Below are 288,358 nucleotides of genomic sequence, written 5' to 3' on the forward strand. Positions count from 1 at the left end.
TAAATTCGCCGCACCGTCACAAAAAAGTAGTCCTGTTCCGAAAACACATTTCGTCTCCCCGTTATTGCACGAATTTACCCCACGTCCATCTTTTCCACCCTTCCCTAAACACCAGCAAGCGATTCGACTCAAAACGAGTCGATTTGCCTTGTTTCTTGTTCACTTCACACAGCCCTTTCGTCTCCCTCTTCCTGCGCGCAGTGATCGTTTTTGTGCTGCGGCCGGTGGTGAATGAGATTGAACAAGAGTTCTTGTTTTGTATCTCAGTTTCTGTCTCTCTCTCTCTCTCTTTTCTTTCTCTTTTTCTTTTTTTTCGTTTAAAAATTCCAACATAGGAAGGCACAAATTTAACCCGACGCTGAAAGAAAAGAAGGGAAACAAAGCAGCAATTCCTTCGAACAAATCCATGATCCTTTTTTTTTTGGAGTGATGTGAGGGATCGTTTTGGGAAGGTTGTTTTTTTTTTTTTTTTGCAGATATTTTTTTTGGAGCGGTGTTTGTAAACAATTCCTGGGAAAAAAATAATAATAAACCCTGGGACAGGAGGGTGAAAGAAGAGGAAGAGGAAGTAGAAGAAGCGGAGGAAGAAGAGGAGGACTGCTGTGGAGTGAGAGAGAGAGAGAGAGAGAGAGAGAGGAGTGCTGGGGTGAGTAAGTGCGAGAAAGAAATAAAGCAGGAAATTACGGATTTTTACTAGAAGTTTGCAAATTGTTGGACTTCGCTCGCATTATTTGTGCCTCATCTCGGGTTTTAGTATTGGAGGCAACCAAAGAAGGTCTTGTAGGAGAGGAAGGAAGTCTAGATGATTGTTTTTATGGTGTTTTTTTCTCCTCTCCTTATAATAAAGAGTTGAGTGAGTGCAGTGGATACAGCAGCAGCAGCAGCAGGAGGAGGAGGAGGAGAAGAAGAAGGAGGGGGGGAGAGAGAGAGAGAGAGAGAGAAAGCGGACAGAAAGCAAAGCCGATGGAGGACGAATTGAACTTCGGTTAGAAACCTATAGGAGCTGAGAATAGAGAGGAAACAGCTTATTATCAACCATGTTGGCTTCTAGAATTACAGTTATCTCCTGGTACAATTGGCTAAGTGCTAGCATTAGCACTAGCTGCACTAGCTTCTCATCTAGAGTCCAAGCCCAAGTGCTAGCACGATGCTCCTAGGTCTCTCTATCCAAATGTATATATATGTATGTTGTGTAATTATATATATATCACCTAATATATATTTATACCCCAAAATATATACATATATCTCACGTGTCCTTTTCTAAGTTGCTCATTACGGTCCCTCGCCACCCAGGACGACTTGTTGGCCCGTCCCTCCCATGTTAAACTAGTGTTTATTTAGTCTCTCTGGCTAACTTGTCCTGGTCCTCTCATTGCTAATTATGCTAGCTTTGCACCAACTACACGATTCACAGTTAGCAAATAAAAGCATAGCCGCCCTGTCACTCAAAAGCCTGGCGAGGTGCTTGCAAACTTTTTTTCGTTTTCCTTCTCCATCTTCCCCTTTTTCCCCCTCTCGTTCCTGGTTAGAAGAAGTAGAAGTCCTAGGCCTTGTGTTTGGATCGAGTGCACCACCACTTCTTCTTCGCATCATCATCATCATCATCATCATCATCGCGCCCCCACCATCCACCCCAACAGTGCCAGTGAAGAAGAGAGCTGTTCCAGGCTCCTTGGTGAACTTAAGCACTTCCTGTGGTACATCTTGCATGGTCACAGACCTTCAGGTCACATTCATGAAGCACATCTCATTTATCATCTGTTTTTTTTTTTTTTTTTTTTTGCTCTTCACTTTCTCAACTCTATACATAGGCGTGATCCGATGCAAGCGTTCCATGAATATGCTGAAGGGAAAAGGCTTTGACGAGTGAGTGCATGAGTGTTTCAGGAAGGTGAGAAGTTTTGTTTCAGAGGTCAGACGAAAAGCAAATTTTGACAAAATAAGAAGAGGAGTATTCCAGGAACGCGGGAAGTTCTATCCTGAGGTCGAACAAACTAAACGAATCTTATGAAACCTCCACATCATTTCTCGACTCATCTTCCTGCTCAGAACTATGACAAAGTGAGGATGGAAGGAAGGAGGGATGAACCTTCCCCCTTGATGAACTTCGGTACTTCCTGTGGCACTTTGCATGATCACATGCACAAAAGACTCATTCAGTACATTTCATATCAGAATGATTTCGTTTATTTATTGTGTGCTTTTTTTTTAATTGTCCTCCAAGAAAATATGGTACTATCTGGCTCCTCTCCTGACTTCCTTCCTTCCTGACTTCCATTCTCGCTTTGTCATAGTTCTCAGCAGGTATGTGTCCAGGAATCAGGTGGAGGTTTCGTAGATGTTATGTGATTCGTTTGTTTTTGTTTGTTCGCTTCAAAGACCTTAAGATAGAACATCACGCTTCCCTGGAATACTTCTTACCATCCTCACTTTGGCTTAGTTCTCAGCAGGACGATGAGTTCAGAAAGGAGGTTTCAAAGTTTCGTGTGGTGGATTGTTTAGGGGTTTTCTTTTGTTTGTTTTTGTTTGTTTGTCCCCAAGATAGAACTTCACAGCTTCCCTGAAATACTTCTTCTTTCGCTCATCTCAGCCTTTTCCCTTCTGTATGTTGCTTAAGAGCTTGGATCAGATCATTCCTGTGTGTACAGTTGTACGTAGTGAAAAATGAAAACAAAAATCATTAAGATGGGAAATGATGTACTGAATGAGACCCGAGAGGCGGATGTGTATGCGACCCTGTAAGGTACCACAGGAAGTGTTTAAGTGGTGCACTTGATCCAAACACAGGCCTAGACTTCTACATCTTGCCCGATTCCCTTCTTTGCTCCTCACCTTCTCACTTTGACATAGTTCTCGGCAGAAATGACGAGTCCAGGAACCATGTGGTTTTGTGTGGTAGATTGTTATTTATTGTTTGGTAGAACTTAAAGCTTCTCTGGTATACTCCCAAATTCTTCTCAACCTTCTGTATATTTCTTTAGAGCTTGGATCTAATCACTATCGTTTGCCTGAATTGTGGTAAAGTGTTTGGATTCAAAACACTTTTGTGTCCTTTTGTATACAACTTATGTATTCCTGAAACGATTTTCTTTAAAGCTGATGTACGTGTGCACGTGATAAATATGCAGGTTACACCACATCAGTGGTGTACAAACTTTTTTTTTCATAGAGCCAAGGTTTTAGATGGATGGATGGATGGATTGATGGATGGATAGATGTATAGATTGATTGATGGCATTTGTCAGATGCCCTTACCCAGAGCGACTTACATTTATCTCATTTACAGAACTGAGCAGCTATGGGGGGGGTTGAGGGCCTTTTTTAGGGGCCCGGGACTGGCAGCTTGTTGTAGCTGGGATTTAAACTCATGACCTTCAGATGCAAAGTCAAATGTTTTAAGCACTAAGCTACCACCTCCCCTAGTACCTAATTAATCCAAAAGGGAAGTATTAACATACTAGTGCCCTCAGACATTTGACCATACTTTTATATGAAAGTAGGGTTACATATAAGTAAGGTCCAAAAGTCTGAGGTCACCAGTGAAAAATTGTGGTTCATTTCAACAATTTTCACTGCAAATGACGATCTTGAGAATGACTACAATTTACATGAATCACAGTATCTCAATATCTCATGAGTAGCTCAGTATTCATTGTCACCTTTTGTGCTTTAATGTCAGCGTTCATTCGAGCAAAAGTTTATCCAAAACCTCATGATTCATTTCATATCCAGTGCATCACGGTGTGGTCTCACATGCTGCAATAGAAGAGATTAGACACGAGGTACAGCGCCGTTAACACAGTCAGTGTTACACATTTGCTTACATTGAGATAGGGATCCAGAAATACTTCAGAAACGTGAATATTCGATTTTCAAGATACTGAATATTGACTTTCTTTGTTTTGAATATTCGAACATTTCTAAAAAGAAAAAAAGTAATTGGACAAACTAACAATCATAATGAACTGTTCGAAACTTGGTTATAAAGTTGGCACTTCCTTTATGTACTCTGAGAATTTTAATAGTTCTGTAGCTGAAACTTTTATAACTTTGTTACAGACACGCTGTAAGTAATCTTTGAGGTATTGATGACTGGTTCTTTTTTTGAAACCATCTGTAGCCAGGACTAAATATCCTTCTGTAAATGAAATCACAGGTATACCTTCACACTGGGGCTACCTAATACATGTTTGCTAATGGAATACATTGTATTTTTTCTAATGTTTTACATACCTTCCAGGTTATTTGTATAAGTAAGGAATAAAACCAATGGCAAACAAACTTTTGCAACTATATTGAAAACTTTTGAGACTCATTGTGCCATGGTTCTTGATATGCAAGAATGATTTGAGTACATATTACATTATAATAAATTAGTTAAGTTTCATAGATACTGTAGCAGAGGTCAACCGATAGTGGATTTTATAGATAGGTCACTGATAGATAGCTAGGTTGGATTGTGCTTGCCGATAACTGATTAATCAAACAATATATATATTTTTTGGATTAAAAACGAAACATCAAGCAGTACTGAATCATGAAATTGTTCTAAATTAAATAAATATGAATATATTATTAAATATTGAGGAAAAAAAAAAGCCTGAGTAATTGAATTTGAAGATTGAGTAAAACTGAATCCAAAAGTGCATTCAAACTGAAACAAAAAGTAACACTCCAAATAAATAAAAGACACTAACAAATATCATGTGGCACCACTGATTCCCCTCTAGAGGCCACTCTTGTGCTGTAATATGACAGCGGACCTCCTCAGCCGCTCCAGCAACCCGGAAAAACTATCGTTATGGATTTTTGCCGATTATTCGGCAAAACCGATGAATCGGTCGACCTTTATACTGTAGTAATAAGCAGATTGTAATAATTAGCTAAGATTGTTTAGATAATAGGTGGGTATACACAGTCACTTTATTCAGAAAACCAGCAGGCAGTTTTCTAGTCTAATGCATAAAGTCATGCAGGCTCAAGAGCAAACATTAAAAGGAAGAAATTGTGATCTCTTTAAATTTGTTCATGGCAATGAGGTTATTGTTTTGAGTATTTTAGAAACAACAGTTGTCTCCAAAGTTTACACAGAATTGTGCCAAAAAGGTGAGTGGTTGACAATTCTTGTTGTGGAAACTTTTTGAGCTACCAGGAAGAGTATAGTAACCTTTATAATCTCTCATTATACAAACAGAAAAGCTTCTCCGACTACACAACATAGCAAACCTTGAAGTAGATGTTGTATAACAGCCGAAGAACAAATTGGGCTTCTGAGACTATGATAATTACACAATTACCCAAACTGGATGATTTCGTGCTCATGATAGTCTCAGATTCTTGTACTCGCATGACACGAATAAAACCTGACGCTGTTTTCTGCTGTTGTAGTCCATCCATCTCAAGGGCTGATGTGTTGTGTGTTCTGAGGGGCTTTTCTGCTGTGTTGTGAAGAGTGGTTATTTGAAGTCCTGGACACTTCCTGTCAGCTGCGAGTCTGTTCATTCTACTCCGATCGAACTTCAGTTGTTTCAGCCTGTATACTTTCTGTAAACCAGGTAGTTTTCCCTTTCGTTTTCTTCACCATTCTGTGTAAAACTCTAAAGGCTTAAATGTTACATTAATAGGAGAGCAGCAGTTTCTGAAATGTTCGAACCAGCCCATCTGGTACTTGCAACTGTCACAATTAATTTCACAGAAATCTCACTTTTTCTTCCTTCTGATATTTGATTTGAACATTTACGTGAAGCTTGTGACTTGTAGCGATATGATTTTTATTTTATTTTTTATTTTATTTTTTTATTGGGTTGCCACGTGATTGGCTGATTAGTTAACTGCAGAAATGGGCAGGTTTTCAGTTCAAAAAGTTGCAGGTGAATTTTGAGGTAATAGATAGTCGCTTAGTTGTAAAGGCATTAATGGTTAAAGCATTAGACGTTGGATCAGAAGGTCATGAGATCAAATCCCAGCCACACCAAGCTACTTTATTATCTGGTAGTAACGAGTATGCAACCAGACTTGTCGATTTTTTAAAAATCTAGATGTACTAAGAGGATGCAAGAAAGCGAACAAATATAATAAATTCAGTCATCTAACCCTTGATATCAAACCCTTTTTTTGCTTGGTTATAATAAAGTGTCATCTCCTGCCTGTCCCGAGGACCACGAGCAGCCGCTTATAGCAAGAAATGCCCCTGAATGTGGTGGTTGTATGGTTTTGAATTGTTATTCCAGTGCAAGAGTGGTGCCTTTTGTTTAAAATCATTTAAACATTTTCCAACACTGCACCTCGGATTTCAATTTATGACTAAATATCTAACTTAATAATCAGACTTTGCATAATTCAGTTGCAGTAATCAGAATGTCTGAAGAATGCTGTTTTAATGTGCATTCGACGTGTTTTCGTTCGGCCCCGGTTAATCTGCATCCTTGAACACTTGGATGTTTGTTGCGATTTCTTTTATGTTTCTTGCCGACTTCTGCAAAACCACATGAGAGACAGAATCAGACAGGAAGCTCCATTAGATGCGCGTAGTGCCATACCGTACTGTACGTGTCTGCGATAGCAGCCTCGTTTCAGTTTCATTGTGTTTTAATCAATAACCCAGGCTACATTGTTTACACTGTGCAGTTAATGAAAAGAGCCAGAGCTGAGTATTGGTACAGTGAAGTACCATGTTTCAACAATTAACTATAAAGCCAGAGCATAAGTATGTGTGTGTGTGTGTGTGTGTGTGTGTGTGTGTGTGTGTGTGTGTGTGTGTGTGTGTAGTGGTGAGTGTAAAATTTGTGTTCTGTCACCCAGCTCAGGGTTAATACTGTTTCTTGATTGCTCCCTACTTCACCGTTTCAAGAATTTTATTAAAATTGTGCTTTTGATGAAGCACGTTTTCTGTACAAAATAGAAAATAAACAAGTGTGTTATTAAATCACCGACTCAACAGATTGCTTTAAATCGGGGCAGGAAAATGGTTCCTAGTGTAAAAGCAGTCGTATGCACTCTGTTTGAGAAATCAGTGAATCGAGCAACATCCTCAGAGTGCCATAAAATTTGTGTACGCCATTTGCTACAAGAAACTGGATTGGAGTTGATCCAAGTACATGTGTAAGGATCAATAAAAAAAAAATTTGTAGCATCAAATACGATGAAACGATCTCATTGAGATTATGTTAATCATTGAGAACTTTGCGTAGCATGTGTTTTATTTTTGAAGCATTACACTGGTTAAAGAGCTCGGATTTCCAGGATTCCCATTAAACACCCACCACCCCACCCCCCACGAATATCTAATTTAAATAATACATATATTAATTTCTCTCTTTTTTTTTTTTTTTTTCTTTTTTTTTGGTTTAGTTTTTTGGTTTCTTTACATTTTCTTTAAACCAATGCTGATTCATATAATCATCAAGGTAAATACTTTAATTACGTCAGTTTTTTGGTAAAGCAAACAGCTGTGCCTAAATTGAACCTCAGCAAATCTTTGTAAATATACATTTTGTATAAGTTTTTATTTTTATTTTTATTATTTTTTAAATTATTATAATATAGCTGAATCAGCTATTTTTTTCCTCATGAAATGCAGAAATCATCTTTCATTCGCTGTTTTATTCAATTAAATTCGCTCCGGTCTGATTTCTTGCTTTAGAAACCTTATTTAATTGTGCATCGTGTAGGGTTTCTTTGTGGTCCTTAGACAAAAGTATTGGGACACCTGACATTTCCAACCATATCTGGTTTTTCCTCAAACTGTTACCACAAATTATAGAATGTCTTTGGATGCAGTGGCATAAAATTTTCTCTCCACTTGAACTAGGAGACCTGAACTTGTTTCCAGTATCATAATGCTCTGAAAATATGCTTTACATGTGTTGGAGTAGAAGATCTCCTGCTTTAGATCCATCCCCTGTTAAACACCTTTGGGATGAACTAGAACACTGACTGCACCTCAGGCCTCCTCACCTCACCTACATCATGACTTGACTTCACTAATGCTCTAAATGAGCACAAATCTCCACACGCACACTTCTACATCTAGTGGAACATCTTCCCAGAAGAGTGGTGGTTATTATAACAGCAAATAATGGTTAAAAATGGAATGGGATGTCTAGAAAGCGCATACAAATCTTATGGTCAGGCGTCCACAAACTTTCCAGGTTGGAATAGTCTTTGTGTGTTTTCATGTTGCTGTGGAATGTATATGTCTGGTCTCGGGCTGAATTGACCAACAATTCATTCAACACGGTGATTACGTTTTCTTTTTAAAAGCCTGTTTAAAGCCGCAGTCTGGCATTTGCAGGAATTTAACGGTCTTTTTGTGTGTCCAGATGAAGATATTAAGAGTCATGGTAATAGATAGATTTTTTTTTTTCTGTAGTAGAACTGCAGGCTTACAGGTGCAACATTAATGAGCTGAGAGATGGACGCTGTGCAGTCCCATAGGCTATGAGTGTGTCTCGCCCTCTGTCTAATTGTGTGTGTGTGTGTGTGTGTGCATGCTGGGAGTTGGAGAGTGAGTGGACACCAGTCTTATTGCCAGCTGGTGAGTCCTGTAATAGCTTCAGTTATAATTGTTCTTTTGGCTCAGTGCCTCGCACACCAAAATCGATGCTACCGAACGTCTGTAAGGCTGCCTCTCACTCGCACATCATTACTGGCCAGTAATTGTCATGTCCTCAGTCGAAATGACACGCGCAATAAAAAAAAATCTCGCGTCCACAATAATACAGATGGATCCGAAAACCGCATTTTCGGCAAAAAAAACACTCACTAGTGTTTTCAAACGTTTTCCGAAAATCACTCATCCACATGAAAACGTCTAACAGCATCATACCCGAACGCTACAAAGCTTTGGCTTGCGTTCCATTTCCATTAGTCCTTTATTTAATTTTTTGTCTTTTCAAATTTATGCACCAATGTCGAGGAAAGGCACCAAGTTTCATCAATGGACAAATGAATTGTTGTTGCTACAGTAACCGAAGATTACAGAGTTGTTTTTTTTGTTAAATGGGTCACATGATTAAAAATACATTCGTTTCATATAGTTTTTCGAACATCTTCGTTTTATCAGTTCACGCTGGCACACAAAGGCGGCGTTTTCGTATTTATTCACTCTGGAGAGTTATTTCTTTTTGTATACAGATCAAGGTGTTTGTAAATATATACATCAGGGGTCCCCAAACTATGGTCCAAATATCGAACTGCTCTCTGAACAATACCAGAGACATATTTTGAAAATAAAATTTTAAATATATGTTTTGCTCATATCATATCTGTATTTGTTAATAAAAGTTGGCGTTCAAACGAAAATGTACCTTAGGTTTTAATTGAGGTTCAAACACAGATACTATCTGCTATCAGCAAAAATCCATACGGATAGTTTTTCCAGCTTCCGTTGTAATTAGGAGAGCGGCCACTAGAGGTGACACACGTGCGGTTGAGACTGCGTGCTGCACTGAGAGCGTTATATTATATTTATAATTAATAATTGATTAATTATAACACTTTTTCATGATTCACTACGGGTTTTTGAATTTTTTCTTATAATAAAGTCCAATGCTATTTTTCATGCATTGTTACGTTTGTTTGTTTTGTTTGTTTTTAATTCAGTGTCCATTTAAAAATAGTGTATCGTTGGAAAAGACAGGTGCCCCAATACCTTTTTGGTTCTATCCTGTCTTCGTAATGAGTGTCACTTGTTTCCTATCGGACATATTTGTATACATTTGAATAAACCTCTACACAAATAACAGTTTCTAAATATTTTGCAGGCTGAACAAATTCCTGGGACTGACTTGCCGGCGAACTGGACCAATGATGGAATTACAAACATTACAGGAGGCCCTGAAAGTGGAAATACAAGTCCATCAGGTTGGAAGGCGTTCAGTCAGTTCATTGTATTTATTGTATTTCGAATCGATACAAATCTGACCTTCAATTGTCGCATCTTGTTTCTTCAACTCTAGACATGTGTTAATGACCTGCTTAATGACACTGATTCAGTGTGTGTTTAAGGGGTTGGAGGAACTGATTTTTCTTGCTAGGAGGCAAGGTGATGTGTGTGGATTCAAATGTTTATGTTTTCTATAAAGTCAGTAAATATTGCAGATGCATGCGTGTATTTAGAAGTGAAGGTGGGAAAAAAAACCCGCTTTCTTCTCCCAGCAGTATAATTGGGAGCTGCATGTTCCAACAAGTAGAGAACGAGTATAGATGCCTCAGCAGGATAAATACAGTAGTTTGGGAACATGGCAGCACTATTGTTAGAGCGGGAACATTGTTGCCAAGTCTTGGGCTCGTAGCTTTAAAGCCTCTAGTATTTGCATGCTTAAAGTGTACTCTAGTTTAACGAGACACAGTGCAATCTTAGTCCAGGTGGACAGGGATGGAGAAACCGTTTACATCTCAGCATGGAAGTAACTAATGGATGCTTCATAGCAACTAGAAGAACCTTTATTTTTATTAAGCCGAGCGTACAGCGTATGTTGGTGTATAGAGCACATGTGTGACCTACAAACGCTCTCTAATGGCAGCATCTGGTGAAAAAAACAAAAATCAATATAAAAATCTCATCTCATAATTGTTAATTATACTGTAAAATATGCAAGTCATCCCGTTCTCATAATAATGAACAAAGAGTGAACCATCATGTCTCTGCCCAAAACTACTTCCACAAGTGTATCACAGGTGTACTGTGTTGCAGTACCAGGCTTGGCCTGTGAGTGTCGCTATTGCTTTGTATTAAACATTATACATGACACTGACAATTTTTCTCCCCTTCTTTTTCTTTTTTCTTTTTTAATACAGAAACTGGTTGCGCAAATGAAGCAGGACCCACAGGTAAATACAATTCTACAACAGTTCATCAGGTTGTTTAAACAGTCAGTTCCAGACGTTCTGGGCAAAAATAGAGTATTATTGTTAAAAGCAAACAAATCCATTTTGTCTTTAATGGGAAACCATGCAGTACAAAAAAACCTCACACAGCTGCCCGAATTGCTTCTTGCTTTTAAATGTCTGGCAGCAGAAGAACCTGTAATGCCAGTAAACATGCCCTGTAGCAGCCTAGGTGTTGTTAGGGAGTGTGCAGATTTAATATTTGTATTGTGTTAAGCTATACGGTTTAAAATCCTCTCCTGGATACAAAGCAGGGTTCTGATCGAATGTATTTTTTTTTTATAAATTATTTTTTCCGAAAGTGTAATCGCTATAAAGTTATGGCTGGTTAACATCAGCATGAAAACGATTTTCGAATTGCGTTTGCATGCAGTTTTAACCATTTCCTGGCACTAAGCACAAACAAATAAAAATGCACTGTATAGCCAAAAGTTTCTGCACCCCTCTCCAGTCTACCTGTATACCTTTTGGTGAACATCTCATTCAGGTTTCCTTCCTGCTACAATAACCTTCACTACACTGGGAAAGATTTCCACTTTGCAGATTTCCATTTTGGAGTGTTGTGTGGACTTGTGTGTATTCTGCCACAAGAGCATTAGTGGGATCAGGTACTAGCAGGCGAATTTAAACATTGCTCAAAATCGGCTTTAGTTTTTTCATCGTTGGCTCAGTCGGACTGCGTCAGCTGTTCTGCGTGTCGAATCGGGGCGGAGCTTGTCAGCGAGACAGACAACTCCGATTGGCTCTTCAGCTTGGCGAATGAGCACAAAACAGAGAAAACCACAAAACTGACGAAAGCAAAGACACTCATCATTCTGCAAAAAAGCTAAACAAATACGCTAGTAATGATCGCAGCAGGTGTAAACGCTGCTTGCTTTATATATTCACAGTTCTAGCTCTTCTGGTTTCCCTGTTTGGATGCAAAATACAGACTGCTGCCACCTGCTGGTGTGGGAGCAGAACACGCACGCACGCACAATTTAGTGTGTCAGATGAGTCTAATAATCGACTTAATTTGCAGCACGATCGACCGATGCCAATTAATGCCAAATCAGCCAGATTATTCCATCCATCCAAACAATCGATCGACCTCTATTTTTAACCTCTTAATCCCTTCCAAAAGTTTTCCAACAACCTTTTAGCCATTTGGTGTTATAAAGTGTTAGGGTCACTTTTACAGCTAACTCTTTTTCTCTCAGTCTATAATGGAAAATTGTTCTGATAGATTTTTCTTCCCTTAATCTATTTGTTCCCTAATTCTGTGATCACCCACATGAAACATCCCAGAGCATATCCATCATTCATAATTGCTCCATGAAAAAGTTATTAATCATGTTTTTTTATTTTCTATTCAAGGACACAATTTTCGAGTGCAATTCAAACCATCACACATCCTCACAATCTGGTTTCTATTCTTTTCAGAATGCTGATCTGAAAAAGCAGCTCCACGAACTTCAGGCCAAGATCACCGCTCTGAGTGAGAAACAGGTACGAAGGGCAGCTTCTGTAATAATACTATCTCATAAAAGCGCACAGTGTTTTGCCGTAAAAGCAGGGAATGGGTTTCTACATCACATACTGACACATGTGAGCTGAATCGGCGGTGTAGACAGACCACTCACCTGCGATAAGACGTACTTACATGGACATTTTGTCCTTTACTGCTTTTTTTATATGCATCCTGCGCTGTCTGCTGTCTGTCTTATGGTCTTTTTGCGTCTGCTTGCATTGTCAAAGGCACAGTGACATCATTTAACATGACATGAATTAAAGGCATATGGATAAATGTGTATTTCTTCCCCCAATGGCAAAAATGATTCTGATTAAAAAGAAAAAAGAAAACAGGATTATTAAAAAGAAAGATAATACAAATGTATGAGCCACATGGAACACATGCCTCCTGTCAGCTAGCTTGCTTGCATTATTCACGGCTCATTTGGTAACTTTAGCCATGTTCACGCTAGCTAGCCGGCTCTTTAAGTGCTGTTAAAGCAGGCCATATTTGTCACATAAAGGTTTTTGTTGTTGTTGTTGATCCTTGTAATGTCTGGTATAGCTGGTGATTGTGTGTCTGTTTTATGATTATAAAATTCAGCCACGCTCCATAGTCATGCTCTCGTGCTAAAATGATGTCTGGTGGTGTCTGTCTGTTCAGAGTGAACTGGTTCTTGGTCTCTCTTTTATTTTATTTTTTTTTTTTTGGTTTCTGTAAAATTTTCACTTCCTGCTTTTCTAACCTACAGGTTATACAAAAATGGCACAATGCTGTCGTTTGCCCCACATTAGCATACTGTTGTGAAACACCCTGTTGGCCATGCCGTGGATGTAATACTCGTACATGGCTGCGTGAAGTAGTTCCATTTGAATTTATGTACACAGTGTGAATTTTTCCATTTATTTTTTAGAACCCTATCCTTAAAAAAATACAAATATTTTTAATTATATTGCTTACTAGAAGGCTGTTTATAAGGCTAGGACATCATCGTCTGGCATGTGATTTGGACGGTGTATTTGAAGACATGGCTTTTATTCGATTCGTAATGTGAGAAAATATTTGATTTTATCTGTAGCTATAATTTTATCTCTATTTTGATCATGTGAATTGAGACAGAAACTGTAGATGTGTAGCTTTGTTTAACTGGGAGCGCTAAGCAATGCTGTGGTTGAACTGTGCACGGAGGATATTATGTGTGTGTGTGTGTGTGTGTGTGTGTGTGTGTGTGTGTGTGTGTGTGTGTGTGTGCGCGCACGCGCGCTTTCGTTTATTTCAGTCTTCTCAGAGGTGCGCTTTTGCTCCAGCAGACTCTGAGGCAGCGGTGTATGTGATCTGAATTTCAATGCGCACATGTCTCTGTTGAGCGACTCGTTTTACTGAATCGGTTCCTCTGAAGGTGTGTAACTATGCTTCACACCTGAAGAGTCTTTCACACTGTGTGTCTCCAAGCCAAGCAGAAGCAGTGTTTTTTCAGGGCAAATAACGACCCAGTGAATGCGGTCCATGCTACAAGTTTGGATAAAATACCTCCTAACGTGTACGCTCTGTTTTTCGGCTATGCATAAGACACACTCTGTGTTCATCCTAGAAAAAGGTGGTGGAACGGCTGAGGAAGGAACTGTTGGTGAAGCAGGAGCCAGAGTTGAAGCTTCAGACGGTACAGGCCACGCCGGACGGTAAAGCCATGATACTGTCACCCCCCTGTCAGCCTCAGCATCAGCCCACAGGACCTCCACACAACAAGGCAGCTCCACAGGTAAAGCAGCAGCGGCATCCTGACAGACCTAACACACTATACTGTAACTACATAGGAACATCACAATAAACGGGATAAAAAAACAAACAAACATATCACCCCATGTAAACTAGTATTGAACCACATACAAAAAAAAAAAGTACTGAATCACGAAAATGTGCTAAATGAAATAAATATGAATATATGTTATAGCGCTACGGTGCTGTATAATGACAGCACCTTTATTAAAAGTACCTCGACCTCTGATTAAAATGCTCAACTGTGAATAATTGTGGTAAAGCTTTCTGTAGGAGATATTAAACATTTATGGAATGAGGCAGCACTTTTTCCATTCTTTGCCTTTCCTAGTTTTTGGTAAGCAGACGCTCTGTTTATTGTCCTTTTACTCCAAAAGAGAGAAAAAAGAAAGATAAAGGAGTGAGTTTTATTCAGCTGCAATAAACAAAAGCAACTAACTCGAGGAACTAACTTGTCCTGCGGATGTTTCTCTGCATTAGACGTATTTATAAATGGTTAAAAATCACAATGTGTCATTTGTTAGTGCTGTAATTGTTTGCAAGTCGCTGTGGGGACGTGGTATAGGAAAGCGATCCGCTTTGCGATATTTTGTGGGTATTTTCTTGTCTTAATAAACACAGCTCAAGTCTGATTTTTTTTAAACAGCCTAGCAAAAAAAAAAGTCATTTTGGTAAATGGTCTGTGCCACCAAATGTGTTCTGTATCTAATACTGACCTGTTTTTGATGTGATTCCTCTCTCGGTTCTCCCATTGCTTCTGTCTTTTCATCCGTGGAAGACTCTGCAAGTCACGCCGGTCCTCACCACGAAGACGCTACCTCTAGTACTAAAAGCTGCCGCCTCCACCATACCCGCTTCCATGACCACGCCACGGCCCACGGTCGCCATGGTCACTGCCATCAGCAATCCCCCCAGGCCTGTTTTGACCTCTGACTCTCGCGGGGCACCGGTGAACCTTCAGTTGTCCAGCAAACTGAACAGTGTGGACACGGAGGCCACGTCCCGAGTCGTCCCGAAGAACGTTATCGTAGTGAGTGCACATCGCTGCATCTTCTAATTCCTGTTCTATCTGTCCAAGCTTCTTTATAGACCGAGGCCCTTAATTGCCATCTCTCTCCGAGTAAGAGCGCCGATCTCACCTCTTCGTCTCACTCATTCCAAATGTATATTCTAGTGATATTATTAGAATGGATCAAAGAAGCAGCAAAGTCTTACTCTGAGAATGTGGGCCACATCCCTTCCCTACTTTAGCTCATATATGCGAGCATTCTCATTTACCTTAATTCCAGGCTAATTCTAGCTGGTATTTATGTTCACAGTTTGCTCAGGTGTTAAGTGCTTTTGTGTATTATAGATAGAACAGAATGTCTGTTTACATGAAAAACTGCCATGACTTTTGTGCTGATGTGCTCGGCTGTGGTGATTGCTTGCATTCATCTGTGATTTAAAACCGAAAAAAACAAACAACAAAAAAAAACAGAAGGGGAAAAGGCTTAAAAAGGCCTAATTTTTGGGACATCCAAACTGCACGTAGCAGATGTTAAGAGATACTCTAGGGGGGAACGAAAATGTTTTCCGTTATTGATATTTTCCCCAAACAGCAATAAAAAAAAAATTCTAATCAGCATTTTTGTTGCAAATAAAGCGCTGGTTTTGTCACAGGTGCAGGCCAGCACCACCTCGGCTCAGCCTATCAAAGTTCCCCAGTTTGTCCCTCCTCCTAGACTGACGCCTCGACCCACCTATCTGCCACAGGTGCGTCTCTGTAAGATCCGCCCACCGCCCCCCCTCTTCCCTGTCCCAGCGTGTGCAGTTCAACACTGATGCCACTAGAGGAACTCTAACAACACAGATTAGATTTAGAATGTGAGGAAGTTGTTCATATTGCAGCCTCACCCAATGAAGACTTCTCAGGACGATCCAAACCGTACACATATAATCATTTTTGTTCTTTCTTACCCATATAATTATACTCTGAGATTCATATACAAGTTCCATAGGTGTAGAAATAAACATACAGGACTCACTGTAACTGTCTCGTTTTCTAACCCGGAGCTGGCTGCAGTCATTTGTCCGTTCCATTCACCCTCCCATTTTTTTTCTGCAGCTAGTGTGTTTGCCAATGTGTCGCAGTGTGTCCGTCACTGTAAGGACGTTTCTATCGGAGCGTTTCTCGAGCGTTGCTTTACTTACCGCTTGTGTTGCTCTGCTGTTTGCACTCTGCCCTTCGTAATAAATAGATTTGATTTTCCGCTTTTCTTTCAGCAAGTTCCGTTTTGCTTTGGCAGTCCCTTTGCTTGACATTCGTGTGTTTGTTTGTTTTTTTTTTCTTAAAAAAACTGTCCTTTGACTTGTAACAAAGTCTTGTTAATGCTAATTGGGGCTCTGAGATGCAATTTATATGTATTTTTAATGACCAGACATTGTTTTTTTTAATCTTTTTTTTATCTTTAAACTCATCTACCTAATTTATAAATGTTATTTCACTATATAACAGCAAAGAATTTTGTAATGGCTAAAACTGCTTCTGCTGGATAAATCAACTTAACCCACTTTTATTGAAGTCAAGAAAATTAGTGCAGAAGGAGGATTTCTGGTCTTCTCTATATTGATAAAATTCTTCCCCAGAGCCCTGCAAGTAGCCTTACCTGGAACTAACAAGTCAGCATGATGGTTGTTAACGGCATGGGATCCTGTCTGACAAAAACATAAAAAATTCAGAAAAGTGGGAGGTGACACAACCAGCTCCTTTCTCTTTATTTCGTAGGTGCGCCCAAAACCCGTTACTCCCAACAACGTTCCCATCGCCCCTGCTCCTCCTCCGCCCATGATGGCTGCTCCACAGCTGCTCCAGAGATCAGTCATGCTCACTACCAAGTTAACACCAACGCTAGCCACCTCGGCAGGCAACATCCAACAAGTGCGCATTCTTAACGGCCAGTCCTGCACCATCCCCAAAAGCATCGCTTCTACAGGAGCCAGCGCAGGTCAAGTGACCGGTATTGTGATCAGTGGCCCAGTAAAGACTCTGCAGATCAGCAGCTTAAATGCAGACATTAAGGTGAGAGTATTGCATTTGATATTGATAGTTTTTAAACACCACCATTGGCAACTTTAAACTCCTTTTCCTGCATGTTCCTTTTGTTTATATGTAATGAACTATGTAATTTTAAAGTATAATGATGTATGTATGGATAGTCTGATTAATATGTGCAGATGTTGAACTTTATTTTAATTGGAAAATCCTTCTTTAGCATGAATAACAGCTTTAAACACTTTTTACATCCGGACAGTTTTTTCCTGACATTCAGCTGAAATACTTTCACCATGTCTCTTAGAAAACTTGCCAGAGTAGAGCAGTTCAATAGGATTTTACGAGCAGTGACTGGGCAGGCCATTCCCTGATAGATTACCCTGCAGCTCAATGACGGAATTGCATGGTGTTAAAGTATGGAACGGTAGCCATGTTGGTTTCCTTGGTTCCCGCCAACCTTCTCTGCTTCAAAACAACCTCAAACCATTAAGCTTCCACCTCCATGTTTGAGTGTGGGGGTGAGGAAGTCTGCTTACATCATCTCTTCTGTTCTCCATCTTACAGAAGCTGTTTTGTTGGAGCCAAAATTTCAAATTTGGACTCATCTGTTTACAGAACCTTCTTTCACTGTGTCCAAAATGTTTCTGGCTTTTGCCTTTTACCGAGTTTGTTGTATATAAACAAAAAATGTGTGTCTCTAAAAACACGACTGGATGTTTTCTCAAATTTCATGGCTGTCATTTAAATCCTTCCCATTTCTGTCTGTCAGACTGTGAAAACTCAGGGGGCTTCAGAGCAGGTGCTCACAAGCACCCCTACTTTAACATCTCCTTCTCTTTCACCACCGAAGGTCAAACGAGAGGAGAATCCACAGGTAACTTGATAATCGTAACTGCTCTGATGATCAAACTGCTTTTTTTTTTAAATAATATTTTGTTACCTAATGCTCAATTATATATTTAATATCTCTTTTGGCAGAAACTTGCCTTCATGGTGTCTCTTGGGTTGGTCACACACGACCACCTCGAAGGTAAGTCTACCTTTACCATAACTAGTTTTACAACTGGGATTAATTTACTGTTTAGATTAAGAGCATCTGATTTGGGTTTTTATGTAGTTTAATTAGTCTTTGGTTTGCTTTCCCATTATGTGCTACCTGGTAATTTTTTTCTTTTCAGACTAGAAGCTCTCATGTTTTCTTTCTTTTACATTTCAAATTATTTAAAAATAAATTAACTTTGGTCTCACATGGAGATTTTTTTTTCTTTAAAGCTGAAAGCAGTAATTTTTTTTCTGTACGTACATAATGGTCCAATGCTCTCAGCAATCACGAGTTAATGAATGCTATTGAATGCGGACACTGAGCTGATTTACAATGGGTCATTTTATTTTCCCCTCTATGCTGTTTTCATTGATTGAAAGGGGGGGAAAGGACCATGTCTATCGAAAACAAAGAATACACTCCCACAGACTGATTAAATATGATTAGAGCCATTTCGGGGAATGATACTGTTTAGTGTGCTGGAACACTGAACAGGATCAACTGGATACTTTCAACAAAATTGAAAGCACAGCTCTTTCTCTGACGTGCATTTCTGTTGCAGAGATTCAGAGCCGGAGGCAGGAACGGAAAAGGAGAACGACAGCAAATCCTGTGTACAGTGGAGCGGTATTCGAGCCCGAGGTATAGATACTTTTCTCTGTAAATGTGCAACCCCAATTTTAAAATTTGGGACACTGTCTAAACAGAATGCAAAGATTTGCAAATCTCATAAACCCATATTTTTTACAATCGAACAGAAAAAACATATTACTGAAACTAATTACCATATTTTCTGGACTATAAGCCACTACCTTTTTCCCACGTTTTGAACCCTGTGGCTTAAACAACAAAGTGGCTAATTTATGAATTTTGCCTGGGTTTTTCTCGGTTTCACAAACTTAGAAGCCAAAAAAACTGAGCCCCATAACATTAGACCAATGAAATGTCCGAACGGAATGAAAAAACGCACCTCACCTGTGTTCTGAACTTCACGGCATCGGGAGAAAAACTTCCACCGGTGTTGATTTTTAAACGCATGACGATGCCAAAAAAAAAACTCCCGAGAGAAATAGTTGTGAAAGGAAGGAGGAAGACAGTGAACAATGACTTTCTTGGTAGGCTACTGTTTAGATACAAGCCGTTGTAACGTGTTGAGTCTGGGTGAAGGGAGAGCTCGCTAACTCCAGTTGCAACAGAAATCATATAAGCACAGACAGGTTTCCAAAACTTGTGCTTTTTTATTTTTCTTGGCAACAGCGTTACGGGTTAGCCAAAGAAACTTAGAAATGAGCATTAGAAAATAATAAGGACATATTCCTCGGTCTTGCACACACGCAGTAATACCGGGAAAATGCGGCAGCACGTTATTCCCAAAATGGCGCTCTGCTCTTAAAGGAGCCACAACATATTTCACCCATTACACAGTGTCTTTTGTTAAAGCCTGTGTAAAGTTCATTAGTTTCAGTGTAGACAGGCTTATAGACAGGTGCGGCTTATTTATGTTCAAAATAGAAATCTTTGTAAAATTCAGTGGGTGCGGCTTATAAATGGGTGCGCTTAATAGTCCGGAAATTACAGTAGGTTAATTGACAACATGCCAGTAAGATGATTGGGTATAAATAGTGCTTTTTAGAGAGACAGAGTCTCTCATAAATAAAGATGGGCCTCGCCAATCTGTGGCGCATAATGAAACGAAAAATACAACAAAGGATACTCGGAACTGTTGAGCAGCTAGAATCCTGTATCAGACACATATGGGACAACATTCCTCTCCTAAAACTTAAGCAATCATTTTTTGAGACCTGTTGCAGCTATTAAATTCAAAAATGAAATTATTTCCTTGAAATTTGATATATTCTCAGTTTATACATTTGATAAGGTTTTTTGTTTGTTTGTTTTATTGTGCTTTGAGTTTGAATGAGATTCACAAATCATTGCATTCTGTTTTTATTAACATTTTACACAGTGTTCCAACTTTTTCTGGAATTGTTGTACATACATGTTTAGAGTGGATCTAGAATTGATGTAACTGATGTAGGTCTAAAACGATTCCTCGAGTCCATTTAGTCCATTTAACTACACACGGAGCAATGTGTTTCCCCACCGTTCGTTATTATTGAAGCACCTCCTGCTAAACTCTGGACCACTCTAGGGTCTCATTTATAAAAGTATCGTACGTGGGATACGCCACAAGTGGTCCAAAGGTTGTGCGCGCTATCCGACTCGCCGGTTCCCCTTCTCGTCGTCTGTGTTTCCACGTTGTGCGTACGCAGGGATCAGAGTTTACTTACAGGTGCTCATGTTCTGCCGTCACGTTTATAAATGAGACCCCCCGGACAGGTAAACACAGACGACGCTGCAGAATGAAAAATAGAGGAACGGAGAGAAAACAGCGAGGGTGAGGAGAAAGACAAAGTTTCCAAGAGTTTGGGAACATTTCAAACTAAAACACAAAGAAGACACCATACAGTGCGTTTACCTTATTTTAAAGAGTAAATTGAAATTTATTTTTATATTTTTATTAATGATGTTTTTATTATTTATAAATTTGCATATTGCAATTTCAGCATTAACAATGTAACAAATCGCTTGTTCATTTCAAGAGGCCTGTCTTATTTTCTCTCTCTTATTCAGTATTGCTCTTTCATAAAGAAAATATCCGATTAACCGAAGGACTAATCGTTAGAATCCTCGATTACTAAAATAATCAGTCTATAAATGTTGTAATGCGATTAGCAAAAACACTTGTTTACCTGCATTGCTTTGGGAACCATAGGTAAATCTGATAATTGCTGATCATGCTGTATGATATACGAGTGTTATACAAGTCTGGCAAAGGTTTTTGAACACCTCATAATCACGCCTCTACCTGTGAACATTGCATTCCAGAGTTACTCCCCCTTTGCTTTATACAAACTTCCACTCATCTGGGAATTATTTTGGAGCATGACTGGCGATGTGTGACCATTGCGGTACATCAGTGCGGTCAGCGACTCGTTTAATTAGGAGGTATGGAGTCATCATTCCAGTTCATCTCAGATGTGTTCAGTTGGGTTAAGGTCAGGGCTCTGTGCAGGACACTCAGGTTCTTCTACCTTGACCTTGAGTCCTTTTTGAGTCTGGTTTTCTCAAGCTTTCTTCTTCCTGCTATCTCAGAGGGTTTTTCCTTGCCACAGTTACCCCTGGAGCACCCATTAGGAATTGCCCAAATAAAAGGAACAAACTTAATATTTGCTATAACAGTTCCACAGTTTGGTGAAGAACCACATATTGAAGTGATGGTCAGGTGTCCATAAATACCACATAGTGCATTTTCTGTTATTACACTCAGTTACCAGTGGAGGGAGACTGTTGCATGTAAAACATGGATGAAACTTAATACAAATAATGTTTTTTAATTGAGCAAATATATTTTTAACTGCTACAAAGACTTACAAAATGGATTAATCTTCTATTTGTATCTTTGAATCCAACATGCATTATTAAATGGTGCTTTCTTGGGCAGTTAAACCTCATACAGTGATTGGAAATGATCTCATATTTGAACTTACTGTTGCCTTAAATTTGACTCCTGATAATAATATTTTTATTTCAAACACTCCATTTCACTTTTAGTCCCCAATTGCTGTATTGTAACCTTCACCCTTCTGGGAAGATGTTTCACTAGATTTTGGAGTGTGCTTGTGGAGATTTATTCAGCCACTAGGGTGTTAGTAAAGTCAGGTACTGATGGTAGGGTGGAGGTGTGGAGGCCTGGGGTGCAGTCAGCACTCCAAACCATGTAGACTGTATGTTCATGGATGTAGTTTTGAGAGGTGGACACCAAGAAACCTGATGTTCTTGACTCTTTCTACGATGGTTCCGTCGATGTGTAAAGGGGTATAGTTACCCTTCTGAAGTCCACTCGATCATCTCTTTGGTTTTGTTGATGTTGAGGCAGATGTTGCCATCACCAGTATGATCTCTCATCTCCATCAGTTATGAGGCCCAAGATGAAGGCGTCGTCTGCAAACTTAAAGATTGTGTTGGAACTGTGCTGGCAACACAGTCATGTGTGAACAGGGAGTACAGGAGAGGACTTAGGATACAACCCTGTGTAACACCAGTGCTCAGACTCAGAGTGGAGGAGTAGTTATTTCCACTTCTGACCACTTCGGGTCTGTTCTATAGGAGGTCCTTGTCTAGTCATGCGGAATAGGTTTGGGTCCCATCTAAACCATAAACCATGGAGCTAAATATATTAATGTGTACATTATACACACTTGTTTATTGCTACGAGTGCATAATGTTTTATCGTTGTGTTCTGTTTGGCAGGTATCTATAGAACTATCCTCATTTCGAAACTTATGTCTTCAATTTGCTGTTCTAGTTCTTAAATAATTTTAAACAGGTCTTAGTTTTCTGATGTCCATGTACTGTAACGCTGAGTCCAATGCTCATTGAAATGCTCCTGCAGCAATTTAGACTGGGGGTTTTGTTTGTTAGTTTCCGTGGTTTGTTAGTTTACGACTACAAAAGAGACCAACGTGCAACAGCCAATCAGCTTTCTGTTACTGGTGTGAATCTCTCTTGATTGTACCACAGACGCAAGTTTAGCGATACTTGGCTTGGGGAAAAAAATTATTTTAGGGCTTGGTTGAGGCCAGTTTCTAACAACTAGGTTAGTTGCAGCAATCGATTTATTTTAGTAATCGAGCATTCTACCGATTATTCCATCGATTAATTGAGTAATCAGATAAGTACTTTTTTCTTTATCAAAGAGCAATACTAAATATAGAAGAGAAAATAAGACGGCTCTCTTAAAATGAACAAGTAAATTGTCTCCTTTTTAGAAAAATACTCAATTGAATTTTTATTGCTAAAATTGCGTAAAAAAAATAATTAGAAAAAAAATCTCATTTAGTGCATTTATTTGCCATATTAAATCAAAATGCAAATACAAATATATAAAAAGAGAGAAAAAAAATTGTACAAATATTATTAAAATATTGTATTATTAATAATATTTTATATGATTATTAAAGCAAATATTACTTAAAAAAAAAAAAAAAAAAAGGTAAGCGCACTGTACGGTGTTTTGTTTGTTTTATTTAGAAATTATTCAAATCTTTGGGAACTTTCTGTTTCGGCCTGAGTCTGGAAAAAAAAAACAGGACTGGAAATGTGCGTACACCAATTTTATAAATGAGACACCTAGAGCAGTCCAGAGTTTAACGCGTGGTGCGTCATTAATAATGGTCCCTGGGGAAACACTGCCCCGTGTGTAGTTAAACGGCTAAACGAAGCATCGAAGGTAAATCATTTGCCGTACAGTTTTAGCCCTACACCTTGCACATTGCATTCTAATCAGTTTGGACTAAGGGGGTTATTTCAATAGCTTCGCTCAGCAACTCACAAATTGATAAAGCTTCATCATCATCTTCTCTGATTACCCAATTTGTCCTACTGCACCTTCTAGAGGAAAAAGAGTGCGGTCACCTACCTGAACACTCCCCTCCATCAAGGAACGAGGAAGAGAGGTTAGTAGCTGCTTCACTTTTAAACAACTTTATTTGATACAGCTGTTTGTTGTCTTCATGCTTACAGTGCGTGTTGTATCATCAGTCGTCTGCCAATCCTGCTTTCGCATACGTCCTAACATTTTACAGTCTTGTCAGCTCACAGCGTCTAAGAGTCTGTGCATCCTCTTGCTATTGCTTTTTTTAAGCTGTAGTCTCTTTCCCATGCCTGCAAGCTTTTGTCGATGTATTTATTGCATTAATTTATTTTAATTATCGCACCATCAACCCGAATAAAAACGGACTAACTTGCTAATAGAACTAATTATGTTTTCGCCTCATATTTATCAGCAAGTGAAAGCACTTAGTGATTGCTGTAGAAATCTTGTTTTTTGTTTGTTGCTCTGGATGAAGTTGTAGTCACAAGATGGAAAGATAAACATGCATTGCATTTCTTCTTTTTTGTTCGAACCATACAATAAACCGTATTCATCGAATAGAGCTGCATGATTTGATTATCAGTTTTGTCGGTGTTACTGGAGCTCTGGAAGGAGCGAACGTCCTTCCGTGTGTGTCTTGGCTCTTTTTTGTGTGCTGCTCTCTTTGTCTTTCTCTCTCCCTCTTTCTGATTCTATTATCCACTCTTTGTATTACTCTTTGTATCTCTGTCTTTTTTCTCTCAAATCTAACTCCCTGCATGTCGTCGTTGTTTGGTGCACTAATTGCTTTCTGGACCTCCTTCCCTTTTATTCCTCCCTTTCTTCTCTGCTTTCTTTAATTCCTCCATTTTCATGCTAGCCAACGAGGACCCCCTTTCAAAGGTATGTTGTGACCCGATGTATCATCTGTATTATTTCACCTTTGTTTTATTTTTTTGTTCCCCCCCTTCCTCCTCCTCCTCCATCTTTTTTTGTTCTTTTTTTTTTTTTTCCTTTTCTCGTCTGTCTCATTTTCAATCAGGTCGCCCACCCAAATTCAGCAGCAGTGCATCAGGGCCAGAGCTGGGCTGCCACCCCCTGCTCTCCCCATCCAGCAGTCACCCCGCCTCCCCAGCCGCCGAGCGGCCTGAACTCGGGGGCTTCCCCCTCCCCGTCCACCCCCACTCTCTCCCTCAGCCCAGCCCCAGCTCCGGGGATGTAAGTAACCACAGAGGTTACCCCATGTTTTCACTCTGCTCTAGAGTACAATAGTGTATTCCACAGACTTGCCCCTTATTGCACTTTCACACTTGCCCTGTTCAGAAGGTACCGTAGTGGAATGGTGTGCTGAGGAACATCCTCCCCCGTTTCCCATCTTGGAAATACCAAAAACTGATTTTCCTCAATGCACGTGTTTTTGTTATTTCATCGGAAAGAAGAAAATGGTCTCGATAGTGTTTTTATGTCGAAAAAATATCCTTGATGTTTGTTTAATCTCTTAAATGGTAAAAAAAACAACAAAAAAAACATGACCAGTTCTAAAGTGATTCAAATGGTTTCTTTTCCCAGCTACACCAATCAGGCATAACATTATGACCACCTGCCTAATATTTTGTCGGTCCCCCTTTTGCTGCCGAAACACTCCTGATCCGTCGAGTATTAACAGCTTTAACTTCTTCAGCAATGTGAGCTACAGGAGCTCGTCTGTTGGATCGGATCACACGGGCCAGCCTTCGCTCCTCACGTGAATCAATGAACCTCGGCCGCCTACGACCTTGTCACCGGGTTCACCACCTTCCTTGGACCACTTTTGATAGATACTGAACACTGCAGACACCCCACAAGAGCTGCAGTTTTGGAGATGCTCTGACCCAGTCGTCTAGACGTCACAATTTGGCCCTCGTCAAACTTACGATCGCCCATTTTTCCTGCATTTAACACATCAACTTTGAGGGCAAAATGTTCATTTGCTGCTTTTTAATATCCCACCCACTAACAGGTGCCATGATGAAGAGATAATCAAGTTTTGTTTTCACTTCACCACTCCAAGTAATAACGTCATAATGTTATGCCTGATCGGTGTACAGTTGTCTGTTCCCTTCGCCGATTTGAAGCTTTTGAGTCTTAATACATCTATTAATATAAATTAGGCTCATTTTACACACATGAATTGACCTGAATTTATTCCAAGATAATAATAACTTTAAATTTCCATAATGGATTTTATTTGAACCACTAGTTTTGCAAATCAGCCAGACAGAACTTTCCCTCCCTGCCCTGCCCTTCCCCCAGTTTGATTGGTCCAGCACAGAGCGGTGGTGGTACTGACCCGTGCCGTTCTTCCTGACAGGGAGACATCCATGAGGATTTCTGCACTGTGTGCAGACGTAGTGGCCAGTTGCTCATGTGCGACACGTGCTCACGCGTCTACCACCTCGACTGCCTGGACCCGCCCCTCAAAAATATTCCTAAAGGCATGTGGATCTGTCCCAAATGTAAAGACCAGGTAAACTACATCACTCTGCCTTTACGAAAGATCCCCAAACTCGTAACTCAACCTGCATTGAATCCTGCTAACCTGACCTCAACTTTTCAGACACATAAATACAGTAATTATATAGTTGTTCAACCAAAACCAAGCCTCTCTCTTTCTCTCTCATCAATTATACATCCCCTGACCCACACCAAAAAAAAAAAAAACAATAAGGCTGCTTATAAGTATTTCTAACTTTCCATGTGGTCTTAAATCAATTGTCCTTTTATTTTACTCATCATGTAAATGAAAACTGGCATCCAGCACACTCCCATTGAACTCTTTTATTTGTTCATCACTACACCATAAGCAGTCGATCACTGGGGAAAGGGTGTTTATTCTGGTGTCCCAAAAATTTTGCTCAGTTGTGTACCAGTGCTAATATCATATTTCTTTTCAGATACTGAAAAAAGAGGAGGCCATTCCATGGCCCGGGACCCTGGCGATCGTACATTCGTACATTGCGTATAAAGAAGGTAAAGCATCGTCATATTGTGAAGTTTAAGATTCGGAATGTAGTGACGGATAATCAGTGAGCAAAGATTAAAGAGAAGAGTGAAGTCCTAAAGATGGACAATGCATCTGATAAACATTGGGCAACTGGCAGGACCATGGATTTAATTTTGCAACCAGGAGAGGCTGCTAGGACAGGAGGTGTAGCTAAAGGTAGCAAAGCTGAAGATGTTAAGGTTTTCATTGGGAGTGATGAGGATGGACAGGATTAGAAATTAGTTTATTAGAGAGACAGCGCATGTAGGATGTTTTGGTGACAAGGTGAGGGAGGTGAGATTGAGATGGTTTGGACATGTGCAGAGGAGGGACATGGGGTATATCGGTAGAAGAATGCCGAGGATGGAGCCACCAGGTAGGAGGAAAAGAGGAAGGCCAAGGAGGAGGTTTATGGATGTGGTGAGGGAAGACATGCAGGTAGTTGGTGTAAAAGAGGCAGATGTAGAGGACGGGGTGGTATGGAGACGGATGATCCGCTGTGGCGCCCCCTAATGGGAGCAGCCGAAAGAAGAAGAAGAAAGGCTGCTAGAACTTTCAAAACTGTGATTATCTAGGGTTTAAGGGGGCACCCATGTGTTTGGTGTGCTCGGAAACGTAATCGGTTATGAAGTATTTTCATTTAAAACATTAAACCACTGCTCACAAATAAAATATGGAAGATATCTCTGTGATTGCAGATCTGCTCTCAGCTCAGATTTAAAAGCTGAAATACTGAAAACCTTTTCACCAAACGCGTGACGGTTCAAGAATCATCACCAAAGGCATCAAATGCGGTTTCAGTCGGAACTGTAAAGCAGTGCGTGATTTACAAAGCAATTAGAGACGAGAAAATTGTCAAGAACTTTTATATAGCATTTTTAACTTCTTTGAGAGCAGTTTGAGAATGTTCCATTGGCTACTAATAAAAAATAGTGTTTTGTACATTTGCTTGTGATTTAACGAAGTTGGCCATTTGAATGAACGTAACTGCATACGTTTGTATTAATTGTGCATTTAGTTAAATAAAGAGTAAATTGAGAAATTGTTTTAGTCTGGATTAATAATCTGGTCCCCTTTTATGAAGGAGAAAAAATGATGGCCCTCGTCACTATGAAAGTTGCCCATCTCTGTTTTAGTCTTTCAAATGAAAACCTCAGTTTGTTTTGCGTTCTCACCAGCAAAAGAAGAAGAAAAGCAGAAACTGATGAAGTGGAGTGCTGAGCTCAAACTAGAGCGAGAACAACTGGAACAAAGAGTCAAGCAGCTCAGCAACTCTATAACAGTAAGTATCTATAAACGGTAGACAACTCGGTTAAGCATCACCAGGCACAGGCCTGTTTAGAAGGTCAGGCAGAATTTCTTTCATGGATGCCAACATTGGGCCTCGTTTCTCAAGCTCAATGTCGATATAGTAGAGGTCGAGCGATTTTACCAAAAGCTAGGTTGGATCGTACTTGCTGAAAACCAATTTATCAGCCGATATGTGAATGTAAAATAGTACTGAACTTTATTACAAAAAAATAATTATCAAATCATAAAAATGTGCTGAATGTAAATATGAATAAATAAATATATATTGAGTAAAATTGGACAAGAAGAAACACTCAAAATAAATAAAAATTGTTATATCCAAAATAAGTAAAAAAGACACACTTTGAGCTTGTGAAACAGGGAAAAGTTAACATGGTCCATTTCTAAATATAAAAATCCTCGAATTATAATGGAGAAAGTAGAGCTGGTGTGCGTGGTGTCAGTGATTCGCCTCTAGAGGCCGCTCTCGTACAGAATAATGTCAGCAGACTTTCTCAGACACAACCCGGAAAAACTTGTGTATGGAATCAGTATGAATAACTATCACTACTGGTGCCAATGAATCGGCAGAACCATCGGTCGACTTATAGTTTATATGAGCATTTACACACCAAAAATGATTACCCATGAAAATCCTGTAAATTAAAATAAAATGCTCTACTACATTTATTTATATATTTATTTATTTTTCGCATAAATAGATTTACCAATGAAAACCCCCTTTAGTCAGCCGAGGAATTGTATCTTTTGTAACTTACTGTATTTTATTTGAAAGGTTATTCTTTACATTTTTAATAATTATTCTCATTACAGTCCAAATTGTGTTACAGATATTTCATACAAACTATATTTCAGACTTTAAATTAAAAAAAAACCTGGCATTTCCTACTGGTCTGAATGGCATTAAGAAATTTATTTAATTTATTTTATTTTATTTAGCAGGTCTAATCAAAAATGTATGTTTACAGTAATAAGGCTATTTGTTCTATTAAGATAAAAAACCTGTATAAAAGTAGGCTGGTGTGATCTGTATAGATGATAGCAGTATGCTGGGGCAGTGCGACGCAGATTTTATCTTACTGGTAGAATTAATACATGATAAAAGCTGGCTCACAAGTCAGTTCTCTCTGCCATGACATCTGGGCAATATATATTTATTATTTTTTATCGTTCATTGCTCGGCCTTCTAGGAAGAGTGATCTATTAAATTTATTTTTATATCAAACTATTTTCCTTTGATCTTGCATAAATTGCTGCAGATGGATCACACCAAATTCACCCCTGCAATTTTTCACTCTGTTTTGGCCAGTTATATTTTCAGTTCTCGAAGACATGAGACAAAAGTATTTAAGGTTCTTTTTTTTTTTTCAGTCTAGTAGCCATTTTGCAATTTTTGCTTTTGCGCCTTTTTTGGACTTTGTTTGAGTCACCAAACACAAATCAGCAGTGGTATGCAGGTGCATAGGGACTTAAGGTAAATAGTTTTATTTGTACGGTTTTGAACTAAGCCAAACATCTTTGTAAGCCTAAGTATTGGCCCATTTTGCTGTTGCAGTTTGTTTTGAACTTGAAATCGAATTCCTCTGCGCACAACATGGTCAAAAAACGTGGGGCGAGAGCAGTCAAAATTGGGCCAGCTGGGATTACTGTGATGGCAGCAAAGTTCACTTCAAACGTTAAATAGTGGTACATTAAAAAATGCCTTTTTTTAACACTGGTTGAGTTGTGACAAAAATGTGAGTTCAACCTGTCTTCAGTAAAAATGGGTTAGGAAACAAAGATGGCATTAGAAATGTACCTGACTGATGTTTCCACCATATTCTATTACTATAATAGTGCTCTGGTTTTAACAAATTCAGAACTAACGAAATCTGCTTGTCTTTTTAATGTCGAAGAAATGCATGGAGACCAAGAACAGCATCCTGGCCCGGCAGAAGGAAATGCAGACCTCGCTGGACAAAGTGAAACACTTGGTACGCCTCATCCACAGCTTTAACCTGTCTCAGACTTTAGAGATCTGCGCAAACCAGGAGGACAACACTGAGGACAAGACTGACGGCTCCCAGGAGCCCAAGGGTACAGTACATTCGTGCGCCAAGCCCTCAGGGTCCAATGCCCAAGTTGGTGCGCAGGTCCCTGCAGCTAGCACCGTTCCCAATGCGCAGGCTGAGCCAGAGGTGGGTGAGATGGCTGACTCAGCTGCCGCTGTAACTCCGGAAGCCGAGCCGAAAGAATCAGGAGTCACGCAGACCAATAACACAGCAGTTCGAGATGACATGGACACGACGAACGCTGCCGTGAAGCCAGCGGAGGTCACAGAGGTTAAAGAGAACGGCAAGACGGACTCCCAGAGCCCCGTAAAGGATGGAGAAAGTCCTGTGAATGTAACAAACTCTGAAACGACAACTCCCGATGCCAGCAACAGCGAAGAGGCAGTCAAGATGGACGTAGAGGACGTGGACCATAACAAGAACACCAACAATGGAAAAATCTTAGAATCTTCACAACAGCTTTTGCCAGTGGCACTCAATAGCGTGGACATCTCCAAATGAGTCTTTATTCCAGTCGACTCAACTAAGTATACCTCTCCTTCTCCCAAAACATTTAAAAACAACTTTTATTGCATCCAGCACCGGTGCACCAAGTTGCCAATCTATATATATTATACATATATCTGTGCATTTTAATTCGAAATTTGTTTCCTCCAGTGTAAGGTGAGACTGTCAACAGTGCTTCTACATCCGAGGTGAATTAGTCATGTTCTTTTCAACGAATACGCCCGAGAAAGTTGTAGAAAGGTGCTTTATAATACAGTGTCATACCAATTAGCGGACTGTTTTTAATAAGTGAAAACCGAGAGCGAATTCCATTAATAATGAAGGAGAAGGATAACTGAATATATCTCATCACACCAGTGTGTGCCTGCAACAGTTGCCCTTGAAACTCATGGGGATTGTTTTTAAGTTGTCTTAGTTTCCTTTTCTCTGGGAAGAGGGTGGCAGGTCACACATGTCCAAAGACTGCATGCTCTGTCCACCCTCGTTTCGCGTCCCCCAGCCAGGTCTGAGAGGACCCTTCCTAAACCAAAAGCTTCTTGTCCCGAGCTTGGACAAGTTGCGTCAGTATTTGCCAGCGGCAGGAAGCGCCGGGGCTTCTGAAGTCACAGGCATTTGTTAGACTGAATCAGGACTACAAAATGCCGACGTCTCCATCCTGTTTTCATTTCATCCGAGCTGCAGAACGCAAAATGATATGGCGACAAAAAGAAGACCCATATCGAGTACGCCTCAGACCGAACCGTCAGAAGAGAATAACGTCTGATCGGCGGCGCGAGGAAACGCAACCGCGTCTCTTGATAGGAAAAAAAAAAAAGATGCTCTTGTTTATTGAGTCTTTAATGCACCCGTGTGTGAAACATTGCAGGCTCACTGTGTTGAGGGAAGGGGGAGAGGGGGGAAGGGCAAAAACAACAAAAACTAAGGTGTCCATGTCTGAGGAGTATTCTGGCTTTTTGTTAATAGCAAAATGTATTCAGGTCTTCCTAGTCTTCACACAAAAACAAGTGCTTTTCTGTTTCTGTTTTAAACAGTAACTTGCTATCAAAGGTGTTAAATGGCATCGATTATGCAAGGAACTCTTAGTTGCAAGCAGAAGGGCATTGCATAATGAGTGTTTTTTTTTTGGTTTTTTTGTTTTTTTTTAGTAAACTGCCAAAAACATTTTTTCCCCCTACATCCAGAATATAGTTAGCATATTTTATGTCCAGTCTAGAAATAGATCACCACTCCTTTCTTTCTTCCCCTGAATCATCATCATCATCATCATCATCCTGTATGGAAAACATACAGAAACCATCACTATAACAATAATGCTTCACAATTTGCTGTCTTAAACTTGAGGGTTTGCTGTTTGAGCCAAATTTAGTAATAAGACAAAAGACTGGAAACCCTAGATATAAAGCACAAGCTAAAATAACTAAAGCAAACACCTATTCTCGCAAGACTAAGGCAAAGCTTTAGAAAGTGAATTATGCCTGTTTGTTGATTAGCTTTATGCTTGCCGACATGATTTTTTTTAATTTTATTTTTTATTTTTTTGGTCCCAACATTGTGTAATGAAGATGAGCTGCGAGCAGAGGCATCTTCTTTCTGACTTCGTACCACTTGTTTTTGAGCCATTGCTTTCGGCCTTCCCTCAGACCGAGCCGCACGTTTACTTTACCTCTTCCGCCTCGACTCCTGCTCGTCTTCATTCATTCATGTCTTAATGGTACTACACAGCTGGCACCTTGAACACGTTTACATCGCTCTCCACATTGACATATCTTCATCCAGGCTACGTAGACAGATTAGTTTATTACTGAACAACAAATATCATTGTACCGTGTCAATTTTCATGCACAATTATTGCTGTTTTTCAGGGTCTCACGGTTTCAGACTGTTTCACTACGACCTAACCTTAGACCTAATACGCCGTCGTTTGTATTAGGAGATAGACAGACGGGAGTCATGGAAGCAGATTGTTTTGTATGAACGTGAAACACTTCAATTACCATCTAGGATGCGAATTCTTTCTAGGTTGTTATAATCTAAACCCTGAAAGGACATTTGATGGCCTTCTGAGACCCCCTTACTGTCTAGTGCTTCATAAAGTTGAGAGTTTTTTTTTTTACACAGCTATTCCTCCATTTACAGGTGCCTTAGAGTGCCTTTATTCATTATTCCTGTTCAATTTCCTGTCCTGCATTAGATATATTCCAACACGTCGGTCAATCCGTCTCAAGCCCTTCGCGTGCGGCGTCCTTAAAACAGAAGCACAGTTGCAATTAGCGATTTTAGTCTTACTTTTAGCAGACCAAAAGTAAAAATTAACGCGTTCCGTTCGAACGTAGACGTTTTACACCCGCTTTTAAAATGGAAGCTTCAAAAACTTGACGTTCAGGTTAAAGAGTCGCCTTAATAGTTGTTTTCTAGGTTTTGTTCAACACTCACAACAATAGTGTGTTTATCATAGTTACTGCACATGGTTGGGATAAATACGGAAAGGAACCAAGTGGCGTAATCTGACGTTTTGCGTAACGGTGCAAGGTTTTTACTTGTGTAAGCGATTTTAAGGAGAGGGGTTTTGGGGGTTATATGTGAGTTTGACTTTTTTTTGTTTGTGTATTCTGTGGTTTATGCACTTTTAGCAGTGATAGTATTAAAGGTACACCAAGAAATATCCGTCAGAACAGGACGTCGTCTCCCAAGCCTTGTACTCATCACCCGGTACTATTACTTACAGTCTAATATCGCTCATTAATCGCTCATTAATCGCTCATTCTGTTGATCCACTACTTGTGATTAGCGCTTTACTACCAACGTAATACACCTAATTCTTTTTTTTTTTTACTGTTCCATCAGGTATTCAAAACACAACCTAGGCTTTGGCGGAGGCGATCAAAATAAAAACCCCACCACACGACCAATCAGTTCAATAGCAAACGCCACCTTATGCAAGGTTATGAAATGTTTTGTCGAATCTTTGAAATATGCATTTAGCTCCGAGATTTATTTTGTAACTATTTGTGTTACTTTACATTGAACTGGCAGCAAGATGAAAAAGAAAAACGGTACATGCATGCTGTGTGTCTAGAATTTTTTTAAATTGATGAACAAACAGACTCTTTCGTTCTTCTGGATTTTCTGGTATCTCGGGCCCGAGAATAAAATCAGTCGATCACTGGAACAGTTACGTGCGCTCGCGATTAATCTGAAAGCCACCCAGCTTATCACCAATGTGGAGTATTTCATCACCAGTGGACCATTTTGTTTTTATTTTTCTTATTAATTTGACATCTGACTTTGGTACATGTGCCATTGCTGAATTACAGTTAGTCTAGATAGTTTAGCGAGTGACGCGTGCGTGAAGAAAACGTCTTACTGGAGTAAAGCGGTGGCGAAAACGCTACGATCAGAAAACCCAAAGACACTGCAGATGTGCATTTTTGCTACGAGGAACATTATTTTACGTTTCTAAATACATATCACTGTCTAGTTCTCTTCCAGCATTATGTTCAACGTCAGACTTCTTCGGGTTTTTCTGAGTCATTCCTCGCTGCAGTGTAATCTGGGGTTTACGAAATGAGAGAATAGGGACGACATTTTATGCATATATGGGAACATTTGATTACAGATCCATTCCAGCTGTACATCTCATTAAATCTGCTCATCCATATTCACACATGTGCATTATATTCCCTCTGACAGTTTTTTTTTTTTTTTCATATATTTATATATATATATATATATATATATATATATATATATATATATATATATATATATACTCCGTCATGATTGTGGCCTTCTAGTATTGTTAATACATTTCATTATACAGTAACTTCCCTGGTATTGTACACCTCCTTTGTATGCGTGTATGTATGAAAGAGAGAGCGCGTGCCTGTGTCTTTTACCTCATCTGCAGTCAAACTCTTGAAAATCGGAGTACTTTTGTTTACGCGTGCAAAAAAAAAGAAAATGGAAAAAAAAAAAAAGACGAAAAAAGGAAAATCTTCCACTAAAGAAACACAAGATGCATTGTAGCGATTTGAGTAATTACAAACCCGTTCACCTGGTGTGCTGAACTATGTGTAAATTGTTTATTACACACAATATAAATATTTGTAAAATTGTTTGTATTTTTCATAATGGTTTTAAGAAACGAAAAAAAAACGGAGTGCGTTTATTTTTATGAATTCTTTCTGTTACAGAACTCTTGCTTTGTCTTTTTTCGCCTGACATCGTGAGTGAATTGGTCGGTTCTCTTACCTCTCTCATGTATTTGAGCCTGTGCTGAGTTGTTTGTATGCAGTGTTTAGAAATACTGTAGGGAACGTGAGACAAAAATTGATATTAGGAGCAATTGATCAATTTGTATTTATTTATTTTATCATTTTGTTAATAAATTTACCAAGAAACTTGGTCTGCTACATATTTTAAATGCGCTTCCAATGCTGTCTTAATGCTTTTACATCTTTGTTTGTTTTTGAAGGAATAATTCTGTATATTATTTAAAATATTGATATATATTCATATTATTTATATGTACAGAATTTTACAGATGTCATTATCCACACAACTGAGGAGTGAAGGGTTAAGAACCACACTCAAGGACCCAGCAGTGGCAGCTTGGTGGTGCTGGGATTTGATCTCGCAACCTTCTGATCAGAACCAAACATCTCAACCACCGAGCTGCCACGTCCGAGTAGAAGCTTAAGCAGAATGATTTAAAATTAGAAAAGTTTTCCAGGCATTATTTTTTTTGTAACAGCATAGCACACATGACATTTATTCATTTGGCTGGTCCTTTTGTCCAAATTCGACTTGAGGAATGAAATGAGATTATCATAAGATTGTAAGCGCAATGTCAAGATCTAGTTTCGATCTGGTTTTTGAAACATCTTCATCCAGCTGCATCACACTATCTTGGCATTGATGATTTTCCTGTAATGTCATGCCCCGAATGGTGTTGAAAGTAAAAATGGAGTAAGGATGGCCATGTCAATTGGTATCATTTTAATTAAAAAAATAATAATAAAATAATAATAAGGGATAGGACTTGTGTGGACGTGTTATGCAAAGAAATGGGAATCATCCAAGTTCTTAGTGTAGTGTGAAATTGGGGTGGGGGAATCTTGTCTAAATGTGTCTCTCATGCACTGAAGACACATGAAGGAAACTGTTGGCGGAGGAGGAAAACTTTTCTAGTCCTCTCCAGACACATTAGACCCGCTCCTCGCAGCTTTCTTCCGTTTTTCCATGTCATTTCCTGTAATAAAAAAAAAGATGGTGGTCAAAGCTGCAAGAAGCAGCTGACTGGGTAGAAAAGATGTGAGGAGCTAAAAGTTTGCCTCTCGATTAGACTAGTTTTACTGGGTGGAGCTGGTGGATGTGGGGGTCGTCGCGGCTGGTGCACTGGAGGGGGAAGTGAAGAGCTCAGGACGGACTGCGGTCTGGTGCACAAGGTGAGTCCCGCACTAGCCCACACACTGTGGCCAATGAAAATGGCTTCCGAAAGCGCTAGGTAAGTCGCCAGTGGCCTTGCGTAGTGACTCGTGTCTTTATGTATTTTATTTAAAAAGGGGGGGCTAGCCGAGGAGAAACTTCTCCCTCTCCTTCTCCATCTCCAGCAGCGTTAGAGCTGGACGTCCAGCCCCCCTGTGGTTTTCACTGCGCTTCTTCGGGACTTCGTGAACATCTTTGCTCGGGTTTGTTTGTGGTGCTAGCGTTCGTCCCCGCTCGGCTTTTTGACTAGCATGTATGATTGACGGCTCCCTCCACCAATCAGATTCCAGCTTGCTTGCTTCTCCCCTCCCCCGAATGAAATACGTTGAACACTCGAGATAATTCGGGGCGCGCGCTCCGTGTCTGACTCCTGTCTGTTTTGTCTGTCTGTCTCACCTGACACTACAAGGCACCTCAGGACCTGGTGTTCACCCAACTTCTGTCCAATAAAATCCCAAAGACAAGCCCAGCTTCGAAGCATAGACTGGATGCAGCTTCTGAATGATCCACACCAAAACATCTCAAGCATTTATTAAGCACATTTATTTATTTATATGTTTATTCAGTCTAGAAGCTTTAGATTATTACTGACCACATCACATAGTTGACCATCTCTGTGCTCTTAGCTGCTCAAACCCAAGCCGGATGTTCTCACCAGATCTCTTCAAAAGATCTTCTTGGAAATAAAGAAAACCAACAATACACACTTATTACTGTGTTTACTGATATTGCACTGATTCACCACTAACACAAAGGTGCCCGAATCTTTTCCTGATGAAAGGCTGTGGTGGCTGAATAATATCAAAATAAATAAAATCAGTAATAAAGTTATAATGTAAATCTAAAGGAACTACGTTCAGGACACAGGGTTGTAGAGGAAGACTGAATTCAGCAGAAATATATACTTCTGCAACCTTTTTTTTATTTTTTTAACTTCTACCTCATCTGCCATCATTATCTTTTGAATCGCTAAGTTCTTTCCAATTTATACTTTTTTTTTTTTTTTTTAAACAATTTGAAATAAAATGTCTGCTTGGTTAAATAATATATTCAATACAATTTACAATGTAATACAATTTTTTATTATATTAAATAAATTGAGTAGTCAATTAAATTGTCACAAATTAAATTGATAAATTACATTAATAGAAAATTCAATTCAATAGTTTACATTTTTAGACCACATTTGGGTAATACAGATGTGTGTGTGTGTGTGTGTGTGTGTGTGTGTGTGTGTGGAGTCTGTCCTACTTATTTCAGCAGACTTTAACAGATGTCTTCATTGCTTCCATCCTTCATTCACTCCCTTTATGTGGAATTGTCAGGATTTTCTCCTTTTAAGAGAAATTCTTGCAGCTGAACATAAAATGCTAAAGAATCCATATCGCTAGCATTAGCAGCTAGACTATTTGTAGCAAAAGCGGCATAAGTTAAAAAAAAATTCAAACACAAGATAATGCATTTTTTTCTTTGCATTATACCAATAATATTTGGGTTATATATAAAATTAGTTGCCACGGTTCTCCTCATTTATGATTTCATAGATGGATGGATGGATGGATAGATCGATGGTCTAACATCTATGACCTAATATAATTAGCATGGCATCTCCTCGAGTCATGGCTTGCCCTAAATAGCTCAGGGTTTGAGTTGTTTCCCATTAAAAAGTCATTTGTTGTCTCTTGATGTCTTGTTATTTATATTGTTATTACCATTAAATTTTTTCTGACCAAGTTCAAGAATAATGACTAGTAGTTAAGAATATTAAAAGCCATTGCGAGTTCTGCCTTTTATTTTTTTAGCCAGTAGTGTAAACATGCACCTTGTGTTAGCATTTGACTCTTAATTGTACAGCAGAGTGTTCAGATTTGCAGATGAGAGAGTGGGACTAAAAGATTAAAGCGCCGCTGCATCACAATCACTAGACATAGAAATTCCCAGTGGTGCCAAAAGCCAATCAGGTGGCATTGTGGGTAATATAGTAAACCATTAGCCAAAGTGAAAACGAACAAAGTGATCTTTTTTATTAAATGAAAAGAATGTTGCGGCAAAAACTTTTATATATTCACAAATCAAAAATTTATAAGCAAGAAGTCTGGTGTGGATTTCTCCATAAAACCGCTCTCCTGCCTTCTGAGTCAATGCACTCTCTCGTTTCCTAGGGTCACTAAACCCTTTAACACTTACTAAACAGACCATATGCTTACTATTAAAATGATTTCCCCAAACAGTGATTTTAGCTTACATTGGCACTAATTTGAATCTTGCTTGTTATGGCTGTTCTATAAATATCTCTTGGATGCAATGCAGAATATTTTGGCAAATGTCATTTGGTACTGCAGGACTACTATCTTAGGACAACAGTTTGTTCTCTTTTTTTTTTCTCTCACAGGACTTTTCCTGTTGCCGGTAGACCCTGTTTTTTCTCTGCCTTATCTTGCCGTCACACCAACCTATAACTAGAGCAGCCCAATTAACCGATAAACGCATTAGTTTACAACAAATTTCATTATCGATTATTATCGATTTTATCGATTATGTGATAGTAGGGTATCTGCAAAAGTGAAAGGGAAAGTGTATAGGACTGGGGTGAGACCTGTGATGTTGTACGGTTTAGAGACAGTGGCATTGAGTAAAAGACAGGAGGTGGAGCTGGAGGTAGCAGAGCTGAAGATGTTGATGTTTTTGTTGGGAGTGACAACGATGGACAGGATTAGAAATGAGTTTATTAGAGGGACAGTGCATGTAGGACGTTTTGGAGACAAGGTGAGAGAGGAGAGATTGAGATGGTTTGGACATGTGCAGAGGAGGGACATGGGGTATATCAGTAGGAGAATAATGAGGATGGAGCCATCAGGAAGGAGGAAAAGAGGAAGACCAAGGAGTAGGTTTATGGATGTGTCGAGGGAAGACATGCAGGTAGTTGGTTTGAAAAAGGCAGATGTAGAGGACAGGGTATGGAGACAGACAATCTGCTGTGGCGCCCCCTAATGGGAGCAACCGAAAGAAGCAGAAGATCGATTTTATCAATTAGTTGTTGCAGCCCTACTTATCAAATAATCTGATAATTATCGAATTACTGTCGATCGAGAGAAAAAGCAAAATAATAGGCGGTGACATAAAACTGACATTAACATGAAATCAGGACATGCTAACTTTTTTCTTCTTTTCACAGTTGTAGGATGTTTGCATGAAAATAGGCCAGGTTGTGGCCCTCCATCCAGCGTCAATCATGGCGGACGCCATCACCTTTCGCACTGAGCCATGTATGGAAACTGAGCCAGAATGCAGCACAGGGTAAATATTTTAATATACTTTTTGTTTTAAACTTGGAAAGCCAACATAGCTTTGATTCATTGTCATATTTTGTCTTCTCTTACCTACTGTATGCTACCTGCAGAACTTCATAAGTCTAGGGAACTGTGTGCCCTTCCCAATGTTCCTAGAAACATTAAAGTTAATAATCATTTTGTCTCTTAGGAAACTGATTTATTGAGTTTTCATAGCACTGAATGTTCTCAGACTACAAACTACCGAAGATGCTAAAATGCAGTAAATATCCTCAATTCGTACCTTTAACTAATGTAATATATAGTATAGAAACTCCACATGAAAATTCTCAGCCAGAGTAGTAGCACTTTAAATAGGGCATGTTATAAACAGTAATGAAAGAGTGCCGTAAAAGGGGTTTCTTTGCAGCCGTTTTGTGCGTGTGATTAAATAATAATGAGGCTAATTGAATGCATTGCAATGTGTGATGTTTCAGCGGCATCAACGATGCGTCTTCGGAGGAGCCTAAAGAGAAAAAAAAAGTCAACCATGAGCACGGAGTGAATGCGGGACAACGGAACGCTGACCGCTGGTGTAGGTATTCAGTCGTTACACGAATTGTTAAAAAGAAACAGTACATTTGATATAGTGACAGTCTAATGGAAAGTCCAATATTTTTGCTAAATTGTGTTTTTTGTAGTCTGTGAAGAATGTAAGGAGTATTTCCTCGAGGAATGTCTAAACCACGGCCCCCCCGTGTTTGTGCCTGATACGCCCACTGCGCTCGGAGTGCCTGATCGTGCAGCTCTCACTGTGCCTTCCGGGATCCAGATCGTTAGGGAAGGTCAGGACGTGGATGTGTGCTGCATGGATGAGAATATCCTAAGGGAGCGCTGTTCGGGCCGTACCAAGGCCAACTCTTGGGAGCACATGACAAACCTTCAGGAACTTACTCCTGGATGGTAGGAAGGATTCCAAAGATCATCAAATTCCAACTTTTTGAGTCTGAACCATTAATTCTATTTAATCTGATCGGTTTCTTTAAGATTGTTGATGAGAACAACACCTACAAAACAATCGAAGGCTGTGACGTAACTATCGCAAATTGGATGAGGTAAACATCAGCGGTCTTCTCTGACCAACATCGTTTAGTTTTTTGGGGGGTTTTTTGTTCATTAATTGTTTTTATTTTTTTTATTAGATACATCCGGATGTCTTCAGAGGAGGGTGAGAGAAATTTGAGTGCATTTCAGCATGATGGGCATATATACTTCCGTGTGTGTCGCAGACTGGCGGTCGGGGAAAGGCTTCGCGTGTCGTACAGCGACGAATATACAAAACGTCTACAGAGTATGTCCCAGGACTGTACCAACCGCAAGGCGGACACAGGTGAGCTGTCTCCTGCTGTCCCTGATTAAATACATCATGTCCTGTCATATTATTCAGTGGAATTAGATGGATTAAGTGTACTAAGTGGACGTTTGGGTTTGTTCTTAGACCAGACTTGGTGTCTGTAAAAGTACATCTCAAAACCTTTTACAAAACATACAAGAAAAAAAGACAGAAATAAAAACAAGATATTCATCATATATACAATACTAAAATACTCTATAAAATACTATATAATATACGGTATAATAATATAAAAATACTAAAAGGATCCCTGTCTGGTCTGAGCGGGAAGAGAATTCCATAATTTTGGAGCACAAGAAGAAAAAGCCGAAGATCACACCTGGGAGTGTAAAGGGTTCAAAGTTAACAGATAATGCAGACCCATATCATGTAGTTCCTTATAAGTACAAAACCATAAATTAAAATCAATCCAAAACCTGACCAGTGCAATGACTCCAAAACTGGAGAAATGTATTTAGCTGTCGAGAATTTGCGCAGCAGAATTTTGAACTCTCTGCAATTTTCTTTTAAGTGGATTTAGAAACCCCAGACAACAACCAACTTTCAACTCTTTATCCTCTTAATCACTGCTCTCACTTCCTCCTTACTAATCCTATCCACTTCCTGCTTCACCATCTCCACCTCATCCAATCTTCTCTCTGCTCAAATACTTCCTCCACTTTCTCAACACTCATCACTAGTCAACACATTTCCATCTCCGTGCTTTATTGCTCGAACTTGCAGCACATCCTTCCCAGCTCGGTCCCTCTGCCTGGCCAATCGCAACAAATCATTTTCTCCTTCCTTGCTGTTCAACTTCTCATACAGCTCCTCATATGCCACATCCCTCTTTACCTGCTGCCGCATCTCCTTGTACTCCTGCCTACTTTTTTCATCTCTCTGTCGATCCCAATTCTGTATCACCAACCTCTTAGTCCTTATGCTCTCCTGCATTCCTCATTCCACCACCAGGTCTATTTGTCTTCTTTTATATGTCCACACCAAGTACCTTTCTAGCTGTCTCCCTTATCACTTCTGCAGTAGTTGCCCAATCATCCAGCACCTCTTCACCACCACCGAGCCCCTCTCTGACCTCTTCCTAAATCTCACACTACAGTCTTCCTCCTTCAGTTTCCACCATCCTATTCTTCTTTTAGTCTTCACACTTCTCCTCTTCTGCTTCACCTTCAAAACCATCCTACAGACCACCATCCGATGCGGTCTACCTACACCAGGGGTGGCCAACCCGCGGCTCGCGAGCCGCATGCGGCTCTTTGGCTGGTTTCATGCGGCTCTTACGTTCATATCGAAGTTTGTGTGTGTTTGATTTTTAATGTGCGTGTTCGCTTCGCTTAAGTTCATTCCGGTATTTTTAAGACTTAAATGAGCTTGCCCCTACTGGGAAACTTTGCGGTATATCAGACCTTGGCATGAGGCCAATCATAAATTAAAATGGATGCACCGAGAATTTTCGGAAATCCCTAAATCACCGAAATAACACGGCAGAAACACAATTGTAATGACGCAATAAAAAAGCGCAGCAGCACACGGTTATCTGGATAAGAGCAACATGTCTGCGGTGTGCGGATAGCGATTTGCAAAACAATACTGAAATTTCAATAGGGGGTGTATCTGTAAAGAGTTTCTCCAAGTCGGGTTTAATTTATCACCTGAAATACAAACATCCCGATTGGCATTCTAAATATGAGAAGAACGCGGCGCAGAAAAGTAAAGTCAATCCGAGCATGCGCACTCCGTCTGTAGAGGACGTTTTTGAAAAGGCAGGAAAGTTTTCCAGTGATGGTGCCAAGGCAAAAGGCATAACACAAAAAATTATGGATTTCATTGCCATTTGAATTGAATTTTCATTTCGGTGCATCCCTAAAATATTATCGTTGGTGTGGCCCTCTGACACAATTCAGGTTTCTCATGTGGCCCCTTGTAAAAAATTAATTGTCCCCCCCCCTGCGGTATTTTCATCTCACGCACATGCGCGTTTAATGAAAATACCGTATTGAACTCAAGCGAAGTGAACACGCACATAAAAAAAACAAACAAAGTCTGTGTTTTCTACCCTGAAACACGTGAAATCAAAGCATCGATCTGTTCTGACTGACACACGTGAAAGAATTGCTTCGAGTGGCAACAACGGAATACGAGGCAGATTTGAAGGGGATTGTTTAAGGCAAAGAATGCCAAAAGTCCCACTAAGTAACATGCATAGTAAAAGAAAAATGCTATTGTAAATTATGATATTTTTGTTTGTGGACTTGGTTAAACAGAGTTTGTGTGTGAGACAGTGCACACAATGTTCATTGTTGAAAATGACTGTCCTGTGATCTTAGAACTGTAGGAGTCAATTTCTGTCATTATGTTGGTGTGTGACATTTACAATAAATCTGGCTGAGCAGCGGTGTGTGTGTGTGTGTGTGTGTGTGTGTGTGTGTGTGTGTGTGTGTAAGAGGAAGGGATGGGTGATGTTCATGTGTGCCCATGTGTATGATGTGGCTCTTTGCGGTAACACAGTCAAAAATGTGTCTCTCGGTCTCTGACTGGTTGGCCACCCCTGACCTACACTGTCCCCTGCCAATACCTTACAGTCTCCAATCTCCTTTAGGTTGTATCTCCTACATAGAACATAGTCCACCTGTGTGCACCTTCCTCCACTCTTATACGTCACCCTATGATCCTCCTTTTCTGAAAATAAGTGTTCACCACTGCCATTTCCATCCTTTTAGCAAAATCTACCACCATCTGCCCTTCCACATTCCTCTCCCTAAAGTCATACCTACTCATCACCTCTTTATCACCTACTGTGCTACTCATCTTATATTCAGTAGTGATGAAATAATTGGAAGCAGTATTTCCATCAATGCATTTGCACCCAAATGAACATGCTACATGCACTTGATGGTTCTAGGAATTGTTACTTATAAGATTATTGTGTCTGTGCAACAGTTTATATGTTAGTTTTTCAGTTTGGAATAAAATTCACAACTGATGGAGGCAGCAGAAAATCCGTACCGTATATTTCCTGTCATTTACAAAATCACATCTTTTTGGGTAAAAATAAAAGTAGACACGATGAATATATATTTTGTCAAATAAAAAAAAAATGTATAATTGATTAGATATTTTTGGCTTATTGTAACTATATAAAAGCCTATTTCAGGATATTTATGTATAAAAGTGTACTTTAAGAAAATGCAGCAGCCACATGGAGTTTAACTATCGTTCATTTTGACATTTCAAAGCTCATAGTGGCTGCTTGTGACTTAAGTATAAGAAAATGAAGCCTAATGTGGAAATCAGCATTTTTATTATTTTTAATAATAATGGCAAATTGTCAACCATGCTTTAAAAAATCTATATAAAACATAATACAACAGTACAAAATTTTGACAATTTTAGTGTAACCCCTTAGCCTTCAGTGACCGCACCAGCGCGACCGATACCCCATTGTTTGGAGGTGTTAATGTTTACCAATAGATTAAATAAAAAGAGTAACCATGACTATCTATACATCATTCTAAAGCTCTAAGCCTCAAGCAGCAATTTTAGATCGTAGTTTTTCAATAGAAAACGTATAACATATCTATTTGCTGAATTTGGGTACACAACAACAACATGCATAAAAAAAAAAAAATGCACTACTTACACAATTATTGTAATAACGAGTCACAAACACATCCACTGCTGCTAATCCCGGTTTATTAGGAAAGATAAGGGTCCAGTGAACAACATGCCGTAAAGCATTGTTGCTCCAACCAAACAATAGGGATGGAAAATTTGAGCCTATTTTGCATCTGTAAGTTACAATATATCTCCCTTTACAGTTTTATACGATGTTATACGTTTTTTTTGCCCGTTTGTTTTTATAAGAGAAATGCTTGAAAAGTGTGTGTGTGTGTGTGTGTGTGTGTGTATTGTTGGGATTGGAATGGCCAGACATCAATATGAATGGCCATGACTGTAAAACAATAGCTTGTCTGGCAACCTGGCCATTAATATGAATGCCAACTCAATATCAATAGCAGACTGTATGAATAGAGTATGAATGGCCACCTGAGTCTAGCAGGTGTCTCTCAAACAGGGGGAGGGAGAAAAGGATCAGACATAGTCTCAGATAAATGTTTGTAGGCATTTCATTTGTCATGAAAATCTTTTTTATTTTATTTTATTTTATTTGAAATATAAACTCATGAGACATGTGGCTTTCAACCCAGTACTTTTCTGGATTGCTCGAGGACTAATTTCATGTATTTATATATGAAATTGAAATAATGTTCAATGCAGGAAATGTATATCCATGGCACTTCATCATCTATAATGTAATATCTTTTTGAGCAATTTCGACTTTAAATAATTGACAGTAAAGCTCTGTCTTTTTTCCAACGATATCTAAATTATGTATGTACCACATATTTCTCAGGAACTGTTAACATTTAAATTTAGGTAGGACATTTTCAGCTGTGAGTCCCAAAATTTGGGCTGAGTGGGGCAGGGAGGTCTCAGATAAATGTTTGTAGGAATCGCATTTTTCACTATATCTTCATTCAATTTAAAATATAAATTCATGAGAAATCATGTGGCTTTTACCCCGTACTTTTCTAGATTGTGTGAGATATCTAAATTGTGTATGTAGCCCACTTTTTTCAGGAACTGTTAACATTTAAAGTTAGGTAGAGCATTTTCAGCTGTGAGACTCAAAAGCTGTGGCGAAGGCGAACAGGTTAAAAACAACCCTTAGCCCTCGCCTGGATGCCTGCGTCTGTGATAGCCCATTGTTCACAGGTGCTAATGTATAACAATTGATTAAATAAAAAGGGAGTAAGACAAGAGTAACCATGACAAACTCTATATTCTAAAGGTATAAGCCTCAAGTACGATTTAAGATCACTGTTTTTAAATTGAAAGCATATAACAAATGTATTTGCTGAATTTGTGTTTACACACCAACATCATGCATTAAAAAAAAAAATGCAGTACCAGTACACTATGATTGTAATAACAAGTCACAAACGCATCCACTGCTTTTGTTTGGAAAGATAAGGGTCCACTGAACCATATGCCGCAAAGCATTTGTGGTCCAATGAAACGATAGTGTTGTAATTTAGATGGTTATCCTATTGTTTTTAACCTCACAGTACTTTGGGGGAAAGTATTGTTTGTATCTTGTTTTGGAATAACTTTTGCATTAAAAAAAACGACATCTCGGTGGCAAAAAACCCAAACAAATATAGCGTGTAGAATATAGTATAAAAAAAAAATTGGACCACCCAAAAAGTCAGAATCATGTCGGAATCTTGACCCAAAACCACCACGCTCCCTGCAGGTGTGGTGACGTTTTGTTATGCACCACCTATCATTTCAAATCTTTTATTTCCAGCCAGTAGCGTTAAGGAAACAACGTAATTGATGGAAAATGTAGCCAATGAGTGCAGGATTCTAACAATATAAGGGAGGGTATTATTTCCCACATGGGCAAGGTTTTTTTTTTAATTACTGTTTAGAAGCTCTTAGTGGTCAAAGAGCGAATCACATGCACTGTGAAGCACCTGTCAGGAAGATCTCTCAGTGCTTTGTTTGCAAAAAAAAAAAAAAAAGAAAAATGGATAGTCGAAAACGTTGAAGCAGCAATGAGGAAAATATTATTCCTGGGAGTGATAACAGCAACCTGGTGATCTGCACGTGGATGGAAAATCTGAGCCTATTTTACATCTGTGAGTTGTAATAATATTTCTCCCTTTACAATTTTATAGGATTTGTCCGTTTGTTTTAATAGAGGAATGCTTGAAAAGTGTGTGTGTGTGTGTGTGTGTGTGTGTGTGTGTTGTTGGACACATTTGAATATCTGTCCATTAATATGAATGCAGTCTGTATGAATGACAATGATTGCAAAACAATAGCTTGTCTGGCAACCTGCCATCAATATGAATGCAGTCTGTATGAATAGCCAAACCTCTATAACAATTTTCTGAACAACCATCCATTAATATGAAATGCATAATCTCAGATAAATGTTTGTCGGAATCTCCTTTTTTTCATGATACTGTCATAAAATTAGAAATATAAACTCATGAGACATGTGGCTTTCAACCCATTACTTTTTATGGATTGCTCCAGGACTGATTTCATGTATTTATATATGAAATCAAAATAATGTTCAACGCAGAAAATTTATATTCAAGGCACTTAAGTGTCTATAACTTGTCTTTTTGATCTAATTAAAAAAACAACAGTAAACTATTGGCAGTTGTGGTTGCCAGTATTTGCAGTATTTACTGGCAGTATACTGTAAAATTACAGTGTGTTACTGTTATTGATATTAACTACATAATACTGTTTTTGTTAGCTACAGCATTCAATTGTTATTTAGCAGCATATAGATGTTAAAATGGTTTAGGAAAAACAAACATACAAAAATAAAGAGTACAATAATATAGAAATATTATAGAAATAGTGAAATGACTTAACTGTCCAGAAAATACAAATCTAATCTCAAATCAGGCTTCAGCAAACACCAGCCCCAAAATAGTTTCTCTAAAACAAATTACTTGGAATTTGTAAATAAATTGAACTCTCAAACCATGATTTAAAAAACAGTCTGTAATAAACAAATCAGTATTTAAATAAATAAATAAATGAATAAACACTTCCTATTTCTGAAAAACAATGGGTTTAGTGGGAAAGAGTCAGCTGCATTTTAAATTAAGTGCTACTTATAAGTCTTTTTTAAAAGATTTGACACTTTGGGACTGACTGTTACAGTCTTCTTCTGCATGGTTTCTCCAGGTTTTTAGATGCCACTTTTCCCCTAGCTATGGTCCCCCTTTCTGAATTTATCCTAACAAAGCATCTGAAAAATAAGAGTGAGAGATTATATAAATAATTAAATAAGATTTTTAGGGAACAATGATTCAAAATTATATAATTTTGATTATCAAAATGTCCTTTGTATAATTTCTGAAGACTCTGAATAATAATAAAAAAAACATCTGCAATCACAAATGTTTTTATGATCTGTAAAAAAATATCAAGTTAAACAGCAGAGGCTGACTGAATTTCTACAGGCATAAACCACCATGTTACTGTACCTGAATGGTATCCGTCCTTGATTTCCTAATATGCAATGAACAGGGTCTGTTGCTCAATTCTCCATCAGTAGAGACCGACAACGTACTTAGAAGAGTATAGCAGTGGTGATGAGCTCCCAGATGATGAGGAAAGTGTGTGCTGCACTGGATCTCCAAAGAGTTTTGGGCTCTATATGTTCACAAAAATATTGAACAGGCAGTTAAAATCGATATGATGTTAACAAACACTTGATATATACTGAAAATAATCTATACAATTCCATACATTGTTACAAAGATATTTATTTATATATATGTGTGGACATAAAAAATGGCCACATAGTGTAATATCTTTTATATAAATCTAAAGAGATTTACATCTAAAACTAGTGACATTGTTAACTTTACTACTGGAGTGGGCAAAAAGCAGACACAGTTTAACTAAAATCGAGTAAAAATGTATGTTCTTGCTTTTGTGAATAAATGTAGATGAGATGTAAGATTATAATTACTCATTTTATAGTTTTATAGATTGTCACTGATGTCTTCTTGTTAAACAAACTGAAGGCCATCCTTAGATTTCCATCCAGAGTCTTCAAGTCTGTCGATGAAAAGCTGTTCATCATTTCTCTCAGTTCTCCCAAAAAGGAGGACATTGCACTAAATTGAGAAGAAAGAATGATGAACTATTACTATTGCTTTGTAGCTACATGTGTTTTCATATGTCACATAGGTCACAACAAACAATCACAACAAACAACAGCTATTTAACTGTTAGAATTAATCAGAAAAAGCTAATCTGAAGAGATGAGTATTAAGGAATGATTTAAAAGTGGTCAGACAGTCACTTTCTCATATTGATTGTGGAAAAGAATTCCAAAGATGAGGACAGTTCTGAGCCAATTGAAGTGTATGAAGAAGTTTGTGAGGTAACCCAAACAAAAGTGTTGCAATAATCAATGTGCGAGGTAACTAGAGCATGTACAAGAAAAGCTGTGGAAATGGATGTGAGGAACGGATGAAGATGGCTAATGTTTCCTAGATGGAAGTACACAAACCTGAGTAACATGCTTTTCAAAAGACATGCCATCAAGGATGACACCCAGACTCCTAACCTGAGAAGATAAGGAGATTATACAGTTATCAGTAGAGAACCTCTATTTTGTCAATATTCATCTTAAGATCATTTGCACGAGAACCAAGATTTAATCTCATCTAACCAATTTAAAAGAGAGGAGGAAAGAAGAGTACAATCTGCCTTGGAGGACAAATAAAGCTGGGTGTCATCCATGTAGCAATGAAAATTAATGCCATATTTCCTAAAAAATATAACCAAGAGGATATAAGAAAATGCTAAATAAAATAGGGCCTAAAACAGAGCCTTGATGATTACCAGCGGTAACAGATGAGGAATATGATCTGAAATATTTAAGTTGGATAAATTAAGTGATTTATTAATCAGTTTACGAAATTAATCTCAGAGAGATAGGATCTGAACCAGCTAAGAGGGACACCAGTAAAATTTGTAGAAAGTAATCTAAAAGAACTTGATGAAAAATTGTATCAAAGGCCACAATTAGATTGAATAAGATAAATATGGTTAAGAGTCCAGAATCAGCTTCCATCAGCAGATCGTTAACAACTTTTACTACGGCAGTCTTTGTAGTATGCAATGGACAGAAACCAGATGGGAATGACCCTACTGTAAGAAGCAAACAGCCTTTTTCTAATTTAAAAAAAAATCTTTTAAAAAACATGTATTGCTACAAACCTGGTATGATGATATTTGGCCTGGTTTGTAAAAGAGAAATGCTGGAAAACTGTGTGTGAGTGTGTGTGAGTGTGTGTGAGTGTGTGTATGTGTGTGTATGTGTGTGTATGTGTGTGTGTGTGTGTGTGTGTGTGTGTGTGTGTGTGTGTGTGTGTGTGTGTGTGTGTGTGTGTGTGTGTGTGTGTGTGTTGGGCACAGTCCTGTCTATTTGAATGGCTGGCCATCAATATGAAGCCAGTTTGTATGAGGGGCCATGACTGTATAACAAAAGCTTGTCTGTCTGGCTACCTGGCCATCAGTATGCATGCAGTCTGTATGAATGCCCATGATTGTAAAACAATAGCTTGTCTGGATCCCTGTCCATCAATATGAATGCAGTCTGTATGAATAGCAAAATAGCCAAACCTCTATAACAATTGTCTGAAAGACCAGTTATCAATATGAATGCAGTCTGTATGAATGGCCACCTGAGTCTAACAGGTGGCTCTCAAACAGGGGGAGGAAGTAAAGGACCAGACATTTAAATGATTAGATAAATGTTTGTAGGCATGAAATCAGTCCTGGAGCCATCCAGAAAATAATGGGTTGAAAGCCATATGTGTCATGAGTTTATATTTCATTTATTAATATTTCAATATAATTTTCTGAAGGTATCATGAAAAATTAGATACCTAGAAACATTTATCTGAGACTATGTCTGGTCCGCTTTCTCCCAAACAAATTTTGAAAAAGACCTGACCTGACAGTTCCTATCAACAGTATGCTACATACGCAATTTAGGTATCTTTGGAAAGAAGACAATTTGGGTCTTACAACCCATCATCCAGAGTTGATATTGCTCAAAAAGATAATGTTATAGACACTGAAGTGCCTAGAGTATAAATTTACTACATTGAAGATTACATTTTTTTTATATATAAATACATTAAAGTAGTCCTTGTGTCTCATTAGCCATAGGTTTCATGAGTGTATATTTCAGATTTTATGAGGATATCATGAAAAATGAAATTCCTACAAACATTTACCGAAGACTTTGTCTGGTCCTTTTCTCTCTCACGTTTTTTTGAGCGCCACCTGAGTCTTAACTCTGACAAGCCAGATAAGTTATTGTTTTACAATCATGACTATTCATACAGACTGCATTCATACTAACAGCTGGCCAGTCAAATGGAAAAGAGTGTGCCCAACAATACACACACACACACACACACACACACACACACACACACACACACACACTCTTTTCAAGAATTTCTTTTATAAAAACAGACAAATTGTATAAAGGGGGCAAAAAGTATACTAAACCATTTACGATAATGAAGAAATACAGTTTTTGCTAATGTTTATGCTAATGTTGCAGTTGCATAATAAACCAAGCCATTTGTTGAGTATATGTTTGTGTATGTGGCAGTGGGCACGTGGACAAACGCTGCTTCATGAGTGGAGGGCGGAGCATACCTGATACGTTTGCCTAATGTGTGAAACGTAAAATATTTTTTCAATTTTTGTCATATCACTATTGCCATGGTAAGATCGAAAAATTGTAACTCGAACCCTCATAACTCGAAGACCATCTGTATTAACATAAGTGAATATAAAATATAAAATAAAGCAACTCGCAATACATCTTCGTAAATATAATTTATTATTTTATTTTTTTAATTTTACCATCGGTAACGTGAGCATTATATTTAACTGAGCTTTTGTCAACAATAAAAATATCACAGAGGAAATGTTCCTGGCTGTTTATCTGCAACGATCAACAGGTAAGTAAATTGGGTTTTGTTCATCACTATTGCCTGATGTGTTTATTTATAAGTATTCATGTTTCCTGTACCTACACTAAGCTTTGTGCGTTTTTTTTTCCCAGGGAACAATTCCGAAGACACTACCCAACACCAGGAAGAAGCTAAAGGCCCACTTCTACGCTCGACATTACACGGAAGAAGAAGTCTCATAAAGCACGGTAGTGATGAGGCAGATAGCCAGCCTCAAGTGAAGAAGAAAAAAATCGATCTCATCTTCAAAGATGTTGTAGAGGCGTCCCTAGAAGCAAGCCAACGTCAGGACAATCCACTAAACAGCACTTTGTCATTATCAAGACCTAGAATGCAGGTCAGCAATGTCTTCAGCCATCCTGGAAACTATTCACCAAATGTAGTGGAGACAATCATGAGCCAGACTGAGAGAAAAGTGCCTCTTGTGTCCTGTGGATTTGTGCCTGTGAAGCAGCTCGAGAGCAGTCTTGAAAGATATGTCAAAGTAGAGGACACACAAGAAGAGCCTACGACGATTAGCGAAGGCCCATCGACGTCTTTTTGCCCAAACTGCGTCAGACTGAAGAGACGTATACGTGAACTGGAAGCAGAGCTTCTTCACTTTAAACAGCAAGAGCAGACCGAGACCTTGGGCTTGCATTCATCTGAATCCTTGCCAAGCGATGAAATGAGAGGTAGGTTTACAAATGGGTGCCAACTCAGCCGTGGAATTGTCATGCTGTATTGGAACACTGCTGCTAATTCAATTATATACAATGTCCATATGCTGAGACTGTACCTGAACAGCAAATGTTGTTTTTTCTATGTTGCTGTAAACTTAATAGATTTATTAAATATGTGGGGGAAAAAAAAACATTGTCTGCTTGTTTGATGTCTGATTATAAGCTATTAATATGAATAAGAAAATTTAAATGTGAAGATATTCAATGTTAAGTGAGGTCAAACAAATACAATTAGTCTGCAATGCAAAGTTTTCTGTGTACGTCATCATGCGAGTGTTCCAGATGATCGTTCAGACTTCCTATTTCTGAGAGATGTGTCGTAGAGTGGCATTGCAATGAAATCACACTTCTGAATTCTCTTGCAGTGGTAGAGTCTATGACACCCATTCCTGCCAGCATGGAGGAAGATGACCAGGACGTCGACTCTGCAGATGAATCCATAACAGCTGACATGATAGTGGCCACCGACGATGCCTCGAAACTGTCCGTCAGCCCCGGCCGGCGAATCCGGCGCTTTAAACAAGAATGGCTAAAGAAATTCTGGTTCTTGCGATATTCTCCGACGCTGAATGAGATGTGGTGCCACGTGTGCCGGCAGTACACCGTACAGTCATCAAGGACTTCGGCGTTCATCATCGGGTCGAAGCAGTTCAAAATCCACACCATCAAGCTCCACAGCCAGAGCAACCTCCATAAGAAATGTCTGCAGTTGTACAAGCTACGCATGCATCCTGAGAAGACCGAAGAGATGTGTCGGAACATGATGACTCTATTCAACGCTGCTTACCATCTTGCTTTCGAGGGACGGCCTTATTCTGACATCCGGCCCTTAGCCGAGCTGTTAAAAAAGTGTGAACTCAAAGTCGTCGATCAGTACATGAACGAGAGCGACTGCCAGATTCTTATTCACCACATTTCCCGAGCGTTTAAAGAGGACTTGGTCGAGAAGATCCGTCTCTCACCTTTCCTCGGAGTCATCATGGATGGGCAGAATGATGATTTGCTAGCAGACACAGTTGCGGTATATGTGCAGTTCATCACCACAGAGGGCCCGCCCGCTACTGAATTTGTGTCCCTACAGAGACTGAGTGGTATTAGTGTAGATGGATACCTTCAAGCTATTGACCGTGCATTTGGTGTCCTAGGTCTCTCTCTACAGGACATGCTCGTGGTTGGTTTGGGAATCGATGGTTCCAACATCTCTTCTACTCTTCGTTCAAACCTCTATGTATCCATAAGGAAGACTTTTCCTTTTGTATTGTGCCTGCCAGTAATGATTCACCGTCCCCATCTAGAGATACTGGATTCCATTTGTGGGAAGGAGCTCTCATGTTTGGACGACTTGGAGAACAATTTAAAGCATTTGTTGAGTTTCTATCGATACTCCCCTCGCATGATGACTGAACTGAGGTCGAGTGCACCGACTCTCTCTGAGGAGACGGAGTTTCTTGGGGACATACGAGCAGTTCGGTGGATCATAGGTGAGCCTAATGTCCTAAATGCTCTCATCAAGGACTATCTCGAAGTGGTGACACATCTCAAAAGCATCAGCGGTCAGACCCAGAGGGGGGATGCAGCCGCCATTGCGCTTTCTCTCTTGCAGTTCCTTATGGATTACCAGTCTGTGAAGCTTATCTATTTTCTTTTGGATATCATCGCTATTCTGTCACGTCTTGCCTTCAACTTTCAGGGAGATTATCTACTAGTTTCTCAAGTAGATACCAAGATTGTGGAAGCCATTCATGAGATCGGTCAGCTGGTCGATTCTCCAGGGGAGTACCTCCAAGAGTTTGAGGACAACTTCCGTGAGAGCTTCAATGGAGTGGACCTCAAGAACCTTCGGGTGGCTGAATCGAAGTTCCAGTCGATTCGGGAGAAAATCTGTCAAAAGACCCAGGGAATTCTGGCCCAGCGCATTGATCAGCACAGCCATTCTGTCGTGCAGGCTTGCAAGGTGCTCGACTTGTCATCGTGGCCCCGCAATAGGGACGACCTCCAAACCTATGGTGAGGAAGAGGTCCTTCTCATCTTCGATCATCTTGAGACAATTCCCTTGTCAGGTCGGGAGCACTCGCATGAGCGAGTGGATTTCCGCGGAAGCCTGATAAGAGAGTGGAGGGATCTCAAAGCGGACTATTTTAGCATGAACGGCTTTAAGGAAGTGATGAGTCATGTTTGCAAATATAAGCAGCGTTTTCCTTTGCTCAACCAAATCCTGCAGTTGTTGAAAGTCTTGCCAACATCGACTGTCTGCTGTGACAAAGGAAGAGAGTCTTTGCACAAAATAAGAAGGAATAACCACTCCAGACTTACTCTGGAACAGATGAATGACCTGCTCATGTTGGCTGTCAATGGACCACCTATTGCCAACTTTGACGGCAAGAGGCCACTTGACAGCTGGTTCGAGGAGAAGTCGGGGAATAGTTACACACTTTCTGCAGAAGTGTTGAGCAGACTGTCCAACACTGAACAAAAACCTGTGCTGCACTCCATGGATGTGAATTCAGAGTTTTACCCTGGTATTTGATTAGAACCTGCATTTCAGCCAATAATAGTCCAAAAAGCCATCTCAGTGGGCGTGAACTGACCGGGGGCCGTTATGTGATTGGCCAATATGAATGACGTTGGCTCTGCTGCTACAACGGTCTGGTCAGCAAATCCTTATAAGTACAACTCGTTTATTAAAAAAAAAATTGTATGAATGCCTTTGCAGGGCTTTGGCACTTACACCCTTATTCTGGAATGTGTCATTATTTTTATGTGATGTTCCAAAGAAAAAGAAAAAAAGCACTTCTTGTTAGGTTGAATTTAATTAATAGTTGAAATCTATCACAAAAAAAAAACCCCAGATATTCCATTTTTTGGACTTTTTTTTTTTTTTATTATTTCACTTATTATCTTTAGTGTGTCCAGTATTTGCTTGAATATGCACAGTTATGCCTGAGTTGTTCGTGTACCTGAGAGCCAATTTGACTATTTGTCTATAAACTCTACGGTTTGATTTTCTTCATCATATGAGAATTATGTACACTTTTATTAATGCCATGTTTAAATGCTGCTTATCATCCAGTAGAAATCGAGTTGAAACAGATTCTTTTAACCAAAACCGATTGTTAAAATTGAATAGCATTTTTTTTTTTTAACAATAATTAATCATTTAGTTTTATTTTTTTGCTTCAGACTTTTAAAAAGAATTCTCTGCAACGCATTAACGAATTGTAGCTCTGCATGACGCAGTTTTATTGCCAATGGTTCAACGGTTTGGCATGCAATATGCAATATGCATATTTATATTTATGCATTTTACTCAGAATTTACTGTTCTTGTCATGTTCCTCTTTTTCCCCTATGTTTTATACTCTTATACCTTCTGCCAATAACAGAAAGTCCAGGACATTTCAACCTCGGGAACCGACTGACTTTTAATAGTGCAAGAACAACGATTCTGAGAACATGGTATTGCGTTGACACTCTTCTATCATTTTACAATCACATGCTTATTTTTTTTTTTTTAAATGATTATTTACCACTATATATTATTCTCAACATGTGCAATGTACTATTAATCACACATTTATTGTCAGTTTTTGGATAATGAAGAGACACTTTTATCCTTTATGAAAAGAATACTATGTATTTCAAATACCTAAACATGATAATGAATTTTTTTTATAATTTTTTTTTTTTTTTTTTTTTTTTGAATGATTGCAGGTGAACTTATAAGCATTTTTATAGACAAAAAGAAATGAATGAGATTAGCAATGCTGCTTTTTTTTTTAAGTTTTAATCACCAAAGTTTCTACTGAAATAATGAGTATGCGTATAGAATTGTATCGTTTTTGCAATTATTTTATTGGTCGATGAATTGTCCTCCTATATATCGCATTTTAAAGGGCACATAAAATGGAGAATATGGCCTTATGCAGTATACGTTGTTGGAATTTGTCTCAAATTTGATACAGTAATATTGCATGTTATCTGCACACCTAGATTGATTTTTCTTTTCTTTTTTAAGAGAATTTGTATGCAAGTATCGATAATCTTTAGTCGTTATTTTGTAATATTTTACACAATTATAGATCCTGGCATGTGTTGTTCTAGAAATTGCTTCAGAAATGTTTTTTTCCACACGTAATTTTTTTTTTTTTCAGAAATAAATATTCAATATGTTTTATGATTAAGTTTATACTTCCAGCAATGTGTATTAGCTACATACGTTTTCTTTTCTTCATGTAAATGATTTATTTTTGATATATTTTAATGCCATAGCATTCCTTGATTTTTAGTTGAGGTCCAATTCAACGGTGTACTGCTTTTCTACAGAATAATACCGCAGTGTTTTTTTTTTTTTTTTTTTTTCCGGCTTGTTGATGAATGTACAGACTGTTACCTCAGATGTGCAGTGAAAAAATAGATCATTTTGGTACCTAGCTGTATCAGCCAAATGCAATGTTGTGGTGTTTTCATTCTTTTTTTTTTTTTTTTTGTCCTTTTTATTTTTTCACGATGGTTCGCGACAACCATCACTGCACATGTCTTCCATGATTGGAGAATGATTGAGCTGGGGTTAGGGTTGGATGTGGATTAATCTTCTCTTTCTTTTTTCTTTTCAGCACTATGACACGCATTTTGCTCGTCCTTTATTTAGCATAATGCTTGTTGAAACTATTCGGGTTTCTTCCTTTTTTTTTTTTTAGATCATCAAAGAAAATGTATACTGTACGATTCGAATATTTTAAGTTGTTCATGATATTTTGTACTGATAACAGCCCCAATGCTGTTGGTGTTTTTGTTGGATATTTTGTTCGGATCTGTAAAAAAAAAAAAAAAAAAGAACAAATCGTTTGGGATTTTTGCGTTCATGGCGAGATGATGGCTGATTGTCGTTTGTTCTTTTCTTCTTCTTTTTTTCATTTTTACTTTAATGAAATCAAGTTGTGTTATGAAATATAAACCTTTACACAGCTCTATACATCACGGATTTGGGATTTTGCATGAATACATTGTAACACTGGAAATACACAACTATAACGTATATGTGAACTTAAGGGGTAAGTTGCATATATACAGTATGCGTGAGATTATGTACTATATATGTGTTCACTCGAAATGCAAGCTTAATAATATATAATTCCACATATAACAATTTAATAAAAAGTTGTTTTGTATTTTAGATGTCTTTGTTTTGGTTTTAATTTGCTTTGCTGGCGTAGAGACGAATGACATCATTGTTATCTGTATCAGCTGTGTAGATCAGCCTGCATGTGATTAGATTTAGAATTAAATTAGGGTTGAAGGGGAAAACACTTCCTAAATTATACAAACAAACTGTTCAAGCATTTTTTCCCTAGAAGTATTTCTAGGGGAAAATAACATTTTATAGACAAAGTTTAAAGTGTTTAAGGAGCTTGAGAGAACTAAGGACGGAAAAACTATTCTGGCTGGTTTACTTAATTTGACCACAAATTGGTTATTTATTTACATGGGTTGTGGTGGAAGATCTTGAGAGGCCTGCATTAGAGCTCTGACCTCACCCCTAGTGAACACCTTTGGAGGTTATTGTAACAAAGATCCAATTCGACTCACTCTTCTGAGATCTTCTACTAGATTTTTGAGTGTGATGGTGTAGATTTGTTCTCATTTAAGGTGTTAGTAAAGTGGTACTGATGTAGGTGAGGTGAGGAAGCCTGGGGTGCAGTTAGCGTTTCAGTTTAATCCATGGGTGTTCACTAGGGTTGAGGTCAGAGCTCTGTAGCAGGCCACTCAAGACCTTCCACCACAACCCATGTAAAGCGAATCATAGAGCTGGCCTTGTGCACAGGGGAATTGTCATGCTGTAACAGGTCTGGGAATCCTAGTTTAAGTGAAGGGAACTGAACCCCAGCGAAACCGAACTGCTGGTTATCCCAGGTAAGTCATCTCCAGGTCAGGATCTCAGAATAATTCTGACTTCTGCTCTCCCCTTTAGCCACTGCTCGCAACCTTGGGGTAACAATAGACAATCAACTGTCCTTCTCCTCACATGTTGCTAATGTGGCTTGTTCTTCTCGATTTCTTCTTTACAACATCTGAAGGATTCGACCATTTCTCTCCACACACAGGCAGCTCCGGTGCTAGTTCTCTTGTCATTTTAAGACCTTAATACTGCAACTCTCTGCTGGCAGGTCGACCACTTAACGCTATTTGCCCACTGCAAATGATCCAAAACGCAGCTGCACGTCTTGTGTTCAATCTGCACAAGCTCCACACCACCCCACTTCTGCGCTCCCTTCACTGGCTTCCAGTAGCTACAAGCATCAGATTCAAAACACTGATTCTTGCCTTCAAGGCCAAAAATGGGCCAGCACCATCTTACCTCAGAGACCTCATCACACCTCACACTGCACCATGCTGTCTGAGATCCTCCAGCACTGCTCGACTGGTACCACCTTCTCTCAGTATAAGAGGTATACCTCAATGAATGAACTTCCCCTAGATATCTGAACAGTGGGCGACGGGTGAAGACCCACCTCTTCCTGAAACACTTAACACTTTCCAAGTTTGCTTTTTCTAATACCAACAAAAAAAAAACTGAACAGAGTTGTAGGTTGATTTATCTTAAGTTGTAATCTAGCATAACATTGTAGATTTATTCATTGATGGAGACTCAAAGCACTTTTGTAGGTCGCTCTGGACAAGGGCTAAATGCTGCAAATGTAAATGTAAGGGAATTTTTTATTCTCCTGCATCCAAAGACATCCTATACAATTGTGGGCCTCCAACTGTGTGGTAAAAGTTTGAGGAAGAACCACAAATGTGTCCCAATACTTTCTTCAATATATATTATATATACAGTGGAACCCACTTATCTCGCCCTCCGTTACCTCGACAACCCTATTAAGTCAACGTTTTTAAAGTGGAACCGCCAAATTCTCGCTTTTTCTAAGCATTTTTTATCGGTTATGTCGATATGTCTTTTTTTATGTCGCCGAACCCTAATATCTCGAGTACAAGGGGGGGAAATTTGACATTTAACGTCGGTTATCTCGGTGCAGCCGCAGAAGAACTTGCGGAAGTGGCGGAAAAATCAAGCCTTACAGCTGCTACAGGTGTTGTATTGTATACTGGTAAATTTTTGCTGTTAGTTAGTGCACATATGCCTTTTGTTGTTAAATGTTATGCGATGTACAGAAGGCGAAAGCCGAACGTGTGATGAGCAAAATCATAGAATGAACATCGGCAGGATCCGGGCGGAGAATCCGCGGTGCGCTTTGGAAGAAAAGCGCAGCCGTTAAGAGAGTGCCGGTGGGAAGACACGTACCGGGATACGCATGCGCGATAACAACGACCGCCGTGAACCAACATATACCAACAATAATGGCCGTGAGAGTGTGGAAGTTTAAATAGGAGCTGGTGATGATGCTAAACGAGCACCATATGTGCACGATTGAAGCCTGGCGCTTCAGAGAAAGCGGCCGAGAAAGCACCTGACACGCCGAAGGGGATGTGGCAGGTGGATTCCTGACAGATAAACATGTACTGTATGTATTTTTATAGCATGCCTTCATCAAACAAATCGCGGCAACGCTGTTGTGTAAAAAACCCCTTCAAAAACACGTGCATGCACATTCTCATTTATTAACGCACATCATGTACATAAAGAAATTTCAAGCACGTTAATATATTGCCGCCATTTTGATTTTCGTTTATCTCGATCATCGGTTATCTCGATGCTTTTTGGCGACCCCCTAGGACATCGACATAACCGGGTTCCACTGTATATCAATATGGGCCTACCTAATGTTCTGTTGATGGACAATCGAGGAATAAAAAGCTTTACGGCTTAACCACCAGCACGAAAAAATCTGCAGGGTCCTTGGAATTTATGTTAATGTTAAATAAGTCAAAATGTTTGTAATTTGATGAGCATTGATGGCAAAAATCTGAATAAATTCTTGATACTGTTTTCATTACTACTAAAGCGAACGCTGTGATAAACACAATGAACTTAATACACGAGGAAACAAATTGTATAGTAAAATAAAACAGTGTTCTCAGTTAAACAGTCAGAATAACAGCAGTATGTCGATCTACAATAGTTATAATGTACAAAAACAAGTGAGTTGAGGGGAGAATAGAACATTTGAATGTCTGTGGTAAAAAGTCTATGGAAAGTCTGACACAGTGCACTTATTATCTTCCCAGCTGTAGCACAACATAACTCAATGCTTTTTTTTATTCCCTATGACCAGTCACTGTCGTTCACTTATATAACACATTGTTTTGAAACATGCCCAGTTTTCTTCTGTATTCAAGTGTCAGCTCGAAGAAGCTGTAACGTCCATTGTGTAGTGCCCACACTAAGACCTGTGCCGGAGGGAAATAATCTGCCTGTGTCTTGTTTCACTGGAGAGAAATATGCTGAAAGGAAACCATGGTAGGACCTGGATAAATTATATTTTTTTTAAAAACATATCTTATTTGTCAAAAACATATCATATTTCTATCTATCTATCTATCTATCTATCTATCTATCTATCTATCTATCTATCTATCTATCTATCTATCTATCTATCTATCATCTATCTATCTATCTATCATCTGCAGTATGTGTGTGTATATACAGTACAGACCAAAAGTTTGGACACACCTTCTCATTCAAAGAGTTTTCTTTATTTTCATGACTATGAAAATTGTAGATTCACACTGAAGGCATCAAAACTATGAATTAACACATGTGGAAATTATATATGGAATTATATACATAACAAAAAAGTGTAAAACAACTGAAAAATATCATATTCTAGGTTCTTCAAAGTAGCCACCTTTTGCTTTGATTACTGCTTTGCACACTCTTGGCATTCTCTTGATGAGCTTCAAGAGGTAGTCACCTGAAATGGTCTTCCAACAGTCTTGAAGGAGTTCCCTGAGAGATGCATGGCACTTGTTGGCCCTTTTGCCTTCACTCTGCGGTCCAGCTCACCTCTAAACCATCTCGATTGGGTTCAGGTTGGGTGACTGTGGAGGCCAGGTCATCTGGCGCAGCACCCCATCACTTTCCTTCTTGGTCAAATAGCCCTTGATGCCTTCAGTGTGAATCTACAATTTTCATAGTCATGAAAATAAAGAAAACTCTTTGAATGAGAAGGTGTGTCCAAACTTTTGGTCTGTACTGTATATATATAAAATTAAAATGTACAAACACATGACAGTGTATATGGCACATGTTCCTCACTATAGATGCCACACAAGCCTTATTACAGATAAGATGCATCATAACTTTGCTTTTGAAAAAAAAATAATATTATATTTAAATTATATTTTTAATATAAATATTCTAAATTTTTTTACAAAAAAAAACAAAAAAACAGACACACACTTCCCAGATGTTCTACAACCCAGATGTTTTTTTTCCTCTCTACATATGTAAGTTTCTCAAAAAAAACAAATGTGAAAAAAAAAGTTTGTCAAGTTTATTTATCTATAGTGTTTTTCACAACGGACATTGTCTCAAAGCAGCTTTACATAATTTAAGATCGAATGTTAGCGATGTGTGTTTATTCCTGATGAGCAACTGTACAAGGAAAAACTCCCTTAGATGTTCTGAGGAAGAAAACTTGAGAGGAACCAGACTCAAAAGGGAAACCCATCCTCATTTGGGTGATATAAAGAGTGTGATTATAAATCTTAAAAACAATACAGAACACTGGAGAGTGAGAACTAACATGAGCACTGGAATGTTAGATAATGAGTAATGTTCTTTCTACAGTCTTATACAGTCAGTTGAGGTTATGGCACCTGGAGCTACTGAGCAACGCATAAAATCATCATAGATCCAACACCAGCTTCTCCATGCCAGAGCCTTTAAACATTCAGAGAAAAACTTTATTTTAGATTTATATTTATTTTTCACCATGGATAATCCGCTGTGGCGACCCCTATTGGAAGAAGCGAAAAGAAGAAGAATATCTTATTTTTAAACAACATAAAATTTTTGGTTACTTTTAATACAGTCGTTGTGCTGTGATAATAAAGACACCTGGGTCAGATTTTAAACCACGATTTTAGGTTTGTGGAAAAAATATGATCAGGAGCTATTTAACTGTAGCTCAACTAACTTTGCTTATGTAAAAAAAAATGTTTTAATAAAAATATTTCAAAGAAACATTTAAAGTACGTTAGAGCAAAGTAAAGATAATCCACAGCGTGAAAATGTAGACGATGTAGACATTTTACTTTCACTCATTACATTTTTTACACAGATATCTGTACTTTCTACTTCTCACATTTTTAAACCAGACTCATTCCTTTAGTTTTAATCTATTTGGTGACATGATCGATACGTTTTCGGCCCCTCAACCTATTTCTTGTCATTGCGCGGCTTTTTCAACCTTCCACTGGTGTATCTCCTGGCTTTCTCGCACCACAGACGTAGGTTAGCCTACGAAGCTAACAACGAGCTAGAAAGAAGTATGAGGCAAATGTGGATGAGACGGAGAGTCATGTGCGATGTAAACATGACTAAGAAACAAAGACATTCCTGATCACCATTTCTACAATTTGTGCAGGAAATGAGTTGGTTCCTTTTTTGGAGCGTTTTGGAGAAGCTTCCACATGTTTTATTTAGACTTTGAATGTTACACTCATTTCTTTTGGCCTCACTATAGAAAAAAACTCAGCAGTGGCCTGAAAAGCAGTCTGTTATGTAATAGTGGCCTACAAATCTTTTTTTATGTATAACTTTTTGTACTGACTCAGTGATTCAAACAGCATAAGCATCTGTGACAAAAATATGACCTTAACGTTTGCACGGTTTTGTAACTATCAAGAATTTACCATTATTATTATTATTGTTATTATTTGTAGAAAGTTCATCAAGCCATCAGTAAGCTATTATTTGCCATGAATGGTGTGGCCTGGGCCAACCCAGTGTGTCCATAACTGCAATCAATGACATCATTCATGCAGGGCAGCAGGGGTGAGACTGGGCGAGAGCAGAGGAGAGATGGCATGAGAAATCTTTGTCCTGAATGGGTTGTGTGTGCTGTGGACATTTATTCCTCTCGCCTAAAAACATCAGCAAGCACTGTAAACACTGGTAAGTAGCATATCAATATCTAAAACAATTATTTAATGTTTTTTTAATGTTTTTTTAATGTTTTAATGTTGCATTAGTGCTTAATTGTTGCATGTATGTTTTGTTCTGTTTCCTGTCAGCATTAAAGCAAGATGAATTACACATTTGGACTTTTTGTGGTAATCTCTTTGTTGACCATCAGCGTCTGTAAGTTTACTGACACTTCGGGTTGATTGCTGATTTCCTGCTGTGTTGTGCATGACCCCTGTGTGTGTGTTTTGTCTTGAAAACAGGCAATAAGCATTACAGAATGGACTACTCCTCATTAAGTGCGCCTCTGCGCTGCTATAAATGCTCTGATTACTACGGAGGGTGGTGTGAAAATGTCCAGGAGTGCACTTATGAAGACTCGTGTTTGTATCTGCATGAAAAAGGTGTGGCTTAAAAGCATTAATAGTTACTTACAACGTACACACTTGCTAACGTCCTGAGACACAATACAAAAATCTTTGGCCAATTTACTGAATGTTCTGTAATTTCAAGTCTTGACCCATGCTTTGACCTTAACTGCTGTAACATTTGAACATCGTATTAAGTTAGTAACATACTTATGTGTTAAATAATCCTAAAGAATATTCCTTACATGAAGAGGAGTAGCTTGGTTTATACATGATACATGACTTCTTGTGCCACTCTAGAATAGAATATACTCTAGAATAGCCTTTGTGACATATACATTACAGCACAGTGAAATTCGTTCTTCACATATCCCAGCTTGCTCAGAAGAACCTTTTTATATAGAAACAAACTTTAGTTTAAAATTCCTTTATAATGTAAATCTTTTTTCACAGGCCAACAACCAAACCAAAAAAAAATTATAATTTCCTTCAATTAAAAAAAAGCAATCTTTCAACTATATTTCAACAGTCCATGCCTTGGAGTAGGAAAAGTGCATAAAGACAAAATTCATTCAAGCTCAGTTCGCTACAATCTGATTTACTCTGATTGGATGAATCCAGAAACCAGGCATCACAGATTTGGCCTGCTGGCCTGAGTTTGACACCCCTGCTATATTGGGATCTGGAGTACCTGAGGAATGTCTCCCTAATATGACATTGAACGTCTCTGGAAATAGTGAGTAATAAGAAATTTTAAATCCCACTGTAACTGTGCTAGCATGGCAGATAGCCATGCAAAAAATTAGCGCCTTGCTAGGCATATCACACGTGTTTCAATGTAAACATAGCTGCTTGACCAAAATGCATGTTTTGAATCACTGCTTTTGGAACTTTAGTATCCCATATGTTTTGGATCCTGAGCAGATCCTTTCTTCCTCCACACTTTGGCCATTCGGTCATTTTACTTGAGGTACATCTTGGTTCCAGAATTAATGTGGCCCATTTATTTATTTCTGTTTTCAATTTCTAATCTGGCCTTCTGATTATTGCTGCTTTTGAGTGGTTTGCATCTTGTGGTATGGACTTTTAAAGTCTTCTTTAATCTGTGGATTGTAATGCTTTAACCCCTGTCATGTGAAATCTGTTGGCGAACATGACCATGGTTTTTTGGGGGGTTTTCTTGATAACTCTCATAATGTTTGCCATTAAGCTTTATTTGTCAGGATATTCCAATTTTTATTGCCTATGCCCAGTGCTTATACAATGGCTATGAAAGATTTTCTCGTGTATTGGTTTCAAATTGGCTTGTTTCTCTCCAATAAAAAAGTTGGTTTATCCTTTGTAACAAAAATGCAGTCGTCTCAGGAAATGAAGTTTTATTGCATATTCCATTGCAACTGTGCTAGCAGCCATTAACATCTAATTGGAAGTCAGAAAAACACCATGCAATAAATTAGCACCTCGCTAGGCACATCACACAAGTTTCAATGTAAGAATAATGAATGGTTTAAGAGCTTATTATTTTTTGAATGTGGAATTATGTTAACTGTAAACCCATCTGCTACAAGTGACTAGAAGTCTGAACACTAGATAAAGAGAGGGTGGAATATGACAGAGAAAAAAAAACCTTTACGGGATTACAATATCCTGAAGAATGCCAAACTTTTATATTCTAAGAAACGTAACTTCGATTATTTTGACTTCCATTTTTTAATCTGTTTTTGAATGTACTTACTGTATATTAACTTTTTTTAATTTGTGAACAAATAAGAACAAAAAAACAAAAAGGAAAAAAGGAACATCTGTGAAACCTTAAATATTTGAATAGATTCCTAATTTCGGTATACGGGTATGATAAGTTTATCTTTATTTCCCTTTAACAGTCACTTACACTTACACTTATTTTGTTTCATCTCAACTTTTTAACAGTATCCTGGTAAATGTACAGCTCCCTTCCAAAACTATTGGAACCGCAAGGCTTTTTGCTTTTGATTATAAACTGAAAATAATTGGGTTTAAGTTTAACCAATCAGAATCTCAGCTGTCATTTTCTGATATTTACATATTTATGTGTACAACAAATTTGGTGGCAGACAACACAATTTTTAGACAAGTAACAGTACTGAATAAATATTGAATAGTCTTAAAGCAAGTAAAACTTGATCTATTTGATTCCATATCCCTCACTTTTAATAACTGCATCAAGCTCACTGATATCATTGATCTGTTGCATTCGTCTTTTATGTTGCTTTTCTAGGCTTGTACCACAGCTAATTTTAGTTATAATTTGATTTGTGTAGCTTATCTCTTAAATCTCCCCTTCAGGAAGTGAAATGATGCTTAATTGAGTTAAAATCTTATGACCATCTTGGCCAGCCAAAAACCATGATAAACCCTGATTTGTAACCCTAATGAAGTCCTTAGTTGTGTTTTGGCAGTGTGCTTTGGGTCATTGACCTGCTGCGCAATGTGTTCTTTAAACTGTTCATTGTGATACTTTAACCTTTGCCATGTTGACAATGCCACTGACTATTTTTGGGGGGTTTCCTTCATAGCTCTTCATGTTTGCCTTCCAGGTTTTATTTTTCAGGACGTTCTAAATTGTTGAACAGTATTGGTGCTTGTACAATGGCAAAAAAAGACTTTCTCCCATGTTTTGATTTAAAAATGGTTTATTGCTCTCCTGTAAAAGCTCTCTGAATGGCATGTTGTTTTCCCCTGTTAAAATAAATGCAGTCTTTACAGACAAACCAAATGTTCAGACTGAGAGAAGAGATTTTGAAATCTGTTGACTGTATTGTATTGATTGTCAATCTAGCAGAACACACCTGGGCAACACCTATCAGTTCTTATGTTCCAATATTTTTGATTGGATGTGTTTAACCAGGAGGTGACATGGTCTATGTTGGTAAACAGATCTAGATGTAAATGTCGGAAAATGAATACTGGAATTCTGATCTATAGGCAATCTGATCTCTCATATTGATCTTAAACACTAATCTCTTTACTGTAAAGCAAAAACAAAATCAGCCTTGCTGTTCCAATACTTTTGGTTAACGTTAGTATATAAGTTAATTTGCCATCGCTTAATAGGAATCATACACTGAATAAAGAACCCAGGGCTCTCAAACTAGTTTTGCTAATTACATACTGTTTTTGTAACAGGAGGGAAAACGATCCGGCAGTGCATCAGGTACACAGACTGCGACAACTCCCGGCTGTCTCAGATGTTTCCAGCGGTGTCTGGATTTCAATATCGCTGCTGTACCTCTAGCTTATGTAACAGCGGGACCAGGGACACGGCCGTCTTCAGCCTGTTCATCACCCTGCTCAGTGTGTGGTGGAGCTGCTGCTGATAACCTTCTCACCTGAATTCTTACATACGTTCCTGTTTCCTGTTTCTTACATACAGTATACTGTATAGTAAACGGATCATGATTTTAACTTAAAAACTGACATCGATTTTAACATGTTTTAATGCATATACTCCACTTTTCAGAAGGTTAATAATGGTTTTGTCATGGTTTTAATTTTATTTATAGATCTTTGTTGAATAATGTTGGAAATAACGATTAAATGCGATTTTAAAAAGATCTTGTCTAAAGCTATAGCCTGTTGTAGCTAACTCATTATGTTTGATTTGATTCATGTGTACATGAATTTTGTTACACTGATGGTAGAAAATGTGCATTATATAAGCAATGGGACACCTTTTCAGTCAGATGTGACTCATCCCCAAACTGTTACCACAAAGTTGGAGGCACACAGTACTACAGGATGACTTCGGCTGAGGTAGCATTACCCTGAGGTAGCAACGTTTTCACAGTAGTTGATATCCAGATATAGATTTAGCATTTCTTTCTATTTATGATTTATGTTAGGTTCTTAGGATGCTGTCACAAACACCTTGACACACCAGTCAGATGACAGGACAACGTCATCCTCACCGATCCAGACAACAATGGCCTATTCAAGTGCCTTTGTAGAAGCAATGAGATGAATTGGGCTTCTTTGTCTCTCAGACTTAATCTTTAGAAAGACAAGTACAGAGAGCATAATAGAAATCTTGCCACTTCTATGGATCCTATACTTTATTTTGATTTGCTGTTGCTGTTCAGCAACTACATGGCCTTTAGCATTGAAAGGTTTGGAAGAACCAGCAGAAGCCTGTTATGGTGAACTATCCTGTCATGGAGAAAATAAATGTGAGCAACAAAATGTTCAAGTGCAGGTTTTTTTTGGTTTTATTAAATCTAAATTGGCAGACACACCAGAGATCTAAGAGTGCAAATGTGATTGGGAAATGTCAGGTGACCACGCAAACAGGTATGAACTAGCCAAAACTATGTAAAATGAGAAACAGGCTGTCAAAATACTATGAATTTGCATTTCCATAAATGAGACTGATGTGATTTGCCTTCTAACTTTTAGCTCATGGCTCTTTCACAAACAGACCTCTGTGATCTGTTGATCAAATATAACCAGACATCTCAGACCGTCTTCAGGAAGATGCAGCTCTACCTCTGCCATGTTAATCTGTATTCTATGTGACTCGGTCTCAGTAGTGTTGTGATACGTTTTATTCATGTTGCAGCAGTGGCACTGAGAGAACGCACTTGAGAAAATATTAGTCACAAATCCTTGGTCACTTTCTAAATAACAAAAGTATAGCTTATTTAATGTTGTAGTACATACTTTATAAACTTGTTTTGCACTACTATCCCTACATATAAATAAATTGTTTTTTACCCATAGAAATATGTAAAATAAATTATGCATCGGGATACAAATGCAAACGTGTACCTGATGCACACCTTTTTAAATCGAAGAATCACATTGTTAAAATGTTAACGTTAACTTTTAATCTTACCATCGCTACAAAACACTAATCAAGACATGCAAATGAACTGGAATCAGCACAGGTTGCCAAACTGTATTTATTTAAACAATGTACTGTAATTGCAAACTATAGAGGTCCCCTGGTGGTCTAGTGGTTAGGATACGGTGCTCTCACCGCTGAGGCCCGGGTTCGATCCCCGGTCAAGGAACCAACCCCAGCCATTAGGGTTGCACAAGCCTTAGTGCCGGTCCCAAGCCGGGTTAAATGGGGAGGGTTGGGTTAGAAAGGGCATCCAGCGTAAAAACATGTGCCAAATCATTTGTGGATTTTGTGGATGGTCCGCTGTGGCGACCCCTAACGGGAGAAGCCGAAAGAAAGGAAGTTTACTGTAATTGCAAACTATGTTATATTAGTTCAACAAACTCAAGCCCTACACTCACTAATATGGACAGAACGTGCATAATGGATATTGTGTATCTAACAAATCAATTTGATTGAAAATTGAAAATGATTTACAAATCCCAAAGCAAAATTCTCAGCCACACATCTGAGATTGTCACAACAGCAGTCCCAGAACATCAGTGATGTCAGTACACCTACTGATGGTGGAGATTGTTCATAAGGAATAAGGAAGTCAACAAATCATTAAACATCTAGAAGCAGGAAACATAGAAACACAAAAAAAATGGAAACTTTTTTACTATAGTAAAATACATAGGACATGAAAAAACTAGAAATGCCCAGTGTGGTGCCTTGTCTGATTGATCCTTGCAGGTGGAGGGATATATCCACAAACTTTGCATCTCAGAGATATGGTCTTTCAAGGTGACTCAAGAAGGATTTTCTATTTTTTGACACTTCAGTCACAATTTGTCTTCTACGACCATCACTAGAGTAACAGTGACCTCCTCTCTGTCATTCCTGGATCTGGAGAAAATTCTCCAGAAGAGATTGTTAAAAGAAATCATTGGACACACGATAAACCAAGCATGTTCTGTGGTTTGTTGGGACTCCTCATTGTTATGTGGTTCATTGCCTTCCACTGGTAATAGCTAATTCTTCTGTAACGCTGGCATTGGCAGGGATAGTGGTGCTCTTGTTCTCTGGGCCATGTGATTCTAACTTGATCATGCCAGCAAGAGATTCAGGCTCCAAGCACTGGACCCACCACATTATATCAACAAAAAAATTCTCCAAAAGCATCTGTTCAATCATAATCTCTTGCTGTTTGGGATTGAGACTTAACAACTATACATAGGTAGAGACTAAAGATTTAACAATCTATGCATAAACCATTTGGGATGGAGACTAACAACTACCACATTAATGGTCATTTGCAGGCTGAAATATCATTTTTGACCTTGATAAACTCAAAAAAAAAAAAAAAAAGGCAGAACTCTGTGTTCACCATCATTTATGATTAAAATATTTACTACTATGTTTACTCCTGGTGCGTTTATTAGAACTCTTTTTTGAGAAGACTACTTCAAGTTGACAAGTACAACTTTCAAGATAAGGGTAAGTTTTCTTTCGCTTTTTTTTTTCTTGGTTAAAAGTGGGTGATCAGAATAAATCACTACAATAGAGCAGGAGTCAAGAAGCCTCTGAACAAAGGCAACTGTCAATCCATTTATCACAGTCTGCTCTTGGGCTCGCTGCCAATATCCTGTCACTACAGATGCTGCTAGTTTAAGAGTGATTGGAAGACATGACAATTCCCAAGGTCAATCTTCTCTTTTGCCGAAAAACTCAGATATTACACAAGATATCAGCTCTTTCTTTCATGCTTATTAAAGAAAGAGGAAAATCACATAAATATGGTTGATAACTAGATTCAGGTGTGTTACCTCAGCTCTATAAATCTTGCTCTACCCAAAGTACATACCTGCACTATTCCATGGCCCAGCTACACATGAGGTGGTTTTGAGACTAGTTTTGTATCACGTCATCAAATGGCAGCACAAGGCTGCACACACAGTCACAGGGAGCACCAACCTTTCTAAGTCGGTGTGCTAAAAGACATCACCCTGTGTACATCAGTAGATATGCAACTGGTGCTATTCTGACAACGTGCATTACTACATCTACATGAAAAATTTTACGTGGAACTCGGCAAATATGACATGATTCAGCAAGTTAGCGATGCTGCAATGAGTCGTTTTGAGGTGTTTTGAGTGCCAGCATTGCCTCATGAGCTGAAGAACCTCATTGGAAGAGGACAAGAGATCAGGAAGACCTTCTACGAGCTTAACCCCCAAAAATGTCAAAACCATTCTGCAAATTGATAATCCTCGGAGAACATACCAAAACATTGCCGCCATAAAAAACAGTCAGAAAAAACACAGCATCAGAGTCTGCCAAGAACTCTGTCAACGTGCCGTGGATGACCTCTCCTTCATGTTGAGGATCATTACGGTGATGAGACTTGGGTGTACGGGTATGACCCTGAGATGAAGCAACAGTCTTGTCAGTGGAAGAGCCCATCATCTCCACGACCAAAAAAAAAAGCGAGGCAGGAGCCAAGTTCATGCTCATCATTTTTTTCAGACATTTATAGCACTATTCATCAAGAATTTTTCCCCAAGTGCCAGACCAACAATAGCGAGTTCTACTGCTAGGTTTTAAGGAGTCTGAGGGAGGACATTCAGCAAAATTGACCAGATCTGTGGCACGCTAGTATTAAAACTTTAAAAACCACCTTGTACATACATACATACATACATACATACATACATACATACATACATACATACATACATACATACATAAACAAAACACTTTAAACTTTAGACTTAGTTTTGTCAGGATTACTTATGACTGAAACATCTGGTTAATATTGATTGTAAGATTGTAAGTATTCCTTGCCAGGGAACTCCTGCAAATGTAATTTTTTAAACTGTAAATATAGTTGAGTTGGCAGATGGATCGACCAGATTTAGACTTAATGTGTTGCTGTCAATGGGAAATAAAAAATAACATCATTAACATCATCTGCTTACATTGGTATTGTTTTTTTAATGGGTTTTAATACCCAATTAAAATATTTAATATATAATAAGCCTAAATTTGGTAAAACCATCTGCCAACTTATCTGACATTTTAGTTGCATGCTGCAGATCTCAGTCCCAATATACTCCGCTACTGGAAGAACAGGAACTAGCATCGTTATGCTTGGTGGCTTCATACAATCAGTGTTTATTTGAGATTTTACCCTGCGAAGTGACTGCTAAATCACCTTGTAATGCATACCAATGAATTCCGACCATTTAAATTAAGCTAATAATATCTTTTTCAATAACAGATTTATTTTTTATCTTTGTTTTCGGACCAAATGCATGTATGTGCGGTTTGTACAGTGACCTAAAGCCTGTGTCTTGAATATAAAATTGATTTTGAAAACACAAATAAACTGTTCAGTTAAAGCCACTAGAGTCTGGCAGATATTTTCTGCTTCATTTGCTTGATGGAAAGTTGTTTGAATAGTGCTGTTGTTACTGCGCCCCTGTGGCTTTATAACTTACTCTGTATGCACGGGGCTATGTTGATTTTTCTTTCTAACTCCAGATTGTAACTCAAAGAAAGAATGAAAGTCATGAAGTGAGTCTACTTACAGAGCATCACCACCCTGTGGAGAAGTCTCCAGCACATTCTTATTGAAGCTGTAGGCTGTACTCAACCATAAGATCACAAAAACATTTTGAAAGCAATGAGAAATGCACATGGTATAATCACATACAAGAGCATTCTGACATTTTCCAGATGCACCTATGTTACAAGTGAGGAACTCGATTAGCTGCTCATTTAGAGACTCCCTACACTCTCAGCAATCACAGGAAAGAAAAGCCATAAATTTGGGCAAAAAGGATTTAAGAGAGATATGTAATTTTACTTATGATGTGTATGTTTTGACCACAACCAGTGGCAAAATGATGAGGAGACAAATTTGTTGAACAAAATGTTAAGAGTAGTAACATTAGGTAGGTAGGCAACTTTAGCATGTTAGCATTGTATCTTTAGGCTTGTAGGTGACAAGCAGTCAAGTTGTGGTCCTGAACATGTCTAGTTTTGTGCCACGGGGTAAAGTTGTTGCTGTGATACAGTCTTATTGTTCGGATCGGTTTTTCAAAGTCAGATTTGTTGGCCAATTCAAGGAGTAGTCAAAATTCTATTGATTATGGGTTGTTCAGGTTGGTCTGAAAATGATGTATGCCATAAATGGTGTTGATTTAGCATAACGTGTTAGTAAAAAAACTATTTTGGAGAAAAACCTAATGGTGAAAATAAACATCTTATGGGTACAACACATTTTAGTGCAAATTGTATGACCATAAACGTGCTTTCGAATTAAGTTTCACCCAATCGTGGTTCTAAAGCATTGATAACTCTTTGCCAAATTTGGTCAGAATATTCTTTAGACCCTCTGCAATCAGTGTGACAAATTTCACAGCTTTTTACCAGAAGGCCCTATGGGCTGTCTGAGAAGAAGTAAATAAGCTAAAATAATATGGACTTTCAGTTTTTGTTTCTCTAATAATGTAGGAGGAATTACAGTGGTCCTTATTACAGCAAAAGAGATTTTCTCAGGGCAAATAAAAGATTATCACATATTAAAACTACACTGATGCACAGCCTTTAAGCCTTTATATTACGTTTTGCTGTGAGGAAGTGATACAAGAAAACCAATACATTTTCAAAAATGTAATCTAAATATTACTAATAATATCACCAGTCTTGATGCAATAACCATAACACACATAGGTATTGAAGTAGGCATGAGCAATACCAATTATTTTCTTTTTGATCTGATACCAAATATTTTCAGGAGCAGAATCATTGATATCATTACTGATACTATTTTTGAAAACCATCATTGTAAATATTAAATGGACTACAATGGACTGGATTTTTGTATTTATTTTTTACTTTTAAGCAAACTATTCACAAACTATAAACCATCACATGAACCATATTCATATATAGTCACATAATTTCTACATTCCTTTCCTTTTATAGGTTATAGGTTTCAAGCGAATGCTGACATTTTTCCTCATGAACACGTTTCTTCTTCGACTGATCGATTCTCTTTTTTTTCCTGAAGAATAAGGTGTTGCAGTGATCCCTGAATGAATGAAAGAAGAAATAGTTCCTTTAATCTTGAATATGAAAACATTAAACCTAAAAAAAAATCCCAAGTTTGTTCAACATTTGAATCTGAGAATCGATCTACTTAACGCAACAGTATTAGAAATATCGATACTTGACAATAATGGCTCGGTGAATCGATTAATTATTTATAGAATATAATTCATTAATCAAATAATTAAAGAATTATTCTACAGCTGGCTTTCTATCATGGAAATGGCTGCTCCATTTCTGAAATAAAAGGATTGTACCAATATTTTGAAGCATGTATTATCTGATCTGGTCTTTTTTTTAAATCACTAATGAGGTCTAATCTAATAAATAACTTTAAAAAAGTAATAGGAATAAAATAGAGGTCATATACACAAAACATCAATGTGCACTTACTAGGCTTTAAGCTTTAAGACGCTCCATTAACACTACAGCCGAGCTCATTTCAGGTAAAAACAGAAAGATCTAGAAAACAATTCCAGTAATTTTTCCATATTTACTCTGTGCAGCTGTTGCTCTGTAAGCTGATGACATAACAAGATCTAGTTCAGCTAAGCTGCCCGAACTCTTCCAAACAGTGTTTATGTTTGGATTAAAAAGTGAATTTAGAATGCTTATTTCTAAATGGATGTTCTTAACTGTCGACCTTTGAGGTCTGAAAATGTTCCTATCAGCAATTGAAAGCCACGAATGGACCGAAAAAAAGGTCAAATTTGTAATTCATGCTAAAACCTGGTGTAAAACCCTAAAATAGTATTTCAGGCCCTGTATTTGGGATAAATGTGCACAACATATGGCAAAGATTTTCAGAAGATGTCTTTTGTATCCAAGTCGAAAAAATGCATTGAGAAAAAAAGAGATTTTTTTTTATTTGTACCATAAATACATAAATAAAGCAATACAATTTTATAATATAAAATGATACAGAACGGGTAGAAATGAGTAATTACGCGCGTTCACGGCCGAAACACTTCCAAAACTACATCTAAATAGTGATATTCAATACCAGCTTTAATGATTCTGAAACAATGGAACACAGATGGCAGATACAACTTTAAAACCACAAAGACAATGAAGAATAAAAAAAATTGTGATGGGCGAAATTAAAGACACACCAATTACTTGTATAAAATAGAAATATCCAGTAAACACAAAAGGAAAATTACAATTCATTAAAAAAAAGCAACTGCTTTAATTCTCAAATCTATAACAAAAAAAAAAATGAATTAAAAGCTCCCTGATAGACTAGCTATACTATATAATTTGCACATCCACATTCTGTGTGTATATATACTGAATATTCTAGCTTTAATCGCTCATATCCTCTATGGTCTCCTCCACTATTTCTCTCCCTATTTCCTCCAATTTCACTATCTTCTTCTGTCCGTTTTTCTCGTTACTTGTATTCTGCTCATCTTTCTCTCCTGGAATGTACCACGGACGCGATTGGGTGTCCTCACAAGCCCGGCCCGCGCTCCTCCTGTAGCCGCCCCGTCCCGCCCGAACCAGTCCCCATCCCTGAGGCTTACCCTCATGAGGGCCATTGTCCTGCACCCCTCTAGTCTGGTCCAGTTCCTTGGCGCTGAGGGCGGGCATCCGCACAGGGACCGTGTTACCAAATTTGGAGTAATCCACGGAGTAGCGTCCATCCTCTTCGGTCATGATGGAGACGAAGCGCCGGCCCCAGAGGATCTCCTCTGGTGTGTAAGATGTGCGCGCCTGCATGGTGATACCTGTGGTCTCTACGACGCCTGACAGGGATCAGAAATACAATACAGGGACTCATGTTAAAACTCTCTTTCTTTCTTATAAACACACTCCCAAATGCATCCCTATACAACTGTATGCCTTTGTGAACTTGGTGGTTTACTTGAATTAGGAGACCCAAACCTGTTCCAGCATGGCAATGCCACAAAGCCAGATCCATGAAAATATAGTCTGCATGGGTTGGAGTGGAAGATCTTGATGAACACTTTTGGGGTGAACGCTGACTCCACCTCAGGCCTCCTGAACTCACCTACATCAGTACCTGACTTTACTAACACTCTTGTGGCTGAATGAACACAAATCTCCACAAGCACACTCCAAAATCTAGTGAAACTTCTTTCCAGAAGAGTGTGAGAAGACTTTGTCCATATAGTGTAGCCCCCTGCACAGTGGTAAACTATATGGCGTATACGTCATTTGCACTATTTTTGCTCAATCTTGCACTAATTTCTATACTGCCATTATTTTATCTGCTCCATTTTAATGTAGTGACTAGGAAGCCATTTGAGAACATTGAGACAGTCGGATGAGTGTCTCTGTTTTCTGGTTCTTTTTTTAAAGCTTACACGGAAAGGTTCTCCTCACATTACAGCAGTGGTCATAAAATATCTACTGGCTCTAGAGGCTTGGTTTCATAATAACCACCTTAAACAAACTGTTTTTAAGTGGATCCTGGATTGGAAATAAGCTAAATGTCATATATAAGAGATCATAAGAGTATACTTGTGATTTTGCTACCCCTCTTTTACTACTGATTATATCTACTATATTTACTACAGATTTTTCTTACTGATTATATATTTTACTTTTACTATATTCTGTCTGAATAGGACATTGCTTTCAAATTCTCTAATCTGATTGGTCAGATGGTGTTAACTGATTTTTTTTTTATTATCGGAAAACAATATCATGTGCATCCATATCACCACGCTTTAACTGATAATGCATTGTTTCTATAAGTCACTGTGACTTCGATAGTAGGACGCTCTACACACACTAATAAAATCCGATTTTTTTATTACCTTGTAAAGACACCATTTTACTACCATTTTATTTATAATCTATGGAAAGACTCTTTCTCAGTATCTCATGTAATATTCACTGGTTTTATGTTTTCTGCTCACTCTAAGGATGAAGGATGTTGCATTTTGCTGTTTTCTTTCAGTAACAAGAAGTATTTTTACTGTCCTATGCACAAGGAACTACCTTGTTTTGTGGCTGCTCTGCGACATTATATGTAATTAAAAACTGCTCAAAAGTAATGATGTATTATTTAATAAATAAAAATAATAATACCAGCTTTATAAGGCCACATCACTAAAAGTATTTCAATTATTATAATAATGTAAGTTTTAATTAATATAATAATTACAAAATATTTTCCTTTATTAAAAAAGCCTAAAATTTTTAATTTCTTATACAACATCTGTATGTTGCTACTGAATACCGACTTTATTTAGAATTTGATTACATTACAGTCAATTAGATTAAATTTGATTCAACTATTGTCATTGTGGTGGGTACAAGTACACATAAACACTATTCCAACAATATGTAGTTCTTCCCCAAACTTTTCCCACAAAGTTGGAGCCACACAAATGTATAGAATGTCTTTGGATGTGAGCGCATTGCATTTTTCCCTTCACTTGAACTAGGAGACCCAGAAATGTTCCACCTCCATGAAAATATACTTTACATGGTTTGGAGTAGAAGATCTTGAGTGGCCTCCTATAGATCTCTGACCTCAACCCTTTGAACACCTGTGGGATGAATTGGAACAGTGACTGCACCCCAGGCCTCCTCACCTCACCGACATCAGTACCTGACATTATTTCACACCATTGTGACTGAACGACCACAAATCTCCACAAGGACACTCCAAAATCCAGTGGAACATCTTCCCAGAAGAGTGTGAGAAGACTTTGTGTATTATATATTACCATAAATTGTAGCAGCATCATTTATTGTATTTAGTTTTATTTATTATTAATACTATGGTTATACTATAACTGATTATAATAAAATTATTAGGAATCTTCTTTATTTATATTGAGCTTGTTTGCTATCTTGAGTCCAATCTTATACTAATAACCACATGTTCTCCCTATTCACTCATAGACAGGTGTTATTCACAGTCACCTGACTAGACTTTTGTATACAGAGCAAATAAAACAAATAAACCATTAAAAAAAAGCAGCCTTTAGCGCATTGTGGTTACAGATAAACATCCCTGTACCTTCCAGAATAATTATGATCTCCAGATCTTCATTGGCCAGCGACTGGGCTGAAAGCTCATACAGGGGGCTTCCTCTATCAATAGTGTGACTGATGATGAGGGGCGAGACAAGGAAGATGCCATTGCTCCTGAGTGGGTTTTCCACCTGGATGTCAAGTTGGCAGACTGGAATCACCTCCCCTTCTGCCGTCACCATCCTGCGAATCACCTGGGAGAAGTGAAACAGGACAATAAATCAGAATTCAGGAGACAAAAAAAAAGCATCCTGTGAAAAGTCTTAATTCGAATGATAATGTGTACCATTTCCCCCTGGCCTGTTCCTCACCTGCATCTGAATGGTAGCCGATATGATCATACTCTTCCTTAGGTCTCCAACGCGAAACATCAACGTGGGTTTGCCGTTGCGTGGCGCGATGACGGCGTTCCGGGAGAAGATGAGCGTCTCTGCCCGCCGATTGGCTTGAGCCGTTTTCATGAATACACAGCCCAGCATGACGGCGTTGATGATGAGGCCCAGAATGTTCTGGATGATCAGAACCACAATGGCCATCGGGCACTCTTCTGTGACCATCCTCCCACCAAAACCAATGGTCACCTGACAACATAATACAAAATGGTTAATGGATTTAAGAGCCAGGTATAAAATGTCAGGAATATTTTCTAAGTCATGACTAACAATTGAAGCCATCCAGATTTATTGGCACCCGCCTTTAAATGAGCTAAAATGTATCTATTAGGAATCACACATACAACAAACTTTTCTGAATGCAAACATACAGAAAGGTTGCATAGTCTGTTGAGTTTTTTACTGGACTGCCATTTATTCTAAAAACAATTATTCCCACCCTTACAAATTAATATTTTATTACCAAGTTGGACAAAGCATAACATCTACTACATCTATGTTTGGCTCATGACCTGGCTGAATACGCAATTCGTGCTGCAATCCAAAGAGGACATTATATCAGAAATATCCTTATACTATTCAAAAAGTTGCCATTGATTCTGCAGGAAACCATTACAAACCTTTTATTCCCTCCAGTTTCTCACCTGCACCTCGATGGAGAAAAGGAACGCTGAAGTGAAAGAGTGGATGGCAGTGACACAGGGAACAGGCCCAGGCTCATTGGGATCTCGAGGCTCCAGATCACCATGAGCGAAGGCCAGGAGCCACCACATCATTGCAAAAAGCATCCATGAGCAGAGGAATGCTGAGGTAAAGATGAGGAGTGAGTGCTGCCATTTAAGGTCCACCATGGTGGTAAAAACATCCTGCAGAAACCGACCCTGGAGGACGGAATGAATAGAAATTGTCAATTGTAGATATCGATGTAAATTGTATTGCCTGGGATGCAGACCTTTTAAATATTGCATCATTGTACCTGTTCCCGTATATTCTTGTGAGCAACGTTGCATGATCCATTCTTGGTGATAAAGCGGGCCCGCTGCGATTTGCTGCGGAAGCGGTTATGCTGGGTGGCATCTTCAGCCAGGCGCGTTAACAGAAATCCTTCGGGCACCAGACCTTTCCGGGCTAACATGGCTGGATTTTCAGACTTTTACTCTAATAAACACCATAATAAAACACGTTTAATAAAAGAACACCCTGATGCTGAACATACCATCCACAAGTGACCACAAGTTATATTCGTTATTGAGTAATGATGCGTTATAACAAAATCAAAAACCGATTGAACAATTCGGAGTATAGTTAGGATACTTCTGGTTATCAAACCATTAAAAGTTTGATATTGTTCCCTTTAAAACAAACTTCCCCAATGCAAAAGGATCTGCTGTGCCAATTCTATACTTCAAGGCTCTTCTCTGTTCTGGCACCGAGGTGGTGGAATGAACTTCCCCTAGATGTCCGTACAGCGAAATCCCTGGCTATCTTCAAGCGACAATTGAAGACCTACCTCTTCCTGAAATACTTAAATTAGCACTTTCCAAGTTTGCTTTGTAGAATTCAATGGCTATATTTATATTAAGTTTGTAATCTTGCGTACCAGTGTAGATTTATTCATTGCTAGAGACTCAAAGCACTTTTGTACGTCGCTCTGGATAAGGGCGTCTGCCAAATGCCGCAAATGTAAATGCAAATGTACAAGGCCACTTTTGAATCCAGTCTATGTGCATCAACCACTGTCTATAATATATATATAAAATAATCCCAATCAATACTAGACATTTTACTATCTCCTCTAATTTGTGCAATGTTATTTATATTTTCCCCTACCTCCCTCAAGGGTCAATGTGTCTTGAAATATTATACCCATGTGCAATATGCTTCTTTAATCAATTAGACAATTAGACTGTTATGTCAGTTTCTGTCTCAGGCCAATGTGTACTGTATTCTAAGGTTGGTCATTAAGTTGCTTTACTTGTAATAATGTTGTATTAGTCTTTTTTTTCAGTCCAGCATTGCCTGTATGTTGAATTTAAATTGTTGCTTTACTCTAAACTGAAAATTTGTTTTAATGATAAACAATAAAAAAATTATTGTTCTGAACAATCAAGAGATAGAGGATTATCCCAGTATAAAACATACATCACCACAAGGCAGGAGTTCACAGGATCGTGATCACATTCACACAGAGCCACATCCCAGGTTGGGCATGGACGCCGTCCATTCACTCACTGGAAGTCCATTTATTGTGATAAACAGAGCGAAAGAAAAAAAGACAGGATCTGAAACAACATAAAATAAACAGGTATATATCAGGATGAGCTTCTTCTGCGTTGTTCTTCATTTTTTTGTTTTTGAATCATTTTCAACACAGTATAATTATACTAAAGATATTCAAAGTATGAAAGAAGATGTATGGAATTGAATACAAAAAAATAAATAAACAACCCAGAATATGTTTTGTATTTTAGATTTTCCAAAGTTACAATCCAAACCAATTGTTTAAACTTTTTGTCCAAAGATTGTCCAACTCTATCTGAATCCAGTTGAGAAGGTTTGGGATAAGGAGAGTGTTTTACTGCTGTTTTACAGTTTTTCTTTTACTGTTTTTTTTTTACTGTTTCTACTGTTTTACTGCTTACTGCCATAAGCATATTCTGTATATACATCTTTTCTCTCATATATATCTCATATATATTCTTATATTTTATATAGTTTTTATACTTTATTTATCTGCCTTCTTTTTCTTTGTTTTATTTTTCTCCCCATACTATTCCCTCATGCCGGACCGTCGTAAAAAGGATTTCACTGCATGTCGTACTCTGTATGTATGTGTATGGGACAAATAAAATTTGCTTAGATTTTTTGATTTGAGAGTGAAGGAAAAGCAGCCAACAAGCACTCAACACCTTTGAGTACTTCCCAAGATTGTCGTGAAAGCAGAAATGGAAGTATTAAAAAAAAATACAAAACATATTCTGGGTTATTGAACACGTTTTTGTTCACTCGATAATTCGATATGTGCTCTTTCGTAGTTTGAAAGTCTTCAGTTTAAATGTACAACATTGAAAAAATATACAAATGTCAAAATACATATCACATTACTACAGATAGAACTGTCTATAGCATGTAAACGTGGAAAGGCAAATCAATGAAAATAAAGAAGACACTAGAAATAAGACTGAATCAATAACAAAAAACTTGGAGGTTGTTGCTGGAGGTCAGAAGAGAACCACAAAACCATAATAACTCAGAGGTTCTTAAACATAATATACAAATGTCTGTTTACATGGAAGCCCAGTGTCCATAAATCCAGCATGTGACATACAAGTCAACTAAAAACACCACTGCGAATAATAATGTAACCTTGATATTACTTAAATAGCATTTAAAAATTCCTGATCAATCCACATGCACACTACAGCATACGATCATTATTTTATTATAAAGCAAAATTACCTGGACGCCTCCTTTCCTACCAAGGATGCTGACTGACATCCAAACGCTCGTTCTCCCGTATCCGGATAAGACCCGCCTTCTATGTCACGATTGGCTACGTCGCTTCCAGCCGCCTTCCATGATTGGCTACGAGCTCGTTTGAAGGTGACCCGCTAGCCAATCGCAGCTAAGCCAAGATGGCGACCATTTGTCAGACGGATGAACCGAAAAGAGAAAGCAGGCGGACGCACAGACAATCCTACAATCGTTTTTTGGACGATTTAAGAGGCCGCCGGTTTATATTTTCATTTCTAGTGGGCCGGTTTTACTTGTAAATACGTTTATTTGTCTTTTTGTTTTGCTTTTGATTTGTTAGTAGAAGTTTTTTTCGGGATTATAGGTTTGAGACCAGGATTGTTTACAAAGATGGCTGATCACTGGAACAGGGGTAAGTGACACGTAGTGCTCATGAAGACAGCAGTGTACTGCAGATAGTTTAGACCAAACCCTTACAAATAAATAGATAAACAAACTTTCCTGATGTTCATCTAATTGGCTGAAATATGTCCTCAATATTCATTTAATAATACTTCAGACAGCTGTCATCAGCCTGGGATATATCAGCTGCTCTCAAATGTGTGTGTGTGTGTGTGTGTGTGTGTGTGTGTGAGAGTGAGTGTGTGAGAGAGAGAGAGAGAGAGGAATGTATAAACCTTGTGTTCAACATGTCACCTTACTTTATACATAAGACCTTTCCCACTTTTTTAATTGGACACTAAACAAGACATTATGTGAGACACACATAAAAACTATGGACATTAATATTGACTATTGTGTTAGACAAGATTTGGGGTGCAGTCAAAGTTCCCAAAGGTGTTCACTGAGGACACTCGACTCGAGTTCTTCTCCTCCATCCTTAAATTGGAACCATGAATTTATAGTTGCCATACTAAAACAGAACTGCTGGAAGCATACAATTGTCGAAAATCCTTTCGTACAGGTGGTATCAAAGTTTCTAGACTAATGCTGCTAGCTATTCTGACCACGAGTATTACCACGTCTGGGAGTTCATCATGGACAGCCATATAAAACGAAGAGCAAACGTGAAATTCTGTGTGAAGTGAGTGACTGTCATCAAAATCTGTCACAGAGACATTTGACATGACGTCCGTTTGACATACGGCGAAGCTGCGGTGAGTCGTCCGAGGTTTTTTCAAGTGGCACGTTTGCTAGCGAGTGCAGAAAAACATCACTGGAAGAGGAAAAGATCAGGAAGACCTTCATCGAGCTCGACGCCTGAAAATGCCGAAACCCTTCTGCAACTAGTGCATGATGACCGTCGGAGAACAATCCGCATGATCTCACTTCTGCACCCATCTTACTCGCCAGATTTGGCTTCTGCGAACTTCGCTCTTTTACCCAAAGATGAAGATCCGGCTCAAGGGTCACTGTTTTGACACCATTGTGCGAATCACAAAAGAAGACCTCTAGGACACACTCTATAAGTGGCAGGAACACGGGGAGTGCTGTATTGCTGTGATTGCTGTGAAGGTGATAGTGTGTAATTGTAGATAAATAAAATAATTATTTGGAAGCAAAACACGTCTCAAAACTCTTTTTGATCCCACCATGTATACTATTTTGTTAACATGATTATGTTCTCCTGGCATCACTTCAGGGAGTGTGTTTTATTTAAATATGGCATTTGGCAGCTGAGCAATAGAGGGTTGAGGGCCTTGCTCAAGGGCCCATGCTATTCAAGTACCAAATTTAAAGTCACTGAGCACTCCAGAGCAGCCCATTCTACTACCATTGTTTGTCTTTGGATATTTCTTCACACCTCTGTTAGCAATGGGTGTGGCGTATAACATTAAAACAGTAACATTTAAAGTGATTGACGTGATTGTCTTTGAAGTGACCGTGTGCAGTATGGTGTGGTATAAAGCGTATTGTGGTATAAAGCGTATGTGGTATTTATGCACCTCTTCCAATACCGTCTTCCTAGGGCACGGTGCGGTTGATGATTTGCTGGACGCAGAAAACAAACGCATGGCTGACAATCTCGCAAGTAAAGTATCCAGACTGAAGTCGGTATGTCGGCATCGCTCCAGCACACCACACCTTTCTTTACAGATGCACGTCACAATGCGTGATTTTGTCTCTCTTCTCGCTCACAGCTGGCATACGATATCGACAAAGATGCTGAAGAACAGAATTCCTACTTGGATGGCATGGTGTGTATCCTGTCGGCAATCGTGTTAAAACTATAAAATTATATATTATATTTCTATATTTCCGCTCTGTAAACACTATACAGGACGGCAGAAAAGTCAGTAATCGGAGTTAAACTACACAGACTTTTATTTATTACTTGCACTATAACGCTTTTGAGAATTTCACACATGTTGAGATCTCGTTTGTTTAAAATGTTCCCGATGGTTCCTGACTTTTCTGACTCCCATATAAGCAAATTAGGATATATATTCAAGCCATTTTATGGAAATATATTAATGGCATACTAATATATTTTGTATCATAAGTAACAAAGTATGTGGATTTTTTTTTTCTTCAGGACTCAAATTTCCTCAGTGCAACCGGACTGTTAACGGGCAGCGTGAAGAGGTTTTCCACAATGGTCCGCTCTGGCAGAGATAACCGCAAGATCCTGTGCTACGTGTCCATAGGCCTGGTCCTGATGTTCTTTCTGCTTTACTATCTAGTTCGAAGGATACAGAACTAATGTGTGGATTTTTTTTGTTTTTCGCTATGTTTTCTCAGTTTTATGAGAAATATATTCATTTATGTGTTCAGTCTATTATCTTTGTTCACACACACCATTTTCACAAATGTTTTCTTTACTATTATTCCAAAAAAGTGATTGAAGCTCATGGGTATGTTTATGGTTAATCCTGAACTAAGATTCTCTCTTTTGCTCTAGTGATGTAATCAAGCTTTGATTGCACAATATTCTATAAATGATATGACAAAATGAATATTTGAAATGATTTTTTTTTAATTAGAGATTCAAGGCATATCAGTGTCAAATGCTTTATAAACTAACTTTGTACTAATGGTCTAGTATGTAACTAAGTATAGATGAACTGTTTCTATTGTTTATTGGTATTAAAGATATTTCCAATGTTTTCTTCTGCCTAATAAAAGACTTAAAATTTCTGTCATTTTTAACTATAATCATTTAAACTTTTAAATGAGTTTATTTAGGTTTAAGTTTTTCTATAGCACTTTTCACAATGGACATTGTCTCAAAGCAGCTTTATAGAATGTTCGAATTATAGAACAAAAATTGTAATAAATCGTATTTATCACCAATGAGCAAGCCTGGGGCAACTGGTAAGGAATGGTATGAGGAAGAAACCTTGAGAGGAACCAGACTCAAAGGGTGAGTCTGAATCCTAAAATCATACCACTACCTAACAATTAGCTGCAGTATGCATGAATGATTTTTGCCCGATTGCACTTAGCAATATTGTTATGGTGTGCTTTGGGAAACTGTTTCTGAATCACCTCACTGCAGGTTTACCAGCTTCACTGGACCTGCACCAGTTTGCCCATCGCCAGAACAGGTTGACAGACGATGCAGTTTCCACGTCTCTTCATTTAGCCCTTGCCCACCTGGATAAAAACAACACCTACCTCAGAATACTGTTCATTGACTTTAGTTTTGTCTTTAATACAGTCATACAGTGTAGATTTTTAATGAATTATCTACCTACCAACCAACCACAATACAAACTAAGTCAGGTCTACAAATACTTGGAAACTGACAAAATTATTGTTATGTTTGCCTGTCTAGCACAGGGTACTGAAGTTAAGTGTAAGTTTCTAAAAATCCGATTTAGGACGAGACGAGACAAAGTCAATTTCTATAGCGCTTTTCACAATGGACATTGTCTCAAAGCAGCTTTACATAATTTAAGATCTAATGTGAGTGATGTGTGTTTATTCCTGATGTGCAGCCTGGGGTGACTGTAACAAGGAAATACTCTCTTAGATGTTATGATGAAGAAACCTTGAGAGGAACCAGACTCAGAAGGGAAACCCATCCTCATCTGGGTGATATCAAGGGTGTGATTATAAGTCTTCAAAACAATACAGAACACTGGAGAGTGAGAACCACCATGAGCACCGGAGTATAAGATAATGAGTAATGTTCTTTCTACAGTCTTATACAGTCAGTTGAGGGTATGGAACCAGGAGCTACTGAGCAACTCATAAAATCATCATAGATCACCTGCTTCTCCATGACAGATCCTTTAAACATTCAAAGAGGTCCAATGTCCAAACTCTACATAAAGTGAAATCCAAATGGTGCTTTATGTCTCTAGATGGTTCAGGATGTTTGAGGGTTTGGCATCTTTTTTAAAGGTCCACAATCTTCAAGAGGTGGGACACAACTGGAGCTGGCACAACCTTGTGATGGGGAGAGAAAGAGAAGCAGTGGAGGGGAATTAGTGTAGCTGCTGTTCATGATATTAACAAGCACAAGTTGATCATGTACATGTGATCAGATGTTCTGGAGCACAAGGTTATGATGTGAGACGTATGTTATGTGTAGGCTTTGCTAAAAGGTACATCTTTAATCTGCACTTAAACTGGGTGAGTGTGTCTGAGCCCCGTACACTGTCAGGAAGACTATTCCAAAGTGTAGGCGCTAAATATGAGAATGATCTACCGCCTTTAGTGGACTTTGTTATTCTAGGAACTACTAAAAGTTTGGAGTTTTGAGATCTCAAGGAGCATGATGGATTGTAGCATGTTAGAAGACTGGAGAGATACATGGGAGCCAAACCATTTAGTGTTTTGTAAGTAAGAAGCAGTAGTTTGTAGTTGATTTAAAACTTAACAGGTAGCCAGTGTAGGATGATAGGATTGGAGTTATATGGTCATATTTTCTCAACCTTGTGAGAACTCTGGCTGCCGCATTCTGGACTAATTGTAGCTTGTTTATTAATGATGCAGGACAACCACCTAGTAATGCATTACACTAGTCCAGTCTGGAGGTTATGAATGCATGGACCAGATTCTCAGCATCAGATATAGATAACATGTTTCCTAGCTTAGCAATATTTCTAAGGTGGAAGAAAGCTGTTTTTGTAATTTGGTTGATATGATTTTTAAAAGACAATTTGCTGTCCAAAATAACTCCCAGGTCTTTTACTGTTGAACTAGTATTTACAGTACATGCTTCTAAACACTGGTTAAAATGCTGTTTAACCATTTAAATTTCTGCATTTTCTTTATGTAGAATTTGCACAAATATGTGCAATTTGCCTTCATCGAAAAAAGCGTAATGCTTAAGAAAAACCACACAAAAATGCACAGAAAACCTTTTCATTTTAGGAGGTTTATGAGATGCTGCTAGAGATGATGTGTGCGGACATTGAATTGTGTTTAGGGTTTTTTTGCTTTAGTAATGCCATTCATTCTTACTGTATGAGATGCCTGTCTGTGATGCAGTGCTCTGTTACACTAAGTTTCTGTATAATATTGATGGTTTCTATCACAGTGGTGTCACAAATCACAGTTTTAAGAGGTAGATTGATTCAGGTAGGACACCACTTTAGGCCACTGGTGTTTTGGTCAGGTGTCAACAAATCTTATACTACTGGATATGGTTTGGCTACGGAAGTCCTAAGAGGCCATGAATATAATAGTTGTTTTATAGTTTTCACGGCATAACTTTCTTGTGATCTTGACATAAACATTTTTTCCTCTTGATAAGTATTTATTGGCATAAGACCATCGCAGAATAATAACCATAATAACCCCATGGATAATAACCATTGTAGCCACGCCATAATACTGTGATGATGCTGCCTCTGCTCTTATGCCGAATACAAAAAAAAAATAAGTATTGATCATGAAGAAATAATGTTTGTTATGTCAAGATTACAAAAATTAGAAAACAACTATTACGTCTAGATCACTAGAAAGCAATCAAGAAAATCATATTATAATGCATGGCCTCTTAGGACTTATTTAATTTGCCTACTACTAAAATACTTCCATATTTTCTCAAATTTAATTCAGAATAAGAAAAAAATGCATCTGAACTCTTTCTTTTGAGTTTTTGGACTCGAACATGTTAGAAGTAGAAATCCAGCAGGCGGATTAAAGAGCGCGTGTTGTAGTCTCCGGTCCTGTAGAGGGCGCTGTTGCCTGAAGCAGCACCTCCATCCAGGCGCCCATCCATCCGTCCATCCATCCTCCTATTCAGGTTACTATAATTCACGTTCCCAGCCGGTGGTATCGCGGTGGAGGTTGTGTAGCGACAAATCCAAAAAAAATGTCCAGGGAGACCGAGCAGGTTGTGGAGGAGACGAGCACAGAAGAGCAGCAGGTCAGTGGGCCACCAGCTAGCATGCTTCTTCCCAATGTGGATGTCACGACGTCTGAAAACGGCGTTTCCGGCGAGTTTATGGACCTCCAGCTCGGTGCACGGCTCTGATACCATGTTCCTCTGAATTCCTGATCTTTGTCTAAACGTGCATTGTGGTTCTAAAAGCATACCTAGGATTTCCCACTTGTTGATGATCTTATTTCTTCTCAGTTTGTTTCTTCATTTCTAATACTTATATATGACTCTCTAGGAGATGCAGGATAAAGTCGTGAGTCCTGAGAAGGCAGAAGAAGCAAAGCTGAAAGCTAGATATCCTCATCTGGGGGCTAAACCAGGAGGCTCAGACCTGCTGAGGAAAAGACTCCAAAAAGGGGTATGTTTTTATCATTATAGGTATCAATCATGCGTATTATTTGTCGAACAGGAGCAAAAATCGATTTCTGGAAACAGCTATGAAGTCCATACCAATATATTTGAGTTGTGCAGTTTGCTACAGATGCAGCTTGCGAGCTTTGACTGGTGATCATAAGATCAATTATTATAGATGTCTGTTTCACCAGCTTGAAATCTGATTGGTTAAAGCATCAGTTTATTGTCTTGTCATTGCCCCACACTGTTGATTCTGAAATTTTCAAGGCTGATTTTCTTCATCCCTGGCAACACACGATGGCTGAAATATGAGTGGAGATAAACTCTGATGTAAACATACCTTCCTGGAAGCAGTGCAACTGAAAGAAAAGTGTATATAAGTGAAATATAAATCGGTGTTCCATTTGTTTCAGCAAAAGTACTTTGACTCCGGAGATTACAATATGGCCAAGGCGAAAATAAAGAATAAACAGCTCCCCGCAGCCGCAACGGAGAAAACCGAGATCACTGGAGATCACATCCCGACTCCTCAGGATCTGCCTCAGAGGAAGACCTCGCTGGTGGCCAGCAAACTGGCTGTTTGATACAAACTTTTCCTAAGACTTTCCCATTCCTGATATTTTTGATCTCTGCTTTACCTCCATTTTATGTGTATTTTCTCTCTTTTTTTTGTTTTTTTTGTGCGTCTTGTCTTGAACTTTCTTTGGCCTGTTTTATTACCACAAAGACATGCTGTTTTGATGAAATGTTGCTGCTGGGCGCCTCCTCGTTGACCTGTTTGTACACGGAAACGACGTTTTGGCTGTAGAAGTAGACCGTAGTTGCAATTTCTACTCCCAGATGTGAATGCACTGGTATCTGCCTGAAATAACTGAACAGAAACCTTTTGTTTTGTTTTGTTTTGTTTAGGATTTTACTAGTTTTACTCACTAGTTCATGTATGATTCATGTATGGCCTTTAAGGATAACGCTGTCATTTGTTATAAAGATTTCCGTAAGATGACAAGTCTCGCCTGCCTCCTGCCTGTGATTGGTCAAACTTGCCTTAATGATATCCGATATATTGTCTTTGGGCAATATTTGCCCGCTCAAGCCACAAGCTTGTGCTGATGTCTCTGATCTTCAGGTTGGGGCAGCTCGCTCATTTTCTTCCCATGTTCATAACAACCACTGACTGTCACAACTCTGCCATTTTGTTTTTGTTTTTGTTTGTTTTTTTTGTAAATAAACTAGTTTTGCACAAGAATATCTGGGTCAGGTTGTTTATTTTCTTTTAGAAATCATTTTGTGTGGTTTGGAAATGATTTCAGATTGTTGTATGATTGCATTGAGGAAACGTTACCTCTTCTAATCAGGGATATATTTCTTAGGAATTGATGTGCCGTTATGAAACCCTCATTAAACCGGCTTTCGCGGGCGAACATTGAACCGCTGAAAAAACGCATTCGATGCCTTTACAACTGCATTTATTGCAATGCTGCCCATGAAAACATCTGTCTCAGGATTGTGAGGATAGTGGACTCAACCCAGTTTTTAATTTATACAATATAAACAGTATAGCAGCATTGTAACCTAATATTAATATGATTTGTAAAGTTATAGGATTCTTACTTTTATTATTTTTTTAATATATACATTTATACAAAATTGTGTTGGGTTTTTTCATATTTTATTAAATGCATTTTATTGACTTGTGTTAAATATGATCAAGTTAATGCGTATTTAAGAATATTTTAAGTAAAAAGTCCTATATAAACTTCCATTGTCTTCATAATGTGAATCTTCACAATTGCTGCTTTAAATATGACAAATATTATGCCTTGTCTTTATATGAATTATATGTGAAATATCAATTAACTGCGATTCCACATGAAAGAGCTGAGTTTAGGAATAGTTAGATCTAATACAGTAGTTCTACAGCGCTCCCTACTGTCGGTTTTAAGTAATGCATATGCTAAAAGTCTGATCAAAATACAACTGTATATATATATATATATATATATATATATATATATATATATATATATATATATATACACACAAGAGTTTTTTAGTACATGTTTTTTGTTGCATAGCTTTTTTTTTTTTTTTTTTTTAAACAGAGGTTCATAAGCTATACAGTGCATCTGGAAAGTATTTACCGCTCCTTCACTTTTTCCGTTTTATGTTACAGCCTTATTCCAAAATGAATTAAATTAATCAATTCCCTTAAATATTTTACAAACAATACCCCATAATGACAAGGTGAACGAAGTTTGGACGTTTTCCTGAGTCTGGTTTCTCTCAAGGTTTCTTTATAGTACCATCTCAGGGAGTTTTTTCTTACCATTGAGTAATGTATGACTCTACAATGATATCTTTAATATAGTGATTTCTGTAAAGCTGGCCATTGTTTAAATGTGTGAATATAATAATTAAAAAGCATTTTTTTGTTTTGCAGTTAAAAAATAATTATGCATGAAATTTACAAAAATCTTGGAGCAGTTACACAATCTTCAGATGGCTTTATAACCTGTTCTGGGAGCAGTGAACTGAGCTTTGAGGAAAAAATAAATAAACTCATCAATCAGCCCATTAAAAGTACCAATCCATACTAGGATACTAAATAGTATGTATAAATAGTAGGCCTCCTATTCTGCAGCAATTGTTGCGTTCTATTTTCACATACAGTTTAGTACGCTAGTGTGTGCTTAAGCGTAAACATTCTTCACCGCTAGAGGGCGCCCAGACCGGCATGACTGCAGAGCCATATGCTTTTATCTCACATCTACAACCGGCATTCATGCTTTCCTGGAAATATCAGTAGACTGCCTTAGATGTCAGCGTTTGCCTGGTTTATTTTACAACTTGTTAGCGTGTCTGTTCGCCTTTGAGGAAGTTTTTATATTGGAATAAATCTTAATGGAAACACCGGCGCTCTACAACAAGGTAATTGACTTCCTTTTATATTGACATGTAACTGAGAGTCAGGAAATGTACTTTCACATCACAACTCAATGTTTTTGTCAATGTAGCAAAGATCAGTCAGTTGTTTTATTTTACATTTCATTTGGGCTGGAAGGATTTCCAGCTTACACATGATGAGCTAAGGATGTACTTAGAAGTTAGGAACAGATCAAGCCTCAATGAAGAACATGAGGCCAGACAAACACAACTCAAACCTCTGATCCTTCCCATCCTACCTTACCTTATCCCATCTCATCCCATTCCTTGTTTTGATTCAAGATTCATAACCACCTCCTGATCTTTTACAGTATGCCCGAGTTTGGATCCCGGACCCTCAGGAGGTCTGGAGATCTGCAGAACTGACCAGAGACTACAAACCTGGAGATAGTGCTCTTCAGCTGCAGCTTGATGATGGCAGGGTAAGTTTCAGAACTAAATGTAGTTGTTGTCTATTTATAATCTTTATTTTTTTTTTTTACTGAATGTACATGTTGGAATCACAGCAAACTTTAAGGTCATAATCCATACAGTATATCAGGCTTTTTTCTTTTACTATTCCTTCTTCAATATTCAGAGTGCCTAGATGCCACATCAACACCCACTCGTTTGATAAATTTGGCCCTGACCATTCCTAACCTACTATTCATATTAATTCCTAAGGAGTTGGAGTATAAATTAGAACCCAAAAGCAGCACTCCGCCTCCCCTTCGTAACCCAGACATCCTGGTGGGCGAGAACGACCTCACGGCTCTGAGTTACCTGCACGAACCTGCCGTGCTGCACAACCTGCGCATCAGATTCGTCGACTCGAAGCTTATCTACACCTACTGTGGTGAGTCATTCGTTCACTGATATCGATATGTCATGGGCCACGTGCACTTCAGCTGTGTAAACGGTAGACTTTGGAGTGAAGTTATTAGATATGTGGATGGATTGCTGCAGTACAATCTAGTATTCTGATATATCTAGTGTTCTTGTGTAATAAGGAGCACTGGGGAACATCAAATGTTCATATTCGTATGCAAGGTTCCTTCATTTTGGAAATAAGTATGGAAATGGAAGATTATTGAAAAATATGTCTTTCTATACTATTGTCCTATAAAATTTTCATCAAAGACCGTAGTATAACTCGTTATTGTTGGAATAAAAAATTATTATTTCAGATGTTAAATATGGTCTTAAAAATCTGTATATTTAAGTCTGGAAAAGTATGGATTTTTGAAATAAAATAAAAAATGTGTAGGAACTGTGCAAATACACTGCCACTGTACTCCTGTTCATTTTTCTGTTTTGATCATGTTTATAACGCTTCCACTTTGGATAAGATTTGCTCTGCATTGTCACTTCATTGCAGCTCAAGTCCGCTGTACCGCACCCTCAATGCATTACCACATCACACCCTGATACTGTATCCGTTTCTTCTTTATATCTTCTTGTTTTGTTTCGTTTGAGTGAAATGTAATTTTTATATTCAGGAATCATCCTGGTGGCTATCAATCCCTATGAGACGCTGCCAATCTATGGTGCAGACATCATCAATGCATACAGTGGGAAGAACATGGGGGACATGGACCCACACATTTTTGCAGTTGCTGAAGAGGCCTACAAACAGATGGCTAGGTAGGTGGAACTTAATACGGCTAAAATTTCGCAATCGTTCTCCTTTAAGTTCACAAAACAATTGTCATTTCAGCCATATACAGTGGAGTATAGGGTGACACAAAGCAGCATTCCCGCAGGACTATGGTACTATGTGAAAAAATTTACTACGTGAAAAAACGTACACAATAAGACAATAGACACAGTTCCAGTGCAGCACCGACCAGTAGAGTAAATGTGTGCAAGTGGAAATAAATTGTCCATATAATAAATGCTGTACATGTAAAATAAATTTGGTTTACCAGCAGTTATTGGTGCAAAAAGTCTCGCTGAAGGTGTTCATTTGAGTGTCTATGTTTGAATGTGTTTGTCAGTCCAGTTTATGTGTATTGAGGAGCCGAACAGCATACTGTATTCTCTGTGCTGATGAAAAACAACAAAAAATAAATTCCTGTTGTGAAGTAATACAAATCTAGCCAATGCATTTTTAATTTTTTTTTAGAAAAAATGTTTTAATTCGTCCAGTTATTTACAAAGACAATGCAAACACAATGCAAATGTTAAGGTGGACAGGTTGTACTCGTGGGTGAAAAATTAGCCCAACATGGCAACCTATTAAGCATTTAATAGTCTAAAGAACTAATTATTGTTTTGGAAATCATAAATCCGCTTTGATTTCTGCACATGATTAAGTCTTGTAAGTAAATTACACACATTATTTTTTTTTTTTTTTTTTTTTTACAGAATCAGTATTCTTCAATGCACCTTTTGAAAAGCTTCAATTAGCATTGATGAGAATATTTTACACCCAATCATCTGTTGGATTTTCACACAAGAAGTAAATAAGTACATTTCCCATAAAGTTTCTAGCTTTTTTATTTTCAGTTCACAAGAAAGTCTCAAGAAAACTGCCAATTTGTCAGTAAGGCCGTTCAAAGATCATTTTGGGTTTGGCTCAATTTATTTGCCCAGTAGAAATAAAAATCCTGATTTAAAGTCTACAATTTGGATTTCCAGGATAACTAAATGACAATTTCTCTTTGCTCTTGTCTAAGAGATGAGAGGAATCAATCCATTATAGTGAGCGGAGAGTCTGGAGCAGGAAAGACCGTGTCAGCTAAATATTCCATGCGTTACTTTGCCACAGTCAGCGGCTCTTCCACGGAGAGGAGTGTGGAGGAAAAAGTGCTGGCATCCAGCCCTATAATGGAGGTACTCTTCAATTTCTTTATTAATTTCATATCAATATGCGAAAACAAAGCTACGTAATGCTGCAAAATCATTTGTTAAGGACAGCTTTATGTTGTTGTAAATTGATTTTATGTGAAGTATGAATGTAAATGAATTTATATATATATATATATATATATATATATATATATATATATATATATATATATATATATATATTCATATACCCTTGTGCAGGGCTACAATCTTGTCCCTGACGTCCTTTGACAGCTCTTTGGACTTGCCCATGGTGGTAAAGAGGTTTAAATATAAGAGGACGATTCTGTGACTGGGGTCTTGAGTTGTCATGATTCATGAGTTGATATTCGGAGTTCTTTCTTAAAATCACAGGACTAATTTGGGTGTGTGGGAGTAGAGGTAGAGGATTAAAAACATATTTCACTTAATCTTAATTTATAACTTTTCTTTACATTTTTTAATGGATTATATATATATATATAATATAATATACAGTGCAACCTTGATACTTGCGGGGGTTACGTTCTATGACGCCTCGCTAGTAAAAAAAAAATCGCAAGGTTTTGACTTTCCTTTTGATGGTTCCTTTTTTAAGGGGAATTGTACATGTACTTTACTGTATACTTAACAAAAATTGTGAATTTCTTGTCATAAATGTTTTATTTACTACTTTAAATTAATTATTAGTTTTCCGAACATTTTTGTGTCATTTATTAGTACAAACTCTTGTTTTGAAATGTTACTCTGAACTTCAGCTTTTACTCTGAACTTTTTGTGAGTTTCTCTAAGTCCAGTTCCAAATAAAAACTCGTGAACTATCGAGGTTGTGAGTGTCATTGTCGCGAGGTTAGCTGTTTACCGAAAGGTCACCCTGTTGTACACTTTCTCTAAATCCACAAATACACAATGCAACCCCTGCTGAAATAATGCGTCTGTGGTGCTCTTTCTCTGCATGAAACCATGCTGTTACTCACAGATAGTCACCTCTTCTTTCAGCCTGGCTTCCACTACTCTTTCTCATAACTACATGGTGTGACTGATCAACTTTATTCCGCTGTAGTTACTGTGGTTCTGCACATCTCCCTTATTCTTGTGTACCAGCACACTCCTTCTCCATTCCTCAGGCATCCTCTCACCTTCAAAATGTTGTTGTAAATTGATTTTATGTGAAGTATGAATGTAAATGAATTTATATATATATATATATATATATATATATATATACAGGAGTGCAGAATTATTAGGCAAATGAGTATTTTGACCACATCATCCTCGTTATGCATGTTGTCTTACTCCAAGCTGTATAGGCTGGAAAGCCTACTACCAATTAAGCATATTAGGTGATGTGCATCTGTGTAATGAGAAGGGTGTGGTCTAATGACATCAACACCCTATATCAGGTGTGCATAATTATTAGGCAACTTCCTTTCCTTTGGCAAAATGGGTCAAAAGAAGGACTTGACAGGCTCAGAAAAGTCAAAAATAGTGAGATATATTGCAGAGGGATGCAGCAGTCTTAAAATAGCCAAGCTTCTGAAGCGTGATCATCGAACAATCAAGCGTTTCATTCAAAATAGTCAACAGGGTCGCAAGAAGCGTGTGGAAAAACCAAGGCGCAAAATAACTGCCCGTGAACTGAGAAAAGTCAAGCGTGCAGCTGCCAAGATGCCACTTGCCACCAGTTTGGCCATATTTCAGAGCTGCAACATCACTGGAGTGCCCAAAAGCACAAGGTGTGCAATACTCAGAGACATGGCCAAGGTAAGAAAGGCAGAAAGTCGACCACCACTGAACAAGACACACAAGCTGAAACGTCAAGACTGGGCCAAGAAATATCTCAAGACTGATTTTTCTAAGGTTTTATGGACTGATGAAATGAGAGTGACTGGCTCTCCGTGGCTGGATTGGTAAAGGGCAGAGAGCTCCAGTCCGACTCAGACGCCAGCAAGGTGGAGGTGGAGTACTGGTTTGGGCTGGTATCATCAAAGATGAGCTTGTGGGGCCTTTTCGGGTTGAGGATGGAGTCAAGCTGAACTCCCAGTCCTACTGCCAGTTTCTGGAAGACACCTTCAAGCAGTGGTACAGGAAGAAGTCTGCATCCTTCAAGAAAAACATGATTTTCATGCAGGACAATGCTCCATCACACACGTCCAAGTACTCCACAGCGTGGCTGGCAAGAAAGGGTATAAAAGAAGAAAATCTAATGATATGGCCTCCTTGTTCACCTGATCTGAACCCCATTGAGAACCTGTGGTCCATCATCAAATGTGCGATTTACAAGGAGGGAAAACAGTACACCTCTCTGAACAGTGTCTGGGAGGCTGTGGTTGCTGCTGCACGCAATGTTGATGGTGAACAGATCAAAACACTGACAGAATCCATGGATGGCAGGCTTTTGAGTGTCCTTGCAAAGAAAGGTGGCTATATTGGTCACTGATTTGTTTTTGTTTGGTTTTTGAATGTCAGAAATGTATATTTGTGAATGTTGAGATGTTATATTGGTTTCACTGGTAAAATAAATAATTGAAATGGGTATGAATTTGTTTTTGTTGTTGCCTAATAATTATGCACAGTAATAGTCACCTGCACACACAGATATCCCCCTAAAATAGCTAAAACTAAAAACTACTTCCAAAAATATTCAGCTTTGATATTAATGAGTTTTTTGTGTTCATTGAGAACATGGTTGTTGTTCAAATTAAATCCTCAAATAAAATTAATCCTCAAAAATACAACTTGCCTAATAATTCTGCACTCCCTGTATATATATATATATATATTCATATACCCTTGTGCAGGGCTACAATCTTGTCCCTGACGTCCTTTGACAGCTCTTTGGACTTGCCCATGGTGGTAAAGAGGTTTAAATATAAGAGGACGATTCTGTGACTGGGGTCTTGAGTTGTCATGATTCATGAGTTGATATTCGGAGTTCTTTCTTAAAATCACAGGACTAATTTGGGTGTGTGGGAGTAGAGGTAGAGGATTAAAAACGTATTTCACTTAATCTTAATTTATAACTTTTCTTTACATTTTTTAATGGATTATATATATATATATATAATATAATATAATATACAGTGCAACCTTGATACTTGCGGGGGTTACGTTCTATGACGCCTCGCTAGTAAAAAAAAAATCGCAAGGTTTTGACTTTCCTTTTGATGGTTCCTTTTTTAAGGGGAATTGTACATGTACTTTACTGTATACTTAACAAAAATTGTGAATTTCTTGTCATAAATGTTTTATTTACTACTTTAAATTAATTATTAGTTTTCCGAACATTTTTGTGTCATTTATTAGTACAAACTCTTGTTTTGAAATGTTACTCTGAACTTCAGCTTTTACTCTGAACTTTTTGTGAGTTTCTCTAAGTCCAGTTCCAAATAAAAACTCGTGAACTATCGAGGTTGTGAGTGTCATTGTCGCGAGGTTAGCTGTTTACGAAGGTCACCCTGTTGTACACTTTCTCTAAATCCACAAATACACAATGCAACCCCTGCTGAAATAATGCGTCTGTGGTGCTCTTTCTCTGCATGAAACCATGCTGTTACTCACAGATAGTCACCTCTTCTTTCAGCCTGGCTTCCACTACTCTTTCTCATAACTACATGGTGTGACTGATCAACTTTATTCCGCTGTAGTTACTGTGGTTCTGCACATCTCCCTTATTCTTGTGTACCAGCACACTCCTTCTCCATTCCTCAGGCATCCTCTCACCTTCAAAAATCTTGTTAAACACTCTTGTTAAAAACTCCATTGACATCTCTCCTAAACATCTCCATGCTTCTACCGATATGTCATCTGGTCCAACTGACTTTCCACTCATCCTTTAAATCACTGCTCTCACTTCCTCCTTTCTTATCCTATCCACTTCCTGCTTCACCATCTCCACACCATCCAACCTTCTCTCTCTTATTTTCTTTGGTGCTCAAAATACTTCCTCCATCTTCCTCCATCAACACATTTCCATCTGGATCCTTTATTGCTCGAACTTGCAGCACATCCTTCCCAGCTCGGTCCCTCTGCCTGGCCAATCGGTACAAATCCTTTTTTCCTTCATTAGTGTCCAACTTCCCATACAGCTCCTCATATGCCTTTTCTTTGGTTTTCGCCCCATCCCTCTTCACCGGCTTCAACCTCATAAACGGCATCTCCAACTCGTCTTTAACCTCAAAGGGTCCTTGTCACTTTGCGAGTAATTTCAAGCTTGATGTGGGTAGTATTACGAAGACTTTACCTGCTGGTTAAAAATTTCTGCAGCTGTGCACCCCTATTATACAGAAGGGGATTGTTGTTCTTGAGCCTGTAGCACAATTCCCCAGAGTTAGTTGGCCTAAAGTGTGGAGTTTTGCTCTCAGGTCAAGGACATACTGAATTTATGTTTTTACCAGGTGATGGTCGTCCTCCCAATTTTTGCGGATGACACAGAGCACTCCGTGCCATGTTCGTGACATGAAGGCCGTGGGGAGATTACATGGAAGAGTTCCTCCACAATACTATGTGCAGAGGTGTTGTGAAAAGGCACTGCTTCCGGGTATCGCGTTGCATAGTCCACCAAAACTAACACAACGCGATGCCCTCGTGCAGTCCGCTCTAATGGGCCGACGATCATTCCAATTCTCTCGAAGGGGACCTCGATTAAGGGTAATGGGGACACAAAGGCGCTTTTAGGAGGGCAGGCGAATGTCAAAAGCTGACATTCACAGCAATGTCACACACCATCTACACACATCGCTGTGAATGCCCGGCCAATAAAACCGGGCCACTAGGTGGTCCAAGTTTTTCTCCTGTCCCAGGTGTCCAGCCATCGGTTATGGTAAGCCGCATAAAACAAAAGCTCCCTGCGGGTCTTGGGGACCAACAACTGGGTCGTTTTTCCTTGGTTCGATTGTCCTGCGACACTCGGGACAGCTTATTTTTAATGCTGTATGGGAAAGAAAGTGCAATTTCTGGCTGGATTCGTTGACCATTGATTACTTTTACTTGGTTAAAGGCATGCCGGACGGTTTTGTTTTGTGTCTGCTCTAGCGGGAAATCCCAGAAGAAAATTCCTCGGAGAATTAGTGAAGGGGTAAGACTGGGACTAACCACCGCTTCGACGCTGTTTGGTTTTCTCCCCCAAATTGTACCGTGATGGCCACTAGTGGATATTTGTGTCCTTGTGCACACATTTCCCCTTTACCCGGCATGCAGTATTTACCAGGCTTTGGTGGATTTCGGGCTTTGGTGGATGGCGGTCTATTCAAAACCTGAATCCACCAAAGCCTGGTGTATACCCTCTATTATGCTCAATGGTATGTGGTACATTCCATCTCATTTAGGGGCGGCCTGTGGTGCGTCTGGAATCCGGACCATCACCCCGTTGATGAGTTATTGGCTTTGGGGGGATTGCCCCCCGTATCAAGGGAGGGGAATAGGAGGAGAGCAGGAGAAGAACACTTTCATCGACACTTCGGTCTTCGTTCAGCAACCACTTCCGGCAGTCATTGCAAAGCTGCTGAGCAACAGAGCGGGAGGGAGCGGAAACGCTGTCTGTGCCACTCTGGTGTCTGGCCCACCCAATGGAGGACCCACGCTTTTAATCCATTTTCACATGATGAGGGAATACAGTTTTTGCTTACCATGTGTTTTTTTTTATAAACGCACTTTATTATTAATATTTGTGATCATAAACATTTGAACAGTTTACATTTAAAAACGATTTGGAATAAAATGCCTGCTTGGTTAAATAAAATATAAAATTATATTTTATAAGGTTTTCTAAAGATAAAATAGAATAAATGCAATACACTTTTGTATTATATTGAGTAAATCGAGTCATCAATTAAATTGGCACAAATTAAATTAAGTAAAATTAAATAAACAAAATGATTTAATTAAATAGTTTGCATTTATTTTAATACCCCTGGCATTGTTGTGCATGTTTTCAAGATAACTAATAAACAAACTCACTCAAAGTGCGGGGCAGAGACTCGCATGTAAAAAGGTTTGCATTCACATGTGTACCGAACTGAAACCCTGTACTGAATACGTGTACTGTTACATTCAGTGTGTGTTTGTATGTATATATATAATTTTTTTTTGTTTGTATGTTATTCTAAATGGTTTTAATGTTTTTCTATCCAGGCAATTGGAAATGCAAAAACAACCAGGAATGACAACAGCAGTCGTTTTGGGAAGTACATTGAGATTGGATTTAATAGGAATTACCACATCACAGGGGCTAACATGAGGACATACCTGCTCGAGAAGTCCCGTGTTGTGTTTCAGGTCTTTTTTTCCTTTTTCTTTTTCTTATGTTCAGATTCTTCTCCACTTTTTCACCGTGTTTCAGTCAGACACCTTGTTTATGTTTATAAAGGATACAATCCTCACAACTTTAAAAAAGAAAAAAAAACAAGTTTTTCCCTTATTAATTGTGTTCTGTAATGATTTAAAATAAGACAGAGCTTAAGTTCATTTCATTTATAATTTATCAGTAGTTTTCTAAACAAGATCAAATGTTTCACAGAAATTCAAATTCTTTAATAAAATTGGAACTTAAAGTTGTGTATCTTTTTTTTTTCTTCAAAATAATATGATCTTTTTCCCAAATCTTTTTCGCAATTCCCACCCATATTCTGACGTTTGATGAACATTAACAGTATCTACACGATTAAACGCATTGCCCTGCTGTGACATAATTAGCTGATAGGATAGATGTATGAATGTTCGTGTTCCAGTAAATAAACAGTGAATGTATAAACTTAATAAAATGCAGACAGTAGTGATTGTTAAATTCCATAGAAGTAATAATTGTAGTTACATCGGTGTACAAGAAAGTCATGTGTACTCTATATTCTTTATTTCAGGCAATTGAAGAGCGCAACTATCATATCTTCTACCAGTTGTGCGCCTCTGCCCATTTACCTGAATTCACAGCTCTGCAATTAGGTATAACTCCTGTTCTGTTTGGCTTATATGACTTTTGACTAAACATTACAGCTCACTCAGGTCTCAGTAAGAAAAAAGTACCATAGTAAGAACGGAATGTGATCATCGCATATATTAATGTTTACAAATTTCTTTTTTCATTTGGCTGTATTCTATATTACCAGCATAATTATGCCATAATCTGTTAGTAATTACTGAACTGATTTCGGTTCATTTGAATTATCCCTCTGAGTAATCACTCTCTGTTTGAAGGCAGTGCAACTAAGTTTCTCTACACTAATCAGGGCAGAAGCCCTGTCATAGACCAAGTGGATGACGTTCAGGAAATGCAAGTCACTCGGCAGGCTTTTTCACTTCTGGGTAAAATAACTGCATTTTGGTTTTGTGTCTCAAAAAAATGTGGTCAAGGTTAATTAACCGTGTTATTAACAGTATGAATCTCTATGGCAGGTATTAATGAAAGTCAGCAATTGGATTTGTTTCAGATCCTGGCTGCCATTCTTCAGCTGGGAAATGTAGAGATGATGGGCAAAGGCTCAGGAAACTGCAGTGTCTCAGTGAGTGCAAGAGAGATGATTATGATTCATTGTGACTTCCGAATTTTATTGCGTGCTCAGAACTATAAGGGAATAGTATCCTGCCTTCAGGCTATGCGACATGTATTTTGTCTCACATTATATATAGCTTATAATATATTGTGAGGGAACAATATATTAACTATAAAATATATTAGGGAATGATGTTACTACTGCAGTTGTTACCTTAATCTTATGCACTTACAGTATGAATCTATGAAAACCATATGTTGAATGGGCAGTATATTATATATTATGTAACTTTTTATTTAAGGATTTTTAAAATAGATTAAATGGACATAAAATAAAGTTACTGGTCTCCTTCCCAACTTAATGTACCACAGAATTGTTTAGCTTTATCATGCTAGAGATTTTTACTTGAAAGCATCATTTTATACTATACTGCAAGTGGATTTAATATTTTCTTCTCAGCTTTGTTTAGGTTCTTGAAAATATATATTGATTTCAGGTGGAAAATAGTCACCTGGCTATATTCTGTGATCTGCTAATGGTGTCTCCTGAGGCCATGGTCCATTCGTTGTGTCATAAAAAACTGAAGACCGCCACAGAAACCTTCAATAAGCCTCTGACCAAAATGGAGGCGGTAAACGGCCGTGATGCCTTGGCTAAACACATTTATGCCAAGCTTTTTACATGGATAGTTGGTCAGATCAATAAGGCTCTGCATTCATCTAGCAAGCAGCACTCATTCATTGGAGTGCTAGACATCTATGGGTAAGTAATGGATTTATTGACTGTACATGGCTGCTTTTATTAGAGCATGTCCGCGCATGGAAGACGTTTTTGTAGACAGGGTGAGGGAGGCATGATTGAGATGATTTGGACATGTGGGGTATATTAGTAGGAGAATGCTGAGGATGGAGTCGCCAGGAAGGAGAAAAAGAGGAAGGCCAAGAAGGAGGTTTATGGATGTGGTGAGGGAAGACATGCAGGTAGTTGGTTTGAAAAAGGCAGATGTAGAGGACAGGGGGGTATGGAGACGGATGATCCGCTGTGGCGACCCCTAATGGGAGCAGCCGAAGAAGAAGAAGAAGACATGCATTTGTAATGTTTATAATAGTTTGAACAACTTTTTCGCATAAAATTGTATTGTTACATGTAATATAGTGCAGCCAAATTGCTGGTAAGTCATGTTCTTTGTGTGTTCAGGTTTGAGACGTTTGAAATAAACAGCTTTGAGCAGTTTTGTATTAACTACGCTAATGAGAAACTCCAACAGCAGTTTAACACGGTAAATGGGTTACATTTACACCATAGTAATGGCTGCCACGATCAAAACGTTTTCTACGATCAAAAACCTAAAGCCTTTTTTTTTTATTTTGTTTAACCAAAGCATGTGTTCAAACTGGAGCAAGAAGAATACTTAAAAGAGAAGATTCCATGGACTCTGATTGATTTCTATGACAATAAGCCATGTATTAACCTGATTGAGGCCAGAATGGGAGTGTTGGATCTGCTTGATGAAGAGTGCATGGTGAGTATGTACACCTATTTATATTCTCAGATTCTGGCAACTAATCCTCCTTCTATCCATACATGAAGTTTTCTATACATCTTAATTTTTTTTTTTACTAACCCACCCACCCACCTAATCACCCAACCTGCCGCCTCCCCATCCATCTATCTATCCTTTCGTTCACCTATTAATTAGACCAATCATCCTTACATTCACCCACCCATCCATGCGTACAGCCACCCACACAACCATGAAACAATCATCCATCCATTCATCAGTCCGTCCGTCCGTCCGTCCATTCATTCATCCATCCATTCATCTGTCTGCTCAACCATCCACAAAATCACCCGAGGTGGTATCAGAAAGTTTCGAGACTAGTTTTGTAACATGCCAACAGATGGCAGCACAAGGCTGAACACACAGTCACAGGAAACACCGATCATCCTAAGTCAGTCTGCCAAAAGACAACGACCTGTGTACATTGGGTGCTGTAAAAAGAGCAATTGTGGAAATTCTGAGTAAAACTATGCACCCTGTCACCAAGTCTCACCTGTCTCTTCACATGAGTTTCTCGCATGAAACATGATTTCACTTCCACACCCACCCTACTAGCCAGAATTGGCTCCTGCAGACTTCGGCCTCTTCCCGAAGATGAGGATCCAGCCCAAAGGTCACCGTTTCAGTCAGGATCCAGCATGAATCGCAGACGGTGCTTGACACGCATCGAAAAGAAGACTTACAGGATACATTCCAGAAGTGGCAGGAACTCTGGGAGCACTGTATTGTTGTGCAAGGGGACTATTTTAAAGGTGATAGTGTAAAAACATAGATAAAATAATGTACTTTCTTGTAAACGGAGCAAGTCTCAAAACTTTTTTAATATCACCTTGTACATTCATACTTCTATATATACGTTGCGACTTGACTTGACTTGGCTTATAATTTAATCCATCGATTTCCTTTATCCATGATTTGTTCATTCATTTTTGTTGCATGTAATTTTCCTTCAGGTTATGGAAATGGCTACACTAACACACACATTCTTTCGTGTTTTGTCACTTTACTTACATTGTTAATTTTCATTTATAATTCGCCACAAAACCCCCAGATGCCAAAGGGATCAGATGATTCATGGGCACAAAAGCTCTATAATACCCACCTTAAGAAGAGTGATCATTTCGACAAACCACGGATGTCCAACAAGGCCTTCATCATCAGTCATTTTGCTGACAGGGTACAAAACTTTTTAATGCTTCAGAAATGGAACACCCTTTATAAAATATAATTGTTTTTTTTTTTTATTCATCTTTATTGCTCTTTGTTTAATTTCTGCTTCAGGTGGAGTATCGATGTGAAGGGTTTCTGGAGAAAAACAAAGACACAGTAAATGAGGAACAGATAAATGTCCTGAAATCGAGTAAGGTTTGTCCATCCCGAATGAAACTGTGCAAAACTACTACTACATTTTAAATGTGTAAAAGTGTTCTTGGAGTCTTTTTGTGTTAAAAAGTATTTGTCTTTCCATGCACTTTTTTATTAGTTTGCTTTGCTTTTGGAGCTCTTTCATGAAGAGGAAACAGCTCAGAGCAAAGTTGCTTCAAGTCGAACAAAGATCACGAAAGTGGGCCAGTCTTTTAGAGAACACAAGAAATCTGTTGGGCTACAGGTGATGATATTTTGCTGAAACTTTGGTTTGTTGTAGAAAATGTAAATACAGTATTGTATTTAATACTGGTTAACACGGCATAGTATTAATGTTTCTGCATTGTCTCCGCCTTTTAGTTTCGAAACTCGTTGCAGTTGCTAATGGACACTTTAAATGCCACAACTCCTCATTATGTACGCTGCATAAAGCCCAATGACCAGAAAACTCCTTTTGTGTTAGTATATTGAATTTCTATCTATCTATCTATCTATCTATCTATCTATCTATCTATCTATCTATCTATCTCTATCTATCTATCTATCTGTCTATCTGTCTATCTGTCTATCTATCTGTCTATCTATCTATCTGTCTATCTGTCTATCTGTCTGTCTATCTGTCTATCTGTCTATCTGTCTATCTGTCTATCTATGCCTAATTGGTGTATGTACTTTTTAAACAAAAGTTAATAATCTTGTTTAATCTGAAGTAACATATATTATTATATATGTTATTTTATTCTCTCTCTCTCACTCTCTCTCTCTTTTTCTTTATTTCTTTCTCTTTCTCTCTCTAGAATGAACCCCATTAGGGCAGTGCAGCAGTTGAGGGCATGTGGCGTACTGGAGACTATACGCATTTCTGCTGCAGGCTTTCCATCCAGGTTTATTTATTAAATATATGCATATTTAGTTTAATGTTCATCTTGTTAGCAGACAGTGTGTGTGTGTGTGTGTTTGTGGATTATTCAAAATTGATAACTTGTAAATGCCCATGTGTATCTCGCTGAATTTTTGTCATTGCTGTGTTTTAAATTTAAGAGCATCCTCATTTTAGGGGATTTTAATATACACATTGATGCTAATGACTGTTTGTTGACAAAGGATTTTCTATTCCTGCTGGATTGTTTTAATCTTAAACAGTTTATAAGTGGCCCAACTCACAACAAAGGTCACACTTTAGACCTTGTGATTGCAAACAATGCAATTGTGTCTCAGCAGTCTCTTACAGATATTGGACTTTCTGATCACCTGGCAATCTTCTTTAAATTGGGACTGCATTTTCCTCGTACTTCACCTTTAAACACTGTTAATTTCCGTAAATGAAAATCAATTAATTCAGCAGATTTTGCTGGCTCTGTTGTTCCTTCTCTTAGTGATCTTCATTTGGCTTCTCTTGAAGATAAGATCCTAAAACTGAACACTGCTCTGGCTTCTAATTTTGACCTTTTTGCTCCCTTGAAATCTCACTATGTCTCTTTTGCTCGTTCTGCCCCTTGGTACAACGATAACCTGCGCTCTATGAAGACAGCTTGCCGTAAACTGGAGCGCAAGTGGCGTGACTCAGGTCTGAATGTATTTTATCAGTCCTGGAAGGACACCCTGGGGGAATACAGATCTGAAATTGAGTCTGTGAGATCTGCATATTTTTCTCAGATCATTGACAACAATCAAAGTAATCCTAGACATCTTTTTAACACCATAAACCGACTTCTGAAAGTTAATGTTGGCACTTCTTTACCTGTCTCAAATCAGCTGTGTAACGATTTTCTTAATTTTTTCAGTTCTAAAATTGACAATGTTTACAAACTTATTCATGCTGCACCTGCTTCATCATCCATATTTTGTTCACCTAGTTTTTCCGGCACACCCTTCTCTACCTTTTCACAAATTGATACCGAGCTGCTCACTAGGGAAGTATCACGTATGAAAGTTACCACTTGCTTACTTGATCCCCTCCCTACAAGCCTGTTTAAATCCTGTTTGGATTCATTGTGCCCTGCTGTTCTCAGTATTGTTAATGATTCTCTGCTTACTGGTGTTGTCCGAGCGGCACTGAAAACTGCTGCTGTAACACCTGTCCTAAAAAAACAAAACAGTGACTTGGACAACTTAAACAATTATCGTCCTATCTCAAATCTACCGTTTCTTGCTAAAATTCTGAACGCCTTGTGGCTTTGCAGCTACATAGTCATCTCACAGCAAACAATCTCTTGAACCTCTTCAGTCTGGATTTCAAAATCTCATAGTACTGAGACAGCCTTGGTCAAGGTCACCAATGACCTGTTATTAGCCTCTGATTCTGGTTCTCTCTCTATTCTGATCCTTCTTGATCTTAGTGCCGCATTTGACACTGTTAATCACAACCTGCTTCTCGAACGTCTGGAAAATGTCTTTGGTGTTTCTGGGACTGTTTTAATTTGGTTTAGATCATACCTCTCTGATCGTCAACAGTTTGTATCTATGAGTGGATACCGGTCTGTGACTGGTTTTGTCTGTACGGGTGTTCCTCAGGGTTCCATCTTAGGCCCCTTACTTTTTAGCATATACATATATCCGCTTGGATTGCTTTTAAGAACACTTGAGCTAAATTATCACTTTTATGCGGACGATACGCAGATTTATATTCACTCTAAACCTAATCAACATTTTGACCTTTCTTTTTTAACACACTGTATTGCTGAGATAAAAACATGGATGTCTCAAAACTTTTTGTGCCTCAATAGTGATAAGACAGAGGTCTTGCTTATTGGCACCCCTCACCAGCTTTGCAAAGCTGGTTCATTATCCCTAAACGTAGACGGCTCTGTTCTGGAAGTACAAACCAAATAAAAAAAATCTAGGAGTCATCTTTGACTCAAGTCTATCTTTTGATCTTCACATTCGGTATACTGTAAAGAACTCATTTTTATCGCTAGACTTCGCCATATGTTATCCCATTCTGTAACTGAAAGGCTTATTAATACTTTTGTGTTTTCCCGCATTGATTATTGCAATGCTCTACTGGCTGGGGTTCCTAAAACTACTCTTAATAAACTGCAATGTGTACAAAATTCAGCTGCTAGGATCCTGACTGGAGCCAGGCAAAATGAGCCAAAAACCAATTCTCAAGTCCTTGCATTGGCTTCCGGTCAGGTTCCGAGTAGATTTCAAAGTTTTAATGCTTACATACAAGGCACTGCATGGTCTCGCACCCCAGTATCTGTCTGCACTTTTAACTGTATACACACCCAAGCGTATCTTACGCTCTTCACAAGCAGGACTATTGGTAGTCCCACAGACACGGCTGCGTTCAGTAGGGGATAGGGCTTTTTCTTCGTATGCACCAAGACTTTGGAATTCACTCCTCCTCACATTAGAGACGCACAGAACTTCAGTACTTTTAAATCCTTTTTAAAAACTCATTTTTTTATGGTTGCTTTTTTTTAACATTTTGATTTTGTGTGTAATTATAAGTATGTGTGTATTATTTGCTCTATTTTTGTGTGTGTTGTATTCTTGTTTTCCTGTATGTAAAGCGCCTTGAGAAGCTACTTTAAAGGCGCTATATAAAAATAAAGTTATTATTATTATTATTATTCCATATTGTAAAGGGATTAGATCAAATTATGCCTTTGGTAGTGGAGGCATTAAGGGTCATCCATCTGTCTTTCCAAGTGTGTCATCCATGTTTCTCATTAGCACAATATCTTGAAAACAAGTGGGTGAATGCTTGTAGAACTGATATTGAATTGTATCCTGGATTGTATCCGCATTATTTAATTATATCTGCAGTAAAAATATTTGATTACTAAAACAAATGAATACACAAATGTTTGCGTGCTATGAAAATACAGAGGATTTTTCGAGAAATTGTCGAAATAAACAAGCTGTATGTCCTAAGATCTTGCCATTTGTACATTGTTTTTAAGGTGGACTTATCAGGAGTTTTTCACTCGGTACCGAGTTCTGATGAAGCAAAAGCACCTGCTGTCAGACATGAAGTCAACCTGCCAGAATGTTCTTGCACAGCTGATAGCGGTATCTCGATTCCTCATGCTCAGATATTAATAATGGTTTGTTCTCATGGTCTCCTAATAGCATGCAGTATTTCTTCTCTCTTCAGGACCCAGACAAGTACCAGTTTGGAAGAACTAAGATCTTCTTCCGGGCAGGCCAGGTGGCATATTTGGAGAAACTGAGGGCCGATAAACTGCGTGTAGCTTGCGTCCAGATTCAAAAGACCATCCGTTGCTGGGTCGCCCGGAAGAAATACCTGCGTCTGCGCACAGCTGCTGTCACCGTGCAGAGATACGCACGTGGACACCAGGCTCGGGCGTAAGTGCATTTTACTATATAAGGCAGAGGATGCTACAAACTTCAACTCACTGTTAAGGTAGTTGATGACTAAAACATGACACTGTTTAATCTCCTCAGCTTGTGTAAGTCCTTGAGGAAGACCAAGGCAGCTGTGGTCATTCAGAAGTACCTGCGAAGGTATGCAGCCAGACGACTTTATAAGCAGAAACAAGCAGCAGCAGTGCTCCTTCAACGCCTGCTTCGTGGCCACAGAGCCAGACTGCAGTATAGAAAGGTATTGAATTCACTTTATACTATAAAGGTTTAATCATAGAAATGATTAAGAAAGAAACTCCTCACACTTTGACTTTCGGCTTTAAATTGGATGGATTTTGACTGGATTTTTTTTTACAAACAAAGGTTTGAGTTATGCAGTCTTTGAAAAAATCTTTAAAAACGTACAAATTCTAGAGCTTGAGTCAAGTGTCAGGGTCTGGGAAAACCTTTTACATGTTGTTATAGCTGAATTCTGCAAATGGCAGAATAAAGTTCTTGGAAACTATTGCATTTTTCTGCTTCTAACATAATCAGAAAGTTTATATACTATCTGAAATCCTTCTGGAAATATCATGCACCAGTGAGCCAACTGTTCATTAACAACTGTACAGTCTAAAGCCTAGTGATGATGGGGAGGATTATTGAGAGTGCATTTATAAGTACATTAAATGGACAAAAGTATTGGGACACCAGACTTTTCCAGTCATGTGTCGTTCTTCCCTAAACTGTTACCACAAAAGTTGGAGGCACACGATTGTATCATATGTCTTTGGATGTGGTAGCATTACATTTTACCTTTACTTGAACTAGGAGACCCAAACCTGTTTCAGCATGACACGAAGCCAGCTCCATAAACATATGGTTTGGGTTGGAGTGGAAGATATTATCTGGCCCGCTCTAGGGCTCTGAACTCAACCCTATTGAACACCTTTGTGATGAATTGGAACGCTGACTGCACCCCAGGCCTCCTCACCTACATCAGTACCTGACTTTACTAATGTCCCTGTGGCTGCATGAAAACAAATCTCCACAATCCCAGTCCACAACCTGGTAAAACATCTTCCCAGAAGAATAGAGGTTACTGTATTTCAAACGGGAGACTAAATGTGGAACAGGATGTTCAAAAAGCACATACGAATTTTATGGTCAGGTGTCCACAAACTTTTGTAGATATACTGTAGCGTATCTGCATTAAGCATTAATCTCATATACAGCATATGATGCGGATTTCTGTGTGTCCTGCGCAGGTTCGGTATGAGATGAAGGTGGTGGTGGTGCAGCGCTGGGTGCGTGGCTGGCTAGCACGGCTGCACTACAGACGCACTGTGCAGGCTGTGGTGTGTCTGCAGTGCTGTGTGCGGCGAACGCTGGCTCGAAGAGAGCTCAAGAGACTCAAGATTGAGGCACGTTCAGTCGAGCGCTACAAAACACTCAATGTAGGGATGGAAAAAAAGATAATGCAGCTACAGATGAAAGTGGATGAGCAGGTATGATCTATCTATCTATCTATCTATCTATCTATCTATCTATCTATCTATCTATCTATCTATCTATCTATCTATCTATCTATCTATCTATCAAATTTTTCTAATAACATAATGCTAGAATAAACATGGTATGAACCATAGCCTTTTATTTCTAATTCATTCATTTTTCTGTTTCTATCCACTGTTAGGAAGAATAATGAAGGTGTGTGTGTGTGTCTGTGTCTGTGTCTGTGTGTGTGTGTCCAGCATAAAGAGAACAGAGAGCTGTCAAAGCGCTTGTGTGCAGTTGAAAGCTGGAGCATGGCAGAGATGGGTAAATTACGCACCCAGCTAGAAACACTGCACAGGGTGGAGGAAGAAGCTCGCAGTTTTAGTGGTCAGGTGTCTGCTCTGGAAGAGGAGCTGGGATTGACTCAGCGTGAACTGGAAAAAAACAGACTGGTAGGAGGCACTTCAGGGGAAATATGTATGTTTGCATTAGAGTTCGAGTGATAGTGGATTTTACCGATACCGATAGCTAGGTTGGATCGCACTTGCCGATAACCGATTAATCAACCGAAAGTTTTCAATATGGATACTAGATAAAAAAGCAAACAGTTAATGTAAAATAGTAGTGAACTTTATTACAAAAAAAAAACAGTACCGAATCATAAAAACAAATGCCTTGCATTCAAACTCAAACAAAAAGTAACACTCCAAATAAATAAAAACAGCTGCATCCAAAATGGAAAAAATTAATTTAAATAAAAAGTATACAGTGTCAGTGATTTGCCTCTAGAGGCCGCTCTCGCGCAGTATTTAACGCAACTCGGAAAAACTATCGTTATGGATTTTATTCAATAGCCGATAGTTCCAGCAATAAACTATTGGTGATGATTAATCAGCAAAACTGATGAATTAGTTGCATTACTCTGTTTTAAATAAACCTCAGAAATTGCATGTATAGGCTCTTCTATCATTTCAGTGAATGCCTATTAACAAACCAAGAAAGCTCTGATTGCTAAACCAACCTTAATGTCTGGTACATCCTCTGTCTTAACTCCTTTGATTCTGTTTGTTCTGTATCCTGGGAAAAGAAATTCAAAAGTAAACAAAAATATATAAAATCATATTCTCACTGGTAATGCAGATGCTTGCTGAGCTGAAAGAGACAAACTGTCTGCTGAAGTGTGAGAAGGATGAGCTAAACGGACTGATCCAGGAACAGAGCCAACAGATTACTGGTAGGTATACATCATACTGCTAGTGTATCTGTAATTGAATTTAGGATTTACAAATTATATTAAAGCATGCAACTTAAAAGTGTTACAACAAGCTAATGACAGCTGAAAATTACAAATGAATAAAATAAGCTCAGGACATCAGCAACAGTTTCCAAACAAATGATTTATTTGTTGTTAGGGTGTTAGATAACTCCTTTTTGAAATTGACATGTTTTCATGCCCATTTTAGCTAATATTTGTGCTCTTTAAAACACTGAGAATACCAGAACATGTTGATATTTCTTTAAATAGGCTAAAATTGCACCAATATTTCAGCAAAATACATCAGTGATGATTAGTTGATGCTAACCAGGAACAAAGGACATACTGTTTCCCTTAATGGGATTGTCACTCTTTCACTTCACATAAGTACTACTAATGAGCTCTTTATATTCCAGTGGCCGCCTTAAAACATTAATGATTTAGTGCAGGGGTTTTCAACTGGTTCTGTGCCAGGGACCACCATTCTGACTAACAAGTAATCCGCGGCCCACTATTATAAAAAGCGATCCATGCTGGTGCTGACTAGCAAACTTCACCTTAGTTAGAAACGTTAGCTTACAGCTCCACTCCAAATTTTAATTCACCAAAACTATTAAGTGTCTATTCAATAAAACCTGAATAATGTGTTTTCTTAACTCCGAGATGCTGGTCTATTTTGCACGCAAAATGAATGTGTACGTTTATGACGCAAAACACAACGTTAGCAAAGCATAGGCCTGATAGGTGCAAAGCTAGCCTATCCTGTGTCAGTTTGAATATTTTAAATATTTTCATTAAATTTAGTTTTCCCACTAATGTGCAAATATTCTGGAAATGTTTGGAAAAATAAATTATGGAAAAAAAGTGATTTTAATAGTGAAATTATGTAGGCTGTCACGGACCACATGCAATGCCGCCGCGGACCACCGGTTGAAAACCCCTGATTTAGTGCCTTACCCTATAAATAAGGATGTTCTTTATAGGGACATGGTCTGTGAGATAAATACAAAAAAGAATGTAAAAAAAAAAAAAACAGAATAAGTAACAAAATGTAAACTTCGTCCCTATTTTCTTTCATCATTAACACTCCAATTGAGGCCTTTATTGCCTGCCTTTTCACTGTCATTAAACGTGGCAACATTCAAAGTGCAATTTCACCAATCAATACAACAATCAATCCTAAAATAATGTAGTGCGTGAAATTTGTGACTAAACTTTTAATCTTATAAAAAAAACAAAAAACACAACCGTGCTCAGTAGTTACTTCAGTGATGTTTCTCTGAAACGATTTTTCTTAATGGGATTGTTAGCCTGGTATGCCTGAACTTGTCATAGATCGCATTCACAAATGCCCGGGTCAAATTAAATGAGACAGGCAACTGTGTTTAATCTAACAATAGAATCAAGCTCTAGAATCTGACTGACATTTCATAAGTACCACTAATAAGCTTTTTGAACCATCAGAATAGTGAAAATGTTGATTTTTCTAAAAAAATGTTAGCAAGCTTTGTCTCTAAAGGATTTTGTTTTTTTGTAATCTCTACTAAACAGATCAGTTGCGAGAAGCCCACAAGGAATACACCGAGCACCTGCAGATGGAGCTTAATGATGAGCGTACTCGCTACCAAAACCTTCTAACTGAACACATCAAACTGGAGGCTCAGTATGCTGATTTGAAATCAGAGCAAGTGGCTGCAACAGTAAGACCTATGATTCTATAGACATTTCCATTGCATAGCAGGCCAATTAAAGTTGAATCAAATGTATTGGAAGTAAAAAAAAATCTTTCTCCCCCTCATAGTATGCCACCAAACAAGGTCCATTGAGAAAAGACTCTGTTTTTAGCAGCAATGAATCCGAATACACTCATTACTCGGAGTTTACAGAATCAGAGGCCAGCATACAGGTTCAAGAGGTAAGGGGCTGTTTTCAATATTTGGATTTTGAAGTGGCTCTGAACTCAGAATGTGTTTAAACCCTTAGTGTTATGGACACCAATATGATCATACTGAGGTAAATGTTTTTGGAGATAGATTGATTTAAATTTTATACTTCTTCACATCATAGAAAATCATTCAAATCATTCAATTTCATCCAATAAATTGAACCAAAATGATATCTATAGAACCAGATATATACAGTTGTGTTCAAAATTATTCAACCCCCAATGCTGTAAATGGTTTTAGGGAATTTAGTGTACATTTGTAATTGTATTCAGAATGAAATCCTACAAGGACTTCTTAAAGAACCATATGCAACTAAAATGACATCAATTAGTTTTGTAATACAGTAGTAAATGTTTCTTTTGTGAATTCTTCATTGACATAACTATTCAACCCCTTAAAGACTACCACTCTGAAGAACAGAGGTTCAATGAAGTGTTTTCAATCAGGTACTGAAATTCAAGGCAAAGGGCACTGTTGAAACGCTACCTGGTCGTGGCAGAAAGAAGATGCTGACTTCGACTGCTGTGCGCTACCTGAAGCGTAGAGTGGAGAAAAGTCCCCGTGTGACTGCTGAGGAACTGAGAAAAGATTTGTCAGATGTGGGTACTGAAGTTTCTGCTCAGACAATACGGCGCACCCTGCGTAATGAAGGCCTCCATGCCAGAACTCCCAGGCGCACCCCCTTGCTGTCCCCAAAGAATAAGAAGAGTCGACTGCAGTATGCCAAAAGTCATGTGGACAAACCACAGAAGTTTTGGGATAGTGTTCTGTGGACTGATGAAACAAAATTAGAACTGTTTGGGCCCATGGATCAACGCTATGTTTGGAGGAGGAAGAACAAGGCCTATGAAGAAAAGAACACCTTGCCTACTGTGAAGCATGGTGGGGGGTCAATCATGCTTTGGGGCTGTTTTGCTTCTGCAGGTACTGGGAAGCTTCAGCGTGTGCAAGGTACCATGAATTCTCTTCAGTACCAGGAGATATTGGATGACAATGTGATGCAGTCCGTCACAAACCTGAGGCTTGGAAGACGTTGGACCTTTCAACAGGACAATGATCCCAAGCATACCTCCAAGTCCACTAGAGCATGGTTGCAGATTAAAGGCTGGAACATTTTGAAGTGGCCATCGCAGTCACCAGACTTAAATCCGATTGAGAACCTCTGGTGGGACTTGAAGAAAGCAGTTGCAGTGCGCAAGCCTAAGAATGTGACTGAACTGGAGGCTTTTGCCCATGATGAATGGGCGAAGATACCCGTAGATCGCTGCAAGACACTTGTGTCAAGCTATGCTTCACGTTTAAAAGCTGTTATAACTGTAAAAGGATGTTGTACTAAGTACTAAGATTGAATGTCACTTGGGGGTTGAATAAAACTGATAATGATGTGAGCTCAGAAAAGACATTTGTGGTTATTTCATTATAAATGTTATGTTATATTTGTCTGACCTACACGTGCCTCTTTGATTTAATTGTAAGCAGGATGACTGAATGATCATAATCAATGTCAAACCGACCAAAACAATCAATTTCAGTGGGGGTTGAATAATTTTGAACACAACTGTATACACAGATCAGGCATTAGCCGTCGCACATCAACTTTGAGGACAAAATGTTCATTTGCTGCCCGATTTATCCCATTATCCATTAGCCATTATGGAGAGATAATCAGTGTTATTCACTTCAGCACTCATAATGTTATAATGTCATAATGTTATGACCTGTGTATGTATGTACCTTTTGTATGCATGTATTATGGTTAAAAATAGTGGGATAGTGTGTAAGAAGATGAGCAGCTAATCAACACACTGATAAACCATGCTGTACTGTAAAGGTTCTGGAGTGCATTGTGTACATGGTTCTGAAGTCAAGTCGAGTCAAGAAGCTTTTATTGTCATTTCAACCATATATAGCTGACGCAGAACACAGTGAAATGAAACAACGTTCCTCCAGAACCATGGTGCTACATACAACAATATTCACAGAAATAGAAAACACAGGGCCAAGGACTAGTAAGTGTAAAGTGCATTGTGTGCAACCTGGTGCAAACAGTGCAAAGACAACACAAGACAGTTCAAGACAACACAAGACAGTGCAAAGACGACACAGGACAGTGCAAGACAAAACACAAAATAGCTCCGTCGGTAAACCTGTTGTGACAAGACAAAGTGAACAAAATTGAACAGTACAAAATGTAAACAAAAATGTTGTGCAAACGAGCAATATAGCAACAGTTCAGAAAAGAGCATTTCAATAGATGATCACAATGAACTTGCTCTACAGTTGTAAGAATGCACATGGAAGGTTGTCTTGGGTTAGGGTTAGGGTTAGGGCTATCTGTCTTCATTGTTTCAGTCATCACTTGTTGGGATAAAACTGGTTTCTTCATTCTTAAAAGGGTGGAATTTGTGTGAAGTCACTTTTTAGAGGTGTTTGACCAACTTTAAGCTGTCTACAAGGATTCTGTCTTCATACACACTCACACTTGCTCATCACTGAGATGAAATAAAAGGATTTTGTTGAACTTTGCACTCTTCTGAATATTCAGTTAGCGCACAGATCTGGTGTTTCAAGATCTCTTTGCTGTTGTTTAAGTCAGTCAAGTGCTTCTTGTTTCAGAAGGAAATATATCAATGTACTGACTCTGATTACTGCTAAGAAGTCATATCATTGGGGCACTAACTATTAAGCTATTAGCTACATTTGATAAACTATTGCAAATGTGTGTCAATAATGAATGAAAACTTGCACAAAAACTAAAAAAGCTTAGCACTTGAATCGACATGCATTCAAGGATAGATCCATTCAATCCATTGGCAACAGAAAGACACTTTTAAAACACATCCTTTTTCTCAACTATATAATTCCATATGCTCTGTGTTGCAGGAGGAGGTAAAGGGAAGTGTGGATGTTTCTCTCCTGCTGAAGCTGCAGAAGCGAGTTGCTGAGCTGGAGCAGGTGAAGATGAACCTGCAGAGAGAGTGGGATTCCAGAGAGGAGCAGCTCCAACAGGAACATGCCACGGTACACATACACTAGAAGTGGACTGAGGGACCAGACTCCTAATACAGATTTAATTTAAGATACCTGGAGGTTGTACAGTTTCTGAATTCAAATAGTGGATGTGATTCCTTTAACACATGCAATGCCAGCATGACTATCTTTTTAATCTGCTTAATCTTAGACACATGGCAAAATACCACATTAAGAGTAAACTGCATCTTTTCCACATTCACAACCTCATAGATGCCCATGATGGGCTAGTATCACTGTAATTTGACAGCAGACAAAAAGTAGAACATCGATCCCACCCTTGGATGGAAAACTCCAAGGGTGGGATTGTTTCAGTTAGTTACATGCTTAATGGAATATTAATGTTCACTATGTATCCTAATCCAGGATCTGGAGTATTGTCGAGAACGTTAGGAGCTGAGAGAGACTACGAGGCCCAGAAGGTAAAACTACCGTATTTTCCGGACTATAAGCCGCTACTTTTGCCCCACTCTTTGAACCCTGCGGCTTAAACAATGAAGCGGCTAATATATGGATTTTTCCTGGGTTTTCCCGGTTTTACAAGCTTAAAGCCAAAAAACTAAACCCCATAACATTAGACCAATGAAATTGCCGAACGGGTTCAGGTGAACCAATTATATTGATAATTAAATATTAAGATATTAAATCAGATGCGCTCCCACTGAGTCGGGCCGCACCACATCAAAAATATGGATAAGGTTCCTCTGACGTTTGACTGTCTACAGGAAATGCAAATCATTCGTCACGCTGAAAACAACCGGGCATGAAAAAACGCACTTCACCTGTGTTCTGAGCTGCACGGCATCGGGAGAAAAGATTCACCGATGGTAATTTTTAAACGCACGACGATGCCAAAAGAAAAACTCCCGAGAGAAATTGTTGTGAAAGGAAGGAGGAAGACAGTGAACAATGACTTTCTTGGGAGGCTACTGTTTAGATACAAGTCGTGTTACAGACACTGTCTTTCGTTAAAAGCCTGTGTAAAGCTCATTAGTTTCAATGTAGACACCTGCGGCTTATAGACAGGTGCGGCGTATTTATGTTCAAAATAAAAATCTTTGTCAAATTCAGTGGGTGCGGCTTATATGTGGGTGCGCTTAATAGTCCGGAAATTATGGTATATCGAAAAAAATCACTGTTATTTAGGGACTGTAAGATTCTCCGATTCGCAAGTTAACGATGTGATGCGCCGATTTAAAAAAAGCTGTCATTTATATCGTGATGCATCCTTTTTAACATATTGTATCGGAAAAAATATATTCATATATATTATATCATATATATAATCATATATAATTGTTAGTGCTATACTTTTATTATTTAGAAAGTGACCAAAAAACTGTTTCTCAAGTGCTTTCTCTTATCACCACTGCTGCTACATGAATATGATCAAGGCGTGTCCTGAGAGCCACATAGAATATAGATTAACATGGCAGAGGTAGAGCTGCATCTTCCTGAAGATAGAACAGAAAAAGAACGTCTGGTTTTATTGAATTTTTTTATCCCATCGCATCGGTAGCTGCTTCATTTTTATCTTTATCGTATCGTTGGCTATGCATCGAGATGCTTATCACTACATCAGATGATTATAATAGAGTGCTTTTATAGTTGGCAGTCTGGGACTGATGCCCTGAATTAGTCCCAAGCGCATTCTGTTTTACATGCCTCACTTAAGCCAGGAGTAAAATCATTCTAGCAAGAGGCTTTGTCTTATTTTGACATTAAATATAGGCACCCATTTCTTCTGCTTACCAGCGACAGGAGCTTGAGTCAGCGAATAAGAGACTGAAGAAGGATCTGAATGATCTGCGTGTGTCTGTCAGTGTGCGGAAGGGCTCAGGATTGGCACAAGCTTATAATGTGCTCTTGGAGCAGCTGAGTTCTGCTACCGAGGAACTGGAAATGCGCAAAGAGGAAGTGCTTTTGCTGCGCACTCAGCTGGTCAATCTAGAGGGCTTCAATTATAAGGTATGATACATGAGCACCTCGGGCATCAGATATGCTTTAGTAAGAATATCACTGAGCTGTATGGAAGGCCATCTACTAAGTAGACTTTAGTATTGTGATCTCGACCTGTTGCTTTCTCACAGTTGCACAATTGAAAGGCATTAATCATATATATACAATAATAAATATACTTTTATCATACTCACAACTGAAAATGCAGGATAAATATAACTGATGATAATAAATAATAAATGACATTTTTCCATTTCATTTCGAATTTGGCCCTCCGCCAGTTTCCACTTGGCACTGAGCCATTGCAGTGAATGAGTCCAGTTAAATGCACAGTTATTAACTACTGTTAGTTCACAGTGATAGGAAGTGTTTCTGTGATTGATGTTGGACTGAGAGTACACCACCCATTCTGTCCAGAGAGCATTTGCTCTCTTAACTCTCATTAATGGATGGCTGAGGCCATCAGTGGGATTCGAGCTCTCCTTGAGATCTCCTGACTAGAGGGAAAAGGCTTTTTTAAATAGAACAGACATCCTTGCATATAAATCATGTTTATTAGGGGTGTAACGATACACAAAATTCACGGTTTGGTACATACTCCGTTTTTTAAGTCACTTCAGTACAATTTCTGTACAATTACGGGGAAGAAATGCAAAAGCTAAAATTGCTTTTAATAATTCTTTTTATTATTACTAATGTTTGCGAACATCAATTTAAAATTTTAAAACAATTAAACATAAAATGCCTGCTTGGTTTATATATAAATTAAATATATAGAAATAAAATATAATAAATCAAATGAACCCATTACACAGTAATTGATTATGTAGACACAAATTAAATTGATTAAATAAAATTAAATCATAGAAAAATTGTATTCAATAGTTTATATTTGTTTGACCCCATTCGGGTAATACAGATGTGCATATAGTCAGCATACTTCTAATGTTTACAATAGTTTGCTACAGAATCACATTGTTCAATAACCATAATAAAATTGCTTTTTGTAGGAAGCAGCAGTGGAAAGTAACTCAAGTAACACTAGCAGGTATATACACACACACTCCTCTTCATATTAAGCATATTCTTTTTCAGTATGTGCAATAGTCTGTCTGTGTCTTGTCTGTCTGTCTGTCTGTCTATTGTCTGTCTTCCATCTGTCTGTCTGTACACAGATCCCCCACTTTAGATTTACATAAGCTGAATGAGGATGGAGAGCTGTGGATGGCATACGAGGGACTCAAAGAAACTAACAGGTGAACCATAAGCATACAAACCTGTACAATAACATTTAGAAAACCACCCACATCTTCATTTATCTCTACCTGTATCACTCATTTTTCCTGTAGAGTGCTGGAGTCTCAGCTGCAAGCTGAAAGACAAAGTCATACAGAGGAGATGGAAGCCCTGAAAACAGAGTTGCATGTTTTGAAAGAGGAGCGAGACCAGCAGAAGCTTCTTCTCAGCAATACACTACAACTGCCTCAAGATGGTCGTGTTAACGCAGCTTTCCAAAACGAGATCAGCCGCCTTACCCGACATAATCTAGTGAGTGCGGATGCTTAATTGCTGTTTTCAGAGTTTGGCTGAATTGTGAATAAGTATGTACTGGGATTTATTATTCATACAGGAACTAATGGAACAAATGGACAAGCAGGACAAGACCACACGCAAGCTGAAGAAACAGCTGAAGATGAGGAAGATGGAGGAGCTGGACAGTGAGTGTGGTCTTTGTGTAGTCATAATATTCTATATATACAGTGTGTGTGTGTGTGTGTGTGTGTGTGTGTGTGTGTGTGTGTGTGTGTACTATTTTAGATAGATAGATAGAACTTTATTGTTATTGCATTGTACAGGTACACAGCAACGAAATGCAATTTGGCATCTACCAGAACTGCAAAATGTAGCAATCGTGCAAAAGTGCAAATAAATATGTAGCATATTTACAGCATGTGATATATGTAAGCATATGTACAGTGCAGAGACGTGTGGACATCATTAAGAAGTGTGTGTGTGTGTGTGTGTGTGTGTGTGTGTGTGTGTGTGTGTGTGTGTGCGTTAAAATAAGTATTGAACACGTCAACATTTCCCTTTAGTCAATAAATTTCTTAAGGTCCTATTGACATGAAATCTTTACCAGATGTTGGGAAAAACCCATGCAATCCAATCATGTCAATAGCACCTTTACAAATATATTTACTGAGAAAAATGGTGACATGTTTAATACTTATTTTACCCACTGTGTGTGTGTATGTGTGTGTGTATGTGTGTGTATGTGTGTGTATGTGTGTGTGTGTGTGTTTTTGTGATCTTTTAGCTGTTACTTAAATGTGCTAAGTCTTATTGGAGTGTTTTTGGGGTCTACAGATACCTCTTTGGATCAGCCTTGTACAGAAAGCGGAGTGACCGAGGATCTACAAGAGGTGAACATCCCGCGCAAAGAACGGCACTGTCAGGGCATGCTGGAGTACAAAAAGGAAGATGAAGCGAAGCTATTTAGGGCGCTTATCACAGGTGAGATGACATACACTATATAATCAAATGTAATCGGGCACCTGGCTTTTCAAGCTGTATGTGAATTCTCCCACAAACTGTTAAGACAAAGTTGGAGGAACACCATTGCTTTGGATGTGGTAGCATACATTTTTCCTTCACTTAAAGGAGACTAAAACCTGTTTCAATAAGGCAATACACCTCTGCACAAAGCCAGCTCCATGAAGATATGCTTTACATGGATTGGATTGAAAGATCTCCCCCAGCACCTCCTCACCTCACCTACATCAGTACCTGACTTTACTAACACCCTTGTGGCTGAACGATCACAAATCTTTACAAGCGCACTCCAAAATATAGTGCAACATCTTCCCAGAAGAGTGAAGATTATTATAACAGCAAATGTAGATTAATGTGTAATTGTATATAACACATAAACCAATCTAATGGTCAGGTGTCCACAAATTTTTGTCCATACTGTGTATATACTCTGTTGTAACTGAACGCTTTTTTTTTCCCCCCAACAACCTGTACATCATTGCTACAGAAGTCCTAAGAGGCCATGCATTATCACTCTTTTCATTTCTTGTTTTCTCGCTATCACGACTTAAATTTCTCGTCATTTCTCGTCAAGTTTTTCGCGATCACAGGATAATTTTCTCTCCAACCCGCCCGCTGCCACAAATGGTTATGGTTATTATCCACGCTGCTGCCTCTAGAACGTGCTCTTATGCCGAATATAAAGAAAAATTAAGTGCTGATTACAAGGAAACGATGTCTAGATCAAGAGAAATTTAAGTCGTGATGAGAGAACAAACGAAGAAGAAAAACGATAATGCATGGACTCTTAGGAATTCCATACAGTACTAATTTGTATTTCTGTATTAGATCTAAAGCCCAGAGGGGTTGCAGTGAGTCTGATCCCAGGCCTACCAGCTTACATTCTCTTCATGTGTCTCCGCCATGTTGACTACACTAACGATGACCAGAGAGTCCGCACGCTGCTCAACAACTCGATCAGCAGCATCAAGAATGTTCTAAAGGTGATAAGACCAAAGCTAATAGTCTGTTGCTTACAGGGGTTTGTTGTAAGGCAAGTTTGAGGTAAATAATGAGATGTTTTTTTAACCCATAAAGCTTTAAAGTTGAACTCATCTTGGTATTTCTTTCCAGAAACGAAGCTGCGATTTTGATACATTGTCATTCTGGTTGGCCAATACGTGTCGCTTCCTGCACTGCCTGAAACAGTATAGCGGGGAAGAGGTGTGTATGTACTTGAGTGTTTGTTGCTTTTTACAGTTAATCCCTCATTTATAACTGTGGCTGTGTTCTTCTTAGGTCTACGCTAAACACAACACTCCCCAGCAGAACAAACAGTGTCTGCTGAACTTTGACCTGACTGATTACAGGCAGGTTTTGAGTGACTTGGTCATCCAGATTTACCAGCAGCTCATCAAATGCATGGAGGATGTCCTTCAGCCTATGATTGGTAAGGGCATCGTATGTCTTCACGTATTTTTGAGTGTTTTATTTCTCCCAGTATTGAACATAAGCATGAATATTTCCATTTTATTAGTTTCTTGGTACATTTATTATTGTGTTGTCTTGGAGAAGATCATTTTATGTTATAAATAATGATTCCTTCACCAGAGCGTTCTTTTTTTTCCACCCTCTCTTGAAGTTGATCAGACAAACCAGGACAGTTTTGTACATTTTTGCCACTGTGATGCGTTTATTACTTGTTTAACAGGCTCTCATTTTTTGTTAACTCTTACAATTAAGATGACAAAAAGCACAGAAAATCGGAGACATTTCTATGAATTGACATGACCCCTGAATGAGGAAAACCCATAAAAAACCTGCATACTTTTCTTTGTTAAACACCAAGATTTCGTTTTTCATTATTAGTCTTAGGCTGTCGGCAGAGCAGATATCTATAAATGAGATGCGTTGGCAACTCATAGTACGCCTTCAAAAAAGCATAGGAATAGATGCAGTAATATAAACCTGTGATTTACTTTTAATCCAGAAGATCTGCTGTCATAGCTGCTGTTATAGAAAATGAATCAACACCTGATCAATCAGATTCAAGAATTTAACCTGTGGTCTTTATGGTTGACACACCTACTATGAGGTGATATTAAAAAGATTTGAGACTACAGTAGCTCTGTTTAAAACTAAGTACTTTATTTATCTACGTTTACACACAATCACCTTTAAAATAGTCCCCCTGCACAGCAATACAATGCTCCCAGTGCTCCAGACTCTTCTGTGATGTGTCCTGAAAGTCTTACACCTTCTGTAATTCGCGCTGGATCTCTGCAATGGTGTCAAAACGGCGACATTTGAGATGGATTTTCATCTTCAGGAACAAGGTGAAGACCACACACGCTAAATCTGGCGAGTAGGGTGGGTGCGGAAGTTGAGATCATGTTGTAAGATCATGTCAAACATCTCTGTGGCAGATTTGCCCGGTTTCATGCATAATTACATGTTTGCGCTTTGTTCTAACGTGCTGTCCATGATGAAATAGCACCAGCCGCATAGCTTCTGATGTACACAGGATTTTCGGTGCTCCCTGTGACTGTCATGCAGCCTTGTGCTGCCATCTGTTGGTGGGTTACAAAACTAGTCTCAAAACTTTTTGATACCACCTCATATAATTATACAACAGTTGCACAGGAGAGAGAAATTACAGAAACAATGTTTGACTATTGGTGTTACTCGTAGGAAATATTTTTTTTTTGCTTCCTCTCTTTCACTTTGAGGAAGGATTTGAACTGTAAATAATATCAAAAGTCTAATACAATGGCGCAGGACCACAGGTTGCTTGAACAGTTTTGCCTTCAAGTGCCCATCACTGCACAACTCAACAATGATGTAACTGTAATAAATGGACATTCGGTGCCAACCAGATAAGAATGGGGTTCCCTTTTGAGCTTTCCTCCTCAAGCCATCTCGGGGAGTTTTTCCTTGCCACTATCACCACTGGCTCACTCATTAGGGATACATTTGCAATTATAAGGAACAAACTTATTGACACGTATACATTATTTTATACAACATTATAACCTCTTTAAAGTGATATACAATTACAAATAAATTAAATCGAATTGAACTATAATTTTTTTTATTTTTTCTGGTTTCCAGTTGCAGCCATGCTGGAGCAGGACACCATCCCTGGTGTGTTGGGGATCAAACCGACCGGGTTAAGGAAGCGTACCTCGAGCTCCTTCACGCTGGAGTGCATTTTGAGACAGCTCGATTCATTCCACTCCACTCTGCTCCAGCACGGCAACGACGCCGATCTTATCAGACAAGTGCTCAAACAACAGTTTTACGTCATCTGTGCCACCACACTGAACAACCTGCTCCTGCGCAAGGACATGTGCTCGTGGAGCAAAGGGCTGCAGATCAGGTACTGACCACAAGGGACTCGCGATGGAGCAAATGCATTTGTAGAAGAATTTTTGGCATTTATATTTACGCTATTTAGCAGGCGCTCTTATACAGATGGACGTTCAAAGTGCTTTAAAGTCTCTTTTAATGAATAAAACAATACTGGTTCACTAGTTAAAACTTAGGATACCACCAGCCTGAAACTCTGTTGAGAGGAATTATAACCCATTTTTAACATGAAGACCAAAAACAAACAGGGAAAATAAGTACTAGTTTACGTGTTTCAGGAAGAAATAGGTTTCACCTGTTTTGTTTGAAGGCATCTACGGTAAGTTTATTCCACCAACTCGGTGCCAGTACAGAAAAGAGTCTTGATATATACCATCTCTTACCATGAAAGACATTGGGAGCAGTCTAGGACACAATGATATATTTATTTATTTATTTTTGGAAGGTCAGAATTTGAATTCTAGAGATAAAGAAATGTTTCTGTGCAGATATAATGTGAGTCAGCTGGAGGAGTGGCTGATGGATAAGAGAGTTCAGGGCGGTGGTGTCCGAGAAACGCTGGAGCCTCTGATCCAGGCTGCTCAGCTGCTTCAGATCAAGAAAAAGAGTCAAGAAGATGCAGAGGCCATCGCCATGATGTGCACGGCGCTCACTGCCACACAGGTCTCGATCAACTCGCAAACTCTTGAGTGTTTTTTTTTAAATGTTGTCTCTTTTATTATTTTTTTTTAATTGTACATTTTCTTCTTTTTTTTCCTGCAACAGATTGAAAAGATCCTGAACCTGTACACACCAGTTAATGAGTTTGAGGAAAGGGTGTCTGCATCATTCATGAACACTGTACACGTAAGCTCTCTGTGTGTGTGCGTGTGTGCATCTCAGTTTTTGTGCATACGTGTTTGTAATTTTTCCTCTTTTCCACTTGGCAGGCTTTGTTAAAGGATCGTCAGGAATCTCCTAACTTGCTCATGGACAGCAAACTTCTCTTCCCCTTCAGTTTTCCCTTTAATCCTTCCCTTGTGCCCCTCGAGAGCCTCCAGATTCCCAAAAGCCTCAACCTTAGCTTTCTTACGAGTCTCTAAAACCCAGCAGAAGCTTCATCATTTAATTTACACAAAGCCCTAGAGATTTCTTCATTGCAATGGGGAGGAAAAAAAAGTAATGTACATTTAAATAAATAAACTGCTTTTGGCAAAACATAACTAGTTTTATTCCAGTGCTTTTTTCATTGGGTTTAGTACTGAGACCTATTTTGCTTGCTCAAGAAATTGCTTCAATCCTTAAAGACAGGATAATCCTAAAAATCTTTCGGACTCGCATGCATCAGTATATCGTGAGAGCTAAAGGAGGAAGAATAATGTTACTACTTGATGGGTGAATTCTCTCAGCTGGGCCTCTTGTTATCAGGATAGGCTCCGGCTCGACCGTGACTTTCATAACGTCTGAGTGCACACTGTCTGATCTATTGTGACCCTGAACAAGACAAAGCATTAAACAAATTTTGTTGTAACGTTTATAACTGATAAGCAAATTTGTATTACAGTATTAAGAAAAGAAAGAGCAATCCTCAATAAAACAAAGTAGTGTTAATGTTATTAAGGCTTATTTCAATGTGTAAAAATAAATAAGAATTAATCTTGTGTATTGTTATTACTCAAACTCAAAATTGTGACCTTTTAGTTAAAAGAATGTTTATTCATTTTTATTTATTAAAAAAAAAATCAATGAAGCAACACCTGAATATTACATCTCATGTATACACAGTATCAGTCAAAAGTTTTGACAACTTCTTAAGTGTAATTTTTTTTATATTCAACATCGTACATTAATACTGAAGACGTCTAAACTATGAAAGAGCACATGGAAGTTTGTAGTCAACAAAAACGTGTTGAACAACCCAAATTATGTTTATTTTCGATTGTCCAAATAGCCACCTTTAGTTTTGATGACGGCTTTGAACACTCGGCATTCTCTCAAGGTAGTCACCTGGAATAGGTTTCCAAAAATCCTGAGGATTTCCTAGAGGTGTTGAGTGCTTGTTGGCTGCTTTTCCTTCACTTCCTTTATTTTGACTGAATCACCAACGGTGTCTCCTGCAAATCCACCCCCACACAACACACCTCATCCTCCATGCTTCACAGTGGGAACCACACATTCCAGTACCAACCATTTACCCTTTGTATGTCTAACAAGGACACTGATTTTAGACCTAAAAATCTCTTATGCAGCAGGAGAAGGCTGCAGTGAGGGTTGTCCTGGAATTTTTGTCCTATCTTCAGAGCTGTCAGAGTGATTATTGATCTCCACCAGTTTAATTTGTTCAGGTGAAAAGCTCTTGAAAGAGTCCTGGTTGTGCCACACTTCCATTTGAGAATTTTGGAGGCTACTATGCTTTTGGGAATCTTCAGTGCAGCAAAGAATTTTTGTCGCCTTCCCCAGAACAACTGTATGCCTCGCCCAAATCCTGTCTCTGAGCTCTGCAGGCTGTTCCTTTGACTTTATTGCTTAGTTTTTGCTCTGATATGCATTGTCAGCTGTGAGGCCTTCTATAGACATATGTGTGCCTTTCAAATCCTGTCCAATCAACAAACATTTCCACAAGTAGACTCCAGTCAAAATGTAGAAACAAATTGGCGATGATCAAGAGAAATGGGAGGCAACTGACTTATGTCCATGTTATATTTCAGGTTTTGTTAATGTTATTATACAGACATTTCTAGAATTCTGTTTTCACTTTTGTCATTATGGGGTACTGAATGTAGATCACAGTTTTTCTCAGTTGCTTTGAAACATTCGAATCATATATGATATTTGCAAACCAGTATGTTTAAGTCTCAAAACTATTTGTACAAACAGCACAACACAATGGATTTATTGCAAAAGCCTTTCATTTTCTTATAGACTTTAGTCCATCGCTCAAAAGTAAATATTTGTGTCAATACACATATTATTCCCATCAGAATGACAAGTCCTTTTGTCATTGTTTACAAACAAGATTGTCAAAAGGTTTGGTCTTGTTGTCAGTATGACTGTGCACAGTTTCAGTATTTCTTGATACTACAGTAGGGATCACAATGATTGAAGTTGCACAAGGCTGAATTTCTTCTGTTTGGCATCTATGAATTTTAACAGCACAAATGTATTTATCTGGTTGCATTTTTAATTTATATTGATTGCTAGAGACCGGACAGGATTCACACTTTTTACTGTACTAGTGTCTGTTCTTTAAGTGGTTGTTCATCCATTTTCAGAAATTGTAATTCCGTGTTTTGCTTTCTGTATACGCTCGACAATTGAAGGTTCATAAGCTTCAACTTTGACCTATTTTGATAGAAAAAAGTTCTATTTTAGAGAGAGACATTTACACAAAAAAAAGTAAATAATAATTTAAGCTTGACAGATTCTGACAACTGGTTTAACCAATTTGTACTCAATTACTTATGCAATGATCTGAAGCCAAAATGATTTTGGGGGTTAAGTTTATTCCAGTGAAAATAGTAAAATATTTATTGATCATCATGAACATAAACAACTGAAAATGTAGGAAACATTGTTACACTGTGATGTGCTACCTGGATGTCATGCTCTTACTCTTTTCTACATTATGTTCAATAACTGAAAGAAGAAAAATGCTTCTACTTGATGCTAGGAGGTGACATCGAAGTAGATGAAAATAGTTTATGTAGTGGATATTAACATTCCTGGAGCTTCCAGACCCTGAGCTCGGGTTACTGTGTATGAGGAGCGGACAGTTGTACACAATCTAATAAATCAATGTACCAAAGCATTCGCAATTTGATAAAAGTAACAAGAAATTGCTGTAATGATGTGCACAAGTGACATGATGTGGAGGTTGAACAAGTCAAGTCAAGTCAAGTTTATTTCTATAGCGCTTTTCACAACAGACATTGTCTTAAAGCAGCTTTACAGAAATCAACAGTCAAGGTGAATGGTGTGCATTTATCGCTGATGAGATAAATGAAGTGTAGTAAACAAAATCAATTTGGACCACTAGGATGGATGGATGGATGGATGGATAGATAGATAGATAGATAGATAGATAGATAGATAGATAGATAGATAGATAGATAGATAGATAAATGAAGTGTAGTAAACAAAATCAATTTGGACCACTAGGATGGATGGATGGATGGATGGATGGATGGATAGATAGATAGATAGATAGATAGATAGATAGATAGATAGATAGATAGATAGATAGATAGATAGATAGATAGATAGATAGATAGATAGATAGATAGATAGATAGATAGATAGATGAAGTGTAGTAAACAAAATCAATTTGGACCACTAGGATAGATAGATAGATAGATAGATAGATAGATAGATAGATAGATAGATAGATAGATAGATAGATAGATGAAGTGTAGTAAACAAAATCAATTTGGACCACTAGGATAGATAGATAGATAGATAGATAGATAGATAGATAGATAGATAGATAGATAGATAGATAGATAGATAGATAGATAGATAGATAAATGAAGTGTAGTAAAAAAAAGTTTGAACCACTAGAATGGATAGATAGATAGACAGACACACACGCGCGCGCGCAAACACAGACAGACAGACACACACACACACACACACACCATTTTGAAGAATGTGACGTCAGAGAAGAGTTTCTGTCCTGCACGAGCTCGGATCCTGTTCCTTTTGTTTTCCGAGGCCGTGTGTAAATGAACACACCCCTACAGCAAGCAGCGTCACGAGACCTGCAGGCGCTGAGGAGCCGCTCAGCAGGTGCTTTCCAGCCGAGTGAACTGCTCTAAGACGCCGAGACTCAAAACCGTCTCTTGTTCCTTCATTTTACGTTTGAACACAGCGTTTCTTTTAAAGCCTTTACACAACTTTTCAGCAACATAAAGCCCATGACTGAATCAGTGCCGTGGGACTGAGCGCTGTTGCCATGGCGCTCTCCGAGCTGTACACCAAGGTAGGGTTCAAACGGAAGTACCTCAGTTATAAAGTTCTGATTAAAACTTTATTCTTTCTCAAATCTTCATTTCCTTTTTAAACAAACTTTTATATTAAAGCCTAGGAAATCTTAAAGCATCTGTTGGGTTTCTGTTTGGAGTAAAAAGTTGCCCCAAGTGCAACATATGGTAGAAATCCATGTTCACCTGTGCACTTGGGATTGTTGAGGGTCTTCTCAAAAACCAATACTAGAGAAATTAAACTTTATATATTTTAGCCAGCAGCTTGTATAGCAGTACAGATTTACTGTCCTCTGCAAATACCTCAACATACAGCTATTATTGTCAAAATAACTGGCAACACAAGTGAGTAGACCCTAATTGAACATGTCAAAAATCTGTCAATATTTTGTGTGAGCACATGTTATCTAGCACTGCTTTAATCCTCCTGGACATGGAATTCACCAGAGCTGCACAGGTTGTTGCTGGGATCCTCTTCCACTCCTCCATAATGACATCACGGAGCTGCTGGATGTTAGACACATGGTGCCTCTCCACCTTCTGCTTGAGGATCCTCATAGATGCTCAATAGGGTTCAGGTCTGGAGTCATACTTGGCAACTCCATCACTTTCAGCTTCCTCAGCAAGGCAGTTGTCATCTTGGTGGTGTGTTTTGAGGCTTTATTATGTTGGAAACTGCCATTCAGCCCAGTTTCTAAATGGAGGGCATCATGTTCTACTTCAGAAGGTCACAGTACAAATTGGAATCCATGTTTCCATCAATGAGCCACAGCTCCACAGAACCAGCAGCACTCATGCAGCCCCGGACCATGATGCTACCACCACCATGCTTGACTCTAGGCAAGACACAATTTTCTTGGTGCCCCTCACCAGGGCGTCACCAGACATGCTGGACGTCATCTGATCCACAGATGTTTATCTTAATCTCATCAGACAAACCCATTTTGGAAAACCTCTGTATGACCCTGGCTAATGTACAGCAACTCACTTTGGGTGTGTTGCCAGTTATTATATTAATGGGTGTATGTTGAATTATTTTTTAGAAGACAGTAAAGCTGTACTACTATACACGTTGCATTTGACTACTCTAAAATATATCCATGTTTCATTTCTATAGTATTGTCCCTTGAGAAGATCTACTAAAATGGTTGCTGAAATGTGAGGGGTGTACTCACTTTTGTGAGATATGGAACCTGTGGGTTTCACTCTTTTTTTTTTTTTCACTTTCTAAGATTAAATGACTTCCAAAAACATTTCTAAATGTGTGTGTGTGTGTGTGTGTGTGTGTGTGTGTGTGTGTGTGTGTGTGTGTGTGTGTGTGTGTTTCAGTATAACAGAGTATGGGTGCCGGATGCGGAGCAGGTGTGGAAGTCAGCTGAGCTCCTGATAGACTACACACCTGGAGATCCAGCTCTACACTTGCAGCTAGAAGATGGAACTGTAAGCAATACATATATTTAAATAAATGGTGATCTGGACTGATGAGTCAGAAATATTTGGCTGAAGCAAAAAAAAAAAAGTTGTTTGCCAAAGGGCTGGAGAGCAGTAATGAGTGTCTACAGCCAACATTGAAGCATGGTGGAAGGTGTTCATGTTCGGGGATGCATTTTTGCAAATGGAGTTGGAGATTTGGCCAGGATTAATGGTGCCCTCAATGTAGTGAAATTATCTGTCATGCATTACATCATTGAATAAATCAACAGTGGTTCATCAGGTTGCAGGATACCATCAGTCTAAAACTCTGTGTACTAGGAATTATAGCACACTTTTTTACGTGTTTCACGGCCCGTTGTTTGAAGATTACAGCCAGTTACTCAGCTGTTTGGACATAGGGATGAATTGGGCAACCCTGGTCTAGATCCAAGGCCCAGATTGGATATATATATAACTCTAGGTTTTGGAATGTGGCTGTAGGGGTTTGTGTTCAGTCATGGAGCTTGCATTTGCTTCCAGCGAGGAGAAATAAAAATTTGCATCGTATAAAGACGTTCTGCCCAGTTGTGTGATTTTTATGTGTGGCAACAGTTTGGTAAAGGAAACATATTGGTGATGGTCAGGTGCCCACATAGTTTTGGCCGTACAGTTTGTATTTGATTAGTATTTTATTTAATGTAATTTGTTAGTGTAACTTACTTTATTAATTTCATTTATTTATTATAGTACAAATTTAGTCTGTGAATTTCTATAGGTCTAATTAAAGCTTTAACATTTTACAGCTTTTTATTAGTTTTTAGACAGACAGACAGACAGACAGACAGACAGACAGACAGACAGACAGACAGACAGACAGACAGATAGATAGATAGATAGATAGATAGATAGATAGATAGATAGATACTTCCTTCCTGTATTGTCATTGCAATGACAACAAACATTGAAATGCAGTTTAGCATCTACCAGCAGTGCAAATAGCAGCAATTGTGCAAAATTGACAAGTACAGATAAATATGTATGTTATATGTACATTAGGGGTGTGGCGGTACACAAAATTCACGGTTCGGTACCTCCCTCGTTTTTTAGAAATGCAAAATAAGATTGCTTGTTTTTTTTATTTTTTAATAACAAAGTTTATTATTATCATCATCAACATTTAAAAGCTTGCATTTTTCAAACAATTTAAAATAGAATGCCTGCTTGGTTAAATAATATATAAAATAATATTTTATACAAATGAAATAGAATAAATTAAATTAATGCAATACACGTTTTTTATTTCGATTAAATTAAGGAATCAATTAAATTGGCACAAATTAAATTGATTAAATACAATTTTATCAAAATCAATAAAGAAATAGTTTTCATTTGTTAGGCCCTATTTGGGTAATACAGATGTGTGTGTGTGTGTGTGTGTGTGTGTGTGTGTGTGTGTGTGTGTGTGTTTTACAGTTAATATTTAATTTTCTAAAGATATGATCTACTCAACTGTTCTACTTATTTCAGCATACTTTATCAAACGTCTTCATTCCTTCCATCCTTTATTCATTCACTTCCTCTATATTTCCTCCTTTTCAAAGAAACTGTGTTGAATTCCACAAATCGTTTCATCTTGTGTTTTAAATATTTATAAAATAGTATTAGTTTTGTAGCTGGCAGATTCTGTACAAACCATATAAGAATATCATAAGCTGATGCTGATTTTTTTGGTTGATTTTTTTTGTCCTTCAGGAGATCCATTACCCGGTGGAGGTGAACGGTCAGTTACCTCCACTTCGTAACCCAGATATCCTGGTGGGGGAGAATGACCTAACCGCTCTGAGCTATCTCCATGAACCGGCCGTGCTGCACAACCTGCGTGTCAGATTTGTGGATTCTAAAATCATATACACGTACTGTGGTAGGTAAGATAGCAAGTTGGGAGTGAGCATTGTTGCCAGAAGTTGAATTGTTTTATGATCTTACACAGCCGATAAGACACAGAAGCTACTGTGGGACCTGGCAGGGAGCTAAATAAAATGCTGTTTGACTTTGCTGTGGTTCAGAAGTTTACATACGATTAATCATGGAGCTGGTATTTGGGTAGTGTTTCACCAAAAAATGCTTGGAAATGAATTGCAGTGTTTAGTGTTCCTGAGGTTTGCTATCAAGTTACAGCGCATACAATGACAAACAAAACAATCCTATATGTATAGTCCTATAAGGCCATCCAGTAAAAGTGAAAAAGCAGGTTTTTATATTATCTAAATGAGAGAGAAATGTGGGAAACCCACTGAATAAAATCTAAGCTTGAATGAATTATGCACATTTTTACAAAACCTTTCTTACTATTAATAAGCAGTCAATTCATTAAATAAAACTTCAAATGGCTTAATACACTATCACCCAATCATCTAATTATTAGTTTCAATTGTCACAAAAGGTGTCACAAAACACTCATGGCCCCAACCCTCATACATCTTTATATTTTCATGTTATTCTGGAATTCCTCTTTCCTCGTATTTACATGCTTCTCTTTCCGTGTTTTTTTGCACCTCAGGCATTATCCTAGTGGCGATTAATCCGTATAAACAGCTTCCCATTTATGGAGATGCAGTCATTCGTGCTTATTCTGGCCAGAACATGGGAGATCTGGATCCTCATATATTTGCTGTGGCAGAAGAAGCTTATAAACAGATGGCAAGGTAAAGTGTATTCCAGCATTCAGGTAAATACTATTAATATGTGCATCGTAAGATATAATATATGACATCATCAATCAAAATATGGTAATAATCCTGTAGTATTAATGCGACATTCCAGTTTTTATGATTCTGGGGATGACTGACATTTTATATTATATATCTCAAAAGTACACTACACTTTTTCAACAGCTTCCTACATTAAATATTTAAAGTATAGTAAATATATACTCCTAATTTATATATATTTTTTTATTTTTGCCCCCTGCAAACTACAACACACAGCAAAATTGTCACATGCTTGCTTTAGATTGCAATGTTTCAATGCTTGTGCATTATTAATTTTTTTTATTCAAATATATATAAAATAAAACGACTCATATTCTCAGTGAGATCTATTACACTTTTTGCTATGCTGTTTATGTAGCTGTCATATTCTTTATAGATAACCGTAGATGCAGTGCGCACTTATACACTCGCCTGCTCTTTTAACGCATATACTGTAATGTTTTTATACAGGAACAACAAGAATCAGTCCATTATAGTCAGTGGCGAGTCCGGGGCGGGAAAGACTGTGTCCGCTCGCTATGCTATGAGATACTTCGCAGTGGTCAGCAAATCGAGCAAAAACACTCAGGTGGAAGACAAGGTTTTGGCATCGAACCCCATCACTGAAGTACTGTGGTCCATTTTATATAGCAATTACTTTACGCTATTATATAAAGCTAATAGTAGATGAAAACACACTATGCTGTGCTCTTTTACTGTATATTTGCAGGCAATAGGTAACGCAAAGACCACCAGGAATGACAACAGCAGCCGATTTGGGAAATACAGTGAAATCAGCTTTGACCAGAGATACCAGATCATTGGTGCTAACATGAGGACATACCTTCTAGAGAAGTCTAGAGTGGTTTTCCAGGTGAAGACGTTGTGGACAGATTATTTTGTGTTTTAAAGTGTTACTGCACCACAAATGCACGAAAGCACAATCAAAGTAGTTGATAATTATACATTTTCAGCAGATACTCTTATCTAGATGAACTTATTAATGCAAAGGTACAGGAGTGTAGCAGGCCAATGCGTTAACCACCGAGTTAGCACCTCTAGGTTAAGATGATGTGGTTTTATCATTTTTGGTTTACGATTTTGAAACCCATCCAAAAAAGACACACACGTCTATGTCTATAGTTTTGCCCCACTTTAGCCACATTGCATCATTGTTCAGGTCTTATGATGTCATTAATTTCTCAATTCGGATACTTTTTTAGTCAGTATATGAATAAATATTGGATTTCACCATCAGCCATTTATTTTTTTAATATGATTTGTTTTACCTCCAGTCAGAGAATGAAAGAAACTACCACATCTTCTATCAGATGTGTGCTTGTGCAGACCAACCGCAATTCAAGAGCTTGAGACTGTGTGAGTGTGTATGCTAAGTATCTCATTGCACAATTAAATATGCATTTTTAAATCATTTCATTTATATGATGCTCATGGTGTATATGATATGCAAAAGATATCTATTTTTTTTTTTTATTTCATTTCTAACAAAAGTGAGTGCAGACAAGTTTTACTACACCTGCATGGGAGGGGAGACGGAAATCCAAGGAGTGGACGATCGTGCCGACATGGCTGAAACCTGCCGCACTTTCAATCTACTGGGTAGAGACTTTACACTTTTGTCTCATCTGTAGCATGACTTCATATTTTTTGTTTATTTATTGATAAATGATGTGTTCCAAGTGTATTGCATAGCACTGGATTGTACTTTTTTCTTCTGTAGGATTGAAGAATGAATTTCAGAGCGATGTATTCAAGATGGTGGCAGCGATTTTGCATTTGGGCAATGTGGTGATCAGAGCAGTTGGCTCAGACCAGTCATCCATCAGTGTAAGGAACACTTAGCTTACGACATAGCTGATTAATCCTTTACCTCAAATTATCTATGTACAACAATGTACATGTATGTACCCAATTCCACAAAAGTTGAGAAAATGTGCAAAATGTAAATAAAAACGGAATGTAATGATTTGCAAAACTCATAAATATATAATCTATTCACAATAAAACCAAAAAAGTTGACAGGGTCACGTTTACCTCTGTTTAACATTACGTCTTCTGTCTGCATACATGGGAACTGAGGAGGTCAGTTGTTGAAGTTTTGGGAGAGGAACGTTGTCTTATTTGTGTCTGATACGAGATTCTAGCTGCTCAACAGTTCTGGGTGTCCTTTGTTGTATTTTTCATTTGATGATGCTCCAAATGTTTTCAAATGGGAAAAGGTCTAGACTGCAGGCAGGCCAGTTCAGCACCCGGACTCTTCTACTACGAACTCATGCTAATGTAATCAATGCAGTATGCAGTTATATGCAGGTATTAGCTCTAAAACCTCAGCATTGATGGAGACTTTCCAAATGTGCAAGCTGCCCATTTCACGGGCACTAATGCACTCACATACCAGAGATCAGAGATGTGGCTTTTTGAACTGAGCACTGATAACAAGCCAGATTGTCCCTCTCCTCTTTAGTACAGAGGATGTGGTGTCCATGGTTTCCAAAAAGAAATTTAAATTTTGATTCGTCTGACGACAGAACAGTTTTCCACTTTGCCTCAGTACATTTTGAATGAGCTTTAAGAGAGAATGGGGACGTTTCTGGATCATATTCACGCATGCCTCCATCTTCGCATGATAGAGATTGAACCTGCATTTGCGGATGACACGGCTAATGATTTCTGGAGGTGTTAGTGAACCCATGCAATGATCTCCATTACAGAATCCTGACTGTTTAAAATGCAGTGCAACCTGAGTGCCTGAAGATCACCTGCATCTAATATAGATTTTTCCCCCCACCCTTGTCCCTTGTTCACAGAAATTTCTTCAGATTCTTGGAAACTTTTGTTCATTATCATACACTATAAATTATGAGATATTCATTATTCAATACAGACATTATTCTGAAAGGGTTCCACAGCTTGTAGACACAGTCTTTTACTTTACTTCTGTGAAACTCTATCTCTCTAAGATGCACTATTTATACACAATCATCTTACTGACCTGTCAATTAACCTAATTTAAATAACACTTCAATAATTCTGTCCCACAATGTTTTCACAATGTCCCAACTTTTTTGGAATTGGGTTTGCAATAATCGTATTGCTTCTATTGATTATGATTGAAAATCATCACAAAAGTAGCAGTAAAATTCTTTATTTTCCAGTCGACTGACTCTCACCTGGCAGTGTTCTGCGATCTGCTCGAAGTCAGAGAAGAAAACGTGTGTCGCTGGTTATGTTCTCGGCGCATCCTCCTGGCATCTGAGACCGTGATCAAACCGCAGCCAAGGGATCGTGCAATAAATGCTCGCGATGCACTGGCCAAGCATCTTTATTCTTACCTCTTCGATTGCATCATCCACAGGATTAACCAAGCCCTGCGTGTGCCTGGAAAACCACACTCTTTTATTGGAGTGCTGGATATCTATGGGCAAGATAAAGTTTTTTGTGTGGATTGGTTAAGTGCAGTGGTTCTCAAACGTGGTTCTGTGCACTAGTACGTCAACTGAGGTTTTAGTGATGTTTCAGTGTGGTGTGCTGTGTAGAATTTATATAATTATTATCTAATCTAGATTCTAGAATTTCTATGCGGCCCCCTAGCGACCTCTGGTGGTCCCCCCGTGGGGCCACGGCCCCCAGTTTGAGAACCACTGGTTTAGTGTATTTTTCTAAATAATAAGCTCTTATTTGTATGTATTAGACTTTACTCTCAACACTTGATGAAATAGATCCTTTTCTAAAGTACTTTTGTCTTTTGGGATATTACAGATTTGAAACTTTCGATATAAATAGTTTTGAGCAGTTTTGCATCAACTACGCCAATGAAAAACTACAGCAACAGTTTAACTTGGTAGGTTCCCTAGTTTTTTTTAAAATCTTCAATCAGGTTGTTCACTGAATTAGGGATCAGACTGACCAACTCTTCCTATCTGTCTGGTTACTTCCTGTTAGCACGTGTTTAAACTAGAGCAAGAGGAGTACATGAAGGAGGACATCCCCTGGACGCTGATTGATTTCTATGACAACCAACCAGTCATCGATCTTATTGAAGCCAAAATGGGCATCCTGGACTTGCTGGATGAGGAGTGTCTGGTGAGAAAATAGAATCTGTCTACAGCAATTGAATACGAATGTGTGTTTTTAATTTTCCATTGTTTGACGTCAGCGTTCTGTTTGCTCTACAGTTTCCTCAGGGTACTGATAACAACTGGCTGCAAAAGCTCTATAATTATTTGAGCTCAAAGCCTATGTTTGAGAAACCTCGTCTATCCAATGAGGCGTTCGTGATCCATCACTTTGCAGACAGGGTGAGAGGACATTCTGCATCTCTGGTTTCTGCTGATGCTACAGGTGATACATTTATTTGTCAGAGTTGATAAAAATGTGATTTAAATCCACTTTTTATTTTCCAGGTAGAATATCAGTGTAGAGGTTTCCTTGAGAAGAATAGAGACACCCTTTACGAAGAGCTGGTGGACATAATGAGAGCCAGCAAGGTACAAACGGTTACTTGCCCTAGACTATATGTGTATTTAAAAATTTGAATTATTATGATTTTTTTTTTTATTTAGTGTTTAATAGAGCAGTTTTGCACAATTTTGTACCAAAGACCTCATTTAACTACCTGTAAAAGTATATACTGTATGACTCATGGAAAAGATTGGATTTAAAAAATGCTACTATTTTAAAGAAATAGCAAAAACATTTTTTTTTTAAACGTTAAACCCTAAATAATGGGACGATTCATAATCATCTGACTTTTTCTTCGTCTCAGATTTATATTTATTTGCAGTCACATACATCTTTGAAACCTTTTGTTGTCAGTTTCCTCTCTTGGCAGGTTTCTTTAATGAAGAGGATCAAAGTTCTGTGCATACAACGAAGCGTGTCAAAGTGAAAGCAGCACGACCTGGAGTCAAACCGGCCAATAAGCAACTTAGAAGCACCGTAGGAGATAAGGTGCACATTCAAACGGGTCAACATTGCAATCTTTTTCGATAAAATCTAGCATCCTTCACTGTAATATACGAGGTGGTATCAAAAGGTTTGGAGACTTGCTCTGTTTACAAGAAAGTACTTTATTTATCTAGGTTTACACACAATCACCTTCAAAACAGTCCCATTGCACAGCAATACAGCGCTCCCGGTGTTCCTGCCACCTCTGGAACTTGTCCTGGAAGTCTTCTTCTCGAAGCGTGTCAAACACCTTGCGCTGGATCTTCTTCATCATCTTCGGGATGAAGGCGAGATTCTGAACAGTCGGGTGGATCCGGAAGTAAGATTATGGTGTGTCCGGTGAGAAACTCACCTGTGAGGGGAGCTCGGTGACGGCGTTCTTTGTCGTCATGGAGCATCCAGTTGAAATGATGAAATCGCAGGCGTGGTCAGAATAGCACCAGTTGCACAGTTTAGAAGTATACAGGACTTTGTCTTTCGGCACACTCACTTATAAAGGCCGGTGCTCCCTGTGACTGTGCGTGACGCCTTGTGCTGCCATCTGTTGGCGTGTTACAAAACTAAACTCGAAACTTTTTGATGCCACCTCGTATAATGCTTTAAAAACTGACAGCCATTTTAATTTGAACAAAATCTTATTACTTTCTGTTTTCCTCTTCTTCTTTTTTTTTATTTTTTTATTTACTTTGTCTGGTTTTCTCTTTTTCTGATAATTACTTCAGTTTCGGATTTCATTGTATCTTTTGATGGAAACTCTCAACGCTACTACACCGCATTACGTCCGCTGCATTAAGCCTAATGAGCAGAAGCTGCCCTTTGAGTAAGTAATTCCAATTTATATATAACTTTATTTATCATTTTATTCCTTTGTTGGTTCATGGTTCCAATGTGCGTGTCCACAGATACGATTCAAAGCGTGTGGTGCAGCAGTTGCGGGCTTGTGGAGTACTAGAAACTGTTCGAATTAGTGCTCAGAGCTACCCGTCTAGGTAAACATCAGATGCTTGGGGGGGGGGAGTCTTGGTTTTGGTGAAAATCGGAAACATGATATTAAAATGTAATGAAATATATGCACTTTACTGTCCAGTTGCAGGTATCTGATACTCTCAAGTGTGCAGTGAATTTGAATTGGGACTTGTTGCTTTTGCAGGTGGACCTACATTGAGTTCTACAGCCGTTACAGTATTCTAATGAGCCAGGCAGAGCTCAGATTGGGGAGAAGAAGCAAACGTGTAAAACAGTGCTGCAGAGGCTCATACATGTAAGCAATGCTTCATGTACACTAACACCCTTTATTCATTACTCATAAACTCATAAATGCTATGAACTTTATATCCAGAAGCATTTCTGTTTTTCATTTGTTGAACTTTTTTCAGGTAACTTGTGCATATTCAGGTTCGGGTTTAACACATTTTAAGTGGATTCACCATTCAAATTCTGTTATCCATGTAGTATGGGTGCTATTTTGTCTTGAGCAGTGTGCAGACCAGCACTTGCAATAAAACCTGAAGAAAGTCAATAGGAAATAAAGACCAAAGATCCAAACCACATTCTTTCCATTTGTTGTCAAATGTAATACAATGAGCTTCTCAGTAAAGCTCAAGCTGGAACCCTTATTGTGTCCCAGTTATTCGTGCCCAGTAGTCTAAAGAGCAAAAATGGCACTGTGGGTGGAAGAGATGGCATACTCTTTCTCCTTTGGCAATCACATCATGCTACCCTGCGATGCAACATGACCAGCAGTTCATAGTTAGCTGGAGCCATACAACAATGTCTCTAGTTAAGATACCGACTCCTCTAATGAACCAATTAATATTACTTTTCTTTCCGGTTTTTTGAGTTGCCCAAAAACATCCAGAATGTTAAACGTGAGATACTGTGATTAAATAAGACTGTTGGACTTTTACTGCAGCTCATTTGAATTGAGCAAACAATTTAATCCATTGTCCATTTATTCACATTTCTACAGTTACATCTGAATGCAGATGTGCAGAGTTTTAGGATTAAATCCTCACCAGTGGTAAACGATGTACACAAAGCATGTACTTAAGTGAAATCAGTGATACACTAGGTCGAATATTGCAACAGTCAAACTAAAAGTGCTCCCTATAAACTTCCACTTGAGTAAAAGTACTGAAGTTTTTTGTACTTAAGTATCCAAAGTACTATGATTTATTGTGGCTATAACGTTCCTATTATCATTTTTGTCACAAGGCTCTTACTTAATCAACTCAGAACACCAAATCTATTGATAGACTGATAGATCAAACATATCTATTAAAATGATCTTGAGCCCAAAACCTTCTTTTCAGCTACTTTAAAAACATCCCGCAAATAAGGCCACAGGTGTTGTGGCAAGTCAGAATCAGGAGGTGAACTGACGCCCAGATGTATGTTGTTGTTAAGTAGATACACGATGCGGCAATCAAAACAAGTTGAAAACCGAGCCCGTGCTTTACCCTGATTGGCAGCTTGCCTTGTGCTCAACCAGTTATGTTTTTATCCACTCATAAATAAAAAGGAGTTTAATTTTGCACAACGTAGTGGAGTAAAAATAAAGATATTTGACTTGAAATGTAGTGAGGTTAAAATAAAAGTCTCCCCAAATAAAAATGTGACTTAACTACAGTAACAATTAACAATTTATTTAAAATGCAGCTCTGACTTCATTAAAAATTAGTTCTTGTGTTACATTTGTTAAAATAAAATATATAAATATATTTTTTAAATAAAAAATATTAAGTAAAAATGACTGACACTGATCTTTTCAATACAACAGGACTCTAATCAGTATAAGTTTGGACGGACCAAAATCTTCTTCCGGGCAGGACAGGTGGCGTATCTAGAGAAGCTGCGTTTGGATTATCTGCGCACTGCGTGTGTGACCATTCAGAAACATGTGAGGGGCTGGACTCAGAGACGCAGGTATCTGCGCATGAGACAAGCCGCCATCATCATCCAGCAGTACATCCGTGGCAAGAGGCAGATCAGGTGAGTGATCTAGTCAGATACCTGAACTTCAGTGTTTGTTCAGTTGTGCAGTAGTAAGTGTGATATGTGTTTCTTCTAGGCGCATGGTTACAGCAGCAGCTCTGAAGCAGGGATGGGCAGCTGTGATCATTCAGAAGCACTGTCGTGGCTATCTTGTACGCCGGCTTTACCAGCTCGTCCTGGTGGCTACAGTCACCATTCAGGCATATACCAGGGGGTGCATTGCACGCAAGCGCTACAGAAAGGTTTGTTATGTAGGTCCAATTTTTATGAAATGTCGAAAGCAATGTTTCAAATATTTAATGTTAAATTGTGTGTGTGTGTGTGTGTGTGTGTGTGTGTGTGTGTGTGTGTGTGTGTGTGTGTGTTTATCACTCATGTAGATGGTGGAGGAGCATACGGCTCTGGTAATACAGAAGTACGCTCGGGCCTGGCTGGTGCGGCGCCGCTTCCAGACCATAAGGCGACTCGTCATAAACGTGCAGCTGTCTTACCGGGTCCAGCAGCTGCGCAAGAAATTGGAGGAACAAGTGAGCTCAAAAGCATTTGCAAAACTACACCTGCAAAATTTTATTCTCATTAATTACTGTTTTTGGATATGGAATTAACCTATGAAAAGTGTATAAATTGGATAAATCTGTGATTCTATGATTCAGCTGATTTTTCTTCTTTTTCAGAGTAAAGAGAACCGTGGGTTAATGGAGAGACTGACCAGTCTGGCCAACGCACATGCTCAGGGATTGGAAAAGGTGCAGTCCCTGGAGGTGGAGCTCAGCAAAGCAGCCAACGAGAAGCTTTCTATGGAGGAGAGAGAAAAGAAGAGGAAAGAGGAAACCAGTCAGGTAGGACATCAACACAATATGTATGTTGAATATTGTCTGGATGAGTCTCTGTATGAAACTCTCTTTAATTCTATGCATTATACATCATTCAGAACATGCAATGTTTAATGAAAACCAAAGATACATAAATCAGTAAATGTGATGAATGATATACCATACTAACCATATATAACCATCTATATAATCCATAAGGTGATTGCTCAGCTTCAAAACGAAAGGGATAAAGCCAAGCTGGAGAATCAGGCTCTCCAGGCGAAACTTAAAGATTCCATACAACAAATGACAGGTTTTGCATCTTAGAACGACGTATATTCATAATAAAAATCTATTGTCCACTCAAAACTCAGAAACCAAAATGTGTCTCCCCCCCTCCCAGACCATTTTGAAGAACTGAAGAAAAAGCTCTTAGAGGACCTAGAGAGAGAAGAGAGGCTACGAAAGTAAAAACGAACACATTTACATGCTACATCATGTTACTCACCCCTTTAATTCTATATAGGTTCTGTTACTAAAAAAAAAAAAATTATTTCACTATGGATTGCCAGAGTCGCAGAACACAGCAGTGAGCTGCAGAAGGAGGATTTGGATAAAGAAATTGAGGTGCTGAAGAACGAGAATCGCAAGCTGAGAGAAGCCAAGATCCACCTACAGGCTAAGGCTGAGGAGGACACCCAGATCAACCAAGAGCTCCAGGAGCAGCTTGGTCAGCTCACCAAACATGTCAGGGTAAACTCTGTTGCTAACGAAAGAAGTCTGTAAGTGTTGCAATTATCAAGTGAATCCTTTATTTTATTTTTTATCTTGTGTGAATATTTATTCTCATCTGTGTAGGTGATCCCAGAGTTACATAGGGAGATTCACAGCCTCCAGAATGAAAAAACTGAAGCAGACAGAAAGTTGAGGGAGCAAACTGAGCAGACCAGAGGTACAATCTGATGAGTACAGTAAAACAAATATATATAAATAATCATAAATCTAATCAAATGTATTACATACCAATTTTATTCATACAGAGAAAGTGTAGTGCAATGCTTTTTACGACTGTACAAAAGAAATATAATATACCGTATTTTCCGGACTATAAGCCGCTACTTTTTCCCCACGTTTGGACCCCGCGGCTTAAACAATGAAGCGGCTAATTTATGAATTTTTCCTGGGTTTTTCCCGGTTTCACAAACTTCAAGCCAAAAAACTGAGCGACATAACATTAGACCAATTAAATTTCCGAACGGAAACGAAAAAACGCACCTCACCTGTGTTCTGAGCTGCACGACATCGGGAGAAAAAACTTCCACCAGGTGATTTTTAAACGCATGACGATGCCAAAAGAAAAACTCCCGAGAGAAATAGTTGTGAAAGGAAGGAGGAAGACAGTGAACAATGACTTTCTTGGTCGGCTACTGTTTAGATACAAGCCGTTGTAACGCGTTGAGTCTGGGTGAAGGGAGAGCTCGCTAACTCCAGTTGCAACAGAAATCATATAAGCACAGACAGGTTTCCAAAACTCGTGCTTTTTTATTTTTCTTGGCAACAGCGTTATGGGTTAGTCAAAGAAACTTAGAAATGAGCATCAGAAAATAATGACATAATCCTCGTCTTGAACACACGCAGTAATACCGGAAAAATGCTGTGCCGTTCTTTTCCCAAAATACCGCTATGCTCCTAAAGGAAGCGCAACATATTTCACCCGTTACACCGTGTGTAACGTGTCTTTCTTTAAAGCCTGTGTAAAGTACATTAGTGTAGCGGCTTATTTATGTTAAAAATTAAAATATTTGTCAAATTCAGTGGGTGCGGCTTATATATGGGTGCACTTTATAGTCCGGAAATTACAGTATATATACTTGTTCGATGCTCATCAGTTTCAGCACAGAATTACGGACGAGTACCGATGTATAAGTGTATAAAATGTATGCTTGAGTATGGCAGCGAAATCAGAAATTGACCAGTTACAAAAATTCAACATTTTTGTTTTTCTTTTTTCAGCAAAAATGAACATGATCGCTAGGCAACTTCTGGGTGACACAAAGGAAGAGGAGACCATTAACAGGTCCTGATAAACATTTGATATGATATTAATACACCTGTCTTCGAAATTATAAACTAAATATGAAATAAAGCCAGTCGTGCGAAGTTTTAAATTTCTTTTGCATCTTATTCAATAGGCCTTGAGAAGCAAGTGTATTTATAAAAATCTTAAAATTCAGTCCATGATTTTTAACTTTCCTCCTAACAATTCAAGCCAAATAAAGATTAAGTTTATCGTCATTCACACATATTAACAGTTGGTTTTATTAAAGGTTCACAAAAGAGACCACAGAAGCTGCTGATGACAAAGATCTACAGTTTGCATTTAATGGGCTGCAGAACGCAACCAGGTTGGTACACAAAGCGTTTTCAAAACTAATCTAGACGTGGCATCAACAGTTTCAACACAAAAAAATTATTAAAAAAAATTACAATTCAATAATAAATAACATAATTTCCAAACTACAACTTTAACACTCAGACGTTTAAGAATATGACGATACAATTTTTACATTACGTTAATTAGGATTACTTTCGTAAGGAAAGCCACGCAGAATCAGAAGGAAACCGAGACACTTTTCTATGATGTCATGTTTTTAGAAGGAACTTGAAATAATAATTTGTTATACAAAAATGTATTTCATATAAAAATATATTTGACTCCCCCTAAAATCTGTCTTCTATTTTTATATTTCTATTCTTATTATTTTTATGTCTTTATTACTGTCACAGCAGGTTTTCTGTACTATCAACAGATCTGGTAGATAGAATTCATTTAAGAGTAGTGCTATAGTAAATATACGTTCACAAATATGGCAGCCTGGTGCAGCAGTTAGGGTTGCCACTTCACTACTCATGTTCTCCCTCTGTATATCTGGGATTTCTCCAGTTCTTTCAACCTCTCACACACATACCTGTGTGCATTATATTTTAAGTTTGACTGTGTTTTAATGTCTAATGCCCAGTGTTTGTAGGAAAGGGTCGACTTTTACTATTAGTGTAAACACAATAAACAGTTTTATAATAGAATACATTCATGAATGGATATGTATTGTTTCTTAAACTTTTTTTTTTCCTTGCTTAGGCTTGTGGAGGCTCACTTACGGGAACAAAGGGAAATCAACGAAAGTAAGCTGGAGGCACTGGTTTTCAAAAACGATCACCTGACTAAAGAGAACCATCAGCTGCAAACCCTCTTTCAAGAGAAGAGCGATGTCAACCACAGCTTTGGTCAGGAGGTGGCCCGGCTCACTGCGGAAAACATGGTACTGTATATCAAACACTAGGGTGAAGAATATAAATATTTCTTATTGTATGAACATTTAAGCGGATTTAAGCGTATCCGTGTTGTATGTAGGTGATCCCTGAACTGAAGCAACAGGTAACGGAGTTACAGCGTCACAGACAAGAGCTGGAAACACAACTAGAGGAACAACGACATGAGATGACTGGTGAGATCTTTACAATCAAACCACTTCTGCATTTGAGTCAGGATTACCTGTAATTTTATTTACTTACTTATTTCGATTTGTTTGCCAGAAAATAATATAAGGGTATCCAATGAGCTTCAGCATAAGCTTGAGGAGGAAGGCTCACAGAGAAGGTACCTACCATGTTTTCATTTTTTTTCTATCCTGAATGCATGTTCTGTGAGTATATGAGTATGTCATGTGTGAGATTTTCTACACACAGGCTTTTGGAGAAGAGGAACAGGGAAAGTGAGAGAGAAAGGGAGAAGATGGACAAAAGGTTAGAGGAGTTTGAGGAGACCATAGAGCAACTTAAGAGACATCAGCAAACGGACAACGAAACCAAAAACAAACTCAGACAGGAGACCTCACGTCTTACAGCTGAGAACATGGTGTGTGTTTGTGTATTTCTGTCAACTTTGCACAGCTAATCTTACTAGCGGTTAGATTGAGACCATACGAGGTGGTATCAAAACGATTTTGAGATTAGTTTTTAACACACCAACAGATGGCAGCACGAGGCTGCATATTAAATAATTAATACATATAATAATATTCATTAATAAATTAAATAAATAATAATAAAAAATATAAATAAAATAAATATAATATATATTTATAATATATAAATATATATATATATTTTTTTTTCATAAGCATATATATCAATTTGGTTCACAGGAGTTTGAGGAGCAATTAGATACAAAAGACAGAACCATAAAGAGGCTTCAGGACCAAATCAAAGCTCTTCAGGCACCAGGAAAAGGTAAGCTGCAGAGTCTGGCTTTCTGTGATCTACTGATCTGGGTTAACATTTATTATAATGTATAAGCTCTTTTCTCAACAGTCAGTGAAAAAGCTGGACCAGTTATTCCAAAAGAATACCTTGGCATGCTGGAGTACAGGAAAGAGGATGAAGGCAGGCTTGTACGGGCGTTAATACTTGGTATGTTCCACGTCTTATTGCAGTCTCTATGTGGGTCAAATGTACCTGCATTGGTAGCATGTATTAGCTGGATGTCCTGGAGTTTACCCAACACCACATTAATAAATGTTTTGAGATGCATGGCGTTTTCCAACAGTATGTGGTTTCTCTCCAAGCCGTTCCCACAAAGTTGGAAGCGCACAATTGTGTAATTTGGAGGCAGTAGCATTACATTTTCTCGGAATTTGAAACAGTCGCAAAAGTCACAGAAGTGTCCAAAAATGGACAAACTGTATCAGTGAAGAGGAACAGTTGCCCATAGCTCACTGATTGTGACAGATTACAAGATAGTTGCAAAATTTCCTCGAATAACGGCCATACAAATAGTCAGAAGATTGAAATGAGCGCAGTGTTAATGTCTTTGAGCCTTTCAAATCTGGAATACATGGCAAGGCTAGTATTTGGCATTATAGTCATTGAACACCACATTTCATATGTTTAGGATTTATGTTTGGAGAAAGCAAAAATGCAAACGATTTTGGCTGAGAACTGTTGAGTACAGTGGAGATGAAAAGCAGAATGATGAAAAAAATACGCGGAATTCCAAGGATTATTTTGAAACAACGTTTTGAAGCATACACTGCTTTAGCCCCATTACTTATTATTTATTAAATACACACATAATGCTGCAATTTTTCATTGTTGTGTCCCCTCTTACTCTATATAAATCAAAGAACATGTGTGATCTACAGAGCTGAAACCAAGAGGAGTGGTGGTGAATATGATCCCTGGGTTGGCATCCTATCTGCTCTTCATGTGCGTTCGGCATTCTGACTATCTCAATGACGGAGAGAAGCTGAAGTCCCTCATGCAAGCCATCATCAGTGGAATTAAACAGGTCACCATGGTAAGAACTCCTGGATGCCCATTAGCTCATACAGTGCCTTCCAGAAGTATTATTTTTAGAAACAGATTACAGTAATCCCCCGTTTATCGCGGTGGTTACGTTCCAAAACCGCCCACCATAAACGTACAACCGTGATAAACGGACCCCACCCCAAAAATGCTATTTTATGTATACTGTACTGTATTGACATTATACTTCATTGTAATAAATGTCATTATTTCAACATAAAACTCCATAAAAACAATTTCCTATAAGTTTTTTGGTCTATCGCGAGACACCGGGAAAATCAGCAAAACAAATTAGTTATGTGGCAAATGCAATTCAGCGATAAACCGGGGGCGCCAGATTCAAATCGCGGTAAAGTGGGGGATTACTGAAATTCAGACAACAGCTTTTATTTGATGACTTAAAAAAAAGGAGAAGTGTAGGAGTGTGGAAGTTAAGGTGGGCAGTTTAAATGTTGGTACTATGACTGGTAAAGGGAGAGAGGGAGCTGATATGATGGAGAGGAGAAAGGTAGATATGTTGTGTGTTCAGAAGACCAAGTGGAAAGAGAGTAAGACCAGGAACATTGGAGGTGGGTTTAAACTGTTCTATCATGGTGTGGATGGAAAGAGAAATGGTGTAGGGGTGATTCTGAAGGAAGAGTGTAGTGGAGGTGAAGAGAGTTTCTGATAGGGTGATGAACGTGAAGCTGGAATTTGAAGGGGTGATGATAAATGTCATCAGTGCTTATGCTTCACAAGTGGGTTGTGAGATGGAGGAGAAGGAAAAATTCTGGCGTGAGTTAGATGAAGTGGTAGAAGGTGTACCTAGGAATGAAAGATTGGGGCAGACTTTTTAGGTGAAGGAACAGAGGTTAAAAAAACTAAAATTAAGCGTATGAGTTTTAAACTTTGAGTTCCAGTTTTTCTAAAGATAAAAAGTTTCTTTCATTTGCTGAGTATAATATTTATACAATATTTTTCTTTAATAAATACTGACTTTAAGTATGAAGGACACTAGAAAAGACTGTGTAATACAATATCATAAACAATGGAAGTAGTAGTGGACATGTTGATGTTATCAGCTTGCTTGTCTTTTTTGAAGGACCATCAGGAAAACTTTGAGGTTTTGTCTTTTTGGCTCTCCAACACGTACTACCTGCTCAACTGCCTCAAACAGTACAGCGGAGAAGAAGTGAGTATAATAACTATCATAAGGCCCCTTAAAAACATTGTTAGAAGAAAGCTAAACTCTCAATGTTTCTTCGATAGGAGTTTATAAAGCACAATACACCACGGCAGAATAAAAACTGCCTGCAGAACTTTGACCTGTCCGAATACAGACAGGTGTTCAGCGATCTTGCCATTCACATCCATGACCAGTTTCTCGATGCGATGGAGGATGCTCTGTTCCCTATGATTGGTAAGTTGAAGGTTGTTTTGCTTTTCACTGACCTGAGACCTGTTTTTTTTTCGGTCATGTTAACACCTCTCTGTCGCTCTTCAGTCCCTGGTATGCTGGAGCATGAAAGTCTGCAGGGCATCTCGAGCATGAAGCCAACAGGTTTCCGTAAGCGCTCCAACAGCATGCTGGGAGATGGATTTATAGAGGGCGAGGGCCAGAACTACAGCGTTTCTTCTATCCTACAGCTTCTGAGTGACTACCACAGCTGTATGGCACAGCAGGGCATGGATCCGCAGCTGCAGGGTCAGGCTCTCCGCCAGCTCTTCTACTTAATCGGAGCCACTTCACTCAACAGCATCCTTCTGCGCAAGGACCTCTGCTCCTGCCGCAAGGGCATGCAGATCAGGTGAGAGGGATTGGGAAGGAGATAAGAACTGTACGGGACGACTGTGGGAAATATTTTTCGTACTGCTGACATTACAGAATACAGAAAAAGAGAAGGGAATATTAACTATTAGTATGTTTTCTTGATTTTTCTTGATAATTTCATTTATTTCACTACAATTAGACAATACCTGTTTATTATGCAGTGCCTCTGTGGGATAGTGTTCAGATGCCATTGTGACCTAAACTGCTTTTAGATCTTCATGAAGCCATATACAGGTAGTTCTAGACTTACGATGAAGATGTGTATATAGAGACGTGGCCTAGCTTACCCAGGAGTCTTAAAGAACAGTGATCTGTATGATTTTGTAAAATTTGTATATTTTAATTCATTTGTATCGAAAAAATCGCATGCGTCGAAACTCGAGAACTACCTATTTTAACTTTAGAACCATCTCCACCCCCTAACAGGTGTAATATCAGTTACCTGGAAGAGTGGCTGAGGGATAAAGGCCTTCAGGGCTACAATATTATGGAGACTCTAGGGCCGCTGTCCCAGGCTGCATGGCTCCTGCAGGTGAACAAAACCACGGACGACGATGCAGCTGAGATCCAGCAGAGATGCCACGAGCTCTCACCAGTTCAGGTGTAACAGATGTCCTCACATTCCTCCTTTCTCGTGCCATTTTCAGTGTGCTCACACGTACTCAATTTTTTTTTCTGACCGTGCCTTTTCAGATTGTGAAGATCCTCAACTCGTACACTCCTATCGACGACTTCGAAAAACGAGTTGCGCCGTCTTTTGTGCGGAAAGTTCAGGCAAGTTTGGACTGTACGACTGATCATGTATCGTTCATGGTTTTTTTTTTCCGCAACATGGTTTCATTTTGTTCAAAGTTCAAAGTAGAATTCATGATAATCAGGACTGGGGTTCTGCTTTGTAATAGGCACTGCTTCAGGAGCGTGAGGGCTCAGCTCAACTGATGATGGACGCACAGTACCGCTTCCAGGTTACTTTTCCTTTCTGTTCATCCACACAAGCACTGGAGCTCCTGCAGGTGCCCAACAGCCTTCACCTGAGCTTTGTCACTCTCATATGAGCCCTGACCTTGGACTGCTTCTTCATCACTGGATAATAGCATTTGCTTTAACATGCTTTTTAGGAACTAATTCCTTTTTATGAATCGCACAATAAAATTTTGGGCATTTCATTTTGTACATGAATGAATATATATATATATATATATATATATATATATATATATATATATATATATATATATATATATATATATATATATATATATATATATATATATATATATAAAACACACACACACACTATATTGCCAAAGGTTTGCCGACATGGTCATATGTATGGTATGTGCTTTTAAGCATCACATTCCACAGTTACTGCCAATTTGTAACTCTTCTGGGAAGATGTTCTACTAGATTTTGGAGTGTGCTTTTGGAGATTTGTAAAGACACAAGGGTGTTATTAAAGTCAGGTACTGATGTAGGTGAGGTGAGGAAGCCAGTTAGCGTTCACATTCATCCTACAGCTTCTGAGTGACTACCACAGCTGTATGGCACAGCAGGGCATGGATCCGCAGCTGCAGGGTCAGGCTCTCCGCCAGCTCTTCTACTTAATCGGAGCCACTTCACTCAACAGCATCCTTCTGCGCAAGGACCTCTGCTCCTGCCGCAAGGGCATGCAGATCAGGTGAGAGGGATTGGGAAGGAGATAAGAACTGTACGGGACGACTGTGGGAAATATTTTTCGTACTGCTGACATTACAGAATACAGAAAAAGAGAAGGGAATATTAACTATTAGTATGTTTTCTTGATTTTTCTTGATAATTTCATTTATTTCACTACAATTAGACAATACCTGTTTATTATGCAGTGCCTCTGTGGGATAGTGTTCAGATGCCATTTTGACCTAAACTGCTTTTAGATCTTCATGAAGCCATATACAGGTAGTTCTAGACTTACGATGAAGATGTGTATATAGAGACGTGGCCTAGCTTACCCAGGAGTCTTAAAGAACAGTGATCTGTATGATTTTGTAAAATTTGTATATTTTAATTCATTTGTATCGAAAAAATCGCACGTCGAAACTCGAGAACTACCTATTTTAACTTTAGAACCATCTCCACCCCCTAACAGGTGTAATATCAGTTACCTGGAAGAGTGGCTGAGGGATAAAGGCCTTCAGGGCTACAATATTATGGAGACTCTAGGGCCGCTGTCCCAGGCTGCATGGCTCCTGCAGGTGAACAAAACCACGGACGACGATGCAGCTGAGATCCAGCAGAGATGCCACGAGCTCTCACCAGTTCAGGTGTAACAGATGTCCTCACATTCCTCCTTTCTCGTGCCATTTTCAGTGTGCTCACACGTACTCAATTTTTTTTTCTGACCGTGCCTTTTCAGATTGTGAAGATCCTCAACTCGTACACTCCTATCGACGACTTCGAAAAACGAGTTGCGCCGTCTTTTGTGCGGAAAGTTCAGGCAAGTTTGGACTGTACGACTGATCATGTATCGTTCATGGGTTTTTTTTTTTTTCCCGCAACATGGTTTCATTTTGTTCAAAGTTCAAAGTAGAATTCATGATAATCAGGACTGGGGTTCTGCTTTGTAATAGGCACTGCTTCAGGAGCGTGAGGGCTCAGCTCAACTGATGATGGACGCACAGTACCGCTTCCAGGTTACTTTTCCTTTCTGTTCATCCACACAAGCACTGGAGCTCCTGCAGGTGCCCAACAGCCTTCACCTGAGCTTTGTCACTCTCATATGAGCCCTGACCTTGGACTGCTTCTTCATCACTGGATAATAGCATTTGCTTTAACATGCTTTTTAGGAAATAATTCCTTTTTATGAATCGCACAATAAAATTTTGGGCATTTCATTTTGTACATGAATGAATATATATATATATATATATATATATATATATATATATATATATATATATATATATATATATATATATATATATATATATATATATATATATATATATAAAACACACACACACACTATATTGCCAAAGGTTTGCCGACATGGTCATATGTATGGTATGTGCTTTTTAAGCATCACATTCCACAGTTACTGCCAATTTGTAACTCTTCTGGGAAGATGTTCTACTAGATTTTGGAGTGTGCTTTTGGAGATTTGTAAAGACACAAGGGTGTTATTAAAGTCAGGTACTGATGTAGGTGAGGTGAGGAAGCCAGTTAGCGTTCACATTCATCCCAAAGGTGTTCAGTAGGGTTGAGGTCAGAGCACTATAGAAGGAGAGCTTCTACTCCAACCAATGTAAAGCATATCTTCATGGAGTTTCCTTTGTGCACAGAGGCATTGTCATGCTGGAACAGGTTTGGGTCTCCTAGTTTAAGCGAAGGAAAAATTTCATGCTCCAACATCCTTTGGAACATCCTACAAATTGTGTGCCTTCAGCTTCACGATAAAAGTTTGGGAGAAAACCACATATAGCTGGAAAAGTCAGGTGTCCCAATACTTTTGTTCACAAAAGTACACTATGAATATGCATAATAGTATTTTTATCAAACATTTGCAGCAATTGCTCATAAATGAACAAAATGCCAAATATATTGCCAAAAGTATGTGGACACCTAACTATCACATCAATCTGCGCTTGTTGAAGATACCACTCAGACAAGAACCTTCACTGTGATGTAGAAACATTTTTTAAACAGGTTTGAGCCTATTTGCATAAAAGGGAAATTGTACTGCTACAGTGTCCACACATACTTTATATAGTGTATTCATACTTCTTCTAATGTATTGTGTATCATGTATTCACTTGAACCATTGTGAACCACAGTAAAGTGTTGGACACTAAAAAAAAAATGAATGAGGCTTTTTACTTGTCAAATGTACATTACAGCACAGTAAAAATCTTTCTTCACATATCGCAGCTTGTAGCTTGAAGCTGGGGTCAGAGCACAGGATTCACCATGATACTACGCCACTGGAGCACAGAGGGTTAACAGACTTGCTCAAGGACCCAGATTAGCAATTTAGCAATAATGGGGATTGAACCCCCTGACCTTCTCTTCAGTAACCCAGAGCCTTAACCACTCAGCTACTACTTCCCCAGTGTGTAAGTGTATTCAATATTTTAATGTCGGCCTGTTTGTTTCACACCTAGGACTAAAATAGTGTCCTTCCTGAATCATACCACCTCTTAATACAGTCATTATGACACCACAGTTATAAAAAACATTAATATTATATAGATACGTGGTATAACGAAGCACGGCATTAACGACAAGTATCTCATGCGGCGAGAACGAATGCCGTTACTAAACCAAGAAACCCAATTAACACAATTCATAAAGTGCAATGCATCTGTACATTATCCCTAGCAGAAGCATCAATATTAAACTCATAAAATGAGAGTTTTTTGTGCGTTTTTCATGCATTAAGGTTTTCTTGTGGATTTCAAATGAAGACAAATGATCTGGTTTTTCACTACAGAAAATAAAAAAAGTTAAAACAGGTCATGAAAAATCTAGTCATGTGTTTCGTGAGCTCTGACAAGTGCGCTCTCTTAACCGCCCGATCGAAAGATGTGAAAATGCCTACGTGATCGGGCGCCTTCTAGAGGGCCTCAGTGACTCCAGCATGCAATCTGTTTATCCTAAACAAGAGCTTTAAGCCTTGCAGTGTTCACATTGAAGTCCTTCGATGCAGATACCTTTGACTCCGGCAACAAGTCATGTGACGAGTGAAATCTAATTAGAAACTCCAAGGTAAATAGATGCTTCTTGGAGCAGTGCAAATGACAGAAACACTATAAAATGAAGAGACTGTTGGAAATAATTTAATGCATATTCATGGACACAGCTACGTTATATTAAAACATGCAACTTTTAATAGAGCTTAGGTCCACCACTGCTTTCTATAGTGTATTTTATTCATACATCTTCTATTGAATTGTGTATTATATATTGCTTGAACCATTGGGAACCTCAATAAAGTGTTAAGACACTAAGTGTATTACATATTTGGTGTAATATTAATTGCACATCACTAGACATCATTATGTTGTCCCTCTGTATGAACCCCTGTATGAAAGCCTACCTGCCCCTTATAGCAACCCATAAATATTCATCATCTTTTTGGGGGGGGTCACACGTTGGGGAAGGGAACATGAGTAGAGTATATAACCTCTAAAACACACCTATTCATCTTCATCACGTGAATCCAGGAGTCATGGTTTGTGAAGGAAGTGCTGCTCTTTTCACTGCTCTAGTCCAGTAGGGGTCTAATGATTTATCCTGAGCGCTTACACAGGATGCTGGAAACAGGGCATCCTTCTTGTGACGTCATCAGCTGCATCCTCATCTCGCGCTTTCTCTGTATATCTCTCACTGACATCCAGTCTCTCCAGAAGTCTTCTTCATCAGCTGTGTTCGGGAAATAATACCACATATTCAGCATCATATTGTTATTCTTCACGTGCATTGATCAGGTAAGCATTTTATTCAGCCAATTTAAAAAGATGGCTGCCCAGGAAGTGCAGCCGAGTGAGACCATAGCGAAGCTGAAATCCGAGTCGGAGACGCTGAAGACGAAGCTCGAGGAGGAGAGGGCCAAGCTGCATGATGTGGAGTGTGAGTATCAGATATAAACTAGACTTCATAACATCCCACAGATCCACTAGTTTATGTAGGGATGTTTTTTCCTCTTTTGTTTTCTATAATAATATGTGCAAAAAATCATATTTCCACAGTGGGTTATTTATAGCGCCTGTTTACAGTACACTGAGCACCATCTACATGTAATAACGCGCCTAGGACTGTTCATAATGGCAGGAGGTAATATATAATATATGGCAATAAGATATATACAGTAATACTGGTCCTACTGGTTACTGTAAGTTCTATCTATAGTGTGGTACTGCATTATTAAACATTATAAATAATCAGGGAGCATCTTTTTTTTTTTTTTTTTTGCCCCAATATAATAAGTACATGATCTGATTCTAAAAAAATTATAATCATTAAGTTAACTATATATAAGATCATTAGACCTTTTTTTTTTTTTGGATATTATTACACATTTCAACAAGCTTGTAGGTTTCTTATGTTAAATATTTCTGCTTGAAAGGAGAAAAATTATGACAATAAAAGATTGGAACAAGTACAAATGGCTTGAAACAGGTTTATTAATTCCTATTTTTGGTTTATTATAATAATATAAAAGGAAGTACATACATATGACCATATTCGAAATATTGCTAATACACCATCTTGCACGATCTAAAATAAAAATAAAAATAAAAATAATATCCAGAAAAAAGGATGCTACATCTAATATAATAAATAATAAATATATATATATATATATATATATATATATATATATATATATATATATATATATATATATATATATATATATATATATATAAATAAATCATTAGACCTTTTTGTCTGGATTTTATATTTATTTTATTACACATTTTGAGCTTAAACAATTCGAATGTTATTGGTTCTGCATGTTGCAAAAATTATCTCACAATAAAAGCTTGAAATATGTACAAATAGCTTGAAACAGGTTTAATAATCTTATTTTGGTTTATTTTAATATTATATATGGAAATAAATACATGTGTCCATATTCAATATATTGTTAAGGTGTTAGCACAAGCAAGTTGTAATAACATATCTAGTACTGTACATAAGGAGGTATTACATAATACCACTTTTGGCACAGTGCAGCTAAATCTGTACTACTAGTGCTACTAGTTCAATTCTATAGTGTGGTTGTTACTGCAGTATGCAGTGATACAATAAATGAAGATTTCTGATTTTAACATGAAACGTTTTTGAAGCTGTGTGTTGATCTTGGATGACATTCTACATTTCCACATTTTTCAATTTTGTCAGATAGATAGATTGATAGATTGATAGATAGATAGATAGATAGATAGATAGATAGATAGATAGATAGATAGATAGATAGATAGATAGATAGATAGATAGATAGATAGATAGAAAGATTTATTATGTATTGGCTATGCTTAAAATGAGCAAAATGATAGCAATAAAAGCTTCAAATAAATACAAAATAACCTGTTTTATTATAGTATTATAATGCAAAATACACATTGTTTGTAATATATATATATATATATATATATATATATACAGGAGTGCAGAATTATTAGGCAAGTTGTATTTTTGAGGATTAATTTTATTTGAGGATTTAATTTGAACAACAACCATGTTCTCAATGAACACAAAAACTCATTAATATCAAAGCTGAATATTTTTGGAAGTAGTTTTAGTTTTAGCTATTTTAGGGGATATCTGTGTGTGCAGGAGAAAATTATGACAATAAAAGATTGGAACAAGTACAAATGGCTTGAAACAGGTTTATTAATTCCTATTTTTGGTTTATTATAATAATATAAAAGGAAGTACATACATATGACCATATTCGAAATATTGCTAATACACCATCTTGCACGATCTAAAATAAAAATAAAAATAAAATAATATCCAGAAAAAAGGATGCTACATCTAATATAATAAATAATAAATATTATATATATATATATATATATATATATATATATATATATATATATATATATATATATATATATATATATATATAAATAAATCATTAGACCTTTTGTCTGGATTTTATATTTATTTTATTACACATTTTGAGCTTAAACAATTCGAATGTTATTGGTTCTGCATGTTGCAAAAATTATCTCACAATAAAAGCTTGAAATATGTACAAATAGCTTGAAACAGGTTTAATAATCTTATTTTTGGTTTATTTTAATATTATATATGGAAATAAATACATGTGACCATATTCAATATATTGTTAAGGTGTTAGCACAAGCAAGTTGTAATAACATATCTAGTACTGTACATAAGGAGGTATTACATAATACCACTTTTGGCACAGTGCAGCTAAATCTGTACTACTAGTGCTACTAGTTCAATTCTATAGTGTGGTTGTTACTGCAGTATGCAGTGATACAATAAATGAGGGATCTGTTAAGATTTTCTGATTTTAACATGAAACGTTTTTGAAGCTGTGTGTTGATCTTGGATGACATTCTACATTTCCACATTTTTCAATTTTGTCAGATAGATAGATTGATAGATTGATAGATAGATAGATAGATAGATAGATAGATAGATAGATAGATAGATAGATAGATAGATAGATAGATAGATAGATAGATAGATAGATAGAAAGATTTATTATGTATTGGCTATGCTTAAAATGAGCAAAATGATAGCAATAAAAGCTTCAAATAAATACAAAATAACCTGTTTTATTATAGTATTATAATGCAAAATACACATTGTTTGTAATATATATATATATATATATATATATATATACAGGAGTGCAGAATTATTAGGCAAGTTGTATTTTTGAGGATTAATTTTATTTGAGGATTTAATTTGAACAACAACCATGTTCTCAATGAACACAAAAAACTCATTAATATCAAAGCTGAATATTTTTGGAAGTAGTTTTAGTTTTAGCTATTTTAGGGGATATCTGTGTGTGCAGGTGACTATTACTGTGCATAATTATTAGGCAACAACAAAAACAAATTCATACCCATTTCAATTATTTATTTTTACCAGTGAAACCAATATAACATCTCAACATTCACAAATATACATTTCTGACATTCAAAACCAAACAAAAACAAATCAGTGACCAATATAGCCACCTTTCTTTGCAAGGACACTCAAAAGCCTGCCATCCATGGATTCTGTCAGTGTTTTGATCTGTTCACCATCAACATTGCGTGCAGCAGCAACCACAGCCTCCCAGACACTGTTCAGAGAGGTGTACTGTTTTCCCTCCTTGTAAATCGCACATTTGATGATGGACCACAGGTTCTCAATGGGGTTCAGATCAGGTGAACAAGGAGGCCATATCATTAGATTTTCTTCTTTTATACCCTTTCTTGCCAGCCACGCTGTGGAGTACTTGGGCGTGTGTGATGGAGCATTGTCCTGCATGAAAATCATGTTTTTCTTGAAGGATGCAGACTTCTTCCTGTACCACTGCTTGAAGAAGGTGTCTTCCAGAAACTGGCAGTAGGACTGGGAGTTCAGCTTGACTCCATCCTCAACCCGAAAAGGCCCCACAAGCTCATCTTTGATGATACCAGCCCAAACCAGTACTCCACCTCCACCTTGCTGGCGTCTGAGTCGGACTGGAGCTCTCTGCCCTTTACCAATCCAGCCACGGGCCCATCCATCTGGCCCATCAAGACTCACTCTCATTTCATCAGTCCATAAAACCTTAGAAAAATCAGTCTTGAGATATTTCTTGGCCCAGTCTTGACGTTTCAGCTTGTGTGTCTTGTTCAGTGGTGGTCGACTTTCTGCCTTTCTTACCTTGGCCATGTCTCTGAGTATTGCACACCTTGTGCTTTTGGGCACTCAGTGATGTTGCAGCTCTGAAATATGGCCAAACTGGTGGCAAGTGGCATCTTGGCAGCTGCACGCTTGACTTTTCTCAGTTCACGGGCAGTTATTTTGCGCCTTGGTTTTCCACACGCTTCTTGCGACCCTGTCGACTATTTTGAATGAAACGCTTGATTGTTCGATGATCACGCTTCAGAAGCTTGGCTATTTTAAGACTGCTGCATCCCTCTGCAATATATCTCACTATTTTTGACTTTTCTGAGCCTGTCAAGTCCTTCTTTTGACCCATTTTGCCAAAGGAAAGGAAGTTGCCTAATAATTATGCACACCTGATATAGGGTGTTGATGTCATTAGACCACACCCTTCTCATTACAGAGATGCACATCACCTAATATGCTTAATTGGTAGTAGGCTTTCCAGCCTATACAGCTTGGAGTAAGACAACATGCATAACGAGGATGATGAGGTCAAAATACTCATTTGCCTAATAATTCTGCACTCCCTGTATATATATATATATATATATATATATATATATATATATATATATATATATACAGTGCTGTACAAAAGGCTCAGTATTACATTTATTTTCATATCTTTAAAAATAAACATTTTTCAATTTTGTCATGGTTGTTTTATGAATTCAAACCCATATATTTGGTTAGAAGAAGAGTAAACAACATAAGTAATGCCATAAACAGGACATTTAGGGCTTTTTCTAACAGAATGGAAAGGATTTTTCCCCATGCCATCATTTAAGAAATATTTGCTGGTTGTTTACTTGGTCAGGCTTAACAATACTATGAATATGCATAATATGAATAAGCAATAATTACTTACAAATATTTTCTAATCATTTAGTTGACATAATGTTGAAGGTAGTGTTCCAAAATAATCATCACAGTCGACACAATCCTGTAAAAAGAAATGCAACCCTGTAACAAAGAACTATGCAATTCTGTAACAGGAAACCCAAGCTTTCTAAACTTAGTAGTAAGTTTTTTGAGTGAGACATAAAACTCTTTAGGCACCAGGTATTAAAGATCACTTCTATTAAGTGCAGAGTAAATTATAGTCTATAACACACCTGCTTTCTTACCCAGTGCACCAGGTGGCAGAGAAGGTGGAGTCTCTCGGCCAATTTGTTATGAAGACCAAAAGAACTCTGAAAGGACATGGCAATAAAGTGCTTTGCATGGACTGGTGTAAAGACAAGAGGAGAATTGTGAGCTCATCCCAGGTACAAAAAAAAAATTTGCCTAATGGTATAATTTAATGGCCTCTACACCCTATGTAGTGCACTATAGGGTCCCACAGGAAGCCATTTAGGATTCTTGCTCCACAGGAAGTGTCATTATCAGCAGGTTAATAGCTGCAGCCTGACTTGAGAGCTGTCCATGATTCTTCATTCATTTCTGCAAACAAATGGCCTGTTATTGTGTATGCATGACATGTCTGTTTCAAAAATCTATGCATTATTCACTCTTTCTGTCTTCTAGGATGGAAAGGTGATTGTGTGGGATGCGTTTACAACCAACAAGGTATATGAGTTACAAGTGTTTACATTTTTTCAATACTAGCGACAGACTGCTATTAAAAATATGTATAAAAATCATTCAAATCTTAAGTGTAAGAATAATCTTTAATCTGCAGCAAGCAAGATTCCCTGCTTATACACTATATGAACACAGATATTGGGACACCTGACTTCTTTATATGTGCCTTGTGTGTTACCACAAACTGTTACCACAATGTATTTGTATAGGATGTATCTGGATGCGATAGGATTAAATTTTTCCTTCACTCCAACTAGGGATTTATACCTTTTCTAACATGACAATGTCCCTGTGCACAAAGCCAGCTCCATGCAGATGTGCTTTGCATGGCTTGGAGTGGAAGATCTCCTGCTATAGAGGACTGACCTCAACCCTACTGAAAACCTTTATGATGTATTATGATGTATTCCGCACCTACATCAGCACCTGACTTTACTAACACCCTTATGGCAGAATGAGAACAAATCTTGTGGATTATTTTACGAGAAAAATGGAGGTTGCCATAACAGCAAATGGGGAATAAATGTGAAACAGGATTTTTAAAAAGCAAACATTGATCTTACACTCGGGTGTCCACAAACTTTTGTCTACATAGTGTATTTTAGGAAATGTAATTCTATAGAAAAATAATCTTTTAGCAGTTTCCTAATATAACATAATTTTGGACAGTTTTTTTGTTCGGCCACAGATGCTTAAGATAAAATAACTGATCTGTATTTTTTTTACAGGAGCATGCAGTAACCATGCCATGCACATGGGTGATGGCCTGTGCATACGCCCCTTCTGGATGTGCAGTAGCGTGTGGGTAAGGACCTGGGCTTCTTCGTGGCATTTTGCAAAAAAAATAAAAAAATTCCTAAGGAATGCTTTTTGTCATTTATTACATTAGGGGGTTTGAGTTCCAGCAGTAAACTGCGAATGTAAAAATAGAAACTGAGATTCCTCTCTGTTTAACTGAGCTTTTTGTGTTTCGCAGTGGTCTTGACAACAAGTGTTCTGTGTACCCACTATCCCTGGATAAAAATGAGAACCTGGCAGCGAAGAAGAAATCCGTGGCAATGCACACCAATTATTTGTCAGCATGCAGCTTCACCAACTCAGACATGCAGGTCCACCTTTTTCATAATTATCATTCTTTTTTTTTGTCTTATAATTTGCCACTAAACGTAATGGGTAGTGGGAGCTCAGTGGTTAAGGCGTTGGACTTCTAATTGAAATGTGGTGAGTTCAAATTCCAGCACCACACAGCTGCCACTGCTGGGACCTTGAGCAAGACCTTCAACTAGTGATGAGAATATCTTTTTTTTTTAGTCATTCAGTTCTTTTTGCTCCTTTGATTTGAAATAATATAAAATGTTACATTTTTAATAAGCAGATCACCCAACACATCTACAAATACAAACTTTGACTATAATTCTCTCACTTTGTCTCCAAAACGTCTTACATGCTCTGTCCCACAAATAAACTCATTTCTAATCCTGTCCATCGTTGTCACTCCCAACGAAAACCTCAACATCTTCAGCTCTGCTACCTCCAGCTCCACCTCCTGTCTTTTACTCAATGCCACTGTCTCTAATCCATACAACATCGCAGGTCTCACCACAGTCTTATAAACTTTCCCTTTCACTCTTCCAGATACTCTTCTATCACAAATCACTCCTGCCACTCTTCTCCACCCACTCCACCCTGTCAACCTGTCCATCACCACTGCAAACAGGAAAGGGCTCAGAGCCGATCCTTGATGCAGTCCCACCTCCACCTTGAACCCGTCTGTCGTTCCTACTGCACACTTCACTTCTGTCACACTGTCCTTATACATGTAGTTATTTTGTCACATGACTGCCATAAATATTGTTACAATATTGCATTATTTAACGTTTATACTAGTCACGTGATAAAAAGAAGGAACGACTTGGACCAGAGGAATCATGAGGAAGTCTGTTTCCTGCGTAATGCACTGCATATGGGAGTCACGTGATAAAAGAGCAAACGAATCGGACTTGAAGAGTCGAGAGACAAACTGCTTAATTCTGTTTCCTGTACATAACCTACAGAGATTTTGCGATGCTTTGCTCATGCGCAACCAGAGGAATATGAACAAATTAATCTTTGAGACGACTCTTGCTTCTGAGTCACTTTGAAGACTGTTTAAAAAACGACCTATCACTACCTTCAACTGCTCAGTTGTATGAATGAAATATTTGTAAGTTGCTCTGGAAATGGGTGTCTGTCAAATGCTTTAAATGTAATGGAAATGAAAATGGCATCAAATCAGCATCATGCTGAATATATTATATACGGGATATCATCTCTTAGAACATGCCACTGTCTGCATTTGACAGGGATCCCTTATTATAGAGCTATTATACAGTTTTTCTTTGTAACTAATCACTATGGCTCTTGATTTTAGATCCTGACATCGAGCGGTGATGGAACATGTGCAATATGGGATGTGGAAAGTGGGCAGCTGCTCCAGAGTTTCCATGGACATGCAGCTGATGTGCTTTGCCTGGACCTCGCTCCCTCTGAGACCGGCAACACCTTTGTGTCTGGGGTTAGTTTTCCAAAATACATCAGAATCATGTCAGCACTCTAGCTGTTCTCCGTCTCTCTGCCTCTGTCGTTCTCTCCGAGTGTTGTGACCTTACATTTCTTTTATTTTTTTTAACAATATCTCAGGGTTGTGATAAAAAGGCAAATGTTTGGGATATGCGCTCGGGACAGTGCGTCCAGTCCTTCGAGACCCACGAGTCAGATATAAACAGTGTGCGGTGGGTTTACCTTCTCGCACAGCATTTTACCTGGCATATGAGCTACAGTTTATTAAATTCAGTATTCAATAAGATAAACAGAAAATTAAGATTTGGTATTTTATGTTTTATGTAAAAAAAGTGCACACTGCTGATAATGTTTTTTGTTGCTATAGATACTATCCGAGTGGGGACGCGTTTGCCTCCGGCTCAGATGATGCTACTGTGAGTTTGCTCCTTTATTTCTTATATAGATCAATTCAGTGCCAAAATTTACTGCATGATCATATTTATATGGTAAGGAGAATGGTAAGAAAGGCTAAGAAGATCAGAAAATCAGAACAGTGTGATATGTGAATACACACATAAATTGCTGACTCTCCTAAACTTAACCAAGCCTTTTTTGGCCATAAAGGTCACTGGCATGCATGGTGAAAAACCCGAAATTCACATTATATTGTTTGTTGATGTTTTGTGGCCTAAAAGCTGGCTGCCTCACCCTGAGGTTGAAATCTGGTTGTAGACAGACCTACATAGTGATGCCAGATAGGCATTAAATCAACATAAAAAACTTGTGAGAACACAAATTCAGTATTTTGCACTGGTCATCTGACTTTAAACCTTATTGTAACAAAATGTGTGTTCTGTGTTAAAGACAATTGTCCTCACACACATGCATCACAAGCTTAAAATGTTGGACAAAAGTGCATGGAGATATGGTCCAGCATCCTTTAAAAGGCATCTCAGTTCTTGTGAGGCATTAAAGAAAGAAAGAGATATTGCATGTTGCAATAACAGAACCTTATTGCTGTTATTATCTCCAGAAAATGGTTAAACATTTTAAGTATATAAATTGCTCTTGAATGTAACAAACAAATGTATAAAATTAATGTAAATATTTTAAAGATTAACCAATAAATTTTGTTCAATAAGAAAAGAATAGTTTTGCAGCTGTATCGGTCTGATCAGTCTAACGATTTGTTTCCTTAGTGCCGTCTGTATGACTTGAGGGCTGATAGAGAGGTGGCAATTTATTCCAAGGAAAGCATCATATTCGGAGCTTCCAGTGTAGACTTCTCTCTCAGTGGTAAGTGCTCTGAATCCATGGCAAAGAAACATGTTCACAAGAGTTTACTCATATCAAATCTGTTTTTGCTAAAAAAGTTTGGCTATCGAAGGAAAGATTCCCTAAGTTAAAAAAAGAGGTCGAAGCACTGATAGTAATCCAGCAAATCCATACCAATAGTTTTTCCGTCTATTGGTTCGCTGTCATTACGAGAGCAGCCTCTAGAGGCGAATCACTGACACCACATGCTGTTTGTTTTAACACGCGAGATTGCACGCTGAACGGAGAGCACATTATATTTATTATTTATAATTATACAGTTATATTTATTAATGAATATATTCCTATTTATTTCTTTTAGCACATTTTTATGATTTAGAACTGGTTTTTTTTTTTATGTTTGTAATAAAATTCAGTACTATTTTACATGGAGTGTTATATTTGTTTTTTTTCCGGTTGATTAATCGTTATCGGCAAGTACAATCCAACCAAGCTCTCGGTAAAAGTAAAATCCACTTATAGGTTGACCTCTAGTTATCAACACAGCCTAATTATTTGTTAAATTTACCTGCATATGCATATGCATAAGTATTTAAATGTTTTAATTTCAATAGCAATGAATATAAAATTTTTAAAAAATGATAGTAATAATGTTCTTTAAATATGCGATTTATCTTTGGAAAACGAATGATAATTTGTCTGTACAGTGCAAACCAAAATAATAAACTTATCCAACATTAGGAGGCATAATAAATACATTCAAAATTATAATAAAATCTCCACTATGTATTGAAATTTTGTTTTACAGACCGACCCGCCCCCTCAAATAAAAATGATGTGGCCCTAATAAAAAATAATTAAAAAAGGATTTCGGTGCCTGACTTAAAGATTAAACACACATATCAGCTTTGATAATGAATAAGTATGATATGGAAATATTTTTATATTCTTGACATAAAAAAAAATAAAAAGAATGGCGTCAAATGAAAAGTTTGATTATTAAAGTCATGATTATTTTAAATAGGTACCAAAACTAAATTTTTGGATTTTGGTTTTCTGCGTCTTGCAGGCAGACTACTATTTGGTGGCTACAACGACTACACCATCAACGTGTGGGACGTTCTAAAGGGGACCCGTGTATCTATTTTATTCGGACATGAGAACAGAGTCAGCACTCTCCGAGTCTCTCCTGACGGGACGGCGTTCTGCTCGGGGTCCTGGGACCACACTTTACGGGTGAACAAGCAATTAATACATGCATAACTGTTGTTTTTGTATTTTGTTTTATTATTATTTAAAATTGAACTGAAAGTGAATAATCTTGTGCATCTTTATAAAGTGGAATAGTCAAAGGAAAATACCCTTTTTTTGCAATGTAGAACATAGTTGAGTTATTACCACGTTTCAAGAATTTTACATTTTCTCATTGCAGTTGTTTCGAAAGTTAGTTTTTGATTAAAGTTTAAAGAACACTGTCGTGATCTTGCTTGCTTAGGGAAGAGGAAATGAAAGGCTGGTGACAGGTTTCATCAAAACTTTCACTTCCACGTTCACTTATATATATATATATGTATATTCAGCTTTTGCTCTCTCTCTCTTTCTCCCATTGCTCTGATTTTCCTTCCTCTTCTAATCCACTCCTTTGCTCACTGCAAAAAAAAGCACTAATTAATAAACTAACTCCATTCACAAACCATCATTCAACCACGCCACCACCCTACAAACATTCACACTGCATTGCTACAACATAAGTAACCTTTCTTGCAAAATTCTGTTTTGATTTTTAATATAATAAAATGTGAACCACATCAGACATCAACCAATTAACAATTTTGGTTTGTCTTTGCAGGTCTGGGCTTGAACAGCAGCTTGCGTTGGCTGCTTGGTTCTCTCTGGCATTGACATCGACAGAAACATTCAGTTAAACAATTATTAACTTCGTGTTGGATTTATAAGAAATGCACAGAAGAGTAGAACAGGGTTGAAGACAGACGGTAGTCTAGACAGACAAGAGCACAATGTTGTTTCTTTTGGGTTTGTTTAATTGTTTTTTTGTTTTTTTTTTGATAAATATAGGACCAAAATTCGTCCAGAAACACTAGCTGTGTCGGAAATCACATATTATAGGTTATTTATCAAAAGTAAATTCTTCTTGCTAATACATAAAGTGCATGCCGTTGAGGGGATTTCATTTCACACTACTTCTCTGTGTTTATATGGCACCTGGAAACGACAAATTAAAGTCTGAGAATAGAATAAATCATTATATAAATAGAATCGATTGTAAGACATTTGTTTTAGATTTACAATTTAAAGGGTTAGTGACCTGGTTTTGTAATGAACGTAAATAGACTGATGGATCATATTAAAAAAGGCAATGTAATACAAGAAAGTATTAGTTTTTAGCTTTACCTACACACTTCATATCTATCAACTCAATACTTATAACACGTAACTCTGTAACTGGCCATTTTGTAATGTCTAGGCAAAAAATATTAATGATATACACTATAGGTCATTAAGCATATCTTAATTGCAAATGTATCTCTGTCTTGTGATAATGTCTTTCGAACACAGATGGTGAGACGAACTTCACTTACCGCTGTGCAGCTATTTGTAGGAGGCTTGTGTGCTCATTTACAATTTTCAATTCTAGTCTGAAATAGCAAAGCAGCCAGTTGGAAGGGCAGAGTTGTTTTTTTTTTGTTTTTTTTTCAGTGCAGATCGTTCATCTAATATGCAAACAATCCCTACTCAGTTATCATGTGCTCTTTGACATACTGTATATCGGTCTGAAGTAATAATTGCACTATAGGAACAGTTACTAACTGTAGCGAAATGTATATATAATATTTGTCCACAATAATAATAGTGTCATCATGAAAGAGAAATAAATGGGTTTTACATATCGAGAAAGGTTATGTGTCTTGGCATTTTTTGAATCCATTGTGTGATTTGTAATATCTCATGTCACATGAAGGAACATACTGTATATGATGAACAGTATGTGGATGTTTAACTTGTCTGAGTTTTCTTGACAACAACATGCTTAAGGTCTTGAACTTCTATATGTAAAGGACAACATTTATATGATCATATTTTAAGGCATTTTAAGGCAATGCATGAATTACCTTTTGGTCCAATTGGAATTAAGGCCATTTTGGGGTAAATTGTGTTTCTATGCAACAAACTATGTAATTTAACAGTGTTAAGATTTACTTAGAACAAACTAATATATAAATGTACAGACATCTTTTCACACATTTGCCATCCAGACATTTAGTTTTTTCAAACATTCAGCTGAAATACTTTGCCATGGTGTTCTTCACTAGTTAAAATTTGCTTTCTGACGATCCATCTCATCCCAAAGCAGCTCAATAGGATTTAGGTGCGGTGACTGGGCAGGCCATTCCATGATACAGTAGATAACACCCCAAATAGCAAAGACTTTGATGTCCAAATCCGGCCCACACCTGACAGTTTCATCTGGCCCACATACCACGTGGAATGATGGCACTTGGGTGGTCTGCTTCTGTTTGCCAGATTTGGGCCACAAGTAAGCCAAAGGGCAGCCGACTGTCAGCCATGAATAAAAAAAATCAAACCAAAACTGGCCCAAATCTGGCCAACATTTATTTGAATTTTGGTGATCATTTTGTCCTCAAAGTTGATGTGTTAAAGGCAGGAAAAATGGGCAAGCAAAAGGATTTGAGCGGGTTGGACAAGGGCCAAATTGTGCTGTCTAGACGACTGGGTCAGAGCATCTTCAAAACTGCAGCTCATGTGGGATGTTCCCGGTCTGCAGTGTTGAGTATCTGGAGAGAACAGTAGTGGACCGGTGACATGCACGTGGGCAATGAAGGCTGGCCCATGTGGTACGATTCCACAGACGAGTTCCTAAAGCTCACATTGCTGAAGAAGTTAATGCTGTAATGCTCGACAGGTCAGGACTGTTTATGCATTAAAAGGGGGACCAACACATTTTCAGGCAGGTGGTCATAATGTTATGGCTGATCAGTGGCCATTAAGTTATACCTGGTCAGTGTATGTATTTACTAGAGATGATAAAAAAACGAGCTGAATGCTGTGTTTTTAATATACAATCCAGCAGGTGGCGGTAGTAACAATTTTGCTTTCAAATCGCCACCCAATAAGCGAAGAAGAAGGAACAGGATGTGACAGTGCGTTCTGCTGTCAAACCAGGGTTTCGTCACAAATACCTCTTTAGTGCACTATCTGAACACGACATAAGTCATTACGTCACGTCTTACGAAGTGGACCTTTATAGGGCACATGAAGGTATTTGGAAATCAAACCAGCGGCTAGTTTCAGTGGTGTAAACATTTCTTCTTTTTAGTGTCCACTTGCTCCATGACCCTTTGGAATCTGTTTTTTTGTGGGGAAACAAACTGGTGCAGAGAGCCGGAAGTTCCCCAGAGAGCAGGTCTGCTTTGTAATTCGTGCCTGCAATGAGTGATGTGGTTGAGAAGACCCTCAATGCTCTCCCGGGTCTGTTGTCTCTCGATTCTCACCCTGGAGCCTCCAAACTTTCCCCCACCTCCAAACTAGGACACCTGGTCAGAAGCATTACTGAGCTGACATCCAAAAATGTGAGTTTATTTTCACACTGCTAGTGATTAAGTGTATTTATGTCATCTGTTTCAGTCCTAACTCATCATTTTTGCTTCCCAGGAAGAAGAAAAGCTCATCACTAAAGAGCTTGCAGCTATTAAAGATCAGCTTTCATCTCCTAATACTACAATGGTGATGCTTTATAACCCTACATACAGTTTAACCCTGTCTGTGTGTTTGGCATCAAATATTCTTCTCTATGATCATCTGATTTGTTTATTTCTCCTTTTCAGAGACAAATGAGGGAGCTGATGGTGAGAGCCATGTATTGTGAGATGCTCGGATATGAAGCCACTTTTGCTTACATCCATGCCATCAAACTGGCCCAGCAAGGCACAGTACTGGAGAAGAGAGTTGGTACGGGAGACGTGGTATTTATTAGTCAGGATGGTTGATGATCTCTTGAAGCTGATGATAATTTTTGTTTTGCTTTTTCTGCTTGTTTTTATCTCTGATTACAGGATACCTTGCAGTGTCACTTTTTCTTAATGAGAGTCATGAACTGCTGTTACTGCTGGTCAATACAGTATTGAAGGTGCGTACGTTATTGGTTTCACCACATACCAGAATGTAGAGGGTGAACGTCTGAAGCTTCTCTGGTCTGACTGTCTATTTGTACATTGTGGGCATATGAGAATACATTCCATTATAGGGAAAAAATAAGGTCGTTTTGAATTTGATAGCTGCAACACAAAAAAAAGAAAAGTTGGGTAACTGCGTAGCATCGCATCTTCTGTCTGTATACATTTGGGGACTGAGGAGATCAGCTGTTGAAGTTTTGGGAGAGGAATGTTGTCTTATATTTGCCTGATGCAGGATTTCAACTGCTCAACAGTGTCCTTTGTTGTGTTTTTTTTTTTGTTTAATGATGTGCCAAATGATTTTAAATGCATCAGATCATACGACTGATCATGTTGTGGAATCTGGTCATCGGTATAAAGACATATCTAGATAGCTCTCACGTCGTTTACAGGATCTACTTTTTTTAGTTTATAGATTTGGTATGTTTTTATATTCCACTGTGAATAAAACATGGGTTTTTGAGATTGGCAAATCGTTGTTTTTATTGACATTTTTACACAAAAGTCCCAACTTTTTTGGAATCGAGGTTTTGTATATATAAACTTTGTGTGTAAATGAGAGGGAGGGCAGTGGAGTGGTGCGGTTACAGGGAGAAGAGGTGGAGAAGGTGAAAGAGTTCAGGTACCTGGGGTCAACAGTGCAAAGTAATAGAGAGTGTGTTAGAGAAGTGAAGAAAAGAGTGCAGGCAGGGTGGAGTGGGTGGAGAAGAGTGATAGCAGGAGTGATTTGTGATAGAAGAGTATCTGGCATTGAGTAAAAGACAGGAGGTGGAGCTGGGGGTAGCAGAGCTGAAGAAGTTGAGGTTTTCGTTGGGAGTGACGACGATGGACAGGATTAGAAATGAGTTTATTAGAGGGACAGCGCATGTAGGACGTTTTGGAGACAAGGTGAGGGAGGTGAGATTGAGTTGGTTTGGACATGTGCAGAGGAGGGACATGGGGTACAGCGGTAGAAGAATGCTGAGGATGGAGCCACCAGGTAGGAGGAAAAGAGGAAGACCAAGGAGGAGGTTTATGGATGTGGTGAGGGAAGACATGCAGGTAGTTGGTGTGAAAGAGGCAGATGTAGAGGACAGGGGGGTATGGAGACGGATGATCCGCTGTGGCGCCCCCTAATGGGAGCAGCCGAAAGAAGAAGAAGAAGAAACTTTGCATTTAGTGTTCGGAGAAAAATGTGCAACTATAAAGTAGAGACACGGTACAAATACAGTACAGAATAATATTAGAAAAAATATATAAAAAAAATTAGCATGCAGAAAACGTCTGACTGAAAGGCATCTATTTTTATTTCTAAATCATCAGCAATGCGAAATAATGTACTCATTGTCGGTATAAAAAGTAGATAATTTTAGGCTTAAAACTGTAAACAAAATGCACTATAGTTTTAGCATAATTATATCTGATTTTTTTTGTCTTTTTTTTATTGTATTTTTATTTTTTTAAAACTAAGTGTCTAACCTAGGAATCTGGGAAAATTAAACAAAATGATCTCTGTAGCAGAAATAAAACTGCAAAGTCAGCAAAATAATAGCCAAGGCCAGGTTTTTAGTTTGAAAGCTCTTTATACCATATAATATTGCAAACAATGTCACACATTAATAAATGAAGACATTTCTAAGCCCAACAATAAACATTTTTATTGAATGTCATTAAAACAACACAAAGATTCAGCATTTATGAACAGGATTCTTTTCAACGCTTAGATTTGAAAGAATGTTAATGTCGAATCATAATAATGATAATTGCTATAAAATTGTGGAATCTGTTTAAAGACATAGATAAATAAGACTTCTCAAGGCAAAACTCGTCATTTACAGGATCTTCAAAGCACTAACCTCATTGAGGTCTGCATGGCTCTGACTGTTGTAAGTCAGATATTTCCCAAAGACATGATCCCGTCCATTCTGCCCCTGGTAGAAGAGAAGCTGTCTCATCAAAAGTAAGATCAAGAATCAATCAGATCCAATGGAACTGAATCACATATTTATTTGCTTGCTCATGTCTGTCATGCGCTCTACTTGTTTTTTTAAAGGGAAATCATACGACAGAAAGCGGTGCTTGCTTTGTACAAGTTCTACCTGATCGCCCCGAATCAAGTGCAGCATATTCACAGCAAGTTTCGGAAAGCCTTGTGTGACAAAGATCCAGGAGTCATGATGTCCTCTTTACACATCTACTTGCGGTTGATAAAGGTCTTCACTACATCCCAGGATTTCTTTGATATCTCCATAACTAGATTTTGAAATAGTAATAATAATAATATGATTTGCTGCAGTATGCATGATAGACGTCTTTATTTTTAACAGGAGAACCCCGACAATTACAAGGAGCTGACGAGCAGCTTTGTAACCATCTTGAGGCAGGTGGTTGGAGGGAAGCTACCACTTGACTTTAACTACCACGGTGTCCCTGCACCATGGCTGCAGATCCAACTGCTCCGTATCCTGTCTCTGCTGGGGAAAGAGGACCAAAGGTACACATTAGAACTAGACAAAGTCCTAAACGTAATGATATGATGCATGGGCAAAAGTATTGGGACACTCCCCACCCCCCTCTATATTGATGCTACATGGTTGGATTGATATAATTGTGGAGGATGTTTTTGATAATACAGTTAAAAAATGTTTATATATAATATAATTATATATAATATCATGTGCAACGTTCACTATACAAGTCGCTGCACATCTGCTGTTACTATAGATACAGTAACGTATCAGAACGAGCATATCCATCTTTTCTACTGCAGGTTTGTGCTCTTATACAAAAACTGCTGCACGTTATAAGCTATATCACATCCCTTAACATACTCCATTGTGGTTATTTATGAATATGCTTCCTAGCTGTTTGTCTTTTGTAGCTTGATGATGCTTTTTACGCTCCTAGCGCGAGTGAGCTGATGTACGAGGTGTTAGACGAGTCTCTGCGACGAGCCGAACTGAACCACAACATTACTTATGGTATTTATTTGTTTTTGTTTTTTTTACCTCAGTTTGAATGTGTTTATTATTGTTCGGTTAGTATTTGACATGCCTTGATTTGACTTATCATATGTTTTGTCAGCAATTCTGTACGAGTGCGTGAAGGCGATCTATACCGTATACCCTAAAGCCGAGCTGCTGGAAAAAGCAGCGAGGTGCATAGGAAACTTCGTGCTGTCTCCGAAGATCAACCTGAAGTACCTGGGTAAAGTGCATACCTCTCTTGTTTGACTGTCTCATATATTCAAGAGCTGTAAAAGCCCACTCATTACATGCTTGCTTTCTTTCTTTCTTTCTTTCTTTCTTTCTTTCTTTCTTTGATACAGGGTTGAAGGCTTTAACATACGTGGTTCAGTATGACGCCAACCTCGCTCTGCAGCACCAGATGACTATTATAGAATGTTTGGATCATTCGGATCTCATCATCAAGAGAGAGGTGAAGGAAGCAAATCTACATTGGAAAATTCTTTAAAAAAAAAATACATTTCAAAGTAAACCTCATATTAAACTCTCGGATTTGGGGTGATGGTAAAAAAAAAAATATATATATTGTTGAAATGTCTAGTCCCTCTTCATTTTAGTAACTTGTATTAACTTTTCAATACATAATAATAACCCAAGACTCACAGATAAAAGAATTGGTTTCCTCCACCAAATTTGAGAGCTTTATTACAGTGTAGGCAGAAGGGTACAGAGATATCCAATTTTTTAAATGAACATCTGGTCAGTTTTGTGTCTCAGGTTTATTATATTATTTTGAATTTGTGTTGTAGCATGGAAGTGTTTAACTATAAAGGTTCAATTCTATACCATTCATGTTTACGAAGGTCTGGATAAACATCTGACAAATGAATAGTAAAGAATTTCCTTCATTCAACTTATTTTGCAATGTAAGGTTAAACATGACCTAGTATTAGCAAAGAAATTCACCAGAACTGGTTATATTTTGGTCTTTGGAAAGGCAGGAATCAAAAGTACAAAGACGTTGTTTATTTAATTCCTCTTCCTCCTGCTTTTTTCCCCCACATCTCAGACCTTAGAGCTGCTCTTCAGGATAACGAATGCCCAAAACGTCACTGTGATCGTAGAGAAAATGTTGCGATTCCTCCGGCTTTGTGACGATAGCTACACCATCATCGATCTTGTGGGAAAAGTGGCTGAGTTGGCTGAAAAATATCCTTTTATTGACTTAAGATGTTGCCTTCTATTTCTATTGTAATGCACGCATTACATGCAGGTATACCGTGGCCTTCTGGATTGTAATCATGAAAATGTGCAAAAATGAAAAACACAAAAACCCCAGAACTGCACTGACTGAGAATTTTCACTACTGACTCTTTTTATTTGAATGTTTTTATTTTAATGTTGATTTCAGAATAATTGGCACAATTGATATTTTATGACTCTTTCCTGGAGAAAATGCTTGCAGTGTCCACAAACATTAATTAGAATAAAATAGAATTATAAAAATATCTTGAACTTCACGCCACAGGCAGCAGCGTACGATGTACGTTACGTTGGACACGCAGCTGGGATGAGCGTATCTCTCGCCCCGTGAGATTGCGCACCCTCGCTAGCGGTCGACGGAGTAAAGTTGTCTCGGTGTGTATTTCTTTCTGTTTCAAACAGCAGTTTTAGTGATCAAAGCATGTCTTCCAAGCGCCCGAGTATGTCTCCTGCTTTTAGTAAAAAGCCATCAGTTTAGAGTAGAAAATTTAAATTATAAATCAGCATGAAGCAGGAGTGTCACATTCATAGCACCATCTTTGACTTTCGATATTTTTTAGACTTACGATGGGGTCGTCGTAACGTATCTCCAACATAAGTAGAAGGCTACCTGTATTTTTTACATTATTCTCAGTGGTACCAGTTATTTTCCCACATATAGGAGTATTTTTTTTTTCTGTTAGTTAGAACAAATAAATTTTTTCTCATATTACTTAAGAAAATATTCTTGCACAGAAATTCAAAATTACTAATCATTTACTAAGCAGGCTTTGTACTAGATTTTTAGTTTACAGTTTTATTTTGCGAATTTTCCTATAATAGAGTTATACGTATGCTCCAGACAACGAGTGGTTTATTCAGACTATGAATGAAGTGTTCTCTCTCGGCGGTGACTTCATGAAGCCGGATATTCCCAACAACTTCCTCAGGCTGCTCATAGAGGGTAAAACTTCATATAGTAAAGTTCTAAAAGCTTATTGGAATTACAAGTAGCATGGAAAGTGACCTGATTTGATTATTTTGTGTTTCAGGCTCGGATGCAGAGGAGGACGACCGGCAGCTCAAGCTATATGCAGTGGACTTGTATATAGCAGTCCTGAAGGGTGACTGTTCTCATTTGCCCCAGTGCTTCCTACAAGTCATTAGCTGGGTGGGTACACACACACACACACACACACACACACACACACACACACACACACACACACACACACTGCTTGCATTCCTATTGTAAATGCCATGACAGCATATTTAATTTTTCTTGAAACTTTGAATATTAGCTAATATTAATACTCTTTTATATACATAAAGAATGCTACAAATATTTATAATTGGGGGAAAGTTGCTTCAAGCATGACTTCACTTGTAAAAAAAAAAAAAAGAAAGAAAAGCTCCTGCACAGGAAGGCAGTTTCAAGTAAGTTATTTATTAATGGATATGTGAATGCATTGTACTGGTAATTTCAATAACAAAGTTCAAATTAATTTTATTAGTATAGCATTTTAACATTGGACATTGTCCCTCAGCAGCTTTACAGAGATAACAAGCTTATGACGGTGTGAAAAGTTTAGTGCCTGTAAGTTAGTTCCTTATAAGTTTATATCTAATGAGCGAGCTAGTGGCGACTGTGGCAAGGAAAAACTCTCTGAGATGGTATAAGGAAGAAACCTCGAGAGGAACCAGACTCAAAAGGGAACTCATCATTATGTGTGTGGCACAGAATGATCATTATATATCATCATTGTTGAGGTGTTTCAGAGATAATATGTGATGTCATTTATCACCTCAATGAGCTGAACTGTAATGAAGTATATCAGCTACCACACCCAGCTCATTCTATCTTTCTATATCTCCTTCTCTGTCTTCTTAACCACTCAAAGAACCTTTGAGGAACTTTCAAGTCAAACCCTATGTAATATGTATAGTAAAGCCAAGTAACCAAAGAGAAAAGTAACCCAGTTTTTCCTTGTTTTTCCTACCAGGTGCTTGGAGAGTACTCCTGCATGAGAGAAGGCCTGGACCAGTGTGAGGTCATAGTGCTCCTGAAGAAGTTGTTAGAGCAGAGAGGAGTGAGCTCAGAGACCAGGAGCTGGGTGCTGGGTGCCCTCACTAAGCTGTGTCAGAGCTCTGGATCTGCTGAGCTTGTACTGGAGCTGACGGAGAGCTTGGCTTCCTCTCTGGACACAGTGCTGCGCCAGCAGGCTAATGAGCTGCAGGGCCTCAGCCGGGACTCGCAGCTCCACGCTCGGTTACTGCACCAGTTCAGGGACAGCATGCAGGTGAGGAAAAGCTATTTGAATTACATTACCAGATTAATGAAAACAATATATATTTTTGAATATAATTAATTAAATTCAATTTATTTCACTTTTAAAACCTAGTTATTTAATGCAATAATTGTTTTTTATTCTATTAAAAATTAATGGTTCATTATAAATGTGTGGTTTTTTTTGCTTAGACACACACACACACACACACACACATACACACATATATATATATATATATATATATATATATATATATATATATATATATATATATAACAATAAGTAATAGCAATAAGTATTATGTATTATTTTTTTTTTTTATTACTATTACTTTTGCATTCACTTTTTTAACATTTTATTTATTTATTATTCCATTAAAAAGTGCGATATGAATATAGTCATTATTGTTTATTTATAAATTATTCATTTAGTGTGTGTGTGTGTGTGTGTGTGTGTGTGTGTGTGTGTTTGTGTGTGACAGGTGGACTCCTCTCTCTCATTTCTGGATGGCTTTGTATCTGAAGCTCTAGCTGCAGGAGCTGCTCCGTATAAACCCCCTCATCAGAGACAGGAAGAGCTGAGTCAGCAGAGAGGTACTGCAATGTTCTGAATCGTATTTTTTTTATGATCTCTGTCTTGTCCCAGTTTGCTCTTGCCCTCTTTGTGGAATGTGTGGGAAAGGGAAATAAATCCTATATGAATATTAAGTCTTTTAATAGCATGAAGAATATGTTGATGGAGAATAGGAGTGTGCCTGACAAGATTTTCTCTGTCTTTTTTATCCTCAGCACTAAGTTTAGAGCCGTATGGACTGTCTCTTCCCGTGAGCATGTCCTCATGCACGCTCATGGACAGACAGTCCCCAACCGTTCTCTCTATGAGCTCTGGTCTCTCTGGTAACAGCACCGAACCGGCACTTAGGACAGGGTAAGACAAAAAGACCTTTACTGTAATTCAATGAAGTTTCAGCTTGTGGTTCATTCTGTATTCATGCATACAGAAATATCTCATATTTATACATTTCAATCACATTTACTGTAACATACACCGGTGTAAGTATTGGCTTTCATGTGATGGAAGTGTTGCATGTTTACAGAGCAAGCACACTCATATTGGATGGTGTGAAGAGAGTGTGGGGGAAGGAGGGTTATCTGCTCCAGAAAGAGTCTTCTAAAACCTCAGCAGTAGTAGACACACCGAACACTGTACACCAGTCATCCAACCAGGAAGTAGCTGCAACAGATGCTTCCCAGCCCGAGCTTAATCACTATCCCAAGCCTGAGCCTTCACATATGGACCAGGAGAAGCAGCAGCTGGCATCATCTCTGTTTGTTGGACTGGGATCTCAAAGCTCCACATCTCTGGTGGGTTTATTGTAAATAAAATAATTTTTCTGCCAGACAGTACAGCATGACTTGGGTCAGTTTAGTTGATACAAACCACCTGGCAGTGGGAACATAATGTTTAGGTACCTCTTCTGAAATTCCTCATTCACTCCTCAATCATTCCTGCCAATGTCAGCTGAGCCAGAAAATGGATGGGAGTGGAGCTCAAAATATTCCCCGCCATTAATTAATTATTATCCAGATAATTTTTCCGAATTAAATTACTTTTACTAATGGACAGTATGGCTAAATTGTTCCTAAATATTAATGATGATGGACTCCTCAACGGAAGGTTGTGAGTTCAAATCCCAGCACCACCAAAGTGCCACTGCTGGGCCCTTGAGCAAGGCCCCTAACCCTCAGCTGCTCAGGTGTATCGAGATAATTCTAAGCTGCTCTGGATAAAGGTGTCTGCCGAATGCTATAAATATAATCTTCAGGAATAACATAGAAACTTTCTGGGCAAAAAAAAAAAATGTGTTCGGTTTCTTGCAATGTTGTCACTTTGCACTGTATTCAGAAATTTGAACTCTCTGGGTCTCGTGCATAAAAGACCAGACTGTAAAGGGGAAGATGTCACAAATTAAAAATTAAAAATAAATAAATGAATTAATTTATTTATTTAAATGAATCTGAAAAAATGTTGCAAGTATTTTACTACTTGTCACTATTTACCACTTTAAAACCTCCTGGAAAGTTGTACACTAATGGAGATGTTCAAAAGGAGAAGAAATATTTTGTGTCGAAATTTGTCTTTAGTGCTTTGCGGTGTTTTAGATTTAATAACAAAACACGGATGTGCTTCTTTAACATCATCAGGTGTTTCTATACAGTCGGATGTACAGCACATCTGGAAAGTATTCACAGCGCTTCACTTTTTCCACATTTTTTTATCTTATAGCCTTATTCCAAAATTGATTAAATAAATTATTTTTCTCAATATTTTACAAACAATTCCACATAATGACAACATGAAATACGTTTGTTCCAAATTTTTGCAATGTATTAAAAGTAAGAATAAAAAATAATCACATGTACATTAGTATGCACAGCCTTTACCATGACATTTAAAATTGAGTTTCCACTAATCATCCAGATGTTTCTACAACTTGATTGGAGTCTGACGTACAGAAGGTGCACACCAGTGGACTATGTTCTATGTAGGAGATGCAACCTGAAGGAGATTAGAGACTCTAAGGTTTTGCATTACATATAACTATTAATGTTTCCTCTGTGCCAGTTGGAGAAAACTGAGGCTTCCGCTCCACGATTCAGAAGAAAACACAGGCAGCACGGATCAGCATCATCGTCGAGCACCAGTGAGGCATCTACGAGCTCCTCACACTCTTCCCGGCGCAGGACAGACGCCTTATACGATGGCTTGCTGGACGAGGAGCAGGTTACACACATACAGAACTCAAATCACACCCTGACGTCCACTACGGTTAACGGCAGCTGTGATTCCACGCAGTCCAGCCAGACCGCTAATGGTCTGGGTGAAAGGGAAGTGTGCACTGTGGATATGCTGATGATTAGACCTAACGCTTTAGCAGAAGAAGCCTTAGTAGTGCCTCAAAACGGCTGTTCTGATCTCGTCGTTCTGAAGTTACCATCTGAACTGGATGACCTGCCTCATTCTGACATTATAACCTTGACTTCTGACCCCCGCCTGTCCATCTCTTGCTGCCGCGTGTACAGAGACGATGCCCTGCTGCTCGCGCTGTTCATTTGCAACACTACAGAGATGCCACTCTGCGATGTCACTGTTGAACTGAGCTGCGAGGAGCTGGAGGTAACATTTCATAGTGACCTGTGATTTTATTTTATTTTTTATCGAGGACACCAATCTGGTAGTAATCGTTCGATTGGACCATGTGTTTAGAAACCTTGCAATTCCACTATCCTGTTGTATTCTTTTCAAAATAATGGATATATTTCAGTGGTTCTCAAAGTGTGGGACAGCCCCCTCTAATGGGGAAAATTAAATTAGACATTTTTAAATGTGAATTTTATTACCTTTTTTGGGGGGTGATGGAGGACAGGTGGGGATTGAAAATCCACCCCCTCTATAATGTGGGGAATGGCTGAAAGATTTTTGAGAACCACTGACATAAGCAGATTGTGTCACATCGGTACATTGTAAGATATATACCCTGTATCCTGTAGGTATCATTAAATGCCAGAAAAATACATTATTTCATACATTTAAAAAAAAAAAAGAAGAGCAGATTCACCAAATCCACCAAATATCTAACACACTAATGTTTTTCAAACTGTTCTTCCTAAAGATGACGAGCCTAAGAGGAAATGTGATCGAGTGTCTGGAGGGCAGAGATTCCTCAGTGTGTCGTTACACTCTTCTGATGGAAAGACCTCACATTCAAGTGACCTTCAAAGGAGCAGTGTTGTACCAAACACAGTCTGGACATTTGCACACTCTGCAGTTCTCTGGTAAACTCTCCACCACTGACTTTATAAGGTACGATCTGCATGCACCAGAATGTTCTTCTCATAGTTACCCACCATAATTAAACTTGATATCTCCAATTATTTAAAAATAAGTTGTCTGAACTTTGTTATTATATATTATTACTGGTGCTGATTAAAGAATGTGAAAAATGGTATAGATAAATATATGTATATCATTTAAACATTATGAGCGGTGAAGTGAACAACACTGATTATCTCTTCATCATGGCACCTGTTAATGGGTGGGATATTATTTGGCAGCAAGTATATATTTTTTCCTCAAAGTTGGCGTGTTAGAAGCAGGAAAAATGGGCTAGCGTAAGGATTTGAGCGGGTTGGACGAGGGCCAAATTGTAATGTCTAGACGACTGGGTCAGAGCATCTCCAAAACTGCGGCTCTTGTGGGGTGTACCGGTCTGCAGTGCTCAGTATCTATCAAAAGTGGTCCAAGGAAGGAACAGTGGTGAACCGGCGACAGGGTCATGGACATTGATGCATGTGAGGAGCCAAGGCTGGTCCTTGTGGTCCGAGCTAACCGACGAGCTTCTGTAGCTCAAATTGCTGAAGAAGTTAATGGTGTTAATGATTAATGGGTCAGAACTGTTTTGGTCCAAAAGGGGACCAACACAATATTAGGCAGGTGGTCATAATGTTATGCCTGATCAGTGTCCACAAAGTGATGACTTGTCTATATATATAATTTTATATACATAGTTTTCACACCACTGTATATAAACTTATATTGTACTGTACTATGAGACTTTACTGAGTTCTTTTTTTTTTTTGCATGTTTGTCACACTTTAATGTTTCAGATGATCATCAAACTAATTAAAATATTAGTAAAAGAGAACACAAGTGAACACAACATGCAGTTTTTAAATAAAGGTTTTTATTATTGAGGGAAAACAAACATTTGTTAAAAACCAGTTATTGCCATTTAGGGGGCAAACACTTTTTCACACAGGGCCATGTAGTTTTGGATTTTGATATACATCTACAGCTTTACATGGTTTGGAGTAGAATCTCTTAAGTGGCCTGCTGTAGAGCTCAAACCTCAACCCTATTGAACACATTCAGGATGAATTAAAAGGCTGACTGCACCCCTGGCCTCTTCACCTCAGCTACATCAGTACCTCACTTTATTAACACCATTGTGTCTGAATGAACGCAAATCTCCACCAGCGCACACTAAAAACTAGTGGAACATCTTCCCTGAAGAGTGGAAGATGTAATAATAGCAGATGGGGACTAAATGTGGAATTGGATGTTCAGAACAGCGTGTATATATGCATTCTATTCTGCAGTCTCTATTCATTGCTAGAGACTTTTGTATGTCGCTCTGGATAAGGGCGTCTTCTAAATGCCGCAAATGTAAATGTAAATTCTATGGTTTGGTGTCTGCAAACTTTGGACCTGGTGTACACAACTTTATTAACGATTTAATAAATGTCGCTTAGTAATTTAGCATAGGATTTATATATTTTTTTGTGCTTTTTATTAATCTATATTCATGATATTCTCTATTGAAAATAAAGTTAATGCAAGTAAATTAAAACAACTCAGAGTACCGAACACAACTACACTTTTAGTTTCTCTCTTTTGGAGCTATTTAATGTTATGGATTCAGAACTCGATATTTCAACAAATTGGACAATTATAAACTTGAAGGACTTGTGAGGCTTAAAAATCCAACCCCCTCTAAACTGTAAAATGCCATAAAATATTTAAAATCCACTGGGTTCGATTTTGTTCTATGTAATTGAGTTTTTTTAATATACTGTTTATAAGAATCCGGAGGAAAACTGTGCTGTGGTGAAAAAAATTATTTAAATCTATATAAAGCTTTTTTCCAACAGGCCGCTGATGCTGAGCACAGAGGAGTATGGGAAATTGTGGCTTTCCTTCTCTAATGATGTGAAGCAGAACCTAAAACTACTAACAGGCACTGAAAGTCCTCTTATAACCACCCTTAATGCTCTTCAGGAAAACCTCCGAATACACACGGTGCACATCATCGGTAAGAGGAGTTCATTACTGTTTTAAATATCTGACTACGCATCTATTTTTTCCCATATTAATTGTAAAGGTTGCCTCGTTTTGTCCGTATTAGCTAGTATATATTAGCTAGTATTTTCCAGTGCTTAACAGGATGTGTTATGTTTAGGTTCGGAGGGTATCGTGGCCTGTCGTTTGCTGAATGGCGCCCCCTGTCTCATGCACTGTCGTGTACACGGTGCTTCTCTGGCTGTACGGCTGCGTTCTCCTCTGCCTGCTTTCCCAGACTGTCTCCTCTATCACTGCCAGAGAGTCCTGCAAGAACCCTGAGGCTCAGCAACTCTATGCATCTGTTATTAACTGAAATGTCTTACAATCCTTCTGTTATTGAGTATGAGTGAAGATTAGGAATGATGAAGCCTGCGTGTGTGTGTGTGTGTGTGTGTGTGTGTGTGTGTGTGTGTGTGTGTGTGTGTGTGTGTGTGGACGTGCTCAGATCTTTCTTGAAATGATGACTGACTGTAAAGCAATATATGTAATTTCTGTCTTTCTTCTTTAATGAAATGCTTTATAATACTAATGGTATTGTTTTTCTAATTGAACCCAGTTCCTGAGAGGTTCCTTACCTAATAGAGTATTTCGAAAAAATATATATGTATATTTATTGTTTTTCATATTTTAAACCTTTATTTCTGTCTTTCCATTCTTTTATTAGTTTCTTTCCGATTCAAACTGATACATTGAATATTCTGTTTGATTTGTCACCGTTTTAATTACAGCAGTATTTGTTATAAAAGACCATCAACAAAGAAGCCATGTCTTCCTTTATACTGTAGCTGTCGAGAAAATATATTTTATAAAACACTATACATGCAGACGAGTGAGTTCTGTTACCATTTCACATTGTTTGACCTATGAATGAGGTCGAGGCTTCTGACTGAAAACACACTAATGCAGGTGAGTGGATTATACAAGAAAACGTTTGTTATATTGTGAAAAACTTCAAAAATTAGAGCGAGAGGCTCTAACACTTTATCCCATAATGCTATAACTACAGTAATACCTGTGAGAATATAGTTTTGTGTCCCGATGAGGAAGCGAACAAAACATTTTGAACAAAAATTTGATTTAGTTCTATTAATTATTCACAACTTTCAAACCAGTATGTGATTATGATAGTTTAGTTTCACATGGGATACTGAAAGAAAAAAAAAGTTGTTGCAGCATAATCATAGTAATTTCAGCTTCTCTATTCATTCCAAACCAGAGGCTGCTTCCTGCTTTTCTGGACTCGGTTTGCGTGCTATGAAGCTCATGGCTAGGCTGTGTGTGTCCTCCTCTACGGGCTGCTGTGACAGGTTGTTGGTTTGCCTGATGGTGCTGACCGTACATCCAGGCTGGGGACACACGGTGTACTGCAACAGAACTGTCACCAGTATGGCCTTCATCATCACCATAGCTATGTGTTTCCCCACACAGGCACGTGGCCCACAGCCAAACGGCTGGAAGAAACGACTCGGCACCTGGAAGATCAGGAGTGCACGTCAGTACTATCAGATTCACACTGATCAGGCATAACATTATGACCACCTGCCTAATATTGTGTTATGTTTCCTTAATATATCCCACCCAATAACAGGTGTCATGATGGAGAGATAATCAGTGTTATTCACTTCACTGCTCATAATGTTATAATATCATAACGTTGTGCCTGATCGGTGTAGTATATTGTTTAGATAAATGTGAAAAGTATTAAAAACCTACAGTTCCTCTCATGTATTATTCCCTTCCATTTCTGATTTCCCTACATCAATGCAATCCAATACTGTATGTCCTACTTACATTGTTATCAAAGTTCTCCAAGCTAAATTCGTTAGCTTTGGGAAAAAACTCTGTGCTCTTGTGCATCCGGCCAATGTTCAGAATGACGTTCGTCCCTTTGGCTACAGTGAAGCCTTCAATGACGTCATCTTCTAGCGCTCGCCTCATGATGAAGTCCACCACAGGATGGAATCGCAGAGACTCTTTATAAAACTATCCATCACTGTCAACTTTTGCAGGTCAGATGGCTCCATCTCTCGCCCACCTGGAGCACAGTTAAGGTTGGTTGGTTGGGTTTTTAAAAACAAATCCTGTATTTATATGCACATGTGTCCTATAAGCAGACAATGTAATTGATTTAGTATAGAATTGTTGGTGTGTGAATGAATGCCAAGTGAGTATTTTATTATAACTCATGCTAGAATTACCAAGGAAAAAAGGAACTAGGCAATTAACATGAATTGTTAGGAATTTATTTTTTTATATTTCTTCTGGCGTTCTGGTTGACTTCCATGAGTTGAGAGAATTACCCAACACATTGTGCATTTCCTGTAGTATACACTGCTCTACTGCTGGCTTCTGCTTCAACAGAACCAGCATGAAGAACAGACTGATGGACAGAGTGTCCGGTGCGGCAATCACCATCTCCAACACACACTGCCTCACATCGTCTTCTGACATCTCTCCATGATTCTGATGGAGATCCGCAAGCAACATCAGCATCGCAATTATGTAAGGAATAACATATTTCAGAACATGCTGGTATAAATACATCATTTACAGTGGAACGATGTGATGCCATGAACACACACACACTTGTTATAGCTTGTTACAACTTTTTCATCCATTTATAATTGTATTTAATGCTATGGAACATTCAGGAAACGTATTAGTGTTATCACGTATAGTAGATAGTATAAAAGTAAATATTAACATAGTTGCTTTTCTTCTTAATAATTTACTTTTTTCTTTCTCTTGTAGTTGATAAGACCAAAAAATACAGCTTATCTTGTTACAAAAAACCTGTAAATGCAAAACACATGGTCCTGTGTCTGAAACCTGATAGCTTTTTCTTTAATATCTCCAAAATGCTGATGCACCCTTTAGCAAATGCTTAATAAACATCATATAGAAGCTTTTCACCAAATAAAAAAATTGACCTGTTATTAGATTCAGAGCTGCAAAGATTGTCAGAGCTTTTATAGGAGACTCAACATCTGAACCAATCAGAAGTGAGAATACGAGAAGTGCTGTGGTCTATAATTGTGGCACACGTTCAGTAATTTTTATAGCACAGACAAACCTGAGCGAATATCAACTCGGTTGCAAAGTCAGCCTCATCTAGCTTTTCCATGGCATTGATGGCTTTACGCTTTTGCTCCACGAGCCTCCCCATCTCTTCCTGAAGCTCCTTTCTACAAGAGAGTGACTCCGGTTAGAATGTAGCTCTCAAAACAAAGAAATAAATGTAAAAAATAAAAAGTTTTAAATTTCTTGAGGGAACCCACGCTGCATGTTGATGTTTTTTAAACACCCAGTTTAATTGGAAAAAAATGTCCGGCTGGATAAGCACTGTTTGCCATGTATCAAAGTATTTGTGGATCTTCAGTAGCAAGTCTTTTTCTGCCAAAAGAGTGGATATACATAGTACATTCATACTGTATTTCTGCAGTCAGTTCTGGGTATTTACACCAATGTACAGCAGAATTCGTAGCATTAACGGCCTAACCATTGATAGGAATTCGGAGGAAGAGTCTGTTGGAGATGTCAACCACTACACAGCGTAGGAAGTTCAGAGCATCCACATGGCCTGAGGAATCTGTGAAATCATGCAGGACACCCAAGTGCTTATTCGTGGCACTAACACACACCCCCACTGTCCTCTGCAGACCAGGGCCTGTAAGGGCTGGAGCACATACATTCACACATGTGGTTTTTGCACTAATTCTAAAATTTTTTTTTTCTTCAAACAAATGATCAGAAACCAGGAAAATAAATCACCTTTGGCAAAATATGTGCGTAGCTTTTTCCAAAGTGGGATGTTGCTGTTAAAAATAAGGCCTTGTTCATCCATACCGATGCACTTCAGTCCACGTTTACTAGCAAATCTGGCAACATAGTTACTACTCTTCAGAACATGGTACACAGCAGATGCCCTGAAAACACAATTCAACACATCCTCAGTGTCCAGAGGTGTCCAGATAATGTTATCTTTGTGGAATATTTTGTTTACCATACTCATGTAGAGTTAAAAAACTACTTTCGGTCTTGAGAAACTCACTTGCTCAGAATGAGTGTTTCCTCTCCCTGGATCCAAACCCGAGTCATGCAACCATATTTCTTATTATAATAATTACTGGCTGTACCAATGCCCATCCACAAAAACCTAGAATAGCTTAGAATGGGGCCCAGACCCAGTAACCAGTAGGGACCTGGGAGAAAACCAGACATTAGCAAGTTCCATTACATTACATGTGCTATGTTGCCCAGATTGATTCTATATATAAAGATTTAGTGTCTGTATGCTCACTAAAGAGGACACGTTTTAACTCACCTGGTAAGATAGATTTGTTTCCTCGGTTGTAGGCTGTGATTAAAATTAGTAGTAAAAGCAAAAGTAATGCTGAGAAGACTCCCAAGCCGCTAAACTCCACTGCAGTCATGATGTCAGATATGTTCTGTAACTCCATTCTGACACTCCGCGAAGATGCGCTTAAACCGGCAGATCCAAAAAGCTCCTCACACTTCGGAGAAAAAAACACCCCAAAACAACTATGGGTCAATTAGTGATGGACCGCTAATGAGAAATCCGAAAGATTTTCAGCATCACTGTAAGACCTGTATTTCTCTCTTTTACTTTTCTGGCTTATATTAATGTCCTCTGCCTTGACAGCACATGAGGTGGTCCTTGAAAAGAAGGGGAATTTGAAAGGATTTGGCAGGCAGCCATTCAATTTATAAAGTCCTTCAAATCAAAGGTGTTGTGTTATAGGAGCAGTCAAAACAATCCTGATGGGGGGAAAGAAAATCTGTCTGAAAAATGCAATATGAGGCCTTGCTCTGGTGGAGAAGGTTTTATGCAAAAGTGTTTGATAAAAAGACATGTCATAACCAAAGTGATAAAGCCTTAATCTCCTTCACCTGTGCTAGAAAGTCTAGGAATGAAGCCCATAAGCTTCCCTTTCTAAAAGGGGAAGTAATTTCAGGGAAGAACATTTGTCAGTGCTGCAGAGTTTGATACCTAATACATAATTGCAATTCCTGGAAATACGTTAATTTGTTTGTCGCATTGCACAAAATAAATCTAAGATCGAAGTCAATAGAGTTATATATATTTATATACTCACATCTTTCTTTTTAGATGGAAGATGAAAAATCCTCCAGAGGTTTTAGATTTGCACAATGGTTTTGCGCCTCTCTATACCGTCTGCTGTGAGTCTGGCTGAAGTTCGCAGGCTCTCTTCATTTTAAACCTGATTGGTTTTAGATCACTCTTTTCAGGACTGGCAAAAAAAGGGGGTTTGCAAGCCATTTGAATCTGTCTGTCGCTTAGATACAGGCCCTACTTGTGTGTGTGTGTGTGTGTGTGTGTGTGTGTGTGTGTGTGTGTGTGTGTGTGTGTGTGTGTGTGTGTGTGTGTGTGAAGAGCCATTGGAAATCCAGAGTTTTTTTCTGTTGTCCAGATTTGAACAACATGAAAAAGGGGAAACGTGAAAAAATGAGGGAAAAAAAGGGTCAGTGTTGCACGCATCATATTTCTGGTGCACTTTTCACCTTCTTGGTATTTAAATTGTTTATTTATTTTATTAATTTCTTTTAAAATGGTCTTTGTTCTATACTCTCTTTAATCCATCATCTGAAAAGGGCTTTTAAGGAGCCAGGTCAGCCTGACCGAGCACTACATGAATGAATAGAGCTTTTATCTCTTAAAGGACAAGAGGACAGGAACCAATTACTGCACTGATGCTTGTTGCATTGCCTTTTGTTACTCTCCCTATCACACCATCTGTCACGTTGTACATGATTTCCTTGATTTGATTATATATTTTTTTGTAGGTCATGAAAGCATATGAACATGTTTTTTTGATCAAGATATGGTCACGAGTAAAATCACATCTTCATATACATTGATCAGGCATATTATTACAGTATGACATTAAAACATTAGGAGCAACAGGTGAAGATTTTTCTTCAAAGTTGATGTGTTAGAAGCAGAAAAGATTTGCAAGCGTAAGGATGTGAGTGAGTTTGACAAGGGCTAAATTGTGATTAACTAGATGACTGGGTCAGAGCATTTTCAAGGTTAGGTTATTAGGCGGGTGGTCATAATATTATGCCCAGTCAGTGTAAAATATATCATAAATTGACACTTTTGGCATTGTTGAGCGTGTAGCAATACTTTATTAATAGGAATCTATTTGTAACAAACATCATTTGTTATTAAGGCAACCATTTAAAATGTCCTGTTTATTAGATTGAGTTATTTGAGTTATTGTTTTTACTTACTTTTTTTTTTTTTTTTAAACATTTTTAATATATAGTCTTATACAATAATGTGTTCACTGTGGCATTCAAACTGCATACTGTTCTGCCTAAGGAATAATTTCCTTTTTCATTTACTGCTGTTTATAAATGTAACTAATTGAATTTTCACTTATCATCTGACTCATTATTATGATACATCAATACACTGGATGGGGTCTCAGGCAGTGTGAGGTTTTCACATCGGCTTAAAACAGATGTGCTTGGAAAACTGTCACATATTTATTATCACATATTACATTCTTACGAATATTTCGACATAAGTTCCCGCATGAAATAATCTCAATGCGAAATAAAAGGTCATAAAAGCTCGTGTTTCCCAGGCAAAATGAGTAAAGGTCACTTTCTTGGAGATAAGGAATGTATTTTAACTGGATTACACGTCAGTGTACCTTCTCATATAAAAAAGGAAACACATTGGAAGGTTGTTAAGGCAAATATTTGTGCGTTACATAAGTACAGAGTTCAGTAAGTCATAATCGAAACATTTATTATCATATAGTATTTCCATCTCAAACTCTCTGCGTTATTAACCAGTTCATATTTTCTAAAACTATAATCTCAATGTAGTAGTATACATATTGTACTATGCAAAATATGCTTTTATATTAAATTGGAAATAATGATCGAGTGGGGGACATGCTACAAAAAGTAAAAACTATATTAATAAAATCTAATTGTATCAAAATATAACTGATATTTAAAACCAGCCGCACAAACAGCCTGCTATAATACAGCAAACTTAGCATCTTCCTCGTCATCTTCTTCCTCTTGCTCCTCCTCCTCCATAGAATCATCATCATCATCATGATAATCATCATCATGGTCGATGTCTTGGTCTCTGTCAGAAATGACCACTTCCTCCTTGTCATTCGGGTCAATATCTTCCTTAAACCACACGGCTTTGTAGCCTTCTTCCATGCGCCGCTCCTTGGTGAGAATGGGTTTCACCTCTTTCTCATTATCTGTATTGTCTGAGGCATTTTGGCTGTTGGAGTCTATGGAAAGCGAGTTATCATCGGCGTTTTTGCTCTGCAGGGCTGAAGCGCTGTGCTGCGTCCCCAGTACCTCCGGAACGCTGCGGTTCTGCTCCGAGCTTCGTGGCATGGCCAACTTTGCCTCCTGCTTCGACTTCATGCTGTCCGTGTCTTCATCACCATGAAAGCCCTCATTGGTGTACTCCACTCCATTTTTAGGCCCACCTGAACCTCCACTCAGCTGCAAACACCAACAGGACCAATTTAAATTTGTGCTTTAATTCACGAATATTTACATTTCAGCAACTATTTTAGTACAACTTTTTAAGGGACAATACTGTAGAAATGCAACTTGGATATATTTTGGAGTAGTCAGTGTGCAGCTTGTACTGCTATGTACAGATTTACTGTCCTCTGAAAAATAATCAACATACAGTCATTATTTTCAAAATAGCTGGCAACAAAAGTGATAACTGTACATTGTGTAACCCTGCAAAACCACACGTCCTATTCATCATGTTCATGTTTTTGTTTGATTGACAGGACCATACAAATTTGTGTATCTTGTATTACAGCAGTTAAAATGTGGTGCTTTTAATACAATTCTTTCATACTGGCCACTGTTTGTTCAACATGACACCTAATGGCAAAGACTCTCTGAGGATTTGAGAATTAGAATTGTTGCTCTTCACAATGATGGCCGAGGCTATAAGAAGATCGGTAACACCATGAAACTGGGTTACAGTACAGTGGCCATTGTCATACACAGGTTTTCCAAGCCTTGCAAAGGTTGATCAAAGTTGAGTCCTCACGCTGTGTGCCAGGTGCAAAAACTGACTTCAAAAAAACAGATTCATGAGTGCTGCAGCATTGCTGTAGAGGTTACAGGTAAAAGTGTAAGGTCCGCTTGTCAGTGCTCAGACCACATGCTGCACACCAACAAGTTGGTTTGCATGGTCTTCATCCCAAAAGAACGAGTCGCCCAAAATATTGACATTTTGGACTCAGTTTTGACATGTTTACCTAGGATGTAATCTCTTTTTTTGCCAGTTTTTTTGACAAAAATGCCTGTATGTTAAATTATTTTTAGAGGACAGAAAATCTGTACTGTATACAAGCTGTATATTGACTACTTTAAAATATATCCAAGTTTCATTTTTATAGTATTTTCCCTTGAGAACATATAATAAAATGGTTGCTGAAACATGACTTACTTTTGTTGGATACTGTAGACTTACACATAATTATGACATGATGACAGTGGTGGACAGTAACAAAGTAAATGTATTTTGTTAGTGTACTTATGTAGCTTTTTTCACATATCTATCCTGGAGTATTTCCATTTGGGGCGACTTTTACTCTTACTTTAAATATCTTACTATTTATTAAATTAAATTTTTTTGAAAAATCAGTCATTTTTTTTTTTTATTTATAGGTGGATAAAAACCTAACTTGTCAAACACGTAGCAAGCCACCAATCAGGGTGAAGCGTGCGCTCTGTTTTGAAATTGTTTTGATTGTCGCTTGGTGTTCTATTTATCACCTACATACAGTTCAGCGTCAGTTAAAGAGCAAACAGAACATTTTGAGAGTAAAATAAATTATGAATAAATTAAACTTTAATTTTCATTTCTTACTTTACACAACAACTGTGGACTTATTTGCATGATTTCTTTTTGATGTAGTTAAAAAGAAGGTTTGGGCTCATGATCATATCAGTGTTTTTGACTCATTAATATCATTAATAGATGTGGTGTGCTAAGAGTAACATTAGAGTCTTTTTACATAAATCGAGTTAATTAGGCAAAAGGCCTTGTGGAAAAACTTAGAATAGGAACTTTATAGCCATGATAATAATAAGGAGGAATAGTTCAGTTCAATTGTTATACATTTACTGGAGTAATATTTTATATAGTCTATCTCTACTTCAACTTAAATACATGGGCATGTGCTCTTTGTCCACCACTGCATGACGATCCAATAAATACACATAAATCCATTTTAAGGTTTCGGTATTCCCTTGTTCTGGGTTTAAGTGACTTACCGAACTGCGGAAGATGCTGACCTCTGACAGCTTCTTCCAGTCTACAGTGTAGCGTCTGAGGTTGTAGGCCAGAAAACCAATAACCACAAAGCAGAGCAGCAGCGCTATAGCCAGACTCACCCCCAGTGCTATCATGTCCTCTGTCCTAAAATCACCTGATGGCAAAGGCAAACCGTCTGGAAAAAAAAACCCCACCACAACATGTGCATGATGTAAGGGCTTTTCACAAGAAACAAAACACAGAGATAACAAAGCACAAGACCTTGTTTATTTTAGTATGATTTATTTTTCAGTTCACTCAACATCAGATACTTTAATATAACTGGTGATTTTGATTGGGCAATCAGTCATTTTTATATCTCACATTGCAGGCATCATACCATTAATTTCAAGTGTGGATGCAAAAGCAGAGCACTAGCATGCAGCAATCACATACACCGACAAGGCATAACTTTATGACCACTGACCAGGCATGGTCTTTATGACCACCGGCGTATATAGTGTTGGACCCTTTTTGCTGCTAAAACAGTCCTGACCCGTAGAGCATTAACAGCATTAACTTTTTTTTTGTTTAAGTTTGAGTGTTTTGATTTTTGAATTTGAGCTACAGGAGCTCGTCTGTTGGATCGGATCACACGGGCCAGCCTTCGCTACCTATGTGCATCAATGAGCCTCGACTGGACCACTTTTGATAGATACTGACCACTAAAGACCCACATGAGCTGCAGATGCTCTGACCCAGTTGTCTAGACATCAGAATATAGGCCTTGTCAAACTCGTTTAAATCCTTATGCTTGCCCATTTTTCCTGCTTCTAACACATCAACTTTGAGGACAAAATGTTCACTTGCTGCCTAATGTATCCCACCCACTAACAGGTGCCATGATGAAGAGATAATCAGGGTTATTCGCTTCACCGGATATAACGTTATAATGTTATGCCTGATCAGTGTATTCCATATTTGATTTGATGTAGAGAGAATCCAGAAAATGATCAAGCTTGTGGATCACAGTGCGGCAGAGAAGATGTGTGTGGAAGGGTGTGAGTTCCATCTGTGCATGTACCTGTGTAAGAACTGCGAGTAGTATCAGGGTGTGTAGTATCCGTGTGTGGTCTGGAGGTGATTTCCGTAACTGTGACTATGGTATCCGTACTTGTGTTATCGTTTATGGCAGTACTTATAGCAAGGGTTGTAGTAATGGCAGTGGAGGCATCAGTACTTATATTATTGGTTAGGGCAGTGCTTGTGGCCAGTGTTGTTGTAATGGCAGTGGTAGTAGGACTATCGGTTGTGGGCATTTCCGTAGTGGTGACGCCTAAGGACACAGCAGTAACACTCATTAAGTCCTATGCAATCCAGCCAATTCAAAAAATGCTTTTAAAATATCATTTTCTAAGATTTCCAATAGTCATTTTGAATTGGATAGAGAGAATTTTGTGGATGTTTTGAATTGGCTGGACAGAAAGCGAGAGAAATATTCCCCTTAAACATAGCACAAGCAAGCGGCAATCGCATAATACTGTGCAACTTCCCACAGCTAAAACTGCTCAAGTGTGTCAAAATGATTTCTCTTTAACTTTAGAGACTATTAAGTCTGGATTGGAGGTAATAAATGCGAGATAATAAGTTGCACTTTCAAGTGCTAGTGATGTTTATCTCTCCTCACCTGGAGTGACTTCTACAGAAAGATTGGCTGTGCTCGATTCACCATTTGTTGCATCAACTACTCTTATCTAGGACAAAGAAAATTACACGTATGGGCCGAGAAGACAAAAGAAATGTATTGCACATTTTGAGCAAAGTAAAATACATACTTGCAAGTCCACTTTGCCAGGAGAAGCAACTCTTGTCATGATTATGAAGCCCTCTGGAGTGATTCTAAAGTCACTGCCTGCAGGAACCTCGAATTTAATTTCAGGGTTTACTCCCTACAGTGAGGACCACATGAAACAACTTAGTATAATTGACTTGAAATATGTTCAGTCAGTCGTTTTCTTTCCTCTTTTCCTGCTGGGAGTTGCAGAAGTATCTTAATGGGAAGGTCAAACCAGAATTCTTCCACCTCTTCCTGATGGATCCCTGGCAGCAGCAATGGCTCGTGACCATAAATTTTGTTTGGGGCAGGATGACATTAATAACATAGCCTCAAACAAAAAAACGTAGGAAGACAATCCCACTTGACATATGCTCTAGGCTATGCTATTAGACTGACATTTTAGCCATTTTATAGAGTAGCATTCCAATAGAATATTGAAAGCTTACAACATTCAATCAACCATTTTACAGTTTAGCAACTTTTTTAGTTGAACATGTTCGATCTTTATTAAGCACGTGTGTCTCCCATGTGTGAGGCAATATCACTTAATATTAGAGCTAATATAATTAACCAGGTCTACTAGGTTTTAACAAAATCTCTAAAACCACACAGAACACATGTACATGACAAACACAGTGTCTGCACTTTCAGTTTGTAAATGTATAAAACAGTATCTTGAAAGCCAGAAGCATACCACAATCTGGTATAACGACCATGCTATTAACTGCTCTTTTCCAAGGAAAAAATATATGAGATATAATCCTGTAAGGTGTCTGAATTACCTCATCTGTGTCCTCTTAATTTGGCCTACCTGAGCTTTGACTATACGGCTCTTTTTTTTATTGAAAAGCTCCTTAAACTTTTATAGAGGAAACCTAATGAAGGAACTTCATTTCTGATATCTTTATTTGCAGCCATAGACAGATCAGTAACACCACTGCCTTTGGTCCTGATCTGTTTTTTTTTTTTTTTATCTCATCCTCCTTTTTTCCATCACTCTCAATCTGAATTTAGGGAAAACTCTCTCCTTTCATCTGACCGGTGCATCCCACCCTTTTCGGGGAGGCCTCTGAAATGGAGGTGATGATTTTAATGCCAGCTGCTTCACATTCAGCATCAAAAACATTTGTGTGCGTGTTCACATGGTGTTAACAGAGCAAAAATCTGTGATAATAAACGACTCGAATCTTCGCAACTATTTGCAACTAATCTAACAGTATATTTCATGCAAGAGAGACAACTTTTATTAAGTTCGAGTGACCTGAAAAGTTCCAAAAGTAGCAAAAATTCAACTTAAACAACATTTACATTTGGTATCCCAGATTCTAACAGTGTCTACATCTAAAACTAGTATACTATTCAGCATTCGAATAATAGTATTTGAGTACTTGAGTTTCTCAGTTATTAGCTCACACTGTGTAACTCTTATCTTACAGCTCCACTAAGAATGTAGCTGCTACATTTCAAACTATGATATTACAAAGGCTTGGCATGCAATGCAGCTGCACCAGGTTACACATAGCAGCAGAAAAATGTCAAACATAAATTTAAGACTTACATCCGAGAAGTCTGCATCTGTGGCCCGAACCTGTAAAGGTATTTTACTGGACTTGCTTTCTAGCACTAGGCTGCCGATTCCTGCGTCCTCTGAGATGAAGCCCACATATTCAGGCTTGACGAACTGCGGTGGGTGCTTGCTACTTATCACTACTTGAAGTGCGACAGTTGTGGTGGCAAACTGGTCAGGGTTCTCCAACTCATATGCCTACAAAGTGGATAATAGAGATACAAGCAACACATATGATTCAGTTCACATTTTTTCTGTTGTATATACAAGCCACGGCATCGGCAATCTATCTGCCACTCTTGGGTTCTAGAGCAAGTCCTTTATCTCTCTGTGCTCCAGATTTTTGCTGTGCTGTAAAGGACATGTGACAAGTTTCAAGCATTTTATATAAAATATATATGGCCAGAAATACATGGGGCCCCTGTTTAATCACACCCATAGGCTTGTTGAGAATCCAATTTCAGATTACAGTTCTAACTTTGATCTTATAATAACCATCAGACTATTGGGAAGACATTTTTGCTGTAAGTATTTGTGATCTTTCAGCTGCAAGAGCATTAGTAAGATCAGGCACTGATATTTGTGCAAGAAGATTAGGATTCGGTCAGCATTCAAATTCATCTCAAAGCTGTTCAGTGGGGTTGAGGTCAGTGTGAATTGACATGTTGGACCAGGTTTGAGTTTCTAATAGCCACTGAATAGAAATTGTAATTCTACACCATTCAAAAACATCCTAACATCTATGTGCTTTCAAGTTTTTGTGGATAAACCATGTTTGAGTTTAATGGTCAGGTGTGTATCATCGGTTATTATATGTAAAGTTTTAATTAACTTAGGGTGTTACTTACCATGACTGTCAGTATGATGGACCCTGCTACACCCACTGGCTTCTGCATTGTAATATTCCCACTGTTTTGATCAATAACGAATGTTTCATTCACATTTCCTGTTTAGAGACTGAAAATTAGTGTAAATTCTCAAACAGGGTTTAAAGCTGGTGTGCACATGAGAGGAATTGGAACAATGTAGAGAGTTCAATTAATTTTACAATGCTGCAATTTTGTCTAACCTCCAATAATTGTGTATCTGATTGGGTCATTCCTTCCTTTGTCTCCATCAATAGCATGCAGTGGACCAGGATTCAGGGTCAGTGCACCAGCCTGTGATTAAGAAAAGACTATTACCATTTAATCATGAGGACAGACAATGGCAGTACAGATTACATTCTATCAGTAGGTTTTAATTAGGTGGATAACATTAGCATGCCTGCTAGTCTGAGGCATGACATTAGCCATTATGGATGAATATATGAACATATTTTATTGCTACATCTTATCTAACTGGATCATGTATTGCGATCTCATAGCATAAACAGAGTCTGTGGTGAAAGCAGAGTACACACCATTTGTTCATTTAAATTGACATTCCCTGTGTATCCGGAGGTAACACAGATTTTGGTTATACCAACAGTGGCCTCTATGCAGGGCTGGAACCATGGGGGTCGATTATTGATGTCTACGATAGTGACAACAACAGTGGTAGAGGCCGTATGTGAAGGTGTCAATGTTGAAGATAGGGGCGTGTCCTGAAAAGTCACAAGATCCATGATATAATGAATAAACATGAAAATGATAACATGAAATAATGAATATGTATCTATATACAGTGGGTATGGAAAGTATTCAGACCCCCTTAAATTTTTCACTCTTTGTTATATTGCAGCCATTTGCTAAAATCATTTAAGTTCATTTCTTTCCCTCAAAAATGTACACATAGCACCCCATATTGACATAAAAACACAGAATAGTTGACATTTTTGCAGATTTATTAAAAAAAAGAAAAACTGAAATATCACATGGTCCTAAGTATTCAGACCCTTTGCTGTGACACTCATATATTTAACTCAGGTGCTATCCATTTCTTCTGATCATCCTTGAGATGGTTCTACACCTTTATTTGAGTCCAGCTGTGTTTGATTATACTGATTGGACCTGATTAGGAAAGCCACACACCTGTCTATATAAGACCTTACAGATCACAATGCATGTCAGAGCAAATAAGGAACTGTCTAAGGAACTGCCTGAAGAGCTCAGGGACAGAATTGTGGCAAGGCACAGATCTGGCCAAGGTTACAAAAAAATTTCTGCTGCACTTAAGGTTCCTAAGGTTTCTTATGGAGTGGCCTCCAAAATCCTTAAATGGAAGACGTTTGGGACGACCAAAACCCTTCCTAGAGCTGGCCGTCCGGCCAAACTGAGCTATCGGAGAAGAGCCTTGGTAAAAGAGGTAAAGAAGAACCCAAAGATCACTATGGCTGAGCTCCAGAAATGCAGTCAGGAGATGGGAGAAAGTTGTAGAAAGTCAACCATCACTGCAGCCCTCCACCAGTTGGGGCTTTATGGCAGAGTGACCCGACGGAAGCCTCTACTCAGTGCAACACACATGAAAGCCTGCATGCAGTTTGCTAAAAAACACCTGAAAGACTCCAAGATGGTGAGAAATAAGATTCTCTGGTCTGATGAGACCAAGATAGAACTTTTTGGCCTTAATTCCAAGTGGTATGTGTGGAGAAAACCAGGCACTGCTCATCACCTGTCCAATACAGTCCCAACAGTGAAGCATGGGGATGGCAGCATCATGCTGTGGGGGTGTTTTTCAGCTGCAGGGACAGGACGACTGGTTGCAATCGAGGGAAAGATGAATGCGGCCAAGTACAGGGATATACTGGAAGAAAACCTTCTCCAGAGTGCTCTGGACCTCAGACTGGGCTGAAGGTTTACCTTCCAACAAAACAATGACTCTAAGCACACAGCTAAAATAACAAAGGAGCGGCTTCACAACAACACCGTGACTGTCCCAGCCAGAGCCCTGACTAATTGAGCATCTTTGGAAAGACCTAAAAATGGCTGTCTACCAACGTTTACCATCCAACCTGACAGAACTGGAGAGGATCTGCAAGGAGGAATGGCAGAGAATCTCCAAATCCAGGTGTGAAAACATCTTTCCCAAAAAGACTCATGGCTGTATTAGATCAAAATGGTGCTTCTACTAAATACTGAAGGGTCTGAATACTTAGGACCATGTGATATGGAAGAATTTTGGCTCACTCATCTATGCAGAATTGTTGTAATTTAGCTACATTGGATGGTTTTCGAGCATGAACTGCCTTTTTAAGGTCATGCCACAGCATCTCAATAGGATTCAGGTCAGGACTTTGACTAGGCCACTCCAAAGTCTTCATTTTGTTTTTCTTTCTGTTGAGTTATGGATCATTTTTTGGTAAACAGTAGAATTTATGGTTCCATTTATCACAGCAAGTCTTCCAGGTCCTGAAGCAGCAAAACAGCCCCAGACCATCACACTACCACCACCAGATTTTAGTGTTGGTATGATGTTCTTTTTCTGAAATGCGGGGTTACTTTCAAGCCAGACATAATGGAATTTTTGAAACACCTTCCAAAAAATCTTTACTTTTGTTTTGTCAGTCCACAGAGTATTTTCCCAAAAGTCTTAGGATCATCAAGATGTTTTCTGGCAAAACTGAGATGAGCCTTTATGTTCTTTTTGCTCAGCAGCAGTTTTCGTTTCGGAACTCTGCCATGCAGACCATTTTTTGCTCAGTCTCTTTCTTGTGGTGGAGTCATGAACACTGACCTTAACTGAGGCAAGTGAGGCCTGCAGTTCTTTGGATGTTGTTGTGGGGTCTTTTGTGGCCTCTTGGATGAGTCGTCGCTGTGCTCTTGGATTAATTTTGGTCGGCTGGTCACTCCTGGGAAGGTTCTCCACTGTTTCATGTTTTTGTCATTTGTGAATAATGGCTCTGACCATTTGTGAATGGCTCAAACACTTTTTCACACAGGGCCATGTATTTTTGGGTTTTGTTTTCCCTCAGTAATAAAAACCTTCATTTAAATACAGCATGTTGTGTTCACTTGTGCTATCTTTTACTAATATTTATATTAGTTTGATGATCTGAAACTTTAAGGTGTGACAAACATGCAACTGTTTATATATATATATATATATATATATATATATATATATATATATATATATATATATATATATATATATATATATATATATATATATATATATATATATATATGTAAAACCATAAGTAATTAAATGTCTTCTAGCAGTTAGGAATAATGATATTATTTACCTGAGCAAAGAGTACAAGAGTGACTTCTTTAACAGTATCATAATCCAAAACCTTCTTCACCAGAATTATTGGGTTACTGTCTGCCTGCAGCCCAAATTCGTCCTGTATGATTGAAAGAGAGAGAGAGAGAGAGAGAGAGAGAGAATGAGGAATGCAAAGGAAAAAGAAAGTGCTCATAAACTCATCTGTACTTTGAACAGTGGCAGTATTTTAAGGTATGTTTACAGAAAACATGCAAGCCTAAGACTTACCAATGGAGCTATTAAACTGTAATACAGCCGATCTCCATCGAGGTCTGTAGCCTCAATTTTGTCCACAGATGTATTGATTTTCGTTAGCTTGTAAGACATCATAAATTACATTAGTGACAAGAACACATCATTTTCTTCACTAAAACTAAATTCTTATCAGGTTTGAGTCATAATAAGAATGTAATAAAGGTGTGTGTCCTTTGAAACTTGAGCATGATATTAGGTCTACCTCAGCAACTTGCAGAAAAAATGGATTCTGGCTAAAAAATGGAGCGTTGTCATTGATATTTTCCACATTCACAAATACCCGTATGCTTAGCTGCAAAGGAATAGTAAAATAGAAAATGCAGTATACATTGTATTGAGTACTGTGTATTAAAAACAGCAAACTTTATATAAAAAAAGGGCTTGACACATAATCAACACAAATCAAGCTAACCTGACTTGCCCCATCCTTCTCACACAGTATGCTAACACTTAGGCCACCACCCTCAGGCAGGCTCTGAGGAAAAAAATATATTTAAAAATAAAAATGTACAGAAATGTATAGCTGGCATAAACAAGTACAAGTAAAAAAAAAAAAAGGACTAAAGTGAAAGTTTTATTTTCTTATAATCAAGCTCTCAGTATAATCCCAGTACACAAAAATCACACAAAAGATCACCCTGTAAAAGAATAATTACCTCATAGTCAAGTATTTTCTTTGCCACGAGCAAATTGCCATTTATTCCGAAGGCATTATCAGGATTTGCTGTAATACTAAGTCGGACTCCTTCGTCAATTCTTATTGTGGCAACTGTAGCATTAATATTGTTGTTTTCCGGAAAATTCACTGCGATTGGTGCTGAGCAAACTGAAGGAAAAGGACAAAGTTGCTTCACGTTCAAATCAGAATCATTTTTATTTCTCTTGACGTACACAAAAACATAATCTGCAAATTAATTAAGAAGTCTATTTACACCATTGGTTTTAGTGTATTTTTCATCATTGTGGAACATTCACATGACCTACTCTAAATGTACAGCTGGTTAACATACTGGGGCAAAGAAAAAAGTTTTCATGCAATTTGCCTCAATTTATTTTGGTACACATTTTACAGTTCTCTCCAACTGCACTGGAGAGATTAATAAAAACAAATACAGCCTGTTTTAATGATACTGACAGAATAGGATGTCTAACCAAAAATTTCCCTAAAGTGTTTAATCATTAATTCAAGATTTATAGCATATGATTTATTGATTACAATTATACAATTGTAATTATACAATTAAACCCTTTTTGGGGAGTCAGTAACATTTTGACAGCATCGCTCACAATACCAGTTTCTATGATCATAGAATAATGATGATCAGTCAGAATAATATGTATTGATTTGTCATTCCTGTAAAGTAGACAAGTGAAGCCAAACCCATTACAGATTTAATTTAATTTGTTACCTTCATATACACTGTATACAAGCTTACTATCTACGCTTTTGAATGGATATATATATATATATATATATATATATATATATATATATATATATATATATATATATATATATATCCAAAACCTCACACCAAGCTTTATTTTCTTAGAAAACTGTACTGTATAGCAGAACCAGATAATAGACAACACCACACTTACTTTGACCAGTAGTGTTGATGGTGAACACTGCCAGCATAAAGAAAATGATTTGGACCAATTTAAGATGATTTAGATCCATTGCTCAGGAAGTCTCTGCTCAATCAGATGCTCTTTCAACAACACTTTAAACATGTTGAAACGATGAGAGAAAGCAAGCTTCAGACCCAACCTTTGAGATGGGACGTTATCTGGCTTTATTGGTCATAAAAAGCTGACTGTATTGGACTTTCATCCCTACATAAACTCCCTGTCAGTGTGGACAGAATTTATATGTTCCGTTCACAAACTGGTGACAAAGACCAGTTGTTTACCTCAAGCTTTTAGGGGTTACATGGTCACTGCAAGACAGAATGCTCCAAGGAATACAACAGTCACAGGGTGTTTACGGGGTGTATTTGAGATTATTACCTCCACTATTCTAGGGGGTAGGATATAGTAATAAATAAGGAATTTACATTATCCTTTTATCTGGTATATGTTTCTCCTCTGCATGTTACGGGCTGTGAAATGCAGAAGTGTCTCTAGAGCAATATATACTCACTGTACCACTCTGGCACAAGCACTGAATAACATATTTTAACTGGTTATAACACATCGTTGTGTAATACTTCAACAGGGAAAATATATTATGCCTTTATGTAGCAGTTTATTTACATCCAGATCCATTATTATACATGTTTAATTTAACTAGTTTAACAATTTAACTGGATGGGATGATTTTATTATACTATATATACTGCACAGTTCTTCTTCTTCTTCTTCCTCTTCTTCTTTCGGCCGCTCCCATTAGGGGTCACCACAGCGGATCATCTGTCTTCATACTACTCTGTCCTCTACATCTGCCTCTTTCAAACCAACTACCTGCATGTCTTCCCTCACCACATCCATAAACCTCTTTCTTGGTCTTCCTGTTTTCTTTCTTTCTGGTGGCTCTATCCTCAGCATTCTCCTACCGATATACCCCATGTCCCTCCCCTAAACATGTCCAAACCATCTTAATCAGCCCTCTTACACTTTGTCCCCAAAACATCCTATATGCGCTGTCCCTCTAACACACTCGTTTCTAATCCTGTCCATCGTCGTCACACCCAACAAAAACCTCAACATCTTCAGCTCTGCTACCTCCAGCTCCACCTCCTGTCTTTTACTCAATGCCACTATCTCTAAACCATACAACATCGCAGGTCTCACCACAGTCCTATAAACTTTCCCTTTCACTCTTGCAGATACCCTTCTATCACACATATAGTGCACAGTTACAGAAGGGAATTTTGTATCTAAATTACCTAAATGAGGATGGGTTCCCTTTTGAGCCTGGTTCCTCTCAAGTTTCCTTCCTCATATCATCTCTGGGAGTTTTTCCTTGCCACAGACACCCCTGGCTTGTATATTAGGAATAAATTAATAAATGTAACACTTGATATGATATATATCTTCTATAATACTTGATATAGGTTATCTTCTATAATATATTTTCCCATATCTTTTCTTATTTTCTTTAATTAATTTAATTAATTCAAAATCTTGAATCAAAATCTTAAATCTTGAATATGATAACTAAGCAGGGACCATGGATCTTTGAGATGGCAACACTACCCATGGCACCAGCGTACCACCCCACGTATCTGAATAAACAAATATAGACATCATAAATGATCATTAATGAGTAATGAAACTACATGGTGCAGTTCACGAGTTGTATGACTCGTGGTGTTGTACAAAAACCTGGACCTAGTAAACCTGCATAATGTTCAAACTATTAGATGCTGTTACTTTTGCAGCACATATAAAAAGGAAACCACACAGTGGGATTGATATATTTAGATGGAAGTTTTTATTTTTTTCTTTGCATCATGTGCAGAAAAACAACAGCACACACAGATTTTTTCCGTAGTATTATCTAGCGTAGATTGATTAGTCCTTTAGGGTCATTTGCATGATTCTATTTTTATCTTTGCCTACAAAGAACACAAAGTAACACAGAAGACTATGGTTTCATATCTCTCATTTTATTACATCTTCATTGTAAGGTGACAGATTTCTGACAGAGTTTAATAAATTTTTTTTTGTGGCGAAAAGTGGAATACTTGTGAGGCAGTAAAGCAGTGTAACCCATGCAATCATAAATAATCAATCGCTCTTTAAATAAAATCGATTTATTGCCTGTATATGTTCGGTTGTGTTGTATATGAGAGGGTTAGTGCGTCACTGATACAAGTTGGCACACATGTATTGCTTCATTAGTGTGTTCATGTGCTCCGTGTCCCCAGTGAATCCACTGTAAAAAAAAAACCACAGTAGAGTTGACATTTGAATACCATGAGAACAAATTTTCTAGTGGGACACTAATGAAGTCCATAGGCAAAAATTGAGAGAAAGGTGTAAAGAATTCATGCAGCGCAGACTTACCTCTTCTTACTGTTCTGCATGCGGCGAAGGAAGGAGCAGAGGGAAGACTGCTTGGCTTTGGATTTTAGCAGCTCAGCATGGCGGCTGGTAAACTCAAGATCTCCTAACTGTCTGGTCTGTAATTCGAATCCTCTGAACCTAAACGCAACGTGTCACAAAATAACATCCAACCACATGAACAACTTGAAACCTATGGCTATGAAACCTTTGCGAGTTCAAAATCTGCCCTGGCTTTCCACATTCAGCTGAAATACTTAGATTTCCCAAAGCTTAAGACCCTTTTAAAATGATTATCACTATTTAACATTTCATTCAAATCACAAAATTTCACAATATTTTTCTTTGACTTAAGCAAAAACATTTTGGCACATTCTAAAATAAGAGAAATAAATAATTACTGATGCTCTGCATATGTGTGGGCAAAAATTTTTTAAAAAGATGCGTCACACCCTCTATCATCTGCAGGAGATTCATCTGCAGGTGTGCTCTCTCTTGGAAACAAACATCTTCTGCAGGAAGGACTGTCCCAGCTTATGAAGCTCTCATCAATTTCCCCATTCCTGAAAATGAAAAACAACAAAATGTACTCAGTATTAAAGAAAGAAGGAAAGATCAGTGATTAGAATCTGAAGTAAATACAAACTGAATATGTGAAAGGTCTACGATTTCATATAAGCAAAGAACAGAAGAAAAACAAGGCTTGGAGGGGGAATAAAAAGGGGGAGAGGAAATCTGCAGTCCAAAAACAAGCCTATGTAAGACAAGGCTTCTTACCTGTTCCCTGATGGGAATGTGGCCGTGTACTGGAAGAGAAGTACTGATAACAGGACAACCTGCACTAAGCTCAAGAGGTAAGGCATGGCAGAACCTGCAAGAAACACAAACAGAAGGAAGATCTAACATCCCAGAGCTGCTTTTTCAAATTATTTCATGTATTAGATCAGATAAGAACGGTGAACTTAACCAGGAGACACAACTGTCCAACTCACCTACAGGATAATCCACTTGCTGTGATACACTTGCAGCAGAAGAACTATCGTGTTGTGCCGTTTGCTCCAAGCACTTTTTGTACCCAAAGAAATTATTGATTGGAGGAAATAAAGGCATGCCATACCCTGTCCTTTATGGCTGTACTTATTTACATTAGTCATTATGCTTGTTTACTATGGTGTTAGCTTGCAGGGGGTAATAGGTAGCTTTGTGTGCTCATGCTAATACAGTTACATATCGTTATCTGTACATACTTCCTTAATTGATGGATGAGATTTCACATTATTATTTAATAGTCCAATTTGTAATGGAAAATCAATGCAGTGAGGCAATCAGTTCAAACAGTAGACTGACCATTTCACTACTTTCTGGAAAGACCCATTGTATGTGTTTTTTCTTGCAAGAGAAAGAACAAAACTCACATGATGTAAGACAGAATTGCTTTCTAGTGTATTGATTGAAATAATCAGCATAATCAGGTATTATTGGTGACTCATAGCTTCAACATTGGAAGATTTCATTCAATCCAGTTCAGTTTGAGTTGTGCAGCACTTGTAATAAAGCAGCTTTACAAAAAATATATACATTCTGGATATGCACTATATAGAAAAGAGTATGGGGACACCTGACCTTTCCTACCATATGTGGTTCTTCTCCAAACTGTTACCAAATAGCTGGAGGCACACATCTGAATAGGACGACTTTGGATGCGGTATAATAAGATTTTGCATTCACTTTAACTTCTAAGCCCAAAGCTGTTCCAGCATGTCAATGCTTCTGTGCACAAAGCGAGCATGGTTTGGAGAGGAAGATCGTGAGAGGCCTGCTATAGAGCTCTAATCTCATCAGTACCTGACTTTACTAACACCCTTTTGGCTGATAAACAAAAATGTCCAAAAACACACTCCAAAATCTACATCTTTTCAGAAGAGTGAAGGGAATTATCAGAGCAAATTGGGACTAAATGTGAAATGTGATTCTCAAAAAGCACATGCTATACATTTGACCAGGTGTGAATAACTTGGCAATATAGTGTATGTTTTAAATTCATAAATCTTTATCTAATTAGCAAATGGTGGTGAGGAAGAACGTCCTGAGATAACATTGGGAAGAATCTTTAGAGATTTAAAAAGGAACCCTGATTCATTTGGGCGACACCAGAGAGTGCAATTATGAAAATTTTCATTATTTTACTATGTATTATTGGGTCAAAACATTGAGCAATTCTCTGATGACCTTATCCAAAGTGACTTAAAATTATAGAGTTTGTTATACAACTGAGCAAATGAGGGTTAAGGAAAGGGTCAAAGGCCCAAAACTGTAGCTTAGTGGTGCTAGGATCCAGCAAATACATTATAGTTTAAACAAGTCAAGTCAATTGGCTTTTATTATCATTTCACCCATATACAGTTGGTACAGTATGCAGTAAAACAAAATAACAGTCTCTTCAGGATCAAGGTGCTATAAAAATAACATAAATCCACAATACATGACAAAAATTTAGGACTGAAGCAGTAAAGTGCATGTGAGCAAACAATGTTTGTGCAAAATACACTGTACAACACAGTGCAAAGAAAGATTATGTACTAATATACTGAAGCAAATCTGTTTGTATCAGGCGCAGACCAACTCAATTTTCATGTTTTCTAAATACTTCCCTAATTCCAGAAATGTTGGGACACTGTAAAATGTAAACAAAAACAAAATGCAATGATTTGCAAATCTCATAAACCCATATTTCTAATTCACAAAAAAAACTCAGATTTATAAAATGAGAAAATGTATAATTTCAAGGGAAAAAAATAAGAATTTTAAATTTGATGGCTGCAACACGTCTTAAAAAAGTTAGGACAGGGAAAACAATAGTCTGAAAAAGTTAAGTTATCAAAATGTTTGCAATGCAGTTTGCAATGTCACCCATATATGCAGGTTAAATCTCTACCATGCAATAAAGATGAAGGCATGCATGAACATAATCCCAAAAAGCCACCATCCTCTCTGGGCATTTAAAATGTACAGAGGCAAAGGGGAAAAATGTTTTGTGGTCAGACAAATTGTAATTTTGATTTCTTTTTGAAAAGTATGGATACCATGTCCTCTGTAGGAGGGGGGCTATCTGACTTGTTATTAGCAATCAGTTTACAAAGCCACATCACTGATGGTATGGGAGTGTTTGAGTGCCTGTGGAATGGGCAGCTTGCACATTAGGAAAGGCTCAATCAATGCTGACCGTATATTCTGGTTTTAGAGCAAACAAATGCTTCCATCCAGAAAACATCTTTTTCGGGGAAGGCCTTTTATATTTGAGCAAGACATACTAACTTGCAGTCTAGACCTTTCACCATTTGGAATCATTCAGCGTGTCATGAAATGAAAAACACAACACCCAGGACTGTTGAGCAGCAAGAATCCTGTATCCAGTGGTGGACAGTAATGAAGTAAACGTAATTGGTTACTGTACTTAAGTCGTTTTTTGGCGTATCTGTACTTTACTCAAGTATTTACGTTTGGGGAGACTTTTACTTTAAGTAACTACATTTTAGAGTCAAATATCTTATTTTTTACTCATGTAACAGACTTTATTTAATTCTGTTATGTTGTACTAATTCTGGATCAACTGGTGCTCATTGTATGTGTGTAATCCGTTTTTCCCCTCGGGGCTTGCCATAGACAGGCAAGGGGCTTTCATATAAAGTGTTTAGGCGAACCCTACACGAACGCTCGGTTACATTGGTGCCAGCGGTTTTGTTTTGTTATTGTCGTTTACCTGGTTCAGTGTTACCGCGGGTGATTAACTAGTTAGTTTATAGTTGAAAAGTGCTTAGTTGAGTTAGCACGCCCGGCCATGCAGTGTGGGCGCGGCCATCATGTGGTCTAAAGACGAGGATGATTTCTATCCGAGACGGGACCGCGACAGGATCAACAGGCATGTGAAAATTGAGTTACCACCGCCGTTCTCTGGTGACAAGAAACAAAGCTTTCTATGTTGGGCGCAGCAGTTCGAGGTCACGGTCTGAGCGCTTACTGAGGGAGATTATGAACTGGTGAGAATTCTGCCGACACGCTTGAGCAACGCGGCATTTCTCCTGTGAAACAGTCTTCCTATGGCCGTTCAAGCTGTTTATAAAGCGGTGAAAGAGAGACTCAAGGAGGCTTTCGGGCCTATTAGCCCGCCCTCGTGCTTCACGGGAATGTTTGGAGGTATATGCGGCGGAGATCGGCAGGTTAGTGGACGAGGCTTTTCCAGAATATGGGGACAAGGCGCTAAAAGAGGAAAAGTTTCGCCGTTTCGTGGCTGGTCTGGATCCTGTACTCAGAGCTAAATGCCACGAACAAGGAGCAACAGACTTGGAGGAAGCTGTGATAATTGCAGGCCGGTGTAAAATGGCTAGGGTCACGATAAAGACTGATTGCATGCCTGTTAATAATGCCTATGGCAATATGGATGGAGTTTCTGCTGTTCACTCCATGACTGACAATGGAAGACTTTATAGAGCAGTGGATCGGCTAACAGAACAAATGAGAGATATGAGGATGGAACTGAGGCGTTTAGGTGAAGAAAACCAAAGATTGAAAGCCGGTGCGAGTTTGGGAGCGATGAATAAGTGGAGTGGATACTGCTCTCGGTCTAATGGTATGTGCCAGTGTGCCCGCGGGGGCCGTGGATGCCAGTCACGTGTTTTTGACAGCGCACGGAGGGGCCGTTTACCTTGGACTGAGAATAAAATGTTCCAACGCAGTGATGAACATACCTTATGTATATCATCATAACCCGCAGGAAAGTGCCCATAACACTCAGTAGACATATAAAAAGGACCTCTTCAGTGAAATCTACCCCATTTGTGGAAAGCCTAAGCAACCTACTAAAACCATCAAAGTAATAAAGTTAAGAATACATTTAAAAATACTAATGAGCTTATGCAAAGTATTAAAATTGCTAACAAAATAATAATATAGTATAATCTATCAAATAAGAAAAAAGCAAAGTACTCACGCATGATCAAATTGCACTGGCAAGCACTGTCCACCAAGTTAAGTAAAATAATGAAGTGAAACAGTAGTAAACCTTCCACTTTTTTGTGGTCCAACCCTCTCGAAGAATTTTGAAGACAATGGAAATCAGAATTAACCTTTTAAATGTTGGAATATTTGAATGTTAATAATAGTTAGAATACTTGGAGGAAGGTCTAATGCCCAAAGATTTCCAATAATAGTAATAACTGATGGTAACTGAGGAGGGCCCAGATTTGGGGAGTTTTCAATATTAAAGGAAAAAATTTATAAAAACAGGAGGAAATGCCAGGTGTGGTCAGACCATCGATGTCATGACATGCTGATGCTCTCGGGTTGATTGTGGTTTTCCGCAGTAAACTCTACCTTTGCTTTACTCATCCAAGTGTCTTGGCCTCTTTTGAAAAAACTATTTTATATTTATTTTGAAAGTCCCAACTAAAGTCGGAAGCAGCTCGGTCTGAAAAACAAAACATTTCCGACAATGTTCATGATTATAACAACTCCTACGCTGCTCGCTCCCCTTCTAGACGCAGCCCCAGCCCTGCTCGTAGATTGAACAGTCACGAGGATGATTCAAGGAAAAGAGGCGTGAGATTCATGTCTCCTGGCAGAGCAGAACGTCGCAGTGTGCTGGAAACGGACAGTAGCTGATGTTGCGGCCCAAACGCCAGCTGTACTCCCTGGAGGCCCTCAGAAGGACAGTGTTAATAATGGCTACTCAGTCCCTGAAGACATGAATGTTATTTTCAATGCTGGTAAGGAGTGTCATATGTGAGAGGAGTTATTGGAGGTGTTGAAGTACAAATGTTAGTGCACTCTGGTTCCAGTGTGTGTCTCATGAGTGCTGCCTTTCTTATGTCAATTCCAACACTTTGTAATCAGCCATTGAAAAGGGACTATGTGTCGGCTCACGCGGTGAATGGACAAATGCTAGATACACTGGGTACTATCAAAATTACGTTTCAGCTGGGCACGGAGTCATGGCAGCGTGTATTTCATGTTCAGAGAGGGACCACACAAACTGTACTGCTAGGCTGGGACTTTCTATTGAGGAATCATGTTTTATTGGACCTCAGCTGTGCTAAGCTACAACTGCAGGACATCTCAGTTCCTCTCCTTACAGCAAAAACTTTGTTCCCAGGTGCTGCAATGTTTTGCTGGTCACTGCTATGAACTTACCTCCACTCAGTGAGTCTGTTGTGCCTGTTAAAGTGTGCTTATACCTATTGCAGTTCGCTTAACGAGTGACTTTGTTGGATATCTGGAACCCAATGTGGCAGATTCTTCCAGCCTATTTGTTGCTCACACAGTTCACAATGGACTTACTAAAGCTCGGATCTTAAACCCTACCAGGCAGGATATTTTCTTAAAAAGACATGCACCTGGGTAAATTTTACCGAGTTGATGACTCCGATGTTCAGCCATTCCATGCTCCTGTGGATTTAGCTACAGTGTCCTTTCCCAGTGATATCCCTCCTGTGTCGCTAGATGAGTCACCTATTTCTGAGTCTAAGAAAGCTTCACTTTCTTTATTACTGTTGGAGTACAATGATATCTTCAGCTTGTCCAGACGGGATAGCAGTAAATGTAAACTTGTGAAACATCACATCAGAACGGGTGAGCAAGCGCCTATTAAGCAGTGTGCATACCATGCAGCTCCGGGAAAAATGTGATGAGATAGAGAAACAATTGGCTGGCCTGCTAGCAGATGGCGTTATTGAGGAAAGCTGTAGCCCCTGGGCGTCACCAGTCATTTTACTGAGGAAGAAGTGTGGTGCCAGGCGTTTTTGTGTGGACTATAGACGCTTAAACAGTGTGACTATTAAAGACTCACATCCCCTGCCTAGTGTGGATGACACATTGGACACGTTAGCAGGCGCAGTGTGGTTTAGCATGCTGAAATTCTGTAACAGTTACTGGTGGAAGTCGCAGAGGAGGATTGAGAGAAGACGGAGTACAATACTACGGGACAAGGGCTCTATCAGTGGCGATCCATGCCAATGGGTCTTTGCAACGCTCCTGCCACATTTCAATGCTTGATGGAGCTAGATCTCAAAGGGCTCCCGTGGCACATCTTCATGCTATATCTCGATGACATTTTGATTCATAACAAAACATTTGCAGAACATCTGTTGAGCCTCAAAGACGTGCTTTCAAGAATCCAGTCTGTTGGTTTAAGACTGAATCCAGGTAAATGCCACCTTGCCAGGGATCATGTGGTTTTTCTGGGCCTTGTAGTCTCTCGAAAGGGTCACCAGCTTGATCCTAAGAACACTGGCCAGTTCCCCATTCTCCTTCTGAGGTGAGAGCCTTTGTGAGATTTTGTTCCTATTACAGACGCTTTGTAAAGGGCTTTTCTAAACTTGCTGCCCCACTGAACCAACCTGTTGGAAAGAATGTCCCCTTTGTGTGGACTCCTGAATGTGACACGTCATTTAACCTTTTGAAAAGTGTGTTGTCATCTGACCCTGTGGTGATATTGCCTGACTTCAGTGTTCTTTTTAAAATTTACACCGATGCGTCCAACTTGGCAGTTGGTGCAGTTCTTGCCCAGGACAGAGATGGACTGGAACATGTGGTCCCATATGCCAGCTGGACATTGAATTCCACGCAGAGGCGTTGGTTCACCTTTGATCGTGAGTTGTGGGCTGTTGTGTGGGCAGTACAGGAGTTTAAGCATTACATTGGACTTACTTCATTTACCATTATCACAGACCACCGTCCGCTCTTAGCGCTTTGGCGTATGTTTATTGATGACGATCCAACAGGCAGAATTGGTAGATGGATCCTGGAGCTTGTGCAAGCATTCAATGGGCCTAATGAACCAACATGGCTTCTTATCTATACTTTAACACCATGTTACTCATATAAACAGAAGTCAAACAAGTCTTTAAAAAGACAAAAAAATAAAGCAATCTTTTAAACAGGTCTCTTTAATTAACAAATAGATGTACAGTTTAATGGACTGCAGCTAATTGAAACCAACTTCACCACAAGCTGTGCTGTAAAGACTTCCCGACAATCCTACTTGTGTAAAACTATTAAAACCTTACTGCAAAACTTACTCCATTATAAGTTATAAGTCACCAATTCCAGTGTGACTTGAGTAAAATGTAGAGTATGTGATTTGAACAGTATTTGAGTATTTAACTCATACTAAACGAGAGTGTGTGTTTATATCAACAGGGAATGGTGCAAGAACTCTGTGCTTGTCTCATGCTTGTCTCATAGATTTCTTTATTTCTTTGTCTTTTTTGAAAGACCTGTTTGGCCTACTTTTAACATGGTGTTGAAGTATGGAAAAGAAGCCACGTTGGTTCATTAGGCTCTTTGACTGCTTGCACTAGTAGAAAGGAATAGCTCAGTGGGTGTTGGTTTACCAATCAGCAGGTCCCCAGAACATTGTTGGATAAACCCTGGTATTGCCAAGGTAAAGTTTTTTATTTCTCTTTTTTTATCCAATAGTTTGTTTACTTTGTTACATGAAACTGAACATCTATTTGTTAATTAAAGTTGCCTGTTTAAAAGATTGCTTTATTTCTTTGTTTTTTTTGAAAAACTTGTTTGGCCTACTTTTTAATGAGTGACGGTGTTGAAGTATGAGAAAGAAGCCATGTTGGTTAATTAGGCTTTTTGACTGCGTGCACTAGTAGAAAGGGATAGTTCAATGGGTAAGGTGTTTTTTTTTACCGATCAGCAGGTCCCCAGAAGGTTGTGGGTTCAGACCCCAGTATTGTCAGGATTAAGTTTTTATTTCTCTTTTTTGTATCTAATAGTTTGTTTACTTTGTTACATTAAACTGTAAATCTATTTGTTAATTGAAGAGACCTGTTTAAAAGATTGCTTTATTTTTTTGTCTTTGTGTTTGTTCAGTCTCTTGTCATTCCCAGACTCAAATACTGCAACTCTCTGCTGGCAGGTCTTCCACTCTATTCGTCCACTGCAAATGATCCAAAATGCAGCTGCACGACTTGTGCTCAATCTGCCCAAGTTCTCCCACACCACCCCACTGCTGCGCTCCCTTCACTGGCTTCCAGTAACTGCACGCATCAGATTTAAAACACTGATGCTTGCCTACAGGGCCAAAAATAGACCAGAACCATCTTACCTCAGAGACCTCATCACATCTCGCACTGCACCACGCTGTCTGAGATCCTCCAGCACTGCTCGACTGGTACCATCTTCTCTCAGAATGAGAGGTAAGTATACTTCAAGGCTCTTCTCTGTTCTGGCACTGAGGTGGTGGAAGAAACTTCCCCTAGATGTCCGTACAGTGGAATCCCTGGCTATCTTCAAGCGACGATTGAAGACCTACCTCTTCCTGAAATACCTAAGTTAGCATTTTCTAGGTTTGCTTTGTAGAATTCAAGAGTTATATCTATATTAGGTTTGTAATCTTGTGTACCACTGTAGAATTATTCATTGCTAGAGACTCAAAGCACTTTTCTACGTCGCTCTGGATAAGGGCGTCTGCTTAATTCTGAAAATGTAAATGTAAATGAAATGTTTCTCTGATGTCACTGATTCTACCGGTGACGTGGCTGTCGTGGGCTCACTAAGCAATTCGGACAGCAGGTCTCATATAAATACTTTGTCATACTCTGTACATTAGGGCTATGCAGCATGCTGACCCTGATATTTTGTTAGGCTTGGTGGCTCAATCCAAAAGACCGGCCAGACGGAGGTTACAGGGAGCTTCTTGGCGCTTACGTAAGTTCTGGACTGAATTTAACCATCTTTCTATTGTTGATGGACTGTTATGCCGCTCAGTTTTCTGCCCACTCATGAGTAATCTGGTAGTCCAAATGGTTGGTTCCTCTGCTCTGGTATCTGACATTCTTTAACAGTTGCATGGTGCACCAGCTTCTGCCCATTTCTCTTCCGAGTGGGTTTGGGAATGGGTAAGACAATTTTGTTACTGGCCTTTCATGTACAGGGATATCAAAGTATGGTGTGAGCAGTGCAAGGAATGTCAGACACGTAGTCCTGTTTCAGCCCACCGTGCAGCGATGGGGGGTTTTCAGTCAGTGCGAACATTTGAAAGAGTGGCTATGGACATCTTCGAGCTGCCTCCCACTTCAAACGGTAACCGGTATGTGCTGGTCGTCGAGGACTACTTCACCAAATTTGTCAATTTGTATGCTTTACCTAATCAGTCTGCACAGACGATGTCTGTTTGAGGACTATGTTCTGCTTCATGGTGTACCAGAGACTTTGCAATCAGATCAGGGTCGTCAGTTTGAGGTGGAAGTGGTTCAGACACTCTGCCGTTTTCTGAATATTAAAAAGACTCGCACCACACCATGCCACCTGAAATCAGACAGCATGGGTGAGCGATTTAATCGGACTCCGATTGATCAACTGGCTAAGACACTTTTCACTTATGGAGGGGAGTGGGACGAATATGTGAAACATGTAGCTTTTGCTTACAATACCACGGCTCACTCCAGCACTCATTTGACTCCTTTCTTCTTGACCCACGGTCGGGTAGCACGAGTTCCCGCCAATGTAGTGTTACCCACCCCTGCTCTTGACTCTGAGATGGCAGAGTCACATGGCGAGTTTGTTCTTTCACTGCTGATCAAACTGAACTCTGCCTTTAGCAATACATGGATGCATAGTGAGGCAGCTTATGACTGTCAAAAACTGTACTATGATGTTTCCTTGAATCACCAACCTTATGATGTAGGTGCCATGGTGTGGCTCCACAACCCGGTGGAGATTCTCATGAAGCTGGCAACCCATTGGAAGGGACCTTATAAAGTTGTGCAAGTCATGGATTTATGTAGTGAACCTGGACTGACTTACCGGATTGTAAACCCTTTTGACAATGCTAAGAGAGTTCAAGTAGTGCATTATGATAGAGTAAGGCTGTTCACATTGCCCGGTTTCCCCTTGTCACAGGCTGGGCCATTTCCCATGGGATCTGAAGTCTCCAGTAAGGAGGACTGTGTTCCTTCCCAAAAAGATCTGGATGCTTTGGCGGACTCACAGTGTTCGGTTGGGAGGCTTGAGCCTAGCGTTAGTAGGACTGGAAGAGTTTGTAGACCTCCTGGCCATTTGCAGGATTTTGTTCTGTATTGATATGACTGTTTTTCTCAGTTTAAGTGGAATGTTGTCATAAGGGTCTGTGCTTTGTTTTATGTTCATCATACATTGCTGTTTGTGATCTATGATTTGTGCTTTTTTTTGTGTATTCTCCTGATGTTTTTTTTTTTTTTTTTTTTAACATATAAACAGGGATGTTTATTTTGTGAGGGGGGGATATATGTAACAGACTTTATTTAATTTTGTTATGCTGTACTAATTCTGGATCAACTGGTGCTCATTGTATGTGTGTAATCCATTTTTCTCTTCGGGGTTTGCAATAGATAGGCAAGGGGCATTTGCACTTGGGGTACTAGAGTGTCTGTGTTTTTTTGGCTGGAGGATATAGTGTGTGTAATAAAGTTGGGAAGAGTTTGGATGCCCTTGTTTATTGTTTTCTTTCATATACAGTGTTTAGGCGAACACTACACGAACGCTCGGTTACACTCAACTACATTTCACGAAATCAGTCGTTCCTTTTTATTAATGGGTGAATAAAAACGTAACTGGTCAAGTACGCAGCACGCTGCTTGGCAGTGGTGGATGCATGCATAGGTGACATGGGCAGCCGCCCAGGGCGGCACCTTGCAGGGGGTGTCACGATCATTTTATTTATTTATTTATTTATTTATTTGAGCAACGTCACCTCGGCCTTCAGGGTTTTTAGTGGGAGAACTGACAGGACCTTTAAGTGATGTCACGTCAGTAGGGAGGGATTATAATTAAAATTATTGATTATAAAAAAAGGTCTAAGCCCTCAGGAGACCAATTAAGGAAAGAGGAAGATGTATGAGGGAAACTTGCAATAGATAAAGTTGTGTATGCCGCCTCATCTCGTTATGAGGATAGCAAAGGCTAATGCATTAAATAAAATAGGCTTATAAGTGTATATCACTTAGGTTATGCTATTTTGCCTGCTGGGCTTTTATTCATAGAGTAACAATATCTCTTTCAGGTGCATAACATTATAATTTATACTATGTAGTTTATCATGATGTGTAGCAACAAAACAATTACAACTGAACTAATCTAGTTGTATTGTAGTTAAAATAGCACTTATTGATTTGTTTACCTTAATAGAGGTGATGTCATAAAGGTTTTCTGTGATTAAATAAGTCCTGAACTAAGTTCAGTATGGGGAATCTCCAGTGCAGCATAAAATGCTAATTTAAAAGACACATTATAAGGATATAGAGGTTGTATGTATCTTGTGGCTACAATTAGCCAAGGAGTTGTATAGTTCTTGGTTCTGCAAGTTTAATAAAATGTGCACAATGACATTTGAATTTAATTGTGCAATAAATGCATTTAGGGTAATGAAAGAAACCTCGCAGAAACTTGAAGGCTCAAGTACATGCTTTGTGTACTTCATCCACCACTGCCTGGTGACACATATGGGACAACATTCTTCTCCCAAAACTTTAGCAACTGGTCTTCTCAGTTCCCATATGTATATGGACCGACAACGTGATGCTACACAGCGGTAAACCTGGTCCTGCCCCAACTCTTTTGAGAAAATTGTTCCTCATTTCTTCCTTAAAATGGTATATATTCTCAGATGAAACATTTGATATTTAGTTTTTGTTTTGTTGTAAATACAATACAGTTTTTATGAGATTTGCAATTCATTGCATTCTGTTTCTATTTACATTTTACACTGTGTCCCAACTTTTTTTTGGTTTTGAGGTTTTAGTATCGTCTACAGGAATCTCTTATGGCATGGACACTGGCTACGAGGAGTTTTATATGCTCTTCATTTGTGAATGAATATTATCTCAGTGATGGATTGGCTACTCGGAGTTGGCCCTAGATGTGAATGCATACATGAATGGGTGTGTGTTTTTTATGTCTTTGGTCAAATCTTACTATATATGTTACATGTTTTCCAATAGATGCTTTCAGAAAGCAATCTGTAGATCCCTGGTGAGCAAACCAAGAGCTGGCAGAGGCAGGAAGAAGACTCTGCAAGGGACCTGAGTCAATATTAAAACCTGTTCTCTTCTGGGTGACACCAGAGAGATGGAGTTTAAATAAATTCCTCCAACAGTTTTAGTTAATACAGTCTACTGTATCCAAGTGATGAAGTTCTCTGATGAAATGGTCAGTCATGATATTTTTGGTAAGTGTCAACATTCACTGTAGATTTTTTTCCACTTGTAAATCTGTTTAAACCCTTTTTAATTATAATGTTGATACAACAATTATTTTAGTTTCACAAATGTTTCATATTATTATAAGATTTGATGATGGTTTATTTTTAGACATGCACTGTAGACCAGACATTTTGACTGCCCTATAGTGCTTAAACAACGAATGATCAATCACCTTCGATTATGTGCAAGAGATTATAGCAATTTGCTGATTCACTGATTGCAAACGAGTGCTATTTTTTCCCTGACTGAAGAACATCTTCTATAGATTATCATAATATTGTCTGTGTAGCTGCCAGGAATGGTACAGCTGTGATCCAGAGAGTCAGGCAGGACCTTTCAGGGCTTGTAGTTGTCTAAAGAAAATACACTTGGAAAGGGGAAAATAAAGTTACACACAAATTAGTTATTTTTGACTGAAAATCTCTACTTTCATGTAATGATAGAAATAGGTATAATTTGCACAAAGGTGGATTCTTTTGAGGGAGAGCTGGATATAGTATATGTGTGTTAGTGTTAGTAATCTTTTGCATTCCTCACCAGTAAAAAGTCTCAACATAGCTATCCTACAAAGAAAAACTGTGATCATGTAATATATCCAAATGAAAAATCTGCTTTTATAGCAGTAGAAGTATAGAAGTGACAGTAATAGTAGTAGTATGGGGTAGTATTAGTGGTAGTGGTGTTAATAGTAGTAGTAGGAGGGGTAGTATTAGTGGTTGTGGTGGTGTTAATAGTAGTAGTAGGGGTAGTATTAGTGGTGGTGGTGGTGGTAGTAGTAGTAGGGGTAGTATTAGTGGTGGTGGTGGTGGAGTTAATAGTAGTAGTATAGGGTAGTATTAGTGGTGGTGGTGGTGTTAAAAGTAGTAGCAATAACAGTGGTAGTGTTACGCTGGGGTAAACATAGGCGGAAGCATGTGTGAGTAAAAAGGGAGAGTTCCGGTAAAGTTAATATAGTTCTGAGAAACTTGCAGCCGATGACAGGGAAAGAATATCCGTGGTATGCCAGGGAGAGGCGAGGTCCACTAAGTCTGAGTGAGTCCTGTAGCATAACCTGTTTAGAACTGACGATGGGTATGAGGGACTGAGAGCCTTAAGTAGGCCTGTTGCTAATGTGCATCATGAGTCGGTAGTTAGTATGACGGAGATTGGCTCTGTGCGGGCGGGGTGTGCAGTGGTAGTGGTGGTAGTAGTAATATTAGAAGTGGTGGTGCTGGTAGTAATAGAAGTAGTAGTAGCAGTGGTTGTAGTAGTAGTAGTTGTGGTGGTAGTAGTCAGTGGCAGGCCGTACATTTGGTACCTGGGCCTTCAGTGAGGACTTAAACTTGACATAATCCACCTCTTAATACCACCACTATCAAGTCGCAATTATAGAAACCATTAATACGATAAAAAAACGCAAGACAACAACGCGTGGCATTACAGAGAGAGATTTCACATATGGAGGGTGAATACCATTTTACTAAAGCAAGAAACCCAGTTAAGACAACTCCAAACCTCTACACTACAACCACAACTGTGCCACCTACATCATCTGGAGCAGAATCAATATTTGTCTAATAACATGACAAAAACATTAAAATGTAAATAAAATACAACTTACTCACCAGAGATGCAGACTCATAATTTGCACCGCTCCTCAGAAGCTGTATGCCAGTGGTACTGCTAGTATTCTCTGGTCTGAAAGTGGTGAACAAGCGCTTTCCCGGGCTGAGACAAGCTAGCTGGATTCGGGGTTGTGTGTTTTGCCAGTCAATCTTGGCTGTTACAGTTTCCCTCTGACCAACGAATTGGAGGATGCAAAAATGCTGACACTATTCTGGGACAATTCAAAATCTGATTGTTTAAAGAAACAGACCCACTTATAATATTCTCTATGGTAAAAAAGGCCTGGAGAACAGACTTTGCAGGCCCTGGGCGGATTAGATTGACATGGCAGCACATAGAGGCTGAAATCTGATTGGACAAAAAAATCTAACATCCACATACACTACTGGAAGCAGTGCAGCCAAGAGAAACGCTCCAAAATGAAGAGAATAAACTGTTGGAGACAAATATTAGAATTTAGGTTGTAAATGTAGGTCAATGCTTCTGATTGTGTTTAGGCCAGCAGAGAAGGCTTTGCTGGCCCTGACCCACCACTGGTAGTAGTAGTAATATTAGAAGTAGTGGTGGTGGTGGTGGTAGTAATAGTAGTTGTAGTAGTGGTAGTAGTGGTACTAGCAATAGTAGTAGTAGTAGTGGTAATAGTAGTAGTGGTAGTGGCAGTAGTAATAGTTATTGTAGTAGTAGTAGTGGTATTAATAGTAATAGTAGTCGTAGTATTGGTAGTGGTGCTGGTATTAATAGTAGTAGCAGTATTTGTATTAGTAATGGTGGTGCTGGTAATAATAGTAGTAGTTGTAGTAGTACTAATGCTGGTGGTGGTATTAATAGTAATAGTAGTAGTTGTAGTATTAGTAATAATGGTAGTGATGGGAGCGGTAGTAGTAGTACTTGTATTAGTAGTGTTGGGGATAGTAATAGTAGTGACAAATATTGGGAAAAATAAAGACTTCTGAATATTTTCTAAATAAAATGCATAAAGGTTAGATGGCTCTTGTGTGCTGGAGGAAGATTATATAGCACATAATGACCAACAGGAGGCGATGTTAACCTAAAATCTCAACAAATCTGACAAACTAGGTCTGAGTTGGCACATATAGCACTGAAAACTTGTCATCTTACAAACAAAGCCTGCATTCAAACCTTCAGATGCTTAACCCTAATAATACCTACCATATCAAACATGACTATATCAGTAGTGAGTGTGTCCAAAGCATTTCCATTTCTTATCTTCTCTCCAAGTAGAAATATATCAAGTGATTTATTATATTACTTCATCTCCGTGTGACAATTAGGGTGTAGAAGCTGTGCATCAAGCAGAACAGGATGTGAGGTGTGAGCCTGTGTGTGTGTGTGTGTGTGTGTGTGTGTGTGTGTGTGTATTCTGTTATTTCTAAAGGGCAAGGCAGGGTGTTACCAGTAGAAATGTCTGCAAATCAAAACGTATAAGATCCTGCTGCTTGTCCTGAAGGTCTCTGTTTGGGGCACCACAGACCGATTTATCATTATTGGGCTGACAAATCATGATTCAGACCATAACATGTTACACTGCCAACACACGCACACACACACACACACACACACACACACACACACACACACTACTACTACCACCTTTACCTCTCTTTCTTATTGTGTTTTTGGACTTAGTAGTACAACATCTCTTATCATTCTGATTTTTTCTTTTTACAGACTTTGCTGCCTAATACAATGGTGTGGTAGTGTGTGTCTTCATGCTAATGAGAGAATGATGGCCAAATAAATTAAAAAAAAACTTATTCCTCTGTGGTTGTTGAAGACATCAGTCTATAACCTGTGGTCTAGTGTATTGCCTGGTCAGCTCTAGGGCACAAGATAGACAGAAATAGAAGTGCTTGAGCATGACAGTTTGGACAGATATCACACTAATCCACTATTAAAGGAGCTAAACTGAGGTTAATGAACCAGAAGAAGCTGCAGTGATTAGAGCATAGTCATGATTTACAATTGTTTGTGTAGGTGTATGTGTGTGTTTCTCAGGATTCCTGGTTAAGAACTGCCATTAATGGATTAATTATGGATTAAAGATTTGTCCAGAACTGGTTTGACTGACACACTGAATGTATGTATGACCAATACAGGAAGACTTGCTGTACTGCATGTATCTACAGTATTCTGAAGGAATGTGGTGTTGTCACTTGGACATGGTGTCACATGCTGTCTTGAGGACTTTCTAGATTAATCATGGAGTATTTTGTTCATGAACAATTGATTTAAGTGATTAGATTTCTTTTTTCTTTTTTAAAAGGGACACATTTAAAGCCAAGTAGACAAATTGGAGGGACTGAGTGGGAGATGATCTCGAGTAAATCCATTTGCTGTTGCTTTTATGCTCTATTTTGGGTTATTTTTTACTCATAAACCATGCAAGAACAGAATAAGTAAATACTGATTGCCTAATAATCTGTAATCTTATTATATCACTAAACATGATGCTTTTTAGATACAAGTTATACTGTTCCTTTCTGCTCTCCGGACCTGACTGATTCATCCTGATACCCTACATCTGGATGGAGTTATCTTCAGTTGAAACCATTTTCTACTGGATCCACATGGACAGCAGAAAAAACACTTGAGATTACTGTGGATGGTACCACTTAGGAATCGTGAGATGACTTGAAATGCAATCAATAGGGCCATTTTTTCTACAATGACTTAGGGGTACAATTGCAAAGAACAATTTTGCTCAAGTCTCCATCAGTGAACAGTTACTAAATCAATTCTATTCAATTTTATTTGATTTGTATAGTGGTTTTAACAATGGACATTGTCTCAAAGCAGCCTTACATAAATAAATAAATTACATATATAAATTCTAAAGCCATGAATTATTCCCTATAAGTATAATCCCTAAATCTCTAATGTCATCCATTTTGAGTCTGGTTCCTCTCAGGGTTTCTTCCTCACATTGTCTCAAGGAACCTTTCCTTGCCACAGTCACTCATTAAGGATAAACTCATAGGACCAAATCTATGAATTTCAAACTTGCATTCTTCTTTTACATTTCTTTAAGCTGCTTTAAATCTGTTCATTGTCAAAAGTGTATAAATTAGAATTAAATTGTACTAATTCTGGGGAAATAAAATGCTAACACCAGATATATTATATGTAAAATCCATATTGTGCAGTTGTATGCAAAAGTTACATATTTTGGTGGTTGTGAATGAAAAAAGTGAATGCAACATTTGCAGCAATGATGAACTTAGGGAATAGTGGAACAATTTTGATGAACAAAAGGGAAAAAGTTGTTTTTTTGGCAAGGGCAAACGTCAGAGCGTCACAGTCAGAACTTAGTAACAACCCCTTTTGGCAAATATCATAGCATGCATTCTAAAGTCAGCAAGAGTCTTTCTAACCTTGTTTAATAAAATTTTATGAATTTCTTGCACTCTTCCTTACAGAATATTGCAGAGCATGTTTAAGATAAGCCCACAGATTTTCAATGACGTTCAAGTAAGATGACGGTAAGGACAATTGTCCTGATATAGAAGCCCATCTCTTTTCATCTTCAGGTGCTTGACTGACTGTGTCACTATCACTTACAGAATAATACATCAGTTTCTTGTGACAGTTTAAGGAATAGTAGTAGAAGCATTGCATCATGAAGAACAGGATGTGAGGCATGAAACTGTGTGTGTGTGTGTGTGTGTGTGTGTGTGTGTGTGTGTGTGTGTGTGTGTGTGTGTGTGTGTGTGTTTTTGCGACGATGAGACTGTGTCCTGTGTCAATGACAGGCAAGACAGAGTGTTACCAGTAATAGTGACTATTGATTAAAACTATAAAAATGCTGTCTTAAGTTTGTAATCTACTATAGCAAACCGTGTTGATTTATTCATAAATAGAGACTTCAAGCATTCTTTTTTTTTTTACGTTGCTCTGGAAGAGGGTGTCTGCTGAATTCCGTAAATGTAAATGCAAATAAAATAGTTTCTGAAATGTGATATATTTATATATACAGTATCTCACAAAAGTGAGTACACCCCTCACATTTCAGCAATCTTTTTAGTATATTTTCTAAAGGGACCATATTATAAAAATGAAACTTGGATATTTTTTTAGAGTAGTCAATGTGAAGCTTGTATAGCAGTACAGATTTATTGTCCTCTGAACAGAGGTGGCAAAAGAACACACATCCTTTACTTAAGTAGAAGTACAGATCCTCATGTTTTAAAATACTCGGGTAAAAGTTGAAGTACTGATTATACTTACTGGACCTCACATCATTTAGATAGATAGATTAGATAGATTAGATAGATTAGATAGATAGATAGATAGATAGATAGATAGATAGATAGATAGATAGATAGATAGATAGATAGATAGATAGATGGATGGATGGATGGATGGATGTGATAGCCTAGTGGGTTAATGTCAGGGTCCCCACGAGGATGAGTTTGAGAGTTTGATTCCTGGTTGCTGTGTTGGTAAATAAAACTTCTGGACCTTGTCCACTCTGAAAACATTTCAATCCTGTCCTTTCTGTGTTGGATTAATTTCTTGATTTCCTGGTCTTTAATGAAAGATAACTCCACCAAAAAAAAAAAAAAAAAGGCACTTCTGTGGTAGCTCAGTGGGTTAAGGCTTGTGCCTGAACATGGTCCTTAATATAGTCCACGCTGGTGATAAGGTTTCAAAGCCAGTCCTACATGCCTTCTTTCTTACTGCGCTGGCATGAAACAAAGTATGAACCCTCCAAAAAGCACACATGCTTTTCAGCAGTGGTCACTCAGTGGTTTAAGGCTTGTGCCTCATCTAAACATGCTTCCCAGTCTGATCTCTTCCATGGTTCAGTGGGTTAAGGCTGGTGCCTCGCTGAAGTCCTAGACTTAACACTCGACACACACTCATTACTCATCTCAGCCCATTCCACCATCATTTATTTATTATTATTTATACTCTACCGTACTACACTGTTTACATGCTGTTTTTTGCACCTTTGACTCTATTATACCGTTTATATGTTGTTTTTTGCACCTTTACTGTTTCTTATTACACTATACTGTTATTATACTATACTGTTTACATGCTGTTTTTTGCACCTCTTGACTGCTGCTGTTTTTTGCACTACATGGTGTTGGTTTATATTCACTCCCGGGTATATTTTTTACAGTTTCCTCATACAGGACTGTATATTCAGAGTATACAGTAGGTTTACTAGTTGGCACTATCTCATGTTTTATGTCTTGTCTTGTGTTGTCTTGTGTTTTCTGTCTGCACTGTCTGTCTGTACTGTTTTTTGTCTGCACTGTTTGCACTAGGTTGCATTCGATGCACTTTATGTAGCTTGTTGTTGTTTAGTGTGGCACCAGGGTTCCGGAGGAACGTTGTCTCGTTTTTACTGTGTAATGTGTACCACTGTGTATAGTAGAAATGACAATAAAAGCCTCTTGACTTGACTTGACTTGATGGTGAGGATTAGGGTTTAAATCCTGCTTTCTTCCTGCCATTTACAATGTGGGTTCAACTTGTGCTACTTACATCTGTATTCGCTTCCTACATCTTTCGTTAGCGTTAAATTCTTGTGTTGATTGTTTGAAAAGAAAGATAGACCTGCTCTAATCAAGTTTCCCATCCTGTTTTTTTCTGATGGCTTAGTGGGTTAAGGCTGGTACTTTGCTAATGTTGGTGGTCAGGGTTCAAACCTGGCTTTCTGTCTGCTAGTCATGAGGTAGGTTAAATTCCTGATTCCTACATCTTCATATTCTTGTTTTGATGGGTTAAAAAGAAAGATAGACCTGTTTTAAACAAGCTTACCAGCTTGTCATTCCTGATGGTTCAGTAGATTAATGCTGGTGCCTTGCTAATGGTGTGAATCAGGGTTCGAATCCTGCTTTGTCCCTGCTAGTAACGTGTTGATGGTTTGAAAGAAAAGATAGACCTGCTCTAAACAATCTTCGCAGCCGGTCCTTCCCGATGGTTCAGTGGGTTAAGACTGGTATTTCGCTGTTGGTGGGGTTCAGGGTTCGAATCCTGCTTTCTGTGTTTCTTTCTAGTCTGAATTTCTTGTTTTGAAGCATGAAACGAAGGATAAACCCCCAAAAAAAAGAAGGTGTGTTGTGGGACTTGATGGCTTTGTGATAAAAGCCTGGCCTCTGAGCTCAGAGGTTGCTGGTTCGAGTCTGGCTTGTCCCCACACTGGGTAAGCTGTGTGGAAAGTAGTCTGTGGTGAGCAATGGAGTGGTTGTCTGTGAACAAAGGCTGTGAAGACCTGCTCCTTCATAGCCTCAAGAAAAAGTGGGGGTGATAGATTTTTGGCAGAATTTATATATATATTATATGCAAAACTAAGTCGATACTTTTTTGAACGTTTTTGCTTTATAACCCCCTGTTTTCAGCTTCTCAGACGCTGGGGGGGGCAGATGCCCGGATATTGCCCCCCTGCTTCAGGGTACACCCTCCGAAACCTTCCACATCCGACCTTCAACGCAGCCATTCCGGACACCTTCCACACTCTTAACTTTGAGCCCTGGCCGGGGTTTGAACCGGCAACCTCTCAACCCAGAGGCAAAGCTCTTCCAATTGAGCCACAGGATCTCCTGCAAGAACCTGATTTTTAGGACCTTTTATAGTTCTTTATAAAAATTTTTAAACAATTTAAAGGAAAGTTAAGCGGTAGGAATCGAACCGGGGGAGTCAGATAGCAGAGCCCGTATCACTAACCACTACACTACCATTGAGGTCAAACAAGGCTTTGCTTATTGGACTCTTGGTTTTCTATAGTTAAGAGACCACTGTTTTCTCTTAGATCATGATGGTAGAGGGTCAAAACATCTCCTTCCTGTTCATTCTCTCAGTTACTCAAAGTCTATGAGAGTCTATGAGAAGTAACTCATTTGGTGAAACAGAAATGTTCACTGAATTGATTAATTAATTACATTTCGTGCCGTTTAAAATCATTTTCATTTTGACAGCCAAATATTCATATACATACATACACACATATACAGCGAGGAAAATAAGTATTTGAACACCTGCTATTTTGCAAGTTCTCCCACTTAGAAATCATGGAGGGGTCTGAAATTGTCATCGTAGGTGCATGTCCACTGTGAGAGACATAATCTAAAAAAAAAATCCAGAAATCACGTTTTTTTTTTTACTATTTATTTGTATGATACAGCTGCAAAAAAGTATTTGAACACCTGTTTATTAGCTAGAATTCTGGCCCTCAAATACCTTTTAGTCTGCCTTTAAAATGTCCACCTCCACTACGTTTATTATCCTAAATTAGATGCACCTGTATGAGGTCGTTAGCTGCATAAAGACACCTGTCCACCCCATACAATCAGTAAGAATCCAACTACTAACATGGCCAAGACCAAAGAGCTGTCCAAAGACACTAGAGACAAAATTGCACACCTCCACAATGCTGGAAAGGGCTACGGGGAAATTGCCAAGCAGCTTGGTGAAAAAAGGTCCACTGTTGGAGCAGTGATTAGAAAATGGAAGAAGCTAAACATGATTGTCAATCTCCCTCGGACTGGGGCTCCATGCAAGATCTCACCTCGTGGGGTCTCAATGATCCTAAGGAAGGTGAGAAATCAGCCCAGAATTACACGGGAGGAGCTGGTCAATGACCTGAACAGAGCTGGGACCACCGTTTACAAGGTTACTGTGGGTAATACACTAAGACGTCATGGTTCGAAATCATGCATGGCACGGAAGGTTCCCCTGCTTAAACCAGCACATGTCCAGGCACGTCTTAAGTTTGCCAATGACCATTTGGATGTTCCAGAGGAGTCATGGGAGAAAGTCATGTGGTCAGATGAGACCAAAATAGATCTTTTGGGTCATAATTCCACTAAACGTGTTTGGAGGAAGAAGATTGATGAGTACCATCCCAAGAACACCATCCCTACTGTGAAGCATGGGGGTGGTAGCATCATGCTTTGGGTTTTTTTTTTCTGCACATGGGACAGGGCGACTGCACTGTATTAAGGAGAGGATGACCGGGGCCATGTATTGCGAGATTTTGGGGAACAACTTCCTTCCATCAGTTAGAGCACTGAAGATGGGTCGAGGCTGGGTCTTCCAACATGACAATGACCCGAAGCACACAGCCAGGATAACCAAGGAGTGGCTCTGTAAGAAGCATATCAAGGTTCTGGCATCGCCTAGCCAGTCTCCAGACCTAAACCCAATAGAGAATCTTTGGAGGGAGCTCAAACTCCGTGTTTCTCAGTGACAGGCCAGAAACCTGACTGATCTAGAGAAGATCTGTGTGGAGGAGTGGGCCAAAATCCCTTCTGCAGTGTGTGCAAACCTTGTGAAAAACTACAGGAAACGTTTGACCTCTGTAATTGCAAACAAATTATACTATAATGTTTACATGCTGTCTTTTGCACCTCTTGACTGCTGCTGTTTTTTGCACTACATGGTGTCTGTTTATATTCACTCCCGGGTATAGTTTTTACAGTCTTCTCATACAGGACTGTATATTCAGAGTATACAGTAGGTTTACTAGTTGGCACTATCTCATGTTTTGTGTCTTGTCTTGTGTTGTCTTGTGTTTTCTCTCTGCACTGTTTGTCTGTACTGTTTTTTGTCTGCACTGTTTGGACTAGGTTGCACTCGATGTACTTTATGTAGCTTGTTGTTGTTTAGTGTAGCACCAGTGTTCCGGAGGAACGTTGTCTCGTTTTTACTGTGTAATGTGTACCACTGTGTATAGTAGAAATGACAATAAAAGCCTCTTGACTTGACTTGACTTGATGGTGAGGATTAGGGTTTAAATCCTGCTTTCTTCCTGCCATTTACAATGTGGGTTCAACTTGTGCTACTTACATCTGTATTCGCTTCCTACATCTTTCGTTAGCGTTAAATTCTTGTGTTGATTGTTTGAAAAGAAAGATAGACCTGCTCTAATCAAGTTTCCCATCCTGTTTTTTTCTGATGGCTTAGTGGGTTAAGGCTGGTACTTTGCTAATGTTGGTGGTCAGGGTTCAAACCTGGCTTTCTGTCTGCTAGTCATGAGGTAGGTTAAATTCCTGATTCCTACATCTTCATATTCTTGTTTTGATGGGTTAAAAAGAAAGATAGACCTGTTTTAAACAAGCTTACCAGCTTGTCATTCCTGATGGTTCAGTAGATTAATGCTGGTGCCTTGCTAATGGTGTGAATCAGGGTTCGAATCCTGCTTTGTCCCTGCTAGTCACGTGTTGATGGTTTGAAAGAAAAGATAGACCTGCTCTAAACAATCATCGCAGCCGGTCCTTCCCGATGGTTCAGTGGGTTAAGACTGGTATTTCGCTGTTGGTGGGGTTCAGGGTTCGAATCCTGCTTTCTGTGTTTCTTTCTAGTCTGAATTTCTTGTTTTGAAGCATGAAACGAAGGATAAACCCCCAAAAAAAAGAAGGTGTGTTGTGGGACTTGATGGCTTTGTGATAAAAGCCTTGCCTCTGAGCTCAGAGGTTGCTGGTTCGAGTCTGGCTTGTCCCCACACTGGGTAAGCTGTGTGGAAAGTAGTCTGTGGTGAGCAATGGAGTGGTTGTTCAGAACAAAGGCTGTGAAGACCTGCTCCTTCATAGCCTCAAGAAAAAGTGGGGGTGATAGGTTTTTGGCAGAATTTTTCCCTATATATGCAAAACTAAGTCGATACTTTTTTGAACGTTTTTGCTTTATAACCCCCTGTTTTCAGCTTCTCAGACGCTGGGGGGGGCAGATGCCCGGATATTGCCCCCCTGCTTCAGGGTACACCCTCCGAAACCTTCCACATCCGACCTTCAACGCAGCCATTCTGGACACCTTCCACACTCTTAACTTTGAGCCCTGGCCGGGTTTGAACCGGCAACCTCTCAACCCAGAGGCAAAGCTCTTCCAATTGAGCCACAGGATCTCCTGCAAGAACCTGATTTTTAGGACCTTTTATAGTTCTTTATAAAAATTTTTAAACAATTTAAAGGAAAGCTAAGCGGTAGGAATCGAACCGGGGGAGTCAGATAGCAGAGACCGTATCACTAACCACTACACTACCATTGAGGTCAAACAAGGCTTTGCTTATTGGACTCTTGGTTTTCTATAGTTAAGAGACCACTGTTTTCTCTTAGATCATGATGGTAGAGGGTCAAAACTTCTCCTTCCTGTTCATTCTCTCAGTTACTCAAAGTCTATGAGAGTCTATGAGAAGTAACTCATTTGGTGAAACAGAAATGTGCACTGAATTGATTAATTAATTACATTTCGTGCCGTTTAAAATAATTTTCATTTTGACAGCCAAATATTCATATACATACATACACACATATACAGCGAGGAAAATAAGTATTTGAACACCCTGCTATTTTGCAAGTTCTCCCACTTAGAAATCATGGAGGGGTCTGAAATTGTCATCGTAGGTGCATGTCCACTGTGAGAGACATAATCTAAAAAAAAAATCCAGAAACCACGTTATTTTTTACTATTTATTTGTATGATACAGCTGCAAAAAAGTATTTGAACAATGTTAATATTTGGAGAGAGGTCAATTACAGAGGTCAAACATTTCCTGTAGTTTTTCACCAGGTTTGCACACACTGCAGAAGGGATTTCACAATCACTGACTTACCTTTCAAAATATATTTACCCTTGAATATTTGTTCAATTATTCCCAAAAATGTTATTCTCTTTATTTTATATAGCGTTTCTCTCGGTTGCACTGCTTCTAGGAGTAGTGCAACCAAGCATTAAATTCAGATTACAGTTTCTATTCAATCAGATTTCAGCCCTCACATCATGTTGCCGAGGTCAAACGAATCAATCTTGAGGCTTCACAATCAGCACTGTGAGCGCCTGTAGCTTAAAATACACGTTGCATGAAGCGGCCAATTTAACCACTCAGATTCCAAGTTGGCCAACCATTGGCCAGCTAAGGCATACAATAACATTTGGCATTTTCACATTTTTTGATTGGATGGTCCGAGCTGGCAACCCGCATCTGTAACAAACCGACAAGCTCATATATATTTGTGTGGATTTAATATCTCGCCCCTGAGCAAGGTGCTTAACCTCATAACTGCTGAGATGTATAAACAAGAGAGATGTATAAGGACATCTGCCAAATGCTCTGAATGTAATATAAGATGTATACATTTAAAAGATATTTAATTCTGTAAAGCTTCTTTGGGATAATATCCATTATTAAAAACACTATAATTAAATTGATTTGATTGTAGTCTGGACACCTTTGGTGCTTTGGATTGTAATGTGATTAGATATAATGTGATAAGTGAGTAATTGAATATGAATCATCAAAAATGCCACCAAAATGATCATGTTTAAAGTCTGCTCTATGAGTGTCCACTGTTGAAAACACTAAACAAATCAAATTAATTTCTCTTCTGTCTTACTGCTACTTGTGTGACCTATATGTATATATTTATTTATGAGAGAAAACAAAGAAAAACAGCAGATCATAAGCTAATAAACAATGTAAGTACATTTTTGGCAATCTAGTGAGAATATCTAGAAATATACGTAATTCTAGTATTTCTATTTAATTCTAATAATTTCAGGCTTTTGATTTTGCTTCTGCTTAGAAATAAAAAAAAAATGTTTGGCTTTTTTAGATGGTTAGAATTCGATTTAATGATATCTAATATCCTCTATTATTTGCTTTACGTATTTGACCAGATTTTGCTAAGATGAAATTTTTTTGCAGTGGCAGCAGCGGTAAAAAAAAAAAAAAAAAAAATTTAATAAAAAATCTGTTTCTGGTCATACATGAATAGCAAAGGCACGTTTATCCATTTATTTATCTGTTTGATTTTATCATTTACCCCCAGATGTTAAATGTTTAGACAGATGCATTCGCTGGCCTTTTCCACGTGCATCAGAGTGAAAGCGGCACTAATTTGTTTTGATCAACAGGTTGATTAAGTGCAAACACACAGTTCATTGTTTCCCTGTTGTGTGGTGAAACACACACACACACACACACACACACACACACACACACACACACACACACTCTTCAGCCACTCACACATTCGCAAGCTTTAAAGCTTTAATTAATCATGGGCATGCAGTTAAAGAGTTTATTATAAATAACTACTGTATAACTATAACTATATCAGACAGCTTCAAGCAATTAATAAAAAAAGTATTCAAAATATTATCATCAAAAATGTATTTAAAGATTAAAATGAAGCCAATTAAGTGCAGACTTGGCAAAAAAATATATAATTGATTTAAAATAAAAACATTAATAAAAAATTAAAAAATAAAATAAAATTAAAGAAAATTAAAGGCAGAATTGGCAAAAAAAAATGTGTAAATTCTACAGTAAAAATATATAATTGATTAAAAAAAAACCATTCTAAATATTATTTTAAAAAAAATAATAAAATTAAAGACAATTAAAGGCAGAATTGGCAAAAAAAATATGTAAATTCTACAAAAAAAACTTTTTTTGTTGTTTTGTAAAAACCCATTAAATAGAAATGTATACATTTTCCAAGCTGAATGTATTGTGATAACATGGGCATTATTCTGACATTTAAAAGCAAAAAATCTTAGTGGAAATTCTGCCTTTAATTGAAACTCTTGATTTTTCACTGAGGAAACTGCTCTTTTCATCTAACCTAGTTGAAATCACTTGATCTATCATCCACTCAGTGATTGTTGAAGAGATGAAAGATGTCTTTCACTTATTTTGTTCATATTTTCTATTAATCAGTGACAGTAGTTTGTCTGTTACCAGAAAATCACTGGTTTCAACTGTTTTTTTTCAATTAATTCATTAAAAGCTAGACTTCTACTGAAACATTTGGTGCTAATTGTTAAAACTACAGACTTTTTTGATTCAGAAGAGTATGTTATATTATGTAGATAAACAGCTATAATATGACTTATGTACGACTTACCGATTTCACCATATAGGATCAAGGAATAATTGATTATGTGTCATTTTATTGTGAAATATAATACAAGGTGGTCATGCATACTCCTTTAATCACCTGTCAAAAGCAAAAAGACAAAAAATAACATGGAGAGCAGAAAAGAAAATTTGTCAAAAGGTTAATTGCAAAAGGTTAATGTATTAAATAAATTGCTGTTGCCTGAGGAAAAAATCTCTTCAGGCATCTCAGAGAAATGTCATTGTTATTAAAATGGACCCATCAAGCTGAGAAAACAAGGAAAAAGAACATGAAATGAAAGACTAGCATCAACTATTATCACACCAAGACAAACAGGTGCACTGAGAGGTTTTGTAGTCAGAACCAAAGCACCAGTTAAAACTTTCCCAAGATTTTTGCTCTGCAACTGCATGCAGACTCATAGTGAGCCTAAGCGAGTTTTTTCCATGTGATTTTTTCCCCCATTGGGACATAATTTGTTGTTTTTATTGGAGTTTGATTCCTTCATGATTTTCATATGATTTCTTTCTTTCTCACATTTTCAGTTGTATAGCTCAGTTAAAAAAAAATTAACATATTTATTGATTTGAATTGATTGATTTAAGGGGAATTTATTATTTTCACATGTGATTTTCAACTTGATTCACATTTGTTTCATTAATTGATGATTTTTGTTCTCATATGATTTATGTAATATTTTTCACGTGATAGAAATGTTGGGCATAAAAAACGAATAAAATATCTAAAATATTAGATATAGATAAATAAAAAATATATATAAGACTAAAATTTAATTTGATATTTCATATAAATAATATTACCAAATGCAAAATGCAGGAATAAATGCATATTTGTAGAGCTTAATTGTGTACATACAGTAATAGCACTTTGAGAGAGAGAGAGAGAGAGAGAGAGAGAGAGACTGAGAAAGATAGATATCCAAGTAAAACATACAAACCATGTTTGTAAACATGACACTCATAAAAACACTCATAAAAGCCAGAGTTTCCTCACTTTTTTCGAATGAGCCAGAGCAAACAAGGACTTTTGTCCTCCTGCTGGAACTGCTGAACTTCTGTTGAGGAGGAATCAGCTCATAACACTATGTCTGTCACAGCATTAAGAGGGGAAAAAAAACACACACCCACACAGAAAGCCCAAAAAGCAGCAACCTGCTGGGTGTGAGGCAGTCGTGCATCCCTGCTGAGAAGTAGAAAAGTTATGTCTGGATGTCTGAGTGGTTTTGTATGTTAGCAGGCAGATCTGGTGATTGGGTTTTGTGCGTAAGGCACGCACTAAGGCGCTTAACTCGTCACTCGCCTGGCTCAAGCGCAGGAGGCAGAACCTTTGTGCGTGAGTGGGAGAGAGAGAGAGAGAGAGAGAGAGAAAGAGAGAAGCAGAAAGATTCACAGTGGATCAGATGATGGCAGTGTTTTCAGATGGAAAGTGTTTGAGACGGCTGGCTGATAAGAGGAAAGCCCTCAAGCGAAGCTGCCCCCAGGGTGGGGGCTCGTGCTGAAGCGGGGACGTGCACGGCACCGAGGAGACGTACCGGATTTCTACAGAAATGCCCACCAACCTCAGCCCTTCAAGCAACCACAGCGCAGCCCAGCTCTCAGGCACGAACTACAACTTTCCCGCACTCGTCTTTGGGATCCTGCTCATCGTCGTGATCATCTGCGGGAACGTGCTCGTGTGCCTCAGCGTGTACAGAGAAAAGGCTTTAAAAACCACCACCAATTACTTTATCGTGAGTTTAGCCGTCGCCGACCTGCTCCTCGCAGTGCTGGTTCTGCCTCTGTTTGTCTACGCAGAGGTAAGTGCAACAACCCCTGCGATATACTATACATCCCATTTCTAGGCACATAATTCTGAAGAGCTTCAAACCTGTCAAGTCAATATATTATTAAAACAAGGCTCTTCATTCTATCCATCAACATTTATTTAGGCTTTATTTCTGATTTGATTTATCCCCTTTTTTCAGTTTGAATAACCTCTAATTTTCTGGGACGGATTTCTACTAGAGTTTGTAGTGTGGCTGTGTGGATTTGTGATCATTCAGCCACAAGAGCTTTAGTGAGGTCAGGGTGCAGTCAGTGTTCCAGGTGATTACAGAAGCTGGTCAGTGGCTGCAAGGTTCTTTTACTCCAATCTTGGCAAATTATATCTTCTTGGAACTTCATGTGGAACAGGCCTGAACCGGTTACTTTAACTGAAGGGAAATTGTAATGTCACTGCATACAAAGATACAACTGGGGCCATTACGAGAAGAAATACAAAAAGGCAACCGCAAACTTTCGTCCATTTATTGCAATTCGGTCACATCCCTGGTCCATCCACGTGTTTTGTTTCGTCACCAGAATTGCTTGTATGCTTCCGAGCTGGAATCCAATTACCCGTTAACCATCCATTTAGCATGGGCTTGGGTTCACTTGGCATGTGTGACGGGAGCGACACCTCCTACGGAGTGCATCTTTGTCAACCCGCTCGGGTTTCCAATAAGTGAGCAGTCGGTACAGACCTCGTGTCCAACATGTTTGGGTTCGAATGCAGAGGCCAGCAAAACAGACTTGCAAAAAAAAAAAAAAGCCAAGACCGTAGTCCAGGGATATCGAGTCCCTTGTATTTGACTCCACATTGTAGAAACAAGTTGGAAGAGGAAGTGTTACTGTAGGATACCTGGTTACTCGTGGTCAAAGTCTTGCATGACATCCTCACTGTGCAATCCAACAGCGTTTCCTCATTATCATACTCCACACTCTGTTGCCAGGAGCTCATGCATTCCACTTGTAGGGCAAATATGGGTCATTGGCATAAGAAAAGAGCTATTACCAATAAAACAATCGAGTCTGTCCATTCCCCATCATTAAAATGCCATTAAATCCTCTTATCTGAGGCCCCCCCAACACCCCTACAACCCCCTTTTGACACTGGGGTGGGTATCAGTCCCAGAATAGCACATCAGTTTAAGGGACATGGAGTAAGTGTGTGTGTGTGTGTGTGTGTGTGTGTGTGTGTGTGTGTGTGTGTGTGTGTGTGTGTGTGTGCATTTTGGGATTAGGAAATAAAGTACATCATAAGTATGATATGGCGATTTCAGACTGCTAGAAGAGTAAAGGATGAGAAAAAGAGGTAGAGCATAAGTACCAATGTTAAAGAGACAGAAGAGAGAGGGAAATGGAGAGTTGTATAATTGCATTAGGATTATTATTAATATTATTTGATGTACTGCAGTTAATTTCTGTCCTTTCATCTCATTGTTTCTATACAGACACTCTGTGTAATGATTTAATAATATGTTTATTAATAACAGTTTTTCTGCTATTAATAGCAGTTCGTCTGCAGCCCTGAATATAGACACCGATCAGGCATAACATAATGACATTACAACATTATGAGCAGTGAAGTGAACAACACGATTATCTCTACTTCATGGCACCTGTTAGTGGGTGGGATATTATTGGGCAGCAAGTAAACATTTTGTCCTCAAAGTTGACGTGTTGGAAGCAGGAAAAATGGGCGAGCGTAAGGATTAGAGCGAGTTTGACAAGGACCAAATTGTAACGTCTAGTTGACTGGGTCAGAGCATCTTCAAAACTGCAGCTCTTGCGGGGTTTCCCGGTCTGCAGTGGTCACTATCTATCAAAAGCAGTTCAAGAAAGAACAATGGTAAACCGGCGACAGGGTCATGGGCTCATTGATGCACATGGGGAACAAAGGCTGGCCCGTGTGATCCGATCCAACAGACGAGCTCCTATAGCTCAAATTGCTGAAGAAGTTAATGGTGTTAATACTCGATGGGTCAGAACTGTTTTTGCAGCTAAAGGGGACAAACACAATATTAGGCAGCTGATCATTATGTTATGGCTGATTGGTGTATATGGTTATGAATATAAAGCAGTTTGAATTGAATTGTAATTAAGAGAGAGAGCTCTTCATTCGTTTTTTAGTTCCTGGATGGAGTTTGGTCCCTGAACATGACCGTGTGTGACGGCTTGATGACCATGGATGTGATGCTGTGTACTGCCTCCATATTCAACCTTTGTGCAATTAGCATTGACAGGTAGGTTTGAGAGAGAGAGAGAGAGAGAGAGAGAGAGAGAGAGAGACAAGATAAATAACAATAATTACATTGAAATTTTATGTAGTCTTGATTAACTTTGATCATACAAGTGTAGGCAAATGAGAGATATAAGTATGACAGTCATCCTGACTAAGGACAGCTGCAGAGTCAATCGTAACTGAAACTTGGGGAGGTGGTGGCATATTAGTTAAAGCATTGCACATTGGCCCCATAGCTGCTCAGTTGTATGAATGAGATAAATGTAAGTCTCTCTGGATAAGGTTGTCTGCCAAATGCTGTAAATGTAAACTTTGTGCACAGGATGTAAAAAGTGCACAGGCCAAAGTAAACAAAAGAAGTGGTTTTCCGAGACTTTTTGAAAATTGTAGACAAACAGAACTGGAACTGTCATTTATATCATGTCTGTTTGGATCCCTGCAGGTTTATTGCTGTGTCCATCCCACTCAATTACAACCGCAAACACGTGGACCAGCGGCAGGTTGTCCTGCTGTCTGCCACGTGGATCCTGGCATTAGCTGTGGCTTCGCCTGTGCTGTTCGGCATCAATGACGTGCCAAACAGGGACCACAGCGAGTGCAAGCTGGAGAATAACAACTATGTGGTCTACTCCTCTGTCTGCTCATTCTTTGTGCCCTGCCCAATCATGCTGCTGCTCTACTGTGGAATATTTCAGAGCCTCAGGAGGTGGGAGGAGGTGAGGAAAGCCAAGCTGAAAAGCAGCACACAGGCCTGTCACAAACTTGACGAGACAGCAGCATCTCTACTGCCGCATGCGTCTCTACCACCACCTCTTCCCCCAGTCATAGAGAATGACTTTACAGACCTTAATCTAAACGAGATGGACCCGGATCCTGTCCCTGACAGTCCGTATACAATACAATATAAAAATGGGCCTGTAGCTTCTCTGACCTTCTCCGAGAGTGGTTACAATCAAGATCAGAACCGAGAGAAGAAGAGGGCAAAGATTAATGGGAGGGAAAGGAAGGCCATGAGGGTGCTTCCTGTCGTAGTAGGTGAGTACATCTGCACCAGTAATGCTCTTGCCAAAAAAAAAGAAATTGCAAATTACAAGACAAAGTGTCTTGGTGCATGAGTTAAGTAAAGACTCTGTATCTGTAGAGGAACATCATGGTTTCAAATGATATTCCCTCAGCTGGTGTCTCTAAGGGCCCCAAGATTGGCAGCTTGGCAATACCAGGACTTAAACCCCTGACCTTCTGATCAGTAACCCTGCACCTTAACCACTAAGCTACAGTACCACCTCCCAAGATTGAGAAGCACGCTGTAGAAACCGTCGTGTGAATCAAATAGGGCTGAGTGATATGACAATATGTCAATATCAAGCAAGGTTATGTCACAGAATGAGGTATCTGAGGTATCTGGGATACCGTATTTATTTACTACAATTAAAAAATGTTAATAATTATATATTGATTTGTCACAGCTTACTTTATCAATAAAATGCAAAAATTAGAAAAAGATTATTTTTGGTGTCAATTTTGTACATTTATGTTTAATAAATATAACTATACTTCATATTAATGTATAAATATACAATATAATATTAATCGATTTTTTAAACAGCACATAATTGTTTAAACAAACAGTTTAATGCTAATAATTAAACCAAAACCTAAATATTGTAATACATATCATAAAACATATATATATATATATATATATATATATATATATATATATATATATATATATATATATATATATATATGTATAAACTGATTCTAGACGAGTACACGGAAATCATCAGAATACTTTATTGATCCTCAAGTAAAAATAGGGAAAAACATAATGACCATCTTTTATATTTATTGCATTTAAAAGACACCCCTACCCAAAGCGATTTACAATGACACCATTTACACAACTAAGTTAAAGGTTACGGGGCATGCTCAAAGTCTCATCATTGGTGCTGCTGGGATTTGAACTGAAAACCATTGGAACCCCTGACCTACCGTTTCCTTTCCTCATCAAATTTGTACAGTCTGTACACCTTTATATGCAAACACATCTAATATAATAATCTGCTTTGTTGTTTAGTTTGTTGCTACAAGGTTTGGGAAAAGGGACACATATGAGTGTGACGGTCAGGTGTCCACCTACAGGCCACACATTCTTATTGTCATCGTATGATATTTCTTTTTGTGCTGGATTTTCAGGCTGGATAAAGAGCTTGGTGTGTACAAGAAAGTAAGCTGACTCAAATAGCTAACTAACTACAAGGTGGTATCAAAAAAGTTTCCAGACTAATGGTGCTAACTGGTGCTATTCTGACGACATGCATAACCATGTCTGCGAATCCATCAAAGAGCTAGCAGGAAATTCCGCATGAAACTGAGCTAATCTGCCATTAAGACGTTTTCACATGACATACGTTTGACATACTGCGATACTGCAATGAGTCATCGAGGTGTTTCGACTGGCACGTGTGCATCAACAGCGGAAGAACATCAATTGAAGATGACGAGAGATTAAGCTCAAACCCCGAAAACATCGAAACCATTCGGAAACTTGTGCACGATGATCGTCGGACAACGATCCACATGATCTCACTGCACTCACCCTACTCGCCAGAGTTTTCTCCTGCGGTCTTCGCCGTCTTCCCAACAATGAAGCTCCAGCTCAGAGGGTCGCCATTTTGACACCATTGCAGAGATCTAGCGCGAATCGCAGAAGGTGCTTGACGTGCTTCCAAAAGAACACTTCCAGGACACATTTCAGAAGTAGCAGGAATGCTGAGTGCAAGGGGACTATTTTAAAGGTGAAAGTGTATGAAGTAGATAAATAAAATACTTCTAAAAAGAGCTAACCAAAGCTCATACCACCTCTTACACCTAGCTAGCAAGCTTCATATGGTGCAGTATGCTAGGTAGTGTATTCCAGGTCTGTCATGGATTGCAATTGAACTTTTTCCAATGACCAAAATTAGGGCATTGGCTTTGCTTAGGAAAACATGTTCAAAATAGTCGCTAATCTCGCTAATCTAAACAATAGCTTCATGTATAGAATTCAATGATATTAAGCAGATGGATCATTTTCATCATTATTAAAATGTTTTCGGAAGGTAAATCCAGGACTCACATAAAACAGTGAAAACTGAGTGGCTCTTCTAAACCACACTGGCTAATCACAGATGCTTAAATCCTCCAATCCTATTATGACATAACCTTTGTCCTAGGATGAACGCAGCTATACGGAGCTACAAGAGGACACACACATTTAGAGCATTGTGGGCACACACACAGCGTTCACCAGGAGAGTTAAAGCACATGCTTTAACACAGCAGGGTACCCAGTTAGGGGTGTATATGTGTTCGTGAAAGCCTTGTGTTCGCGTGATAGCGGCGCTTTGGTGCCATGGACCTGGCTCTTATTATTTAAAAGCCTCATTTAGAAGTATACATTTGTACAGAAAGTACTTCAACCAAAGTTATTTTGGTGTTGTATTTTGTGCGTGTGTGTGTGAGAAATCTATTCCTCATTATGTATAGCAGTCCTCCTGCAGCTCCTTCTCTCTTCGCCCGATTCATCCCTCCACCCCCTTGTCCCTCGTGATGGAGTGATGATGGTCTTCAGCAGTTGACAACAGGGACAGTGATAGAGAGCTGGTCCATAATTCATAAACTGAGGACAGATGAGTCACTGTCAGTCACATGCCTCTTGCTAAGAAACCGCTCTGAAAGAATACAAATCATTCAGGGCAGCATGCAGGGGCTAAATTCTCAGCCCGGTCTTTCGCTTCGAGATGATTTCTAACTAATATGTGAAACATAAACCGTTCCGCCTCCCATGTGCCATGATGACGTACGCTGTGCTTTTCTTACCAGGTGCCTTCCTGTTCTGCTGGACGCCGTTCTTCGTGGTGCACACGATGCGTGCTCTGTGCGAGGACTGCGACATTCCCGGCAGTCTCATCAGCATCGTTACGTGGTTGGGTTACGTCAACAGCGCCATCAACCCCATCATCTATACCGTCTTCAACACAGAGTTCAGGAAGTTCTTCAGGAATTTTTTACCCACATGCTGCTAGACACGCCGCATGCTGCACAACAATCATCCGGCCAGTGCGACTTGAGCCCTGACCATGATTGTAATAATAAGGCAATGCTAACATCTTGTATATAGTAGAATGTAAATTCCACGATCACGTTGCGGTTTGTATTGTTTTATCATTTCAGTGAGACACTTTTAATGGCCTTGTTCATAGGCTCGTATTGCATGTCGAAAATAAATGACCTTGATCTTCAGCCTGTAGGCTAAGTTTCCAAAATGTAGTCATTTGAACATCTTTTTTTATTTAAGATTTAAGATTTACAATTTATTTAAGATGGATAAATGCAACACCAAATGAGCATCTCACTATGTTACAGCTCATGGCCTTTCATTTCCCACAAGGTCCATACACTACAACCCCCTGCCTGCATGAGAGAAAAAAAATCTGCCTCAGCTTTTTTCTTGGTTCCTGCAAGATCTTCTGCCAACTGGCTGTACGAATCTAGTCTTTCACCACAATTAAATAAATCTCCACTAAAAGAAACATATCAGTTTTTTCCACACACAATCTCAAGATTGGTGATCATTAAATGTATGTAAACATTATCAAACATCGGACTGCAGATTTTTTATTCCAACCAAGAGTTGGTGGGCTGTGCATTTTACACCTATAGTGGTGTCCTACCTGAATAAATCCACCTCTTAATACAATCATTTATGGCGCCACTGCTAAAGAAACCATCAATATTATATAGAAAAGCAGTACAACAGGGAGCAGCATCACAGTCGGGTATCTCATACAGAGAGAATGAATGCTATTGCTAAAGCAAAAAACCCAATGAACACAATTCAACAAGTCTCCTTTCACTGTAGCCACAACTGCACCGCCAGCAAAGATGATCTCTAGCAGAAGCATCGATATTAACCTCATAAAAATAACCACCAGTTTTCTGTGTATTTTTGTGCAATTTGTTCATGCATTCCATTTTACCTGGGTATTTAAATTTAAGGCAAATTGTGAGGTTTTGTGCAAATTCTACAGGAAAGAAAACGCAAAAATAAAGATTTTTTGGAAGAAAAAGCTTAACAGCTGTTTTGAATTGTTTTGGTTGACCTTTTCTTACCATATCCAGCTTTTCTTGAAAATTCCGTCTTAAAAATGGCCTTGTGTTTGTATCTGCGACCAAATCAATGTCTTCTCCTCTGTCAGCCATTGTGGAACAAAATAAACAGCTATTAAATCCACACGGATATATATTAGAGCTTGTGCAGTTTGCTACAGATGAGGTTTGCGAACTCTGGCTAGTGCGCTCTCTGCTCATCCAATCGGCGTGAATATGCCGACATTTTTGTATTCCTGCTAGATGGCGCCAGTATCTCAAACTCGCAAGCTGATTGGTCAAAGCAACAGCTTCAAGTAACCCACACTTTTGATTGTGAAGGCTCGAGCCACATTTTGACCCTGGCAACACAATGTGGCTGAAATATAATTGGATAGAAACTCTAACCTAAATTTATGCTACAGGAAGCAGCGCAATCGAGAGAAAAGCTACAAAAAGAAGAGAATAGACTATTGGAAATAATTTATTACATATTGATTCAGCAGAGAAGTCCTTGATGGCCTGCCACTCTAACCAAGTAACATGATTATTGATTCTGACAAAAGTCAATTTTTTTTCTTTGCAATTTAAAATAAACAAAAGAAAAAGTTCCCCCTGATGTTATTATCCTCTTTGTTGGGTTATATAGGTACTATCCATCTTCCATTGTCAAGCTTGTTATTCTGAAAACACCTCAAATGCCTGCGCTGATATGGAGGTCAAAATAAAACAGGTTTTAGGAAGGTCAGAGCTGCTTTTAGGCTTTAATATGAGAAAGGATGTCAGTTTTTATTACATTCAGGCTCAAGACAGAGGCAAGCAAACCCTTCTGTTCCAACCTCGATGAAAAAAGCACGGTCAAATGACGGCTTCTCTGATATGTGAGTGCCACTTAAAGTGACCAGTCAAATCCAGCTGCTGGTTTGTCAAGCAAAAAAACGGACATCTGGCTCTGGGTAAATTCGCAAACCTGAGGGAAGAGAACATTGTTGATATTTTCACTGGTGCACTGTGTAATCTAAAGGTGCATGCGATCACATCTCTGTCTGATGATCCCTCATTGTGATCGCTGTACAAAACTGTGAGCCAGCAGGGCTTTGACTGACTGAGTTTTTGTCCAAAAAAAATTAGTTCATTGACCTCTGCCAAAAAAATTGTCAGTTTGCTTACTTGAAGACAAGACCACTTTCACTTCAAAAGAAAAGACCATGTTTCAGGAGTCTTCAAAGGCCAAAAGTAAACCCTTTGCTCAAACCTACTGAAGCATGAATTTTCAGCAGGGGAAAAAAAAACAACAACCCAACACCAGGGTTACTGTCTCTCCATTTGATGCTTGAGAAGTCTGATATCATAAAAAGCACTAAACCACACAACTGTAATAGCAGAAGACATAAAGGAATATGAGGCAGCAGGAAATAACACTACAGTTTAGCATGAAATGATGCATCACAACCAGAGCGGTGGAGTCTCACCGGCCCTGGATGAATGAGCTGCCAGTTTCTGTGGCTCCTGCTGGGCTGATGCAAGTGCAGGTAGGAAAAACAAAGGGTCATGTAAAAGCAAAAATGTGTGTGTATCGTGTTGAGGGCTAATACATTAAGCACAGTTGAGCTGTCTAATCAATCAATTGAACAAGTAAAACTTCTGAAATGACTTTATAACACTGGCAGGTGAAAGACCAAATTTAGTGCTTGCTCTTTTTCACCCAGAAGGGGATTTTCTGTTGTGCGTTCAGGAAAGCAAAAAAAAGGCAGCTGATCTTGATATTAAAATACACCAAATGGAGCGAGGAAACAAAAGAATAAATTATAGCAGGTTCACGAACGGCTGGAGGCAGATTCGACTAGACAACCTGACAAAGTCCCCTGTCACCTAAAGACGGTTCCCATCAGTGCCTCTTAATGCAGTACGATTCTAAACAAAGGCTGAACTTGATAAGACAGAAATCTGACAGAACGACCTTCAAATGTCCTTTTTTTGGGGGGGGATACTGAACTGATAAATCGAAAACCTATGAAGTTAAAGGAAGATGCTTATGATGACAGTCGGATTGAATTAAAACAACTTCTTTATAAATGTAATTTTGTTATTTACATTTTACAGCACTCAGCCTAACCCTGTATTCCCATCAGCAATACATTATAGCTCAAAGTCATTATAACTGGAAGCTGCAATAAACTCCACTGCTGGAGCCTGGATCTGGATTCTGGGTCACTAAAAGGCTACATCGTAGAGGAACACTATTTCTACGAGGCCAGAGAGTCTGAACCTAAAAACAAATTGCATACATTTAGATGTCTGATATAGATTTTTATTTGGTAAAAACTGTTACTGAACAGAAATGTCAAATGCTCCCTTTACTTTTTTATTTTTTTTATTCAGGCTGCATGTCGTGGTGAATCAGTCCAGTTGAGCGTGTGGAGTTCATCAGCTCAGGATTAATATGGATGAAGCCAGCTGTGTGGCAGTTGATGACACCTCAGAGAAAAGACCAGCTAATCTCTGCTACGTGCCAGTCATTAAATAATGGCCATTTCACAAACGCTCACATGTAATCACCAGCCACTTTAATAGGAACACCTGTACCCCTGCCTGTTCACACACATGATTTGATGCGTTGATTGTGTATTAGCAGCATCACGACGAGTAAATATCATGCGGATACAGAACACAAGCTTTGAATTACATTCGCATCAAACATCAGAATATGGAATAAAATGGGATCTCAGTAGCTTTTTATGAAGCAGTGGCAGGCCATGCATTTCATACTAGTGGCCTTGAGTGGTGTCCTACCTGACTAAATCCAAATCTTAATACCATCATTTATAATGAAACCACAATATTATACAGAAACGCAGTCTAACAGAGCACTGAATCACAGTGCATCTCATGCAGTGAGAATGAATGATATTACTAAAGCCCCAGGCTTGCACATTAGAGATAAATACACAAAATTCACTTTAATTCTTAAGTTGTATAAATTCTTAAGTTCTACTTAAAACAATGTCCATTGTAAAAAGCTCTATAGAAATAAACTTGAACTTAAACAAGAAACCCAATGAACACAATTCAACAAGCCTCCTTTCACTGTAGCCACAGCTGTACCGCCAGCATACATCATTTTTGTTTTTGCAAATTCTACAGAAAAGAAAACGAAAAAGTATAAATGGTTCATAAAAAAGCTTAACATTTGTTTTGTACTGTTTTGGCTGACCTTTCCTTATGATGTCCAGCTTCTCTTAAAAAGTCAATCTCAAAAATGTCCTTGTAAGAATATCTGCGACCAAATCAATTTCTTCTCCTCAAAACAACTATGAAATCCACACAAATATATTTGAGCTAAAGTTTGCTACAGATGCGGTTTGCGAGCTCTGACTAGTGCGCTCCCTGACCATCCATTTAAAAGACGTGAAAATGTTGATGTTATTGTACGCCTGCTAGATGGCCCTGGTGTCGCCAACTTGAAATCTGATTGGTTAAAGCAACAGCCTTCAAGCAGTATATATTTTATGCTACAGGCACCCACACTGTTGATATCGAAAGTCTCATGGCAGATTCCTTTGATCCCGGCAGCGTGTAATGGCTAAAATATAATGGGAAAGAAACTTTACCATCAATATATATGACTGGAATTTGGTGCAGCAGAGAGAAAATCTTAATAAAAATTAAGAGAATATTCATGGGAAAAAAGTCATGGGAAAAAAGAGAAGACCTTGCTGGCCCTGATAGCCCACATTTTTTATGTGGAATTATTGCTGGTTTGGAGGAATCAGAAACTGCTAAACTCTTGGGATTTTCACACACAACCATCTCCAGAGTTTCCACCCAATTATTACAAAAAGTAAATACAAGAAGTACAACTTGTTGAGAAATGTCAGAGGAGAATGGCCCAATTTAATCGAGTTGACAGGAAGAACATTCTTTATAACTTTATAAACATCAGTTTAGTGTTTGGGTGTTTATAGTGTTTAGGTTGATGACCTACAAAAGCTGAAGACCAAATAAGGCTCCAATGTCAGCGAACAACAGGATACTACCACAGTTTCTCCAAACAACTTTCCAATCTGCCCAGTTTTGGTGAACCTGAAGTGTTCATATGTGCATTTTCCCCAATTCTGAAGTTTGGTGTGATCTGAAACTCTTGATCTCTATCTATTGTGCTGCTGCCACTTCATTGGCTGACTAGATAACTGCATGAATGAGTAGGTGTACATGTGTTCCTATTATAGTGTAAATATCCAGTTAATATAAAAATGGAAATGGCTCATATTTACTTATTCATACGCTTGCTTTATTCTGCGCATGTTGTGTCCAGAGCCTGTCTGAATATAATATTTTCCATTTTCCATCAGAGACAGGAGAAAAATGAAGACCCTGATTACCAGTGAACGCTGGGAACTAAAGGTTAATCGGACCAAATTCTGAAATTGATCAATCTAGCGAGCTTGCAAAGCAAAATTGATGCTTTCTAAAAAATAAAAACAATCTAGGTTTCACCTAGTGTGACATTTTGTGAGCAAGCCTGTTTATGCAAGGCCTGACCGGTCTTCAGCTTTAATCTAAAACATTGTCTATGTTCAAAAACTAGCCCTGTTTTTATTTTTTTTCCCAGCCTTCGAAATGAAATCCATAAATCTTAAAAAATCCTGCTATCAAAAACCACATATTTTGTTCAGCCATAAACCCTAATATGTGTGCAATAAGTAACCTGTGTGGGCCTATTTGTTGTTTAGGTTTGTCTGATGTAGGAAATGATGGTCATTTGTATGTGTCATGAGGTGTGAAGGGTCCAAAATCCGGTATTAGAGAGCTGTAGAACTATGTGCTGGTTTGGTTGTGGATAATAACAGAACACTAGTGCTGGTAAGTTTTGTCCTTCATGCTCACTGACAATTAAATAGTTTACTGCATTATACATTCATTCACAATATGTATAACACACAACTATAACCGGTGTGTCTTCCAGTAGCACAAATCTAGCAAGTTAGATCTGCATGTTTTAGCCAGTTGCCCAGAACACATTAAAACAGACAGAGATGATGGATAGAAGTTCGGTCACATGGTGAATTGTGCAGCCGGGTGAAAAACGGGTTCCACTTCATTTACTTACTATTATACCTTAATAAAAATATGCAATGGAGCAAGCAGAGCGTCCCAAAATCGAGTTTTGCATTTGTGTGTTGTGTAGATCATTTATATTGAGTTCTCTAATTAGGGAAACGTGAGTAGATTATTATTTTTTTTTTACAAGCAGACAAATAAGGATAAAATAATCGCCGCTGTAGCCGGGTTATTTTGGCTCGACTGGAAAAATCAAGATGCATGAGAGCCATTATAAAACACATACACACACACACACACACACACACACACACAAATGTCATTTTTCCTTTCCATTTTTTTATTTTGAACTCTTTTGTTTCCTAAGGTAGTTTGAAATTTGGTAACTCAACTATCTTTCGTGTGCTTAATGAAGTAAACCTGCAGGCTCGTGTCTCTTCATCAATATGAACACATTAATTAAACTTAAAAAAAAAAACGTTTCAATACAAGTCCGAACCTCATACTATAAGCTCTATCTGACGAGTTGATGATCGGCGTTCCTCGTCAAATTACACTTTTTTTTATCTGTTTAATTTAAACACTACCAAAAAAATGCAACGTATAAAGCCGTGATCTCGGAAGGGCTTCTTAGTTAAAGACATTTATAACAAAACATTTTCCGTAACCGATACGATTGTGAGCTTCCATCTCTGTGACAACACTTCGTAAAAGAACCAAACACATCCGTGATGGGCAGATGTCCAGATACTTTTGGCCATATAGTGTATCTCACCCTCATTCATAATATACAAGGTAAGGGTGGGATTGTTCAAAGGGCACTGCATGTGTCCGTATTGGGGCTACACCTTGACTTTCACTACCTCCATGCTGGCTATGTGAGCCTCGTCATGAACTCCTATAGCTGCACTGGGCTGAGAACAAGTGTGCTGGTGATCCTTCCAGTCCTAAAAAATGGAAAAAATATTGCTGATGCCAAATATATACATACTTTTAATAGGTTTTTGAACAAAAGCATTTTTCTGAGGAAAAGTCATGAACAGAGGTGGGAAGTAACAAAGTACAAATACTTTCTTCTTACTGTACTGAAGTAGATTTTTCTGGTATCAGTAATTTACTTCACTGTTTAATTTTCAGACAAATTTTTACTTTTACTCATTACATTTTTACACAAATATCTTACTTCTTTCCTTTTCAAAACAGACTTGTTACTTTAGTTTTAATCTATTTGTCAATCTACCACTGGTGTACTATTTACTGGCTCTTACACACCACAGACGTAGGTTAGTTTACGAAGCTAACAACAAACAAAGGAGAAGGCAACAAGAAGTCTGGTGTTAACGTGGAGTATACAGAGGGAGTCAGTGATGCAAACATGACTGAGAACAGAGACATTCCTGATCACCTGATCATCATCATTAATTAGGGCTGTCAAAATGAACGCGTTTATAATTTAATTAATTTTAACGGCACTAATTTCATTAACACACATTTCTGTTTGATAAAAAAAAAATCCACCGAAGAATTTTAATCAGTAAACATTTGTTTTACTGATGCGCCAAATCTCAAATCAGCAACGAAATCCACCATGATGCACACAATGAACCCTCTGGGGTCGAAAGACGTTCGTGACATCATAACGAAATTAAATTTGTCTTTTTTGATCGTACAGATAAGAACAATACATCATTCAAATCTGTAAAGTGTCTACTTTTATTTATATACACTCATATTAACAACAATATGCTGTGCTTTTGTAAAATAAAGAAAACTGTAGGAAAGTTAGAACAGGTACAGTTTCCCCGGTATCACCTTATTAACCGTCCGCATGGAAATATAGCAAAAGTTCTGTTTTGTGTCCCAATTATTAACATGATTTAAAACACCACAATTCTAAAAATATTAAAAATGAACATACATTTGCATAAAGCATCCATATCTGTCCATGCCAATGTTAATTAGAGTATTAAAAACCTAAAACCTATTAATTTAAGGTACCTTTAAAACAGAAAAAAATTAGCAATTAGGTTGCGATTAATATTATACTATGCTAATATTAATATGATGTGAGGTCCAGTTACCAGCGTGACTCTAAAACAGGTAGTAGTATTGGCTACATTTTAGAGCCCCAACTTCTTTACTTTAACTTGAGTAAAAAGTCCTTACTTCTACTTAAGTGAAGATGTGTGTACCACCTCTGGTCATGACACCATTCGAGCCTATTAAGATCTAAAGCTACAAAGATGAGTTACATCATTAATTCATGTAAAAACAAAAAAGGTTCAGTCAATTTATGCTGGGTGCACACTGTGCGATTTTTAATTGTACCTTGCGAATGTTGCTTGTCAGACGGCAGTGGTGGATGAAGTACAATAACCATGTACTTGAGTTAAAGTAGAGATAAACTAGTTAAATTACTCCAGTAAAACTTTTATGATTTATTATGGCTCTAATGTTCCTATTTTCTTCTTTGCTTAATTAACCCAGTTTATGTAAAAAGACTCTAATGTTACTCTCAGCACACCAATCTATTAATAGAATGATATTAATGAGCTGTAAACACCAAATAAATAAACTGACACAACAAACCGTGCATGTACATTCTGCGTTTGCTCGAGAGACATAACATCCCCATACCAGCGGGTGGCAGTAGACTGTATTCCGCATCCAAATAAGGAAACCGTAAAAAAAGCTACTGTAAATATTTAAAGCAATCTGCCGCGATCACCGCGATGTGGTGAAGTTAAAGTGAAAAGTCTCCCCAAATAAAAATACTTCAGTAAACTACAGATATGTAAAAAAGTACAATAACCAATTACATTTGCTTTATTACTGTCCACCACTGCCAGACTGTACTGCCGTACATATTCCCAATGTCACACTTTAAAATATAAGTTGTCATAATGTCTCTTCACAGTTAAAAAACTGAAGCACACAATTTCGTTCTGTTGCTGAAGGTAGCTAGCAGCAAACAAAACAATCTGTAGCGCTTATTTTGTTCGGGACATACCATAATAAAAATATCATACAAACACCCCTTTTCCCTTTATAACTCAGTAGGTTTCTTTTGTTGCTGTAATGTACATGTCAGGAAAAAGTCTGAAATTGTAGGACACTGCCAGATGTCCATTAAAGGAAAAAAGTTCGTAATGGCCATTAATCGGCTGTCGGTGAATATGTTAAACCAGCGATCAAAGACTACAGATTTAAGCCTGGTATTATTGGAATCTTTTAGGATTTTAAAAATTTGTCTCAGACGAACAAATCGTGGCCAAAATCTCACAGTATGCACCTGGCTGTAGAAGGCGCAAACTAAGCTAAACTAGTGTGCTTTGCTTTATACAACAGGAATCAAGAGGCAGCTTACCTTTTTTTGGCAAAAGTTAGAACAGTAGTAGACTTTGTGGCAACCTGCGCATTCGCTGAATGCCTCACGGCCACAGTTCACACAGGTATGCTGCATAAAACAAGAAAAAAAAAAAAAGAAGAAATATGTTGATTCATTTACTTTTAAGTGTTTAATGAATTACTGTAGCTGCCTGGAGTTAATCAAGCAACATCAAAATCAACATGGCTTCTCATGACACGAGTAACCAAAGAAGGGTTAAAATTTAGAGGTGGCTAAACTGATTAATCAGCACCGATAGTTAATTGCTGGAAAAAAGTCTGCAAAAATCCAAACCAATAGTTTTTCCAGCTTTTTGGTTTGCTTTTTGGTTTGCTGTCATTACAAGAGCGACCTCTAGAGGTGAATCACTGACCCCAGGTTTTTTTTGTTTGTTTGTTTTTTACTTGCGAGACTGCGTGCTGCACGAAGAGTGCTATATTATATTTATTATTTATAATTGATTATTTATATAATTACATAATTAATATATACAAATGTATTACCTTTAGTAAATTTTCATGTTACATTACTGGATTATTTATTTTTTAATTTTTGTAAAGTTCAGTACTACGAAATGGTATCAAAAAGGTTTCGAGACTAACTCTGTTTACAAGTAAGTCGTTTATTTATTTACATTAACACTATCATTTTCAAAATAGTTCCTTTGCACAGCAATACAGCGCTCCCAGCCTTCCAGCCCCTTCTGGAAGCACCTTCTGCTATTCACGGTGGACAAACATAGAATTTTGAGCTGGATTTTTATCTTCAGGAACAGGGCAAAGTCTGCAGGAGCCCAATCTGGCAGAAGTGAGATCATGTTGTCTTTTGTCAAACTCAGCTGTGAATTCGGTGACAGGGTGCGCACGTGGTCAGAATACCAGACGTGGTAACATACGTGGTCAGAATAGCCCTAGTTGCACAGCTCAAATCAAATCAAATAAAATGTAATTTGTCATATACACATACATACAGAGTACGACATGCAGTGAAATGCTTTTTACGCCGGTCAGCAATGTACACTGGACGATGTCTTTTGGCACACTGATTAATCGGTTATCGGCAAGTACGATCCAACCTAGCAATCCGTGTCGGTAAAAACCACTATCAGTCCGACCTCTACTATAAATACTATAAAAGTACTTAGTTTAGGCCAATTAGCATGCATGTGATGTACAGTTTACTGTATAAAATAAAGATATACATCGCAAAATCAGTGTTTAACCCGTCCTCCAATGTGTAGCATTTTCATAAGCCTGCATTATTAGTGCACTCACACTTGATCAGTACACACTGTTCAAAAATGACCTTCCACACACACACACACACACACACACACACACACACACACACACACACACACACACACACACACACACACACACAAACTCTAAATGAACTGCCTGAGCTCCCACAGCTGTTACTGCTGATAGACCCACATCATGCTCCATAGATCAACTCCTTTCAAGTGGCTTACCTCCAGGCTACACCTGCAGTAGTCGCATCAGCATAGAGAGACAACTTACACGGCCACAGTGCCATTACACAGCTCCTATTACAATTTCCATTACAAAGTCCATAGCTACAGCTATGATGTCTACACATTCAGAAAAAAAAACGTTTTTTTCTAACATGCTTAGAATCTGGCACAAGTAAGACCCAGATGAGAAAATCCATCTTCTGAATCGTCACCTAAGCGACAAAACGCTTACGTGCAGACTGATTTTCGGATTTCCAAGCCACCTGAGGTGGAAGGGGTTTGGAGGGAGGCCAAATACCACTTCAAAAATTAGACGATCCTCAAACACGCCTCCTGCTAGGGTTAAAAAAAAAAACAAGTGTCGCCTGTATCTCATGTCTTAGTATGAATCTTATTTTATTTGTAATGCAACTTAGTTCTTAGGTTCGGGGCAAACGTGCAGACAAACACACACACACAAACACCTGACTGGCGTTTGCAAGGAAAAAAAGAAAGCTGAGAGAAGTATAAGGAAAGAAAGAGAGAAAGTGAGAGAAAAGAAAGAGAAAAAAAAGAAAAGGAAAAGACAAGAAACTAAAATAGAGAAGAGAATTGCGGGAGACAGAGAGAAAAAAATGAAGAAAGAGAGAGAGAGAGTAATATTTCCACTTGCCTTGATGATAATTTCAGTAATCTTCTGCTCTGAGTCATCGGTAAGCGACAGTTGGCTGGGGAAAGACTGAAGGGGAACAATTATGATTAACCTACTTAGTGCTGATCGAATGACAGGAAGATGATTTGATGCTGAGACCGCTAGCACGTGCATGGCTAGCGCTAATCAGAAGGCCTCCTCAGGTTTGAAGGTTCAGCCCGATTTGTACGAAATAAAACAAACCTCCGTACAAATTCATACAACATTCTAGAAAATTGTTCCTTTGGAACGAGGATTTAACATTTAATACTCTTTAGGTGTGAAGTCACAGGATCATAAATCCAAATGACTAGCTTTTTTTCCTGCACACAAGCTAGGCTAATCAGTCTTCTTTCATTAGTATGGTAAATAAACCAGGTTAGATGTAATGAAGTCTGTAGTCACCTCCACATGGTTGTCTAAAAATGTTATTTTTCTTGGAACACATATCACTTTTATGGGGAGTTTAGAGGTCTGTGAAGAACTTAAATCCCACTCCCACTCATTCCAGCAGGTGGTATTTTTCTTTCTTTCTTTAACTGTATTTTATTCGTTCCAAAAGGAAAATGTCCTTTTCGTATTTATCCCAACTTAAATATATAAATAAGCTGGCATCAGAGCGGAGGGTCAGCCATGGCACGGCACCCCCCAGAACAGAGAGGGTTTAGTGCCTTCCTTGGAGGTGCTGGGACTTGAACCCCTGTCCTTATGTTTAGTAACCCAAAGCACATAAGTACATGAGTGCATATTTTAAAATCAAAACCAAAAGTGATTTAAACCATGCGACCCTGCCTTGAATAAAGCAAGTAGAGCATAAATAAAGTAAAGCAAAGAAGAACACCTCTAGTAAAGTGGTTTTCAAATACACAGGTAGCCCAAAAGTATGTGGACACCAGAGTACCCATACTTTTATACACCCATATTTAAGGGTGTGTGATTGACAAAAAAATTATCTCTTGATTGTAGTTATATTTTGGGATTTTATCGATAATGATAATTCGGCTATTTTGCTGAGTGTGTTTGTACTGGTACCTTAAGGCCTACCATGGACAGCTGACTCCTATTCTGTGTGGTGTTCAGTTCACAGCAGTGACAAAAGATTCATCTTTTCCGAAAAGTTTAAAGATTTTTAGCTTTTATGGTCTTTTTTTTTATTTTTTACCCTAATCAAGCCATTTTTTTTCTACAAGTGTGAGTCAAACTCATACATTTAATTAGTCCCTTAGAATAATAAAGCATTCTTGCTGTCACCAAGCAAATGAAATCAGTATTTTATAATATAACATTATAAATATATTATACATTTTATAATATATTACCAGATTTTTGTAGAAAATAAAGGCACATTTCGAGTGATATTGATGTTGCTCCCATTAGGGGTTGCCACAGCGGATCATCCCTCTCCATACTACTCTGTCTTCTACATCTGTCTCTTTCAAACCAACTACCTGCATGTCTTCCCTCGCCACATCCATAAACCTCCTCTATTGCCTTCCTGGCGGCTCCATACTCAACATTCGTCTACTGATATACCCCATGTCCCTCCTCTTCACATGTCCAAACCATCTCAATCTCACCTTTCTCACTTTGTCCCCCCCCATATTTATCTTTTTCTGATTTTCTGATCATTCTAAATGCTTTTTAATAGACTGAATCATGCAGTAAAAGAAATGTGCACATACACTCGTCTAAACTACTAGACTTTGCCAGGTAATGTATGCGATGATACTATCGTAGACGATATATATCATATACCCCTAACTATATGTGTACTTTTACTAAACCTTTACCACACGGCCTTTGTACTCTGTAGCATTACACATTTCTCTTCACTGGAATTAAGAAGCCCGAAACCTGCTTGAGCATGACAAGCTAAATGAAGACTTGGTCTGAGAAGGTTGGAGTGAAAGAATTTGAGTGTCCTGCACAAAGCCCTGACTTCAACGTCACTTCAACACTTTTGTAAAGAACTTCAACCCCCGGGACCTCCTCACCCAGGTTTAGTACCTGATTTTACTAATGCTCTTGTGGCTAAATAAACGCAAATCACCACAAGATTTTGGGAAAATACAAATATATAATCATTAAATCCATTTTTGTACTTCATTACACTTTTCAAGCTTGTACATTCCTTATTCTATGCGCAAATCGTTTCGCTTCTTTAAATTTAAAGGTTTTAAATGAGCAAAATTATCTACCATTAGAACAGTTCAAGCTTGATTTAAGAATCACCTTGAATAGGGATATAATCATGCATTTACATTTACGGCATTTTGGCAGACGCCCTTATCCATAGCGACTTACAACTGAGCAGGGAGAGTTAAGGGTCTTGCTCAAGGGCCCAACAGTGGCAGCTCGGTGGTGGTGGGATTTGAACCTGTGACCTTCCGATACATTGTCCAATGCCTTAATCACTGAGCTACCACCACCACATTTGGTTTATCATAATCTTATAATAGGAAATAAGTAATACCTTCTGACTACTTTCAGGATATTGCCCTTTTAAAAATCGATTTAGAACTTAAAACAAATCTCTCCCTGGATCACTTTCTAATCATTTTCCATATATTGCAGCATACTCTGCCTCAGGCCTGTTTGTCAAGTTGTCTAGACCACCCGATTACAGTTCCTCCACATAACAGGCGGGAAGGCGTTTGTTCCGACAAATTTAGTTCAATAAGTACACTACAGTGTAATGGTTTACAGGACAAAATTCCTGAATACTTGTGACTCTCGCCAAGGTAAAACAGGACTAGTAATAAGAGACAGCTACTCAGCCTGTGCTGTGTGGGCAGGAGGTGTAACATTCTGCTGCTATATTTGAGCTGCTTTGTAAAGAGAGAACGAGTTATTTTCAGGATTGAATTAAAGCCCTTGTTTAAAGACGATACAATCTAAAGAAGTTGCTGAACTACTTACTTTCGATGCTGTTACTTTCCTGTTGTTTTGCACGATCTGGGCAGGTTACTAACAAAGATTAGCGTGCAAATTATGATGACTGACTCTAGGGCCGTTTTGCTTTTATATACCCAAACCAATCAGAAATCATTGGTGGACAGTAACAAATGAAATTTAATTCGTTACTGTACTTAAGTAGCTTTTTCGAGTATCTGTACTTTGCTGAAGTATTTCCATTTGACGAGACTTTTACATTAACGTCACTACATTCCAAAGTCAAATATTTAACTTTTTACTTAATTACATTTTGTGAAATCGATCGTTCCTTTTTATTTACAATTGGATAAATGTGCTCTGTTTTGAACTTGTTTTGATTGCCACTTGGTGGAATTTTCTTAGCACCAACATACAGTTCAGCATCAGTTCAATATCAAGCATTTTGAAAGGAATAAACTCCTGACTCGCCACAACACGCGTGATTCTTTTTTTTTTAAGTAGTTGCAAAGAAGGTTTTGATCTTATGATCATTACAATAGATACCAATCAGTGTTTGACTCATTAATATCATTCTATTAACAGACATTAAAGTCTTTTTACATAAACTGAGTTGATTAAGCAAAGCGTTTCGTGACAAAGAGGTAATAGGGAAATTATAGCAATAATAAATCATAGTACTTTGGATGCTTAAGTAGATTTGAAGGCCAATACTTTTGTACTTTTACTCAAGTAAAAGTTTAAAGGGAGCATTTTTACTTTAAGTCATATTTTACCTAGTGTACCTCTACATGGTTTGCGTACTTCATTCACCACTGTCAGAAATGCAGTTCACTCACATCCTTCCTGCTGCAGTTGCTTTTCTCCAGGCTGCCACTGGCTTGGCTGGCCTGCTTGGCCTGGGCGATTAATGCTTTGAGCTGCTGGACGGTGTTGAGGAGTGTGTTGGCCGTCTCCTCGAGGTACAGCCAGGTGTGCTGCTCGCTCATCTCTAAGCCATTGGACATGCCGGCTGTGGCAGGAGCTTTAGCCTGTAACAAGGGCTGCTGAGGGACGACAGTCAGAGCCGGCAGAGTGGTCAGCACTGACAAAGAGCAAGAATAAAGAAGAACAGTTAAGACTAGAAAGTGGCACTGAGAATAAATTTGCTTCCTTATAAGCAGTATAAGAACATAAAATCACTCTTTCAAACAAGACCTTGGTGAAGAGACACTGTGTTTACTAGCTTACTTAGTGTGAGCTTGGCCACAGAAACAACTATACACACATGAGAGCATTATAATTAGTGGTCAATGAGGACACAGATGTCCTGGAGTTATGAGCAAATTTATAAGCCAGTGATCGCTGCACTTCTTGTCTTCCAAAAAAAAAATGAACTGGTCACACATAACTAAAATACAATGCTTTAATTGCCAGCAGACCAGATGGAGCTCAAACAAATCTCCACATCCATACATCACTGAAATCGGGTACATTACGACAAAAAAAATTTACTTAAAAATACTCTGTGTAGGTTTTTTTTGCTAAAAACATAATTATTAAAAGGGAGAACAATCCTCTACAATGAATATACCGTATTTTCCGTACTATAAGCCGCAATTTTTTTCCATGCTTTGAACCCCGTGGCTTAGACAACGAAGTTGATGATTTTTCCATGGTTTTTCCCGGTTACACAAACTTCCAAGCCAAAAAACTGAGCCCCATTACATTAGACCAATGAAATTTCCGAACGAGTTCAGGTGAACCAATGAAACTCATTATATTAAAACCGATGCGCTCCCACTGAGTCAGGCCGCACCACATCATAAATATGGATGAGGTTCCTCTGATGTTTGATCTGCCGCTCAGTCGGACTGTCTACAGGAAATGTGAATCATTCATCACCCTGAAAACAACCGGGCATGAAAAAAACGCATTTCACCTGTGTTCTGAGCTGCACGGCATCGGGAGAAAAGCTTCACCGATGGTGATTTTTAAACGCACGACGATGCCAAAAGAAAAACTCTCGAGAGAAATAGTTGTGAAAGGAAGGAGGAAGACAGTGAACAGTGACTGTCTTGGTAGGCTACTGTTTAGATACAAGCCGTGTAACAGACACTGTCTTTCGTTAAAGCCTGTGTAAAGTTCATTAGTTTCAATGTAGACACCTGCGGCGTATTTATGTTCAAAATAAAAATCTTTGTCAAATTCAGTGGGTGCGGCTTATATTTGGGTGCGCTTAATACCCAAATTAATTTTTTCCGGAAATTACGGTATTCTTCAGGACAGTCTTGTAATAGAAACTCTAAATCAGTATACACTTGATGTAGTTGCAGGTTTTGCCACCAGTTAGTCACATTCCTTGTGGATGCCTAAGTTTTGTTTGTGATTTTTTTTTTCCTGTTCGATCCCTATGCCAGATGCGAAAAAAACAAATTTTCTAATGTGTGTAAAATTTGTGTGAATGTTTTTTTTTCTGCTCAATAAAACTGCATCAGAAGCAGTAACTGTACTGAGCTTTTCAAGAACACAGTGTCCTGGCATGTCTCCAGGAGGTCAAATCGCACATCAAGACAATGATGGTCATGGTTTTGACATTAACAGACTTTTTCATAGAGAGTGGACAGACTGATAATCAGAGATTTTATATTGAAGTGCTAAAGTGTCTACGGGAAGACAAAAAAAGCACTGCTATAATAATCTGCACTGCCTATCTGTAGCTCATTTATAATTTCAGAGATAAAAAAGAAGCTGTAAGTTGGGTTTTTTTTTATATACACTATATGAACAAAAGTATTGGGACACCTCGCCTTTCAAACTGGTAACTCACAGTTGATGATATGCTTTTTACATGGGTTGGAGTGGAAGATCTTGAGTGGCCTTAACCCTACTAAACACCTTGGAATGCTGACTACACCTCAGGCCTCCTCACCTTCATCAGTACCTAACTTTACAAACACCTTTGTGGCTGAATCTTCACAGCTACACTCCTAAATCTAGTGGAACATCTTCTCAGAAGAGTGGAGGTTATTGTTAGAGCAAATAGGGAGCAAAGGTGGAATTGGATGTTCAATAAGCACATACAAATCATATGGTCAGGTGTCCACAAACTTTTCTCTATACAGACACACAGGGAGACTACAAGAACTCAATACTAACTATAGAAATAACTTAATATAATAATAAGGGTAATAATGATGGGTTATACTTTCCAATGTGGGAACTGAATGAATACAAAAAGTAATAATAAAAAAACACAGACCCTTAGTGATGCTTCTACACAGACATCTGAGTCTTAATCTCAGCCTTCCTAAAGACCTGTGGGATGAACTGGAGCACCAAATGGACCTCAGACCTCACCACCTGATCTCACAAATGCTCTTATAAGTGGCGGCATTCCAAATTTTAGTGGAAAGCCTTCCCAGAAGAATGGAGCTTATTATACTAGGAAATGGGCAATAAATCTGGAATAAGATGTACAAAAAGCACATCTGGTTTGTATTTATGTAAAATGCAAGCTTTTAGAATAATCTCAAAGCAACAGGTTGCCACAAGAATCTAATTAAAATCTTTTGTACACTAAAGGTGACCATCTTATAGGCTGCTACTGGGATCAGAGGTGGTTTTCAGGACTCTTGTGTGAACGCAGACAAAAATACCACAGCTTTATCAATATATGACAAAAATAAACAAAAACCCAGAACCCCAGTGCTCAAAGGGCGAATGAGAACAAGTGTGTGTCAGTGGAGGAAAATAATAAAGCACACAATCTCCAGAGGAGGTTTGGTGTTCGAAATGCCCTTGTCTTATCTCTCTAATGGACTGTTAAGAACTCAAGGCACAAATGGCTGCACTGGTATAAAAATGATGGACAGGAAACAAAACAGAACAAATACTCTAGCCGTGTAATATCCTGGAAAAATATTGAGACAGCAAAGTCAAAATAGAGAGTCAGGTCAGAATCTGTTGTTTGTCACAGATTTGTTTTTAGGACAACTATTTGTTTTATGAATTCACTGCAAGTCTTTACTATCTAGTAAATAACAGACTAGGTTAAAGCCAGCTTTTATGCCGAACATGCATAAATAAAGCGTCTCCATAGTGTCTTTTTGAGATCGAGAAGAAATCCTTTTTCACCCTGCACGACTGAGAGCTAAAGGTAGATGAGGGTGGGAAGAGATAAGTTTACAAAGCAAGCACTCATCTATGATCAATGACAAATTGATAATACAGACATAATACAGTTTTCTGTAAAAATAAAAAAGCACACACATATACACCATAAGGACAAACGTTTGTGAACACATGACCATGAGATTCGAATGTACTTTTTAAACATCCTATTTGACACTTAGTCCCCATTTGCTGTTACAAAATCTTCCACCCTTCTTGGAAGATGTTCTACTAGTTTCACTGGTTATTTAGCCACAAGGCATTAGCAAAGTCAGGTACTGATGTAGGATGAGGAGATCTAGGGTTAAGACAAAGTTCTAATTCCTAAAGGTGTTTAATAAGGTTATATCTCTACTGGATTTAAGATTGGGTGATTGTGGAGGCCAGGTTAATTGATACAGCATTCTGTCACTCTTTTTCTTGGACAATAGCTCTTACATAACCTAGAGGTGTGTTTAGGTTCATTGTCCTGTTGGACAAAAATTGATGGTCCCACTAAGTGCAAAGTGGGACAGTGCCCATCACATGAACTCTAAAAAGCATTTATTTAAATTGGCGATTTCTGAGGCTGGTAATTCTAAAAAAAAATTATTCTTTGCAGCAGAGGTAGCTCTTGGTCTTCCTTTCCTAATGAGAGCCTGTTTCATCATAGAATTTGATGGTTTTGTTAACTGCACTTGAGAATCTTGAGACCATTTCTTAAAGTAAAGATGGACTGTCAGCACATTAAGAAGTCAAGAACTGTCACAAATGAACTCTTGATAAGGCACACCAGTGAATTGAAAACCATTTTGTATTAAGTACAAATAGCATAAATCCATGATCCAAACCTGCTTTGTCCAGCCTGGCGGAGGTGGTGTAACGGTGTGAGGGATGTTTCTTGGCACACTTGGGTCTGTGTTCATTACATGAAGCGCACAGACTATCTGTATTGTTGCTGATCATATGCTTTCATAATTTACTATCTTCTAATAGTTATCTCCAGCATGATGTGCAGTATGTCACCAAGCAAAGTCATTTGAAACCAGTTTCATAACCAGCCCCATTCACTGGCTCTAAATCTAATAGAACAAGACTTGCAGCATGAAAGTACAGCTGAAAATCAGCAGGAATTGTGTGATGCAATTGTATTGTGTGTTCATATAATCTTTTTATATGATTTAAAAAAATTATTTGTTGTGTCAAAAATAACCATTTAGGCAGTCCAGATACATCTGTGCCCCCCGAGACCTGCAGACCTCTTTAGGAAAATGGAAATTAATTTAGTATTAGGAATTTTCATATGGCTTTCCCATCTATGTAAAAAAAGGAAAACCTACATCACATTACGGTCTTGATTTTTTCCGAATATTTTTTTTTCTTATTCTGAGAGGTTTGATAATTACCGGTCCAGGTCTGAGTTCGGTGCCAGAGAGAGCAGAAGGGGTCTTCATGGTTTCATTAGCCCTCACAGTGTTCCGGCTTTCAACGGAACCCTGCACTTGGCACTGATGAGGCATCTGCCTTAAGAGCCACTCTGTCTTAGAACGAGACGAACCTACAGGCACTGTGCTCTTAGAGGGATGGAGGAGGAATACGAATGTATGTGCATGTGTGTGGGTCTGTATGTGTGTATGTGTGTTAGGAATTGTAAAATTCACAAGTTAAAGATGTGAGATGCGAATCGCATTGGCCTCAGTTCGAGATGCACATCCCTAGTATATGTGTGTGCATGCATCTTGGTGAGGACCAAATATCCCCACAAGGATAGGAATATCTGACCATTTATGTTTTTATGGCAACATATACTATATTGCCAAAAGTATTGGGTCACCTGGTCATAAGTATGGCGTGTGATTTTTGAGAATTGCTTTCCACATTTAGTCTCAATTTGCTGGAAAGTTGTTCCACTAGATTTTGAAGTGTGCTTATAGATGTGTTTATCAGCCACAAGCGTATTACAAAGGGCAGGTACTGGTGTAGGTGAGGAGGACTGGGGTGCAGTCAGTGTTCCAATTAATCCCAAAGGTTTTCAGTAGAGATGAGATCCAAGCTCTACATATAGCAAGAAAGGTCAGGTGACCCAATACTTTAGGCAATATAGTGTATGTCTGAAGAGAATGAGAAAAAAAAAGGAAAGAATGGAATAGAAAAGCGAATAAGGTTAAGGGTTACGTTTAAGTGCAGTATAGCATTAATGACATGATTTTACTTATGATGTCAGTGGAAGGTCATCACAAGGTTTGTAGGACATGTAAGTGTGTGTGTATTCATCTAGTTTCAGTTGCAGTTCCTGAGGGAATTTATTACGATAAAAAAAAAAAAGATTAGACTATAGAAGACTGGCTGAACAATCTACATTTTGTCACAGTAAGTCACCAATCACTGTACCCTGAAGTGACCAGTAGGTGGTGTAACTAGCACTCCACAAATGGATTTATATCAGGTTCGCTCTACTGTCTTTTCTCCTCTCTGCTCAGATACGGGGTCTGAGTTCCGACATATTTATTGGCATTTGCTGCACCAAGTTGCCCCATATTTGCCTAAAGTTTGAATACTCTTTACTTGAATTTGTCACATCGCTGGACACGCCCACATCCGATCAGCTAATGCTGCCAAAAGTCGTCAGCTTTTTCTCGTCCAAAATGTCGAAAAACATACCTTACTATTCATTTGTTACATTTTGATTTTTTTGCGCAAAAGGCGACACTGGGGTGCAAACAGCACCAAGTAATTTTGTTTGAGGGAAAAAACATTTCAAAGACAAAAAAAAATTTGAGATTCAAACAGCTGAGTAAGAACTACAAAAGAGACCAGTTATGAACTGACAGGGAAATTACTGCCATGTAAGTCAACGTAACCTGCAATTAGGGCTATCAGGATGTGACCAGGCACGTTATTTACTCTGGCAGCCGGAAACCATCAACACCAAACTTCAAAACCCGGATTTAAACACGCACTCATACTCATTTCGATTCACATACACCCAAGTCTTCAGTACCACACATGTTATATTATTATTTTATAATAACCATATCTCTGTTTACATGCTGTTTTGCTGTTGTGTATAATTGTGCATTTAAAAGTACATTCTTGCATGTAGTTCTCTTTTACACATTATACATTAGGTTTACTGGTGGCGTTTGTGTTTTGATCTGTCCCACACTGTTTTGTGTTGTCTGTTTGCACTGTTTTTTGTCTTGCAGTCTTTGCACTCGGTTGCATACGATGCATTTTTTGTGGCGAGGACAACTTACTTTCGTCCTTAGCTCTGTGTCCTGTTATGTAGCTCTATGTTGTGTGATGTAGCTTTATGTTTTTTTTTATGTAGCACCAGGGTCCTGGAGAAACATTGTCTCATTTCACTGTGTACTGTGTCAGCTATATATGGTTAAAATGACAATAAAAGCTTCTTGACTTGCTGTAGTCAAAGCAATTCGCTAATAACTGAAGGATACTCGTGCCTAGGACTTCTGTGTGCCTTCAAATGGCATACTTGCACTTTTATACTTCGCTCAGGAGTTTTTAATAAAAAATGGTAAGAAAAGTGTGTAAGACGGTATGTCTGAAAATGCCTGTAACCAACCTGCTGTGCTGCTGAAGACATCTGAAGCGGCAGAATTGTCGGAAATGATGGTCGTCGCGTCTCCAGTTGATGTTCGATCAAAGGTCAGTGTGCCAGCAGTGGTGAGCTGACCTGATGGGGTCACTGTGACTGGATAGACGCAAAAGCAACCGTCAGCAACATTTTCTACAAAGCAGTGCATCGGTCCTAAGGACAATACTTAGCTAATATGCACCAAAAATGGCCATCAAATCAGTCTATATAACGACCTTCCAAACCTTCCCATTGTTGTTTTTGATTAAATAATAATCAGTGTCAGATACAAAGTCTAGTGGTTTAATGTGTGTCCTGGTTAAAGGCAAAAAGTTCAATATTAAACCACCTACATGCAGCCCCTGGTGTTAGAGTGATGTTCTTTGGCGGAGGTGCCTCCTTCTTCTCTGGAGATGACGAATGCTCGCTCTCTTTCTTCCGTCTCTTGTAAGGGACAAAAAGTCGCACAGGTCCAGTCTACAGCAGAGGACGCAGATACACCTTCAATTTTGGTGCATGATATCAGTGTAATTCAGTTTAAATTAACAAGTACTGTATTACCATAGATATGCTGTCGCCTCCGAAGGACCCGTCCTTGCTCTGAATGATGGTTAAAAAGAAAGAAGGAGAGAGTGAGAATGCAAAACTGAAATCGTGTTCATTGATTCTTTTGACCTTTCGTAGAAAGCCCTCGACATTTTTTAAAATTACTACACCCTGCGCCAGGATAGTAAATACACAACAGCAGATGTTTCTTAATCTAACTAATATTTCCAATGTTCTAATAATGGACCAATGTCTAATGTCTAACAAACAAAAAACAACACTAACACTGAGACTTTGGATAAACCATTCCCACTGTTTTACAGCATATTATAAAGACAAGGTTGAAGCACAGGTGCTTGGCCTAATTATTAAGACTTAATTCTAAATAAAATTGAAAAGTTCTACCTCACCTTCTTGAGGTCCCCCATGAAACAAGACTATACCCACGTAAAAAAAAAATCTGTGGTACACTGTATGACCAACACTCACACGTTATTAACCCGGCGTGTTTTGCCAAAAATGCACACTGACAGTTGGCCATAATGCACAGTTCCATTTACTGGAAGGAAACCGGTCCACTTTGGCTTGACTACACACTGCATGCTGTTTATTCTGACTACATTTAACACTCTTACCATGAAACCAGTGACTTTATCATAACCCAAGCTGACTACTATTGAATTCCCATTTTTGGTAACTCTGAAGTTTCTTTTTTTTCTATTTAAATAGTCCGAGTGCAGAGAATTTGGTGTTACTAACCACAGTCAGATCATCACAGCAGGCTACACATGTACAAGAGGCAGCATGGGGGTTGAGGATGCACTCCTGTAAGTAAGTAAGTAAATAAACATATCAACAAAAGCATAAACATGTGTTAAGCATTTACACAGCTAATAATAAATGATTAACACAGTGTTTAAAAAAACCTACGCCTAGAATATTACACTACGGAGAGCACTTTTATATTATAATAGAGGTCTCATTCGGTCACAGGATCAGATGCATTATTATACACAATTATTTGACATGTATTAGGCCCAAGGACAATAAAATAACTGCGCTTACACTTAACACACATAAATATACAAATAACTTTACTATCTATCCAACACTAGTTAGATATTTTTAGGAACAGCGATATCTCAGCTAGCTGTGTTCTCAGCGAAGTTTAGTGAGAAACCAAACATAGCAACGCTTAAGTGGTACTGTGTGTTCATTCAAGTGCATCAAGCCTCGTTTAACAACCTGAATTGTAAATTATTTTGCAGTCGCAATAACAACGTGAAAAAGAATTGATGAAAATTCTGATCATTTTGTCCTTTGAGTTCCTGCATTTGCATAAATTCTTGTATAAATAGAGTTGGTAAGATTTGAAGTTAGTCAGAGAGCTTTGATCGACAGACTTCACCTCATACTTGGTATGAACTGGTACAATTTTTGCACAGGTGATGTAGTAAATCGAAAAAGCACTTCGTTATTTCAACTGCGTGAATGAATGTAATTATTTAAAACGACTCGAATAAGACCAGACGTACACTTAGGAGAAAACAATGCAATCAATTATTTATGGCAGCCAATTTTTCCTTTCGGTTTAGTCGTTATTTTGCCGTTTTTACATCTCTGTGACCTTGTATGTGAGTTGGTGGGCGTCACTAAATGCAACTTAGCCATCTTGTGAACACAAGACAAAATGTGGCCTATGAAAACTATTACACAGAAATACTAAAAATAAGTCATACAGTGGAACCCTAGTGTACGAGATGAATTCGTTAAAAAAAAAAAAAAAAAACGCTTGTGGTCCCATATGCTCGTACTCGCATGATAATCTTCCCATAAAAATTAATGTAAAAGCAATTAAACTGTTCCCAGACCTCAAGTGATCGCTTATTTCAGCCCTTAAAAAAATGTTTTATGCCTAATTTAACACACAAATATATTTGTAACAAAGTCTAAACATAAAAGAAAAAATATATATGTATGTATGTATGTATGTATGTATGTATGTATGTATGTATCGTGTAGGATGTATGATCTGACCTGTATAAGGCATTGAAGAGGTCTCCCAGCATAACGAATGCTCCTCTTCCAGTCTTTACTGCTAGCTCTTCCAGCAAGTCCTTCAAACTCCGTTGGCGTGAACCAGTTATTGTTGTATTTGATGCAATGTCCTTTGCCACCTGAGAACAGGGTGTGCATTTACAAACCCATGTGTGAATCACAGTGAAAGCTACAAGGTCCACTGCTGTGCACAAGCGTGAGGCACGGTTTTAGAAAGTCCCTATGCATTTCACCTGTTGACTCAGAAGTGTAAACAGCCTTTCTCACATAAGTAACCATCTGCAGTGAAAGGGCAAAAGGGTGTAGGGAGATCTTTACATTGAACACAATCTTCTGAATGTGTCTTATTTATGACGTCGAAATTCAATTTAAAAGCTCTTAATCATATGATGACAATATATATACAGATATCTACTAGAGAGTGTAATAGATGTTGGAAAAAAGCTATATCATCGATGCATTTGTCCAACACATTTATTTTATATTTTGGGGGATGCAGTGCCTGCTCCACATGTTCCTGGAATCTACCCACTAAAAACCACTGGGCCACTAAAGCCTAATCCAGAACATTCACTTGAGCTGAAAAGAACCACAATAAACATGAGTTACACCACATTATAGAAGGAAATTATCACACAGGGTGGTGTGATGTCAATTATTTTCCCATAACATCACTTCCTGAAGTGGATTTATTCCTCATTCACCATAAATTCCCAACACTTTTTTAATTAATTGGAAAATTGATATGTGGTGCACCATGTATATGTTGTGTATCATCCCTGAGATAGCCATTCTCTTATCAGCTTTTTTTCCCTTTTTCTTTTTTATATAAAAGTATATAATTGTAGCGGGGGGGCTACATTTACAGTTTCATCTCTGACTGCTGTAAAGTATTGACAATTCCACAAATGCTAAATAAATCAATTTCCTCACGGTAGTCCTCAACATAACAAATACCCGTGCTGCTCCAACCAATCAGATTTGAGAATTTAACAGAACAATCCTTGAAATGCTGAAGTCAAATTAATATCGCAAGTTTTATAAAGAGTGATAAAATTTGACTTTACTTGAATGTTTAAGGTTATAAAGTTTATTCGAATGGCAGTAAGGAATACAATGCTTTGGTTCCCCCTAGTGGGCAGAACTTACCTGATCCCAGTCTGTTCTTGTAGAGGACACCGCTGGTGTTCCTGCAGCGCACAGGCAGCTCGTTCTCATAAACAGATGGATCCCAGTTATATTTGTTCACATCTTTCTCATGGCTCTGGTTCATCTGGGTGGAGGGAGTCGGAGGCCCTAATACAGAGCAACAAATGTATTCAAGCACGCTACCTTTATTAAATAAATAAATACATAAAAAGCCAATAAATAAGGTTCACCTTTGACTATAGTTATACACAATGTGGGCAAATGTTTGTGGTCACCTGGCCATAGGTTTCATGTACTTTTTGAACATGCCATTCCACATAGAATCACCATTTGCTAATACTATATCCGCCACTTTTCTGGGAAGATGTCCCACTAGACTTTGGGGTGTGGGTTCTGATCTATGTGAGGTGAGAAGGCAGTTCTAAATTATTCAAAAAATTCTCAATAGGGTTGAGGTCCAAGACCTACAGCACCATTAAGGATCTTCCAGTCCAACCATTTTCATGCTACTGCATTCAAATACACCTTATACTATGTTGTGCCTTCAACTTTGTGGGAAGAGTTTGAAGAAGAAACAGATGGCTAGAAAATCCGGTGTTCCAATATTTATGCTCGCATTGTGTGTGTGTGTGTGTGTGTGTGTGTGTGTGTGTGTGTGTGTGTGTGTGTGTGTGTGTGTGTGTGTGTGTGTGTGTATATATATATATATATATATATATATATATATATATATATATATATTTTTTTTTTTTTTTTTTTTTTTCAGCAGTAAAAACTGACTGCCATCAATGTGTTGCCAGATTGTACCAAATTACTGTGTGCTCCTCTAGTAAAGAAAAGTGTGAAACATTATTTTTTTATAATAAGTGATCAAACTGGCATATACATACACACACCTGGAGTCATGGGTGCTGTTGTGGCTTTCAGGCCTGTCGCATCCACTATACTCCCGTCCGTGTGTACAACAATCAGGGTGGCCTTCTGTGTGCTCAGACTGTCCCCAATCTGCAGAGTGGTTCTGCCTGTCTGTATGCATCCACACACAATAAAACACCAATAAACATTTTTAAACCACTGCCTCCATCAGCAATTTTTCATTTATCATTCATTTTGTGTGATTTTTCTGAGATGCTGCATTACTAGGACACTACTGTTAGATCTGAGTTGCATTTTTAGACTGACTTGACACGTGAAAGCATCATTTAGATTGAAAATACAGCCAAATGCTGAGTTAATATAAATAACTGCAATGCTAGGTCAGTAAAGAAGAGTCTGATTACAGGCAACTGAAATTGGTTCTGACTTCAGCAAAGATCTTCGTAGCCAGGGTCTGCTTTAGAAACATTTTAGACTGATGATTTGAATGTATAATGATTTGTCTATTGGAGTGATTTATGTACTAAAACGTACACCAACATAACACATAAATCCTGTTTTAGAGGCATTTACGGTTAAATGGTTTTGCAAACATTAAACAGATTTGATTGAAGAAACCGATCGATCTTTTTTCAATAGCAAATAAAAGACGTATAGTTAAAAATGATCCAATCATGAATTCGAATTATCAGTTGGTAATCGATTACTGTAACAATATTTTTAGACCGTCCCCTACAGTGCATACTACTATAGTGGGTCAATATGTGAAACAAAAAAAAATCCCACAGTGGGATTCATAATTTCGAAAGAGGTTTTTATGGTGTAAGCCGTCCCTAATCAAAGCTACGATTTTCCCCGTAAAGGTCCGTCGTGGTCAAATTTAGCTGGGACCGCTTTAAAAGGAACACAAGACGCACTAGCACATGTTCAGGGATGGACCCGGTAGTGGTCGAGAAGACGTCATCTGCACTCTGGACATCATTGACTGTAACGGTGGTCACGTCTGTAAAGAGAGAAGACAGAGGAATTATTTCTAGGGGCATGAATGCACTAGTGCGTAATGTGTGATCAGTTATTTTTATCTTTATTAAGATGTCTGTTGTAAATAAGTGCACCATGAACCAGTATAGGTTTTTGTTAGGAAATTATAAATAAATGTACATTAAGGGGGATAATTATTATCGTAAGATCTGATTAAGTGTTATTTAAATGTAAGGAAAGATCTAGATTGTGGAGGAAGTTGTTTACATCTTGGTCTCATTGACTTGTTGGTGAAATGTTCAGGGGTGAGTTGAGTCTCACTGGTTGTAGTTTAGGGGCAGGTGGGCAAACAAGATAGTAAACATGCTTGGCTAACAAAATACTGTTTCTTTTTCTAGGGTTGTTTGGGAGTGCTAGCTTGCTAAACAAAGTCACATAGTGGTCGTTTGGTCTGTGTAGAGTTGAGGTATGGGACACGCGTGTATTAACCGACCCGCAAACGGCGCTTCGCCCTCGTCTGTGTTCGGCAGGACTCGGCTATGGCGATGTTGGCCGCTTCCGCCATACCGGGCATCGTACTGACTTCGGCTTCGTCCGGCTCGCTTTCGGAACGCTCCCCCTCCTCCTCGTCTTCTTCCTCCTCCTCCTCTTCTTCTTCCTCCTCTTCTTCCTCCAGCCCCCCTGTCTCCTCCTCCTCCTCCTCCTCCTCCTCCTCCGCTCCGGCTAACCCGAGCCGTTTCACCGCCGCTTCGCCTTCGTCCATCCGACTGCAGCCGAACACAGCCGAAAGACACAGATCGGCTCTTCGGCTCCGCCTCGTTCCCTGTGCACTGCGCTAATGCATCACCATGTACAAGAATCCCAAACTACACGCTGTAAAACCTAAAAAAAAAAACACTTCTTTTTAAGCACGGTGCATAAAAACTCCTAAAAGGAGCTTAAAAATAAGGAAATGGCTGCCAACTTTCTTTATGCAGGACGCTCAGCAGCACAGGAAGGAGACGCGGCGGAAATGCACGAAAAAGCACGACGTAATACGAAGTGACGCGGGTCACGCGCGCGCGCGCGTGCGTGTTTGTGTTCTCAGCATGTGCAGGCTCAAGGAGGGCCACACCAAATATCTCCCTTTCTTACAATGAAAACATTATCGGAGATTGCAATATCACTATGGTTGCGATTGCAGTTTCTGCTGTGAGAAGCAGAAAGTCCATGCATCCAAATTCGGTATGATTTGTACCATTAAGGATCGAAAGTTTACTCCCAAAACTTTGGAACTGTGGGGAAAACACATCAGGTGTATCGCACAATTATTCAAGTATTATGGGATGATAATGGCAGATGTTTTGCCTAGAAACCATATCACCCCATATAACACATATACCAGGGGTCAATATTCATAACCTGAAGCCGTTGCGTTTCGCATCTCGATGCATAGCCAACGATACAATACACTAAAGATACATAAGACGCAGCTGTGATATAATACGATTTAACCCTATTACCATGCATTGCAATCCAATGTAATTCAATGCAATTGGAAAATATGATGCTATGCAATTCAATATGGTACAAATAGTGTGCTTTTATTTCTTTGGTCCAGACAGACAGCAAATCATAAATGTACTTTCAGAAACAGGCTTTTGTGGTGCAAAAAAACCACGATAAAATAAAAACAGATGTTCTTTTCCTGTTCTGTCTCATGTGAATCTCAGGACACACTTTGTATCCGATGCACACTTTTTTAAAATCGATGCATCACATTTTTAACTCTTATGCTGATGCACAGATGCCAATCGGTGATTCTTACCATCTCTAACATAAACAGTATTAAAGAGTTTACCTACATTTGCACTATATTTAAATTAATACTTTTAGTAATAACAGCAACAACCAATCACAAGTATGCATTTTATTTTTCTTTATGAATAATTCATCATTGTGTGGTTAGGATTCGGCGCTCTTACCGCTGCTGCCCGGGTTCGATTTCCGGGCAGGGAACCGACCCCAGCCACTCTTAGTGCCGGTCCCAAGCCCGGATAAATAGGGAGGGTTGCGTTAGGAAGGGCATCCAGCATAAAAACATGTGCCAAATCAAACATGCGGATGATCTGCTGTGGCAACCCCTAATGGGAGAAGCCGAAAGAAAATGTATAGATCTCAAAATCTTCTTGTCAAAATCTCTCTTGGTTCAAAAAAAGTTGCTTCTATTGTTTACATTAACAGCTTTTTTGGCAGACGTCCCTATCCACATCGACACAGTTATCTCAGTTATACAGCTGAGCAACTGCTGGTTAAGGGGCCTTTCTTAGGGGCCCAGCAATGGCAACTTGGTGATGCTGGGATTTGAACCCATGACCTTCTAAATAAAAGGCCAACATCTTATCCACTGAGCTACCGCTTCCATGTAATAGAGCACATAATGAAAACAAATATTTCATGGATCAAATTTATTAGGAATATAAAAAAAACAATAGGAAACAATACATTTCAATCAACAGCAAATAAAAATAAATTGCATATCTAGCAGTTTTATCTGGATCAAAGAGGCCAGCAGTATGAGGTAGTGCTTTGTTTTTGGATCTTGCCAGGTTGCCAGGGAAAGGTCACTGTTTGTCCTGTAATCAATAGATAAAAAACATATATAATCAATATTCCTGTCCAGAATAAACAAATTCCAAACAACATGCAGGTATGCAAAGCTCAAATTCGAAACGACATTGTTATTGACATTGTTGCTTATTTGATATCATTGATAACCTGGATTAAGCACAATTCTCTCTCCAGAGCTCTGTAGCACAATTTCAAGAGGACACGTCTGCTCACTGCCATGATCCTTCGTCTGCTTTCTCACTACAACGCTGACTAGCTGTCTATCCATCACCCAGTCCAACTTATTACCAAGGTAGCTGATGCCTTTCAGACTGAGCTTAGAGAGTTCTTTAGGTATTGATGGGGAAAAAGTCAGACAGTCCTTTTGGACCCTGCAGAGGACAAGAGAGAAAGATCAGCAAATCATCTGGGACATTGACATTAAACTGTATGTGTGCTTGCAATAGCCATGTTGAAGATGTTTGCACTTTCATATATTAACATTCTGCATTTTTTATATTATATATAAATTAGGGCTGCAACTAACAATTCTTTTGATAATTGATTAATTGGACAATTATTATATAAAAACTTTTAATAATTTAATTAATAATTTATAATTTATTAATCAGATAAAAAAATTAATTTTAATTAGATGTTTTGCTTATTATAAAAGTGTACTTTGAAAAATGCGTAAAGCACATATTGAGTTTAACTACTGTAATTTCCGGACTATAAAGCGCACCCATATATAAGCCGCACCGAATTTTACAAATATTTTTATTTTTAAAATAAATAAGCCGCACACTACATTACTACTACTACTACACTGTCTACACTAATGTACTTTACACAGGCTTTAACGAAAGACACGTTACACACGGTGTAACAGGTGAAATATGTTGCGCTTTCTTTAGGAGCATAGCGGTATTTTGGGAATAGCATGCCACTGCATTTTCCGGTATTACTGCATGTGTTCAAGACATTATTTTATTTTCTGATACTCATTTCTAAGTTTCTTTGACTAACCCATAACGCTGTTGCCAAGTAAAATAAAAAGCACGAGTTTTGGAAACCTGTCTGTGCTTATATGATTTCTGTTGCAACTGGAGTTAGCGAGCTCTCCTTCACCCAGACTCAACGCTACAACGGCTTGTATCTAAACAGTAGCCGACCAAGAAAGTCATTGTTCACTGTCTTCCTCCTTCCTTTCACAACTATTTCTCTCGGGAGTTTTTCTTTTGGCATCGTCGTACGTTTAAAAAAAACGTTTTTTCTCCCGAAGCCGTGCAGCTCAGAACACAGGTGAGGTGCGTTTTTTCGTTTCCGTTCGGAAATTTCATTGGTCTAATGTTATGGGGTTCAGTTTTTTGTCTTGAAGTTTGTGAAACTGGGAAAATCCCAGGAAAACCAGGTGGCTGATTGCGCCACCTGATGCTCACGAGTCACGACAAAACAGATCCAGTGCGACTTTCCCGAAGTTACAAACAAACAGTTTACGCAGTAGCACTTCATTAAACTCTACCGTGTTCACATGATGAGGATTCTACAGTTTTTGCTCACCATGCTGATGTTTTCTTGTCATGTGCTCGTGCATCACTGTGGTACATTTGCATACCTTGCAGGTTAAAGTCTTCTTTGTTGTGCTCAATATAAAATGGGTGACTTGAGAAGCACACTTTTCCTTCTGCCTAAACAATAACGGCATTCAAATTTGATTATCGAATATTATCTGTTTTATCAATTAGTTGTTGCAGCCCTAAAAAAAATAATAATAATAAATTATAAAATTAAAAAATAAAATAAAATAAAATAAAATATATATATATATATATATATATATATATATATATATATATATATATATATATACACACACACACACATATGTGTGTGTGTGTCTGTGTGTGTTTGAGTGTGTAGTAATTGCTTGTGTGGAAGTCACTTTATTCACCCACCTAAAACCAGAATACCCAAACAACACAGCCTGCAGAAACCCTCCCATGCCTGTGAGGAAGTTGACCGCTCCAGAACCATCAGCTGACTCACTCCACACCTGCGTACACCAGATTTTGACTGTGATGAATCCTTAAAAATAGTTTTAAATTCAGAATTAAGGGCACCCCTCACGTGAAACATAAATATTTTGCACTTTGTCCCTCGAATACCTTACAACTTACATAAATTTACTATAAAAATGCTCAAGAACTTCAGATTTTACCACTAGTAGATTAGCAGATTATAGGTATAATTGTGGGCAACCTTAAATAACATTGATTAAATGTATAGAATAATAATAGAATTTTCGTTATTTTAAATTATTATACATATTATTTAGTTATTTATCTATTAATTAGGGATGTGCTTCTCCATAACTGAGGCCACTGCGATTCGCATCTCAATGTATAGACAGCGATACGATACATTAAAGATACATATGAAATGATTCACATATGAAATGATTCACCCCTGAAATGATTCACATATGAAATGATTCAGCCCTATTATGATGCAGTCTGACCTCTGACTTCTAATGCATGGCCCTTTCACAAACAGGCTTTTGTAGTGCAAAAAAGAAAACAAAGAATAAATATTCAATAAAACCGGAATTTCTTTCTCCTGTTCTGTTTCAAGGAAGATGGAGTGTGTGACTCCCAGGACACGCCTCGTTCTTCATAGTGTTTTGATACGTCGTATGTACGTAGAAGCAATGGTGCTGAGAGAACGCTTTTGGGAAACGGTTTAACAAAGAGAAATCAATTATCACGTTGTTTCAACTTTGATGTGAATCCTTGAACCATCCCTAATATATAAATTTGTGTTTTTTTTTTTTTTAATATTTGTTGTAATATAATATTACATGTTAAAATGCCTTTGCTATTGGTCAAAAAGGGGAAAACCAAATAGTTATAAAGCTAGTTTTCTACAGGGAATGTTTGCTGGCAGCACAAGTTGATTAAAGGATATAAAAAATCGTAAATAGTTTCATGTCAAATAAAATGTGGCCTATAGCAAAAAAAAAAAAAACAACTGTAAAATTATATACTGAAAAACTAAAACTAAACAAACTGTAACTGATGTAATTATCATCAAAGAAAACATCAGCAAATGACTGTGGGGGTGTCAACATTTTTGAAACCATGGGGATAAAACAATGACAACTTGAAAAAGCTATTTATCTTTGAAAAACTGTCGATTAAAATAAAACAATATATCACTTCTATACGTTTGATCTGAGAAAGGCCACTTGTGTTGCTCATTTTCATAAAGGGTGCCAATAAAAATGGAGTTGAATATATGGGGAGAAACAGAAAGAAATTACCTGGAAGGGGCCCTGAATATTTTTGAAGCACTTTTTCAGATGCCCTTCTGCTTTTTCCGATTCACCAAGTTCCAACCAACCCACTGCAAACATGCTCTATTTGAGGCAAACACACACATGGCATTTAAACCGATTCTCTATTAAAATAATAATGCATCTGTTCTACTGATGAAATAAAATCATGACATTTTTACCCAAGTCATAGCAGGACCAAGTGGGTCAGTGACCGCCTCGTAAAACTCCAGATCGTTCCGTCTGACCTCAGGGCTCATCGGAAATCCCAGTGGGAATCCTACCAGAATGGCATCTGCCTGCTTCACTTCACTTCCTGTAAGGTAAACATACACAAGATGTTGTAGAATTGTTCCAATAAAACTTTAATATAAGTGCATCAATTTCCAAATAAAAAATATTAATAAAAATAACGATAATCCTCTTACTTACCCTTTTTGTAACCATCAAATTCCGGGTGGTATTTGAGTTCAGGGTCAAAGGGAATTTTTAGCTTATTAGCTATTTCCTGCCATTCTGGGGGTGCAGGATGCTGGAGCAATTGAGCCAAGTCCACAGCAAACTGCAAACTGAAGAAAAACATGAACAAGGTTAAATCTATTCAAGTTTCGCTAAACACACAATCCAGCATGCACTATACAGCACACACCTGTATTTGGCCACAGTGTTGGTGTACACGGAGTTGTCAACGTTTTTGTTGTACTCGTCAGGAGGCATCACTCCTACATAACACATGAAAAACTCTCTTTATAAGATACACTGTATGTATAAACGTTTATAGACACCTGACCATAAGATTCGTATGTGCTTTTGGAACATCCCATTCTACATTTAGTCTCTTTTAACTCTTATAATAACCCCGACACTTCTGAGAAGGTGTTTCACTAGATTTCTGAGGTCTGAGTGTGTGTGTGTAAAGAATTGTGCTCATTCAACTACAGAGTGAGGTGAGAAGGCCCAGGGCTCACGCAGTGTTCCAGTTCATCCCAGCGGTGTTCAACAAGGTTGAAATCTGAGCTCTATCGAGATCTTCCACTCAGTCCAAACGAGGGCTGCAACAACTAATCGATAAAATAGATAATAATTGATAGTGAAATTTGTTGTGATCGAGTGCTTTTATCGATTAGTTGGGCTGCTAATGTTACGGGTTTGCTTGACGGCAAGATAACAGCCACATGCGAAAAGAAAAAAGAAAACACACTGGTGTGACAGATGAAGGGGAAACATCAGCATGGTGAGCAAAAAACGCAGAATCCTCATCATGTAAACACGATCGAGTTTAATGAAGCGCTACTGCGTAAACTGTTTGTTTGTATCTTCAGGACAGTCGTACTGGATCTGTTCTGTCGTGACTCGCGAGCATCAGGTTGCGCAATCAGCTCGCTCGAGACATCGTGATTGATTCAATTAAACACTCAATTTAAAAGCAGCAAATAACAGCAGCAGTAAACGATCACATTTTTAGTCACTGTTGTGGTTTTCAGAGAACAATTATGAGTTTGTACACCAATGCATATTTTCTTCCTTTCTTTTTAAGCCTTCTCCATTCTATTCTCTTTTTTTATAGCATGTGTCTGCTACAACAGTTTTATTTGATTATTATAATCTTTACAGCTAAACAAAATGTCTGCATTTTTTTAAAACATGGTTGTCAACTTGTCATCTGCAATTTTCATCAAAAACAATACGAATGATGTCTAAATTAAATTTCTAAATTACAAATGTACTACTTCTTCTTCTCTCGGCTGCTCCCATTAGGGGTCGCCACAGCGGATCATCCCTCTCCATACCACCCTGTCCTCTACATCTGCCTCTTTCACACCAACTACCTGCATGTCTTCCCTCACCACATCCATAAACCTCTCCTTGGTCTTCCTCTTTTCCTTCTTCCTGGTGGCTCCATCTTCAGCATTCTTCTACCAATATAATTCATGTCCCTCCTCTGCACATGTCCAAACCATCTCAATCTCATCTCCCTCACCTTGTCTCCAAAACATCCTACATGGGCTGTCCCTCAAATAAACTCATTTCTAATCTTGTCCATCGTCATCACTCCCAAAGAAAACCTTAACATCTTCAGCTCTGCTACCTCCAGCTCCACCTCCTGTCTTTTACTCAATGCCACTGTCTCTAATCCGTTCAACATCTCAGGTCTCACCACAGTCCTATAAACTTTTCCTTTCACTCTCACAGATACTCTTCTATCACAAATCACTCCTGCTATCACTCTTCTCCACCCACTCCACCCTGCCTGCACTATTTTCTTTACTTCTCTAACACACTCTCCATTACTTTGCACTGTTGACCCCAGGTACCTGAACTCCTCCACCTTCATCACCTCTTTTTCCTGTAACCACACCACTCCACTGTCCTCCCTCTCATTTATGCACATTTACTCTGTCTTACTCCTACTGACTTTCATTCCCCTTCTCTCCAGCGCATACCTCCACCTCTCCAAATTAAAGATTAAACAAAGTCAATATGTGGCTTTTGCATTTTTTTTTAAAGTACACTTTTATACACAAATATAGGAATTTATATATAATATAAATATAGGGTATTAGGGTTTATAAAGGGTTTAGGGTTCTTTATATTTATAATATGCGAAAGAGCTTTATGTGTTTATTTATATATATATTAATATTTATTTATAGATATTGATAATAATAAAAATAAATTATAATAATTGTCAGAATAATTGATTATAGGGGCACTGTCATGCTCACACAGGCTTTGGGTCTCATTGTTTAAGTAAAGGGAAAATTGAATGCTACCACATTCAAAAACATCCGGTACAACCGTGTGCCTCCAACACTGTAATAACAGTTTGAAGAAAGAATCACATAAGGCTGGAAAATTCAAGCGTCCCAATACATTTTGTCTATAGAAATCTCAAACATATTTGGAGTTTTTTCCGTTATTTTGGGTCACTCTTTCATACCCTTGATATGGTAGTACTGGTCTTCGAGATTCCAGGTGACTCGGGACACCCAGTAATCAGCAATTCCCCACACCACTTCACTAGCACCGCCATCTTTAAAAATGTCCAAGTCCTTAAAAAAAAAAAAATTAAAAGCCACGTTTACATGTACACGTTTTTGTTATTTTTAATAAAATCATTCCGATTGAAAGATTCGGTGGACTGTTTACGAGACGTTATCTAATCCGACACGGTGTTTACATGTGCCGCCGCTTAGAATCGGAATAACTTCGTGACATGAGCACATTAGCCTATGTCCTGTTTGCCACCTTTTATCCAACCAACATGCAGGTGCATTATTTCTTATACGCTATTTTAATGTAAAATGTTGCACTCAATCATGCAACAGCGTGAATTTGTAGGCATACTACTGTTGGAAGGTATGGGGAAAAGATGAGCGTAGGAAGCTGAGCTTTTTGGTGGCTGTGTGGATGAAGGTCCGTATTAAGGACTGGTGGGAGCGGGTTGTATTGCTGGAATTAAAACGAATCCTTCACATGAGTCCGCGGTCATTCACACGTTTGTGTGGACTGGTAGTGGGATTTAAGGCCTTAGAAGAAGAGACCATCAGAAATCCCATTCCCCTAATTCTGCGTGTCGTGGTTGTTTTATTTAACTCGGAAGCTGTGCGGAAAACCGTGTTTTGGCAAATCAGTTCGGTGTTCACAAGAGCACAGTAAGAAAAGTTTGTTTACATTTGCAAGTAATCGATTTAAAGTGTGTACATCGCAGAATTTTTTATTTTGTTCGTTTTATAGAAAGGTACATCCCGCCCCTCACAAACTGATTATTTCATTCGTTTTTTTCTGATTGAGGTGTTTATACGATGCATTTTTATTCGGATTGGACTTTTAAACCGATTACAATGCTCGATGTACAGGTTCCCTGGTGGTCTAGTGGTTAGGATGCGGTGCTCTCACCGCTGCGGCCCGGGTTTGATCCCCGGTCAGGGAACCAACCCCAGCCATTAGGGTTGCACAAGCCTTAGTGCCGGTCTCAAGCCGGGATAAATGGGAAGGGTTGCGTTAGGAAGGGCATCCGGCGTAAAAACATGTGCCATCAAACATGCGGATGGTCCGCTGTGGCGAAAAAAAACAATGCTCGATGTACACGCACCTAATAATAATAATACAGTAATCCCCCGCTTTACCACGGTTCGAAGCTCGTGCCCCCGGTTTATCGCGGAATTGCATTTGCCACATAACTGATCTGTTTTCCCACGGATAGCATGATAGACCCAAAAACCCAAAAGTTTTCTGTTAAATAATCAAATTTATTAATAAAAATATAATTATTAATTCTCATAAAAAAAAAAAACTCATTATAAATGTGAATTTACACAAAAGTCATCTCGCTATATTCTTGCAAATGTTTTGTGTGTGTGTTTAAAGTGTGTGGGGGGGGGATTATTTATTATTATTAATTACTTAAAGAATTTAACAATGCTTTTTTTTGGATGGCGTCCATTTATTGTGTTTTTATTTTGCGTTTATCACGGGGGGGTTTTGGAATGTAACCACCGCGATAAACAGAGGATTACTGTACATCGTTGGATTATTTTTAGATTTTCAAGGGTAATTTAGCATAATATATACCAGAGCACCTGTGTTAAGTAGAGGTAGTGACGGAAGGCAAGAGCTACATCTCCGTTAATATGGATCTCCTGCTTTCCATAAAAGTCCGACGGACACACTTCTTGACCGGAGACAGCACTCTCCCAAGGATACTTCAAGCCCTGGTTACAAATTCAGAATAAAAAACACGCTAGGATGCCATGGACAGTGCATTCATACACACATACACACAGTCCACCACCTTAAGTAAACCACTTTAACTCGTACCTTAAAGCCCTGCTCCTGGGCATTAATCTGAGCACCTTCAAGTGTTCGCATTCTGTACTCCAAGACAGCTTTGGCAGGTTGGGGTGAAAGAGTGCGATGTTAGGATACATCCATGTGTCCTAGACCAAGAAATTCAATTAGAATACACTTCATTTTCTATTTTTTGTGCTCGTTTTATCTTCTGGGTGACACCGGATTTTGGAAATGTACTAAAACATTACAGCATACAGGTGAGCGTGTTGAATGAATGTTCAGAATGAGGCATGGACGCACACAATAGTCTTTATGATTACTGGTCTACTTATACTGTGGCCTAAAAGTATGTGCACCTTTTGTGAAGAAAATGTATGCAGTTTTGAGTGTGGAGCAAAACGAAAATATGTATAGAAAATAGCAGAGAGTGTGTATTTAAAGAATTCATCAAAAGTTTGGAGACACCTAGTCTTTCACAGTTTTTTGAGACACATGCATGTTCCTTTTGCTTATATGCAACAAATTAGGTAAAAGAGAAAAAGATGGAAGAACTGGACAGTGAACGACTGAAAGAAAGTTATGTGGACATAGGAATCCAAATTTAACCTTTTTTGGCTCTAACAGAACTTCTATAAAATGAAGAACAGGAGAGAAGATGTAAGCAGAATGCCTCACTCACACAGTCAAACATGGAGATAGAAGCTTAATGGTTTTGGGTTTTGTTTTGGAGCAGAGAAGTTTGAATTTATTCCGGGTAAAAGGAAAACTGAACCAACATTGCTACCGTTCCATATTTCAACACCAGACAATTCCGTCTGGACTGCGGCTAATTGAAACCAAATTCACCATACAACAAGGCAATGACCCGAAGCGTACGTCTGCACCTAAATCCTATTGAATTAGTCTTGGATGAACTGGATCACCAACTAGTGTAGAACACCTTTAACAAGTTTTACAAGACATTTTTCAGCTGAATGTTTGGAGAAACAAACTGTTCGGATGCCAAGAGTGTATAAAGCTAAGAGAGGATTTGCGACATTACATTACCTACTTAGTTGCATATAAACAAAATAAAAATGCGTGTGTCTGAAAAACCATAAAAGTCTAGGTGTTTCCTGACATTTGACTGGCACTGTATGCACACTGGCTGAATGTATGTGTATGCTGAATTGTATGACAATCCTAATAAAGTGGCTGGTTTGCACAATGTGTGAGAGATTCCAAATATTTGTTGAAAACCTTACCTGATCCCAGAAAACATGTCCCCAGTAGTCCTGTCCTTGTCCATGTCCTCCATTAGACAGTCCTCCAGGACTAATGCCACCGAACGGTGTGGGTGTCTCTGTCAGAGAAGGAAGTGCACTGAGAAGGTAAAACATGCAACCAATCACAGCTTGACTCAAAGGCTCTGGTCCGGCCAGCTCCACACTGCTGCCAAGCCAAAGCTCCGCCCATGCCCTTATATGGGAAGTCTGCAGGTCACCATGTTCAACGAGCACTAAACCTTTGTCAAAGCAAAGCTGGGCGAGCTCACTGCTCTCCGCCAGTGCAACCAGAAAGCTCCAGCTAGAATGGCTCTGCTCAGGATGTAACGTTACACAGGAGGTTACTGGGGTCCAGATAAGGTGAACACAAGGACGAGGAACTCCAGGGACTTCTGCTGACACAGTGCTCCCAAACATATGCCTGTTATTAAAGAACAGAGTTTAATTAAAGCTGTGAGCAGCACTGAATCACTGTAAAGCATCACTGCACATTTCACACTTATCAGTGGAAATTAAAATGAAGGCAAATTGTGTTTTTTTGCAAATTCGACAGGAAAATATAAATGATTATGAAAAAGTTTAACAACTGTTTTGGTTGACCTTTCCTCACGATGTCCAACTCTTCTTGAAAAGTCTGTCTTGTAAATTTAAGTATAACTTGTGGCCAAATCAATTTCTTCTCCTCTGTCAACTATTATGCATTGGAAAAAAAAAAAGCTATTAAATCCACAAGAATATATCTGAGCTTGTGCAGTTTGCTACAGATGCAGTTTGCGAGCTCTGACTGGTGAGCTCTCTGTCCACCCTACCAAAGCAATAAAAATGCTGACAATTTTGTTCTTCTGCTAGATGAACGGTGCTGTCAGCCACAGTGCTGTCATCTCGAAATCTGATGGAAGCTCATGTACTGTAAGCTACAGGCACCCGTAGTGCTGATTCAGCAAGCTCAACGCAGTTTCCTTTGACCCTGGCAACACGTGACGTGATAGCTGCCTCAAACAGAAACTTACACTACTTGAGAAAAAAAAACTATAAATCGGAAAAAATAGACTTTTGGGATATAAACAATTAATCTGATCAGAGCAGGCCTTGCTGGCCTTGACGGCCCACCACTGGAAGAATCAGGATTTCAGGCTCAGGTAGTGCTTTTACAGATTCAAATCAATGATCTGAATGATTTTGAAACGTACCTCCCTCCTCTGTAGTCAGGGGCTTTTTCAAAGGCAATGTCATGACTTTGAGGAGTGAACGAACTCTCAAGTTTGACCGTGATCGGTTCTACAGAGCTCATTTGGCGCTTCAGCAAGACCTCCATGACCAACAAGTTGGGATATTGTCGATGAGCGTAGAACACCTGAGTCGCTTCCACATACGAGGTAAGCACTGAATGAGTGAATATACCTGCACGAGAAGAACAAGAGACACACTATATTATCCAGATCTGCATCCTGCTATTCAACCTAGACAGAAAGCAAGAGGAATGGTGTAGTACAGGGGTCCCCAAACTACAGCCCATGGGTGGAATACGGCCTGCCCCACTTTTGGAACGGCATATTTAGAAATTTTAAATGTTAAATATTGTACGTTTTGCTCATATCATATCTGTTATAAGAAAATAAAGGTTGGGTTTTAAACTATAATTTCTCCTAGTTATTAATAAAGACTGAGGCACTGATAGTGATGGATAAAGAAAATATTGGCAAAATTTCACACCATTGTTTTTTTTTTGGATTCCGGTCTGCTGTGATTACGAGAGCAGCCTCTAGAGGTGAATTACTGATGCCATGTGATGTTTGTTTCTACACGCGAGACTGCGTGCTGCACGGAGAGCGCTATATTTAATTTATCATTAATAATTTATTAATTATATTTATTAATTAATATAGTTCTATTTACTATTATACTATAGTACTAGTCACTCCGGCCCATGTAAGTTTCTTTTACAGAGCGGTCCGGGCCCCCATTAAAGAATTATGTGGCCCTCACAGAAAAAGTTTGAAGACCCCTGGTGTGGAAAGCGGTGGCCACAACATTCCGGCTATACCAGTGTGGGCATCCAGAGTGTACATATGCTTCCCGTTCTCGACCTTCATCCGGACTGCAAGCGGACATGGAATATCAGCTCGGTGACAAGCTCCAGCCTTTCCATTATAGACTCCTCCCTTATGCATCATTTTTCCAAACACTCTCCATCCCAGCGTTCCGTTAGTCAGAGGCGGCAGGAAACGGTGGTCAGAGGGTAACGAGCGAGTCGAAAAAATATAAGGGTCGGCAATGTCCGGGTTCATCTCTGGCAAACAGAAATACACACTTTAAATAAATATCCTTGTGCTTTGCATTAATATTCACCCCTAGGAACTGTTCCACATTTTGAAGTGTTACAGCCTGGAATTGTATTGCACTTAATTAGGATTAAAACCATAATATTAAAGTGTGTGTGAGAATTTATTTTTTAAAAACATTAAATATTGACTCAACTTTGGTCCCTAAATTCGTTCTAACACAATGATGAAGAGACACATGATTACTTGGAGTGATTCATGAAGGCGTGAATGGAGTGTCCTATGATCTTGCTGTACACACACCGTGGCTGCAGCATTAGAAAACGTGGAAAGGATCATAGGATATTGAGGATTTTTTTTACTGTAGCATAACTAACTTACATTATTTCTATTAGTTATGACACCTCTTTCATTGTACAACTGTGAATATACAGTTGAAATGTACATCTCTCATATTGTAAAATTATGTGTCCCATATTTCTCTACTTATATTGTGCATTAAACAATATTCTCTACATTTTCTGTAGTGCATATTGTAAAGTATATACAAATATACAAAAATATACAAATCTTAGGGTCGGCTGTCCCCCAACATTTGTCCATACTGCACATATGGTAGATGCTAAACTGTATTCTGTTGCTGTGCACCTTTACTATGCATTGACAATAAAGTTGTATGTATATATGTGCCTCTGTATATATATGTATTTATGTCTATGTATGTATGTATATATCACACAAACGTGAGTACACCCCTCACATTTCAGCAATCATTTTAATAGATCTTCACAAGGAACAATACTATAGAAATGAAAACTTGGATATATTTTACAGTAGTCAATGTGCAGCTTGTATAGCAGTATAAATGTTCTTGTTGCAGTGGAACCTCTATATGACCCTGGCCACTGTATTGTAACATCTCACCGAGTTCTTTGCCATGATGTGCCATGTTGAATATCCAGTGGTCAGTATGAGAGAATTGTATCCAAAGCACCAAATTTTACTGCTCTAATACAAGATACACAAATTTGTATGGACCTATCAAGCAGACAAAAACATAAACATGATGAATAGGACATGTGGCTTTGCATGGTTACACGGCGTACAGCTGTTATCACTTAGGCTTTTGTTGCCAGATCCTTTGACAATAATTGAGGTATTTTTAGAGGATCTGTACTGCTATACAAGCTGCACATTGACTACTCTAACATATATCCAAGTTTCATTTCTATAGTATTGTCCTCTGTCTGTCTGTCTGTCTGTCTGTATGTCTGTCTCTCTCTCTCTCTCTCTCTCTCTCTCTCTCTCTCTCGCTCTATCTATCCTCTCCTGATCCTAAGTAACACAGAAACGCTATATATGTGTAAAAATGTCCAAACTCTCTATACCTACAGTCTCCTAGTAAGTAACTGAATCTGCTGTTCCCTACTTAAATATAAAAATATACTCACCTGGGAGTGAAGAGTCACCTAATAACTTCACCCTAAATTTCGGAAAATGTTAATAAAAGCCCAGTTTTTGTTGCATCCGCTTCTTTCACTCTTATAAGGAAGCTGAACTTTCTGGTGCCTACAGAACAGTGGATCTGTGTGGGCGGGGCCTGGGGGCGGGGCTTTGCCTTTTTAGATGCTGATTTGGGATCAGGTCTCGAGTCCCACATTTGTTTCTTTCCAGAGTTGGAAAAACAGTAACACTGATTTGAAATCAGTTTTCCTTGAAATTTATGAACGGTCAGATGACATTCAGATGACTGGGGTGTGAAGTTTTTTTGGCTGCTCCAAGTTTAAAAACCTGTCATAAGCAAAGGGCCATGACAAAGGTTAACTTTATTAGTTTTCAGGGGGGAAAAAAAAGATATGGAAAATACCAGGAATACAAATGTGTTAGAACTTACATCTCATGAAAGTGTTTTACATTTATTTATTATTCCTAATTTAATTATTAATACTTTGTTGATATATGACTAAATGTATGACCAAATATATGTGGCATCCATACACCCATACATGTTTCACATACAGTAAAGCCTTGTATAATCTGGCATTCCAGTCTCCTTTCACAGGATAAAGGCACATTCATGTAGTTTCATTCTGAGGTTGCGCCAGCTCCAGTCGTGTCCAACCTCATGAAGATTGTGAACCTTTAAGGAAGTAAATGCCGAGCCCTCAAACTTCCGGAACCATCTAGAAACGTACCAGCGCCATTTGGATTTCACTTCATGTAGTGTTTGGACATTGGACCTCTGCGTGTTTAAAGGCTGTGGCATGGAGAAGCTGATGTTGGATCTATGATGATCTCAAATTTTGAGCTATTTTTCTGAGTTGCTCAGTAGCTCCTGGTTCTATAACCTTAACTGACTGTATCAGACTGTATAAAGGAAATTACTCATAATCTTACATTCCAGTGCTCATGGTGGTTCTCACTCTCCAGTGTTTTGTATTGTTTTTAAGATTTATAATCGCAATCTTGATGTCACCCAAATGAGGATGGGTTTTCCTTTTGTGTCTGGTTCCTCTCAAGGTTTCTTCCTCAAAACATCTAAGTTTTTTTCTTGCCACAGTCGCCATGGCTGCTCATCAGGGATTAATACACATCGTTCACCTTCACCCTTAAATTCTGTAAAGCTGCTTTGAGACAATGTCCATTGTGAATAGCGCTATAGAGTCAGCTACCAAATCAGACATCAAGAGGCTACAGCAGACGGTCAGGACTGCTGAGAGGATTATTGGTGCCCCCCTGCCTAATCTTCAAGATCTTTATTCATCCAGAGTGGAGAAAAGGGCTAAGAAAATCACTTTGGACCCCACACACCCAGCCCACTTTCTCTTCTTACAGTTGTCTTCTGGTCGGCGCTACAGAGCTCCGTCCACCAGAACAGCCAGACACAAAAACAGTTTTTCCCGCAGGCTATACTCAGCATGAATAATTTAAATATTCACAACTACACATTGTCCATCACAATTGACACATTTGAACATAGAATCAAATGGTCTATTTGTAAACTGCACACTTGTGAATAACATCTGTACATTTATTTAACAATATTTTTACTCTGTATATATTGCATTATTTAACTGTCTGGTTTACCATTCTGTTACAATATGTCTGTACTTCTCCTGCACTGGAAGCTCCTGACACCAAGTCAAATTCCTTGTGTGTATAAGCATACTTGGTAATAAAGCTAATTCTGATAAATTGCTGCATTCATCTTTCCCTCAGTCCTGAATAGTCTCCCAGTTCCTGCCACTGAATAACATTAGCACAGCATGATGCTGCCACCATCATGCTTCACTGCAGGGACGGTATTGGCCAGTTGATGAGTGGTGCCTGGTTTCCTCCAGACATGACACTTGGCATTCAGGCCACAGAGTTCAATCTTTGTTTCTCATTGTTCGAGAGTCCTTCAGGTGCCTTTTGGAAAACTCCAGGCCTGCTGTCATGTGCCTTTTACTGAGGAATGGCTTCCGTCTGGCCACTCTACCATACAGGCCTAATTGGTGGTGTGCTGCAAATGGAGTGCTGTTCTTCTGGAAGTGCTGAACTGGAAGGTCTCTCTCTCTCTCTCTCTCTCCACAGAAAAATGCTAAAGCTCTTTCAGAGTGACCATCGGGTTTTCGGTCCCCTCACTCACTAAAGCAATTTTTGCCCTGATCGCTCAGTTTGGCCGGGTGGCCGCTCTAGGAAGAGTCTTCCTGCTAGTCTGCAGAAATTTTTCTGTACCCCTCACCAGATCTGTGCAAAACAATCCTGTCTCAGAGGTCTACAGACAATTCCTTGGTCTTCATGACTTGGTTTGTGCTCTGACATGCACTGTTAACTGTGGGACCGCATAAAGACAGGTGTGTGCCTCTTCAAATCATGTCCAATCAACTGAATTTACCACAGGTGGACTCCAATCAAGTTGCAGAAACATCTCAAGCACCTGAGCTTTAAATGTCATGACAAAGGCTGTGAATACTAATGTACATGTGATTTTTTTTAAATATTATTTTGAATAAATTAGCAAATATTTCAAACAAACTTCTTTTACATTGTCATTATAGGGAATTGTTTGTAGAATTTTGAGGAAAATAATGAATTGAATTCTTTTCGGAAAAAGGCTGTAACATAACAAAATGTGGAAAAACTGAAGTGGTGTGAATATTTTCCGGATGCACTGTACACTGTGTGCTATAGAACATGTTTTAATATTTAAATTAAATATTTTTTATGCCATTTATTTTCCAGAGCAACATACATTTTGTCCTGTTGTTGAGGGTTAAGGCCCTGGTTAAAGGGGCCAGCAGAGGCAACACGGCTTATCTTCCTCATCCTCATCATTCTGTTCTAATGATACACAAACATCTGGCCCAGAGAAGGGTCTAATTCTTACAGTATTGCACCCTAACTATTATTCTGCATTATTCCGAACAGTTAAAAGTATCTACTGCAGCTATTTAATCCCCATTTGCCATTATAATAACCACCACTCATCTGGGAATATGTGCCACTAGATTTTGGAGTGAATTTGTGGAGGTTTGTGCTCATTCAGCCACGAAGACATTAGTAAAGTCAGGTACTGATGTAGGGTGAGGAGGACTGGGGTCTCAAAATTGTTTGATAAGGTGTTAATAATGAGTTCTCTAATAATAATTATAATGAGTTAACAATGCTTAAAATCTTCACCTATCCATGTAAATCATATGTTCATGGATCTGGCTTTGTGTTCCGGCGCATTATCTTGCTGGAACAGGATTGTGTCTCCTAGTTCAAGAAAAAGTCTCAAGGCATGGTTGTTTACATTCTGTACACTTGTCCTCAGCTTTGTATCAGTTTGGGGCACCACATTTGGGAGGAAAAGTGAGGTGTTCCAATAGTTTTGCCTATAAATGTATTTTATATCTTACAACTACACTGTAAGATCAATTTCTGTGTGAATGAAGTCCCGGTTGTGTTAAGAGTGAGAAGTGCATTGCCTAACCATTAGACTTCATTTGAGCTGTAAACCAGTACATTTTCTGCATTCTAAGCTCTGCTGAAACTAAACTCAGTGTTGATGTCCTTCCACTTCTTAACCTCTAGATGGAGCTACAATACAGTTTGCTTTGGCTTGGCATCATGCCAGAGGTCGGAACTCCAAACCCTGGGAAAAGAGCAGCTTTGCCCTTATAAGGCTGCAATCCGTCCCCTCTGCTTTTTCCTTTATTGCTCTCTTCCTCTCCTTTTTTTTCCCTCCCTCCCTCGCTCGCTTTCCTTCTCAGACCTTAAGAGATATTTACAGCAAGGCCAGCTAGGCGTACCTTATTAGGAACTGCACTCACTGTCAGTGGCTACATTGTGTCCTTGTAGGACAGTGGGCAGACTACCAGTGTGTGAATAGATGGGACAAACAGATGAGGGTAGAGAAGACGAAGGTAGCATTCTCCCAAAGGTCATTCGGCTCTCCAGGCTTGTCTATAAACATCCACGTGCATGTTAAATCGATTAGCAGCACGATTGGAAAGGTTGCTCCTCTGACATACGTCAGTCAACAGAAAGAGGGTCAATCAGATGCTTGAGAAGACTCGAGAGAACCGAAAGAAGAGCACTTCTCGCACTTCTATTTCTAGTCGATCAGTAGCTTCAACACATTTTGAAGTTTGCACCCAGTTTGTCTGCATTCCAATTAGTCTTGCTCTCTCTCTCTCTCTCTCTCACACACACACTATGGGAATGTTGTGCCCATTGCTCCAGCTGTTTCTTCCCCCAAGGATGCCGGACATCTGGTGGGCAGGGATACAACAAAAGAGACTAAGAGAAAGAGACAATGTTGACTGACGATGTCTCGTTCACAGATGAGGAGCACAGTGGGTATCTAACGCACTAAGGTTTCTTTCAATTCAAATGTACATCACGAGAAGAACTCGACTCCACCATGACATTTGCTTTCCATCCCCCCCAAATGAGATTCCTAAAGATCCCCTATTCCTAAATGAGAAGCCTTTTAGACTTTGATGGGAAAATGTCACATTCTAGGACTTGTGGTCTGCAGGACTCGATAAACAAAAAGAAGTACGTAGAGACAAAAAAAAACCCAGCAGATCAATACCCTAATATATTCGTTGCTGATCTAGAAGTAGGTGGTTGTGTTTTTTTTGTCAGCTATTATGGCTATGTTCAAGGCGAAAGCCAGGATTAGTTATACAAATGTGTAATGTTTAAGATTCACTTAAAAAGAAAAAAACTAAAGACCAAATTGGGATTAACTTGATGAAATTTTTTTCAAAAGTATCAACAAAAAAGAAAGCAAGTGTCATGAAGTATTAAAGTCCAGCAGAATAGACAAATCACACATTATCATCAGTCGTGACGTGAATAACACTGATCTCCTCTTCATCATGGCACCTGTTAGTGGGTGAGATATCATTAGGCAGCAAGTGAACATTTTGTCCTTAAAGTTGATGTGTTAGAAGCAGGAAAAATGGGCGAGTGTAAAGATCTGAGGGAATTTGACGAGGGCCAAATGGTGATGTCTAGACGACTGGGTCAGAGCATCTCCAAAACTGCAGCTCTTGTGGGATGTTCCCAGTCTGCATTGGTCAGTATCTATCAAAAGTGCTCCAAGAAAGGAAAGGTGGTGAACCGACAAAAGTGTCATGGGCAGCCGAGGCTCATTGATTTACGTGAGGAGCGAAGTCTGGCCTGTGTGTTCCAATCCAACAGACGAGCTCCTGTAGCTTACATTGCTGAAGAAGTTAATGGTGTTGATGATCGATGAGTCAAAACTGTTTTGGCAGTGAAAGAGTGACCAACACAATATTAGGCATGTGGTCATAATGTTATGCCTGATCAGTGTATGTTTAATGGACATTGGATTCTCAACTAGGTGGTTGTTTTTCATTAAAAGATTAATGATGCATTTGTAGTGTTGATTCAAAATTGGAGCTATAATAAAATTAGTTCAAGAGGCTGCAAAGGTTTAAACGATTTTTGTCCTTCTATTCCCATCCCTGTCTTAAAAGAAAAGAAAAATACAAAGAAGTGTAAGGTTTTGGTTTCTCATTGGCATGCTTTCTTTCACTGAAATTAAAATGATCTTTAGCTGTGTCGTGCACCTACCAAAATTCAGCAATGATTTTTTTTTTCCCTGAACAGATCAAAATGAAGGTGAAGAACCATTAGGGTGTTTCCTCAAGAAGTCAGTCGGGCCCAGGACACAGCTTTCCAAAAAGGTATTCGAAGCTGCTATTTATTTAATGTACTACGCTTTTCTAGGTAAATTGTACTAGTAAGAAAAAATTGCCCATTCCACCATCTACAAGCAATGCAAGGAATCTTTATGGATTGTATAGTTAAGCTCTTTATATTTATTTATTTTAGTTTTTTAATTTTGTAGTTATTTTTTATAGCACCAGCACACTATTGCCAAATATCAAATAGCATGAAGGAGGAATTTCTCAAAGATCATTCTGATTTTCTCACTACTGTTAAAAAGCCATTTCCATATGAGATTGCTCTTTGAAATGAAATGCCAAATGCAATGATGCAGCGATTAGATTTTTCACTTTTCATTTATAAAATACTTCACCATCCTGTTGACTGACTCCATAAGAGGTGGTATCAAAAAGTTTCGAGACTAATGATGCGAACTGGTGCTTTTCTGACCATG

At 38.5% G+C, this 288,358-nt stretch overlaps 16 protein-coding genes and 1 long non-coding RNA gene across 25 annotated transcripts; 11 read left to right on the forward strand and 6 right to left on the reverse strand.

Moving 5' to 3' along the window:
- Nucleotides 1–237: 237 nt before the first annotated feature.
- phf21ab (PHD finger protein 21Ab) lies at nucleotides 238–34,967 on the forward strand. Of its 6 annotated transcripts, XM_046859070.1 has the most exons (18): nucleotides 998–1,678; nucleotides 1,815–1,894; nucleotides 9,768–9,867; nucleotides 10,804–10,836; nucleotides 12,316–12,381; nucleotides 13,977–14,144; nucleotides 14,940–15,191; nucleotides 15,824–15,916; nucleotides 16,929–17,222; nucleotides 17,965–18,069; nucleotides 18,174–18,225; nucleotides 18,800–18,879; nucleotides 23,696–23,756; nucleotides 24,696–24,871; nucleotides 26,004–26,159; nucleotides 26,587–26,662; nucleotides 27,854–27,957; nucleotides 29,882–34,967. In XM_046859070.1, exons 2-18 carry the CDS (start codon nucleotides 1,878–1,880, stop codon nucleotides 30,536–30,538), a joined length of 2,490 nt encoding a protein of 829 aa, XP_046715026.1. In that variant the 5' UTR covers nucleotides 998–1,678; nucleotides 1,815–1,877; the 3' UTR covers nucleotides 30,539–34,967. The 6 variants fall into 6 exon arrangements, with proteins under 6 accessions (XP_046715027.1, XP_046715028.1, XP_046715031.1 ...); XM_046859071.1 differs by lacking the exons at nucleotides 998–1,678; nucleotides 1,815–1,894 and adding an exon at nucleotides 238–646; XM_046859072.1 differs by lacking the exons at nucleotides 998–1,678; nucleotides 1,815–1,894 and adding an exon at nucleotides 679–817.
- Nucleotides 34,287–36,004, reverse strand: LOC124392274. Its single transcript, XR_006927139.1, has 2 exons — nucleotides 35,900–36,004; nucleotides 34,287–35,795 (listed from the first exon to the last, which is right to left on the reverse strand). It is a non-coding gene; the product is annotated as an uncharacterized LOC124392274 (long non-coding RNA).
- prdm11 (PR domain containing 11) lies at nucleotides 35,864–55,558 on the forward strand. The gene is given in 9 exon segments (XM_046859068.1): nucleotides 35,864–35,991; nucleotides 39,207–39,328; nucleotides 39,798–39,895; nucleotides 40,002–40,175; nucleotides 40,178–40,263; nucleotides 40,348–40,415; nucleotides 40,503–40,690; nucleotides 51,411–51,992; nucleotides 52,406–55,558. Coding segments are annotated over 8 exon segments (3,465 nt in total). The 5' UTR covers nucleotides 35,864–35,991; nucleotides 39,207–39,221; the 3' UTR covers nucleotides 54,568–55,558.
- A 4,768-nt stretch (nucleotides 55,559–60,326) lies between these two features.
- On the forward strand, nucleotides 60,327–67,086 carry LOC124391995 (CD59 molecule (CD59 blood group)). Its single transcript, XM_046858687.1, has 5 exons — nucleotides 60,327–60,455; nucleotides 62,987–63,116; nucleotides 63,236–63,302; nucleotides 63,389–63,529; nucleotides 66,659–67,086. Exons 3-5 carry the CDS (start codon nucleotides 63,248–63,250, stop codon nucleotides 66,847–66,849), a joined length of 387 nt encoding a protein of 128 aa, XP_046714643.1. The 5' UTR covers nucleotides 60,327–60,455; nucleotides 62,987–63,116; nucleotides 63,236–63,247; the 3' UTR covers nucleotides 66,850–67,086.
- A 7,370-nt stretch (nucleotides 67,087–74,456) lies between these two features.
- On the reverse strand, nucleotides 74,457–81,422 carry kcnj11l (potassium inwardly rectifying channel subfamily J member 11, like). Of its 2 annotated transcripts, none has more exons than XM_046859827.1 (7): nucleotides 81,335–81,422; nucleotides 80,023–80,157; nucleotides 78,852–79,033; nucleotides 78,520–78,756; nucleotides 77,795–78,064; nucleotides 77,470–77,677; nucleotides 74,457–75,217 (listed from the first exon to the last, which is right to left on the reverse strand). In XM_046859827.1, the coding sequence occupies exons 3-7, from the start codon at nucleotides 79,008–79,010 to the stop codon at nucleotides 74,775–74,777; spliced, it is 1,317 nt and encodes a 438-aa protein (XP_046715783.1). In that variant the 5' UTR covers nucleotides 79,011–79,033; nucleotides 80,023–80,157; nucleotides 81,335–81,422; the 3' UTR covers nucleotides 74,457–74,774. The 2 variants fall into 2 exon arrangements, with proteins under 2 accessions (XP_046715783.1, XP_046715782.1); XM_046859826.1 differs by having other exon boundaries at nucleotides 80,018–80,157.
- Nucleotides 81,423–81,510: 88 nt separating this feature from the next.
- On the forward strand, nucleotides 81,511–84,487 carry bet1l (Bet1 golgi vesicular membrane trafficking protein-like). The gene is made up of 4 exons (XM_046859829.1): nucleotides 81,511–81,761; nucleotides 83,319–83,404; nucleotides 83,491–83,547; nucleotides 83,886–84,487. Exons 1-4 carry the CDS (start codon nucleotides 81,740–81,742, stop codon nucleotides 84,051–84,053), a joined length of 333 nt encoding a protein of 110 aa, XP_046715785.1. The 5' UTR covers nucleotides 81,511–81,739; the 3' UTR covers nucleotides 84,054–84,487.
- Nucleotides 84,488–87,498: 3,011 nt separating this feature from the next.
- On the forward strand, nucleotides 87,499–89,289 carry arpp19b (cAMP-regulated phosphoprotein 19b). The gene is made up of 3 exons (XM_046859828.1): nucleotides 87,499–87,674; nucleotides 87,925–88,047; nucleotides 88,457–89,289. The coding sequence occupies exons 1-3, from the start codon at nucleotides 87,621–87,623 to the stop codon at nucleotides 88,625–88,627; spliced, it is 348 nt and encodes a 115-aa protein (XP_046715784.1). The 5' UTR covers nucleotides 87,499–87,620; the 3' UTR covers nucleotides 88,628–89,289.
- A 1,493-nt stretch (nucleotides 89,290–90,782) lies between these two features.
- myo5ab (myosin VAb) lies at nucleotides 90,783–125,311 on the forward strand. The gene is given in 40 exon segments (XM_046859955.1): nucleotides 90,783–90,971; nucleotides 91,298–91,408; nucleotides 91,650–91,821; nucleotides 92,465–92,609; nucleotides 93,644–93,800; nucleotides 99,927–100,070; nucleotides 100,652–100,733; nucleotides 100,986–101,093; nucleotides 101,184–101,290; nucleotides 101,778–102,043; nucleotides 102,479–102,560; nucleotides 102,663–102,803; nucleotides 103,894–104,019; nucleotides 104,124–104,207; nucleotides 104,326–104,451; nucleotides 104,568–104,665; nucleotides 105,005–105,091; nucleotides 108,119–108,227; nucleotides 108,313–108,524; nucleotides 108,624–108,780; nucleotides 109,790–110,029; nucleotides 110,276–110,470; nucleotides 111,159–111,252; nucleotides 112,825–112,973; nucleotides 113,075–113,188; nucleotides 116,103–116,257; nucleotides 116,635–116,671; nucleotides 118,005–118,217; nucleotides 119,219–119,256; nucleotides 119,384–119,464; nucleotides 119,558–119,756; nucleotides 119,839–119,926; nucleotides 120,576–120,722; nucleotides 121,590–121,744; nucleotides 121,875–121,964; nucleotides 122,040–122,190; nucleotides 123,852–124,119; nucleotides 124,598–124,772; nucleotides 124,875–124,955; nucleotides 125,039–125,311. Coding segments are annotated over 40 exon segments (5,364 nt in total). The 5' UTR covers nucleotides 90,783–90,944; the 3' UTR covers nucleotides 125,192–125,311.
- A 3,483-nt stretch (nucleotides 125,312–128,794) lies between these two features.
- On the forward strand, nucleotides 128,795–150,344 carry LOC124392601 (unconventional myosin-Vc-like). Its single transcript, XM_046859749.1, is given in 42 exon segments — nucleotides 128,795–129,066; nucleotides 130,397–130,507; nucleotides 132,233–132,401; nucleotides 133,041–133,185; nucleotides 133,702–133,858; nucleotides 133,961–134,104; nucleotides 134,526–134,607; nucleotides 134,743–134,850; nucleotides 134,972–135,078; nucleotides 136,407–136,672; nucleotides 137,011–137,092; nucleotides 137,194–137,334; nucleotides 137,427–137,549; nucleotides 137,655–137,738; nucleotides 138,067–138,201; nucleotides 138,921–139,018; nucleotides 139,101–139,187; nucleotides 139,349–139,404; nucleotides 139,407–139,459; nucleotides 140,978–141,189; nucleotides 141,269–141,434; nucleotides 141,573–141,719; nucleotides 141,867–142,031; nucleotides 142,224–142,317; nucleotides 142,408–142,471; nucleotides 142,577–142,757; nucleotides 142,863–142,956; nucleotides 144,018–144,081; nucleotides 144,332–144,409; nucleotides 145,144–145,324; nucleotides 145,417–145,510; nucleotides 145,599–145,662; nucleotides 145,752–145,920; nucleotides 146,210–146,294; nucleotides 146,376–146,474; nucleotides 147,206–147,360; nucleotides 148,450–148,539; nucleotides 148,617–148,767; nucleotides 148,852–149,155; nucleotides 149,605–149,779; nucleotides 149,872–149,952; nucleotides 150,081–150,344. Coding segments are annotated over 42 exon segments (5,241 nt in total). The 5' UTR covers nucleotides 128,795–129,039; the 3' UTR covers nucleotides 150,234–150,344.
- A 349-nt stretch (nucleotides 150,345–150,693) lies between these two features.
- LOC124392603 (unconventional myosin-Vc-like) lies at nucleotides 150,694–152,044 on the forward strand. Its single transcript, XM_046859750.1, has 4 exons — nucleotides 150,694–150,856; nucleotides 151,304–151,478; nucleotides 151,571–151,651; nucleotides 151,785–152,044. Exons 1-4 carry the CDS (start codon nucleotides 150,720–150,722, stop codon nucleotides 151,935–151,937), a joined length of 546 nt encoding a protein of 181 aa, XP_046715706.1. The 5' UTR covers nucleotides 150,694–150,719; the 3' UTR covers nucleotides 151,938–152,044.
- A 2,229-nt stretch (nucleotides 152,045–154,273) lies between these two features.
- Nucleotides 154,274–166,876, forward strand: gnb5a (guanine nucleotide binding protein (G protein), beta 5a). The gene is made up of 11 exons (XM_046860233.1): nucleotides 154,274–154,782; nucleotides 159,700–159,836; nucleotides 160,096–160,137; nucleotides 160,881–160,957; nucleotides 161,129–161,261; nucleotides 162,563–162,706; nucleotides 162,832–162,923; nucleotides 163,079–163,127; nucleotides 163,893–163,989; nucleotides 165,038–165,204; nucleotides 165,818–166,876. Exons 1-11 carry the CDS (start codon nucleotides 154,671–154,673, stop codon nucleotides 165,827–165,829), a joined length of 1,062 nt encoding a protein of 353 aa, XP_046716189.1. The 5' UTR covers nucleotides 154,274–154,670; the 3' UTR covers nucleotides 165,830–166,876.
- Nucleotides 166,877–168,147: 1,271 nt separating this feature from the next.
- On the forward strand, nucleotides 168,148–182,376 carry ap4e1 (adaptor related protein complex 4 subunit epsilon 1). The gene is made up of 21 exons (XM_046858877.1): nucleotides 168,148–168,578; nucleotides 168,661–168,732; nucleotides 168,834–168,957; nucleotides 169,062–169,135; nucleotides 170,999–171,120; nucleotides 171,214–171,373; nucleotides 171,488–171,654; nucleotides 172,068–172,141; nucleotides 172,245–172,367; nucleotides 172,489–172,598; nucleotides 173,196–173,335; nucleotides 174,220–174,332; nucleotides 174,421–174,539; nucleotides 175,372–175,668; nucleotides 176,141–176,252; nucleotides 176,448–176,586; nucleotides 176,756–177,023; nucleotides 178,285–178,836; nucleotides 179,333–179,523; nucleotides 181,371–181,531; nucleotides 181,679–182,376. Exons 1-21 carry the CDS (start codon nucleotides 168,438–168,440, stop codon nucleotides 181,837–181,839), a joined length of 3,420 nt encoding a protein of 1,139 aa, XP_046714833.1. The 5' UTR covers nucleotides 168,148–168,437; the 3' UTR covers nucleotides 181,840–182,376.
- Nucleotides 182,262–186,828, reverse strand: LOC124392156 (brain aromatase). The gene is given in 11 exon segments (XM_046858880.1): nucleotides 182,262–183,032; nucleotides 183,352–183,545; nucleotides 183,548–183,595; nucleotides 183,861–184,023; nucleotides 184,634–184,745; nucleotides 184,839–184,953; nucleotides 185,060–185,236; nucleotides 185,332–185,486; nucleotides 185,612–185,762; nucleotides 185,885–186,074; nucleotides 186,678–186,828. Coding segments are annotated over 10 exon segments (1,521 nt in total). The 5' UTR covers nucleotides 186,021–186,074; nucleotides 186,678–186,828; the 3' UTR covers nucleotides 182,262–182,762.
- An 883-nt stretch (nucleotides 186,829–187,711) lies between these two features.
- cdhr5b (cadherin-related family member 5b) lies at nucleotides 187,712–200,476 on the reverse strand. 2 transcript variants are annotated; one of them, XM_046858878.1, is made up of 15 exons: nucleotides 200,323–200,476; nucleotides 199,377–199,546; nucleotides 199,133–199,195; nucleotides 198,923–199,012; nucleotides 198,694–198,780; nucleotides 198,443–198,544; nucleotides 195,680–195,862; nucleotides 195,347–195,437; nucleotides 195,126–195,223; nucleotides 194,269–194,475; nucleotides 192,709–192,822; nucleotides 192,561–192,627; nucleotides 191,958–192,209; nucleotides 190,894–191,069; nucleotides 187,712–189,090 (listed from the first exon to the last, which is right to left on the reverse strand). In XM_046858878.1, exons 1-15 carry the CDS (start codon nucleotides 200,399–200,401, stop codon nucleotides 188,599–188,601), a joined length of 2,271 nt encoding a protein of 756 aa, XP_046714834.1. In that variant the 5' UTR covers nucleotides 200,402–200,476; the 3' UTR covers nucleotides 187,712–188,598. The 2 variants fall into 2 exon arrangements, with proteins under 2 accessions (XP_046714834.1, XP_046714835.1); XM_046858879.1 differs by lacking the exon at nucleotides 191,958–192,209.
- A 30,944-nt stretch (nucleotides 200,477–231,420) lies between these two features.
- On the forward strand, nucleotides 231,421–239,627 carry drd4a (dopamine receptor D4a). 2 transcript variants are annotated; one of them, XM_046858619.1, is made up of 4 exons: nucleotides 231,421–232,262; nucleotides 234,397–234,509; nucleotides 234,951–235,543; nucleotides 235,684–236,008. In XM_046858619.1, the coding sequence occupies exons 1-4, from the start codon at nucleotides 232,014–232,016 to the stop codon at nucleotides 235,749–235,751; spliced, it is 1,023 nt and encodes a 340-aa protein (XP_046714575.1). In that variant the 5' UTR covers nucleotides 231,421–232,013; the 3' UTR covers nucleotides 235,752–236,008. The 2 variants fall into 2 exon arrangements, with proteins under 2 accessions (XP_046714575.1, XP_046714574.1); XM_046858618.1 differs by lacking the exon at nucleotides 235,684–236,008 and adding an exon at nucleotides 238,375–239,627 and having other exon boundaries at nucleotides 231,423–232,262.
- A 5,393-nt stretch (nucleotides 239,628–245,020) lies between these two features.
- Nucleotides 245,021–267,478, reverse strand: deaf1 (DEAF1 transcription factor). The gene is given in 14 exon segments (XM_046859897.1): nucleotides 245,021–245,648; nucleotides 248,069–248,158; nucleotides 250,219–250,284; nucleotides 253,968–254,212; nucleotides 260,846–260,974; nucleotides 261,211–261,334; nucleotides 261,419–261,457; nucleotides 262,163–262,228; nucleotides 263,441–263,580; nucleotides 264,611–264,757; nucleotides 265,507–265,636; nucleotides 266,404–266,489; nucleotides 266,961–266,999; nucleotides 267,002–267,478. Coding segments are annotated over 14 exon segments (1,635 nt in total). The 5' UTR covers nucleotides 267,231–267,478; the 3' UTR covers nucleotides 245,021–245,543.
- A 1,421-nt stretch (nucleotides 267,479–268,899) lies between these two features.
- On the reverse strand, nucleotides 268,900–281,707 carry pgghg (protein-glucosylgalactosylhydroxylysine glucosidase). Its single transcript, XM_046860147.1, is given in 15 exon segments — nucleotides 268,900–269,082; nucleotides 269,225–269,448; nucleotides 271,015–271,112; nucleotides 272,379–272,474; nucleotides 272,573–272,706; nucleotides 272,823–272,959; nucleotides 273,040–273,112; nucleotides 275,332–275,443; nucleotides 276,974–277,105; nucleotides 277,212–277,288; nucleotides 277,291–277,330; nucleotides 278,429–278,870; nucleotides 279,640–279,850; nucleotides 280,494–280,739; nucleotides 281,656–281,707. Coding segments are annotated over 15 exon segments (2,124 nt in total). The 5' UTR covers nucleotides 281,681–281,707; the 3' UTR covers nucleotides 268,900–269,005.
- Between the last annotated feature and the right edge of the window lie 6,651 nt (nucleotides 281,708–288,358).

The sequence above is a fragment of the Silurus meridionalis genome, chromosome 10 (assembly GCF_014805685.1).
Source record: "Silurus meridionalis isolate SWU-2019-XX chromosome 10, ASM1480568v1, whole genome shotgun sequence".
NCBI classification, from domain to species: domain Eukaryota; kingdom Metazoa; phylum Chordata; class Actinopteri; order Siluriformes; family Siluridae; genus Silurus; species Silurus meridionalis.

What these genes read in the sequence shown, in the direction of transcription:
- LOC124392603 (XM_046859750.1), top strand. Translation starts at nt 150,720, where the DNA reads ATGGCACAGCAGGGCATGGATCCGCAGCTGCAGGGTCAGGCTCTCCGC. An exon ending in CGCAAGGGCATGCAGATCAG is followed by an intron (nt 150,857 to 151,303) that starts GTGAGAGGGATT and finishes ACCCCCTAACAG; the next exon opens with GTGTAATATCAGTTACCTGG. An exon ending in ACGAGCTCTCACCAGTTCAG is followed by an intron (nt 151,479 to 151,570) that starts GTGTAACAGATG and finishes GTGCCTTTTCAG; the next exon opens with ATTGTGAAGATCCTCAACTC.
- ap4e1 (XM_046858877.1), top strand. Translation starts at nt 168,438, where the DNA reads ATGAGTGATGTGGTTGAGAAGACCCTCAATGCTCTCCCGGGTCTGTTG. An exon ending in TCTACTTGCGGTTGATAAAG is followed by an intron (nt 171,374 to 171,487) that starts GTCTTCACTACA and finishes TATTTTTAACAG; the next exon opens with GAGAACCCCGACAATTACAA. An exon ending in GAACCGGCACTTAGGACAGG is followed by an intron (nt 176,587 to 176,755) that starts GTAAGACAAAAA and finishes GCATGTTTACAG; the next exon opens with AGCAAGCACACTCATATTGG.
- gnb5a (XM_046860233.1), top strand. Translation starts at nt 154,671, where the DNA reads ATGGCTGCCCAGGAAGTGCAGCCGAGTGAGACCATAGCGAAGCTGAAA. An exon ending in GCAACACCTTTGTGTCTGGG is followed by an intron (nt 162,707 to 162,831) that starts GTTAGTTTTCCA and finishes ACAATATCTCAG; the next exon opens with GGTTGTGATAAAAAGGCAAA. An exon ending in TCAGATATAAACAGTGTGCG is followed by an intron (nt 162,924 to 163,078) that starts GTGGGTTTACCT and finishes TTGTTGCTATAG; the next exon opens with ATACTATCCGAGTGGGGACG.
- LOC124391995 (XM_046858687.1), top strand. Translation starts at nt 63,248, where the DNA reads ATGAATTACACATTTGGACTTTTTGTGGTAATCTCTTTGTTGACCATC. An exon ending in TTTGTTGACCATCAGCGTCT is followed by an intron (nt 63,303 to 63,388) that starts GTAAGTTTACTG and finishes TCTTGAAAACAG; the next exon opens with GCAATAAGCATTACAGAATG. An exon ending in TTTGTATCTGCATGAAAAAG is followed by an intron (nt 63,530 to 66,658) that starts GTGTGGCTTAAA and finishes TTTTTGTAACAG; the next exon opens with GAGGGAAAACGATCCGGCAG.
- drd4a (XM_046858618.1), top strand. Translation starts at nt 232,014, where the DNA reads ATGCCCACCAACCTCAGCCCTTCAAGCAACCACAGCGCAGCCCAGCTC. An exon ending in TGTGCAATTAGCATTGACAG is followed by an intron (nt 234,510 to 234,950) that starts GTAGGTTTGAGA and finishes GGATCCCTGCAG; the next exon opens with GTTTATTGCTGTGTCCATCC. An exon ending in GGTGCTTCCTGTCGTAGTAG is followed by an intron (nt 235,544 to 238,374) that starts GTGAGTACATCT and finishes TTTTCTTACCAG; the next exon opens with GTGCCTTCCTGTTCTGCTGG.
- phf21ab (XM_046859070.1), top strand. An exon ending in CCAGCCCCAGCTCCGGGGAT is followed by an intron (nt 24,872 to 26,003) that starts GTAAGTAACCAC and finishes TCTTCCTGACAG; the next exon opens with GGAGACATCCATGAGGATTT. An exon ending in GTACATTGCGTATAAAGAAG is followed by an intron (nt 26,663 to 27,853) that starts GTAAAGCATCGT and finishes CGTTCTCACCAG; the next exon opens with CAAAAGAAGAAGAAAAGCAG.
- bet1l (XM_046859829.1), top strand. Translation starts at nt 81,740, where the DNA reads ATGGCTGATCACTGGAACAGGG. An exon ending in AAGTATCCAGACTGAAGTCG is followed by an intron (nt 83,405 to 83,490) that starts GTATGTCGGCAT and finishes TCTCGCTCACAG; the next exon opens with CTGGCATACGATATCGACAA. An exon ending in ATTCCTACTTGGATGGCATG is followed by an intron (nt 83,548 to 83,885) that starts GTGTGTATCCTG and finishes TTTTTTCTTCAG; the next exon opens with GACTCAAATTTCCTCAGTGC.
- cdhr5b (XM_046858878.1), bottom strand. Translation starts at nt 200,401, where the DNA reads ATGGATCTAAATCATCTTAAATTGGTCCAAATCATTTTCTTTATGCTG. An exon ending in ACAGTTTAATAGCTCCATTG is followed by an intron (nt 198,545 to 198,693) that starts GTAAGTCTTAGG and finishes TCAATCATACAG; the next exon opens with GACGAATTTGGGCTGCAGGC. An exon ending in CTGGCAAAGTGGACTTGCAA is followed by an intron (nt 192,628 to 192,708) that starts GTATGTATTTTA and finishes TCTTTGTCCTAG; the next exon opens with ATAAGAGTAGTTGATGCAAC.
- arpp19b (XM_046859828.1), top strand. Translation starts at nt 87,621, where the DNA reads ATGTCCAGGGAGACCGAGCAGGTTGTGGAGGAGACGAGCACAGAAGAG. An exon ending in CGAGCACAGAAGAGCAGCAG is followed by an intron (nt 87,675 to 87,924) that starts GTCAGTGGGCCA and finishes ATGACTCTCTAG; the next exon opens with GAGATGCAGGATAAAGTCGT. An exon ending in GGAAAAGACTCCAAAAAGGG is followed by an intron (nt 88,048 to 88,456) that starts GTATGTTTTTAT and finishes CATTTGTTTCAG; the next exon opens with CAAAAGTACTTTGACTCCGG.
- kcnj11l (XM_046859827.1), bottom strand. Translation starts at nt 79,010, where the DNA reads ATGTTAGCCCGGAAAGGTCTGGTGCCCGAAGGATTTCTGTTAACGCGC. An exon ending in CGGCTACCATTCAGATGCAG is followed by an intron (nt 77,678 to 77,794) that starts GTGAGGAACAGG and finishes CACTTCTCCCAG; the next exon opens with GTGATTCGCAGGATGGTGAC. An exon ending in GATCATAATTATTCTGGAAG is followed by an intron (nt 75,218 to 77,469) that starts GTACAGGGATGT and finishes GATCCCTGTCAG; the next exon opens with GCGTCGTAGAGACCACAGGT.